General features: G+C 43.9%; 5 protein-coding genes across 7 annotated transcripts in view; 4 read left to right on the forward strand and 1 right to left on the reverse strand.

Annotated features, from left to right (window-relative positions):
- Window positions 1–3,260: 3,260 nt before the first annotated feature.
- On the forward strand, window positions 3,261–89,721 carry LOC129839873 (netrin-1). 2 transcript variants are annotated; one of them, XM_055907571.1, is made up of 7 exons: window positions 3,261–3,583; window positions 3,868–4,933; window positions 48,184–48,372; window positions 60,163–60,312; window positions 62,814–62,867; window positions 81,684–81,758; window positions 85,622–89,721. In XM_055907571.1, the coding sequence occupies exons 2-7, from the start codon at window positions 3,919–3,921 to the stop codon at window positions 85,948–85,950; spliced, it is 1,812 nt and encodes a 603-aa protein (XP_055763546.1). In that variant the 5' UTR covers window positions 3,261–3,583; window positions 3,868–3,918; the 3' UTR covers window positions 85,951–89,721. The 2 variants fall into 2 exon arrangements, with proteins under 2 accessions (XP_055763546.1, XP_055763547.1); XM_055907572.1 differs by lacking the exon at window positions 60,163–60,312.
- Window positions 89,722–90,203: 482 nt separating this feature from the next.
- LOC129839874 (syntaxin-8-like) lies at window positions 90,204–135,933 on the reverse strand. The gene is made up of 8 exons (XM_055907573.1): window positions 135,816–135,933; window positions 135,040–135,139; window positions 133,250–133,344; window positions 132,802–132,912; window positions 127,578–127,708; window positions 125,559–125,651; window positions 98,743–98,844; window positions 90,204–90,516 (listed from the first exon to the last, which is right to left on the reverse strand). The coding sequence occupies exons 1-8, from the start codon at window positions 135,830–135,832 to the stop codon at window positions 90,452–90,454; spliced, it is 714 nt and encodes a 237-aa protein (XP_055763548.1). The 5' UTR covers window positions 135,833–135,933; the 3' UTR covers window positions 90,204–90,451.
- A 1,481-nt stretch (window positions 135,934–137,414) lies between these two features.
- Window positions 137,415–144,371, forward strand: LOC129839575 (TBC1 domain family member 24-like). Its single transcript, XM_055907103.1, has 8 exons — window positions 137,415–137,881; window positions 138,124–138,499; window positions 138,688–139,344; window positions 139,685–139,840; window positions 140,619–140,682; window positions 140,778–140,876; window positions 141,086–141,407; window positions 141,738–144,371. Exons 1-8 carry the CDS (start codon window positions 137,452–137,454, stop codon window positions 141,914–141,916), a joined length of 2,283 nt encoding a protein of 760 aa, XP_055763078.1. The 5' UTR covers window positions 137,415–137,451; the 3' UTR covers window positions 141,917–144,371.
- Window positions 144,372–150,067: 5,696 nt separating this feature from the next.
- On the forward strand, window positions 150,068–166,331 carry cfap52 (cilia and flagella associated protein 52). Its single transcript, XM_055906966.1, has 14 exons — window positions 150,068–150,286; window positions 150,737–150,936; window positions 151,140–151,276; window positions 151,509–151,637; window positions 151,804–151,903; window positions 152,373–152,489; window positions 152,594–152,694; window positions 154,699–154,869; window positions 155,278–155,426; window positions 156,133–156,278; window positions 156,555–156,706; window positions 157,135–157,237; window positions 164,932–165,043; window positions 165,924–166,331. Exons 1-14 carry the CDS (start codon window positions 150,226–150,228, stop codon window positions 166,103–166,105), a joined length of 1,860 nt encoding a protein of 619 aa, XP_055762941.1. The 5' UTR covers window positions 150,068–150,225; the 3' UTR covers window positions 166,106–166,331.
- Window positions 166,332–168,625: 2,294 nt separating this feature from the next.
- Window positions 168,626–282,509, forward strand: part of LOC129839744 (ubiquitin carboxyl-terminal hydrolase 43-like) — a 131,241-nt gene continuing 17,357 nt past the window's right edge. For both annotated transcript variants that reach the window (XM_055907353.1, XM_055907354.1), the window contains exons 1-9: window positions 168,626–169,650; window positions 184,647–184,799; window positions 215,601–215,707; window positions 235,685–235,777; window positions 238,740–238,875; window positions 246,474–246,618; window positions 266,641–266,803; window positions 269,781–269,892; window positions 278,592–278,695. In XM_055907353.1, the coding sequence (XP_055763328.1) occupies window positions 169,015–169,650; window positions 184,647–184,799; window positions 215,601–215,707; window positions 235,685–235,777; window positions 238,740–238,875; window positions 246,474–246,618; window positions 266,641–266,803; window positions 269,781–269,892; window positions 278,592–278,695 (1,649 nt within the window). In that variant the 5' untranslated portion in view covers window positions 168,626–169,014. The remainder of the gene's footprint in view (window positions 169,651–184,646; window positions 184,800–215,600; window positions 215,708–235,684; window positions 235,778–238,739; window positions 238,876–246,473; window positions 246,619–266,640; window positions 266,804–269,780; window positions 269,893–278,591; window positions 278,696–282,509) is intronic.

Here is a 282,509-nt window from a genome sequence, read left to right on the forward strand (position 1 = left end):
TAATATGTTACGGAGTTGCAAAATGCACAATATGTTACATATTTGCAAAATGTATGATACAAATTCTAGCTAGGTGGCTAACGTAAGCTCGCTTGCGTTAGCTAGGCTAGGGGTTAGGTGTTAGGGTTAAGTTTAGCAGTTTGGTTAAAGGGTTATAGTTAGGGGAAGGGTTAGCTAAAATGCTAAGTAGTTGCAAAGTAGCTAAAAAGGAGTAAGTAGTTTGTTTCTAATTAGCTAAAATGCTAAAGTTGCGCATGATGAAACAACTTTGGGTTACTAGACATTTGCGGTATACACCTACCCATCCACCCCGACCAACCACCCTACTTTTGTTTTTGCCTTACGTAACTATCTGTCTTATGTAACCATACCAAACGTAACATATCATACAAATTTGAGTATCCCGACTTACATTTACTATGTTACGTCTAGCCTCTGAGACCAGGCTACTAGCTGACACCTTTGCTAACAGGTATTGTGTCAATTTTAAAACTTGCACAAGACAGTTCACAAAATTGTAAATTTAAAGAAATGTAGCCAATTTATTCATTAATAAATTTAGCTAACATTAGTTTATCCAGAGATTCTTACCTTTGCCTCGATTCAGCAGTCTTTTCCAGATCATTATGGTATTTGTAGTTCTTTATGATAGCCACATTAGCAGCTAATTAGCATTTCATTTTGGGGGGGGTAAATACAGGCGAATATATTGGTAAAAGTCACATTTACATGGTTACCAAAACGTATCACCAGGGTAAGCCTACACAAAACACAGACCTTATTTGAAGTGTTTCTGAAATCCCCTATGGGAAAAATGAATGGTGGAAAACCTAGAGTGTTGTTTGAACTCGTATAAAACCAAGATTTATGATTTACTGCCACCTGCAGTTGTGGAATGTTTGCTAACAAGTATAATTCATTGGCTGTTCCCTCCCGATGACCAGGATGGAATAATGTGACCCTTCCTTAACCCATAGGAAGTACCACCAAGTTGACTACTTCAAAATGGTGAAAGTCCTTAATGGCGCTGCCTAAACAGGATTTTGGGCCCTAAAGTCCACTATCTATCTATCTATCTATCTCTATCTCTATCTCTATCTCGCTCTCGCTCTCGCTCTCTCGCTCTCTCTCTATGGCCAAGTCTTATGGGAGAGCCACCCAGATGCTCCAAAGGTTTTACATCATTTCAGCCAGCAGTTTTGAAAGTAGTGCTCAGCAGCCAAAACGGGTCACGGAAAATATGTACTACGTCATCCATTTAGTATGACATGAATTCCAATTCATACAATACATGTATGTTACAAATTTGTTACTGTTTAAAATCCCTGACTGCATCTTTATGTATACCGGAAATGTGACATTATTTTCCAATGGTAAACGGCCTTGATGGGATATCTTCATTTATCCATCATCTTAGAGCCTAGTATAAGAAAATTAAGTAAAAAATATATAAATATATACAAAGATAGACAAAATATAGACAACACAAAAACAATATTAGTAGGCCAAAATGTCTCCTAGAGTTATAACAGATTTATCAAGCTTTCAAACTCAATTTACAACAGAGAATTTGCTGATTTTAACACACTATTCTAGCAATAGAGCAGGCCTACACTGCAGGGTCTATCTGTAGTCCTTCCACACCGATCTCGACAAACCCTTTCTGTACGGACCTCGCTTTGCACGGGGGCATTGTCATGCTGAAAGAGGAAAGGGCCTTTCCCAAACTGTTGCCACAAAGGTGGAAGCACAGAATCATCTAGAATGTAATTGTATGCTGTAGCCTTAATATTTCCCTTCACTGGTACTAAGGGTCCTAGCCCGAACCATGAAAAACAGCACCAGACCATTATTCCTCCTCCACCAAACTTTACAGTTGGCACTATGCATATGGGCAGGTAGCATTCCTCTGGCATCTGCCTAACCCAGATTCGTCTGTCATACTGTCAGATGGTTAAGCGTGATTCATCACTCCAGAGAACGAGTTTACACTGCTCCAGAGTCCAATGGCGGCAAGCTTTACACCACTCCAGCCGACGCTTGGCATTGCGCATGGTGATCTTCGGCTTGTGTGCAGCTGCTTGGCCATGGAAATCCATTTCATGAAGCACCCAATGAACAGTTATTGTGCTGACGTTGCCTTCAGAGGCAGTTTGGAACTAGTAGTGGGTAGTGAGTGTTACAACCAAGTAAAGATTATTTTTTACGTGCTACGCGTTTCAGCACTCGGCTGTCTCATTACGTGAGTTTGTGTGGCCTACCACGTCACGGCTGAGCCGTTGTTGTTCCTAGAGGTTTCCACTTCACAATAACTGAACTTACAGATGACGGGGCAGCTCTAACAGGGCAGACATTTGAGGAACTGACTTGTGGGAAAGGTGGCATCCTATGGTAGTACCACATTGAAAGTCACTGAGCTCTTCTGTAAGTTCATTCTACTGCCAATGTTTGACTATGGAGATTGCATGGCTGTGTGCTCGATCGTATACACCTGGTATATCCAAATCCACTCATTACAAGGGGTGTCCACATACTTTTGTATATATAGCGTATTATAGCCGTAATCCCCAGTGAAAAGGCTGTGGAAGCATTACGAGAGATATAATATGCATAGTATTCACTGCATTTATTTTCTTAACCAATTGTGAAGTCAGAAATATCGAAAAAGTCATATTTTATAGTGGTCTTGAGCAGTTAATAAAATATGCACAGAAGCCTTATCATATTATAGAATAGGACAAACTTTTTCGTTATTTGCACTTCGTTTCCATGAAGGTTTGATTATTTAAATTTTTGTAAAACTGATAGGCTTACTGAATGGGGGGGGAGCATTAGGCATGCGTAAAATATGCTTAATAACGCTTAACTGGCTCACAGTCTAAATTATGAAATACAAATGCACCATAATACCCCAGAAAAAACAATAATAATAGTACTACTAATAATAATAATAATAAATAGATTAAAAAGCATATATTTTTAACCTAATAAAAGTCTAATGTGACAAAGTCAATATTCAATAAGCTTCCATTTCGATTAGCAATATAAAAACGATTCTATATGGAAGCCTTGGATTGTGTAATCTACGTGATATAATCTACGTGATAAAATCTACGTGATAATCAGGTAAACTTGATCAGTTTGTTGTTCCTTCGCTTGGCACTTAATTAGCCGTATCTATCTTGTTATCGATAAACTACCAGAGGATGTCGTTGTTCACTCTTTTTACGCGGGAGTGTCACTCCTCAAGATGACCTCAAGCTCTGCAGACGCTCCAATCGTCCTTCACTTTCTCTACGGTCAGTGCGGCAGACAGAGATAGAAGGATAGAGGAAGGGAGAGAGTGAGTGGATGAGAAAGACGGGCATACAGGGAGTGAAACAGACAGAGCGAGAGTAGCGGCTCTTACATCTAGACGCGTGTAGATATTTTGCTCCCGGAGAATCCAAATAAAACAAACAAGAACACAACAGAGCGCGCTTGTGACAGGACAGGCACCCGACCGAGATATTTGAATGACTTTTCTGCCTAGCTGAATTATTATTCCGAGGAATAGTGTCATATGTGGAGATTTCTTAACCTCGTAAGCCCATTTATTTCACTTAATAGGTGCATTATGAAAGGCTAATGTTATAAGTCGATACATTTCTTCTGACAGTGTGTTCATATTAATAACGGTTCAAATGATATTTTATGTCGGCTATTCATGTGATGGTAATCTATATGAAAAGGTTATTCGATCTATATGCATGGTAAATTCAAATATCTATTGAGGTGTTGCTTTTCTATTTTAATTCATAGATTTACATATGTAATGCTCTTTTGGACATCTTGCAAAAGTGTCTTATTTATTATCTCTCTTTTCAGGGAACGGCTGGCGTTTTTCAGCGCACGAGACACTGAAGAACAAGGAATACAATGCTAAGGATTTTGGATACCGTGGTCACTGTCGTGACCATTTCCTTTGTGGTAGAGGGGGTGCTCGGTGGCTACGGGATGAGCATGTTCGCCGCGCAAACATCTCCCCCGGACCCTTGCTACGACGAGAACGGTAACCCGAGGAGATGCATTCCCGATTTTGTGAACTCTGCTTTCGGAAAGGAAGTCCGCACTTCCAGCACCTGTGGTAAAACCCCGGGTAGGTACTGCTTGGTAACAGAGAAGGGCGACGAGAGAAATAGGAACTGCCATACTTGCGATGCCTCGGACCCCAAAAAGTATCACCCACCGACATATCTAACGGACCTCAACAACCCCCATAATCTCACATGTTGGCAATCGGAAAATTACATCCAATACCCCCAAAACGTCACCATAACACTGTCACTGGGCAAGAAATTCGAAGTCACCTACGTAAGCCTGCAGTTCTGCTCACCTCGACCCGAATCTATGGCTATCTTCAAGTCTATGGACTACGGCAAATCTTGGGTACCTTTCCAATACTATTCGGCCCAGTGCAGGAAAATGTACACCAAACCGAGCAAGGCCACCATTACCAAACAGAACGAACAAGAGGCGATATGCACGGACTCCCACACGGACATGCACCCTCTATCCGGCGGTCTCATTGCCTTCAGCACCCTGGACGGCAGGCCGTCGGCGCACGACTTCGACAACTCGCCGGTGCTCCAGGACTGGGTCACCGCCACGGATATCAAGGTGACGTTCAGCCGATTGCACACTTTCGGTGATGAGAACGAGGATGACTCGGAGCTAGCCCGGGACTCTTATTTCTATGCGGTGTCCGATCTGCAAGTTGGCGGTCGATGCAAATGCAATGGCCACGCTTCGCGGTGCGTAAAAGACAGGGATGGAAACCTTGTTTGTGAGTGCAAACATAATACCGCGGGACCGGAGTGCGACAGGTGCAAGCCTTTCCATTATGATCGGCCGTGGCAACGCGCAACAGCTAGAGAAGCCAACGAATGTGTCGGTAAGTCAAAACAGTATAATATTCTCCAAAAACCATCCAAATTATCTTTAAGCGCTGCAGCAGTTTCCTCTCCACACAATGCCTGTATCACAAGCGAAAATACATTTGGCATAAATTGTATTATTGGGTGACTCTTGTTTGTACAGTCATGGGAGATTATGCTGTTTTTAAGTTTGGTAATGTTGGTATTGGTTGGTTGAGTTAATTGCTAAGGTGGGCACTGCGCATTTGTCAGTTCTGTTGAAAAACAAAGATTCAGATAGGCTTATTTTCTCTGGATGAAAGAAATACTATAAGCGTTATTTGTATTGTCATGAATTAAAAATGGGTTTATAGCACATCATATTACGCACCAATAAGTACACATAAGTTTTACAAGACCTGTGTAATTTAGGTTTCCAACTCCAAGGCTCGAGGACAAATTGCCTATCCTTTGTTGTAGTTTATATAGTTCTGGAAAACAATTTAAAATCCGTATTGGTATTAAAATGTTATAATAATAATAATTATTATTATTATTTTGTCTCGAGATGAATTTTTATAGTTCTAAGCATTTTATTAGGCTATGTCAATTTTAGTCTGATCAGCCCACGCTGAATTAATAGTACATGCCTTCATTAAAACATGATACTGTTGTGATATGAAAATGTAGGCTATCAAACGAAGGATGTACGGTTGTTATAGAGGTCTGAATTAAGGATAAACCAAAACCACTGTTCGGCACGCCACAAAATGCCCTCTTTTAATGAAATTATGTCGCGCGTCACATGCAATGAGTTCTCAATTTGATAACCTTAAAGACCATTACCGCTATAGCTCAAATTGAGGTTTATAACAACCACCCACTTCAGAAAGACCGCCCAATCACAATGTCTAATCATTCACCGCGTTGAAATGTTTCTCATGGGGAAAATGTATGTACAGCTCCAACTTCATCCCTGCAATAAAGCGACGCACTGTAATTTATTTAAAGAGCATTTAAACTGCCCCACCACAGTAATTGAACACAGACTTCTCTGCCCGTTTAATTATCGTTTGAATCAAAGTTAACTATAGGTCTAAATTACGTTAATTTATGTATCATAAAACTATTATTTAAAAAAGTATATATTTTTTTTTATTTTATCCCGAAAATATTATGATTATTATTGTTGTTGTTGTTATTATATCAAAAGAAATTGCCATTTAAAAAAAAAACATTACAATATGAATTTGCCTTCCTTGGAAACAATCTGCAAAATGTTAAACCACCTATTAAGCCTAATACTCAAATACATGTGATATTATTAGGCAATCATTATTAATTACAACCATAACGCGTTATCATTACTATTGTAATCATTCTAAATATTATTAATAGGCTACTTATTAGTATTCATATGATTCGCTTTTTATTATGTGCTGGTCTTCAACGATATCATCGGACATAGTTTATTCGTGTGAACACTTTAGGCCTACAAGAAGAAAAGTAACTGGAATCCATATCTTCTCCGATCTTCAATGAACCGGCCCATTTAGATTTATGCTTCCCCGTCTGCCCCCATGAAGACTAATAAAGCACACAGAGGAAGTTATCACATCGTGGCTTTCCACACACCGTTTCCAACAGCGAGGCTCAATCAGCTGCTATAGAGATGGAGACAATGCCGCAGCAGAATCAAAGAAATGGTAGTTGCTTTTATTGCCAGACATGCCTAAGACCCACTTAAAGATAGTATGTGTTCATGCTTAGATGAGGAGAGAGAGGGAGCATGCATGAGCTTGGTGAGAATGTGAGTGCTACTGGTTTAGATAAAGGTACATTAATTATTGGAAAATTGTAGTCTGATATTGACTTGGCTGTGTGTTGACTGTTGACATTGTATACGATTTTATCATGATGAGTGCGGTTAAAAGTTGTGATTATGGGTTGTTGATGTAAGCGATGAGAATTGATTCCTTGTCCAATATCTCACCCCATATAAGCCAAGTAACTGCCCGATACAAGCATGCTATCAAGGTTAAGATGAGAGCTAGGCCTAGTGAGGGGTGGTTTCCCTCATCAACCGCATTGCTGCATAGTGTATATGTCAGTACTTTATATCAACTCTGCAAATGTGCAGTATTTCATTGGCATTGTATACCCAACATTTATAATAATAGTTCAAGACTCAGAGCACGCAAGAGCATCTCTTAGGGCATGCAATGTGGATACAAATAGGCCTGTGTGTCTCCAGAGACATTGCTGATGGAAAAGATGATGATGATGATGAAGGTGGGATAAACCTTGATTTCTCACTGTTAACCCACTCTAGATTGGATTTGCGATTTCATGGCACACATTAATTATCACCCTACAGTGAATGGTGACAGGAGGCTCCTCATTCAACCCCATATTGTTTGCATCAGAGAGGCCCAACAGTAAAATTAACTGACTCAAACTCCCCTTTGTCTCGGTATTTCTATTTCCCTGTGGTTGGGGGAAAGTGGCGCTGTGTTGTTTGACAGTCATCCATGGCACATGTCGACTGTTTTGACACGTAGCAGGCGTTTAAAAGGGTTTTGTTTGCTGTTTGTTTCCATTCCCACAGAGTGGTTCTCTGCGGCAGATTAACAGGCTTGAGCCTTGTGGAAATATCTACACTTTTACTCTAGTGACTGGCTACGAATACACTTTTGAGAAGGTCACCCCAGTTGTGTATAAAACTGTGAGGTGTTACCTCAATTAAGAGAGCTCTGAATCTGATTACATATCACTCAAAATATCCTGACCGCAGTCCTCCGTATTACAGGCTACATTTCTAAGCCCTGCCGTCAAATCCAAGATTTATACTAGTTGGCCAACTATGAGAAACACAGAGTGACAATGACTAAATTAAGTTGACCAAATAGGTGAAACACAGTGACAAATGAATACAAATGAATAAGTGATTGTCAGTGGCGGTTTCTGTGAGGAGGAAAGGAAGGCTGTGCCTCCCTCCTTGGGTCGCCAGGGCTTCCATCCTGGAAAAGCAAACAGACTTGTTTAGACACAACCACTCCGCTATAGGAATGAAGAATGAATTATTCCCCCCTATCCCCAGTATCCTTGACACTTTATTTTTACCGGAACAGCATGTGGGTGTGTGTGTGTGTGTCATGTGTGTGTGGTGTGTCTCGCATGGGGCCACAAAGAAGCATCACTCATTGTATCAATCATGCTGTCAACACACACACACACACACACACACACACACACACACACACACACACACACACACACACACACACACACACACACACACACACACACACACACACACACACACACACACACACACACACACACACACACACACACACACACTGTAGCAATACATTCCTCTGGGCTGTTTGTGCTGCGGGCCGACCTGCTCCGTCAGACAAGGCGTGCAGAGCGGGGTGCGGAGGGGTGCTGTGGTCGCACACCCTCTGCTAAAACAAACACCGCCTCAGGGAGAAGAATAGTCTGCATGACACCTCTCTGGGTTTCTGAGAGGGTGAGGTGGAGTTGGGGTAGTAGTGTGTGGCATAGTGCTGTTGTCTGTTACCGCCTGTAAAAGCAATTAGTCACAGGAGGTTGGTGGAACCTTAAATGGGGAGGACGGGCTCGTGTGAATGGCTGGAGCAGAATAAAGCGAATGGTATCAAATACATTGTTTCCATGTGTTTGATGCCATTCCATTAACTCGATTCCAGCCATTATTATGAGCCGTCCTCCCCTCAGCAGCCTCCACTGCAATCAGTAATTGTAGCATAAAGATATGGCTAGGACAGAACACTGTGTGTACTATAAGCTTCAGTAACAGAGAAGTGATGTCAGAACGAGATGTACTGTACTATACGATAAGCTTTGCTATGAGCTGCTTGGTTGGATGTGCTGAAATATTGAAAGCTTCCAGCACCATTTGTCAGTCAGTAAATTGAAAGACTCTCTCTGGATCCTCTGCAGTCATAACATGTTCTCAGTTACAGAGTTTATCTGGTGTAGAATTCAAAAGTGATACGGAGTGGGGACATTCAGAGTAAATGAGAAAGAAAGCGCCAGGTGGGGAAAGGAAACGTCATCAAGACCAGCATCTTTTTCTATGGTGTGTGAAACACAACATAGGGATAGGTACTTCTATTTTATTATAGAGATAATGATAGGCACTTGTTTTTATCATGGTCCAAAGAGCCAATGGCTGAGAATAAGAAATGCGCACAGCCTATTAGTCTGTCAGGATCTCTCTCCGGATGATTATCTTTGTCCAAGTCCCTGAATCTTGCTACTTGCTGTCTTTGACTGAACCTGGACATTGGTTATCGTATCTATATAAAGGCATTCCACTCCAAATAGCTTTGCATTTGTGGAGAGATTTGAATGCAGTTGGTCTTACGAAAACAAAACACATTGAAACAGGTTGCAGGTCGTCTTCCCTCCTTGATGTGCACTTTGCTGATTAGTCCGTCTGAGTCTTAAAGGACCTTCATGCACTTCCAGGTCCATTTGGGATATTGATTCTCCCAGGCCACGCGGGAGACCGTCTTTGTAATCTAATGCAATGCATTTAGGAATGGAGGCATGGAGGAGGAAGAATCATGGGTTCAATATCAATTCAGGTGTGACCAGTCTCGGCCTGACAGACATGGCTGGATGGATAGACTCTCTCATCACGACTGTCTCATCATGTCGAATTCGGTCGGCGTCAGCAAGGAGGCTCCGCTACCTGTAAGAAAGCACACAAGTGTCTCAATTGAATCAACTAGAATCCCTTCCTCTTGCTTTAGAACTCTATCAGCTCAGAGTGACACTACAGCATCTGAAGGAGAATGAAGGAGACGCCAATTCAGCTAATCGTGATGAGGAAGACGATCACTTTAGGAGGAAAGTCTTTCAGATACGGAAAATGAAATGCAATGCTGTTCCACTGCATTATCTGCCTGAGTTTGTCCTGTTTTATTAGCTTCAGGTTCCATAGCTTGAAAGTGTTGAGAAAAGGGGTCTTGAATAATTCAGAGAGATTAAGAAGAATGCTTGGAGGCATGCAGAATGAAGGGACGGATACTACTGCAGCACAGAGAAAAGTAAAGAGATTGAGGGAGACTACAATAAAGACTATAAATGAGAGAGAGAGAGAGAGAGGAAAGATATAGAGAAAGAGACAGCGAAGCTATAGAGGAAGACAGATGGAAACAGAAAGACAAAGTGACAGGAGAGAGTGACCTATCCAGGGGCTGTTGGGGACAGGAGAGACTTTTTGGATGAAACAGGCTTTATCCTTTCTTGAGAACCACTTCACGGTAGTTTTTCTACTTGTTCATAGAGTGGGTGGAGGGGGCGGGCGGGGGAGGGGAGGGCCCTTCCCTCAGCTCTAGAACTTTGAGTTGGCACAGAGAAAGCATATCAGTGACTTGGCACAGACATCGCTTCAAGCCCGTCCAAATCTCCATGGATCCCCCTCATCCCCCCCGAGAAACACATTTTCCCCCGTAGATAACTTCACTTATCCAGCCTGAAACCGCAACATCATCTGGCCGATTTGAGCAGACCTGTTGGTTGTCTCGCCTGATTATGTCAGATAAATACGCTCCCAGGTGTTATTCTGAACAGTTTGATTGACAGGGGAAGATGACTGTGGTGGTGGATTGACATTGAGATTTGGCTCCCCTTCAGATAATTCAGCTTAAATGCTCTAACCACTTGCTTAGAGGAAACAGTGTTTGGCTGAGATGTCTTTTTGATAGAATCTTCCCTAGTTCCATTGAAGGAAGAAAGATCAACATTGACATGATGATATGTCAGTAATTAAAACGTTCTCACCTGAAATAACTAATTCAAGTGTTTAGAAATGGAGAACGGGGAACTACAATGAAGGCAATCATTTTAAGAATGTCGGTTAGATTGTCAAAATTGAAGACGAGTATTTACATTCATATGGTCTCCTGCAGATAAGATTTAATAAAATAAACAAAGCAACCCTTCATAAGAAAGTATACTGTATAGTGTTGTCCTTTGACACCTTTCACTTCATGTTGGAGCCCCTACAGCTGAACACAACAGGAATATTCATTAACAATGATACCATGATGAGGCATGATGACCGAGCTGTGGTCTGGTTAATGTTTGAGCTGCCACCAAGGAACGCCATCCTTTATGAACCGCCGTATCCTTCATCTTCAAAGGGCGACCGCCAAACGCCAAACGCATTGACCATCCTGACACTCACCTGCCTGACAACGCCTGGCAAACAAACGGAGTGAGAAACAGAGATGCGAAAAGAGTGTCCGAGTAGTTTGCACTTTGCACCGTGGCGTATTCCCCTCCCTTCCCCCCCTGAAGAATCCCGACACCAGTGCCGGTAGTTCAAAGGGGTGAATGACCTCCCTCACACAACGAGGACCTCCTTCCTACAAAGTGTTATCACTGTTTTACGACTTGTTTTTTAAACCATTGCATAATGGTTTATTCAGAGTATGGAGTTGGAAGCACTCTAAGGACTCCTACTTTTGCTTAACTGTGCTATATACAGCCTTGCAACTTGCTCAGCCACTGTTTAAGTTTAGCATATGCATGCACTTACATACGGGCATGCGTGCCTGCAACGTCACACCCACACACCCACAGAGCCAATCCAACTCACAGATACATAACTGCGACCGTAACTTTGATTCTGGGCTCACTGAAACCAGCCACAGAAGCAGACAACCAAAACAGTCAGCCAAAACAGACAGCCAAACAGATAACTGTCATTCGTAAAACCTCCTCCACAGTGAGATGCCACATGTTAGGTTTCTGAGGAGGCCCAGACCTCCCTCCTGCATCTGTGCTGACCAGGGGCCACCAAGGATTCTGTTGCATTGGTGGCAGAGATGGGAAAAGAGGGGGTGCCCAGGACCATCGCAGCGGGGCCACAGCAAATTCAACCTGATGGCTGGCAGGGCTGCAGTATAGGCCCTTCTGTACTGGTTTAAACCTAGTAGTGTGATACCATCCACTACTAATCTGAACCCTGCTGGGCGCCACGCGTAACTAGTGGGAGAATGTGTTGAAATATGACGTTACTGGCTCTGTGCAAAATGCTGCTACAGTGGTGGCCTGAGTTAATGTGTGTGCCGGGGAGGGGGGGGGGGGGCTAAATGAAGTGTGCTCTTTTTGTTTAGTTTTTGAATTCTCCTGTAAAGGGGGTTGATATAGATTGTAAAGGGGGTTGATATCAAATCAAATTGTATTGGTCACATGCACATATTTAGCAGATGTTATTGCGGGTGTAGCAAAATGCTTGTGTTCCTAGCTCCAACAGTGCAGTAGTATCTAACAATACACACAAATCTAAAGTAAAAGAATGGAGTTAAGAAATATAGACATGTTAGAACGAGCAATGTCGTAGTGGGATTGACTAAAATACAGTAGAATAGAGAATATACATATGAAATGAGTAAAACAGTATGTAAACATTAAAGTGACTATTTCTCCATTATTAAAGTGACCAGTGATTCCATGCCGGCTGGTAGCCGGCTAGTGATGGCTATTTAACAGTCTGATGGCCTTGAGATAGCACCTGTTTTTCTGTCTGTCAGTCCCAGCTTTGATGCACCTGTACTGACCTCGTCTACTGGATGGTAGCGGTGTGAACAGGCCGTGGCTCAGGTGGTTGATGTCCTTGATGATCTTTTTGGCCTTCCTGTGACATCGGGTGGTGTAGGTGTCCTGGATGGCAGGCAGTGTGTCCCCGGTGATGCGTTGGGCAAACCGCACCACCCTCTGGAGAGCCTTGCGGTTGTGGGCTGTGCAGTTGCCGTGCCAGGCGGTGATACAGCCTGACAGGATTCTCTCAATTGTGCATCTGTACAATTTTGTGAGGGTCTTAGGTGACAAGCCAAATTTCTTCCGCCTCCTGAGGTTGAAGAGAAGCTGTTGCGCCTTCTTCACCACACTGTCTGTGTGGGTGGACCATTTCAGATCGTCGGTGATGTGTAGGTTGAGGAACTTGAAGATTTTCACCTTCTCCACTGCGGTCCCGATGATGTGTATAGGGGTGTGATCTCTCTGCTGTTTCCTGAAGTCCACATTCATCTCCTTCATTTTGATGATGTTGAGGGAGAGGTCCTTTTTCTGGCACTACTCCTCCAGAGCCCTCACCTGCTCCCTGTAGGCTCTCGTCATTGTTGGTAATCAGCGCTACAACTGTTGTGTCGTCTGCAAACTTGATGATTAAGTTGGAGGCACTCGTGGCCACACAGTCATGGGTGAACAGGGAGTACAGGAGGGGGCTGAGAACGCACCGTTGTGGGGCCCCAGTGTTGAGGATCAGCGGAGTGGAGGTGTTGTTTCCTACCTTCATCACCTGGGGGTGGCCCGTCAGGAAGTCCAGGACATAGTTGCACAGGGCGGGGTTCAGACCCAGGGCCCCGGGCTTGATGATGAGGTTGGAGGGAGTCAATGAACAGCATTCTTACATAGGTATTTCTCTTGTCCAGATGGGATAGGGCAGTGTGGAGTGCAATGGCAATTGCATCATCTGTGGATCTATTGGGGCGGTATGCAAACTGAAGTGGGTCTAGTGTGTCAGATAAGGTGGAGGTGATATGATCCTTAACTAGCCTCTCAAAGCACTTCATGATGACAGAAGTGAGTGCTACAGGGCGATAGTCATTTAGTTCAGTTACTTCTTGGGTACAGGAACAATGGTGGCCATCTTGAAGCAGGTGGGAACAGCAGACTGGGATAGAGAGAGATTGAATATGTCTGTAAACACTCCAGCCAGCTGGTCTGCGCATGGTCTGAGGACGTGGCTAGGGATGCCGTCTGGGCCGGCAGCCTTGCGAGGGTTAACACGTTTAAATGTCTTACCCACATCGGCCACGGAGAACTAGAGCCCACAGTCCTTGGGAGCGGGCCGCATCATTGGCACTGTGTTCTCCTCAAAGCGGGCGAAGAAGGTGTTTACCTTGTCCGGGAGCAAGATGTCGTTGTCCGCAACATGGCTGCTTTTCCCTTTGTAATCCGTGATTGTCTGTAGACCCTTCCACATACGTCTCGTGTCTGAGCCGTTACATTGCAACTCCACTATGTCTCTGTACTGACGTTTTGCCTGTTTGATTGCCTTACGTAGGGAATAACTAAACTGTTTGTATTTAACCATATTCCCAGTCACCTTGCCATGGTTAAATGTGGGGGTTCGCACTTTCAGTTTTGAACGAATGCTGCAATCTATCCACGGTTTCTGATTTAGGTAGGTTTTAATCATCACAGTGGGAACAACATCCGCTATACACTTCCTGATGAACTGTCACCGTGTCAGTGTATACGTCGATGTTATTCTCAGAGGCTACCCGGAACATGTCTATGTCTGCATGATCAAAACAATCTTGAAGCATGGATTCCGATTGGTCAGACCAGCGTTGAATAGACCTTAGCACGGGTACTTCCTGTTTGAGTTTCTGCCTATAGGAAGGGATGAGCAAAATGGAGTCATGTTCTGTTTTGCCGAAGGGAGGGCGGGGGAGGGTCTTGTAGACGTCCCGGAAGCTGGAGTAGCAGTGGTCGAGTGTTTCAGCAGCACGAGTACTACAGTAAATGTGCTGATAGAACTTTGGTAGCATTTTCCTCAAATTATATAGATTGTAAAGGGGGTTGATACAGATTGTAAAGGGGGTTGATACAGATTCTAAAGGGGGTTTATACAGATTGTAAAGGGGGTTGATACAGATTCTAAAGGGGGTTTATACAGATTGCTTTGAGTTTGAGGCATCTCTTTTGATCATCGTAGTCTTTAGACAAAATTAATTCCGTGGTCTGTGACAGTTTCAGTATCAGTCCCAGATGAGTTACAGTAATCCATTAAATCTGTTTGACAATTATCTCATAACAACAGTCTACCAGGACAGTGTCCCTCACGGAAAGATGCTGTGAGAGACAGCACTTAGTTGTTTTTAGCATGTAAGGGATTCCGTACAGTAGCTAACTGTACCGCGTCAATAACTTTGACAATAAGATCATAATGGCATTTTACATTTGTAGCAAAGACGGACACATTGAAACTTGATGGTTTCTTGGACCTTTAGAGGATCCAAACTTCACTGTATTGTAAGGGCCACATTTTACAGCTGTCCAGGACGGTCATACTGTAGGACCTTGAATGCATGGACTGTACATACAAAAAAAAGACATTGTAAAAATATCCCCAAAGACAGGGACCCCCCTGGGCCATCTTCCCCCAGTAAGGTCAACACACGAGCAGGTCAATCTGTGCTAGTCAGAGCCCCCTGTGTTGGATCTCTCTGTACTTGCTCTTTCTTTGACAATAAGATAAAGAACTATCGGTTTTTGACGATCCACACAGAGACAATTCTGGTTAATTTCCCAAAGACTGCGCTCATATGAACTGCAATAACTCACTCAAGAAAACCTCGTGAAATTTAGACAAATTAAGAGTTATATTCTATTGTTATCTTGACAAACTGAAAATCATGAAAGTCTACTTTGGCCAGACGTCTTTTAAAAGGGGAGTTTGGAGCAGGTTGATGTAAAGTGAAAGGGCTGTTCAAGACGCAATTTCACTTTGACGGAATTCCAGCTTTACCCGGATAACAGATTTTGACAGGGTCTTTCAAATGGAAACACCTTATATAAGGAGAAGAATGTCAAATTAGGAGAATAGATGCTGGGGCTGGTAACACAGAAAACAATCATTTGAGCGGGAGGGTGTGTGTGTTTATGTGCTTGAAAACACCATTTGAAACATGTACATGATACTGCAACGAAATCTTCCCCGCAGGGACAATAAAGTCAGTAAATTAAAGAGAGAGAAGGGGAGAAAGAAAGAGAGAAGGGTATTGGCTACTGATACCATGTCCAACAGCAAACAGGCTCCTGGCAATCTCTACATCACATACTATGATTACAGTATGGGAAATCTATACCATCTCTTGTGGAAAGACATTGTTATTACAATACATTCCGTAACCTTCGGCAACGCTCACGCCATAACACTGAGGGCTTGTGGGATGCGTTTGATTGACAGAATGGCAAAAATGCATTCAGTCAAAGCTTTTTGAGGTATTTCAGGCGTCCTCGGGCAAAGCCTGCATTTCGGGGCTTTTTGTTTTGTTTTGCGGGTTAGGGTTAAATGCATAATGCAACCCAGATACCACTGATGGTATGTGTGTGTGTGTAGCTCGCTTGAGTACACGTTTCTGCTTTGACTCTCCTCGAGACTGAACCTTGACCCTGTTTAGAGAGGTGGTTTGGTGGGAAGCCATATTGTTGTGTAGAAGGAGAATATTGCATTACCGCCTTGGCTCTGTGTTTGCTTCCACTCATCGGTTTAAGTTCGTCCACTGTCACTGGTTTATTGCATGGTCCGCCATCACCGTGTGTGATGTCATCACCTCACGGCCTCCAGAACGGGTTGGCGGTTGGTCGGCATGGGACACGTGTTTCCGCTTTGATCATTCGGGTGCGTTAAAACAGCACCATCTTAATGTGAAGCAGACTCCCACGCTTTCGCATTCAGCACTCTCACAGCAGCTGGAGCTAATTGGGTCGGAGGATGACGGGACTTTACGTTAACCAGCAAGGCCTTCTCTTCTGTTTTTGTTCTGTTTCCTTCTCTTCTCTTCTGTTTCTTCTTCTCTTCTCTCTCCCTATTGGCCTGAGAGTGTTGAGTGACTCAACGCTAAGTGAGTACGGCATACCAAAACGCTGCAGGCGTAGACGCGGGAGACGAGGTGGAGTCCTGGTGATAGAACGGCGCTCCCCTCCGTTCTATTGGCAAATGTCCAGTCACGATAATAAGGTGGATGAGCTTAATTCGAGAGTCTCTTATCAGAGAGATTTGAAAAGCTGCAGTATTATACGTCTTAATGAAACGTGGCTGGATGATAACGCTATGCACGTAGTACTCAGTGGATTCTCTATGCAGTGGCAGGTTCGTCCAGCGGCTTCGGAGAAGTCGAAAGGAAGTGGAGTGTGTTTTTTCATAAATAACAACTGCTGTGCTGGTTCAAGTGTGAAGGAAATCTCGAGCTTTTGTTCACCTGCTATAGAATACCTCATGGTAAGCTGCAGACCCTTTTATCTACCAAGAGAGTTCTCAAATGTAATTGTCACGGCTGTCTACATCCCTTCCCAAGCCAACACTACTCTGGCACTCAACGAACTGTATGGGGCCATAAACAAACAAGAAACCGCTCACCCAGAGGCAGCGTTTTTGGTGGGTCGGAGACTTTAACACGGGGGGACTTAAAACCGTCCTACCTCACTTCTACCAACACGTCTCCTGCGCCTCTAGGGGCGCTTAAATTCTAGACCACTTTTATTCTACCCACAGAAATGCATACAAGGCCCTCCCTCGTCCTCCCTTCGGCAAATCTGACCATGACTCCATTCTCCTGCTTTTTGTTTACAAACAAAAGCTCAAACAGGAAGTAACAGTGATATGCTCAATGCAAAAGTGGTCGGATGAAGCAGACGCGAGGCTATAAGACTGTTTTGCTAGCTTGGGATATGTTTCAGGATTCATCCGATAGCATTGAGTTTACAACAACAGTCACTGGTTTTATCAATAAGTGCATATACGATGTCGTCCCCATAGTGACTATAAGAACATATCCAAACAAAAAAACATGGATTACAGGCAATATCTGCGCTGGGCTCAAGGCTAGAGCTACTGCTTTCAAGGAAGGGGACATGGACATGAACGCATACAAGAAAGCCCGCTACAACCTCCGACGAGACATCAAACATGCAAAAGGACAATATAGGAGGAAGGTGGAATCCTAATACACCAGCTGCGACACTCGTCGTATGTGGCAGGGCTTGCAGATGATAATGGATTTCAAAGGTAAACCCAGCCATGAGTTGCTCAGCGACATAGAACTCCTAAACTAGCTAAATGTTTTTTATTTTCACTTCGAGGAGTGTAACACTGTGCCTTGCATGAAAGCCCCTGTTTTTACGGATGACTGTGGATGGATGACTGTGGCCCCTGTTTTTACGGATGACCAGGGCGCGTTCTCAAAGTATGCGCAGACCAGCTGCCAAGTGTCTTCACAGACATGTTCAATCTATACTAGTCCCAGTCTGTAATCCCAACATGTTTCAAGCTGACCACCATTGTCCTTGTTCCCAAGAGCTCCAAGGTAACCTTCCTAAATGACTATTGCCCTGTGGTCCTCACATCTGTAATTATGAAGTGTTTTGAAAGGCTGGTCATGACACACATCTACACCATCATTCCAGACACCCTGGACCAACACCAATTCGCATACCGCCCCAACAGATCCGCAGATGACGAAATCGCGATTGCACGTCACACTGCCTTCTCCCACCTGGACAAGAGGGAAAATAACTATGTGAGAATGCTGTTCCTAGACTACAGCTCGGCGTTCAACACCATAGTCCCCTCAAAACTCATCACCAAGCTGGGGACCCTGGGACTGAACCCCTCCCTCTGCAACTGGGTCCTGGACTTCCTGACGAGCCGGCCTCGGGTGGTGAGGCTAGGCAACAACACCACCGCCACGCTGACCCTCAACACATGGGTGTGTGCTTAGTCCCCTGCTGTACTCCCTGTTCAAACACGACTGCGTGGCCACACATGACTCCAACACCATCATCAAATTTGTTGACGGCACTACGCTGGACGGCCTGATCATTAGACTGCTAAATAGTCAACCAATGGTACCCAAACTATTTGCACTGACTCTATTTTGCACTGACCCTACGCACACTCACTAGACTATATAAACCACATACAGGCTCATTCACTCACACACACTACATTGACACTCCCACACAAAACCCAGACACATTCAAACACACACACACACACACACACACACACACACACACACACACACACACACACACACACACACACACACACACACACACACACACACACACACACACTTTTACACTCAACATTTGCCGCTGCCACTCTGCTCTTTGTTTTACTCTTATTGTTATCTATCCTGATGTCTAGTCACTTTACCCTGCCTTCATTGACATATCTACCTCAAGTACCTTATTATTATCTATCCTGATGTCTAGTCACTTTACCCTGCCTTCATGTACATATCTACCTCAAATACCTTATTATTATCTATCCTGATGTCTAGTCACTTTGCCCTGCCTTCATGTACATATCTACCTCAAATACCTTATTATTATCTATCCTGATATCTAGTCACTTTACCCTGCCTTCATGTACATATCTACCTCAAATACCTTATTATTATCTATCCTGATGTCTAGTCACTTTGCCCTGCCTTCATGTACATATCTACCTCAAATACCTTATTATTATCTATCCTGATGTCTAGTCACTTTGCCCTGCCTTCATGTACATATCTACCTCAAATACCTTATTATTATCTATCCTGATGCCTAGTCACTTTACCCTGCCTTCATGTACATATCTACCTCAAATACCTTATTATTATCTATCCTGATGCATAGTCACTTTACCCTGCCTTCATGTACATATCTACCTCAAATACCTTATTATTATCTATCCTGATGCCTAGTCACTTTACCCTGCCTTCATGTACATATCTACCTCAAATACCTTATTATTATCTATCCTGATGCCTAGTCACTTTACCCTGCCTTCTTGTACATATCTACCTGAAATACCTTATCATTACATATCCTGATGCCTAGTCACTTTACCCTGCCTTCATGTACATATCTACCTCAAATACCTCGTACCTCTGTACAGTGATCTGGTACCGGTACTCCCTGTATATAGCTCCATTCTTGTGTACTTTATTTTATTCCACGTGTTACTATTTTATTTTTCAATTCTGCCTTGTTGGGAAGGGCTCGTAAGCAAGCATTTCCAGGTAAAGTCTACACCAGTTGTATTCGGTGCGTTTGACAAATCAAACTCGATTTGACTTGAGTGTCAGTGCTCAGTGCTCCTCAGGCTGTCTGTCTACCTGACTCAGACTGTCCATTCACACCCAACATCTCTTCACTCAACACCTCCCGCCTTTGGCACTGAACACACAACCCACTCCAGACAGGCACGTTTAGCTGTTTGGATGTGTCCTTGTCGGTACCTGTCTCACTCGTCTCATCTGCCAACAGCTGTTTACAGTACAGAGATGTATTGTAGGAGGGCTGTTTCTAGCAATTCCCTGGCCCTCGGGGAGAGTTCAGCTAATGAATTAATTGAGGGCCGTTGATGCCGTAGTGAAAGCTATGTGTCTCGGTGTAGGGCGGTGTTTCAGAGCAGTGGTTTTGGGGCGAGATGGAGAGAGGAATGAGGGAGGGAGGGATGAGTGAGCGAGGGAAAGACCGAGTGAGAAGGTGTGGAGGGATGAGAGAGAGAGAACAAGCAGGGGATGAAACAGAGAGAGCTTGTCTTGATGGAGGGCGGTGTTTCAGAGATGTGGTTTTGGAGCGAGATGGGGTGGGATGAGAGAAAGAGGGATGGAGAGACGGAGGGAGAGAGATTTAATGGAAAGTTTGGGTGGTTTGGTAGACTGGGCAGCCAACAGACGATTAGGAGCAATTAAAGCCAACGCCAGACGACATCTATGTGTTATTCACACGTTAGACAGTGTAATGTTTCAGTACCCAGTCCCATGAGTCTGAATCACTCGTTGTTTATCAATGACACTCTGACCACAGAATGAACACACCGTCTGCATGATCAAACAGCAATTAAATAGTACATTATATGCTCTTTGGTTTGATATTATGTTGCGCTTTACCCCAAAGAATGGCAACAATGTGCAGACTATTCCAAAAGAGCTGTATCTTAATAACCAATTCATTGGCTATAAATCACGATAGCCTACTTTACATGTCCCAGGTTGTTGAAACACTGGCATTGCTGTACGGCAGAGCCCACGTGAAATGTACTACAGAGCCCACGTGAGCTGTACGGCAGAGCCCACGTGAGATGTACGGCAGAGCCCACGTGAGCTGTACGGCAGAGCCCACGTGAGATGTACGGCAGAGCCCACGTGAGATGTACGGCAGAGCCCACGTGAGATGTACGGCAGAGCCCACGTGAGCTGTACGGCAGAGCCCACGTGAGATGTACGGCAGAGCCCACGTGAGATGTACGGCAGAGCCCACGTGAGATGTACGGCAGAGCCCACGTGAGCTGTACGGCAGAGCCCACGTGAGATGTACGGCAGAGCCCACGTGAGCTGTACGGCAGAGCCCACGTGAGATGTACGGCAGAGCCCACGTGAGATGTACGGCAGAGCCCACGTGAGATGTACGGCACAGCACACGTGAGATGTACGGCAGAGCCCACGTGAGCTGTACGGCAGAGCCCACGTGAGATGTACGGCAGAGCCCACGTGAGATGTACGGCAGAGCCCACGTGAGCTGTACGGCAGAGCCCACGTGAGATGTACGGCAGAGCCCACGTGAGATGTACGGCAGAGCCCACGTGAGATGTACGGCAGAGCCCACGTGAGCTGTACGGCAGAGCCCACGTGAGATGTACGGCAGAGCCCACGTGAGATGTACGGCAGAGCCCACGTGAGATGTACGGCAGAGCCCACGTGAGATGTACGGCAGAGCCCACGTGAGATGCACTACAGAGGCCCGGCTGTAGTGCCAGATACCATGCACCTCCAGGGAGTAGACAGACAAAACCCACAGACATCACAGAGCCTAAACAGTACCCAGACATGTTCCTTTAATTGCTCCAGAAAGAAGTATGTGGACTGGAGAGATCTGCTGCTGTTGCTCTACGGTAGTCCCGTCCAGGATGAGCTTCCCCCTGCGGCATCGCCCCTATTCCCATCCCTATCACATTCCATTATTTAGCAGTGTTTAACTGTATGTCTTTGCTTAACCCTCAACCTGCTTGGAAAACCCCCTCATAATTGTGTACTTTACCCGACCTTCGAGTGCTTATTTCGGGCATTTCTGTGAACTGTGAAGTCGTCAGGTTTTCTCCCTGTGAGGCAACAGGCCCTTGTTGAACTGTTTCTGATTCATTACAGTAATAGACAGGGCTGAGTTGTCTAGCTCTTTAAAGTGTCACTGGATTTTTAACAGAAGTCGTAAAGTGAGCAGTAAACAGGGTAGACAAAAACATGGAGGGGAGAGGGTGTGTGTGTGTGTGTGGAGTAGTAGCTCCATTCAGCAGTGTATGTGACCTGCTCCTGAGGCCAGGGCCAGGGGTACTGTGGAGGATCACACATGATGACCTCAGCACCTCTGTGTGGTGGTTACCAGGTGGTTACCGGGCTGTGGGCAAGTGTTAGGAGCCAAGGCAAATATACAACAATGAGAGAGAAGGAGGGAGAGGGATAGAGCGAGAGGAGAGAGAGGAGGGAGAGAGAGGTATTGAGTCTTCACTGGTCATCATTCATGCTGTGTATTATATGACTGTACATAAGGTAGAAGTCAGTAAAAGGCTTTAAGTGTATTGTTATTTCCCTGGGTCAGAATCATAGTGTATCTGTATGTTCTAGCCTATTGGGGAAGGCAATGCACTGAGCACCAACAAGCACTAAAGTTCTTCTAGCGACACTACAGTATCCAAGTCTGTGAACATTGAAAACGAGGAACTTGGCAAGGCCAATTACAACTCCCATCAACAATTTTTGTTCTAGAGTGTTGGGCTGTTACAGCAACAACAGCAGCAATAAAACGCAGACACAGAGCAAAATGTGTGTGTGTGTGTGCTTCGATGAGAGTGGTTCAAGGTGAGACCCTTGGTGTAGCAAGGCAGCTGGCTCAAGTCCCCCTCTGCTCGTCGACAGGACCACCTAGAGTGAGAATGAGCACATTGGACCCAAAGCGGGGTCCAGTCTATAGTCTATAGTTATGTATGATTAATGTGTGCATGAAGTTACTACACGTACCAAATCCCCCTGCAGTGTAGGACGTTATCGACAGAGCGCCCCCCCCCTGTCTCCCTCCGGTACTGCTGCTGACATCTGAGGGGGTTGCAAATCTTGGAGCAGTTTAAAGTTGTCCCTAACGGATATATTTTTCAACCTTCTAATGGTTCAAGTTAGGATTTGAGCTGGGGTAATCTGATCCTAGATCTGTGGTTTGGGAAAACTTCTGGACACCAGCCGAGGAAAGCAGAACACCTGCGGTCAGATCAAACAAGAGACAATCAAACAGAGACAGTTAGTCAAACATGCGATGGCCAAAAATAATGTATCCCTGGAGTTGGTGTAGGACGAGTAAAGTGGGTGAAAGTGATGTATCTTTGTCTTTCCCATATACAGTATATCACAAAAGTGAGTACACCCCTCACATTTCTGTAAATATTTGAGTATATCTTTTTATGTGACAACACTGAAGAAATGACACTTTGCTACAATGTAAAGTAGTGAGTGTACAGCTTGTATAACAGTGTAAAATAACTCAACACACAGCCATTAATGTCTAAACCGCTGGCAACAAAAGTGAGTACACCCCTAAGTGAAAAGGTCCAAATTGGGCCCAATTAGCCATTTTCCCTCCCCGGTGTCATGTGACTCGTTAGTGTTACAAGGTCTGAGGTGTGAATGGGGAGCAGCTGTGTTAAATTTGGTGTCATCGCTCTCACACTCCCTCATACTGACTGGTCACTGGAAGTTCAACATGGCACCTCATGGCAAAGAATCTGAGGATCTGAAAAAAAGAATTGTTGCTCTACATAAAGATGGCCTGGGCTATAAGAAGATTGCCAAGACCCTGAAACTGAGCTGCAGCACGGTGGCCAAGACCATACAACGGTTTAACTGGACAGGTTCCACTCAGAACAGGCCTTACCATGGTCGACCAAAGAAGTTGAGTGCACGTGCTCAGCGTCATATCCAGAGGTTGTCTTTGGGAAATAGACGTATGAGTGCTGCAAGCATTGCTGCAGAGGTTGAAGGGGTGGGGGGTCAGCCTGTCAGTGCTCAGATCATACGCCGTACACTGCATCAAATTGGTCTGCATGGCTGTCGTCCCAGAAGGAAGCCTCTTCTAAAGATGATGCACAAGAAAGCCCGCAAACAGTTTGCTGAAGACAAGCAGACTAAGGACATGGATTACTGGAACCATGTCCTGTGGTCTGATGAGACCAAGATAAACTTATTTGGTTCAGATGGTGTCAAGCGTGTGTGGCGGCAACCAGGTGAGGAGTACAAAGACAAGTGTGTCTTGCCTACAGTCAAGCATGGTGGTGGGAGTGTCATGGTCTGGGGCTGCATGAGTGCTGCCGGCACTGGGGAGCTACAGTTCATTGAGGGAACCATGAATGCCAACATGTACTGTGACATACTGAAGCAGAGCATGATCCCCTCCCTTCGAAGACTGGGCCGCAGGGCAGTATTCCAACATGATAACGACCCCAAACACACCTCCAAGACGACCACTGCCTTGCTAAAGAAGCTGAGGGTAAAGGTGATGGACTGGCCAAGCATGTCTCCAGACCTAAACCCTATTGAGCATCTGTGGGGCATCCTCAAACGGAAGGTGGAGGAGTGCAAGGTCTCTAACATCCACCAGCTCCGTGATGTCGTCATGGAAGAGGACTCCAGTGGCAACCTGTGGCAACCTGTGAAGCTCTGGTGAACTCCATGCCCAAGAGGGTTAAGGCAGTGCTGGAAAATGATGGTGGCCACACAAAATATTGACACTTGGGCCCAATTTGGACATTTTCACTTAGGGGTGTACTCACTTTTGTTGCCAGCGGTTTAGACATTAATGGCTGTGTGTTGAGTTATTTTGAGGGGACAGCAAATCTACACTGTTATACAAGCTGTACACTCACTACTTTACATTGTAGAAAAGTGTAATTTCTTCATTGTTGTCACATGAAAAGATATACTCAAATATTTACAAAAATGTAAGGGGTGTACGTACTTTTGTGATATACTGTATGTCAGGAACATGGAGGTTGGACGGTGGGTGGCCACAAGCATTGGATTGTATCACTGTATCACCATGGACGCAGGTCACAAAGAGAGTTCTGCGTGTGTGTGTGTATTGTGTGTGTGTGTATATATTTAGGCAGCAGAGGTCTCACGGTCAGGTTGTGATAGGACTAAAAATAATAAATGCATGAATTTCTAATAATAAATCCAATTTCTATCCTTGTTTTCTAGAGACGTTACTTGTCTATTTGTTCTAGTTCTATGGTAAATAAAGCAGGTATGGCACTGGTGAAGATGGAGAGCGATTGACATCAATCACTGTGGCTCTTATATAATAACAAAGCTGCAGACTGGGTTTCACCTTGGGCATACTGTGCAACTGTACCATACTATTCAAGGTGTGTGTGTGTGTGTGTGTGTGTGTGTGTGTGTGTGTGTGTGTGTGTGTGTGTGTGTGTGTGTGTGTGTGTGTGTGTGTGTGTGTGTGTGTGTGTGAGTACATGTGCGATAGAAAGAGAAGATGAACGTGCGTGTGTTTACGGGAGTGTGTGCTTGCGGGAATGTGTGCAAGTGTGTGTTTGCATTTGCGGGAGTGTGTGTGTTTGGGTGCGTTTGAGACCAGTGTGTGTGTTTGGGTGCGTTTGAGACCAGTGTGTGTAGGATGGAATGCGTACTGCTGGGAAGGCACTTGGGAAAGTTTGCGAGGTCATCTCAATTTGCCAGGGGTGATCCATGGGTTAATCCATCACCCATTAGGTCTCACAAGACAGATAGGAGGTCGGGGAGAGGAGCCCATACCCTTCTCATCTCCCTCAAACTCACACACATACACACATTATTAAGAAGGAGAGCATGTCAAGAGAGAGAAATATAAAAATAAAGAGAGAAACAGAGACAGAAACAGGGAGAGAACCAGCCGGTAAGAATAAGCTCCACATCCTTGTCAGCCTGACACTCCCCTTTCCCCATCTTTGTTGCCTCCCGGACAATGGAGGCGATTTTAATTAGGCTTGGTTTCCAGCCGGGAAGAGAAGGGTAGAGCAGTGAGCCCCTGCTTACTCAGCCCTGATGGTCCGTTATGGGCCCTTTATAGAGAGAGCTGCTGGGCTCTTGACTCAGCAAGTTACCAGTAAGAGCTTTAAATAGCTTCCTCTTCTCATCGCCACTGCTGTCTGGGGGTCTGACAGAAATGTGTATGTGAGAAAGAGAGAGACTGTGTGTGTGTGTTTGTGTGCAGCTGTGTGAGTCGTTCATATGAGTCCCCCATCCTCATCTGAAAAGGCCATTAGGTTCCTGCATGGGTCCCTTCCTGCTTCTAATAACAAAAGTTCTATCTAGCACTGGAACATGACAAAGCCAACAAATGGGCCCTAATTACGAGGGCGATAAGGAAATGGCGTCATTACTGCTAATATTAGTTTTATGAGAGGATACTGTGTCAAGGGGCCCAAGAGAGAAGGGTCTCTGGGTCTCTAGTGGAAATATATTTCTAATAGGGGCCCCCGTTCCCTTCAGGAGGATTGGTTATTATCTTAGAACTATGAACCCCTGGACCTGGGGATGGAAAAAAAGATGAAAAAGACCAAAATGATCGACAGAGACAGAGAGAGAGAGAGTTGGGCCAGGATTCAAACCGACGCAGATTAATGTCCTACGCACGGCGATTGACTTGTAAAAGCAATTTTCCCAGACGTTCGCGGAGATCCCGTAAACGCTGCGGATATATCACATTTAAAAGTCAATCGGAGCCTCCCGGGTGGCGCAGTGGTCTAGGGCACTGCATCGCAGTGCTAACTGCGCCACCAGAGTCTCTGGGTTCGCGCCCAGGCTCTGTCGCAGCCGGCCGCGACCGGGAGGTCCGTGGGGCGACGCACAATTGGCATAGCGTCGTCCGGGGTAGGGAGGGTTTGGCTGGTAGGGATATCCTTGTCTCATCGCGCTCCAGCGACTCCTGTGGCGGGCCGGGCGCAGTGCGCGCCAACCAAGGGGGCCAGGTACACGGTGTTTCCTCCGACACATTGGTGCGGCTGGCTTCCGGGTTGGAGGCGCGCTGTGTTAAAGAAGCAGTACGGCTGGTTGGGTTGTGCTTCGGAGGACGCATGGCTTTCGACCTTCGTCTCTCCCGAGCCCGTACGGGAGTTGTAGCGATGAGACAAGGTAGTAATTACTAGCGATTGGATACCACGAAAAATTGGGGAGAAAATGGGGTAAAAAAAATTATAAAAAAAAAAAAAAAAAAGTCAATCGGAGCGCACAGGTCTTTAATCTGTGTTTGTTTGAATCTTGGCCTTGGTCTCAATCATGGTCCTTCCCCTCTACATGAAATGAACAACCCAGAATCTCAATCAATCAAATCAAATCTTATTGGTCACATACAGGTGGTTAGCAGATGTTAATGCGAGTGTAGCGAAATGCTTGTGCTTCTAGTTCCGACAGTGCAGTAGTATCTAACAAGTAATCTAACAATTCCCTCCTTCCGCTACATATTGATATCCAGAGGTAGGCTTCATCTAAAGCAGCAGGAACAGGAGGAATAACCTCCCTTCTTTCTGCCTCTAAGATCCTTGGGATTCGGGAATGTTTCCCTCTCTTTTTTCATTTTTCCAAGGACTCCTCATATTTTCTCCCGGAGGCTGCTAGGAGGACAGGGCGCTGGCCGGAGATAAAAGCCGGGGTAGGGATGAGGGATGATCCATAAGAGCCTGTGTTCCTGTCTCCCATCGTCTCTGAGGAGAGAGAGGGATGGAGCTGGGCCGGTCGTATAGCAGTGGGTGGGCGGCTCACTCCCAACCCAGAACTCCTTTTTTTTTTTTTTACTCATGTGGTAGAGTACTGTGGCTGTGGCATATAGGAGCTGCAACAGTAGCCATTCTGACCTTGACCGTGACAGTACAGGGGCCTTAACTCCCTGCCCTCTTGGGGTGTTGTGAGATATTGAAGTACAGGGTATATGTGGTCATTGTTAGGTGTCAAAGAGAGAGAGGGAGGGTGCTTGAGAAGGATCGTGACACCATCCCTTGATATCTCGGCCCTGTGGCGTCAGGGGCTCCTCATCGACGACCGTTTATTTATCTGGGGAGGAAGCGAGACACGTTTCCACGAGATACATTATCTGGTTTCCGCGAAAGGGAGGTGTTGTCAAGGCGACGGGCGGGAAATTGAAGTGAGCTCAGCGCCCCAATAACAAACAGTGACAGAAACAGAATGGAGTTGGATTAAGAAATAGAATAACAGTGACGGTACGTGTTTGGGCTGCACCTCTGCACCGTGGCTCTTTGACCTTAGTCGGAAATTACACCTCTTTTTTTCCTGGCCTGTTCAGATTGGTCACTCCCCCTGTATGACAATAGACAAATGTTGACAGGAGACTGATCCTGGAACAGTGAAAATGATGAAAGTTGGTTGATGGCACGCGCACAATGATGGCCAAGCAAAAAGACAACAGCATGCTTGATTTGTTTGATCGACACGCATATCTAAAATGCATCTTTGTTTTATTTTTATACCAAATAGCCTAGATTGGTTAATGCAGGCCTAGTTTTCCGTGCTCAGTATATCAGCTGCACATTCTTTAGACAAAAACACCTTTCTACCCCAGAATGTCAGAGAATTAATCCAACGTCATTTTCAATAGATTATGTTTAAGTGGTCCATTGACAATAATTATGGTTCATTTTCCTGGCCCACCGAACACAATCGGTTTCAAACCGCGAGTCCCCTGCCAGAGCAAATAAAACCGCATATCTACAGAATCAATAGAACATTTAAGGTAATATTATTCTTGACATAAATTACACAACCACTTTCATTTTGTTGGATGGCTCTGAACTAGTACTCAGCAGCCAAACAGACCACAGGAGTGGTATCAGGGAGCCAATAGAAATCCTATAGGTAAAATCTGGGGCATGTCATTGGCTATCTGACAGGAACAGGAAGTTTTTGGAGTTCCGTTGTGTTTCCTGATACTGTTCATCTTTATCCTTTGAGAGATTCAATCTACTCTGTCACTTCCTCGTTCTGTCTGGTCAAACAAGCACATTTCACTTCAGATCATTACCTTCAGATACTCTGTATAAGAAAGGACAGAAACATACTGTACGATCCGCACATCCATTGGCTTTGAGCAGGTGCTAAACATCAAAGTTACCCAATGAAGACCTAAGGGTTGAATCACACCTGGGATCGCAGTGTGCGTACTGCAGAGACTTCCTTTGATGAACCATTACTCAGGTCGCCATGTATCGCCATTCCAACTTTCTACCAGATTCAATACAGTACTTAAACACTCATTTTTGGTTGGGGGAAAAACATTTGATCACAATGTAGCCGCTCTGTAGCCTCTGTAGCCTCTGTTGCCTCTGTTGCCTCTGTTGCCTCTGTTGCCTCTGTTGCCTCTGTAGCCTCTGTAACCCGCATCGTTCATCAGCTCCCTTCTACAGGAAAAGCCTTCCACCCCAAAGGTTGTCATCAGAGATGAACTTTTACCCCAGCCTTGTCTTTCATCTGAATAAATCAGACTTTGAAATGAGACATGAAAAATAACGAGCTGTTTCCCGGACTCTTCTGATCTGGGGGACCAAAATCCTCAAATCATCAACTGTTCTGACTCCTGACTCTTTGAGCATTTCCACTCAAACAATGCAGCAATTACTTCTCGGCCCTTTTGCTTTTCTTTCCACAAAGTTGGACGTTTTTGAAACCTTGGGCCTTTTTTTGTGTGTGCTCAAGGCCACCTCAGGTTCCAAACGGTTCTGTTCCAGCAATTAGAGAGCCTTGCTGAGCTTGTAATCATTATTTAGTGGTAACGTAGGACTTCCTCCATTGTGACATTACCATTTGTGAATCTGGACATTGTTGCGCAACACTTCGAAAAACAAACTCTCAACTTCTCCGCAAACTCTGCTCTGCAAATCCCAGCGCAGGTTCCCTAATTGACCCACTCACTCCTGATGAGTTATTTACAACAAGGTTTGGGGTTTCTGGGTTTCAGGATCTGAGGGGCTATTTACCCCCATCTCAACGCCCCCCTGTATACTTCCTCCGCAAGTCAGAAGGGTCAGAATCGGTTACGGAGACCTGAGGCTGTAATTTCGTTCAAAGTAAAGTTCGGGGGAAGAAACTCCAAGGACTACTGTTCCAAAGCAATTAGAGCTAGAGTGATCCAATGGTTGGTGTGTGCTGTGTGTATCCCAGAATTCCAGTGGGGCGGGGGTGGGTACTGCGCAAGAGGCATTATGACATGGCAGTGTTCTGTGGTAACTGCGGTTCTGGGAGCCGGTTCAGAAACAACATGTCAGCTCCATCAGTGTCAGAAACAATCTGCGTGGACAGAACCAGCTGGTGTAGTTACACTTGAACAAAATATATAACCATCCATTGTTGTCAATGGATATGGAGATCTGCTGGTTTCCATTTTTAGCGTAATAATAAGCAACCCCTCGGAAATATGTCTAAGTCATTGGTCTTCTCTCTTTATCATTCGGAGTGCTTGTGCAACACTTGTAGAATAACGAGGCATTGTGTCACGCCATTGTGTTTTCCTCCAGTGTTCCAGTAAGCGACTTGTTCTTCTATGGCTTGAGTGTTAGGCTACACACAGGCCCTGAAAAGACCTCTTCCTGGTCCAAGAAAGCTTTTTTTATCTGGGTTTTACCAGATGTATTGATTGATGTACCATGGTTTATTATAAGAATCATCCAGCAGACATTTTCATGAAATATGTACTGTAGACTTTGTAAAGATCCAAAATATGCTACTGTAATATGGTTTGTGCATGCCCATTTGTGGAGGGGTCCAGGACCATTACGAACTCATTATGACCATCCCTTCTCCCTCTCACTTAAACAGTGGAACAGCAGCATCATCATCATCATTTCATCACTGTATTTGACTCTAGAACATTACCGTTCCGTATTAGTGTCCTGATGTCAGTTTCTCTGGCTCGCTGGCCTAGACCTGGCAGAGTGTCTCAGTGTGAGCTCATCTTCCACACTGTGCTCTCTCTCTCCGCTGCCCCGTCCAAGAACAACGCCTGAGCCGGGGCAGAAGCGCTGGCTTCACACCCCATTAGCCGCCCTAAGCATCCACGCTGAGGCTTTGAAGGCTTCAAACAGGGGTGGAGAAAGACGGGCCATGGCGGGAAGTGAATTCCTACACACACAGTCGTACTGTGGAGAGAGACACACACACACACATTCTAAAACACAAACCGAAAAAATGTAAGACGTTGTGGAATTCGGGCGAGAGTGGCGTCATTCTACAAACGAGAGAGGGAGGTGGGGAGAAAAGAACAATAAACGTGTCCAAAGGAAGGCTGAGGAGCGCCGCAGGCTCCTAATTTACGGTTTCGCCGCTTCCTGCTAGGTCCCACTTCTCAATAGGAGAGACGGCACTAGATGTGTGGCAGGGAGTCAAATATGCTCCCCTCCTCCTGCTACCTTCTCCCCCCTCCTCCTGCTACCTTCTCCCCCCTCCTCCTGCTACCTTCTCCCCCCTCCTCCTGCTACCTTCTCCCCCCTCCTCCTGCTACCTTCTCCCCCCTCCTCCTGCTACCTTCTCCCCCCTCCTCCTGCTACCTTCTCCCCCCTCCTCCTGCAACCTTCTCCCCCCTCCTCCTGCAACCTTCTCCCCCCTCCTCCTGCAACCTTCTCCCCCCTCCTCCTGCTACCTTCTCCCCCCTCCTCCTGCTACCTTCTCCCCCCTCCTCCTGCTACCTTCTCCCCCCTCCTCCTGCTACCTTCTCCCCCCTCCTCCTGCTACCTTCTCCCCCCTCCTCCTGCTACCTTCTCCCCCCTCCTCCTGCTACCTTCTCCCCCCTCCTCCTGCTACCTTCTCCCCCCTCCTCCTGCTACCTTCTCCCCCCTCCCTCATCCCTCATCCCTCATTTCAATGAGCGAAGAAGTCTGCATGCGTGTGAAGAAGTCTGCCCAGGAGGCCCAGGAGAACAGGCTCACAGAACAGGCACAATGTTTAGTAGCTACAGGTTGGGTTTTTTATCTTACAAAGTGTCTGAGCTGAGACCGTGCAAATGCCTCCCCGACCGCAGCGCTCTGACAGCCCCAGTCTCTCTCTATTTACACTATGGCTGAGCCTGAGTCCAGACGCTATGAGCACAGTTCTACACACACAGAACCTGTAACTCATGAGATCTGTGTGTGTGTGGAGGGGGGGGGGGGTGCAAGCGTGCGTGCTTCTGTGTGTGAGAAAGCGAGATGGAGATGGATCTTTTGACAAATCTCACGTAGGCCAGTTTACAGAGGGATGTTGATGTAATATCAGGATACTGCTGTTATGAAAGTAGTTGTTGCTAACTCAATTGTCCCGATGCATTAGAATCTACAGTTTGTGTTTGGGCATTAGTGTGATTCAAATGACTGGAGAAACAGGCATAGTTTAACGGCTGAATCAAGGGGTTCAGAACTTTGGCACAAGTCATTTCAATGAAATCGAATTTCCTCCTAAACACATTTATGTTCATTGAATGCTTCCCAAGTTAGGTTACCATCGAGAGCCAGCCAATAATAAAAACCTTAAATAAGTACCAAGCTGCAACTCTTCTGTTCACAGCCACCATCCAGGGTCATTGAGTTGGTTTAACCATGTTTTTTTATTGCACCCTGTGCTGCGATCAGCCCCCCGAGACTCTTTGCACTAATTGACTGATTGTTAAAAGAGCTAGAAAAGATCAGGCAAGTTAAATATCCCAGACCTGAATGCCCTGTGAAAGGAGAGGTAACTTAACACACACTCAGTGGGATAGGGAAAGGACTCAGTGGGATAGGGAAAGAGAAAGCTGTCAGCCTGCAGAGCATAGCCTATAGCAGAGAATCTAGATTCTACACCCCTTCCCTCCTTCTTTCCTCCCCCTCTTTATCTGGCACTTCTCTTCTTCTTCTCCACCACACCACCACCTCTCCTCTCCTCCCCTTTTGCCCAAACTGAAGTCATTCTCATGCCTTTTTTATTTCAAAAAAAAATCTGTTGCGGTGGACTTGCGTTCTAATAAAGCAGCGTGAAAACTTGTTACGGCCAGAGCGTGGACGGCGGTAAATCGTCGAGAGGTGACACATGCTAACGACATCTGCAGCAGGCAATGGAAGGAAAGCCCCCGGTTCTCCTCGGTCCCCCGAGAAGCGTCACACCACATTTCTGCGGTGGTAGAAGACCCAGAGGGTCGTGGTTGGGGGTAGCGCAAAAAGGTTAAAGTTCACGCACCTGGTGACAATGGGCCCTAGTGCTATAATCACTAATGAGGCTAGGAGAGAAGTGGAGCTGGTTTACAGAGCAGAGAGATTAGACTAGAGAGGGTTTTACCATATTACTTTACTCCCACACTCTTAGAAAAAAGTGTTATTTGGCTGTCCTCATAGGAGAACCCTTTTTGGTTCCAGGTAGAACCCTTTTGTGTTCCATGTAGAACCCACTGGGGAAAGGATTCTACATGGAACCCAATAGGGTTCTACGTGGAACCAAAAAGGGCTTTTCAAAGGGTTCCTCTATGGGGCCAGCCGGAAAACACTTTTAGGTTCTAGATAGCATATTTTTTCGAAGAGTGTATACATTCATTCATTCATCACTTCCTCTTGGCTGTGATCATACAGTAATGATATTATCGTGCATGCTTGTTCTAGGTCCCTGATCGCTAAAGAAGTCCCTCATTGTCAATTAATCGTACATTCAAGTAAGGATTTACGATATACGTGACATCACTCTGGGCCAGATAGTGAGAAACAAGGCAATTATTTGACATGCTATGTGTTATGATTTATGGATCTGAAAAGTCCCTAGGAGGCCATTGGAAGTGGTTGCTTTACTTGATTAAACTGAACAGTCCTGTAGTTAAACATGCATTACCTCCAAAGAGGTGATTTGTAGACTAAAGACTTTGAGGACATTCTGTTCCTAACCTACAGTATTTGCATCACTTGTTAGTGATTTTGCATAACACTCCAAACAAGAGTGACTCACAACAAGTGCATTTTACAACCCCATAAAACCAAGCATAACCCAATTAGCCAACCAAAAAGACCTTAATAGCCGTCTCTCATCCATGGTCCGTCTGCTAAGATTTCTTCCCCGATAGTCCAATATGCGAAGAGCCAGCCTTCGCGAACGACAAACCCCTCTCCACCATCTTTCAACAAATGAACAAAAAATGAAAGGACCCCCCCCCCACAAAAAAAAAATTGGTGTGAAACTATGCATTGTTCTGGCTGTGTTCATTACATAACGTGTCACAGAGATGGTGTTAGAGGGGATATCCCCACATGTCTGTCTCTTCCAGTCAGAATCAGAATCGGAGGAGACAAGACAGGAAACGTACCCTACCTTTCCCTGCCTGAAGGGCCTTGCTAACACTAACCCCATTCATCTTCAAACACTGTTTCATTTGATCCTTTCCCTCAAAATCCAGCCAGTCATCTCTGTAACAGAAACTGCCTGTCACCTATGTTTTGTGACTAATATGACAGGTTAATATCTTCATTTGGAGACGCAGGCCTTGTGTGTGTGTGTGTGTAGGCCCGCCTTAATTGCAGACTCTGCTGGATTAGTGTAAAACCGCAGTAATGATAAGTGTTGGTTTAGTTAGCACAGCGCCGTACGCCCGCCGTCTCAGTGTCTTAGTTGACAACTTGGCCTTCTCAGCCAGGCCCTCAGGCAAGGGGAAAAGAGCCTGCCAAAATATGTGAGATCAGAAAATCCCTTTGAATCGCTCTCATAGAAACCAAAGCAACGCAGCCCAAATAGACCGCAGGTGATATTTGACAAGAGGAGGGAGATGAGAGGGAGCCGTTGTTTAGAGAGATCCGTCTCGCCTCTTTCCGATCTACGTCGGCTCCGTGTAGTCCAAGAGCTGTTTGTGGATGTCCAGTGCTGGGCTAGGTGGAGAAGACACGCTGTTAAGTAATACGGCTGGTTGTCCAACTGTGGAAAACAGAGTGGAACAGGATTAGCATTGGTTTTGAAGGTCGTGTTGACGCCGGGACTTGCACCGGGGTTTGCGAAGGGTTGAACAATTGTTTTACACAGTTTGGTTCCCGACTTCCCGTCGATGTGATGAGGTCTTGGTTCAGTTTGATCAGGATCGGATAGAGGGACGAATTTATCCAAAGATTTACCACAGTACCCATAGTTCACCTTGAGGTTATCAGATGAACTTTGGTCTGGCAAAAGGAAGCACGAATCTCAGCACAGCGATTCTCTGTCTGGAATTGACTGTGAAAAAGGAAACACTGCTCCAATGCGCCAACAGTTAAATAAAATCCATTTCTAGTCCCCAACGCTCCCCTCTCTTACCGTTCAATAAAATAAAACCCAACCGCTTCATAAGTGAAAGCAGAGATTTTGGTTTGCCCTCACTGAAAGCTATAAATCCAGTTATTCTCAATCTTTATTGTGTTCAACACACTTCCCTGTGCCATTGACCAATCCGATTCATTTATTGGTGGAGCTCTCGGCTACAGTAACCGACCACTAGCCTGGTTACTCGTGGAGTTTTTGGCTACAATATCCTGGTTTAACTCATGGTGAATACAGCACTCTGTCTGGTTAAACCAGGCTTTGCGGATCCCACTGCTGACACCAGTGGGAGAGTTGTCGGAGGGCGATAGTGACAGTGTCAGTGGATGCTCCAGCGCTGTGTCCTCATGCTGTCTACCAATCAAATTCACTCATGGGAGTTCTTAGCTACAGGAACCTAATCGGATCCCACCCTTGACACAGTTGTCGGAGTTGTGACTGACAGTGCAAGTGGATGGATGCTCCTCCAGTCCAGCACTGCGTCCCCAATGGGTATCAGTCCCTCACGCTATTAAGACGGCTGGGTCTTTGTGGGTATTGTTTAGTGGGGGTCTATGGGAGGCCTGACAGCCCTTATTGTATTCTTTATTCACCCCTAAAGGGCTTTCACTGCCACGGCCTGAATGGGGCCTGTCCACGTCAGATTGCCCCCATGGCATTTTTATGGCTTAGTTCACACACAACGCACCGTCAGGATCAACAGCCTCAAGCCTTTAGCGTTCTCTGTGTGTTGGTATGTCGTTCTTTTACAAAAGAAGTGGAGGGAAGATCTTTTCCAGGCAACGGCGGCTTTATTTAGCAATTACTCATCCAAACACACAATTGAGAATAGACACAGAAACACTAACACTCACAGGTACTTAGATACTGTACACACACACACACACACACACAGACACACACACACAACATATCTCTCCATACACAATCAGACAATAGAAGCCTTGCTTACTCAGCAAATTGATGCACCTCAGATCAGAGGCTGGCCCCTTTACAAACTAGCCCTATTATAGGCTCCCAACGTGAGGTGGAAGTGCCAGAGTGGCCCTGGGGGCCTGGAGGGTGTGTAGGGGCCCGGGGCCACACCAGGGCTCCCTAACGAGAGGGCAGGCCGGACATTAAATGGGCGCTAATGCGGGAAATAGGAGGCCATTATGGCTCCTTTGTTGTTGGCCCCTCAGTGTGGCGAGAGCAACAGGCCTGATTAGTCCCCATGGAGGCTTCCTTATCTGGCCTGCTTAGGGTGAGTGACTTATGCTACAGCAGGTTGCTGATGACGTAATGGTGGTGGAAGTGTGACCCGATGTCCTGAGGAACATATCTAGGGACTGATAAGAGTCATAAAGGAGAGGACACGTATGGGAATAGTTGTTTACATCCTGGAGCATACAGTACACCAGTGGGATAAAGTTACCCCTGAACACTGACTGAAGGAAGATCAGGGTTTTTCTTCTTTAATGTGTTTGCCCCAAAGTTACAATTTGATGATTTTATATCTGTAACTTCTACCCAGAGCTACAGTATACAGTATAGTATCATAAGATATTTCAACTGTACTCTACAGTCACCATGGGCCCTCAGTCTTCAGAAAGAACATTATTTGCAGTACAACTGTCAAATAGAAAGTTGGATAATCTTAATTTTGGACCCATAGGCAATCCACTAGACTAGACGTTCCACTGGTTGAAACAGAGGGAATGCTGAGATGGAGAATCCTGCTCTGCAGCTAATGTTTATTCTCCTCCAGTCCCAAATCCCCTCTGCTTAGCATTAACCTTAGCCTTAGAACCCCGGCTTCATTAGGATTCCCCCTGCAGCAGAGCACCCCGCTTTCTCACAGCTCTTAATTGCAGCGGAATATGTTTTATTAGCCAACTGACAGAACAGAACAGAAACACAGGAGCTCAGGCTATTCCCGTCTGTCTGCGAGGGGAATCGACTCATTTGAAGGAGGAAAACTAACGATACGAGAATGCAAATGTGTAAGAAACATCCAAAGCCAGTGGCTGCGGAGGTAAATTATGAAATTAGACACAAACCCATAACAGCTTGACTGATGTAAAAAAAGGTTACACAGTTGGGGAAAGCCTGTTTGGTTCGTAAAAAATCCTGTCCATTTGAAAACAGTTCAATTCAGATTTCAGTCCCACGGCTAGACCAGTACATATTTCATCACAACCACAGGAGGCTTAAAACACTGATGAATATACAGCCCAGAACTCAATTGCACAAGGCTACGTCCCAAATGGCACCCTGTTCCCTATATAGTGTACTACTTTTGACCAGAGCCCTATGGGCCTTGGTAAAAAGTAGTGCACTAAATAGGAAAAAGAGGGCCTTTTGGACGCAACCCACGTCTCTTTAATTAAGTGGAGCCTGAGATTTAACAAGCAACAGACTGATAAAAATCATATTTTATGTGCCAGAGACGAGTCATTAAAATGTGTGCATGTGAAACATGCCATTCTTGTGACAGAGCTCTGAGATCCAGAGTTGGTCATTAGAGATTGAGAGAGAAGGAGAGAGCGAGAGAAGGGGTAGAGAGAGGGAGAGGGAGAGAGAGAGAAGGGGTAGAGAGAGAGAAGGAGAGAATGGGTAGAGAGAGGGAGAGAAGGAGAGAGAGAGAGAGAAGGGGTAGAGAGAGGGAGAGAAGGAGAGAGAGAAGGGGCGAGAGCCCTCTGGGAGCAGAAGTGCTACTGCTAATTGGCAGCGATAAAGGAATTAAATTAGCCTGATAGAATCTCAGCAGGCTGTAAGCACCCCTCCCCCCTTTCCCTCCATCCTCTCCCTCTCTGTCCTCTCCATCCCAGGGAAGTTTCAGGGAGGTCCTGCGCTGCCTCTCTGGCAGAGTGACCCCTCCACACCCACAAACTGACCCCCTCTTCCTCTGCCTCACATCTCCAGAAATCAGGTCCGTGCCTTTTCTCCTCCGCTCCCTGGTCCTCTTTTATGCTTCAAGTTTACATTTGTGGGCTTAAGTTTCCTTGAGGTTGATATAAAGTATGGAAGTCACACAGATCTACAACTCTAGAAAGACCTACAACTCTAGAAAGACCTACAACTCTAGAAAGACCTACAACTCTAGAAAGATCTACAACTCTAGACAGATCTACAACTCTAGAAAGATCTACAACTCTAGAAAGACCTACAACTCTAGAAAGACCTACAACTCTAGAAAGATATACAACTCTAGAAAGATCTACAACTCTAGAAAGACCTACAACTCTAGAAAGACCTACAACTCTAGAAAGACCTACAACTCTAGAAAGATCTACAACTCTAGAAAGACCTACAACTCTAGAAAGACCTACAACTCTAGAAAGACCTACAACTCTAGAAAGACCTACAACTCTAGAAAGACCTACAACTCTAGAAAGACCTACAACTCTAGAAAGACCTACAACTCTAGAAAGACCTACAACTCTAGAAAGACCTACAACTCTAGAAAGATCTACAACTCTAGAAAGACCTACAACTCTAGAAAGACCTACAACTCTAGAAAGATCTACAACTCTAGAAAGACCTACAACTCTAGAAAGACCTACAACTCTAGAATACACTTGGAGGATGGACCTGAAACAGGTCTGAAGGGGAAACTGTTACAAACTTGCCAAGACTATCTTGTGCTGATGATTGCCAATTAAAGGGATAACAGGTACACATTTTTCAATCAGATAGCTCCAAATGAATATTTCATGAAAATATGGAATCACATTGTGGGGATATGATTTCACATTGTGGGGATATGATTTCACATTGTGGGGAAATGATTTCACATTGCGGGGATATGATTTCACATTCTGGGGAAATTATTTCACATTGCGGGGATATGATTTCACATTATGGGGAAATTATTTCACATTGCGGGGATATGATTTCACATTATGGGGAAATTATTTCACATTGTGTCACACATGCAAGAATGGAACAACTTGTGCAAAGCGCATTTGTTTGTTTTGACTGAGCATCCACTGTAACCTCTGTAGAGAGCGTGACCATGGAGTCGACGGGGTCCTGTTTGACAATACAGACAGTTGTCTTCAATTAAATACGGAGCGTTTACGTTCTTACACATCGATACAGGTGTTTATCTGAACGGGAATGACATAAATCCTTCTCTTCCGGCCGTGCATTCAGACAAACGAAAGCCGCCGCAATGTTAAATGTGTGTTTCATTAGTAGTGTATCGCTGACTCCATTCCCTTTATTCCCCACCTGGAAACTGATCTGAAATCAGGGTTTGTTATTGTGGGGCCTTGTCCACTCTGGTTAAGATGATCAAAGAAGCGTCATCTTAATACGTTTTTTCCTGGTACTCTTTCTCTCTCTAATCTTTTATTTGTTTATGTCACGCCAAGGTGATATTGTGGTTTCAAATCAGGCCTTTTTTCTTTTTCCAATTAAAAAAGTTTAGATTTCCGTCAAACCATCAAAGCAATCCTGGAACATTCCGGTAACTTGTAAAATGAATCATCATCATCTCAATGGCTCCAACCCAAGTTGTTGTGTTCTTTTCCCTTCCCGTCCAAAATAACAGCTGGCTTTGTGCAAAATATTACAAATGTTTGACGCATGCCGGATGATATTGAAACAGTCTGGACTGGAGAGGAGAACAAAAGGAAGAAGGCATAGGAGAATAGCTGGAGTTTTATTTAATGAGAGACATTAATTGAATGAACGACTTAAAAGGAATGTGCCCCCCTAACTGCTCCAGTAGTATATTTAAGGGGTATACAGCTTTTAAATACAGGGGCACGGCTTGACACTTGACTTGGGATTTCATATTTCTATTTTATGTTGACACTATTCACTAAGGGCCCGATTCCGACTTAGGAAATATAGGCCTTTCCTACGCACATCTTTCCTACACACGCCTTTCCTACGCCAAGGGCGAAATTGTGGTGTCAGATGTATTTTTTTACATTTTAAAATGCATTTCCTGCAATTCTACAGAGTTTGACATGACTTATTATGCCTCTCGAGGGATATTTTGAGGGGTATTTTGAAAACACAGTATAAGTGGAAGGATAAGTAGAGCTGGCCAATCAGTGGTCTACTCATGAATTTTTTTTTATGACCGGTATACGCCCACACCATTTTGTTGTTGGGGTACACCCACACCATTCCAACACAGAAAATATGCTTTTTAACATACCTAATTACAATTTTTTTGGAGGGAAAACAATTTAACTCCTATTTTAATTAATTACAGGTAATATTTCATTGAATCCTGCAAACACTGGGCAGTTACTTTAAACGCAAAAATAATGGCTTTAAACTGTATAACTTATCAATGCGCCATCATACCAGGTCATTTAATACATAAAAAACAAAACAATTATGAATATATGTTGCAGCACCAACTGGTAGATTTAAAAATACTCCGATTTTGTAGATTATTTAGACACATTTTAGGGTTGGGAACGTATGTATTAATCTTTTTTTTTTTAATGGTTTGGAGAGCCTTTAAACACCGAATATATTGATGAATCAAATACGGTGGTTTGATTCATCCTGAAAGTTGTCATATTCAAGTTCAATCCGTGAAATACAGGAAGGTTGACCATTTTTTTTCAATAAGGCTTCAACAATAGTCCTAGAAATCTACCCTAATCCTCACTCGTCATGGAACTGTAATGACAACGGCCCAGCCGTTGTGCGCCAGGCTCCAGCTTTACCCTGCCATGTGTGGTCTGACTTCCATAAAGACTCAAATAGGATACATGACCCCAAAAAATCATCTAAAACTATTGCTATGTGTATTTACAATCCCCTTCTCCAAGCTGAGTACTCATTTACTTAGCTCGTATCAATGTATAATTTACAGTGCACGGAGAATGCTGTTATTTCTATCGGGGGAAAAGAAAGTAGATGCTTTTTCCACTTGGAACCTGCATAACTGATGTCTTGGCGCTGTCGGAGTTGTAACTACATTGGAGCTGTCAAATTGGCGAGCAGCTGCTCTTGATCATTGTCAGGAAGCCACAAAACCGATCCGCTCGCGTAGAAGTTCAGAACAACAAAGTGTAGGCTATATAGAAATAATAAAGGTCAAATTGAAATGAATTCAACGAAATAATGAGGATTTCTGTCAGCCTAATCGAGGTGTAGATTACATCTCACATTCCAGTGTTCGAACTTGTAAACAAGGCTGCATGGGATTTGTCCTAATGCGACTCCGTGCAGCCAACGGCAATGTCCGCTTTAAGTATAATGCCAGGAGTCTCTTGTGGATTTGACAGCTCTAACGCAGTTCCACCTCCAACACCGCCAAAACCACCGTTAATGCGGATGTTGGCTAAAGTGGATATGATTGAATAGAGCATTTAATCTGATTCAATAAAGCTCCCTCATTTGATGGAAGGTAAAACAGAATGTCAGCTGTTACATTTTGTTGTTTTTGTTGTTGAATTGATTGGCAGTTATTAGATGTCTACTAAACAACACCAGAGGGCTTTATTGAATCAGATTAAATGCTCTATTCAATCATATCCACTTTAGCCAACATCCATATTAACGGTGGTTTTGGCGGTGTTGGAGGTGGAACTGCGTTAGAGCTGTCAAATCCACAAGAGACTCCTGGCATTATACTTAAAGCAGACATTGTATATTATGCATCATTTGTAGTTGTCAGGCCCGTTTAATCATATTGACTTGATGCTATGACTTGTTCCAAAGGGAACGTCTCAAAACATGCATTGTTAGGCCTATAAGTATGACGTCACCCATTCAACTCTCTGAATACATTTGATTTATTTGGGAATTCCCAGCTCTGGAATGACCTAAAGCCCAGCTTTTACCATGGCAGTGTCTGAATCAACAAATAAACCAGACAACAAGAACTATAATGTTCCAATGTAAAAGGAAAAATAAAGGAAAATGTGTGTGTGTGTGTGTGTGTGTGTGTGTGTTTGAGTGTTCCTGCTGTTATTATGGGCCTTGAGAAAGTGAGTTGCTGTTGGGTTGTTAAGCAAAAAACAGTAATTTTGTTCACGAAAAATGATTATTTCTCTATAAGAGAGAGTGGAATTCCAGCACATGTGAATTACACACATACTACAGCATCGGTGTGGTCCTCAGCCCTGATGTGTTCAATATTGTCCTGGCTACAAGAGCTGCGGGAAGTAGGCCTAGCTAACTGTCATAAACACCACGTTTTTTTTAATCATAGCCAAGGAAAGTGTCAACAGTGAGTGAACCTGGCTGTCTGCCAATAGCCTAAGAGGCTGCTGCCAGTTGCGGATGTGTGAATCAAAATGATTGTTTGCGACTGGTCGCACTTTAACTATAATGCAAGGCATTACGGCTGAAGTATGAAAAGAAAGATTTAAAATCACAGACGATATCATTATACCCCCTACGTCAGGCTTTAAATTGTGCAAGGAATCTAAAGAGGTAGTGTATGTGCGTGTTGTTGGTCTGGCACGGCTGAAGGTGTACCATAGAGTGCGGTCATATGTGTCCGTTTATCCTATCAGACTTTTATACCCACTTGTAGAGTGGATTAGATCTCTAGAATGAATCTAGTCTGAGGTGGGATCTCCTGGCTGTACGTCAATTATGTGATCTTCTTACTTTCAGCTGTATGGAGCACAACTCCCTCTCAACTACTGCTGGTGCGTGTCTAATGTAATGTGTCCTTAGGTCTCCAGATATAGACCAGTCCTAAGTATGCTGCTTATAGGTTAGCGGGGTAGAGGGCATTGAACTGTTGACCCTAATAGTGCACTTCTTTGTGACCAGAGGGGCTCTGGTTAAAAGTCATACGATGTCATTTTGAGACACATTTGGTGCTCAGTGTTTGCGTCATGCCTTGCATTCTAAAAATGTATGTAATGTGCTGTTGTAATCTGCTGCTGATGTAACAAGCAGAATTCATCAACCTCTCCACACATGGACAAAATAAACACACCCACCTCCCTTCTCCCCTTCGCCGCCGAAACCGCTCGAAAAACCAAAACAATCGCCGATGTAGGGACGCACAATATTTTCTCATTTTGTCTTCAGGGGCTTTCTGGGTCTAATCTGATTACTTTCAGGGGCGCCCGTAGGATTAAAAGTAAACTGTGTGTGTCGGGGCTTCCCCGCCTGTTTGTTTTAAACCTAGGGGCAGAATAGCAAGAGCCTCCTGCTCCCTAGCCCTGCTCCCTACCCCTGCTCCCTACCCCTGCTTCCTACCCCTGCTCCCTGCCCCTGCTCCCTACCCCTGCTTCCTACCCCTGCTCCCTACCGCTGCTCCCTACCCCTGCTCCCTACCCCTGCCCCTGCTTCCTACCCCTGCTCCCTACCCCTGCTCCCTACCCCTGCCCCCTACCCCTGCTCCCTACCCCTGCCCCCTACCCCTGCTCCCTACCCCTGCTCCCTACCCCTGCTCCCTACCCCTGCCCCTGCTTCCTACCCCTGCTCCCTACCCCTGCTCCCTACCCCTGCCCCCTACCCCTGCTCCCTACCCCTGCCCCCTACCCCTGCTCCCTACCCCTGCTCCCTACCCCTGCTCCTGCTCCCTACCCCTGCTCCCTACCCCTGCCCCCTACCCCTGCTCCCTACCCCTGCTCCCTACCCCTGCTCCCTACCCCTGCTCCCTACCCCTGCCCCCTACCCCTGCCCGCTGCCCCTGCTCCCTACCCCTGCCCCCTACCCCTGCTCCCTACCCCTGCTCCCTACCCCTGCCCCTGCCACCTACCCCTGCTCCCTACCCCTGCTCCCTACCCCTGCTCCCCTGCTCTGACACTCTGGTGCTGGGTGTTGCTATTCCGTCTGGTTTAGGGGGATAGTGAAGGGTTGAGGCGGCTGGGAGATGGAATTCGCGGTGTTTGTGGAATATCGATGACAGGACTCAGGTCAGTCTGTGACCCCTGAATGTTACAACGGCTGGACGGGTGGTTGGGCGGACGGATAGTGAGATGAACATTTTTGAAAACGTCTTTCAGAGTGGGTGGTCAGGCTCTAATGAAGGTTTTATATGGCTCCAATGAAGTTTAGACTTATTCAGTAACAAAGTTCTTCGTAGCAGTCAATTTCCTGAACAAATCCATCGCAATATGAAACTAGACCAACATTTGTCGAGTGGAACATATCGCAACTTGAGCTTGACTCCCAGGGTCAAACTTTCTCGTTAATTAGGAAAATGAGGAAGCAGGGCTGTGTGTTAGTGATAGCAATGGGGTCAGTCCAAGATCCTGGGGACCGTTCGGAGCGAACATCGGCCAATTTTGCAACACACACACAAACACACTCTCTTTCGATCCAACTCTCTCTGGTGGTCCAATGTGGGGTGTTTCTCAGGATGTGCGAGAAACAGTAAAAACTGATAGACCCAGGTCTCATTTTATATTGCCCGCAAATACCACAGTATTTTTCTTTCTGATATTTTTTCTTCTGGGTTATAATTCAAATTACTTAAAAAATAAAAAATAAACTTATTTGGGGGATTAACGGTCCCCTTTACAGTAGGTGTGAGTGTCGTTAGGAGGACTGGATCCGGCTAATCAATTATATGTGGTTAAAGGGATCAGTTAACACATTTTACTACCTGTGGGTCATTAACTAGTGGTGGGTTGCCACGGGAACCCAACCTGAAGGGTTAGAGTTGATAGCCCTATGGGGTTTGAAAATTACCACACTTTTGCTTCCCGGTCTAATTTTTTACTTCCAGATTCAATCTTACATTAAATGTACAGTGTGTTTCATTTATATGAAACAAAACAAGTAGTAATTGCACTATAAATAATTGTGTCATGTCTCCTCGTTGAATATTTTCAGTTATCACCTCGCTTTCGTAATAGTAAAAAATGTGTTCTCATGCCCTGAAGACAACATGTGTATTTTATTCATTTATTTAACCTTTATTTAACTAGGCAAGTCAGTTAAGAACAAATTCTTATTTACAATGACGGGCTGTACAGTTGGTAAATGGGGGAGAGAGAATGCATTTCAAAACACACGGTGCATGCCAGGCATTCCCGTGTGTGTGTGTGTGTGTGTGTGTGTGTGTGTGTGTGTGTGTGTGTGTGTGTGTGTGTGTGTGTGTGTGTGTGTGTGTGTGTGTGTGTGTTGAGGTGCATTGGAGTCTCATGGTCGTATAGGTGTGTGCGCTGAAAGGTCTGGCAGGAGCGAGGCGCCTGCAGCTTTTGTGTGGTTCTCTATTGAAGGGCAGTCACCCTGAATCCTGCCTGGCCCAAGGAGCAGGTGTGACTAGCTTACTTATGTTTGTGTGCATCAGTGTTGAAAGTAGTGGAACACAATTGTTCTCTTTCTCTCATTTGGCTGGGGTCTCATCACAGGAATCCCACCGTAGAAGTGTGTGTTTGCGTATGTTTGCGCGGTGTGTGTGTGTGTGTGTGTGTGTGTGTGTGTTTAACAGCACCAGTGGGGGTTGCTCTCCAGCCTCCTCTAGTTCCTCTGTGACTGTAGAGGTGTCTCAACTTCAGATGAGGCCTGTCAGGAAGAGCTGCTGCTGTGAAACCTCAGCACAGAGAATGTCCCAGGTCAATGCAGGTGTTAAAACAACACGCGCCTTGTCTTCAGAGCGCTGAAATATAGAAAAAACACACAAGTATAACAGGTATTCAATGACGAGCGGCTGTATCGCCATAGTTACCACCAAGACAAAGCAAGATGATCATTTGGTTGAACTCATGAAAGGGGGAACTCCACATGAGTGAATGGATAAGGGTTGAATGAAGCCTGAATGACATCACAACATTGCAGGAAACGCGATAAGCCAATACCAGACAAGCAAGCGGCACGTCAGCTCTTATCTTCAATTGTTTTTCATTAAATCTAGCAGAAAAGGAAACTACCAGAATGATGTAATCGTTAAAACAGTTTGTACTCATAAAACACCTTGATATTCGTATGTTGCTCGGTTAAATGTCATGTAGCATTTCTTTCTCAGTGCATTGAGAGCACGGTGCAATGCATTGCTGGAGCCACTCTCAACCCCCGGGAGGATTTAACTGAAGACAAGAAGTCTGACTCTGTACGGGCTATTGTGATGCAGGTCTATCACTTTATAAGGTTCTAAGAACCAGAAGTTTAGATAAAGTGTGTTTTGCTCTTTCCTATTGGTCGCAATTGGAACCAATTACTGAAGCTTGAAGCGTATTACACCTTTGCATCCCAGTTGCATACTGTATAATAGCCAACATGCCCTGTAGCATATCTCTGTTCTTGTAAAGATGGAGAGAAAGAATGCATATTGCCCAGTTGTTGTAATCCCTGCTCCCACCATTAGACAGGGAGTGAAGGAGTCTGGGTAGTGTAACTATAGAGCTGCCTGGAGCAGTCTGAGCAGTGATCCGGCAGCCTGAGGGAGCGGACACACCGCACCGAGTGTCTATCTGCCGTTCATTCGCGTTTTGTTCGGGGGCGCAGTGTTTCAGGGACCACCCCTAAAACACACTGTGGGCGTGTGACTGCCGACGTGTTCGCCCGATTCTACATGTAGAATTGGATGGCAAATTACGGCTGCCACTCTGTTCAGAGGTGCTAAGTACTCTCTGCCGGTAAACGCTGCCGGTGTGTCCGTTCCTTAACTCTCTCTGCCAGCAATCCCTAAACCTCCGGGCCTCCAGGCAAGAGGGTTAAGGGACGGATAGGTTTCCTATGAGATGCCCCCAAAGCAGATGGGTAGTTTTCCACTGTGATGCCTCTAAGGCAGTGAGAGGTGAGGAGGCTAAAGCCCAGTGTGAGCCCAGGCAACTAAAAATCAACAGTCCCAGAGCGGGAAGAAAACAAGCAAAGAGGACAGCCCTAATTAAGGACCCCTGGGGTCCGGTAGAGAGCTGGGAAACCAGACTCTACAGATAAGGGACTGAGCTGTGTGTGGACCCCCTGAGACTCCTCTCCAGTCTCTAACATAACTTGTGTGAAGGAGCTAATTACAGTGTCTGGACTAAAACACCACAGCCCTTCAATGGATCTTTGTTTTAACTGGTGCAAGCTGAGAAGCGACTCTATTCCATAGATTGTGATGGGCACATGGTAACAGGAAGTAGCCTACTTGAGTGTGTGTACAGTATGTGTGTTTCGGGAGGGAGTGGGCTGAAAAACATGGGCAGATGTGTCAGGGTGGAGCCCTATCAACATGTTCCCTCCCTCTCCCCTCCTGTGGCATTGGCATTGTGATGCAGTATTTGGTACTTTACATTGTAGTGAAACTATTGTGTCCTGTGGTAAATCATTGACGAGGAAGGGAGTCCCGGACGAGACGTGTGTGTGTGTGTGTGTGTGTGTGTGTGTGTGTGTGTGTGTGTGTGTGTGTGTGTGTGTGTGTGTGTGTGTGTGTGTGTGTGTGTGTGTGTGTGTGTGTGTGTGTGTGTGTGTGTGTGTGTGTGTGTGTGTGTGTGTGTAGTCAGACGGGGGTTTAATGAAGTTAAGCCAAACGACGAGTCATGAATAAACATCAGCTGGCTAATTAAACTCGGCCGTAGCAACTTTATTCATTAGTAAACCAGCAGCAAACACGACCGGGGATTTGGTGTGGAATGATAATACTGTACTGAAACATTGTCTAGTAGAGTCTTCTAGGAGGAGAGAATAACCTTGAGAGAGAGGGGAGGGCAGAGTGAGAGAGGAAGAGAGAAATGGAGAGAAAGAGAGAGAACAAGAGAGAGCGAAAACAACTCGACTCAGCTCAGTTCTGGACCTCATTATCAGGGAAGTTAACTCTCACAGTATTTTACCTTTGGGGGGGGGGGGGGGGGGGGTGATCTGCTGAGGCCCAGGTGTCAAGTAGGATTTGTATATCTGGTAAACAAACACGTACAGAATACTGTAATTATTCACCACGCTTTATCGGTTGTCAGGCACCAGACTGATAATCGGGGTGTGGGCATCCAGAGGCGGTGTAGATACGGTGCAGTAATCTATAGAGTTTGTAATTCTATTGAAGAATGTATTTGATACATTTTCCCTTTGTTCTTCCCTTTATTCTTTTCTCTTCTCAGCTCTTCTGTTTATTCTCTCTCTCTCTCTCTCTCTCCTTCTATGCAGTGTTTTGTTTTGGGGGGGGGGGGGGCATTAAATGTTGATTTGTCATTGAATTCGCTATGCAAATAAGTTGAAATGTGCCAATATAGGTTGTTTAAAAATGCAATATCTCCCTTCCTTTCTTTCTGTCTCTGCAGCCTGTAACTGTAACCTGCATGCCAGGCGATGCCGTTTCAACATGGAGCTGTACAAGCTGTCCGGGAGGAAGAGCGGAGGAGTCTGTCTCAACTGTCGCCACAACACGGCCGGACGCCACTGTCACTACTGCAAGGAGGGTTACTACAGAGACCTGTCCAAAACCATCTCTCACAGAAAAGCCTGCAAAGGTATGAGGGGTCTGGTGAGGGCTTCTGTCCTGGTCTGACTGTTAAATCTGGGTCTCTCTTGTCGCTATAGTGACATGTAGCTCTATGATACACAACTGGTATCCAAAGTTACACTGTCATAAATAGAGTACATTTAGAAATTCTCCTTATCTGAAAACAGCATATTGTGATTTTTATTTATTTATTTAATAAACCAGCTAGCCATGTTGACTAGTGAATAACTAACTGCAAAGTCAGAGGAGAACCTAGAGATAACCACTACGTTATGTGGGTGGGACATCTCCTATGTAAAAGTTAAGGGCAGAATCAGGAGAATTTGATAAACACAGTGATCCATACATTCCTGGTCTGTCTTACCCCCGTCCAGCTCTGTCAGTGGAGATGGGTCAGCGGGAGCCTGTGATGAGGTAGGGGTTTGGGGGGTCTCCTCACTGACACAGAGTTATTTGGCTTCATTTGAGGCGAGGGATCGGGGGGGGGGGGGTGACGGGGCAAGCAAAACAAACAGGAGAGGTGTGAAGTGATCCCCGGCGAGGCGCCGGTCAGATGAGTGAGAGGAATTCTGGGATGGGTAGGAGGAGACAGGAGGGGGGTGGGGCACTTCTACACACGTGTGCTCATCAGGGTTCATCAGGCAGTGGGAGGGTGTAAAGGACGCTGCAATTTCCTGACAGTTTTGGCCTTCACCTCGGGAGAGAAGAGGGTAAAAAGAAAGAGAGAGAGAGAAGACAAAGTTTTCAAACCTCCTATAGCTGAAGATAACAGGGAGCTAAAGTTCTGTTCAAACAAGGCCGGGTGACACCTCGAACGTGCCCCGCATTCACACACACCACACACACACACACACACCACACACACACACACACACACACACACACACACACACACACACACACACACACACACACACACACACACACACACACACACACAGACACACAGACACACACGTGCACACAAACGCTCCTTAGAGCGCTTCCTTCCAAGGGCGTATAAAAGGGAAATATTAGCCTCTGGCTGATTGTTAGAGCTCCATGTTTTCCCACATTATTCACGGAGGAGGTAAATAAACAAACTAAACAATCAGTTTGACAGAGAGGCTGTCTTGTCTGTCTGAGAAAAAAGTGCATCTGTGCAGCTCAACCCATAGATAAGCCATAGACACTATTCACAGGAGGAGGGATGCCTAAGTCGATGTATTTCAACTGTTATAATGTTTTCTTCATTTATCCACACCTGACATCAACATGACAGTATGAATGTGGAATAAGTGTATATTTCCTGTATTGTTTGTGATTATTTGCTTGTGTCTGTTCAATGTCATATTTTCACATAACTGCAAAACATGAATTTGCTATAAAGTTACATTTCTGAAAGATTTGACAGAAAGAGAGCGATTGAGAGTAAACCGGTTTATCCAAACACCACATCCAGCATGATTCCTTCTTCTGCATGAAAAAAGTCCTAATAACAAAAGTCATGGAACCTAACCCAAACATCCATCCATCCCATTCTTACGTTGTTCCCAACTGACAAGAACACTTCAGGGAATGTCGATTCGGAATGCAACCAGACATCCATCACGGGAGGCTTTGTATCACTAACCCCCATACTATATACCCTCCCCATCTCTGAGGCTGTCTAACTGTTGGGGATTTCACCTGTTTTTCAAATCCATCCCTTTTTCACGTGGACAAGACTTGATTCTTTCAGCACCATAACTCACTCTCGTGGTGGGTTTCCCTGTGATAGCTTTAAGTCTACTGATGCATTTTATCACAGTGTTGACTTAAATAATCAGCTTTAATTCAATTAACATTTTAATTCAATGACATTTATTCATCAATATATTTATTAATTTATATTTATGCCGCAGTGCTCCCCATATGTGTGCGAAGCTCCACTATCAAAAGACTACTGCTAGTCTTTTACCCCTATTTTCAGAACCGTAGCAGATTTTAATAAGGACCAAAATGAATAATCCATCATACTCCCAGGTGAACCCTTTTACTCTGGCTTTTTATTAAAAATGATTTGCTTTACTTGGAGAGCTAATGAAGACCTCTGGTTCTGAGTCAGAGGCCACAGAGGATTTCCGAGGCAGTGTATATGTATGTGTGTGTGTGTGTGTGTGTGTGTGTGTGTGTGTGTGTGTGTGTGTGTGTGTGTGTGTGTGTGTGTGTGTGTGTGTGTGTCAGAGGCCACGGAGGATTTCTCAGGCGTAGCTGAATTAGGGTCAACAAACTAGCAGGAATTCGCTAATGGATTCACTGCAGCTTTGAGTAGTTAGTTAAGCCAAAGTTGAAATGCCACTCAAAACCCTCAATACGCACAATGACTATTTGGGTCTATAGCTACTGCAGAGCCTAGAGTAACCAACTTTATTTCTGTTGACATTTTGCAAGTAGTTCTAGTTTCCTAGTTAAAAAAAAAACAGTCATAGAATGTTAGGATTTACTGTCAATTATTAATTCAATATTATGTCCATTATTTAATGGCAGGAGACTTACTATACTGATGCCTTAAATATTATGTCAAAACAACTTGTCAAAAAGCTGTGAAAAATGCATCAGTGTGGACCTCTAGGCATCTAATTCTGAACTCTATGTGTGCATCCGGGACATGTGGGGCTCTGAACGTCTCTCGACTCCTTTGACTGCACCAACTGCCAACGCCACCGACATGGAAAACTGAGAACTCTCTGTACCTCCTCCATCATCTCATTGTCTTCTTTTGCATGTCTTTCTTTCTCTCTCTTTTTCCAGGCTGGCCTTCATCTTTTTGACTCATGCTTGTAACGGCTTGATTCTCTCCCTCTTTGCTGCTGCTAACTTGACGGCCAAACTGTACACATCCCTCCTGTTACTTTATATGTGATGTTTTTAACGGAGGTTGTGGAATATGATATGGTTCCAATTTTTATTTCAGGAAGATTCTAGGAATGGAGTCTACATCTGTGTTTTTTATTTTTGGAATCTAGTTAGGATTGAGTCAAGCTTCTTGCTTATGTTCTCGAGAAGGTTACAAGCCTTAGGGCTCAGACACACCAATAGCATTTGCTGGCCGAGAGTACTTAACACCTCTGAACGTAATTTGAGAACCGAGTGAAAAATAAAACAGAGCGCGCTGAACGCTAGATCCGAACGCCAGATCCGAAAGCCAGATCCGAACGCTAGATCCGAACGCTAGATCCGAACGCTAGATCCGAACGTCAGATCCGAACGCCAGATCCGAACGCCAGATCTGAACGCTAGATCCGAACGCCAGATCCGAACGCTAGATCGACATTCGGTGTGATGTGTGAGAGCTGGGCAGACGTACGTAGAGGCACACAGTCTCTCTCGGTCTCTCTGTCTCTGTGTTAATGAAGTTACCACATACAGTGCTTTACCTATTATATATGATCAACTCCTATGAACCATCTCGTGCTTAGCTTGTAAAATTATTTAAAGTCCGGCATATCATAACTCAAGATAATTCAATGAAAACTAAAACCGCGTAACTAATTTCTGTTCGCTCCACCAGTGACATAAATACACACCATGCAGCTACACTAAAGTGACAGCAATTAAGGCCCTCAGTTATTTATTGTTCAACGGGAACCTTTGCTGGGTCGCTCTTGGACAGAATAAGCCCTTTAGCAATACAAAAGGGTAGAAGAGTACAGAGTCTTGCTTTTATATGAGAAACTCGATCACTTCAAATGACTCCCATGTGAGACCATTGCGAAGGAAACTGAGAGCAACCGGCCATTTTGGCCCAGAAAGAACAGTGCCCAGAGCCTAGATTTATGGCTTCACCCCTCATTGACTAGAGCGTAAACACAGAATACATTTTGATTGAGGACCTGGGCCCTAAGTGACTACTTTTGGAAGGTGCATCTTGTTCGTTTCTCCAACACCTTTGTTGGTAGAGCTATAATAATATCACATTTTGGCACAGTGTCCGGGCGTGGCCCAAGGCCCACCATGCGTAGAGTTTATTGGATAGGGCACCTATTGTTGATACCACAGGTGGTTGGGCCTAAATCCCATGTCGTATAGATGGTTAATTAACATGGTATGATAGCCAAGGTGAGCAAAAAGGTAGAAGCTCTCTGGGTGGTCTGGATCCGGATCGAACAAACTGAGCACGTCAAATATTAGTTGAGTTGATGAAGAGTTTGATACGCTGGCTGCCATGGCACCCCTTTTAGGAGGTTTGTGGCCAAGTAATAGTCAGATGCTGTGATAACGGTAAAGAAACTGAATCACTGACACCAGCTTTGGATCTTTGGTTATGATGCTCTAAAAATCTGACGATAAAAGGAGTGTCTGAAAGTGATTATTTTAAGAGAAATACCAAGCTTAGTGCAGCAGGATACCATATTAGTGCCATTACTTTCATCGTAATTCACACAGTAACATCAGCCAATGTGTAATTACTTCAGTGAGTTGAACCATGAGGAACAAGTTTTACAAACAGAACAAAAATGTCTTTGTCAAAGGAAACGTACCTTCAGTTAGAATAACATGTAGAAGCTATTACGTTCTCCTCTCCATATGTCTTTTGCACTGTAGAACTTTATTAACCATAAATAACAATATGTTAGGGATTTAAAAAATAGTGTTTTTCATAACTTCTCTGGAAATGAAAAAGAAAGTAATCTTTTTGTTGCTGTTGGTCAATTACAATGACTTACATGTATTGTGTTGCATGTAAAATGGCAACTATATCAGAATAATATTGTCTCTATGCCCATAGGCTCTTGCCTTGGCCAAAAGTGTGACATCCCTAAGGTTTCCAATTTTTTTTAATCAATAAAATACCAAAACTTATGAAAACCCAAATTGAGAGACATTCCCTGTATCAGATAAACACGTAATTGAAAAAAGGCCTGAGTCATGTAACATTATTTCATCTCTCCTCTCCACACATTTTTTGCGGACCAGTAGAAACCTAATTATAATAGAACACAGACATGGCTCGGGTTGGGCCTTATCCAACAGCCAACAAATTATTCTTATAGGCACCGAACGCACAAACCCAAACTGAGGGGGAGCATTACAGGTCAAACTTCAAACGCGGGCTTTATGGTAAACGATTGGCAGAGTAAAGAAATTCTCACATTGAGCAATGATCGTCTCCTATGAAGAGCGAGCTCCTTTGAAATGCCTTCCATCACCTTCCCCATTAACCAAGAACATTTTTCACTCTTATATGCAACTCCCTCCTTAAAGTGTGTGTGTGTGTTACACTAGTAGGGAACTCAATCCTAGCTCCATCTGAGCCTCTCCAAGGTCTTCATATAGAGGAACGAAACATTTATATACAGGACCAAGCCCATCAACCTTCAGAGCTCCTCAACTGGCTTAGTACTTTAATGGGTTGTAAAAAGCCAGGGTTCCCCAGGCTCATATAAAAAGGCCTATTCTCTCCCAGACTGCTCCTTTAACTAGCTTATCTTGAGGACCAAGAGAAGCACTTTCTCCCCACTTCAAGTGTGTGTCAAAGAGGTTGGAAGGAGCTAGCCTTTCGCTAGCCTAGCTAGCCCCTGTAACTAGCTCATCATGAGGGGCTCATTAGCACTTTCTCTGCCCTCTACAAGTGTGTGTGAATGAGGCCTAGAGGATGGAAGGAGCTAGCCTTTTTCGCTAGCTAGTGTCCCTATCTTGCCCAGCCATCTGGAGTAGCTGTGAGGAAGGATAGCAGGATAACGTAGCTACTTAAGTGCTAAGTGGACACACACTTAAAGCTTAAACTCTCACCAGGTGGGTCCCCAGCAGGCTGTAGCAGTCAGAAAGGGCAGGAGGAGAGAGACACCATTGTAAATACAACCCATATTTATGTTTATTTATTTTCCTTTTTTGTACTTTAACTATTTGCCCATCGTTGCAACACTGTAAATAGCCATAATATGACATGAAATGTCTCTATTCGTTTGTGAGTGGAATGTTTACTGTTCATTTTATATTCTTTATTTCACTTTTGTTTATTATCTATTTCACTTGCTTTGGAAATGTAAACATGTGTTTCCCATGCCAATAAAGCCTGTTGAACTGAATTGAAATTGAGAGAGAGAGAGAGAGCATGAGCGAGCGAGAGAACGAGAGAGTCAGAGAATGAGAGAGAAAACGAGAGAACAATCGAAAAAGAGCGGCCCACCTGCAGACCATGTGCGGAGCAACTTGATTTACTGGCAGGCTTAAGCTGTGGTTAGTGGGGCAGACGCTCTTAAAAGCACGGTGCTAGCTCTCAGAAGCTCTGAAGAGGGCCGCACTTTGCCCTCCCTAATAACCCCCCTACCCCACTCACCTTCCGCCCCACTGACAGGCTCTTCAATTTACGTGCCTGAAGACGTGCCCGATTGGCCTCGACACTTGTTTATAGGTTGTGTAAGCCGCCCCCCTTTTTTCTTTGTCTCTCCCTCTCTGTTTTCTAGCCTCCAACACTCCCCACCTCTCCCAGACAAAGTGAGGCAATGAAACCTGGTGACAGATTGGCCTGAAAGTGGTAATCGTTACACTCGCTTTAAAGCCCGCCGGCCTGATAACAGAGGGGGGAGGGCTACGGATTCCCCCTTCGTTGTCTGATTAAGATAAGCGAGAGTAGCAGCAACAGCTACTGACTCACATAATACAGACAAAGAGAGAGAGGTCATGATCAGATGAGCTCCTGCATTTTTCAGCATGTTCTTTAAAAAAAGATAGATTTAGTTTTAGATAAACTTAGATTTTTTGTCAGGAACATATACAGGATGCTACCCTCTACAACATAACCTTCACTCCAAATCATAACTCAAAACCTACAACCTGATTTTGGACGGAATCACCTGGAAGGCTTACAACTACCAAAGATTATTATTCCAACGCTATACAGCAGATGCTCTGGAAAACAACAGAAACCTGAAAACACCGTCCAACATATTTCCAAAAACCAAGAATAAAAATACATTACTTTATACGGACTTCAATTAGCACTGATGTGTCAAGTGAGAGGTGTCAAAGCCCTTTAGCCCAACAATGGCAGGAGAGTCGCACAGTCTATTCCAACCAAATGGAGAGGCCTTAGAAGCTGTCTTTTGCTGTTCAGAGGTAATTAAAGTACAGTACCCTGTGTATGTAAAGAATGATAAGGCAAGAAAAGATCACAAAATGAAGCTCCTTATGGAAAATCAAGAGATAATTTTTGCTGACTATTATAAAAATGGGAACATCAGCAACCTCATCTTCCACACGAACCATCCCCTGGCATGGCACAGTGCTATATTTGCACACTGTTAAGCGGAGGGGTGTTAACGAGGGGTGGAAACTCAGGATACTAAACAACGAGGAGTCGGAGTCAGCTAATATAACTCTCTATAAGTCAGGAACAGTAATGGTACAGGGCAACACCAAACAGTTTCAACTGGACTTTCACCTAATCAAATAATTAGCCCAGCAGTAGAATCTCTCCCTTGAGAAAGATACCCCCACCCCGAGCGGGTCAGACCAGACCTCTTCATTATATAACCCCACAGACTCGGAAAGTCAACCTCCCAGCACAGAGTACAACCCCCTCATTGAAATGTCAGATACATTTACCCAGCTGGGTGTATGGCAGGTGGAGCTGGAACAGCAGGTGATTACACTCCAGTCAGCACAGCCCCAGACAACAGTCCAGCACAACAACACCCCCTTAACCAGACCCGGAGAGCTGGAGGTGGAGAGAGACATCTGCACTCTGGACAGTGGTGAGACATCTTCAACAATATAAAAAGCAAGAGCAGGAGAAGAACAGAGCACTAGAGGCGAGGATTAGACTGCTGGAGGAGAAGTTGAGGGGGATGGCGTGTGACAGAGAACAACCCACTAGAGAGGTGCCCACCCCCGCAGAGAAGCCAGCAGAACAGCCCACCTCAGCTCCCGACAAAAGTCTCGACACCACAGCGGAACAGTCCACACCAGACCCTGACCATAGCGTCGACATCACAGCAGAACAGACAAATGAAGAACCCCAAGCCCAGGGGATCTCGCCCCCTCTGAGCACCCCCCCCCCCTGTCAGCCACCCTGATAAGCCCTCCTGACAACCCCCCCACACCCACTGAGGACATACACAAGACACAGATTGTACTCCTTATGGACTCAAATGGAAAATATATACAAGAAAAAAATACTTTCCCCCAAACACAGTGTGTCTAAACTCTGGTGTCCAAACACCCAGCGCACCCTAGACCTTCTGTCTGAGGACCAAGAGCTGGTAGTCCTACAAGAGCTGGTAGTCCCATTCACCAAACTACTAGGTGATAAACAGGTAAGGGACTCAGGGGAGTATGCTAATTTGGTATAGAGCAGACCTAACTCACTACATTATATTAATCAAAACAGGAACATTTTACATTGGACTAGAAATTGGGCTAGAAATTCAAAAGGAAATGATCTTAACAGAGAAAAATGTCCTCCTGTGTGCTACCTATCCCCACACTAGAATCAATCAATCAATCAAGTTTATTTTATATAGCCCTTTGTACATCAGCTAATATCTCGAAGTGCTGTACAGAGACCCAGCCTAAAACCCCAAACAGCTAGAATGCAGGTGAAGAAGCACAGTGGCTAGGAAAAACTCCCTAGAAAGGCCAAAACCTAGGAAGAAACCTAGAGAGGAACCAGGCTCTGAGGGGTGGCCAGTCCTCTTCTGGCTGTGCCGGGTGGAGATTATAACAGAACTATGCCAAGATGTTCAAAATGTTCATAAGTGACAAGCATGGTCAAATAATAATCATGGATAATAAGAATCCCCATACTTTATTGAAGACAGCTTTTCCTATTACCTTGAATGAACTACAGGACAAAATAAAAACCCTCCAACCCAAAAAGGCATGTGGTGTTGATGGTATCCTCAATTAAAGGATAAAATATATAGACAACAAATTCCAATTGACTATAGTGAACCTCTTTAACATCATCCTTAGCTCTGGCATCTTCCCCAATATTTGGAACCAAAAATAACCCCAATCCACAAATGTGGAGACACATTTGACCCCAATAAATACCGTGGGATATGCGTCAACAGCAACCTTGGGAAAATCCTCTGCATTATCATCAACATTAACATTATTAACACTATCATTAACAGCAGACTCATACATTTCCTCAGTGAAAACAATTGTACTGAGCAAATGTTAAATTGGCTTTTTACCAAATTATCGTACGACAGACCACGTATTGAGCCTGCACACCCTAATTAACAAACAAACAAACCAAAGCAAAGGCAAAGTCTTCTTATGCTTTGTTGATTTCAAAAAAGCCTTTGACTCAATTTGGCATGAGGGTCTGCTATACAAATTGATGGAAAGTGGTGTTGGGGAAAAACATGATAAAATCCATGTACACAAACAACAAGTGTGCGGTTAAAATAGGCAAAAAACACACACATTTCTTCCCACAGGGCTGTGGAGTGAGACAGGGATGCAGCTTAAGCCTCACCCCCTTCAACATATATATCAACGAATTGGCGAGGGCACTAGAAAAGTCTGCAGCACCCAGCCTCACCCTACTAGAATCTGAAGTCAAATGTCTACTTTTTGCTGATGATCTGGTGCTTCTGTCACCAACCAAGGAGGGCCTACAGCAGCACCTAGATCTTCTACACAGATTCGGCCAGACCTGGGCCCAGAGAGTAAGACCAAAATAATGGTGTTTCATAAAAGGTCCAGTCGCCAGGACCACAATTACAAATTCCATCTAGACACCGTTGCCCTAGAGCACACAAAAAAAACTATACATACCTTGGCCTAAACATCAGCGCCACAGGTAACTTCCACAAAGCTGTGAACGATCTGAGAGACAAGGCAAGAAGGGCATTCTATGCCATCAAAAGTGATTGACCCAAACTTAAGGAAAGCTTTGACTATGTACAGACTCAGTGAGCATAGCATTGCTATTGAGAAAGGCTGCGTAGGCAGACTTGGTTCTCGAGAAGACAGGCTATGTGCACATTGCCCACAAAATGAGGTGGAAACTGAGCTGCACTTCCCATCCTCCTGCCCAATGTATGACCATATTAGAGACACATTTCCCTCAGATTACACAGATCCACAAAGAATTAAAAAACTAACCCGATTTTGATTAACTCCCATATCTACTGGGTGAAATACCACAGTGTGCCATCACAGCAGCAAGATTTGTGACCTGTTGCAACAAGAAAAGGTCAACCAGTGAAGAACAAACACCATTGCAAATACAACCCATATTTATGCTTATTTATTTTCCCGTTTGTACTTTAATCATTTGTATATTGTTATAACACTGTATATGTACATAATATGACATTTGTGATGTCTTTATTATTTTGGAACTTCTGTGAGTGTAATGTTTACTGTTCATTTTTATTGTTTATTTCACTTTTGTATATTATCTACTTCACTTGCTTTGGCAATGTTAACATATGTTTTCCCATGCCAATAAAGCCCCTTGAATTGAATTGAGCGAGAGAGAGAGAGAGAGAGAGAGAGAGACTGGCTCATAGCCTGTATGAATCAACCAAAATACAAAAGCTTCTCATAAAATCTTGTACCTAATCTCAACATTTTCTGGAATGTCTTTAGATCCAGTCATTTAGTAGAGGTCCAGTTAAAAGCAGAGGCTAAGCAACATTCACATAACATTCCCACCATGGGGCATGAGAATGCACATCGTGGTCTGTAACACCAGTGTAACCGCTTATACCCACAAAACCTCAAATTGCATAGCTCAAACTGAGACCTTTGATGATTCTCATAGTGACAAGTGACACTAGAGAGATGTAGGGAGGGGTCATTCTGAAAGGACAATACGCCCGCAGGCTAAAACCCGACATCATTGGCTGAAAACCAGTCATTTGCTGAAACCCCAACATCGTTGGTTGTTCTATAGGACATACTGTAAACATTCCACACGGAACACAGCCCATGGGACGCACACAACCAGACCCAAGTCACATAGTTCTGCTGCCCTGGCAACAACGTCTCATGGAGCTTCGGGGCTTGCTGACTAGAGGAATGATTGTTAGAGAAGTCCTGGTATTGATTAGAATATAGGATTTGTGTCATGTGTGACATATCGTTATGGTAACCACGCCATGCCTGGATATGACAGTACAAACAAACACAAGGAAAAACTTTTCCTATAGTTTACCATTATATATTATCACTGTTGACCTGTTATTGGACACTTTATCAAACTTGATATAGTGAGTTTAGTTGGCAAGATAGACCAACTGTGGGTTTAGTTGCTGGGGTTAGCCTTGTGCAGGCAAAAAATATTGCATTCCTGAAGCATATGTCTTAGATAGACTCCCCAGGCAGAGAGGACATGTGACAGCCATTTTGGTTCCAGACTCAAACCACTGATTAATAAAAAACAGCCAATCAGGATTATCACTCCGATTTAATCATCTAGTAAACACAGTCGCCTGCTCTATTCTCCTTCTTTCCCACAAAAAAAGAGCTAACGATTCCCAGCAGTCAATGTCAACTAGTACTGTATGCCAGTTTGAATATGCTGAGTGTATGCTGTTCGTGGGTTCTTGCAGCGATGCTACTGCAAGTCAAGCTTGTCATGTTGTGGACCCAAGTAAGTCCTGTCACTCTTCCTACAGCAAGCCTCACAAGCTTCACTGTCTCTTCTGTCCTCGACACTCACGTTTCCAACCCTGTTGTTACCACCACCACTGCTGTTGTTGTTGTTTTGTACTGTATTTGTGCTCTCTCTGTATATGGGTGTTACGTGTTTTTGTGTCCCCACCCACGCCAAACGTGTGTTCTCTTACCTCTTCTCTTCTGTTCCTCACAGCATGTGATTGCCATCCCGTGGGTGCTGCTGGCAAAACCTGTAACCAAACCACGGGTCAATGTCCCTGTAAAGACGGCGTGACTGGTATCACGTGCAACCGCTGCGCTAAAGGCTACCAGCAGAGCCGCTCGCCCATTGCCCCCTGCATAAGTATGTGGAACCCAGCCTTTCCTAGTTGCCTGAACTTGCCTCACCAGCCACCAGCCACATATGACTTTTGCCCATTCCATCTCTATGCTTGAAACTTTCATGCACACCTCCACAAAGAAAATTGACAACTTACAAAAAGGAACAAACTCACTCACTCACCCAACCAACCACCCCCCCCTCCCAACCAACCACCAACCCCCCTCCCAACCAACCAACCAACCTCCCTCCCTCCCTCCCTCCCTCCCTCCCTCCCTCCCTCCCTCCCTCCCTATCCTGGCTTGAAAACACTACATGGCACAGAATACTACTTTTCTTCCTTCTCTCTTCCATTGGTTTCCTCAGACAAGCATTTAGTCACAGTGTTCTGACCAACCGGTAAATCTGAAAGCTAAAATAAACAAATCATCCCCCAGAATCCTCTGTGAAGTCTCAACCTCCCCATGTTGACAGTCCCCATAAATCCAACAGTGCCAAGTCCAGAGCCTAGTTAACGAACACCAACTTTAGGATCCACCAGTGTCCCTCATTGGCTAAAAAGGGAAAAGGGCCAATGACCAAGGGCAATCGGCATCTCAAAACAAAAATATCAGAATTTTTTGGCATTTGTTTTCAGACCCCAAAACAATACATTTTAATTGCTGCTTTTGGTCAATAACATTATGATTCGGAGGTTAAACAAAAGCTCTTATGAAATTAATTGTTCCGAAGGGATATTTTTGGCCAATGTCCAAGCCAAGGGGATAATTAAACCTAAAAACTCCATTGGAATCTGATATCTTTCATTTTCCTGGGAAAGTCGCGCTACTCAGTCGGAGGTGTGAAACTTGGAGATGCTGAGGTCCCAGCGATCAGATCAACACAAATATTTAGTTTCTTCAATAATTGCTAAATAATCTTTTTTAAAGCCCTTCCCATTAACATTTAGCGATACTGAAACCTCCTGCCAATTTCAGTTTTAATAGGGAGGGATAAAATGTCATATCTCTGACTTCATATACTTTCCAATGTAGAGGGCCATAAATCAGACCATACGAGTTGATTATGAGAAACAGGCTCATTATTATTATTATGTGATCTGGCACACGTGGCTGAATCCTGATCGGCTATCAGGGCTTGGCAGGTCGATTAGCAGTGACACAGAGTAATCAGTAGGGAGTAAAAACCACATGGCCTTTGGCAGCAAATTTTTTTCTTGTCACAAGACAGACGCTTCGATTCTTAATGAGAAAATAACAAATTAGGCCTGTATAAATTAAACAATTATGGGAAAGGGGATACCTAATCAGTTGTACAACTGAATGCATTCAACTTAAATGTGTCTTCCGAATTTAACCCAACCCCTCTGAATCAAAGAGGTACGGGGGGCTGCCTTAATCGACGTCCACGTCATCGGCGCCCGGCGAGCAGTTGTTGAGGGTTAACTGCCTTGCTCAAAGGCAGTACGGCAGCAGCCTTTTGGTTACTGGCCCAACACGCTTAACCACTAGTTGACCTGCCGCCCCTATGATCAGTAAACTTTTAGATTCCTAATGTTTATATACAGTATACAGTACTTTATACTATACTGCCCGATTGGGATAAGTCCTGCAACCTAATCCAATCAGAAGCGTTGATCAAAAGACTCGATTTTTTCTTCCTTTACCACACAGAATCTTCATCTATGCATGACGGTACACTGCTATTGTACTCTCTTTTCCTTTCCAGTGTATCTTATCTAGCTTTCCACCCTTTCCTTTTATCTATGTGTTCTCATACAGCTGTATCTGTGCTTCTCTGTCCTTGCTTCCCCTCGCTGCTTACTCACCTGTTTCGGTGGTTTTATCCCCCTTTTGCCGCCAGTGTAACGAAACGCATTATGTTTTATATCTACATCTAATGTTACCATCCTGCTCCTTTGGAGATAATAGGAGCTCTCTTTATGCATGGCTTACTTCAAATGCCAACTTCCTGCCTCTGTGAATAGCCGACGCGAGAGGGTGAAGTAGAGCTGAGAGAATGAAGTCGTGGATGTAAAACCGCAGATACCTCGTCGTGGGGGCGAATAGAGGCGCGAGGGGAGAGACATTACAGATTTCACACCCCTCCTGCTTTCGCCCCCTCCAGATCTTACGATTGCATCTCGCTGTTCCCCTTTGATCTGATCTGCCAGGTAGCTCCACCTGTATGGCATTCATATTAGGAAGTCCTCCGTTCTCAGACTTCCTAATGTGGATGCTGTACAGCTGAGAGAGTAAATCTCTACAGGCGAAACCTAACCAGTAACCATCCCTTCGTACGGTTACCCCACACAGCACGTCTACATCTACTGAAAACCTGTAGGTTGTACACTAATACTAAAGCTTGTCTGCTGGAAAATGAACCCTCTTATTGTATACTCTTGTCTTATTTTACCTAACTCTTTCATCAAAATAACAGTTGCCTTTAATCCTATGGCAAATGTGTTAAAACATAATGAAGCTAACTTTTGTCTGTATTTGTGCGGTGTTTTTACCTGGAAACAGAGATTCCCGTTGTTCCCCCGACAACCACAGCCAGCAGTACAGAGCAGCCAGCAGGTGAGTGGCTCCAGTCTCAGTCCTTATCTCTCTGCTTGTGTGATCCTAATTCCTCTGCAAGATGGGATTATCAGAACATATTCTTGAGACTTATTTGTTGATATCAAACTGTTTAAATGCCACTGGCTACACCTGTGGCTACCCATAATGCCTGTAGCTAGGATTTGGTTTACAGTGTGTATTTAAGCTGAACAGAAAACAGAAAGAACCGCTCTCCCTCTCTTCCATCCCCACCCCTTCTAACTAAACATTTCCTTCACGTGAAATGTTAGTTAGAACGAGTACAGTTTAAATTGGATCCCAGTTGCCCCCCCCCCCCCTCGCTGGAAGTTCATAAATATTGAATCAATTAGCCGTTGCCTTGGGATGTAGCTCCTTTAATCTTACACTCTTCATCCAATTAACTGTGTAACTGGAACGCAGTGGGGTGTAACAGGAACGCAGTGGGGTGTAACAGGAACGCAGTGGGGTGTAACTGGAACGCAGTGGGGTGTTGGCACGGCAACGCTCTGGGCCACGATATTGTTGATCTGTTGATTTTGTCTCTCTCTCTCTAAGAGGAAAAGAGAGGGAATATGGTAGAGAGGAAAATAAAGGAATTTCGGGTTCTGGCGCTAATCAGGGAAGCAAGCTTTTTTCTCGAATTCAGGAGAGAGGATACAGTAGCTCGTTCAGAGGGAAATTCTTCCAAATTATACAGCGTGCATCACTCTCCCACCAGCTACTGTCAAAACACAGCAGTACTGTGTATATATAATTGAATGGACTACTTCCTTAGTTAAATCTTGTTAATTAACATGGAGATTAAATGGAATTTGATGGCACTTTTATATAAACACCTGTTAAACTTGAATTTTAAGACATGGTATGTGATATAAACTATTCAGGAAAGAATGTAAAGAACCGCTTTACATATGAGCAAAGATGACAATGAAGATTTGTCAGGAGTTAGTCAACACAATAACCTGTCAGGGGGCAACGCAGGCCACATACTTCTCCTTTGCCTCCAGCTTGTGGAAAAGTGTGGTCATAGCGGTGTTCCTCTCTCAGACAGCGAGAGGAATCATAGCGTGCGAGAACGCCTGGCAGCTGTTCTCAGACCTCTACTGCTGTTCTGACAGATCAGATTGACAGGGAAGTGAGGGTAGTGCTGGTGTCGGGGAGTAAAGCCCCCCCCCCCTCCTTTTTTTCTCTTTCCATCACTCCTCTTCTCTCCCTGTTTCATGCTTTTTTTTTGTAATATCACCAAATCAATACAACAGGTGTTGACCTTACCGTGAAATACTTACTTACAAGCCCTTAACCAACAATACAGTTTTAAGAAAAGAGAGTTAAGAAAATATTGACTAAATAAAACGAAAGGAAAAATGTAACACAATAAAATAACAATAATAAAGCTATATACAGGGGGTACCGGTACCAAGTCAGTGTGTGGCGGTACAGGTTATCGAGGTAAAAGGACTATGCATAGATAATAAACAGCGAGTAGCAGCAGTCCGGGTGGCCATTTGTTTAATTGTTCAGCAGTCTTATTGCTTGGGGGTAGAAGCTGTTAACTTCTTATGGGCAGGTGGGATGGTAGAGTCCCACCTGGCCAACATCCTGTGAAATTGCAGAGCTAGAAATTCAAACTACAGAATTATAAATATTTAACTTTCATAAAATCACAAATGTAATACATCAAAATAAAGCTTAACTTCTTGTTAATCCAGCCGCTGTGTCAGATTTCAAAAAGGCTTTACGGTGAAAGTTACTAATAAACTTTTCCAAACAAGTCAAACAACGTTTATAATCAAACCTTAGGTACCCTAATACGTAAATAAATGATACAATTTAAGATGGAGAATCGTTATTGTCTTTACCGGAGAAAAATACCAAAGAACGTGCTCTCTTCCACGTGCTTGGAAACACTACAGCCAAAATGGGAGCCACCTAGAAAAACTACAATTTCTGGCTCATTTTTCCAAAAACCAGCATGAAACTCTTTCTAAAGACTGTTGACATCTAGTGGAAGCCCTAGGAACTGCAATATGGAAGGATTTCGCCTTATAATAAAAGTGACAGCCATTGAAAACAGTGGTAGGCTGAAATTATTTTTTGGGGGGATGGTTTGTCCTCGGGGTTTCGCTTGCCATATCAGTTCTGTTATACTCACAGACATTATTTTTGCAGTTTTAGAAACTTGGAGTGTTTTCTAACCAAATCTACCAACTATATGCATATCCTAGCTTCTGGGCCTGAGTAACAGGCAGTTTACTTTGGGCACGCTTTTCATTCGGACGTGAAAATACTGCCCCCTACCCAAGAGAGGTTAAGGAGCCTTTTGGTCCTAGACTTTGCTCTCCGGCACCGCTTGCCATGCGGTAGCAGAGAGAACAGTCCATGACACTGGAGTCTTTGACAATTTTTGGGGCCTTCCTTTTTGGGGCCTTCCTGCACATGTGACAGGCTGGTAGAAATGAGGTAAAACGGATTTAAGTTTGTTTGCATTAAAGTCCCTGGCCACTGGGACTTTCTGAATGCAAATGTTCTTGTTTGCTTATGGCCTTATACAGCTCGTTGAGTGTGGTCTTAGTGCCAGGTTCGGTTTGTGGTCGTAAATAGACAGCCACGAAAAATATAGTTTCGTCTACAGCTTATCATGAGGAACTCTACCTCTGGCGAGCAATACCTCAAGGCTACCTTAATATTAGACATTGCGCACCAGCTGTTATTGACAAATAGACACACCCCCACCCCTCGTCTTACCGGACAAAGCTGTTCTGTCCTGCTGATGCATGGAAAACCCAGCCAACTGTATATTATCCATGTCATTGTTCAGCCATGACTCGGTGAAACATAAGAAATTACCGTTTGTAATATCCCATGGGTAGGATAGTTTCAAACAGAGCTCATCCAGTTTATTCTCCAGTGATTGCATGTTGGCGAATAGAACGGATAGTAAAGGCAGGTTACCTACTCACCGACGTATTCTCACAAGCCAACCCGATCTGTTCCCCCTGTATTTCCTTATTTTCTTCATGCGAATGACGGGGATTTGGCCCTTGTCTGGGAGCAACATAATATCCTTCACATCAGACTCATTAAACACAACATATTTGTGCAGTTTGAGGTGTGTAATTGCTGTTCTGATATCCAGAAGCTCTTTTAGGTCATTAGTAGCATCAACATTATGTACAAAATAAGTTAAACTATGTGAAAAAAACACACAAAATAGCACAATTGGTCAGGAGCCCGTAAAACGGCAGCCATCTCCCTCCGGCGCCATTCCTTTTTCCCCCTCATGGGTAGTATTTCAAGTTGGTTCCTCCTGCTTCTCTCTTTCCATCTTGTCTAGGTAGGTTTAAAGGTAGACTCTCCTCTTCTGTTCTCCTCTCATCTTTTCCTCTGTTCCATGCTTTTTTCTCTTAATAACACTAAGGGGGTGATGTGTGAGTTAGTTTTTTTGGCACGTTCTGTCATTGTTGGTGTGAACACATTACTTTCCCTTATGGAGTGTGTTTGTGGTTGAGTGGGGGAAGAAAAGCAGGTGTTTTTCCCTGGCTGAACTAAACAAACTGTGGGTTCTCATTTGTTGTATCCTGAACAGTGAACACAGAGGTTTTCAAAAGGCAAGGGAATCCCTGGCTGGTCAAGAACTCTCGATTTTCGACATCGCTTGATAATTCGCCATAGTTCTCGCCAGTTCCGTCGTTCCTGGTTCTCTGCATTTGAGTGAGCATTAAGGCGTAGGTATTCTTGTGGAATAAGAGCTAAAGAGCTCCCGTTATAATCCTATTGACTAACCTGTGTCATCGGACCAATGTAAACATCATTATAGAGGAAACGTATAATGATACTGACCCCGTAACTCCGTATAACGTAATCACCTGGGGGAATTCCTGTACATACAACTTGAATGGGGCGACATACTATGAACAGTCTATAGAAATGGGAGATGTTGAAATCAAGCAGATTGGTAGGGCACTTTGACTGACAGATTGTATCGGTCACGTCGGATTCCTGGGTAGACGGACAGAAGGCGGGACCACCCAGGCTTCCAAACCAGAGGATGCATAGCTTCATACATTACTGGGTCTGAACTGAGCCAACCACTGGATGGCTTAGTACGTGGACAAATGGGATCTCATCCAATACATGATTGGTGACAGATGTGGTTGTTCTTATCAGGGCTACCTCACCACCAGTCCCCAAATGAGTGCCTATGTCGTTAGTGAAGCATATATATACACTGAAAAAATATATAACATGCAACAATTTCAAAGATTTTACTGAGTTACAGTTCATATAACAAAATCAGTGAATTGAAATAAATACATTAGGCCCTAATCTATGGATTTCACATGACTGGGAATACAGAGATGTATCTGTTGGTCACATACACCTTAAAAAAAAGGTAGGGGCATGAATCAGAAAACCAGTCAGTATCTGGTGTGACCACCATTTACCTCGTGCAGCACCACACATCTCCTTCTCATAGAGTTGACCAGGCTGTTGATGGTGGTCTGTCGATTGTTGTCCCACTCCTCTTCAACGGCTGTGTGAAGTTGCTGGATATTGCCGGAAACTGTAATACATTGTTGTACACGTCGATCCAGAGCATCCCAAACATGGTCAATGGGTGACATGTCTGGTGAGTATGCAGGCCATGGAAGAACTGGGACATTTACAGCTTTAAGGAATTGTGTACAGACCCTTGCGACATGGGGCTGTGCATTATCATGCTGAAACATGAGGTGATGGTGGCGGATGAATGGCACGTCAATGGGCCTTAGGATCTCATCTCTCTGCATTCAAATTGCCATCGATAAAATCTCAGACGATGCCGCAGGTGAAGAAGCCGAATGTTACATGTGGTCTGCAGTTGTGAGGCCGGTTGGAAGTATTACCAAATTCTCTAAAATGACGTTGGAGGCAGCTTATGGTAGAGAAATGAACATTAAATTCTCTGGCAACAGCTCTGGTGGACATTCCTGCACTCAGCATGCCAATTGCACGCTCTCAAAACTTGCAACATCTGTGGCATTGTGTTGTGTGACAAAACTGAGTCGCCTTTTATTGTCCCCAGCACAAGGTGCACCTGTGTAATGATCATGCTGCTTAATCAGCTTCTTGATATGCCACACCTGTCAGGTGGATGGATTATCTTGGCAGAGGAGAAATTCTCACTAACAGGGATGTAAAGAAATTTTGTGCACACAATTTGAGACAGATAAGCTTTTTGTGCATATGAAACATTTCGGAAATATTTTATTTCAGCTCATGAAACCAACACTTTACATGTTGCGTTTATATTTTTGTTCAGTAGAGGGAGAGAGATGTGCAGATATATACATTGTTTTATCTAGATAGAGAGACTTTAAGTGATGAGTCATGACATTATTACTACTTTGGTTTGTAAGGTAGGACTAAAGGAAAAGAATAGGAACCGGCATGCTTGGGGTGGGCTGATTATAGGAGAGGCTGGACAGCTGTGCAGCAGGTGCCTCCCCCCTACCTCAACCCCATCGGACTCGGTTGAGGGAAGTGGGGGGGGGTATTCATTTGTCTCCAGCGACGTGTTCTGGGTTCCCCACCTCCTCGAGCACATGGAGGGGTGGAATGCATGGCGAATACCTCGGAAGGCAAGGCCCAGACAAAACACATATTGTGCGGTTAGGTCACGGATAGTGTGAGTAGTCTCTCCCCCTTGGTCGTCGCCTGACAGAGATGTCTGTAGAGCAACGGAATGTGAAGGAGATTATAACAGCTGAGCTGACCACCATGATATCAACCAGTGACCACAACCAGGGTGGTATTCATTAGGCACGAAATGGAAGAAAACAGTCAGAACCGTTATAAAACGGGGAGTTACTGTCGAACGTCGTCCAATGAGAAGCACTCGTTTTCTGTTACAAAACGTTTCGGGACGGTGTGCCATTACGAACATGATCCAGGATATGGGCTACAATGATGATGATGAAAATGATGGCTGGAAGGATTTGCGGTGAGACCCTCCCTGGATATTTGGGACATGAGTCTCTCTCTAGGTCCCACGCTACACACCCTGTTAATACTCTCTGCTGCCTCACTGGGCTTTAGTGTTGTGTCATGGGATTTTATTACCTGCTCCGAGTTTAATATGAGAGAGAGGAGAGAGAGAAATAGTGACCCGAGAGTGAGGGAGAGAAAGAGAACGGGGAGAAAATAGCATCGTAATAGCATTGTATCGGCGTGTCATCATCATCATCGATGCTAAACTCACAATATGATTTATGGCTTGGCAATCTCAGCCTGGCTCTCACAACATGAACACATTGGCATCAGCCTGCACGTTGGGATGGAGCCAGCATCATTGCCCACTGACTCCACTGAAACTCAATTGCAGTAATAGGGGTGACCACACTCTTGTTTTCAGATTGGTTCCACAGAACATGCCGCCCAAAACAAACAACCCACAAAACCATCATGTCGTGAATCAGAAATAGACGCTTCCGCTCTCTGTTGTTTCCCAGCTCTGTCGCTCACTGGGATCGAAAACACAACTTTTCCCTTACTTCAGGATGATAGAATGAATGAAAAAGAGAGAGAGGCTGTGTCCGAAATCTGTCTTGCCTACTATTTACTAAAACTGCATGCTGTGTCCTAACCATTCCACATACTATTTAGAATGTACTGTTTAGTAAAAATCTATTTAATAAGCAACAAATATCACCATACTGAGAATACGTCATCTGATGTACAACTGCACCGTTTCCCGCCATTCTATCATTATGGTGCAGCACGTCTCATCATCAGCTGCTGTCAAACACGCCTGGATCTGAAAAGAGGATTCTCTTCCTCAATAGCATGCAGCGAAATTGTAGTTGATGAAAAGCCGAACCGAGTATGACATGACATTTAAAGCATACTATTTTAATTAAACATACTATAAAGACGTTCTATTTTCACATACCAAAAATGCCTACTGTTATGGGTATTTGGACACGGCCAGTGTTGTGTTCGAGACCACCTAAAGTGAGACCGATTCAAGACCAAGACAGGAGCAAATCGAGTCCGAGGCTGGAGGGGGGCGAGACCGAGTCAAGACCTAGACCTAGACCAGTAATTGTGTCATATCGCCACGATAAGAGTTCAAAATGTTCTGTGTTCAAATTTCAGAAGAACAGTTTGTTTTTCCTTACACAGAGACAAGACCGAGACACTCAATATTTGGTCTCGAGACTGGTCTCAAGTACTACAACACTGGACATGGCCAGAGAGAAGAAAGAAATGAAGGAACAAAGAAACAAAGAAAGAAAACAATGAAGAAAACGCCCTCTCTTTGGACAGGGTCCAGCCCTACTGCTATGGTTCCAGCAGCCCAACAGCCCAGGCACTGTGGCTATAATCTAATTACATGCTTTATTTGCCACAATTTGTTTCTCAATCAGTCTTGTTCAGGGAGAAGAAAGACGTAGGGAGGAGAAAGGCCTCCCCCATGCCCCTATTTACACCTCTTTGTTCCAGCTAAGCAGGTCCCTGTCACTGGGTCCTGTCTAGGTCTTTGCTCTACTTTTATCCACGTAGATAAAAGTCTGAAAAATGTGCCTGGGACTTAAAAGACTGTAAACTCCTGTGTAGAGGGTGTCAATCAATCTCTCCCACTGCTAAAGAAGCACTGACACATCCAGGCGGCAAAGGAGCGTCTCTCAGCGTTTCTCCTTCCTCGCTCAAACAACTGAGAAACAAAGGGAACTACACCTCCCAGTAAGAGAGCGTAGAGAGGAGATGGAGAGAGGGGATGGAGAGAGGGGATGGAGAGAGGAGGCGCGGAGGGGAGGTACACAGAGCTCAGCGCCCCTGGACTAATTCCACTTCCCCTGACTAGAGTGTCCCACACAAAGGGTACATTTGTCCTCGCGGTGGGGGACTGCCTGGTTCTGTATGGGGATCTGGGGGTGCTCGTCTCAGGAGTACACTAATGGCCAACGAGAGCTATCAAAGGAAAGTATCATGATGCCATCAAGGGGGTTTATGGGAAAACAAAAGCAGCCTTTTCCACAGACCCGGGTCATCATTTACATGGGAATCAGGCGCCGCTCTGCCTAGTATAGACTCAATTTCATCTACTGTGCCATTTCTTCCCCTCACAGCTACCTTCTCGAACCCCATCAGCTGAGACGATTTTGGCTTTACTTGAAACCCCTCACCCCGCCAACCAGCTTCGTTCTCTTCTAGTGTCCCCCCCCCCACACCAATAGCCACTCTCCCGCCCTCCTCTACTTTGGGTGCATTTTTCCTCGTTTCAGCGTTACCCAGGCAACCTCATTCACCCCGAATATAAAGGGAAGTATAAGGCAGGCATGGAGCAAGGACCTGGTCACAACAATGACGTTTGTTCATATTCAGGCTGGCTGAAAGGTCTTATCCTTCCTCATACCAGCCCATCACCCCCTCCTCTACTCATCCTTCCCTCTCACTTTGTGAAAAGATAGCACTATTAAAACTTTTTCAGAGGAGAGTTTAGAGGGAACTGTGCCGATACAGTACTCTGAATCCAATGTGTGTCAGTTAGAGAGGGAAAGAAGAAAAATGTGGAGTGAATAAAAGGGAACAAATGATTTTAATTTAATGTTTGGCCTCGCGTCATACACTCTTTACTGAAGGTGACTGGCTGTGTGACAGCGCAGCGTGGGGCAATCAGGAAAGCCATGGTACCTTTTTTGTCAAGGTTAACTCAGAGAAGTGAGCTGTGTGGATATGCACTTAAAGTCCCAGTAATCCATCAACCTGTACACTTTCCACATTACCTAACCAAACCGAGTTAAAGCAAGCAGTACTAGGCTGGCCTGATGCATCTACCATAGTTGCTGAAACTGTGGTGGAATAAAGTAAATATCTGAGCCAGCAGAGTACAGTTCAGGGGCCTCATTTATAAATGTTGTGTACATATAAAATATACCCCTAAACATGCCTGCTCCCATTTTCCCACAAAAGTTGCAATTTATAAAAACGGAACAAACTTTTCTAGTGGTTGAAGTATTGTATTGCAAACATGCAAGTATTGTATGCAAAATTGGGGATATGATATGACATTTCTCCCCAAAACCCCCACAAGAAAACTGGAAAAAATAACACCAACATGTTGCCATTTGCCATTAGTGAGAAGAGTGAAAATCAATGTATTTTACATTTTGGAATCTGAAATAATTTGACATAAACCAGAAAGTAGTCATACCCCTTGACTTATTCCACATTTGTTGTGTTAAAGCCTGAATTCAAAATGGATTAAATAAATACAAAAATCAACCATCTACACACAATACGCCATGATTAAAGTGAAAACATGTTTTTAGAATTTTTTGCAAATGTATTAAATTAAATACAGAAATAACTAAATTACTTAAGTACTCACACCCCTGAGTCAATACATGTTAGAATCCCCTTTGGCAGTGATTACAGCTGTGAGACTTTCTGGGTAAGAGCTTTGCACACCTGGATTGTACAATATTTGCCTATTATTCTTTAAAAAAATATCATGTTTGTTGTTGATCATTGCTAGACAGCCATTTTAAAGTCTTGCCCTAGATTTTCAAGCCGATTTAAGTCAAAACTGTAACTAGGCCACTCAGGAACATTCAATGTCGTCTTGGTAAGCAACTGTCTTATTTTATTGTCATTCTGTTGGATAGCAGACTGAACCAGGTATTCCGTTAGGATGTTGCCTGTGCTTAGCTCTATTCCGTTTCTTTTAATCCTAAAAGAAAAAACTCTAGTCCTTGCCGATAACAACCATACCCATAACATGATGCAGCAACCACCATGCTTGAAAATATGAAGAGTGGTACTCAGTGATGTGTTGGAAATGCCCCAAACATAACGATTTGTATTCAGGACAAAAAGTGAATTTCATTGCCACATTTTTTGTAGTATTACTTTTGTGACTTGTTGCATACAGGATGCATGTTTTGTAATATTTGTATTCTCTACAGGCTTCCTTCTTTTCACTCTGTCAATTAGATTAGTATTGTGGAGCAACTACATCCTCTGTTTTCTCCTATCACAGCCATTAAACTATGTAGCTGTTGTGAAGTCATGGTGAAATCCTTGAGCGGTTTCCTTCCTCTCCGGCAAATGAGTTAGGAAGGACGCCTGTATCTTTGTAGTGACTTGGTATATTGATAGACCATCCAAAGTGAAATTAAAAGTGTAATTAACACCATGCTCAAAGGTATATTCAATGTCTGTTTATTTTATTTGTTTACTCATCTACCAATGTGCTCCCTTCTTTGCAAGGCATTGGAAAACCTCCCTGGTCTTTGTGGTTGAATCTGTGTATGAAATGTACTTTTCGACTGAGGGACCTTACAGATAATTGTATGTGTGGGGTACAAAGATGAGGTAGTCATTCAAAAATAATGTTAAACATTGTTATTGGACAGAGTGAGTCCGTGCAATTTATTATATGACTTGTTAATCACATTTTTACTCCTTAACTTATGTAGGCTTGCCATAAAAAAGGAGTTGAATACTTATTGACTCAAGACATTTCAGCTTTTCATTTTTTATTAATTTGTAAACATTTCTAAAAACACAATTCCACTTTGACATTGAGGTATTGCGTGTAGGCCAGTGATATAGAATATCAATTAAATCAATTTTAAATTCAGGCTGTAACACAACAAAATGTGAACAAATTCAAGGGGTGTGAATACTTTCTTTAGGAATCTATTTCCTGTTTATTTTATTTTCATAACCGCTGCAGAATAAATTCCTCCTATTTTCTAGCCATGATCGGTTCATTTTCCCGAAGTAGCCATACAAAGTAGCCATACAACAAATAACAATGCATCTGTCATTTAATTGGGCCTAGTAGCCTAAATAGATAATCTTTTTTTAAGCTAAACTTGCTTTTTGCCTGAGTAACCTTTGGTGGCAGAGCATTCGATAATGACATGGCTCTATACATACTGTACAGTACCTAGCCTAAATAGATAGGCCTTGACTTTTTAAACATTTTGTTACGTTACAGCCTTATTCTAAAATGTATTAAATCGTTTTTTCCCCCTCCTCAATCTACACACAATACCCCATAATGACAAAGCAAAAACACTTTTTGCTAATTTATAAAACTTTAAAAACTGAAATATCACATTTACATAAGTATTCAGACCCTTTACTCAGTACTTTGTTGAAGCACCTTTGGCAGCGATTACAGCATCGAGTCTTCTTGGGTATGACGCTACAAGCTTGGCACACCTGTATTTGGAGAGTTTCTCCCATTCTTCTCTGCAGATCTTCTCAAGCTCTGTCAGGTTGGATGGGGAGCGTTGCTGCACAGCTATTTTCAGGCCTCTCCAGAGATGTTCAATCGGGTTCAAGTCCGGGCTCTGGCTGGAACACTCAAGGACATTAGGAGACTGTCCCGAAGCCAGTCCTGCGTTGTCTTGGCTGTGTGCTTAGGGTCGTTGTCCTGTTGGAAGGTGAACCTTCAACCCAGTCTGAGGTCCTGAGCGCTCTGGAGCAGGTTCTCGTCAAGGATCTAACTGTACTTTGCTTTGTTCATCTTTGCCTCAATCCTGACTAGTTTCCCAGTCCCTGCTGCTGAAAAACATCCCCACAGCATGATGCTGCCTTCACCATGCTTCACCGTAGGGATTGTGCCAGGTTTCCTCCAGAAGTGACGATTGGCATTCAAGCCAAAGTGTTCAATCTCGGTTTCATCAGACCAGAGAATCTTGTTTCTCGTGGTCTGAGAGTCTTTAGGTGCCTTTTGGCAAACTCCAAGCGAGCTGTCATGTGCCTTTTACTGAGGAGTGGCTTTCGTCTGGGCACTCTAACATAAAGGCCTGATTGGTGGACTGCTGCAGAGATGGTTGTCCTTCTGGAAGTTTCTTCCATCTCCACAGAGGAACTCTAGAGCTCTGTCAGTGGCCATTAGGTTCTTGGTCACCTCCCTGACCAAGGCCCTTCTCCCCCGATTGCTCAGTTTGGCCGGGCGGCCAGCTCTATGAAGAGTGTTGGTGGTTCCAAACTTCTTCCATTTAAGAATGATGGAGGCCACTGTGTTCTTGGGGACCTTCAATGCTGCAGAAATATTGTGGTACCCTTCCCCAGATCTGTGTGGACAATTCCTTCGACACTCATGGCTTGGTTTTTGTTCTGACATGCACTGTCAACTGTGGGACCTTATATAGACAGGTGTGTGCCTTTCCAAATCATGTCCAATCAATTGAATTTCCCACAGGTGGACTCCAATCAAGTTATAGAAACATATCAAGGATGATCAATGGAAACAGGATGCGCCTGAGCTCTATTTCGAGTCTCATAGCGAAGGGGCTGAATATTTATGTAAATAAGGTATTTCTGTTTTTTATTTTTAACAAATTTGCAAACATTTCTAAAAACCTGTTTTCGCTTTGTCATTATGGGGTTATTGTGTGTAGATTGCGTACGATTTTTTTGTATTTAATCCATTTTACTATAACAACAAAAACGTTAACGGGTCTGAATACTTTTTACATGGTACCCTAGACAATGGTTCCGAATTCACAACAGTTTGGGGAAAAAGTCAATGCAAAATATTGTTGAATTCAAACTACTGCTGACAGGTCCAAATAAAATTTCCAGCGTTTTTTCATTCAGAAACTGTCACAATCATTTGCCAAATACGGAATAAATGACTGCAAAAGATTAAAACATTCTGACAACATTTGATAACATTTCAAACTGCCGTGGCCTAATTCTAATAGTTCCAGATTATACAGTAAATAAATGAGTTTATTGTAACCACAAAAGGTGCGTTATAAGGAGTTATAATGCACGTTCTCGCGCGCTCAGTTTTACGATGGGCTGATTTATAACGGGAAACATGCATATGTATGGCGTGCGCCAAGTATATAAATATACATTTTTTAGACGTACGTATTCTTTTCAGAAATTGCACATGCAGATATTTATTCTGAAATGTACGCAATGGTTATAAATGAGGCCCATGGCCGAGCCCTAGCTGTGTCAGGTATTTATTTGTTCACTGTGGAGGAGCGGACACCAGAAAAGGCTTTGGCTAACGCTTCATGGGCCGCTAATTTCCTTCCTGACCTCTCTTTGTCGTGGCTATGACCCCCTACCTCCCCTCCTCCCACCAATCACTGGGACCACCACCCCTAGGTTTCCCTATTGCAATAAATGCCAAAGCTTGACACGGCCCTGGGGGGGTCTCGAAGGGGGGGGGGGGGGGGGGGGGGGTTTGGGGGGCGAGTTGAAAAGGAATGGGAGTTGGGGTAAGTCGGTGGGGGCCTAGGGGGTGTATAGGTCTGGAAAGTGGGGTTTGGAGGGACAGAGTGGTTGAGTTGACAAGAGAAAATGTTGCACCCCCAAATCAAAACATCTTCCCGTGGCTATGCCAACTCCTTTCTCTTGTGTGTATGCATGTGTGTGTATATATATATATATATATATATATATATATATATATATATATATAAAATAATAAAGCAATGGATGCATCGCTAATTGTATTTGCATAGTGGCATACGTTGAGTAGAGGCGTTTTGAGGATTTCCACATGAGATTGTTTTTGTATGGGTTTTGATTTTTTTTGGCCTAACGTAATTTATATGATAGAAAAAAAGTATGAATGTATGTACTTGTAAGTCGCTCTGGATAAGAGCGTCTGCTAAATGACTTAAATGTAAATGTAAATGTATAGAAAACATTAGCAGAATCTTTTTTAATACCACACCGAAATGACCAAAATGAGTGGCTACTCTAACACTGACAAACTGAGAGCAATAAAAATGATCTGGTCTTGAATGCAAACAATAGCCCAGGCCAATGAAGAGACATTTCTACAATATTAGGAGGAATATATATACATATTGTACATTATTAGGAGGAATATATATATATATATGTAACCAATGTGAAATGGCTAGCTAGTTAGCGGTGGTGCGCGCTAATAGTGTTTCAATCGTTGACGTCACTCGCTCTGAGACCTTGAAGTAGTTGTTCCCCTTGCCCTGCAAGGGCAGCGGCTTTTGTGGTGCGATGGGTAACGATGCTTCGTGGGTGTCAGTTGTTGATGTGTGCAGAGGGTCCCCTGGTTCGAGCCCAGGTAGGGGCGAGGAGAGGGACGGAAGCTATACTGTTACATATACACACACAGATTGTACATTATTAGGGGGAATATATATATATATATTATACCACAACATTGTTGAGTACTCATTTCTGATTGGTTAGAAGGGAATTCTAGAATGGACATTAAAACCAGATAACGGGACAGTTGGAAAAGATATCGGGGACACCTTGCAATCATTACGCAATATTCGTCTACACATGCAGACCATACTTGCTACATAGTTACAAAAAGCTAAACCAAAAACCACACAAACCAAAATTGTATACATTTTAAATGCAGGTTCAACAAGGGAAAGGTTTTCTAGCTACAGTAGAATTGATTTGTCTTTGCAGAGACATCATTTTTGGGAGCATCTGATGACCTAACGTGGTGAGTGATGAACATACAGTGGGGAGAACAAGTATTTGATACACTGCCGATTTTGCAGGTTTTCCTACTTACAAAGCATGTAGAGGGCTGTAATTTTTATCATAGGTACACTTCAACTGTGAGAGACGACCAGACCAGAGAGCTGTGTAAGGACATCAGGGATAAAATTGTAGACCTGCACAAGGATGGGATGGGCTACAGGACAATAGGCAAGCAGCTTGGTGAGAAGGCAACAACTGTTGGCGCAATTATTAGAAAATGGAAGAAGTTCAAGATGACGGTCAATCACCCTCGGTCTGTGGCTCCATGCAAGATCTCACCTCGTGGGGCATCAATGATCATGAGGAAGGTGAGGGATCAGCCCAGAACTACACGGCAGGACCTGGTCAATGACCTGAAGAGAGCTGGGACCACAGTATCAAAGAAATACATGCCAGCGCATGTCCAGGCCCATCTGAAGTTTGCCAATGACCATCTGGATGATCCAGAGGAGGAATGGGAGAAGGTCATGTGGTCTGATGAGACAAAAATAGAGCTTTTTGGTCTAAACTCCACTCGCCGTGTTTGGAGGAAGAAGAAGGATGAGTACAACCCCAAGAACACCATCCAAACCGTGAAGCATGGAGGTGGAAACATCATTCTTTGGGGATGCTTTTCTGCAAAGGGGACAGGACGACTGCACCGTATTGAGGGGAGGATGGATGGGGCCATGTATCGCGAAAGCTTGGCCAACAACCTCCTTCCCTCAGTAAGAGCATTGAAGATGGGTCGTGGCTGGGTCTTCCAGCATGACAACGACCCGAAACACACAGCCAGGGCAACTAAGGAGTGGCTCCGTAAGAAGCATCTTAAGGTCCTGGAGTGGCCTAGCCAGTCTCCAGACCTGAACCCAATAGAAAATCTCTGGAGGGAGCTGAAAGTCCGTATTGCCCAGCGACAGCCCTGAAACCTGAAGGATCTGGAGAAGGTCTATATGGAGGAGTGGGCCAAAATCCCTGCTGCAGTGTGTGCAAAACTGGTCAAGAACTACAGGAAACGTATGATCTCTGTAATTGCAAACAAAGGTTTCTGTACCAAATATTAAGTTATGCTTTTCTGATGTATCAAATACTTATGTCATGCAATAAAATGCAAATTAATTACTTAAAAATCATACAATGTGATTTTCTGGATTTTTGTTTTAGAGTCCGTCTCTCACAGTTGAAGTGTACCTATGATAAAAATTACAGACCTCTACATGCTTTGTAAGTAGGAAAACCTGCAAAATCGGCAGTGTATCAAATACTTGTTCTCCCCACTGTACATTTTCCCTACTGTTGCAGTCATGATGCAAGTGGCGCTATGCTGTCAAATCCTACCTTATGTTTCTAGTTTGACCAGCTGTTTTCAAAAACTGGTATTTTTGAATTCGGTTGTCATTGCCAGGTTCGCTAGCAACAAACAACATATAAAGTGTTGGTCCCTTGTTTCATGAGCTGAAATAAAAAATCCCAGAAATGTTCCATATGCACAAAAGCTTATTTCTTTCAAAATGTGTGCACAAATTTGTTTACATCCCTGTCACGCCTGCTTCCGCTCCCCCGCTCTGGCGCTCGAGGTCGCCAGGCTGTTTATCATTACGCACACCTGTCACCATCGTTACGCATATCAGCGCTTCATCGGACTCACCTGGACTCCATCACATTATTAATTACCTCCTCTATATACCACTTCCTCAGTTTCTTTCCAGAGTCAGCATTAATGTTGTTATTTGTCCCTTATCAAGATGCTGTTTGTGTTTTGTTTCCTGTCTGTTTCTTCATTAAATATTCACTCCCTGTACTTGCTTCTCCCCTCCCAGCGTTTGTGCCTACAATCCCTGTTAGTGTGCATTTCTCCTTTGCCAAGTTAATCCATCCACCTGACAGGTGGGGCATATCAAAAATCTGATTAAACATCATGATCATTACACAGGTGCACCTTGTGCTGGGGACAAGAAAAGGCCACTCTAAAATTAGCAGTTTTGTAACAACACAATGCCACAGATATCTCATGTTTTGAGAGTGTGTGCAATTGGCATGCTGACTGCAGGAATGTCCACCAGAGAATCAAATGTTTATTTCTCTACCATAAGCTACCTCCAACGTTGTTTTAGAGGATTTGGCATTACGTCCAACCGGCATCACAACCGCAGACCACGTAACAACGCCAGCACAGGACCTCCACATCCGGCTTCTACACATGCGGGATTGTCTGAGACCAGCCACCTGGACAGCTGATGAAACTGTGTGTTTGCACAACCAAAGAATTTCTGCACAAACTGTCAGAAATGTCTCAGGGAAGCTCATCTGTGTGCTCGTCATCTTCACCAGGGTCTTGACCTGACTGCAGTTCGGCATCGTAACTGACTTCAGTGGAAAAATGCTCACCTTCAATGGCCACTGGCACGCTGGAGAAGTGTGCTCTTCGATGAATTACAGTTCCAACTGTATCGGGCAGATGGCGTCGTGTGGGAGAGCGGTTTACTGATGTCAACATTGTTAACAGAGTGCTCCATGGTGGTGGTGGTGGTACGGTATGGGCAGGCATAAGCTAAGGAACAGAATTGCATTTTATTGATGGCAATTTGAATGCATACAGATACCGTGACGAGATCCTGAGGCTCATTGTTGTGCCATTCATCCGCCTCCATCACCTCATGTTTCAGCATTATAATGCACGGCCCCATGTCGCAAGGATCTGTACACAATTCCTGGAAGCTGAAAATGTCCCAGTTCTTCCATGGCCTGCATACTCACCAGACATGTCACCCATTGAGCATGTTTGGGTGCTCTCTATCCACATGTACGACAGCGTTTTCCAGTTCCCACCAACATCCATAAACTTCACACAGCCATTGAAGAGGAGTGGGACAACATTCCACAATCAACAGCCTGATCAACTCTATGAGAAGGAGATGTGTTGCGCTGCATGAGGCAAATGGTGGTCACACCAGATACTGACTGGTTTTCTGATCCACGCCCCTACCTTATTTTTTTTAAAGGTATCTGTATTCTCAGTCATGTGAAAGGGCCTAATTTAGGGCCTAGATTAGGGCCTAATTTATTTATTTAAGTTGACTGATTTCCTCATGTGAACTGTAACTCAGTAAAATCTTTGAAATTGTTGCATGTTGCGTTTATGGTTTTGTTCAGTGTATTTAACCAGCTTTCTATTCTGGTTTTTGATATGCAATGCTATCTCCTCGTAATGAACAGTGTCGAGTGTCCTGACGAGAAGGCAAACTTGTCTCGCTGTGCCAGGCAAAATTGTTATGGATGTAAATAGAAAACAGCTTAAACAAACGCAAATGCAGCTACTTTGCTCTTATTCTGAGCTACTTTTAAAAAACAGTGCTGTTTGCTCAGAATCACTCAAAATTGCTCAACCTTTGAGCTTTTTTTAAGCTTCTACAGACAGATTCGTTTTCTCTTTTCAGCAGTAGGCATTTGCTTTCCAAACTGTATGTTTTTATCCCGATTGTATTTGGAAAAAGGCAAACCGACAGCCGCAACCAACCATAGATATATAATCCATAGATGGCAGCTCCCATTTAAATCAGGACTGGCATCCATTGCTAGTGTACCCATGAGTTTAATAGTCAAACTGTCAGTGTTAGAGATTCTAAAACCCTTCCATTGATTATATGTCCATGGCCACAACGCAACAAGCTGTTCTATATTTGGTGAGAGTGCTTTTCTGACTGTAAGTGATCATTTAATCCACAGCAATTTTTTTTTAGAAGCTATTGAGATTCTGCGGCTAAATTATGCTCTCTGGTGTAGTATATGAGAATGAATTTTTCAGCCAAGCGTACTATAATTTTAGGCAAAATTATTTCAATTTATCAGGAGGCGATGCAGCATCTCCAGCACCCCTACTTCCCACGGCTATGGGTGTTGGGGGTGCTTCTACAGGCCTTAATCAGTCCCAAACTGGCACTTTGACAGGGGGGTGTTGGGTGGCGGTCGGCGTGGGGGTTAATTTGAGTGGTTTTCTGAAGCGGTGGCCTGGTTGGTGGCACAATAAGCAGCAATCCAGAGGTCCTCCCATCAGAGCTATAGGGCCGGGACGGTCGCCTGCAGCCACGGGACCCTTTTTGTCTGGTCTCATTTCTATTGGCCACCACTCCTCTCAATGCACCATAAGCCCTATTAGAGGACCACACAATTGAACCTGGCAGATGCGTATCTCGAGTAAGCGCAAGGAATCTTGAAGGAGATGTGATGTGGTCTCACTTCTGTCTTTTTTCACAGTTTGTGTTGCTCCCTCTTTAGTTGTTTTAACCTAGTGTGCATCGTATTCTCTCTCTCTCCTACATGCAGACTGTGACTCCTATTGCAAGGCGTCGAAAGGGAAACTGAAGATCAACATGAAGAAATACTGCAAGAAAGATTACGGTGAGTTGAGTTCAATCCTCTGTACAGTACAGTCTACAATCCTACAGTAGAAGCTCACGCTGCCTCCAGAGCCCTGGTGGACTTGGGAACTCAGCTAGCTCAAGTAGCTAGCTACATCTTTATTTACAACACCCAGCACCAAGCCCAGGCATCACCCCAGGACAACCCTACAGCTCCTGGGCATTCTAGAGACGGCTTACTCCGGCTTTTCAAGAAAGAAAGTCAAAGGATCAAACAAAGGAGGGGGACAAGCCATCAGAGAGAAGAGCTTAGGGTGTGAGGATAGAGAGGGTGCGAAGGGGAGGGGGGTGTCGGGATGATGGACAGCCCAGCAGGTATTTAAGGGTAAGGCGGATAATGTATAAAGCAAAGTCGGTGTGACGGACAGTTGGGGTGCGCGCCTAAAGGTCCTCATTAAGGGGAACTTAAGGGATGGGCCTTTTCAGACAGGCATTCCTGTGGCCATCCCATTCGGCTGCCCTGGCCATTGAAAAGGTTGAAAAGGTGCTTTAGGTGGTTAAGACCCTGGTGAAGGTTGTGGAGGTTTGACCCTGACCTGATTGAAGCCAGTCTGTTAAATCAGTCAACCAAGAAGGGGCATCCTGCCTGAAAATACCTTGGCAGATTGAATGAATGACAGCACAGGCATTGTTCCTGAGTTTTTGAGGGGTTGGATCCAGGCAGGGTGTCAGGAGGAATCCCCTGTGCCACAAATAAAAAGTGGCATAAATTCTTTCGCTTTGCAGGTCTTTAAGAGGCAATTGCTAAAAAAATATGGCCGATTTATAGATGTGAAAATACTCTACCGTGTGGTGTTTGGTAAAAAAAAAAAGAAAAAAAAAAAGACAATTTGATTTGAAAAGCTTGCCATGCATATGCAAATAAAGAAAATTTCTGCACCACAGTAACTAGTTTGTGGCCATTTGTAGGCGAGCAGGTTTAATGAGTGGTAAAAAACAAAAGCTCTGTGGATCATTGATCCCCAGCAGCGGAGCTCATGTGTGAAGGAAGTGTAGCAGTTAGGGTCTCGAGTGAGTCAGGCATTAGGAGCCCTCAGTGGAGGATTTGGAACATGCACCTCCAGTGGAGTGTAACGGGGCCATGTTTCTCCTCTCAGGCCCACGCAAGAGTCAATAGACCCCCGTAGGGGGACTCACTCTGTCCTGGTGAAGCCCAGTGATGTGTTGTGGTCTTCAGCTGTACAAACTCTTACCCTTATACACTGAAAATAAGTCTGTCTATAAGTCAGAGCTTGTCAGTGCCCACTGAAGACCCATAGGGGAGAGGAGATGGGGAGTAAGGTGGGACCCTACCCAGGTGCACCCCAGGTGCATGTCATCAAGACATGCTGCGGTAACTCAGACTCAGCAGTGTTGAGAGCGCTGCTCAACAACACAGGGAGTGTCCTCTACCCCCATCCTAGTCTCTCACAGGCGGGCAGGTCTGGCATGCACCGGAGGAGGAGTGTAGAGGGGACCTGCTGGTATTGATGAGTGATCCCAACACCCCCCCAGCATGCCTCAGGGAAGGCTGTGACTACATGTTGTGTGTGTGTGTGTGTGTGTGTGTGTGTGTGTGTGTGTGTGTGTGTGTGTGTGTGTGTGTGTGTGTGTGTGTGTGTGTGTGTGTGTGTGTGTGTGTGTGTGTAATGGTCCACAGTGGGGTTAGGGTACACGCTCCTATGCTTCAGAGCAGGCTACAGTAAGGGAACCCCCACTGTTTTACTCTTACTGTTCTCCTCAATGACCAATTACAGGCAATTTCCTCTGCTTCCCCCTCTGGCCGTCTCCAACATTACCCAAGCCCTACGCAGCCCTCCCTAACCCGCCCTGGGTCCAGCCTCCCTGCCAAGGCCCGGGTTTAATCCACTTTCTCCCTGCCTCGCCATACCTCGGGGGGGCTTTGTACTGGTCCTGTACAGGGATAAGACTCGCCTCGCGCTTTACACTTCAGGAAGGTTTACTGGAGGGTCCCGGTGTGGAGGAGAGCATTAAGAGTGCAGTGTCTCGCTGTGCCTTGGGCCTATGCTGGATAATATGCAGACACACTCCAACCCCCATAGAGAACCACAGGGTGCTTGGATACAGACATTTTTCCATACAAAAGGGCTGAAACGACAGTGGAACAGGGCTTAACAATAGGTTGAGTTATTTACAGTTTGGTCTCTCAGGGTTTCACCCTGTGTTGTTGTGCAAACACAAACAGAGAGCGCCTTCCAGTGGTGACACCAGGGAAGGACGGGGTGACAGAGGGCACCAATAGGGTTCACCACCAGGTCAACAGCCAGTTCAACCAATGCCCATGCTAATAGTAACAGTAAAAGACACCAGGAATTCTAATACTAGCAGAAAAGGACACCAGGGCCCTATTTGATAACCCTGTGATCTACCATGCATGGCGTCAAATCTGCAGTGCAGTGCAGGACACGTCTCATATAGAGCCATTTAGAGAGCCATGACATTCACGCTCAGTGATAGTCAGCTTGTGTGTATAGGAGGTTAAGTTAATGACCCCTGGTTTAACGACTGCTGTTACATCTTAAGGTGATCTATGCTGCTTTTGAGAGCTGTTGGTGCTCTCTCTCCTTGATCCTCTCAGTAATAAACCATACTATCACAGAGCCGCTCCCCAAAAACCCATCTCCTCACAGCCCATCCCTGCCTCTTAATCACGTCGCAAATCAAATCCCCTGACATCTATAATGGCCGTGGAGCTGGATCTGCTACCGGACGACTTTGTCTTGACAGCATTTCCCTTGGAGGATACAAGCCTCTGATGGGCGTCTGGTTAGGTTACAGGTCCAGTCTCCTATCCACCGGGGCCGGTTGAGTAGGTAGTTGCTGATGACTCCACTAGAATCAGCGCCAAATGGAGAAGCCAACCTCACTTAAAAAAAAAAAAAGAGAATAGAACAGAACTCTGCCCTTGAGGCTTTGTCAGTTCTGGTGTTTTTAGTGTCCCGTAATGCCGCTTGGCGCTAGTCTGTGGAGCCAGTAGCACTGACTGGAGACACACATGGACCAGTGGACACAGAGGACTAAGAGCTAGAGGATTCAGCTACAGACAGCAGGCTACCTGGCGTCAGTACTGCCTGCTTCACTGTCTGTCTGATACCCTTCTTGGCTGCTGGATGGTACTAGACACAGTGTAGCATACTAGACTTACAGATGTAGGATCTTAATATGAGCCTGTCTCCAACAGTAGGAAAATAATCCTACAGCAACGGGAAATGTTAATTATTATGTGGATTATAATTAATGGATATTTTTGTATCGTAAGGGAACATCAGGTCTGAAATGACAAAGTGGGAATTACAAACATGAGAAACTTTTTTAAAACTCAGACGCTACAAGTTTTAAATGTCTTACATTGCAGGAAACTTCACCTGCAACAGGGAGATTCAATTTAGATCCTACATCTGTAGTGGGAGATACACTGGCACTTTTCCCTCCCTCCTGTCATACTGAATGGCCAGAGAGAGAGATGTCTAGGCAAAACTTTTGCAAGAAGGAAAAGGGATTCCATGGGAAATGTCTGACTCGGTCAAACTGAATTATTTTGTCCCAGGGTGCCATAGTAACTGTTGCTGGGATCATGTCTTGTCGGTCTAGAGAAGAGCAGGGTCACAGCAGGTCAGAATAGCAGGAATGGAGCAGACGATAAGGACCGGGTTGCTCTCCTGTGCCAAGAGGACATGGATGGGGTTTTCATTGAAGTCTGTGATACAGACACGAACCCCAGTGATAGAGATAAGAATAACAGCACTGTACTGTGTATCCCTTTGAGCAGGAAATTCTAATGCTAGAATTGAGTCAGACACAAAGACATAACAAAAATAGTCTCTCTCTCCCCCCCCTCCCCAGCTGTCCAGGTGCACATTCTGAAGGCAGACAAGGCGGGCGAGTGGTGGAAGTTCACCGTCAACATCATCTCTGTCTACAAGCAGGGCGAGAGCCGCATCCGCCGCGGAGACCAGTTCCTGTGGGTAAGGGCCAAGGATGTGGCGTGCAAGTGTCCAAAGATCAAGACCGGGAAGAAGTACCTGCTCCTGGGTAACAATGAGGATTCTCCAGGGCAGTCTGGAGTGGTGGCCGATAAGGGATCCCTGGTCATCCAGTGGAGAGACACATGGGCCCGTCGGCTGAGGAAGTTCCAGCAACGCGAGAAGAAAGGCAAGTGCAAGAAGGCATAGGCGGAAAGTACGGACGACGCCTGGAGCGAGGGAATGGAACGCGGGACAGGACAAAGGATGAGTGGGTGTTGAAAAAGGACGAGAGGAGAGCGAGGGAGAGTGAGGAAGGACAGAAAGGGACTGTGCGTTGTCGCTACTTTTTCGAGTAGAAGCATGAAGAGAATATTATTGAGAAGATTTTTTTTCTAGTGGACTTTTGTGAAGGAGCTCACGCTGCAGGTGTCATTGCTTCGTTGTTTTTTCCTTCGAGATTTGTCTCTGTGGATTTGCCAAGTTTGCACCTATTACCAGTATATATAAAGTTATTTGTGTTTTCATTTTTTTTCATATTGATATTTCATAGCCCTATTTTATGAGTATTTTGTGCTGGTGCAAAGACACCACAAATCAAGCCACTGCATTATCACAAGCTCTGTTTTCTGTCGTTTTTAGGGTTAGCTAATAATATCACTGACAAACCAGCCTGCATCATCAAACGTCCTCACTTCAACTTTTTGTTGTTGAAATTGTGTATCCTATTGGCAGTGCAGCAAAAAGTGCCATAAAATAACATTGGTTCTTCTGCGTCTTGGAAATGCACGTTTCATGTATTATCAAATAAGTTGCCTTTCGCTTCACCCGGTCGTATGTGTATGTAACCTAAAACGCACAGTAACTAGCTATGTTTTTTATTATATCACGGGTGTGACATATTGTACATTTGATTGAATGTTGGCCCTTAGATGAAGACCGTGAAATGGCAAGAAAGAAAATTAATGTCCATTCTTAAAGGTGTACAATATATTTGACTCCAGCATTGTTAACTAAGCTTAATTAAGGATATTATTTTAATCTACACGTTTTTCTTTGTCCGGTTTCAGTATTCAGAATGAAATGAATGAATGTTCATTGTGAATTGTGGTGATTAACACACTCTTGTACAGTTTCAAACTGCATGTCAATCTGTCTCCAAAAAGGCTGGTTATTATGTCAAATACATGGCATCCATATTAGGACAGCGTCAGATGAGTTGATGTCCTAATATGGACACCGTGTCATTACTCTCTTTTTGACTGGTGCTGCAGTCTAATTTCATGGTTAGTGTTTTTAATAATACTTTTGCTGGATTCCCAAGAAGATGACGGACTGCATACAAAATGTCTGGGATTTCAAAGACTCCTGCTATTAGAACAATAATAACCAGATTTCAATTTAGGATCTTCAATCTCTATTTAGGATCACTTGCTTTAATATTTTATTAATGTTTGGTTCAATTATACTGAACAAACATAAGTGCAACATGCAAAAATTTACGGTTTTATTGAGTTACAATTCAATATAAGGAAATTAGTCAATTGAAATAAATGAATTAGACCCTAATCTATGGATTTAACATGACTGGGCAGAGGCCCAGCCACTGGGGAGCCAGGCCCAGCCAATCAGAATGACCTTTTCCCCACAAAAGTGCTTTATTACAGACAGAAATTCTCCTCAGTTTCATCAGCTGTTCGGGTGGCTGATCTCAGACGATCCCGCATGTGAAAAAGCTGGATGTGGCGGCTTATGGTAGAGAAATGAACATTACATTCTCTGGCAACAGCTCTGGTGCACATTCCTGCAGTCAGCATACCAATTGCATGCTCCCTCAAAACTTGAGACATCTGTGGCATTGTGTTGTGTGAGAAAACTGCACATTTTAGAGTGGCCTTTTATTGTTCCCAGCACGAGGTGCACCTGTGTAATGATCCTGGTGTTTAATCAGCTTCTTGATATGCCACACCGGTCAGGTGGGTGGATTATCTTGGCAAAGAAGAAATGCTCACTAATAGGGAAGTAAACAAATGAGTACACAAAATTGGAGAGAAATAAGCTTTTTGTGCGTATGGAACATTTCTGGGATCTTTTACTTCAGCTCATAAAACACTTTACATGTTGCGATTATATTTTTGTTCAGTATATTTTTAATGATCAAGTGATTTAGGAGCCAGTCCTTCTAAGAGACAGAAAGCAGTGTGGTTCTTCCCCATGTTGCCCAGATTTAGTATATAGATGTGTTTTTTATTTGATATTGAAGGTGTACATTTATGAAATATGAATTGACATTACTATTATTATACAGTACACATGCTTTACACAAAACCAAAAGGAAGCATTTGCAATGATGTGAATAAAAAAACCTTATCATACCTAAGGTTTCAAATAGATTAGCTACAACACAAATCTGATCGTTTTCAGAGAACGTTAACCAAGCAGTGAGATATTGGTACATATTGAATTGAAAGCGTTACAATGTACATATTTATATGACCTCTCCCTAGGAACAATATTTCCTGATACTGTAGGCTATTCACCAATTGGCACAGAATTGTTTCTGTGTAGTATTAAATTCACCCTATTTTGGATGCAATTTTATATCTTTTTTAAATCACAATGTGTAAAGCATTTGTAATTGAAACAAGCCTCTTCCCCAAGGTACTAAAAAAGGCATTGGCAGCCAACAATAAAAAATCTGAATAGGTAGTATTTTTATGTGAAAATTCTCAATAATATAACTATTATTAACTTCAATTTATTGATTGTAGATTTTAGCAAAGAGAATGGACAGAGTGCACCCCTAAGAACAGCATGTATTTTCTTGTTGTATTGAGGCAACAGAAATGGAAGAGTGCAGTTTACCTCTGACGGACAGGGACCTGTTCCAAACATTATTACACAAGCATTATTAGCCAGCTCTCTAAACTCTTGCTTCATACCCCCCCCCCCCCCCCCCCACTTAACCATCCATAGACCTCACCCTTGTGCATAAGATATACATGTTACATGCTGGACTGCCTGCCACTCTAGAGTTCTTGAAAATTCTGTCTTGAGTGTGGTACGGCATCCATATTAGCAAGTTGTCAGATTTCAGGCAAAACTGTCAGTGGTCTTCCTAACATGGAATTCCTAATATGGATGCCGTAGCGGCAGCTATTCAACAGCTGCAGGCGTTATTCAATGTCTCTTACAAGGCTGTCAAATTAATTAAGTTCAGAGCGATTTGAAGAGGGCAAAACGAGAACTAGGAGGACAAATCATGTAATTCAATCACCTGATTATCCCCAAATCAATTAAAACCACATATTTCTTTTATTTCAAACCAATTAGATGTACATTGAGGGTCTGATTGCCAGCATCTGTGTTCCATACCGTTTTTCTCTGTGTACAGATCAGTTACACATGCTTTGTGCTGGTGTATTGAAATATACAGATGACATTTTACACGTATTTATACATACATTTACATGTTACTTCCTTTCATCGTTATATCCATACTCGTGACATTAAATGTAAATGTATTTCTGTTTGGCACATAATATATATAATCAAACCTCAATCGTTTTTTTTCCCATTTATGTCTCTGTATCCCCATGATGTAAATTTTAGATCAGTGTTCCAAGCAATGGATTGACAATGACCTCCTCTTTGATGAAATATGACAACCGCAGACCTGTCAAAACGTTGCTTTTGTTCATACTTTTTAAATTGTAAATGTTGTTTAGCTGTGTTGGCCATTGCGAAACCTTTTTTTGCGATGTTTGTTTTACGATGTGTACTAATATATGGTTATTATATATGGATATATTTAATGACACGAGACATTGTGGATTTTATTCTGTATTTTTTGCCTTTTTTTAAAACTTGTTTGTGGCTGTTTAGATGGTTGTGATTTTAAGAAGGAAACAATAACTACTGAACACCAAGCTGGTAGAACTAAATCCAGAATTCAGTTGAAATAAACTCCTGTTAAGTCGCCACTGGTGTGACTCTTTCTTTTTCTCTTCTGCCTCTCTTTCTCTATCGTCTTAAATCATTCAATGTCTCTTTAATAACCTGCCCAGGGACTGCGGTTGAAAATTAGCCAGCTGGCTAAAACCGGCACTTTTACTGAAACGTTGATTAATGTGCACTGTCCCTGTAAAAATAAACTCAAACTCAACTCCTTTGGATCTCTGAAGCCGGAGTCCTGGGCGTAACATACATACTTCTATCAACAGCTCCACGTGCGACTTAGGGCAGTACAGTAGAGGGCTAAGCATGCTGGGTGTAGATCGAAGCTATACTGTTAGCTATACTGTTCACACGGACGCAAGCGAGCATCTCCCAACCTTTCGGAGCATCTGCAAGGCTTTTAAATTGACAGAGTGGAAGAACGCAGAGTATGCTATAGATACAGTACATTATCCTTAGTAGATAACACTAATGTCTTTACAGCAAGGAGTCCACGGATCGTGCTGTTAACTGTAACTGTTGTTTATTAGAAATGACACGGTTGCATTAAGCTAAACTGATTCACATCATGTTAAAAAGTGACACAGTCATACGTGTTATTTTTTGTTGCTGGCATTATCCTACAAACATGATCAAATCCCAAGACAAATGATACCATTAGAACTGCACCTCGCCTCCCCTGTAAGCTCTCTACGCAGTCAGGGTTCATCCGACGGACGGTGCGACGTCCAAAACGCTCCCCTCACCCTCTTCGTTAGGTGGGCCACACAGCAACCACCACTATAGCAATGAGCAGGAGCACGATCACCACCAGCATCCCTGAAACAGGAATGGAAACACAAACAGAAGGATAAGTAGGCGGGCAACTCGACAGAAATCAACAACTTTACAAAGTGTACCTAATGCAGAGTAGAGTACAGCACATAGACAGGTACAGTACATACTAGTTACATAGACAGGTAGAGTACATTCTAGTTACATAGACAGGTGCAGTACATACTAGTTACATAGACAGGTAGAGTACATAACAGTTACATAGACAGGTACAGTACATACTAGTTACATAGACAGGTACAGTACATACTAGTTACATAGACAGGTACAGTACATACTAGTTACATAGACAGGTACAGTACATACTAGTTACATAGACAGGTACAGTACATACTAGTTACATAGACAGGTACAGTACATACTAGTTACATAGACAGGTACAGTACATACTAGTTACATAGACAGGTACAGTACATACTAGTTACATAGACAGGTAGAGTACATACTAGTTACATAGACAGGTAGAGTACATACTAGTTACATAGACAGGTAGAGTACATAACAGTTACATAGACAGGTAGAGTACATACTAGTTACATAGACAGGTAGAGTACATAACAGTTACATAGACAGGTAGAGTACATACTAGTTACATAGACAGGTACAGTACAAACTAGTTACATAGACAGGTAGAGTACATACTAGTTACATAGACAGGTAGAGTACATACTAGTTACATAGACAGGTAGAGTACATACTAGTTACATAGACAGGTAGAGTACATACTAGTTATATAGACAGGTACAGTACATACTAGTTATATAGACAGGTACAGTACATACTAGTTACATAGACAGGTAGAGTACATACTAGTTATATAGACAGGTACAGTACATACTAGTTACATAGACAGGTACAGTACATACTAGTTACATAGACAGGTACAGTACATACTAGTTACATAGACAGGTAGAGTACATACTAGTTACATAGACAGGTAGAGTACATACTAGTTACATAGACAGGTAGAGTACATACTAGTTACATAGACAGGTAGAGTACATACTAGTTACATAGACAGGTAGAGTGTCTACTAGTTACATAGACAGGTAGAGTACATACTAGTTACATAGACAGGTAGAGTACATACTAGTTACATGGACAGGTAGAGTACATAACAGTTACATAGACAGGTACAGTACATACTAGTTACATAGACAGGTACAGTACATACTAGTTACATAGACAGGTACAGTACATACTAGTTACATAGACAGGTACAGTACATACTAGTTACATAGACAGGTAGAGTACATACTAGTTACATAGACAGGTACAGTACATACTAGTTACATAGACAGGTAGAGTACATACTAGTTACATAGACAGGTACAGTACATACTAGTTACATAGACAGGTACAGTACATACTAGTTACATAGACAGGTACAGTACATACTAGTTACATAGACAGGTACAGTACATACTAGTTACATAGACAGGTAGAGTACATACTAGTTATATAGACAGGTACAGTACATACTAGTTACATAGACAGGTACAGTACATACTAGTTACATAGATAGGTACAGTACATACTAGTTACATAGACAGGTACAGTACATACTAGTTACATAGACAGGTACAGTACATACTAGTTACATAGACAGGTACAGTACATACTAGTTACATAGACAGGTACAGTACATACTAGTTACATAGACAGGTACAGTACATACTAGTTACATAGACAGGTAGAGTACATAACAGTTACATAGACAGGTAGAGTACATACTAGTTACATAGACAGGTAGAGTACATAACAGTTACATAGACAGGTAGAGTACATAACAGTTACATAGACAGGTAGAGTACATACTAGTTACATAGACAGGTACAGTACAAACTAGTTACATAGACAGGTAGAGTACATACTAGTTACATAGACAGGTACAGTACATACTAGTTACATAGACAGGTAGAGTACATACTAGTTATATAGACAGGTACAGTACATACTAGTTACATAGACAGGTACAGTACATACTAGTTACATAGACAGGTAGAGTACATACTAGTTACATAGACAGGTACAGTACATACTAGTTACATAGACAGGTACAGTACATACTAGTTGCATAGACAGGTAGAGTACATAACAGTTACATAGACAGGTAGAGTACATACTAGTTACATAGACAGGTAGAGTACATACTAGTTACATAGACAGGTAGAGTACATACTAGTTACATAGACAGGTAGAGTACATACTAGTTACATAGACAGGTACAGTACATACTAGTTACATAGACAGGTAGAGTACATAACAGTTACATAGACAGGTACAGTACATACTAGTTACATAGACAGGTAGAGTACATACTAGTTACATAGACAGGTACAGTACATACTAGTTACATAGACAGGTAGAGTACATACTAGTTACATAGACAGGTACAGTACATACTAGTTACATAGACAGGTACAGTACATACTAGTTACATAGACAGGTACAGTACATACTAGTTACATAGACAGGTAGAGTACATACTAGTTATATAGACAGGTACAGTACATACTAGTTACATAGACAGGTACAGTACATACTAGTTACATAGACAGGTAGAGTGCATACTAGTTATATAGACAGGTACAGTACGTACTAGTTACATAGACAGAGACTTCTACACATTGCCTAAATTCTTCTGATCAGGCTAAGCTGGACAGCCACAGACCAAAAGAATAGGTGGTGGAAAAGCAACCAATAAGTAAACTTGAAAAAGGTAGGCCTAGGCCTTTTTCTAGTTAGCTCAGACCTTTGGCCCTAGCCACTTTTCTAAATCCCTGCTGCGCCCCAGCGTTTAGGCTACTACCCTCATATTACCTGCACATTTTCACCAAGATGACATAATACACGTTTACATGCAATCTAGAATTGTGACAGAATTTATTGGCACAGATCATACTGGGCATGTGTTCCGGATCTGACTTCACTGGAGAGAGAGGGTAATCAATGTTTTTCCACCAATGCTGTGGAGGCAGAGGAGACCCGAAAGATTATACTGTAGCTACCTCACACTTAAATCAAAAGCTTTTTACCCCACAGGACCTGAATCCAGACACTAGGCTTTCCACAGATCACATTTGAATTTTAATCAAGGACAAGACAATATAGAAAAAGTATTAAAAAAAGTTAAAGACGGACATTTATTATCAAGACCGTAAAATGGATAGTTACTCTGTGTTTGCATATTGGCTTGTTTTATATGGGTTTGAATATTAGATGGCTAGACTACGACCACCGTTCAATGGGTTTTCCAGTTGTCTCGGCTAGCCCGTTGTCATCTAACCTACAGCTGTTTCAAATCCTGAAACCTTCCTAAGGTGTTGGTAAGAATAAAAGGACTGGTGGATGGCTGGTGTCAAGTGTCAAGCCTCTCAACCGTGGTGAGCTTTCAGCTAGGGGGATTTCTCTCCCAACTTCATGCCACACATTACAGTTGATATGGAAATCTCCAAGGACACATTTAGCCACATTTTCCTCTCGCTCTCTCTCTAGTGTTTCTCCTTGAGTGGCATCACCATCGGGTGAAGATTTCAAACAACTGCATCCTAGAGAATCTGATGGCTTGATGGCTGTCGACAGTCTCTGGCTGACTCAAGTTGTCCATGGTTGTTTCGCATGCGAGGTGGTATTTTCCCTCCCGGACTTTCCACTTTTGGTTTACATTTCTTTCATACTTTGGCTTTCTCGTCGTGCATTCTACTCTGCAGCGTAATTGCAGTCTGGTCCACAGGGAGAGATAGGGGGAGATGAACCCAAGCTGAACTAATTGCCTGCGTCGTAGTCAGAGTAGAACTCCTAATCTAGGATCAGCCCCCCCGTCCTCCCGCCCGCGTCCCCGTGGAATCTTGTTCATTTTGTTCTAAAAGGCAAACCTGATCCTAGATCAGGTGTTCTTATGAGACATAGGACTTGGCTAGGAAGCTTGGATGTGGCAGCAGCGAGTCCAAAGGTCTGGATGCCTCGTTAGCTTGGTCGGTTGCGACACTTTCTCCTACTTTTAGGATTTCTTCATTGAATACAGTAAACTGAGGGAAAGATCCCTCTGAGGGAAATCTCTCTCTCTCTCTCTAAGTTGAGTGAAGGAGATGCAGACACAACTTATTGGCACCATACTCTACATGTAACCAATTAGTCCTATTTCCCCTTCTTCTCCTATGTATGATTTTTATTTCAAACTTTCAATCAAACAGCTCTGTCTGAAGCCTAGCATGCTAGTCTCCGACCTCTCAGAATGATCATTGGTCGAGACAGGACCTCCCCACTTCATAACTTACACATGTGAGCAGAGTCGCAACAATGTAAATGTCAAGTGGGAACATTCCTCCCAACAGCCCTCATGATGGCTTTTTAAACACCTCACACTTAGAGAAATATACACACACACTCCAGACAATTAACTACGCTTCAGTGTGAAGGATATTAAAACAGGATAGTAGACTGTCAACTCTCGACTTGACGGATGGCGTGGGCAAATAAACATTCTAAAGTCAAATTACGCTAAGACGTTCATGTACATCGTTGGATAATAAAGTCATCGTCTTCTTCGATATGTTCCCTACCACCCAGTCACCTCAGCCCCCAGACACCCAACTAACACTCCCTCCCCTTCTCTCTGGGACTGTCCTCGTCCCGCTAAGTAACTAAATAAGTTACTCCTGACCTAGTCTCGATGAAGCAATGACAACAATCCCATTTGCAGGCCAAATAGATGAGACCAGGCTTTGTCATTGAGGCCAGGGTGTCTGCAGTGCAGTCAAAGGGACCCCCCCCCCCCCCCCCAAGATGTTTAGAGATGAGCAGAGTAAGAAGGATTGGGGTACACCCTTTTTAGCATTTCTGACATACCAGTGAGACAAATCCTAATTGGTGGAGAAAGGGGAGGCGGATGGAGGTTGTATTTCTGTCTCTGCGCACACACACCTCCTTTGTTCTTGCCCTTTGCCTGTCTTCCAGCAATTCCATTGTAATATGAATATATCGCTTCGGAACACATTGGCGAACATCATATTGAAGTGATATACAGTCAAATGAAAAGCTTTCGCAAAGGAATAACACATTTCATAGGGGCTGATCAAACCTGTTGGATGTTTATGGAGTTTGAAAAAGAAGCTGTAAAGCGACTGCTGTTTCAGATCTATTGTTTTACAGCCATCCAATGTTCCACTCTTGCCAGCCAAAAACAAGTGGTAAAGGTGAGGTAAGCGTTTGTAAACGTGACAAACCATACGCGTCGGGACCTGTTACTCCTCTAGGTCATGGGTTCAACACCGTCATACGTACAACAACCTTGGATTTTTTGTTTCAGTTTTTTTTAGTACAACCATAGATTTTAATGGTTTGCTTCAGTATTTGTTTTCGGGCCAACACTGGAATGAATGCTAGGGCATGGGAGACTGGTAAACATGATCATATCAGCGTTGGTAAAATGACATCAAAATTAGCCCTCAAAAGTATTCAAGGTTTACTTAACAGGCTTGATGGGATTCAGTGAAATGAAGTTACATGCACCCTTTACCTACCCTCAATGACAACCCATCGAAAGCCCTAACATTTCAGGCCTACTTGAGATGCAAGCCACCTGCGGGATTCGACTCTGAGTATGTACGTGGGTGTGGGGTTTCCCTCCAGCCCCCGCAGGCCCATGGGATTAGTCCATTGGAGAGAGGTCTGCCCCCACGTTGCCTGATGAGACACTTAAGCCCTGGGAAACTCACACCACCCTCCTAGGGCCCTTTGGTGCTAAGGGGTAATCTGCCTTTCTAATGCCACCTACCCCCCACAAAACCTGTTCACTACCCATTTCCCAGGAAAGGGAAGTGACTGTGAAAAGTAGGCTTTACTTTATTGAAACTTTCTATTGGGCAGCCTTAACTTTCTCATTTTGCTCGAAGCTTAAACACTGCTTAAAAAGGCTAACCCCAAGTTAGCTTTAACGTTTATCTTGTCACCCATATATCCTGATGAAATCCAAGACTGTTGTGGTCTGATTGTGGCTCTTCCCCAATAAACCTCAGCACCGTGAGACTGATGACTGGAGGACTTGTAATGTGCTTGTGTCTCGACTCTCTATGTTTCAACAAGATCCAGGATGTTTCACAAGCCTGCCCTGAGATCCAGTCATGCACCCGTCGTTGTAGGATGGATCCATGGCGGTATGTTATGCTATGTGGGTCCTTCCTCCCTTCAGCGGAGAGATGACCCCTAACCATGTTCAGCCCGTGCTCGTCCAGCCTTCAGCTTGCCAACTAAACACAAAGGTAGGATTTTCCACAGCGTCCTCAGTCACTCATCTCTCTATCCTTGTTTTATCTCTGGCAGAAGGTCTAAGAGGTTGATTAAAGATTGACACAACTGCAAACAAAAGCCTCAGGTTCCATCAGTACACGTATAAGAAGATGTGAATCTGCTGCAGGTAATGCATCTAAATGCTGCAGCTCCTAACAGCTCAAATCCTAACAGCAGCAACATCTTATGTTAAATCCTCAAGCTCAACACACATCTTTAAGTCAGGATTCTGCCCCCCAGTGTGCATAATCTGGGATCTTTCTTCTCTTATGAGAGAAAGTATGTCAAGTATGCCCGTCTCCTTGTCAAAGCCAGTTTTTCCCACCTATTGGAGAACTGAAGGAAGACATAACACTCAAGCCTGGGCTTTGGACGAGCTGGGTTCCAAAAACAAATAAAGCCCAGGCTCAGGAATTATCAACACGCACCCAAGAACAAGAGGAGAAACCCTCCAAAAGATGTGTGGCGTGTTCTAGTTTCAATTATTTCTTTGCACGAGACCAAGACAAGTGTCAAACAAACCAGGAGAAGAGAGGATGGAAAAAGGAGGAATGGAGCGGGTGGGGGGGGGGGGGACCCCCCACTACACAGAATTGTTAAGCATTGGCACTCTAGAAAAGAGAATGGATAGGGAGAGAAGAAGACAACAATGAGAGAGAACACAGACAGATATAAAAGACAGAGAGACAGAGAGAGAGAGACTCCTGGGTTAGCACAATGTGCCCAGTGACTCTATTTCTGACATTTTCAAACAAACCTTCCCTGGGTGTCATGGTGACTGGACAGAAATGGCATCAACTGTTATATTAGCTGATCCTTCATCCCCAGATCTTACTGTTGTATCCCCGCGCCACTGTTCGCCTGTTAGTGGGGGCTCCTGGTGCAACAATGCGACCATCTCCAAGGTGACGCAGACTGGCGTTTACAAGGCAAACATAGCTTGACTACGCCAACAAGCTTTGTCGCACATTCCCGTTCTCGCTGTACGGTAGCTAGCCTAGCTACCTCCCCTCTCTGGCATATATTTTTCCCAGCAGAGAGAAAGAAGCAGGGTGGCCATTGAGAGCGGAAAGCCGGGCTTTGTAAAGGCTAAAGACCAAAGCGGCGAGTTAAACAAATTAAAGGGGTTTGGGGGGGGGGGGGGGTTGGGGGGGGTGTAATGGTGAGGGAGGGCCCCATTGACACAGCATCACAGCTCCTCTTTAGCTCTGTAAACCACTGAACTCCATCAAAGACTGGTACCAAGAGAGGGTGGTGCTGACTTACTACACTACAGACTGGCTCCTGGGAGTCCTTTGAAAGTGGTACCAAGAAAGGCTTTTTGACTTACTACAGAGTCTGTACTACAGCCTGGCTCTTGGAAGCCCCTTTCAGAGAGTAAGGGACTGGCGATTGGATAGGGGGAGCTGTGTGGGACTGTTTTCTATAGCAGAGAGTAGTAGATGTGACAGAGACAATCTGCACCCCATTGTGTGGTGTTTCGGTGCCATCAATGTCGTTGTTTATGGTCAATTAAGCAGCATTGAGTCTGCTTCCGGTGGGCACAGCAATGATATTGCTGAATGGACAACGATGGATGGAGCTACTCTGGGAGAGCCCAGCTTTAGAGGGTTCTGATAGGAGCTCTTTAACACGATCTTTAACCATCATGAATGACTTACCTGGAGAGTAAAGATTATAGGACCGGGACGCAATATAACACATAACTGAGTGCATTTAGAGTTTGGGTCTGGCTTTCCCATTACTGAAGGTCTATGCTTCCTTTACTAGGCCATTCACAGCACACTGAACTGTACTGAGAGCTGCAGAAAGAGAAAAAGGAGATGGGACCGATGCTTGTAAATCTGGATGAGAGACAGACTTATTACAGTTGGGTTAGGAGCAGATCAAATGATCAAATGAGAAGGAAGATGGGCTCACCGCAGGAAGCCGACTTGGTCTCCACCAGCTTAACCCTTCGTGTCTCGTTGCGGATCCGGTCATCCGTCTTGTCCACCAGGTGGGTGAGGTCATCGATGATTTCTAAGAGGGAAAGAGAGAAGTGGCAAAGTTAGTTGGAACGATGCTTCAGTTCAATATCATTTAAAGTACACCTCAAAGATCACAAAAGGAACACCTATGTGAGAATGCTATTCATTGACTACAGCTCAGCGTTCAACACCATAGTGCCCTCAAAGCTCATCACTAAGCTAAGTATCCTGGGACTAAACACCTCCCTCTGCAACTTGATCCTGGACTTCCTGACGGGCCGCTCCCAGGTGGTGAGGGTAGGTAGCAACACATCTGCCACGCTGATCCTCAAAACGGGGGCCCCTCAGGGGTGCGTGCTCAGTCCCCTCCTATACTCCCTGTTCACCCACGACTGCATGGCTAGGCACGACTCCAACACCATCATTAAGTTTGCAGACGACACAACAGTGGTAGGCCTGATCACCGACAACGACAAGACAGCCTATAGGGAGGAGGTCAGAGACCTGGCCGGGTGGTGCCAGAATAACAACCTATCCCTCAACATAACCAAGACTAAGGAGACGCCCCCCTTCTCGCCGAGCACGCCCCCCTTCTCATCGTCAGGGCTGTAGTGGAGCAGGTTGAGAGCTTCAAGTTCCTTGGTGTCCACATCAACAACAAACTAGAATGGTCCAAACACACACCAAGACAGTCGTGAAGAGGGCACGACAAAGCCTACTCTCCCTCGGGAAACAAAATTTTTTTGGCATGGGTCCGGAGATTGTCAAAAGGTTCTACAGCTGCAACATCGAGAGCATCCCGACTGGTTGCATCACTGCCTGGTACGGCAATTGCTCGGCCTCTGACCGCAAGGCACTACAGAGGGTAGTGCGTACGGCCCAGTACATCACCGGGGCTAAGCTTCCTGCCATCCAGGACCTCTACACCAGGCGGTGTCAGAGGAAGGCCCTAAAAATTGTCAAAGACCCCACCCACCCCAGTCATAGACTGTTCTCTCTACTACCGCATGGCAAGCGGTACCGGAGTGCCAAGTCTAGGACAAAAAGGCTTCTCAACAGTTTTTACCCCCAAGCCATAAGACTCCTGAACAGGTAATCAAATGGCTACCCGGACTATCTGCATTGTGTGCCCCCCCCCCAACCCCTCTTTTACGCTGCTGCTACTCTCTGTTTATCATATATGCATAGTCACTTTAACTATACATTCATGTACATACTACCTCAATCAGCCCAACTAACCGGTGTCTGTATGTAGTCTCGCTACTTTATATAGCCTCGCTGCTGTTATTTTTCACTGTTGTTTTTATTTCTTTACTTACCTATTGTTCACCTAATACCTTTTTTGCACTATTGCTTAGTAAGCAAGTAAGCATTTCATTGTAAGGTCTACACCTGTTGTATTCGGCGCACGTGACAAATAAACTTTGATTTGATGAATTTTAAAAAATATTATTCTTTTCAGATTTAAGAGACCTCCAACAGTCCTGTGCTCTCGGCACCCGCTAATAAAATCACCCTTTATAGAAACGCTACGGACTTGGAAGGAAACAGAGCCTATATAGGGGCTGTCGGCAGCCTCAAACAGCCCTTGAGACAAAAGACAAGAGTGATGGGGTGGGGGGGAATGTGTGAAAGCACTCTTCTCCCTTTCAAATTCGTTCAGTACTTCCTGAATCAATGCTGGCTTTAATCAGTGACTCTACTGTGATTTAATGGCTGCTCGTGGAACAGACGCTGGCCGGGCGCTGCTGCAATACAGTAGGACTTCCTGTCTTGAAGGCTGTCCAGCTGGAGGCCTGTGATTCATAACGATGAGTTGCTGTGGTGACACGACAGCCACAGTAGTCCACAACTGCTGGAGACCACCCGAGACCATGACTTAGGTCACTGCCATCCAACACTACAGCTCAGCAAAATCCCAGCAGGCAAAAGTGGTTGACATGACGTCATAATGAATGTAAAACTGGTCATTTAAAAAATGTCAACCAGTTTTGCTCCCTAGGAAATGCAGTGATCATTTACATATTAAATCTCTTCACTCGTTGCAAGAGCCTGTTTTTGTATGACATTGAGTAAACTGTGTTTCAGCGGCGAGAGCCTTTGAAAATGTTTCAGCGGCGAGAGCATTTGAAAATGTTTCAGCGGCGAGAGTATTTGAAAATGTTTCAGCGGCGAGAGCATTTGAAAATGTTTCAGCGGCGAGAGCATTTGAAAATGTTTCAGCGGCGAGAGCGTTTGAAAATGTTTCAGCGGCGAGAGCATTTGAAAATGTTTAAGCGGCGAGAGCGTTTGAAAATGTTTCAGCGGCGAGAGCGTTTGAAAATGTTTAAGCGGCGAGAGCGTTTGAAAATGTTTAAGCGGCGAGAGCGTTTGAAAATGTTTAAGCGGCGAGAGCGTTTGAAAATGTTTAAGCGGCGAGAGCGTTTGAAAATGTTTCAGCGGCGAGAGCGTTTGAAAATGTTTCCACTGCTGTACTTGGTATTCAACTCATAGGCGGAGTAAAGCAATTACTCAACAATGAAACACAAACATGAAGAAATATCTGAAGAAATATGAGCGAAAAAAAGTGTCAAAACAGCATGGCTCATTGCTCGAGTTCTACATTAAATTATTTATTGCTAAACAGAATCTAAATTATCCATTTCGGCTTTAGCGTTTGGGGGTACGTCTGTAGATCGAGCTGTGTGGCACTGGCTCGTCGTTTGTTCAATTCAAGCCTCGATGATAGGTCCTCTCCAGTCTCCAGCAAACCTTTGACAGAATAAAAAATTCTAGGGGCACGAACAGTGACGTGTTGTGGACTTTTTTAAACAAACTGAGGCTGAGGAGAAAAAGACCAACTGAAAGGACAGAAACTCTGTTCAAATATTACCCATTTTGGCAAGTTGGAGTTTTTTCAGGAAAGGAAAGCAAGTCTTTCACCTACAGGCCTCCTTTGGCTGCCAACTCAAACAAGCTGCTTTCTTATTTCCAGGAAACTACCTGTTTTCTGACGTCTGAGACAGACATACATGGCTAAGAGAGGGTTTTCTAGCAAGTTACAAAATTACTCCAATAAAATTTGCATCCGCCCTGTGTAACATCAACTAGGCTAAACTATGAAATTCCCACGAGTGTGTTCTCAAGGTCATAATCAGACTATTCTTATCTCTAGATAAGTTGTCTTTCCTAGTTTCGAGACGTCCCTTTTGCCAGTGAGAAAACATGCTCCGGTAAGTGGAGTCATCAGTGGTTGACAAGGGAACCTGCTTTCGGCCCAAGTCAGATAATTCAGTTGGGGATAATTTGGGTGAGGCGGGTCAGGCAGCGTCAGTTTTAAAGGGGCAAAGTGCGGAGGCGAGAAAAAAAGGGGTGACGGAGAGATGTGAGAGGGCCATGTGTAAAACATCTCCTGGGACATCCACCTCATCCCATGAGGCAACAATTTATGAGCGGCGAAAAAGAGAGAAAGACACCAAGAGTCGGTCTTACAAGTTCGAACAGCTACCCCTTGGGATATGTACACAAAAAAGCAAAATACACAAAAAACGAACCAACTCGCTTTCCCTCTTCGCATGCCGCGCTCCAGAGATATAATTCCCAATTTCCTAATGTAGCACGTTGCTCCGACACATGACAGCTGCTCTCCCTGGCTCGGACCGGGCCTATCAGCCACACCACAATGCAGGGCCTGTTCCAAAACGAGGGTTGTTTATTTTAAATGCTATTACACTGGATAAACCTCCAAACCCACAGTGTGGGAGAGAGCACAGAGTCATAGGCTCATACTCACATAGTGATATCATTCGCCCTGCTTGCAGTTTCCGGTGTACTTTAAGTGACGGCTTGCAACCCCACACCCCTCCCTTCACATTGGTAAGTAGAGGAAGCCATCGTTCTTTAGAACGATGCGGAGGTCTGCAATCAGGTCTGCTGGTCAAACGGAGCCTTTTGTCGATGTCAGTGATGAGGCTCTCTTTAGAATACAGCCCACGGTCAAGGCGAGGCATTATTGCTAAGAGTCTGCTTAGACAGTATCTCACTTTGAGAATTCAGGAGTAACACCGCAGAGGCAGAAAACACACAGTCACACATTCTCACACAGAAGCTTCTTAACTTAAATGAGGAAAAAGTTGGCGCGACACAGCTGTTTGTGTCTAGTTTACTATTCAGTGCACAGCACATCAACAAGTTTAATAAATGGATTTCCCCCCACACATCCCCACAGACACAAACCAATGTGAAAGCCCAATCTAAAACAGCAATCTAAAAAAACTCCAAGCAAAGACTTTAAAAAATGCAGATAAATGGGCAACGAGCCCTCAATATTCCATCTTTTTTAATGAAGGGACAAGTGATTGCAAGTCAGAGGAAGAGTACATTGGTAAAAACAAACAAGTTGAATTCACAATTAAGACAACTTCGATGTTCTTCCTTCCCTGTAGAAAGAGACATGAATCTATCAGCGTCATAATATACACTCAAGAAACTAACTACACTTTTCTTAATTAATCTACGCAAAGATATTTATGTCCTTGCTCCAACATTCCCCAAGAAAATGTAGGGGGCAATTAGCAAGTTCTTAATGGATACCAACTGTTTCCATTGTCACCTCATTTGTTTAGCTAGAAACACAATTAAAAACTCCAGGCGCAGTCGCTTGTGGGAAAGACCGGGTGGGTGGCTGGTTGTTTGGCAGCCAAAAGACAGAGACAGGAGTGCTGTTGAGATTACACGGATGCGTCAACTGACAGGCCAAGTTCACAGCTCTGGAAAGAAAAAAAAAGAAGAGACTTTCCTTCCCAAACAGCAAAATAAACACCGCAATCCTATCTCTTCCAGAAGGGTACACGCCATTGTCACCTTGCTTTCCTCTCTTTCTGTAGCTCTTTCTCTCTCAACTCTATGCACAGAAGGGAAAGCACCCTCGCATGAGTTTGTTTTTAGGTTGCATTATCTTCCTAGTCTTCTCTGTCTTTGTCCTGTGTACAGTACAGGTTGCCGAGAAGGAAAGGTGTAGGCATTCCCACGAGTGACGTCATTTGACACAGCAATTCCCCAACCACACTGGTGCACCGTAGGACGACGGTCACATTCTTCTGAGGAAACATGACACCGCCGAAAGACTCCGACACAGATGTTGTTCTGCGATGACGTCACCCACATCTTGACTTTGTCCTCTGCGGCCGACTACACTGCGCCCTCTCAGAGTCCCATCATTTCCCATCCAAGACAATTACACTGCTCCTCTAAACAATGTTCCTGATTGCCTTTAGATCCAATGCCAGCTTCCTGTCTCAAGACACAATAGTTAACAGGTTCATGCCCATCCCTGTTGGATGGTCATCTGGATGGAGAGACTGAGAGACTTCCTCTCCTCTGCACATAGGGAACAGTGAGTTCTAGGATGAGCGCCTTAGTTTTAGTATTGGACGGCCGATTGTTTTGGGAGACCAAAGAAGCAGAAATCCCTTTGAGGAATAGTGAGGAATAGTGTTTATCATGGACAATGTTCTCCCTCTGTGTCCTATCACTGGCTCTGACAATGAGATTTTCCTCTCAGACGACACAGAGCAGAAGACTCACGTCATTCTCCATTTCCTTGTCTGCCGTCTCAAATCATGTCTCACGCCTGCAAACAAACATTGGAGGATTGGAGGATATGACCTCAAGGTCCAACATTACCGGTTCTTGCTCATCCAGATCCAAGATCCAACTTTATTACACAACTGTAAGCAGAGCAATACTTATGGTCCGGTAGTAACATAAGTAAGGAGGCCATTCGGGACCAAAGGAGCAAAGCCGGGGCTTTGGCGCCAGTTACGAGATGGAGTGGAGTTCGTCAAGGGGCAGGAAGTGCAACTGAGTGAAGCAATGGTTCAGGTACTGGGGTCTGTCAATGCAGCGTCCTGGGAGGGATTTCCCAGTCTCATCCCCGACAGGATGTGGTGTTGGGCCATAGGCCAATAGGCATCTAGTATCACCAACAGGAGCTGTCATGGCAGAGTCTGTAGAAGAGGCTAAGCAGCAGTCTTAGGCCCCAAGTGTGTGTGTGTGTCTCTGTCTGTCTCTCTCTAGGCTATTACAACAGGGCTTAGATAACTAACATCAGCCCTACACAAAACAAAGGGCAATGTCGCTCTTTGAATGAGAGGGGACTTACTCCCTCCCCAACCTCCTTCATATCCCTCCAAACACCCAAGTTGCTGACGCATTTGTACTGGATTTGCTTTTGCGGCTTTGGGGCACCATTCGAAACAGTGACACCCCACTGGCTCCAGGACACGCTGTATTAACTGTGTGTGCTATTGTAGGATGCCTTCCCAATCCGATGGCCTGGGCACAGAGAGAAAGAGAGAGAGAGAGAGCGAGCTGCTTGTTTTTCAAACACAAACCGACAGACACTCATTTCGTTGCACTTACCCGAGTGATTTCTCCTGAGGATATGACAGGCAGAGAGCTCCACTTTACACTCTGAATCCTGGGCCCCTGTAGCTAGTTACCCACCACAACTGTTACCAATTGGCCCCAATGTAGAGAGGAGGTCCCTGGTTGCCAAGCAAAACACCACACTCTGTCGTTACTGGAACTTCACTTGGCACACATCGTGTACGCAGCACTCCGCTTGGATGATATATTGTAGTGCCCGGGCAATTACATTATTTACAAGAATTTGCGCCTTTCCGTCAAAGTTTTCGTCCTCTTTTTCTTCTTAGACTTTTCCCCCCGCCTCGATGCGCATTGTAAACAAACGCGTCCGAGTGGCTGCTGAGTGAGGATTAGTAAAGGCTGCACTCACAGCTCTGAGCTTTCTGACTTTATAAACTGACAGCGAAACCCGGAGAGAGCAACGCTGAGCTGGGTCCAATAATGTGGAGAGAAAAAAACGAACTAAAACGAGCCATTTCAGTCTCAATAAGAAGGACTTGGGTAAAGAAACAGTGCAGAAAATGTGTTTTGGCCAGTCTGACATGTGGGAAGTAGAAGAAATAAACAAAGGCACTTTCTTCTCCTAGCAACCATCTAGCGCAGCTAGTAAAAAAAAAAAAGAGCTTATTTGTTCATAATGGCGTGTCTGTTGAGGTTTACAAGAGTACTTGCTGATGGGAAGTTAATGCCTTGATTTCTGAAGTGGATCCAGAACCAACAACATGCCTCAAGACATATTGATTCATGACGAAAAAAATGTGACAACAAAAATAACAAAATCAACAATAATAAACAATAAACACTACATTTGGCCTGTTAGCGTTGCTTGTCCAATGAATCTGATTTATACAAGGTTTGTAAAGCCTCTAAGGCTCTTTGAAGCTGAATAGTAGGTGTAGAATGGACTGCTTACGAGAGGGGATCGATAGGCCTCTACAAATGGCACCTTAGGCCACCATAAAATAGCTTTGCCATGAGGTCGAAGATGTGTGTGAGTGTGTGTCTCTTCCTCCTGTGTGTGTCAGTCATCGTCTGTAAGCAATAACACACTCGCCAGGAGCTTTTTGGAGCTGAAGCATCTCCATGCGTTTCCTCCCAGCATCTGGTCTTCTGAAGTGCCTCAGCACATGTGCATAGATTAGTCTCACCACAGGGTTGGAATTGCCCCCGCCTCCATGCATCCACAGCCCTCCACCGAGCACGACGGGGTCCCGTACCATTTACCCCTATTTACCCAAAATATACGCCGTCAGTCGTCACGCGGACACCCAAAATGGAGGTCAGGTTGACGGATGACTCTGTTGAAGGTGGAACCTCCACTAGAAAGAATGCACTTGAAAAAGATGCCATAGACATCCACCCCCACTGAGCCTTTCCCTTTGACGAGTGCAGTCCTATCCCGTCGCTGTGCCCTTGCTTTGACGGAATACAGTCGATTTGGGTCCGACTGGTGTTGGCGAAACAGGAAGTCGGGTGAATTACAGCAGTGGTTCTCAAACCTCTCCTCAGGGTCCCTCAGACGTTTCACAATTTTGCTGTAGCCCTGAATTAGCTCACCTGACTCACTTAGTCAAAAGCTTGATGAATAGTCAACAAGTTGAATCAGGTCTTCTAGTTCTGGGAATAGATGAAATACACGGAACGGCTAGGGGGTCGCCGAGGAGAGGTTTGAGAACCACTGGATTAGGGAGTCCAGCTCAGAGCAGTAAATAAGACTGCTTGGTTTAACCACATTGTAGAAGGAAAAGGTGAGGTGTTTATGACCACTTGGAAAGACTATGTCTGTCATGTTGTACGATCATTTTATTCTGCTGGGGTTCTCTGGGGGGGTGAATGCTTCAAATAACTTGCTCTCCAGTGGAATGTGCAAATCCAAACCATTTCGAGAGTGTAAATGCATTGAGAATTTCTTCAGGTAAACGTCAACCCTCTGGTGCCGAACGTCGATGTTCTGGGAAATCATCTCAGGGGACAAAAAAATGAAAATGATGCCTCTTTGAAAGAGCAGCAACCCAAAGCGCAGGTCAGGCACACCGCGGAACGTGGTAACACTGGTCCGTTGCCAGGTTCTCAGAACCAAACCTAGGTCTTTCATACCCACCAGGCCACAGCCATTCAGGATATTGCTTCAGAGGGTTGCCATTCATCCAGCAGCTCCCCATCATGGCCAGGTGCCACTGAACAATGAGAGTGTGATGAGCATGAGGGTGCCGGCAGAAGAACGGCCCAGAAGCACGGGACTCAGGGCATGGGAACCATCATGGGCATGGACCCACAAACCACACTTCCTTACCACATTGAAATGGGTTAACATTTCACTTGTTTCTCCACTGGCTCAGTTGAGAGTCTGGTGGTAGCAACACCAGGGTTGTGGGTTTCCGCAAGGGCCACATCAACTAAGAATTGGTTGACAGTTCTGTACATCGTTTTGCATACAAGTGCCGGCTAAACGGCCGTGCTGTTATCGTTATTAGGGAAAAGAGGAACAGTACAACAGGGAACACAATCTCCGGACCGATTTCAGAGGGCACAGTGAGCATTAGGTCGTTTCCAGGATCTAGCATCGTCTCGCTGGCCTGGCACAGCAGTACTGTAAAAACACCCTGTAGGTATTGTCAATGTGAGTGTGCTGTGTAAACACCACCCGCAGAGACTCTGTTTCTCACCAACAAAACAAATCTGGACTAAGTTATACTGCACCCCTGTGGAGCTGAGCTTCCCAGCAGTACACGGAGTGTGTCTGAATGACTGCTAAGAGTTATAGCGGGACTTTGATGTGCAGCCAGGACCCGTTTAACACACACACACATTCTGCCAGTACCCTTGTCTGGGTCCAGAGTGAAGATTCACCATCCATAATAACGCCAAGTCCCTCACTGTCCGTTGACAGTGGAGAAGAAGAAGGAAAGATATGTCTCAAACAGGAAACTATGATGGGGACATTTTATTATGGAAAACTGATTCCACCGCCAGCTGTTGTTTAGCCACTCAGAGTACAGGAATGTGTAACCAGAGACAGTTTTGGTACTGAGTATTAAAAAAGTATCACGATAATTTGACAAATCTGAGACTGACTCACGAGAAGAGAGACTTAAGTCAGTGACATCTACGAGCTGAGTTAGAAAGTAGGGGGCAAAGGGGTAAGGCCAACAGGATGTACTTCCAAGCGGGCCAATCTGGTTGAAAAGACGTCACTGTAACCAGTTTACAACCAGAATCCAGCGTTGTTTTGCATGCTGGGTTGCCTTTAGCATGACTGCCCTTTAGAATGGTTCCTTACATGTCACAGGGCTCCAAGTTCCAGTAAGTTACCACAGTGCATCTGAAATCTGCTGCTGATCTTTGCTGTGAACTGGGTTCAAAGTTTTGATTGGATCAGAAGAACTCCGTAACACCTCTGATAGGGGTGATATCATTGGCTTGTAAAAATTCCATAACACTTCATAGAAAGACTAAAATAACAGCAAGTAGGTGAAATAATTAAGTCACGTTCAAACATACACAACATGTTATTTTCCCTTCTGAAAGTTTCCCTGGAGCGGTTTTTATTTATAACTATGTTACTTTAATTTATGATACCATTATAAACTGTGGGTTAGAGAGAGAGAGAGAGAGAGAGAGCGAGAGAGAGAGAGAGAGAGAGAGAGAGAGAGAGTGAGTGTGTGAGGGAGACAGACAGACAGAGAGACAGACAGAGAGAGAGACAGAGAGAGAGAGACAGAGAGAGAGAGAGAGAGAGACAGAGAGAGAGAGAGAGAGAGAGAGAGAGAGACAGAGAGAGAGAGAGAGAGAGAGACAGAGAGAGAGAGAGGTGGGGATACTATTGTGGTAAAAGTCCCTCTATTAAAATGTTTAAAACCCACAAACTTGGGCCGTGGCAGGGCTATGTGCTGTTGTAGCTCACGCCAGAATAAATGTTTAGGCACAGTGTTCCTGAAAAAACATCCATACAGGAAAAATACCCCCCCCCCCCCCCCCACCCCACCCCCCAATGTAGCTTCTGGACACCAAAGAAGGTATTTCACCACCAAAACATGCTGCAAGCGTGCACACGCGCAAACGGATTCACGCACACGCTCGCGCACACACTGTTGTGATATACAGACAGGCGCACACACACACACGATCATGTATTGAACATACACAAGCGCAACCTATCTAAATGCCATCACATAACGTACATCGGAAAACTAAGTGAAAAGAAGAGGGTTTTAGGGGAATATTATGCCGCAATCGTCTCCACAGCTGCGAGTGCAGATGCTGTATAATTACAGAAAGCCCTCACCGCTGATGAGGAACATGAGTAGGTGGTGATCGCTTACAGCCAGGGAAACCTCCTCTGAGGTACAAAACAAATTAACAAACCTTAATTGATATTTTACGACTTTCCCTCCTCCCAAAACCTCCCCTCAAATCCACAACCCAGTCCCAGGCAAAACCTCCCATTTCATCATCAGAACAGTCTCAGCTGTCGTCTCCTCTACTGCCCACCGGTGGCGAGGTAGCCGAATTACAGCGCATTGTACCGCACAGGGCAGCAGCCAACCAGCACACTGACCAGACAGTCAGTGTCCTCCTCATGATCTTGTCGTTGTGTTCAAGACACCTCTGTATAGATAACCATATGGTTATGTTGTGACTGAAAGGTCAAAAAGGTAGCATGTACAAGGCTGATGTTCCTTCATATATGGCCTTGGCTGGCAGAGAGCCATAGAAACAGAAGCTGCCATAGGGAGGGAGCGGTAAGATGAAACACCGGCATGCCCTGTGATGTCGAGATCTGTATCGGTCTGGACTCTGTCCTCCAGCCGGTATCAGCTCCCATCCACACGCCACTCAGTGCACGAACCCCCTAGGAAGACTATTCTAGATCATTCACCTTGTGTCTACTCTACTTCACCCTGACAACAGAACACAGACAGGTAGGTAGAGTAACACAGACAGGTAGGTAGAGTAACACAGACAGGTAGGTAGAGTAACACAGACAGGTAGGTACAGTAACACAGACAGGTAGGTAGAGTAACACAGACAGGTAGGTACAGTAACACAGACAGGTAGGTACAGTAACACAGACAGGTAGGTACAGTAACACAGACAGGTAGGTACAGTAACACAGACAGGTAGGTAGAGTAACACAGACAGGTAGGTACAGTAACACAGACAGGTAGGTAGAGTAACACAGACAGGTAGGTACAGTAACACAGACAGGTAGGTAGAGTAACACAGACAGGTAGGTAGAGTAACACAGACAGGTAGGTACAGTAACACAGACAGGTAGGTAGAGTAACACAGACAGGTAGGTAGAGTAACACAGACAGGTAGGTACAGTAACACAGACAGGTAGGTAGAGTAACACAGACAGGTAGGTAGAGTAACACAGACAGGTAGGTACAGTAACACAGACAGGTAGGTACAGTAACACAGACAGGTAGGTACAGTAACACAGACAGGTAGGTACAGTAACACAGACAGGTAGGTAGAGTAACACAGACAGGTAGGTACAGTAACACAGACAGGTAGGTAGAGTAACACAGACAGGTAGGTAGAGTAACACAGACAGGTAGGTACAGTAACACAGACAGGTAGGTAGAGTAACACAGACAGGTAGGTAGAGTAACACAGACAGGTAGGTACAGTAACACAGACAGGTAGGTAGAGTAACACAGACAGGTAGGTAGAGTAACACAGACAGGTAGGTACAGTAACACAGACAGGTAGGTACAGTAACACAGACAGGTAGGTACAGTAACACAGACAGGTAGGTACAGTAACACAGACAGGTAGGTAGAGTAACACAGACAGGTAGGTAGAGTAACACAGACAGGTAGGTAGAGTAACACAGACAGGTAGGTAGAGTAACACAGACAGGTAGGTACAGTAACACAGACAGGTAGGTACAGTAACACAGACAGGTAGGTAGAGTAACACAGACAGGTAGGTAGAGTAACACAGACAGGTAGGTACAGTAACACAGACAGGTAGGTACAGTAACACAGTAGGTCTCCTTTGCTCTTCCACAACATTTCACTCTGTGTCTTTTAAAACAAACACTTTGCTGTCGTGGATCCTGGCACAATATCCACTGAGTGTATAAAACATTAGGAACACCTTCCTAATATTGAGTCGCACCGCATTTTGCCCTCAGAACAGCCTCAGTTCGTCGTGGCATGGACTCTACAAGGTGTCGAAAGCCCTTCCACAGGGACGCTGGCCCATGTTGACTCCAATGCTTCCCACAGTTGTGTCAAGTTGGCTGGATGACCTTTGCGTGGTGGACCATTCTTGATACACACCCAGCAGCGTTGCAGTTCTTGACACAAACGGTGCGCCTGGCACCTACTACCATACCCTGTTCAAAGGCACTTAAATCTTTTGTCTTGCCCATTCACCCTCTGAATGGCACACATACACAGTCCATGTCTCAATTGTCTCAAGGCTTAAAAATCCTTCTTTAACCTGTCTCCTCCCCTTCATCTACACTGATTGAAGTGGATTTAACAAGTGACATCAATAAGGGATCATAGCTTTCACCTGGATTCACCTGGTCAGTCTTTCATGGAAAGAGCAGGTGTTCCTAATGTTTTGTACACTCAGTGTATTATTCCTGTTTACATTGTGGGAATTCGGCCTTTTTCTCATGACGCAGGCCTCCATAAAAATATATTTTTACACAGCCTGGTTGGAAAACGGAACAGCAGCGACCGAGAATCAAATGGCAACAGTATTAAGCCAAAACCATTACAGATGAGAAAAATAAGACGCTAGCCTAGATCAAAAGGACCTGGTTGTTCATCCGAGCGTAGGCGATCTGAGAGACACAACACAGAGAGCGAACCTCAACGTTTAACAAAACGACGCTAAAAAGAGCTCATTTGTGAGGCCAAACTGCTTTTGAAGCTCACCGTACTATTACATGGAGGGAGCCATGAAGATGACTTTTATCAAACCCTCCACTCCATGTGTTTATCTTGTGGATTTCACACATAGGACAATAGATCAAATAGAGGGGACAGAAACTGGATTTCCTCTTTTGAAGCATTTCAAAAGCCTTATCTTGGAAACAATGTCGGATAGGCGATACTCATCCGCCGCGGTTTCAAATAATCATATGATTAAAGCCTTTGAACTGCTCTTTAAGTCTTTGATTGTGATTGGTTGCGAGTCTCTGCGAAGACTTGAGGGTTACACGATAGCCATTGGTCATACGATGGCGTTAACTCAGATGAGTAGTCTTCACAGGTGATGTCAGACACTTGTGGCAAAGGACTGGAACAGATGACGGGACTCACACGACTACAATGTTCCAGGATTACAGTACGGCAATATGAGATGGATTTAATTTCATGAAATATCTAATACATACATTACTTCATGGAAGCAAATCACACTTGCCCCCCAAAATGTACGATAGGACCAACTTAAAATCTAACGTAATAAGTAGGCTAAAACTTGGCAATGACACTCCCCTGACTTTTATTGACAATTAGACAAATTCCATTTAAAATGCGCGTAGTAAGGTGTCTTTACAGATGAATAAACAATTCCAACATCACCACCAATTCCACTGTAAAACATGTGTGCGGCGCATTTTCAACAGCCTAAAGAGGCATGCATTCCCATCACCGAGAGACTGTGAACAAGCCTGGCGTCTGGAGTCCCCCCCCCACCATCACATCCTCCACATTTTCACTTATGGAAGGACGCCCTTCAAAAGCTCACCAAAGACTTGAGACACTAATGAAGCATTACCTAATTCAAACATGAAGCCTCCCTCTCCTTTCCTAGCTCCATCTCCCCGTTTCTCTGCATCAGCTGTGATGAATGACTTCTAATGAGTCCCTGCTGTGTGGTTCAACTGGCTGCTTCTTCCAAAGCACCCCCCCATCTCTCTCACACCCACTCTTTCTCTCCATGGATGAAATCATAGGAAAATGACCCGTCTCTAGGCTGCCTTGCTTCAATGCCATTGCACAGTGTATTTCTAAGCCCATGCTTAACACCGAGTTCGATTTTACTGTGTAACATTTACCCAACCCCAACCCTCCACGGGTAGCTTGTGCCTCCCCTCAGCCACCCTGTCACACTCATACGAACCTGTCCTATTCACTAATCACAACCTGAGTGAGAACACATGCCCCGTATATTCCATATGTGTGGCATGTTAAAAAGTAACAGCGGTGAATATTCTCTCTATTAAAAGGGAGAGTAGATGAAGGTCTCTGCTCTTTAGCCCTGCCGAAATGGGAACCACCTGCTGGACTGAGGTGGTGGGTAAGTCTAAGCCCTTCCAATCGTTATATGGGGGTGACCCACTTTACCTCCAGACGAGTGGCAAAGAAGAGGCGGTACTTTAAATACATTTACTCCACCGAGATCCCTGCGGGTTCCAAACCGGAGTGGTTAGCGATTAAGTAAACAGAGCGGGATATTTGTTCTCGCTGTCACTCACGTTAGCCAACGAGGCCCGGCTGAGCCAAGCGAGAGCCGAGCCAGGGCCAAAGTAACATTCAATTGCAGGGAATCCTTTGCCCTCCACCAAAAGGGAAAGTGCCAGCTGAAATTGCAACCTCACCACATGGCAAATGCACTTTCCTTTCCCCATGCGGCAATCTGCGCTGAAGCCCTCCTGGGGGATATTACAGAGCGATATTAAGACGTTAAGGCCAGTTTGGCGTGAAATCGAACACATACCACTGTGGTGAGGTAATGCTCCTTGAAAAGTAATAGCAGTGACACGGGTATGTGAACGAAGGTACGGTAAGCATAGAGTTAACCCCTTAGCTTCTGAGGAGGGCTAGTGAGGTCGGTGCTGTCAAGGCACCTGAAGAGAAGTTCTGGCTCAAACACAGGGAGGTCGATCGATGCTGGAATTCAGTCCAACCCACACTATGGCAAACACACAAAACTGTGAAAATGCAAGCTTTAAGTGAAGGAGAAGTGACAAAAGATTGTTTCATCTCAGTGTAAGAACATTTAGAGTTTGATTGAAGTTCCTCCTTGACCTTAACAGGCAACAGGACTCAACCATCTGATTGATGTTTGGAAAGGAACAAGACAAATGTACAATACTGGAGTGTGTTGCGCAGTCTAACAAGCAGCCATTTTAAAACCTTAACGCCAGCTAAGACCATTTAATGTCATCTAAGACACATTAAAAAGAGGCAGATTACTCAAAGACACGGTAATGAGAACGACTTGAACCAAACGTTTGTTTCCAAGCATTGTCTCATTCTAAAACAACCAACTAGTTAAGAGGGGGGTGAGCCTGCTGGTGAAATCATAGTTTACTTCACTTACATGGAGTTTTTACTGCTTATTACTGCTTATTTTTACTGCTTATTAGTTTGTGGTTTTCCAAGGGATAAAATAGACAATTGATAGTTTGCGAATGAGCGTGTCACTGCCAGGCAATCTGGATGTGGTTGTTGTGAGTGGAGGACCGAGGAGCCTCTCCCACTGACTCTCTGAGCCCAGGACAGGGCTCTGAGCTAGGGGACATCTGGAGATGATCTGGGGCCCCGCTGGGCCCGGCTGAGAAACAGACGTGGTGCAGATGAGCTGGAGCCGGGCGACACCTCGGTCTCTGACGCCCTGCCCTGGGCTGCTGCTGCTGTGGGGTGGTGAGTTGTCTCCATCAGAGAGAAAAAGTGTGTGTGTGTGTGTTGAGTGCGCCCGCCTGCGTGTGTGCGTCAGACCAACGTGTTGGACCAGAGAGCTTCTTCCTCAGTCTCCACTTTCACCCACGCCAAAGTAGTGACGGGTGGTCGGATGCCACTGGTTGATGAGTAACTCGATGACTAACTCTTTATACTGGAGTATGAGACGGAGAGGCAGCCAGCTAATCTTCACATCCCCTGTAAATCATTCAAAGACGATCATCAAACACACTCCTTTAAGACCAATAACATCCCCACAGTGAGGACAGTTGTCAGCTATCAGTCTTTTCAATTGCTGACAAAAGCGTCAGGAGGAAAGTTGGAACTAGTAATTGTTTATTCGAGGATGCTGTGGATGTGTTATTGCAAATGCTGTGCTTAACGGGCGATACACGTAGGGTTGAATTGTCTTGGGTTGAGTTTTTTATCCAGCTATTCCAAGCACAAATAGCCTTGGAAAGGCTTTGCCGCTCCCTTTAAAAGCAGACTCAGGGTCATTCGATCCATAGGGCTCTATAGCACTGGAAATCCCTTAGCCAATGAGAACAGACGATCAACAAAAATGGGAAAAGAAAGAAAGAAATACACGAACAAGAGCTTTTCAGCCTGCCTCTTCTTTCAAAGCTGTTCACTCTCTGGTGGTGAAGCTAACCAAGGCCACATTCTAATTGAGCTAATTGTGTTAATAGGGTAAATGATCATTAAATTTAAATTAGGGTTAACCGCATTGCAATGCATTCCCATTCTTCAGTGTGTTTTGAAAACAGCTATCTTTTAATCTGTCATCTCGTTCATATTCCGCAGCAAATTATTGTTAATTATACTTCTTTATACACATATGCCTCTATCGCGCATGTTTGTGAATGTGCCAGAACCTCCGACATACATTTACACTGCCCTCGGTGTACTGACATTATTGGTGCAAAAGAGAGAGAGAAAAAAAGACTGGGTTGGAAAAAAAGAATGGACTTTCCTAAATAATTATATTTACTGTCCGTACAGTTGTCCTAACATGACAAAGAATGTGTGAAGAGGTGTAAAATGTCCCTCTCCGGGTCGTGCTTCGCCCTCTCCGTCACATAGTTTGCACACCCATAGATCACTCCTCTTTTCCGGCGTCTGGGAATTCCTGCCAGTTGCCTTTTAATGTGGGCCTCATTTCTGCTGCTAGTGTGTGTGTGTGTGTGTGTGTGTGTGTGTGTGTGTGTGTGTGTGTGTGTGTGTGTGTGTGTGTGTGTGTGTGAGTGTGTTGCTAACGACTGTCACGAGCGGAGCGCCACATTCATTCCAGATGTACAGAAACTAATCAAAGCCAAGATCCACCGAGCAAGACAGCGGCCTGGACCGACGGCGGGAAAACCTCCTACATGCTTTATGGCATCTATAAAAATAAAAATTTTAAATACAATAAATCAGAGAATTCTCTCTCACCGAGGTCTCTGAGCTGCGACAGTATTTAAATGGTTAACAGTAGACTGCCATTTGCACAGGGAAAACACGTTGTTTAGCCTCGACCACAATACAGATCTACACACAGATAGTCTGTGTATTCTTGGTCTGCTGTTTCAGAGCCCAAACTGCATATGAATCATGGGAAGTGCCTGAGATGAGAGGAACGGCAATTACTGTGTCACCCAAAACACAAACTATTCCAACGTGTATAACACATGGGAAAGCCCCGACCGACGCCAGGTATGACCCATTTTTCTCCAGTGTCGCTATATAATACTGTTGAATGTGTGACTGGAGAAATCAGCCTCTTGGCACTTCTCCAGTTCAGCCACGTAAAGAAACATTAGACACTCGTTTAGGTATGTGGCTTTTCTTCACAAACCACCGTTGGCAGAGGAGTCCATGCATTGGGATAACATCTCTTTAAAACACTCGATGGCTGAGGTAGTACTACACAGGCCTGGTCCCAGATCTGTCTGTGCTGTCATGTGCGGTCACGCCAATGACCACGGGAGTTGGCAAGACGGCACAAACAGATCTGGGACCAAGCTAAGGTACTACTACACAACCTGAAAAAGTTCCAGTTCCAAAGCTTGGACTTCCATGAAAAGGACATGACTTAATCAATCCTGACTGTTGCGTTGAATTGTTCTCTTCAATACATGAATGGAAGTTAGCCGCATAGCTCTCTCTTCTCTCCTCTCTCCTCCAGCTGGACTGTCTTTGTGATCCCATCCTGACCACCTCATCTTTGTCACAAACCCCCTCTGGAAGAAAAGAAAAAAAGATCGGAGACACCGACCAAACGCCTCACCAGCCATTTGTGAGACAGTGCAAGACAAGCAAATGGAACCTCAAACAAGAAGCCATTGGGAAGGGAAAATAGTGAGACCATTTGCAGAATCAGGGACATGGCACATGCAAGGCCAGCAAATGGAATGTCAAAGAAGACGAAGCTGTGCGAACAAGTGAAAAGAGTGAATCAATCTCACCCGGGAAAACTTAAGTCGACGGTTGAATGATGAAGCTTCTCCAGAAACCCTTTGAGTTCCCACATACTAATTTGCTAGCGGTCGCAAACAGAAGATCATTCATCACCATGCTGTCGCGATCGCTTGCCCTTGCCTGAATCCCCTTCACTGAATCCCCTTCACCGCCTCATTGTTACTTTGTCCCCTTCCACTCTGCCGTAGTGACACTGTGCCCCAGACAGAGACGGATGCAACTACCATCGCACGGGACAAGGAGATGGCATATGATCGATCGTGTCCAGGTCAGGATTTGTCCAACAGGAGGCCCGTCTAGCATTTTCCCGCCTTGGCTATTTTCTGTCACTCGATCACAGAGCAGTGTCATTATGAATGGGGTGGGCAGTGAATTCACATTCCTACAGCAGCGCAAGTCTGCACAGTAAGACATTCCCAGATAACGTAGACATTATCCTGGATAATGATGTGAGTTTAACCAGCTTCTCCCGCTGGATTGGTTGTTCCCAGATCTTGCTCAATTACAACTTGATCACATTCGTCAGATGATCTCTACGAGAAAGAAGCAGGAGAGAAGCGCAACTGCTGTGAGACATTTAGAATAGGTCATTTCAAATGTCCTTTTCCCCAAATGCTATTAAAATGACTGCATGTGGAAAGACCTGTGCAGCCCACCACCTTCTCGCCCAGAGTTCTGTCCACAAACCTCTGGCAAGTTCCCAGGCCTTTCAGAAAATATTTTCCATCTGAGTCAGATGTTTAGAGAGTCACAGTCACCAAGTGGGCATGAACCCGGTTATAAAAGCTGAGGCAGACCCTAGGTACTGATCTAGGGTCAGCTTACCTTCCCCAAATCCTAACCTTTATCATAAGGAAAGAAAATGTTAAACTGACCTTAGATCAGTGTCCCTACTCTGACCTATAAACACCCGACTCAGAGGAAGTGACTAAATATGTACATGCTCTGAGACTGTTACAGAAAGGAGGGCTTCCACAGAACACCTTCAGTGAAGAGAGAAATGTGTGGAAAATAACAGTAGTGTGACTCAAGGAAAATTAGGCTATTCTTCAATGAGAGAGGGTACAACATGGCAGCCAGCAGTAGCACTTGACACGTTCAGCGTTCAAAAGCACCATAACACTGAACCTGAACCTTAGAACTGTCCATGAACCACCAACATACTTGTTTTAAGGTGTTAGGATTGAAGGTATGCATGGTGTATTTTCTTATTTCTAGTACATTAAGAATCCTCACTCTTTCCAACTATGTGGGGCTGAGTCGTGCCAAACTCCAACCACCAAGTCAGTTGGTCATTTCCACCCTCTGTAACTGCTACTCAAAGCTCAGTGACACCAGACAAGAGTTGGGCGTGTCTTCCTGCATGACGGCGACAACCATTTTCGTGACACAAACACCAACCCACCCCTCCTTCTTCATCCCCACGCCCTACTACGGTGTTACCTTACCACCCTACCCTTGGCTCGCAGCTGGAGCAAAGAGGACGGGCGTTAAATCAATCGTCGACTTCGCCCCGGAAACCCGGCTCCGCCGCCATTAGCGTACGTTTATTTGTTCGCGGGACTGTTTCTCTGAAGAGTGTGACCAAGAGCTCTGTTCTCCACAGCCGGGGTTGACCACCACACTGGCGAGTTCACTGGTCCTCCAGCAGTTCTAACAAACGGTCCAGAATCTTCCCGGGTTCCAATATTTATTTGGACCTCACGAGAGTTCCCCGGCCGTGACTCTGATGACGCAGCAGTGAATCAATGACGTAATTATTAGTGGGAACTAACAGACTAATGCTATATCATAGAATCATATCTCTCCCCCCCCCCCCCAGCATAAAGAGTCCTTTACAAAGAGAGAGGGTGGTAGTTGTTGCTAACTATTGAGGCCTAGAGATAGCCTGGTCGCAGATCTGTGTGCCATCTTGCCAGGTCCTATATACGGTATGGTCATTGTCATGCCAAACATTTGCCAAACAACCATAAGAGTTGGCTATACCGCACAAACAGATCTGGGACCAGGCTAGCCCATAGGCCCATCGTCAACACTGACAATAGACTCCTATTATGATCACTTACTCATACAGAAATGGATACACATCTAACAATCTTAGGAAGTGTCAGACAGAACTATCCTGGATGTTTAGGTCAGATGTATTATTAGCTGTTCAAAGCGCGCTTCCTTCTGGATCTTTCCGTCACCTTCCACCGGCAGATCTTAATCTAAATGAAGTTTTGTTCCTCTCTCTCTGTTCCGAATGAGCTCACTTCTGTACGAAAATATAGTCGTCTAACAGAAAGACATGGACACCGTGTTGCCTAGCGATGGTGAAATCCACTCAGAGTGTTATTAGCAAAACAGAAGAAAAAAAGCCACGCAGGAGTGCACGCAGAGGTCACGGCTGGGATATTTGATGTGCAAGCGGCGAGCAGCACATTTGGCGGAGTCGTCGCGGGACCGCAGTCTATTTATTAAAGTGGAGAAGAGGTGGAGGAAAGAGAAAGGAAAGAAAATGGAACAAACAGCAGTGGCTGATTCCTCTGAAAGGTTTGTGTGTGGGGAATTTGAAGGGGCTCGGTTTAGCGGGAAACGTTGTTGATCAAATAGCATCAAACAGTGTGTGGAAAATAAATGAACTCATCCATCCATTTGATCAGTCCATGTCAACTATGTTGGATTTTTAATGAGGCTTGTAATAGGGAAGGGAGACAAACCTTGGAATAAAGTGTGTGTGTGTGTGTGTGTGTGTGTGTGTGTGTGTGTGTGTGTGTGTGTGTGTGTGTGTGTGTGTGTGTGTGTGTGTGTGTGTGTGTGTGTGTGTGTGTGTGTGTGTGTGTGTGCGTGTGTGTGCGTGTGTGTGTGTTTGTAATCACATTCGCTTAACCACACACCCTCCTATCCCTGGTTATTCCAACCAAAGTGAGGGTGTATTGTGGAAAACTAGTCTCTAAAGCTGGAACCCCTCCTCAGCCCCTCGAAAAGACCCACTTTTACAAGACTGCCCGTCACTCATAATCACAGACCACTGTGACACGGGCTGATGTCATTGTTCCAGACCCGAATCAGAGAAATATCAACACCAATAAAGTCAAACAATGTTGATTCTAGCAGCAAAAACCTTCATTTCGTTGATATAGAACATTTAGTGAGACGCACAGGGACATTTTCTGCCACATTGAATTTGGAAATAAAAATATGGTTGATTTCAGCCACATCATGTCGGAAATATGAATACGCCTGGTGATGATACACATCATAAATAATCTTCACACCCAAAAACTTAAGATTTACTTTTCATTTTATAGGTATTGAAGAAAAAAAATATCTACTCTCAAAATGTGCATATGGGGAAAAGTATTTCTTGTGTTCACAGTTCACACCTGCAAAGCTTGGGGATTAAATTTGTTACTACTTTGCTCAACTCTTCCTCACCATTCATTGTAGATTCATTATGATTTTTTAAGACAGGGCTGGAAGAGAAACCGAGGGCCTCGGGTTCATTTCTTACACTCATAACAGGTCACCTTCACAGATGACCCTAGCTTCAAGCTCTTTCCCAAAAAGGAGCCGACTGCAACCTCCACTGCACTCAGGTCAGAGGCTAGCTCCGGGCACAGAGCTTAATCTATTTACAGGGAAACACTGCAACAGGACTGAGATCAGAAGAAAAACAGAACCCCTAAAAAGACGGAGAAAGGGAAAACTCGAACTGTCAGTCTAGGCTTTTTAAATGAAAAACATTTTCTCTGCCTCTCCAAAAGCATTATGCTATCCTGTTACTTTTAACGTTGTCGATTTTGTCATTTAATACAAGTAAGAAATGCAGCACCTACAAAACTGTACGAAGCATTAATACGGGTAATTTAAGTACAACTCGGCAAGAAAAACATTCCAAACGCTTATTCTCACGAAGTATGCAGAAAACATTAAATCGAACCTCTGTGTCTCATATAAGGGCATATAAAGCATTAACTGTTCTGTTAGGTAGATGAGGTTGGTTGTGTGTGTGTGTGTGTGTGTGTGTGTGTGTGTGTGTGTGTGTGTGTGTGTGTGTGTGTGTGTGTGTGTGTGTGTGTGTGTGTGTGTGTGTGTGTGTGTGTGCTGTGAGTGTGTTCCCTGAGTGTGTGCGTGCCTGCAGGCCCGCATTCCATCATGCATTTGTGTATATAGCCCTATAGCTTAAAGACCTTTTTAAAAACACCAGCACATTCTTAATTGTACCATCAAATACAGTATGCCCATCAGAACCTGGGTGGTATGATGTCTTCAGGGTGGCATGCTTGATTTGGTGTGGATTCAAGTCACCCACCAGTTTCCTAAGCCTGCAGACACGGCATCCTCTCCCCCAGCACCCGCAAGGCCTGTGGGGCCCTATGCGGACTGTTCGGCCCCTAAATCAAGCATGGGAACTCCCAGGACAACAACAATCAGTATGCCTGGCTGTTTGAAGTCCTTCCCTGGCCTCCCCTGCTCACCACGCTGTGTGATATATCCTATTTTTCCACCTGTCCCACACCTCTTCTGGGACCATGACATCTCGGCCATAACTCACACAGAGGGGAGAGAGAGAAGGAGTGGAGAGTGGAGAGAGAGGAGGTAGAGAGAGGGGTAGGTGGAGAGAGGAGGGAAAGGATAGGGGAACAGAGAGAGGGAAGATGGGAGGAGGCAGAGGAGAAAGAGAGATGAGGTAGAGGAGGTAAAGAGGAGGCAGAGAGAAAGAGAGGGAAATTAGAGCGAGAGAGAGAAAGAGAGGTTAATGCCTCGATCACACCCATACAGTGGCGGTTCTGGGGGAGGGGGGCAGGGGGGGGCCAGTGCCCCTGTGACAACAATTTTGGACCCCCTTGTGGCCCCCCTAAATGTGGAGTATGAAATAAGTTTTACATAACAAATTTTTGCTATCGTTCTTTTTTTACATCCGTTATTAGACAGTGGCAACGATGATTATGAACATGGTCTTTTGCCTGCAATGCAGTGAAGAAAACGATATGACAACAATAATGTCTAATGTAACTGGCCCCTCTAACAGTACAACTGGCCCCTCTAACAGTACAACTGGCCCCCAAAGTTGAAATGGTCTAGAACCGCCACTGCACCCATAGCGTCATTGCGCAAAATGGTACGCAGCATCATCTGGATATGTGTGCAACAAAAGTTCAACATTCCCCTTCTGCTACCATTTCTGCCAACCCGCCTACGCACACAGATTGACGCATACGTTCGATAAATCCGACGTTTGCACCACACAGAACGCCCTGCTACGCAGTGCTCCGCTGGAAACGAATGTACTTCTGGTGTACCAAAATGCAACGACACTGTCGGTGGGATCGAGGCGTAAGGAGAGAAAATACAGAGAAGGGAGAAGAGAAGGGCAGAGGTAACGAGGGGAGGAAGAGAGAAAGCGAGGGAAGCCTGAAGGCTCCAGAGCCCCGAGGGCCTATGTGTGAGACTGGGTGAGTTATAGTCAGTTGGTCTCGTGAACTCTGAGCCCCACTGTAAATTCAGATGGGAAGCCGGTGGAGACTGCAAGATGTTGGACTGATCCACTATTGGACCACCCCCCCCCCACCCTACCTCATCCCTCTGTTTATCACCTCAATGTAATACCCCCGGGGACAGGCATACAGGTGGGCCGGTCCGTGAGACCAGGCTGGCCTCCTAACACTCTTATTTGCCGGGCTTGGTTTCAATTCCAACCAGGCGGACCTGGTTAGAGGTTCCAACATACACAGGGGACTAGGCCGCGTTTTGAGAAGCATTCGGCCGTGATCGAAAACATGGAAAGAGTGAAAGAGAAAGCCGTTATCAAAATCTTTGGACAAAGTGCACTTTAGGGGAATGTGGACTACCTCGCTAAAATATCAAAGCCACTTTGTATCAGGGCGGAAGTTTTCATTCGCCTGGTCCGCTCGCTTGCTGCGGGGGCATCGGGCCCGGACTCTCAGGTCCACTTACAGCCGTCGCGTCGGACGTTTTCCCCGCCCCGACGTCTCTTGTTATTGGAAACACTGACGCCGCGCACTTAAAAAGAAAGTCGAAAAGAGGAAAAACGCGTCGGTTCGGACTCTGAGGATTAAAGGGGAACCAATGATCCCTCTCTAGCTCAATAAGGTAAGAGGAGAGCAGGCTGAAACAATCAAGCCGTAGCTCCCCTGTCTCTGACTCGGGGAGGATCGCAGGCCAAACGTCTACTGTTTGTTCCCAGCAGCAGAAGGGAAACTCGTTTGTTTCCATCTCAAAGGTCATTCGATTACGCATCCCTGTGGGATCTGTCTGAGTACAGCCTCAGGAAAGGACCATACAAAGTCATCTGACCTAACTTGGAACTGGCCGTCTAAAATAAACACACTATAAATAAATTGAAATATGCATTGAATATTCATAGGTGTCCATCAAAACGGCTGAAGAATATAAACAAAGTGGTGTGATTTTGGCGCTATGGCTTCATCCTCTCCTCTCCGTTATGACTATTAATAGCTAAAACAAGATAACTAAGAAGCTATTTGACATTATTGGGATATAGCCTACATTTACAATGTCCCAGAGGAAGGGGTCTGGGCTCTTTAGGGAGAGAACATCAATCATGTCATCACATTGTGCTCATGGCGGGAGAAAGAAAAGCACCTTTTAGTCCAACGGTCCACTAATTGTCTGGCCCCCAGGGTTGTGGCGTTGTGGTGCGCCCGGGACATGCCAAGAACAGCAAGCAGGAACTAATGAACTCAGTGTAACATTCCTCTATCAGACCACTAAGCCCACTCACTCTATACGCTCTACAGTCAATATACAGTGACACCAAGCATCTTCCTCTGCCTCCTATGGGCTTTGGGTGTCCTCCACAGATCAAGAGGGCCCTAACCTATTCTGTTCTCAGAAAACATCGCTTTGAAAGTAGACAAAGGTCAAAAGTGGCAAGTGGTCGTAATTTTGGGGGGGGCTTTAAAAAAATGTGCAGTCAAAAAAGATTTTCCTGTGTTTTATATATATTTCCACACTAGGATGTTGGAATAATACTGTGAAAATTATGGTAATGCCCTTTTAGTGTAAGAGCTGTTTGAAAAGGCTGCCTGAAATGTCTGCCTGTTTGGACTGCCTGGTGACATCACCAGATGGTAAATTAGTTAATACACCAATAAGAAACAGAGTCCCAAACCACTCTGCCAATAACAGCAAGTTTTCCATTTCCCCTCCCCACTCAGACCCCTCCCAGACAGTCCTAGCAAAATTGTTGCTGAAGAAATTGTTCTTCGCTACAAAAGGTATTTTTGTTAATTTTAGATTATTTTTATTGAAAACAATCCCAGTAAGGTACTTAAATGTTACCCAGAAATGATTTGATATTGAGATTAAAACGGCTGCATTGGACATTTAAAACGAGTAATCAGGCGACACTGGAGTCTCTTGTGGTTACAACAAAGACATGTATAGTTGAGATGTAGAGTGTACAGTTAAGGAAACAATGAGATCTAATGGTGAGGTGGATGATGACTATCTGGCATCCTACAACCTTTTCTCAAGTGCCTCCATCTGTGGACGAACCGGAGCGATATGCTCAGACCTGCCTTCTGCCCGCCGTCTGCCTCCTCTGACAGAGCTATTTACAGCAACACAGACATGACCTCAAAGCAGATCTGATTCCAGGACAGCACTTGACTCTCTCCGCAAACGCATTAAAACAGTGCGTCAGGAAGCTCACATTCCTCCTAACCAGACTACATAGCCTGACACAGTCACAGATCCACCACCAGCAGAGCGCTTCTAGGAGGACGGCTAGACGTTTTCTGAGAGCTCACCGTGAGGTCACTTTAACCATAGACATACATCGTCTCCGTCCCAAATGACACCCTACTCCCTATACGGCGCACTATTTTTGACCAGGATCTGGTCAAAAGTAGTGCACTTTGTAGGTAACAGGGTGCCATTTGGGATTAACACTTTATTTAATTCTGTGACTCTGACCAAGGTGGTTTGGAGCCCCAGTAAATTGTACTGACCCCTGTTCCATTACTGAAATAATAGCGTGTCTCATTGATTTCACACAGTGGTTTGGAGTGGGGTGTGGCTGGTAGAACTATGCATAATCTATATACTCCCTCCCCTTGTTAGGGAGACACACACACAATATGATAAAGAGCTTGTGTCTTACTGTAGGGGTGAAAGGTAGGGTGGACTTATCTGAATGACGCAGAGTAGGTCGCAGAAGCAATAGTAGATGTACCACACACACACAGACACACACACATGCACCCCTCCTTACCATTCTGCTCGTCCAGCTCATTGCCTATATCCTGACCCATCAGCTTCTGTCGGCTGATGACGGCGGCTAACGCATCCAACCCAGCATCCTGAACTGTTCAGAGAGAGGGAGAGAGAGAAAGGGGTTAACTAATCCCTGTTCAGCATGATAGAGAGACAGACAGAAATAGAGAAAGCCTCCATAAGAGAGAGACTTATACATTATACCAGGGTTCCCCAACTGGTGGTCCGTTCAAACAGGTGCCATTAATACAGGTAACGAGTGGAGGACAGAGGAGCCTCTTAAAGAAGGCCTGTTTTGCAGGTCTGTGAGAGCCAGAAATCTTGCTTGTTTGTAGGTGACCAAATACTTATTTTCCACCATAATTTGTAAATAAATTCATTAAAAATCCTACAATGTGATTTTCTGGATTTTTTTTTCTCATTTTGTCTGTCATAGTTGAAGTGTACCTATGATGAAAATTACAGGCCTCTCTCATCTTTTTAAGCGGGAGAACTTGCACAATTGGTGGCTGACTAAATACTTTTTTGCCCTAATTGTACGACTGTAAAAACACCACCAAATCAGCTGTAATGGATTTTCATTTTGGAAATCTGTTCCAAAGTATTCACACACATTATAGAGAGAGATATGTGATCGTATACAAATGTAAGCAAGGTTTGAAAATATTATGTTTAAATGAAATATTTCTGTTTGGGCTTCTTGCAGTCAATTTACAGTCCACAAATGATTTGTAATTGCGTTCCGTCCCACTTACCATCCCCTCAAGAAGAAAGAAAATGGCCAGATAGTTGAATCTAGTAAATGATTCCTGCATTATACATCAATAAACAACCCACAATAAGGAAAACCCCATTCAACTCACATACAAATACTATAGAGCACATTACGTATCCACACAAAAATGTGTCAAATGTAGCAGCGGTGAGGTGGTAAAACTATGAAAACATGCCGAAATTCTTCTTTAATGAGCCATTGGTAGAGAGGGAGCAATTTAGTGCACTGCTTTCACAGGGCAACCGTTTGGTGAGTAGGAATGACACTTTGGGGTTCAGCACTGGGGAACAACACTAGGGGGCAGCGTGCCACAGGTGACTCACTCAGCACTTAAAACGCACACACGACGAAGACATGCATTTACGCACGCACGCACGCACACACGCACCTCAGCCTGACTTCTGTTATTCTAACTGTTCTAACTGTACTGGGTGAAAAAGGAGAGAGGGGCAGCTGAACAGTGACTTTGTGAAAGAGACGGATACATAACTTGTGGGAAACTATCATTCTCTATCACAATTTTACAGAGTAGTGTTACACTGAGTTTGTCCAGGTTTTAGTATGTGCTTCATGGGGTTCAGGTAATTGGTGAGGAGAGAAGGCCCCTTGTCTCTGTATTTGACACTGACACCACCACAGGAATCTGGGCGACCACAGATTTGGTCGCTCACTATAGGCCCTAAACTTCCATCTGGAAATCCCAATGGGGGCTCAAAACCTTGATGCGGTTTCACTGTATCCCCACAATACTGACAAACTGACAATAGCCAGATCGCAGCCAGAACCGTAATGGAGACATAACAGGAGAGTCATGTTGAGTCAGGTGAACTGTACTAGGATCAGCCTGGATGTTGCAGTTACAGTCCATGTGGAAACGATTTAGGAACTGGGAGAGGCAGGGAAAACGAATCTGCTGAATGTGAGTTACTGTATTCACCTCATCCTGTGACAGTGTGGATTTAGTTATTAAGGTGTAGCCTCGAGGAGGACCGCCACCTCCGTGTTTCCTACTAGAGGCACTGATCACAGGTCAGTTTTGCATCCCACTCCTCTAATGGGTAAAGTTAGGACTCTGAAGGTACAAGCTAATCCTAGATCTGATCAGGGGTCTATTCAGAATCAGTAATGTGAAACATTCTGACCGTTGCAGATAGATATACAATGAATAGAGCTGAAAACACCCCCTAGTCTACCTGACAGTTCTACACCATGCACTTTGATCTGAATGTGGTGTAACCTTACCTTCGACGATGCGCTGCTGCTGCTGTTTGATCGCGGAGAAGCCCAGGCCCCTGGTCTCCTCTGGCTCGTTGACCAGCCAGGGGTTGGCCGCGGCCCCTCCTTCTCCCCCCGCCCCTGCCATCAGGGTCGACCTGGGGAATGTCATACAACAATATGAGCAGCATGCCAAGGGTGTAGCGAACGCACTCCCTGTGCCTGTCAATCACCTGACCGGGACACACGACCGAACAAATGACACGCATCGTCAACCCTCGGCTTCGCAAATAAACACGGTACAGTAGACACGTGTGCAACCTCTGTAGCAAGCAGTTACATCTGTAACACTCATGTTACTCATCTGATGTTGACTTTTGTAACATTTCCTTCCCTTCAGAACTCGTCAGAGACGACAAGACTTATTTATTTTCTTGTTTGGTTTTTACGTTCTGAACAAGGAAGCAGATATGTTTTGTTGCTTTAAAAAAAAAAAAAAAAATAGGACCGGCTTGTTCGACATGTAAACACTGCATGCTAATCATACACAGCCACAGGCCCGAGAGTTTCCAGTCGAGTTTCACTCTGACTGACACACACTGACACACACACACTAACAGACCAGAGTGCTCTTGTTGTGTCGTGTAGCGCTTAACACTGTTGTGTGGTTTCGAGCTATTTTTCTGGTAATGGGAAAAAGCTGTCTGAGGCTGCCTCAGACCCTGAGGTTGTGTTGCGGTTAAGTGTCAAGGTCTCTGTTAGTACAGATAGATCAATCCCGTCCGTCAAGACAGTGTCACCTACTGGTCACAACCAGGTCCAGCAATTCACCTCAGACAGAGCTGACTGGACAGACTGGAGGAGTGGCATTGGCTGTAAGGGAAATTAGGATTGTGGCCATTGGCTGTCAAAAGTAGGCACTTAAAATCTCCTCCACTTCCCTTAGCAAAGCCCATTTACTACAATACCATACAGCTCATCAAACCCTTGTGGTACACTATGTTGAAAAGAATGAAACATATGTCATTTTAGATGTGATTCCAGGCTCATAACAAACCACAATGTCGCCAGGGAAAGTAATGGTGTGATCAGAAACCTCAATTAGGTATACTTGTTGATGTTAAGAAGTTCCTCTCCTTACGCTGGTATTGGACAGGACAGGTTGTCCAAAATTGGCGCTCAAAGTTGGTTGTGATGTGCGTCAAGCATGGCGCCATGACGCCACCTCCTTCCTTCCTCTTTCTGAGGGCGAGTGTGAAGTTTGAAGCACCCCAACTCCCTCTCTTTACTCCTTGGCCCAGCTTACTTAGCAGCGGCGGCCGGGGCGAGACAAGGAGGTCGGCAGCCAGCGCTAAGCTAATCTTTCTGACATGTTTGGTAACTATCCTCCCGCGTGGCGGATCTCCACTTCCTACCGCCGTGTGAAGATTAAAGCTTATCCAATTAACCGCCCACTGGGGCCCGCCAACTTAATCAGGCATCTCTGGGCAGCCCGCATCACACTCCACCGCCGCCGAGGACCCGACAGACAGACAGGCCTCTGAGGCTCTAACTCGGACAGGGCTGATTTAACTCATTTCGACTTGTTGCAGGAGTGATCAAATATAAAGTATTTTTATGTAGACTTGTGGTGTCTCTCTTGTTGTGATGTGTGTTATGTCCTATTTTTTTTATTATCCCAGCCCCCGTCCCCTTCAGGAGGCCTTTTGCCTTTTGGTAGGCCGACATTGTAAATAAGAATTTGTTCTAAACTGACTTGTCTAGTTAAATAAAGGTTAAAAAAAGTAAAAATAAGGAGAGATTGATGAAGGGAAAAGGGGCGGTAAGGGGCTGTACCAAAGGGGGTCAGGGATACACTGAGCCTTCAAAATGGTGGCGCCGTGTCCCTTCTTTGCTTGATTAGAGGCTAATCTCTCTCTAATGTATTGTTTCACAAATAAAATAAGCCCCCTTATCCCGGACCAACCCCTCTCTTCGAAAAAATTTGAACAGCTTAGGTTATCCAAACAAGGCTAATACCCACCCACCCCAAAGACCACACACCGAGTGCCAGGCCTACCTACCCACCCCCTCTCAAATCATCCACCCACCCCACATCAGCATCAAAGTACAGAATACACCGTACATCAAATTACAGTACCAGTCAAAAGTTTGGACACATCTACTCATTCAAGGGTTTCTTTATTTGTACTATTTTCTACATTGTAGAATAACAGTGAAAGACGTCAAAACTATGAAATAACACATACGGAATCATGTAGTAACCCAAAAAGTGTTACAAATCAAAACATATCTTATATTTGAAATTCTTCAAAGTAGCCACCATTTGCCTTGATGACAGCTTTACACACTCTTGGCATTCTCTCAGCCAGCTTCACCTGGAATGCTTTTCCAACAGTCTTGAAGGAGTTCCCACATATGCTGAGCACTTGTTGTCTGCTTTTCCTTCACTCTGCAGTCCAACTCATCCCAAACCATCTCAATTGGGTTGAGGTTGGGGGATTGTGGAGGCCAGGTCATCTGATGCAGCACTCCATCACTATCCTCCTTGGTCAAATAGCCCTTACACAGTCTGGAGGTGTTTTGCGTTAATGTCCGGTTGAAAAACAAATGATAGTCCCACTAAGCGCAAACCAGATCGGATGGCGTATCGCTGCAGAATGTTGTGGTAGACATGCTGGTTAAGTATGCCTTGAATTCTAAATAAATCACAGAAGGTGTCACCAGCAAAGCACCCCCACACCATCACACCTCCTCCTCAATGCTTCACGGTGGGAACCACACATGCGGAGATCCTACGTTCACCTACTCTGCGTCTCACAAAGACGCAGTGGATGGAACAAAAAATCTAAAATTTGGACTCATCAGACCAAAGGACAGATTTCCACCGGTCTAATGTCAATTGCTTGTGTTTCCTGGCCCAAGCAAGTCTCTTCTTCTTATTGGTGTCCTTTAGTAGTGGTTTCTTGCAGCAATTTGACCATGAAGGCCTGATTCACGCAGTCTCCTGTGAACATTTGATATTGAGATGTGACTGTTACTTGAACTCTGTGAAGCATTTATTTTGGCTGCAATTTCTGAGGCTGTTAACTAATGAACTTGTCCTCTACAGCAGAGGTAACTCTGAGTCTTCCTTTCCTGTGACGGTCCTCATGAGAGACAGTTTCATCATAGCACTTGATGGATTTTGCAACTGCACTTGAAGAAACTTTAAAGGTTATTGAAGTTTTCCAGATTGACTGACCTTCATGTCTTAATGTAAAGTTGGACTGTCGTTTCTTTTTTATTATTTGAGCTGTTCTTGCCATAATATGGACTTGGTCTTTAACCAAATAGGGCTATCTTCTGTATACTACCCCTACCTTGTCATAACACAACTGATTGGCTCAAAAGCATTAAGAAGGAAAGAAAAGCATTCCAGGTGAAGCTGGTTGAGAGAATGCCAAGAGTGTCATTTTTTTTATTTAACCATTATTTAGGCAAGTCAGTTAAGAACAAATTCTTATTTACAATGACAGCCTACTGCAGTTAACAGTGGGTTAACTGCCTTGTTCAGGGGCAGAACGGCAGATTTTTACCTTGTCAGCTCGGGGATTTGATCTAGCAACCTTTCGGTTACTGGCCCAATGCTCTAACCACTAGGCTATCTGCGGTTATCGAGGCAAAGGGTGGCCACTTTGAAGAAGAAAAAATATCAAATATATTTTGATTTGTTGAACACTTTTTGGGTTACTACATGATTCCATATGTGTTATTTCATATTTTTTTATGTCTTCACTATTATCCTACAATGTAAAAAATAGTACAAATAAAGAAAAACCCTGGAATGAGTAGGTGTGTCCAAACTTTTGACTGGTACCCTATATTTTCCCGGGGTAGTTGAAACGGTAAGATCACATGAGTAAGATCAACTGTGTAATTCATTAGTTGCCATTTGATTTAGTTATGGGCCACCAATGTTTGTAATTGGGTGTGGGATCTATAAAAAGATAAAAGCAAGCGTTCCCTTCCCTCCCCGCTTTCAGCCCCTAAGTGGATTAATCCAAACAAGAAACATGTATAACCGGAGCAGTCTCAGATCAGACTGTTAAGAAAATAGTTAACGTTTCTAAAGTCTGCTAATTTGATCAATCGATGACTGATCCTGAGTTTTACCTCACTTTTACCAAACACGGCCATTCCACTATTCCTTGAAGGTAAATTGAAAACCTCTGTATTATCCCTGTAGCGTGTGTGTTATTAAAAGAACACGATCCTGTCAAATGAATGGGGTTTGACCCTCAGTTAATTTCACATACAAAACATACTCAAACCCTGACAGCGGAAGTCCATGCCGTTACCACTGAGTGAGCGTTATTCATTTCACCTCCTGGCTGTCCAAATATATGTCACCTGGGATGGAGCTAGGGCATGCCCGATGCTAAGTAATGACTATTTTCCAAAGTGTTTTCCTAAGCTCCTGTACAGAGCTGTCACTACAATTAAGATTAACATGAGAATACAGGATATAGCCGGTGGAGTCCAGTGCTTTGATTGGTCCACTGGCAGATGAGGATGACAGGATGAGGATATGAGCTCAGCGGAGAGTGATAAACTATAAACTCGAAGAGCTTGGGTTGCACATCCGACCCCTTTAATTTTCTCACTGAGCCTCAGTGTACCAGTTTCGGGAAGTGCCAAGCGTGTGATCACCAGTGCAAGGCAAGCAAAGCCTCTTGATGAATGAGAAACGGAGCGATTTAGAAGTCAACTGCCCTGCGCCGGCCCCAATATGGCAGACTAGACTTCCAATGGCGTCGAATGGGCTCAGACAAAAGGTCGTACGGAAGTCCAAAGACTTTCTTTGCACACAAAGTTAGTGACCAGTGACTTATCCTCAAAAGAAACCGTGGATCCGTTAGACCCTTTAGACACATCTGGCCTGAGACAAAGTCAAGACTCTGATTAATTGGCAGCACTAGCAGATAGAAAGAGATAGTTCTCTGCTGGCAGGATGGGCTTTGGTGAATCACCAATTGCCTATGACTGATGTTCAGGTTCTGGTACATTTACATTCACTTACAATGAGTGGCGTATGCTAAAAGGAGACTTAATGAGCTGTGTGTGTGTGTGTGTGTGTGTGTGTGTGTGTGTGTGTGTGTGTGTGTGTGTGTGTGTGTGTGTGTGTGTGTGTGTGTGTGTGTGTGTGTGTGTGTGTGTGTGTGTGTGTGTGAATGACTTATACTTAATGAACTGTAAGAGGGAGACATACCTCGAGGGCTCTGGCTGTGTAACGTCACCCTTGAACGTGGCATTTAGCTGCTTGTCCCTGGTGACCAGGTCGTCAACAAGGTTCTGTCTCCGATCGGCTTCCGACTGCATTCTGGAGGGGCGGTTGTGTTAAGGTCGAGATTATGGTAAAAAAAATACAGAATTTAGACCCCACAACATGATTAACAAGGAAATGGACTATTATTTTACTAACATTCATCTATAAAGTAACAGACAATGCAAATCACAGATTTTCATTGCAGAGTGAAGAATTGATGCAATTTCTTACAAAACACTGCCCTCTACAGGACCTTTACATACAGGACCTTCACATACAACTACAGTGCAGTGCCATGAATGTGAAACCAAACCGGTTTGGGGCACTGTGCTGCGTGTCATCAGTCACATGACCAGGAGGACCAGTGATCATGTGGTGAAAGGAAGGATACATGCGCCGGGAGGACGAGACTCGGAGCAAACTCTCTCTGAGCTGGTTGATGTTCTGTTTCAGCTTCTGTAGCGACGCTCGCAGTGTCATGTTCATCTGAACAGACAAATAAACACTTCTACAATCAATTCCTAAACATAAAATACAGTAGCTACAGTGCCTTCAGAAAGTATTCACACTCCTTTACTTTTCGACATTTTGTTGTGTTACGGCCTGAATTTAAAATGGATTAAATTGAGATTTTGAGTCACTACAATACCCCATAATGTCAAAGTGGAATTTTGTTTGTAGAAAATGTTAGCAATTAATACAAAATGAAAAGCTGAAATGGCTTGAGTCAACAAGTATTCAACCCCTTTGTTATAGCAAGCCTAAATATGTTCAGGAGTAAAAATGTGCTTAACAAATCGCAGAATAAGTTGCATGTACTCTTTCAGTGTTCAATAAAAGTGGTTAACATGATTTCTTAATAACTACGCCATCTCTGTACCCCACACATACAATTATCTGTTAGGCCCCTCAATCGAGTCGTGAATTTGAAGCACAGATTCAACCACATAGACCAGGGATGTTTTTCAATGCCTCGCAAAGAAGGGCACCAATTGGTAGATGTGTACAATTGTAAAAAGCAGATGCTGAATATCCCTTTGAGTGTGTTGAAGTGGTTAATTAGGCTTTCGATGGTGTATCAATATACAAGTCACTACAAAGATACTGGTGTCCTTGCTAACTCAGTTGCCAGAGAGGAAGGAAACCATTCAGGGATTTCACCATGAGGCCAATGGTGATTTTAAAACAGTTAGAGTTTAATATGGTTGTGATATAAGAAAACTGAGGAGGCATCAACATTGTAGTTACTCCACAATACTGACATAAATTACAGAGTGAAAAAAGGAAGGCTGCAAAGAAAAAAAATATTCCAAAACAGGCATCCTGTTTGCAACAAGGCACTTACTGCAAATAAATGTGGCAAAGAAATTAACTTTTTGTCCTGAATAGAAAGCATTATGTTTGGGGAAAATCGAACACAACACATCACTGAGTACCACTCTTCATATTTTCTAGAATGGTGGTGGCTGCATCGTGTTACGGGTATGCTTGTCATCGGCAGGGACTAAAGGATAAAAATAAACGGAATACAGCTATAATCACAGTCAAAATCCTAGAGAAAAACCTGAGTCAGTCTGCTTTCCACCAGACACTGGGAGATTAATTCACCTTTCAGCAGGACAATAACCTAAAACACAAGGCCAAATATACACGAGCTGCTTACTAAGACAACATTGAATGTTCCTGGTTGGCCTAGTTACAGAGAGATTTTGAGATAAATCGTCTTGAAAAACTATGGCAAGACTTAAAAATGTCTGTCTAGCAATAATCAACTTGACAGAGCTTGAAGAATTTTTAAAAGAATAATGGGCAAATATTGTAAAATCCAGGTGTGCAAAGCTCTTAGAGACTTTTCCAAAAACACTGCAAAAGGTGCTTCTACAAAGTATTGAATCAGGGGTTTGAAAACATACGTAAATTATATATTTCTGTATTTCATTCAAAAAAAAAGTGCCAACATTTCTAAAAACATGTTTTCACTGTCATTATGAGGTATTGTGTGTACAGTACAGTAGATGGTTTAGGGGAAAAATCTACTCAATATATTTTGAATTCAGGCTGCAACACAACAACATGTGGAATAAGTCAAGGGGTATGAGTACTTTCTGAAGGCACTGCTATATACTTTTGAGGAAACAAATGTGTAGTTTAGCAGGTTGTCATCATAGTATCAACGCTTACCTTTGCAGGATTCCCTCTTGTCCTCTGTTGTCTGTTTCTTTCATGAATGTTCTCTGCAATTTCTTGGACAAGGCGGCAAGTGGCTTCATAATTCTGTAACCTACAAAAACCAGGTTGGTATACAACTATCGTGAGTAGTACTATAGTTGTATATGTAGTTAAAATACTTAGTGTATGAACCACTATAATAAAGGCAGTTCAAAAGAAGATGCTGCAAATCTTCAAGGTATAATAATAACAACAAACAAAACAATTGTAGACAAATTCATTTGGGCTGATTGAATGTGGCCAGCTTTGTCTCGAGTTTAGACTCACTGTCATTCAGCACAGGAGCTGTGTCATTTGAGTTCTTGGTGGTACTCAATCTAAATCACAAGATCTTTCTGCTTGAGCTCACGCTTGAGATGTCATCATGTGACGACAATTTGTTCCTCATCATAGCTACTAGTAACGTTAGATACATTAGCTAGCTAGCTCCTTAAGTCATAACCCTGCATACAGTATATTGTTATCAGCGAAAGTGCATTGTAATCAACTTCGTGTGAACTATCAATGGGAATAATAGTATAACATACAGGCTGACTTATCGAGTCAAGTCGTAGCTAGCTATTTCTTTTTAACAGTAGCTGGTTAAAGGGACACGAGTTACTGTTACTGTAGCTAACGTTAACTATCTAGCTAATAACACAAATATATAGGTTTGAAGACGTATTTCTATATTTTATCCAAATGCCATCTTAAATATACTCATAATGTCCACCTTAAAAGCAGCTTACCAGGGATCTTGAGACATGTTAACCACTTATAATTAATGAATTTGTCGATATTTACTCCATCAATTGTCTGATAAGCAGGGAGCACTTCCTGTTTGGGTGTGACGTCAGGATGGTGTCCTGTGAGTAACAAACTTTCAGCCGTGATTCGTTTACTGTAACCTCGATGTTGCTTTGACGAGAAGCTGATCAAATGAATCCAAATCAAATAAATTGTAATGTTCCTCTCTGACAGAGCTGCTGGTGTCCCCAAGTTCCACACCAGACTCACTGTAGCCTGCAAACCAAATGTTAATTCACAGTTTACAAATCTTCCATCCAGTCTCTGTCACTGTGGTGATGTGTATCTACCCTCTTAGCCTCATTCATCCATTATTAAAATAAATAAATAAAAAGACAATATCCAAATAATTTATAATAAATATTATGACTTCACTTGTTTCTATTTATTTATAGAGCTGTGGCTGTGTGGCCTTGGTGACAGCCAGCAATGTAATTATTTTTGTTTTGGTGGAATAAAGGTCAATAAAGGTGGACAGACATGTTTTGTTGTTTTTGAAATCTGGAAAGTGTCAACATTACCTCACGTTGCCCCCTGTTTGTCTAGTGATATGGAAGTCCTTATTGTAACATTATGTTAGGATTATGACCACTACTAGTATAAACATACTGTAGGCTACAGCTCCTTCAATCATCAAGATAGGCACTGAGTTTGTTTTTCCTCAACAACATGTAAGCCCCCATTTAAATTGATCTATTTACATAGGTTTCTTTGTTTCATAGCAAAACAATGTGTGTTTTGATCAAAACAATATCTGTTGTGTGAAATGATGACCTTTGCTAATTCTAGGAATAGAGGCGCTCATTTGGCACGCCCATGTTTTCCTATAAAACAGTTTCATAGAGTTATGTTCCTCCAGGAAAAGGGAAGGGAAAGGAAAATGCATTCAACTGAGATGGGTCTTCAGCATTTAACCCAACCCCTCTGAAAAGACTTAGAAAGTAAAATAATCTTTAATGTTTTTTGCTAAATGCTGCCATAAACATGTAAACTAACAAGAAAAGATAAACCCAGGCAAACCCAGATACCAGATACAATACCAGATAAACCCAGGAAGATAAGCTGGTTATAAGTTGGACACATGCTTTGTGAGAACACTCAAGTCTGAATCGTCATGATTTTCACACATATTTTGATATGTCTAAGTGTGTATGAAAATAATAGCATAGCCATTCACTGCCTATATATGGCAATGGAGACTGTCCTTTACACAGTAGCCTATTATCAAATGAAACAAAATCTGCCACTTCAGTGATGTTTTGATTTTATTGCTCTAGTTCATTCGTTGCTGTCCGCTGGTGTTGGAAGTCGAAGAAAGGAGGCATTCCTTGTCGCCACAGTAATGGAACTTAAGTCAGAGGAATTTTCCACTCAGAATACACAAAAACACTGTAAACAAACCCATATCACTTTCTGTGCTGGTCCCCTGACCAACTGACAACTGTGTATGAAACCTACATCCACAAGGCACTCAGATGAAAAACATGACAAGGGAAGTATACCGCCACTGGAGACTGTCTTGTCATTGATATAGAGGAGAACTTGACATTTGCAGAAGAGAATACTATACCAGACAGCATGATCCATGTTTCAAGAACGCAACAGTTCTCCACTTGTGGGACTATAAGTTTAGACCCGTCTCCTATGGAAACAACCGCTGACCAGGACCAGGACTTGAGCTCAGCAGCCAGACATAGAAGACCCAGGTCCCATTCCTACTACAGCTCAGAGGACGCCAAAAAGTATGGCGTAGAGACGGCGACAGATGAGAACTTTGTCAGGCCACGCTCCAGGTCTTTCTATAGTTACGAGACGTCTGAGCTCTACAGAGAAGGGAACTTTACCAGGTCCAACGCCATGAGGCCGAGATCCAACTCCCTGGAGAAGAGTGGGGACGGAAAGACGGAGAAGAGTAGTGCAGATGGGAATCAGGGGATCATGGCTCGGCTCAAATCCAAGAGATCCAAGTCCAACACCAACAAACACTTGCCATGCAGAGATCTCAATGGTATGCAAATTACCGTATGTTTAAAAGTGTCCAATTTATGTTTCTTTGACAAATTATGGTTTTTTTTTTAATATTGTGCCATATGCCTGATGTTATATGAAGAACAGAGGGGGAGAAATGCAGAATATGCACAAACACAGTGTACTTAATCCAAAACAGGAATGTTACTGTGGATGAACACAGATTTATAATAATTTATGAAATAATCAATTTATTAATTTCTTCCTTCCTCTCTCCAACAGGCAGAAGAGGCAGTCTGAAGGGTGTCCCAATGATGACCATCTCTGAATCAGACAAGTGGGAGATCAGCTCCTGCTCTGGTATGAAGTATGGCCAGTTTGTGGACTGGGAGAAGATCGACCCTGAAGCTTCAGAGCGCTACCAGAGGATCCTGAAGTCGGACCACCAGGAGCTGAAGACCATGGGTCGATCAGGGTTCTGGGCCATGCCCCATACACTGAGGGCCAAGGCCTACTATCATATAATTCATGGTATCAACTGCAGGTCCATCAAACTGGATCGAGATCGTTACCAGGATGTGGCCAAGGTGCTCTTCGGGGAGCAGAAGATGAGCACGCACCCATTCCCTGAGTACATGGATGATGGCGTGATCCCCAGGTACTGACTATGAAGCTATCAGAGAAAAACGGTTCAGATGATCAAATCATGATCAAATCATTTTTGTCATTAAACTTTGATAGGAAAATTGCAAGTTTATCATACTTTTTCCAATATTGCATGTACATCATGTTATGATCATAACATGATAACATAGCAAGTGTCTTTGTTCTTCTTCCCACCCCCAGGTACTGCCTCAACAAAGCTGGTCTCAATTCTGTCAAAAAGGTCCTCCTCTGCATCGGCAAGCATCTCCCGGACATCAACTTCTGCCCAATCCTCCCAGCCTTGGTGGCTCTCCTCCTGCATTTCAGTGAAGATGAAGCAGAGTGCTTCCACAGCATCTGCCGCCTCATCGCCTACAATGACCCCAACAAGCGCTATATTGACCAGACTTTCCTCACCTACCGGGCCTCCTGCATGACCTTCGGCGACCTGGCCAACAAGTACTGCCGCGGCATCCGCAAGCTCATCGCCAGCTCCCACCAGAACCTCTTTGAGTTCTACTCCGATTGGATCATGTGGATCTTTGCCGACCTCCCCTTCACATACGCTATGAGGGTCCTGGATGTCTATCTTCTGGAGGGTTACAAGGTTCTCTACAGGGTGGCTCTGGCTCTTCTCAGCTTGTACAAGGTCTCGGTTTCGTCTCGTGTCGCCGACGTGGAGGACTTCAGGAGAGACATGAAGAGCTTTGTGGAGAACGTGGCGCGTCACTGTACGGCGGAGAAGCTGCTGGAGAGGGCCCTCAGCATCCAACTGGCCACGCGGAGGGAGCTCAACCTACTGTTCAACGCTAACAAGGACTCGCTCAGGCAGAAGGGCATCAGTATCCACCAGAAGCGGTGAGGCTGTTGGTCAAGGGAGTTCTTCGAGAACATGTTTCTACTCTTGTTGAACATCTAATTGGTCCACTCTCTGTTAACGGAAAACAAAAAGATAGCAAGCCATCCCCAAGTCAGCCCTATTTCTCATGGGATGATTATGACAGATTACCTCCAGCTCAGTTTGTTATAGAGATCCTACAGTCGTTCTACTAAACTAGTCCTAGATACTGTATCCTTTCGATCTATAAACAGTTTACAGCTCTTTACTTTCTGAGTTCCTTTATGTTCATCTGTAATCTGAAGATACGCTTCAAAATAAATATTTACATTCTCTAACTGTTTCTGTTCCTCCATAAAGGCAGTCTTGCCAGGTAGTGGATTTTGACAGCTTCAGCTCCAGCGTTGTCACGGGGACAGAGATGAGGATTGTCTGGGCCTGGATCCCTGAACGCTTTGCCCTCTTCAATCCCAAAAGGCTGTTCAGCACCAATGAACATGGCCGAAGCCTGGCCTCGTAAGTGACTTTTATTCTCTATTTTACCTTAGTAGTGGATCAAGTAGTGAAGACATGTGCATTCAGCAGCCCAGAACTGTCTACAGTAAATTCAACAGCCCAGAGCCGTATAAACTCACCTTATGGTTCAGTTACATAATAGTGAAATGCTGTGTTGTTAGTATCAACAACATTATTGCCTTAAGGTGCATGACCAAGTGTCCTCCAGTTTGTTGTCTGGAACAGTCAACGTGGCATCGGTTAACAACAGTTATTCATGTCTTTAGAAGTGTTCTGTTGGTCTGTCAGGAGAAAATGTTGTAGATAATATTAATCAGCACTTGCAAATCCGTTTAGAAATGCTCTGAATACCTATGTCACAATTACTGGCTGTTGTCTCATCCTAGAGCTAGTCAAAACGTTGAGACGCCAACAGTTATTTTTCTACGCTATGAGGAATCTCTATGCATGTTGACTCTGATGTCCTTCAAAGAGTTTGATTGGGATTCTCTGACTTTCCCTTGTCACTGCGCTCACACGTACCTGCCTCAGCAGACATGCTTTTGAATTGGTTCTAGCCATACACAGGGTGGTCATGACAGGATGTGATGACCCCAATTAAAAGTCTGACCCTGACCAGGACGTGACCCATCCAGTGAACTTTGAACTTTCACCCCATAAAGACATTCTAAGGGGCTGGGATTGTTGAATAATCGTTGTCTAAAAACATTACAAGTTGCATTGCCATTGTTCACTGTGAGTGCTTAAAGTAGTAATTACATTTTTTTCTCATTTAAAGATTTTATTCCTGTGTTGAGGGGCATGAGCCAGCCATCTTGCTTCTGAAAACTGTGGATGAAGAGGTGAGTTTACAGTAGCATACAACCTTTTTTTTGTCTATTTTTTTGACACTCAACTAGATTCTATGCAGACTTCTTACCCCTGTGTCACTCCACAGGTCTGTGGTGCCTTCCTGTCGACAGATTTGATTCAGCGGAAAAAGTATGATTCAGAAGAACCTGCGTATTTTGGGACTGGGGAGAGCTTTGTTTTCACGGTGAAAGAAATGACAATCTACAGATCTGAAATAGCTGATTTTGCAAATGTTTTTCCTTTGATTCTGAACAATTGTGTTAGCGTAAAAAATGCTGGTTGAAATCTTTACGGATCATGCCGTAGAAGAACACAGGCTCCATTCCTTTCCCATGTCAATCAGTCAATTCAGGAACTTAATTGTTCATTGTTCTCAATTCGTTGTTCTTTCAGCTTCGTCCAGGCATGGAGCGTTATCAACGGGCTGTGGTTCACATTACGGCCAAGAGACAACCTTCTCCAGACCTTCGAGCTGCTCGGGTCTGTGTATACACTTCCTCTGGTAAAGAGGACTCCTCCTCTACCCCAGTCTCCACCACCTCTACGACCAACCACACCACCCTGACCTGTCCAGCCGGGACCCTCCAGGACCCCAGCTACATGACCATTCCCATCACCACCTCCTCCCCCGGACCTCTCTCCCCCTCACCCAAGAGGGCTAAGGAACAAGGGGCCTTCATGTTCATCGCCGGAGACCACGAGAGGCTAGTCATTGGTAAGCTGCTCATATGTATGCTAAAGTGTTTGCTGTTCAGAGTCGTTGGTAGAGTGTCACAAAGAGTGATCAACAACCTTCTGAAACCTGAATAAGCCGGATGGCCTAAGGAACATTCTTGCCGGAGTTTTTGCAGCGACTTTGACGATGGTGGTAGGGGGAACAGCTTAGGGGTACTCACATGGCATATTCTTTGTATCCGCCCTTTGTATTCTTTATGTTGATGTCAACATTACTGAGAAGTGCAGCAGCTTGAAGTGGGCTGCTGTTATTACTGTAAATTCAATGCTGACATCTTTCACAGTGAGCGTGATGTGTTTGTCTCACCAGGTGGCGATGGGGGTCACGCTCTCTGCCTCCAGGCTGATCTGGAGGGGGGCTACACGGAGCGATGTGACACCTTCGAGAGCGCCCCTCTCTGCAAGAGACACTTCAAGGTCCGGTCACTGGAAGTGTGGGGAATTCAGAACTCCATCTCGTTCTCACACTACTTCTCTTACTGTCATTAAAAGAGGAGGCTGACATATGGTTCCCTCTCTTATATGAACTGGTTTCTCCTAATTCTGTTGTTCATTTGATTAGACTGTATTTGTCTTAATGTTTATAATGAAATATTTTCTATTCACACAATTCAACTTAGTTATGTGTGTGGATGACAATGACCCATAGGCTAAACTAAATAAGGTTTTTACAGTTCATTCGGTAAGTATTCACACCCCTTGACTTTTTCCACATCTTGTTACGTTACAGCCTTATTCTAAAATTGATTAAATCGTTTTCCCCCCTCATCGATCAACGCACAATAACCCACAATGACAAAGCAAAAACAGGTTTTTAGACATTTCTGCAAATGTATTCAAAAAAAACTGAAATATCACATTTACATAAGTATTCAGACCCTTTACGGCACTTTGTTGAAGCACCTTTGGCAGCGATTACTGCCTCGAGTCTTCTTGGGTATGATGCTACAAGCTTGGCAGGCCTGTATTTGGGTAGTTTCCCCCATTCTTCTCTGCAGATCCTCTCAAACCCTGTCAGGTTGGATGGGGAGTGTCGATGCACAGCTCTTTTCAGGTCTCTCCGGACGTGTTCGATCGGGTTTTCATCAAAGATCTCTCTGACTAGTCTCCCAGTCCCTGCCGCTTAAAAAAATCCCCACAGCATAATACTGCCACCACCATGCTTTACCGTAGGGTTGGTGGCAGGTTTCCTCCAGAAAGGATGCTTGGCATTTATGCCAAAGAGTTCAATCTTTCATCAGACCAGAGAACCTTGTTTCTCATAGTCTGAGAGTCCTTTAGGTGGCTTTTGGCAAACTCCGAGTGCCCCGTCATGTGTCTTCTACTGGATTCAACTGGCCACTCTACCATAAAGGCCTGATTGGTGGAGTGCTGCAGAGATGGTTGTCCTTCTGAAAGGTTCTCCCATCTCCACAGAGGAACTCTGGAGCTCTGTCAGAGTGGTCATCGGGTTCTTGGTCACCTCCCTGACCAAGGCCCTTCTCCCCCGATTGCTCAGTTTGGCCGGGCGGCCAGCTCTATGAAGAGTGTTGGTGGTTCCAAACTTCTTCCATTTAAGAATGATGGAGGCCACTGTGTTCTTGGGGACCTTCAATGCTGCAGAAATTTGGTACCCTTCCCCAGATCTGTACCTTGACATAATCCTGTTTCAGAGCTTTAAGGACAACTCCTTCGACCTCATGGCTTGGTTTGTACTCTGACATGCACTATCAACTGTGAGACCTTATAGACAGGTGTGTCCAAATCATGTCCAATCAATTGAATTTACCACAGGCGGACTCCAATCAAGTGGTAGAAACATCTCAAGGATGATAAATGGAAACAGGATGCACATGAGCTCAATTTTGAATCTCATAGCAAAGGGTCTGAATACTTGTGTAAATAAGGTTTCTTTTTTTTTTTTTATACATTCGCAAAAAAAATCTTCAAACCTGTTTTTGCTTTGTCATTATTTGGTATTGTGTGTAGATTAATGAGGGTGAAAATGATCTAATCAATTTTAGTATAAGGCTGTAACATAACAAAATGTGTAAAAAGTTTAGGGCTATTTGAATTGTGTGCTATATTTGTTTGTTGATTATTCATCTACTTATGGATGAGCATTTATATTTGTGCATATGTTAACAGGGTTGCAAAGGGAGGATATACAGGGCCTTCAGAAAGTATTCACACCCCTTGACTTTTTCCACGTTGTTGTGTCACAAAGTGTGATTCAAATTTATTTAATTTACATTTTTTGTAAAATATCTACACAAAATACTCTGTATGTCAAAGTGAAAAAAAGGTATTATTATTATTGGAAAATAAAACAGTAATATATCTTGATTAGATAAATATTCAACCCCATGAGTCAATACTTGTTACAATCACCTTTGGCAGCTATTACAGCTGTTAGTCTTTCTGAGTAAGTCTCTAAGAGCTTTGCACACATGGATTGTACAATATTTGACCATTATTCTTTAAAAAATGTGTCAAGCTCTGTCAAGTTGGTTGTTGATCATTGCTAAACAGCCATTTTCAAGTCTTGCCATGGATTTTCAAGACAATTTAAGTCAAAACTGTAACTAGGCCACTCAGAAACCTTCAATGTCATCTTGGTATGCAACTCCAGTGTGTATTTGGCCTTGTGTTTTAGGTTATTGTCCTGCTGAAAGTGAATTTGTCTCCCAGTGTCTGTTGGAAAACAGACTGAACCAGGTTTTTCTCTAGGATTTTGCCTGTGCTTAGCTCTATTATGTTTATTTTTATCCTAAAAAAAATCCCTAATTCATGCCGATGACAAGCATACCCATAACATGATGCAGCACCACCATGTTTGAAAATATGAAGAGTGGTACTCAGTGATGTGTTGTGTTGGATTTGCCTCAAACAGAATTTTCAGGACAAAAAGTTAATTTCTTTGCTACATTTTTTTGCAGTATTACTTTAGTGCCTTGTTGCAAACAGGATGCATGTTAAAAATAAAAATAAATTCTGTACAAGCTTCCTTTTTACTCTGTAATTTATGTTGGTATTGTGGATTTATGTTTGTGTTAGTTGATCCATCCTCAGTGTCACGATCGTGTGGCGGATTGATGGACCAAAACGCAGCTTTTGGAAAGTAAGCCATCTTCTTTTATTTTTTAAAGATGACGAAAATAAACACGACACGAAACACTTTAACAAAACGAACAAAACAACAAACGACCGTGAAGCTAAATAACGTTGTGCACTTACACACACAGGCTACAAACGTTCTGACATAGACAACTACTCACATCGAATGAAAGCCTATGGCTACCCTAAATAAGGCTCCCAATCAGAGACAACCGAAATCAGCTGTCTCTAATTGGGAACTCATTCAGGTAACCATAGACTCTCCTAGATAACTAAACATACATAGACAACGCTAGACACCTGAACTCAACACAAACCCATATACTACACCCAATAACCCCTTTACCATAGAAACACCCAAAACCAACAAAACACAAACATTCCCCATGTCACACCCTGACCTAACTAAAATAATAAAGAAAACAAAGAATACTAAGGCCAGGGCGTGACATAACCCCCCCCTTAAGGTGCGAACTCCGGGCGCACCATTACACAGTCTAGGGGAGGGTCTTGGTGGGCTTCCATCCACGGTGGCGGCTCCGGCTCTGGTCGTGGTCCCCACGTCACCACAGTCCCTAACCGCCTCCTTAGCTTCCTCCAAATGACCCCCCTCCACATTAACCCCACTGCATCAAGGGGCAGTTCCGGACTAAGGGGCAACTCCGGACTAAGGGGCAGTACCAGGGTAAGGGGCAGTACCAGGGTCAGGGGCAGCTCCGAACTAAGGGGCAGTACCAGGGTAAGGGGCAGCACCAGGATAAGGGGCAGCACCAGGATAAGGGGCAGCACCAGGATAAGGGGCAGCACCAGGATAAGGGGCAGCACCAGGATAAGGGGCAGCACCAGGATAAGGGGCAGCTCCGGACTGAGGAACAGCAGCTCCGGACTGAGGAACGGCAGCTCCGGACTGAGGAACGGCAGCTCCGGACTGAGGAACTGCAGCTCCGGACTGAGGGACTGCAGCTCCGGACTGAGGGACTGCAGCTCCGGACTGAGGGACGGCCCATGGCTGGCTGACGGATCTGGCTGCTCATGGCTGGCTGACGGATCTGGCTGCTCATGGCTAGCTGACGGATCTGGCTGCTCATGGCTAGCTAACGGATCTGGCTGCTCATGGCTAGCTGACGGATCTGGCTGCTCATGGCTAGCTGACGGATCTGGCTGCTCATGGCTAGCTGACGGATCTGGCTGCTCATGGCTAGCTGACGGATCTGGCTGCTCATGGCTAGCTGACGGATCTGGCTGCTCATGGCTGGCTGACGGATCTGGCTGCTCATGGCTGGCTGACGGATCTGGCTGCTCATGGCTGGCTGACGGATCTGGCTGCTCATGGCTAGCTGACGGATCTGGCTGCTCATGGCTAGCTGACGGATCTGGCTGCTCATGGCTGGCTGACTGATCTGGCTGCTCATGGCTGGCTGACTGATCTGGCTGCTCATGGCTGGCTGGCGGCTCTGGCAGATCCTGTCTGATTGGCGGCTCTGGCAGATCCTGTCTGATTGGCGGCTCTGGCAGATCCTGTCTGATTGGCGGCTCTGGCAGATCCTGTCTGGTTGGCGGCTCTGGCAGATCCTGTCTGGTTGGCGGCTTTGGCAGATCCTGTCTGACGGACGGCTCTAGCGGCTCCTGTCTGGCTGGCGGCTCTAGCGGCTCCTGTCTGGCGGGCGGCTCAGTAGGCTCATGGCAGACGGGCGGCTTTGCAGGCTCATGGCAGACGGGCGGCTTTGCAGGCTCATGGCAGACGGATGGCTCAGATGGCGCTGGGGAGACGGATGGCTCAGATGGCGCTGGGGAGACGGATGGCTCAGATGGCGCTGGGGAGACGGGCAGTTCAGGCATCGCTGTGCAGACGGCAGACTCCTGCCGGCTGAGGCGCACTGTAGGCCTGGTGCGTGGTGCCGGGACTGGTGGCACCGGGCTGGGGACACGCATCTCAGGGCTAGTGCGGGGAGCAGCAACAGGACGCACAGGACTCTGGGGACACACAGGAGGCTTGGTGCGTGGTTTAGGCACTGGTGGTAAAGGGCTGGAGACACGCACCATATAGCTAGTGCGTGGAGGAGGCACTGGTGGTACTGGGTTGGGGCGGGGAGGTGGCGCCGGAAATACCGGACCGTGCAGGCGTACTGGCTCCCTTGAGCGCCGAGCCTGCCCAACCTTACCTGGTTGTATGCTCCCCGTCGCCTGACCGGTGCGGGGAGGTGGAATAACCCGCACCGGCCTATGTAGGCGAACCGGGGACACCATGCGTAAGGCTGGTGCCATGTACGCCGGCCCGAGGAGACGCACTGGTGACCAGATGCGTTGGGCCGGCTTCATGACATACGGCTCAACGCTCAGTCTAGCCCGGCCGATACGTGGAGCTGAAATGTACCGAACCGGGCTATGCACGCGTACAGGAGACACCGTGCGCTCTACTGCGTAACACGGTGTCTGCCCGTACTCTCGCTCTCCACGGTAAGTACAGGGAGTAGGCGCAGGTTTCCTACCTGACTTCGCCACACTCCCTTTAAGGCCCCCCCCAAGAAATTTTTGGGTTGTACTCACGGGCTTCCAGCCTTGTCTCCGTGCTGCCTCCTCATATCGCCTCCTCTCGGCTTTAGCTGCCTCCAGCTCTTCACGAGGAAGGCGATATTCTCCCGGTTGTGCCCACGGCCCCTTACCATCCAGTATCAGTATCTAATTGGGAACTCATTCAGGTAACCATAGACTCTCCTAGATAACTAAACATACATAGACAACGCTAGACACCTGAACTCAACACAAACCCATATACTACACCCAATAACCCCTTTACCATAGAAACACCCAAAACCAACAAAACACAAACATTCCCCATGTCACACCCTGACCTAACTAAAATAATAAAGAAAACAAAGAATACTAAGGCCAGGGCGTGACACTCAGTTCTCTTATCACAGCCATTAAACTGTGTTTTAAAATCACCATTGACTGGGTGTATTGATACACCATCCAAAGTGTTAAATTAATAACTGCACCATGCTCAAAAGGGATATTCAATGTCCGTTGATGCCCAATAGGTGCCCTTCTTTGCGAACGATCGGAAAACCTCCCTGGTCTTTGTGGTTCAATCTGTACTCTAAATTCACTGCTCGACTGAGGGACCTTACAGATAATTGTGTGTGGGGTACAGAAACTGGGTATTGCACACGGAGTAAGTCCATGCAACTTATTGTGACTTGTACATTTTTACTCCTGAACCTATTGTGGCTTGTCATAACAAACATGTTGAATAGTTATTAACTCAAGACATTTCAGCTTTTCATTTTCTATTAATTTGGAAACATTTCTAAAACTGGCTCTGTGTCAGGATCGATGCTGGAGACGAGAAGCAGGTACAGGGAGTGAACATTTAATAACCACGGACAGGAACGAGACAGAATACAGACAGTGTCTGGACAGGGGAAACAGAAACCACAATAATGACACAGGGATGAGACAGAGGAAACAGACAGATATAGGGAAGGCAATCAAAACGTGAAGGAGTCCAGGTGAGTCCAATGAGCGCTGATGCGCGGAATGATGGTGACAGGTGTGCGTAATTAAGGGCATCCTGGCGCACCAGAGAGGGGAAGCGGGAGCAGGCGTGACACTGTCTTCAACCTAGTGTTACGATGAGCGAAGGGGGGAAACCCAAGAGCGGACTCAGAAGAGGAAGCCGGGATGAATGCACAAAAAGGTTTATTGAGCACAGAGAAATAGGGAGTGCAGAACCGGGGTAGCTCAGATGAGTTGCAAAAACCAGGAGTGTAGAGTGAGGTTGGAGTTGGCTGAGTAGAACAGGTGAACAGGTCCGGAGGGGAATCCAAGGTAATGGTGGTGAGAGATATCCAGAGCAAGGTGGTTGGTGGTGAGATGTACAGGAGACAGGAGCCAGAGAGGTAACTGCAAGGAGAGGACAAAAATGGTGTAAGGCCGGAAAACGAGCAAAGCAGCGCAACAGGATCTTGAGAATAGACAAAAGGCTAGAATGATAACTGATTGAGCAGAGATTATGATCTGGCAGAGATGAGTATATGTAGAGGTCTTGATTGATGGGACGATTTGCAGCTGGTAGGGATCTGCTCTGACTCCAGCACACCTGTCTCCAACCACACAATCACACCAAGAGAGAGAGAGTGTGTATACAGGGGGAGAACAGAAGGTTAGGACAACACAGGATGAACACCAGAGGGCATAGTGGGCGCAGATGTGACACCTAGCTCCCTGGCTCGATCCCTGGCAAGTGACCAATCCATATAATTATGAATTAGAATGCTTGAATGGACATGAACCTTCTTATGATGGTAATATAGTGTCAGACATTTTGGTAAGGGAGTTGGTCAACCATGGTTTGCCAATGCTCTGATAAGTGTAAAACAATGAATTTATAAATTATCTGCACTGTATTTTGTTAGCTAACCAGACAGTTTTTAGAGGAGTGATCCCATAAATGTTTCTAAATAACTGCCAATTGTCATGCCCTGACCGTAGAGAGCTTTTTATGTCTCTATTTTGGTTTGGTCAGGGTGTGATTTGGGTGGGCATTCTATGTTCATTTTCTATGTTTTGTATTTCTTTGTGTTTGTCCAGGTGTGGTTCTCAATCAGAGGCAGCTGTCTTTCGTTGTCTCTGATTGAGAACCATACTTAGGTAGCTTTTTCCCACATGGTTTTTGTGGGTAGTTATTTTCTGGTTAGTGTTTTGCACCTTACAGGACTGTTTCGGTTTAATTTATTCTCTTGTTATTTTTGTTATAGTGTTCAGTTCTAATAAAAAAAACATGATCACTTACCACGCTTGCGCTTTGGTCCGACTACTCTTCATCCGAAGACGACACCCGTTACACCAATATGCCAACATTCCGTTCAAACAATCAGTTGATGATAGGACTTAGACAAGTTGTAATTGAAACAAGTACTGATATTGTATCATATAATAACACTTTAGAATAAAATACAAATGTAGACATTTATGGTCTATTTACGTTTATGTTATAGGCTATTTATACAGAACATTTGTATAAAACCTGTCCATATAAACTGTATTTATAATTATATGATAATAGTTTAGGTTGACAATACTTATATTACATAATTTCTGATATATCATATGCCTTACTTTTTGTTTTCCTGCGTAAGTAAAAGCAGGAAGTGCATCACCTATGCCTTTACTGCATATTCATTCCAGACTGGTTTGGATTTCTCCCTAACCACAATAGCTTCCATTTTCACTCCATTCTGGAACTTTGAGGGTTTCTAATTTAATAGGATCTCTAGCCATGTCTAGATGGAATACAGCTTCTGTCAAATTGACTTCAAAAGTTTTTTTGTTTTTTTTTGCATTATAGCTAACTCTTACCTTAACCTTTTTCCTAGCCTGCTACGTTAATTATCCTAACCTGCTATGCAAGTTTTCTTAAACCTGCTACGAAAAGTCAATTTTGACGAAAGCTATAACCCTTCTAGACAAAACCGATCTCTATGGACCAATCACACTCCAAAGACGCACCCAAATTGCATGAGAAAACTACTACATCACCATAGAAACAGATCCAAACAAATGGTTAAGTTGCTAGGCAACGTTTGTTTGTCGAGATGGCAAATGAGCGAAAGGTAGCTGAAGCTCGATAAGATTTTACAAGCTTGAAGACTTGGTGTAAACACCTTCAAAATAAAAAAGAGGTGCAATTGTGTTGAATCATGGCTGGAGATGCGCAAGATATTCCACGGCTTGAGCTGGAGGCTGTGATTGGGTTCAATGGTAATGTAAAATATCCTGCCAGCCTTTTTAACTAGCTAGCTAACATATTCAGCTGAGCTAACCAAGGTATCTGGTAACAAGTAATACTAACATTAGCTAACGTTATTTGTTGCCCTGGGTGATATGGCTGTTGTCGCTAGGATCAGGGCATGCTATGGTAGCTACCTGTACCAGCTACTACTGTTGCTTGTTGCTAGTGGAGCTTTCAGCTGGTTTGTCATCTTTTCAATGTGTCTGAAGATAACTAAATAATTTGTCATGTGCTGTTCAGTTTATGGAAAGTATTCAGAAGTTTCCTTCAAAACTCTAATCTATCCATCATGTTTGTTTACCTTGATGAGCTTCTCCCCGGAATCCTTCAGAAGAGTAGGTTAAATCATAATCATATCCTGATCTTTAGTTCTTGTCTAAAGCATGTCTTTACTTGCTTTTACTTTTTTTTGTTGACAGGACATGTATTTTCTGGCCTCAGAGTGCACCCAGACAGAGAACACTTAATCTATCCTCTTGGTTGCACTGTTATTTTGAAGAGCCTGAAAGATGGCAAACAGGAGTTCCTCCATGGACACACCAACAACGTCTCCTGTGTCACTGTGTCCAAAAGCGGATGCTACATCGCTTCTGGACAGGTCACCTTCATGGGCTTCAAGGTAAACTAAAGACAGTGAAACTTTCTAGTATTAAGAGAGCAGTCATGTTTCGCCTCTTGCTATCAGAGAGAGACAGACAGACAGAGAGGCAGACAGACAGACACAGTTGGATGGAGGCACAGAGGAAGAGGCTACAGATGAATGTTGAACGTAAGAAACAAATGAATGGCAGTAGATTACAGAGTTAATCTATGTTGTTCCAGGCTGATCTGATCATCTGGGATTATGAGAAGAGATCGATCCACGCCAGACTACAGCTCCACAAAGCGAAGGTGGAGGGACTTGCCTTCTCCCCCAATGACAAGTACCTTGTCTCCCTGGGTGGACAGGATGATGGAAGGTAAGAGGTAGTTTAATGTAGCAGCATTTTGTTCCAGTCCCGCTATAACACACCTTATCCTACTAATCAGATGGTCCTCAGACCTTTGATTAGATGTTTCGATTGGTTAGATCCAACAGGCTTTGGATGATTGTGTCACTTTAAAAACTACTTTCACATTGGAAGAATTTCAACAGTAATTTGTAGGTTATACTACAGAACGGCTGTAAATGTGAATGGTTTGTGTTTTCAGCATTGTGGTGTGGGACCTTGAGAGCAAAGAAGCGATCTGTGGGAGCCCGGCCTCTGCCCACAGTGCGGGCCACTGCCTCACCATCGAGTACACCAACCACAGCGACACCATCTTCATCTCCGCCGGCAAGTGAGTGACTTACATAGACTCTGGGTTGCTGTTAGAATAGAGTATTACTTTGTCAATCAGAACAGATCTTTATTGGACTTGAACACAACGCAGAATTATTAAATAAATACAGTTTATTATTAGTACTTTCGAATTAACACACTTGTAATATGTTGTTTCCCTGTAGTGGTACGATGCGTGTTTGGGAGCTAGACCTTCCAAATAGGAAGATCCGGCCTACGGAATGCCAGACAGGACAGCTGAAGAGGATTGTCAAATGCATTGAGGTGAGCTAAACCATAGAAAGCAGACACAGCTCAAAGTAATATTGGTACTGACTGAGTACCCACTGGGCACAGATGTCAATTCAACGTCTATTCCACGTTGGTTCAACGTAATTTCATTGAAATGATGTGAAAACAACATTAATTGAACCAGTGAGTAAATTGCACAATGGTGCCAAATGCCCCCCAAAATGATTTTGTACGACCCATTCTTAACCACTCAAAGTACGTTTTGAGACAAAGCAAAGGTAAACTATTCATCAATACTTGTTATGGTTTATTAATGAGGAAATCTGTAAACACACAAATTCAGGTTCCTGTTATTTTATTCACATGGTAATTGTCGTCTGAGGTCAATTGATCTCTGAATTAAAATAAAGATAAAGAATTTCCCGGCATATCAAGCAGCCTCTCAAAGTAGTACAGGTGGAGACGGAAAGCTTATTTCTAAGATGACCCCGTTGCATCACAGATCCCAGACGACGACCTTTTCTTTTACTGCGGAACCACCAGTGGTGACATCCTGAAGGTCAACCTGAAGACCCGCCTCCTCAACAGCTGTGGGCCACGAAAACAGACATTCAGCAAGGTGGGTTTATTCAGTGTCCTGAGTGACCTCCACATGTTCATATCTCTGAGATCCTACTGTAGTTGAGTTTTGGTACAGCTGTCCCTCTTGTCTTTTTGGTGCAGGGTGTCAACACACTGAAGATGCTGAAGTCTGGGGACATCCTGGTGGGCTCTGGGGATGGCATGTTCACTTTGTGCTCGGGACCTAACTTCAAAACCATTAAGTAAGTAAGTACTGCAGGTTGACAGAAAATCAAGTTGTCTATATCAAATCAAAATCAAATGAAAGTTTATTGGTTGCGTACACAGATTTGCTGGTGCAGTGAAACGCTTATGTTACTAGCTCCAACAGTGAAGTAGAATGTCTCTCAAATACAATACTAATACACAAATAATCAAAACAAGAAATCAAGAAATAACAATCCAGGGGTAGATACAGTATATTAGAGTGTGAGAATTCAAAATATATACTGAACACACACACACATATAAACGCAACATGCAACAATTTCAACAATTTTACTGAGTCACAGTTCATATAAGGAAATCAATCAATTGAAATAAATTCATTATGCCCTAATCTATGGATTTCTCATGACTGGGAATCAAGCCGATTGCAAGGTGGGCACTTTGACTGACAGATTGTATCGGTCATGTCATATTCCTGAGGTCTGGCGGGAAGACCCAGGCTTCCAGTTCAGTGTAAATTTGTGTATATCTGTTCAGTGTATATTAGTGTATATCAGTTCAGTGTAGATTTGTGTATATCTGTTCAGTGTATATTAGTGTATATCAGTTCAGTGTAGATATGTGTATATCTGTTAAGTGTATATTTGTGTATATCTGTTCAGTGTATATTAGTGTATATCTGTTCAGTGTATATTAGTGTATATCTGTTCAGTGTAGATTTGTGTATATCTGTTCAGTGTATATTATTGTATATCAGTTCAGTGTAGATTTGTGTATATCTGTTCAGTGTATATTTGTGTATATCTGTTCAGTGTATATTAGTGTATATCTGTTCAGTGTATATTATTGTATATCAGTTCAGTGTATATTAGTGTATATCTGTTCAGTGTAGATTTGTGTATATCAGTTCAGTGTATATTAGTGTATATCTGTTCAGTGTATATTTGTGTATATCAGTTCAGTGTAGATTTGTGTATATCTGTTCAGTGTATATTAGTGTATATCAGTTCAGTGTATATTTGTGTATATCTGTTCAGTGTATATTAGTGTATATCTGTTCAGTGTATATTAGTGTATATCAGTTCAGTGTATATTAGTGTATATCTGTTCAGTGTAGATTTGTGTATATCTGTTCAGTGTATATTTGTGTATATCAGTTCAGTGTAGATTTGTGTATATCTGTTCAGTGTATATTAGTGTATATCTGTTCAGTGTATATTAGTGTATATCTGTTCAGTGCATATTAGTTTATATCAGTTCAGTGTATATTAGTGTATATCTGTTCAGTGTATATTAGTGTATATCTGTTCAGTGTATATTAGACAAGCGAACAACATTCACAACTTTTTCATTGTCAATAAATCCATTTTGCTCATATTCTTGATGAAGAATGTTGGTCAAGCTCACTTGTTTGAGACCACACAATTAACCAAATCTGCTGAATAACGCAGCTAATAACTCTATATATAAATACTGTGATCAAATAAAAACAATACAATAAAGAAATTAGGAGAATAAATTATAAAGAAATGTATGTTGATTATAATTTATACACACTTTCTACCTGGTATTAGTAGTTTCAATTCAGAGCCAAGTATTTCTTTGCGTCCCATTCAGAACCTCCCACGATCCAAATTTGGGCCGCGACCCACCAGTTGAGAACCACTGGTTGATATCATCTATCTAAAACTGTCATATTGCATCCATACTGTAGCTTAGCCTATACATTAGAGTGGCTACATTTCTTCAGCCCGTCAGCTTCATGGCTACGAGGGAGTTTTTCCTAGCCACCGTGCTTGTACACCTGCATTGCTTGCTGTTTGGGGTTTTAGGCTGGGTTTCTGTACAGCACTTTGAGATATCAGCTGATGTAAGAAGGGCTTTATAAATACATTTGATTTGATTTGATGGCAAACCAAGAGGTGGGGCTGAGATTTTGTATACATTTTTTATTACGGAGTGGGCCTTTTAACGCTATGTGTAGAAATACATAATGTACTCAATGCGGCATTCTGCCATTCATCATCTAACCCTCATAGGAAGGTTCAGCTGGAGGGGGGAGTGACGTCCATCGCTGTGAGAGGCGAGGGCCACCAGTTCTTTGCAGGAACGGAGGCGGCTCAGATCTACCGTTTTGGCTACACAGACTTCAAAGAGGAGCTGATCGCCACCAGTCACAACAGTGCAGTCAAAGACGTGGCCTTCCCTTTGTGAGTGACACCCTTCAAAATATAGGCACCCATTTAGAGACAAGATTACATACTGGACGTGATTCACTTTTTCCCCCCACAATGTTGTTTTATAGCACACATTCTATTATTACTACTACCTGATTGCCATATGTCAACTCAAATATATAGCTGTCTTTACCTATCTCCACCTCAAACATAGTCTATGCTGTCAAGAGAGACTACCTCAAACAACATTGCTTTCGTCTACCTTCATGCTTTGCCGTCATATCCCATTTACTCCCACCAGAGGGCGATATGACCATGTTTAAAGCATAAACATGTATTATAACCTATGTCTCTGGTACAAAGTAACTCCTGTTCCATAGACTAAAGTGCAGAATGACTGGCCACAAACTTATTCCAGCAATGTTTCTGAATCTCTCCCAGTGGCACGTCAGAGCTGTTTGCCACGTGTTCCCAGGATGACATCAGAGTGTGGCACGCTGAGACCTCCAAGGAGCTGCTGCGGATCTCCGTCCCCAACATGACCTGCAACGCCCTGGACTTCATGATCGACGGACACAGCATCATCAGCGGTAGGCAGGAAACAATAGTAGTCATTCAAAAAATGCACATACAGTACACACACACACACACACACACACACACACACACACACACACACACACACACACACACACACACACACACACATACACAGACGCATAGACACACACGGACACGAACACACAGTATATGTGGTCCCTACGGGAATCAAAACCACATGTGGCTAGCACTACACTAGGGAGGGATGGTACGTCATCAACACAGCGTATGGCATTGTCTTAAGTTATGGAGCACACTAGCCTGTAAGATAATGACAGTATTTTTAATGTGAGGGTGTGAATGTGCCTGATATTCCTTCTCATTGTTGGAGCCTTGAATGTTGAGTCATGATAATAATAAATGGTTTGATCCTCTACTGTACATTTACCAGCCATTCACAGTTAAGACTCACGTCCAATGTGCTACAATAGGGAGGGACTGAGCACACAATCTTCACAGTAGCCTGGATACCAGTCTGTTTGGGCCATCATGCCACTCCTTGCCACTCCTTGCCACTCCTTGTCATGCCAAAGACTGCCGAATGGCCACAGTGTTTGGCATGATAGCACAAATAGATCTGCTACAAGGCTATCTTCACAACACATTATGGCACAATCTCAGTATAGAAATATTTTGGAATGTCATGTATCGACTAGTCACATCTAATGTATTTTTCTTGTTCCAATTGTTTTACAGCCTGGAACGATGGGAAGATCCGTGTGTTTGCCCCAGAGACTGGCAGAGCCATGCTGGTCATCCAAAATGCCCACAGCATGGGCGTGACTGCCATCGCTGGCACCAGGGACTGCAAGAGGATCATTAGTGGAGGAGGAGAGGGACAGGTCAGATGAAAAGTCACCCCTGGCATGGCACAGGATACCTTTTAGTCTATATTTAAATAGAGAGCATAGATTAAGATTAACCAGTATTAATTAACCACCACTTGAATGTGACATTTGTACACATATTTGAAGCTCTTCCTTTTCCCCCATCCTTCTCACAAAAAAACCTCACAAAAAAACTGTATTATTACATACATATTTAAAACATTGTTTTAGTGGTGTTCCTCAACAGCACCATTGTATTGAGTCCTAGTGCCAGTCTCTGGCCTGTTGCAGGTGCGTGTGTGGGAGATCCTGCAGGGCTGTCACCGGCTCATTGAGACCATGAAGGAGCACAAAGCCACCGTCACCAGCATCAAGATCAAGAGCAACGACAAGGAGTGTGTCACCGCCAGCTCGGATGGGGCCTGCATCATCTGGGACTTGGTGTGAGTTCAAATGCACATTCTCATGTATACACACACACACACACACACATGGATGTATGCATGCTCAAATCCATAAACACATGTAGATGTGCAGACACACACACACATACACACACACTGTACACACTGTACACACACATACTATACACGCACACACGCATGAATGTATGCATGCTCAAATCCATAAACACATGTAGATGTGCAAGCAAGCAAGCCTTTATCCCTCTCTGTCTGATTGCATTGGCTTCCCACTGTGAGAGGCTTTCAACACACATAATTACTACCACTACCACTACCATTAATACCACTCCTCCATTCATGTGTTTCCTGTATTCAACATTAATTTCAAGTCTCATCTCCCTGGTACCCTCCCTGCTTCTCTAACTTCCCCTCTCCCTTCCTCTCCCTCTCTCCTCCTCCCGCTGCAGGCGTTTTGCGAGGAATCAGATGGTCCTGGCCAACACTCTGTTCAGAAGTGTGTGTTACCACCCTGAGGAGTACCAGATCATCACCAGTGGCACCGACAGAAAGGTTTGGAATTAGAAAAGACTCAGGTCCCTCTTGGTGCCACAACTCACTGGCAGCACACTGTAGCTAGCTGATGATTTCCCTGTGCAGCGTATGGTCCCCAGTCACCAGTCATGGAAAGTTAGAGAAGCCTGTTCTCCGTATTGAGGCATCCTTGTTAGCCTTCATCTCATCTCCAGGTGTTAGATGTTCGAGATGAGCTCTGTTAGAGAGACGAGTATTGATGTGCTGTAGAAAGGCCATGTCAAGCTTGTACACATGCACACGTCAGCTGTGTCATGTTTTGAAAAGTTTCCAAACCTTTTTTACCAGTCATATGCCATGATATACCAGTCATGCTGCCAGGTGTATGTAACACCTCTTTACGCCTTGATTACCTATAATAAAAACTGAGTTACATAAGGTGCGAGCCGAGGTTCACAATAGCTCCTCTTCAATAGGCACCTTAATATCCATTCATCACAAGCTCTACAGACTAATAAGGCCCGTATTGTTGGCTCAACACCACGCTGTGAGGTGAGGACAAACTGTACTGATTAGCGAGGACTGTGAATGCGCTGAGACTGAAAAAAGAGAGATTGAGAAAATGAGGAGAGGAATAAAGAGAGACTGAGAAAATGAGGAGAGGAAAAAAGAGAGAGACTAGAAAGAAAGTGCTCTGGCTCTCGCGCCTTCCTGCGGATGCGATGCCTGCCTATGCCATCCAAGTGCCCGTGTGCCAGATACACCATCTGCTCGCTCCAGGACACAGGCGCTCTGTCTGGGGTGAGCAAACAGTAACACACACAGATACATACGCACACACACACACACACACACACACACACACACACACAAGAAATAAAGAAAGAGAGAGAGAGAGAGAGAGAGGGGGGGGGGGCAGGAAGAGAGGGATGTGATGCAGCAGCTCCTTGGCTCAGAGTTCAGTCAGTGGTAGAGGGTCTTTGGGGACAGCTTCACACTCTCCAGTCTGTCGGATGGACGGAGACAACAGAACGGACTAATGCTGCTGGTGGTTCTGTGGTGGGGTCAGCCAGAAGCCTCTTGTGATGATGACCCAGCACTCCTGGGTCTTGGTTCCAGTTTGGGCTGATTGTGATGTAGGGCCATCAGGGTCTTGGGATTGATCCTGTGTTATTTATTATTAGCTATTGTGGCATGTCAGTTATCAGAGGCATGGTATATAGGCTGCTGTGGCCTTCCCATTGTCCAGCACTAATAAGACAATAAAGACCTTCTGGAGTATTCCGTTTAAAAGAGACCGCTCTTGAACATCCTATAACCTCTTTGTTTGACTAATGTCCTTGAGATGTTCAATTAAAAGAGGGGGATTATATTTTGTTGGCGAGAGGTACTGTGTGTGTAAATGGATTAGCATGGTCAAATACATGGCTGAGCGTAGCATCGGGATAAATGGAAGCCCACACAGTAGCTAAGAAGGCTTTATCGATGTACAGCCCTTCATAAGTGGGTTACTGCCCTCAGTGATGTCTTGCCTCAACATATAGGTGGAATTACACAACACTCTACACACAGCAGAGTGAAAATATAGACTCATCTTGGCACAGCATGTATTCAATTTTTCAACATACTGGTATTGAAATGACACAACACATACTGTACCGGAAGAGTGCACAAAAGACTGGACATTTAATCTCAATTTGGCACAGTGGTGTAGCTTTCAATGCATTGTAATGATTGTAGGACCTATAGCTGAAGCCAACCTAGGCAATTAGTTTTTAAAGTTCCAATGCAACCGTTTTTATCGAAATATCAATCATTTCTGGGTAACAACAAGCATTTTACTGTGAATGTTTTAAATTTAAATGGTCAAAAATAATAAATAATTGCTTCTTAGTAAAGAGCAATTTCTCAAGCAATAATTTTGCTAGGACTGTCTGGGAGTGGTCTGAGTGAGTGGTCTAATTGGATGAGCCTAATTGGAGGGATATGTAACCTGAAAACTAGCTGTTATTGGCAGAGAGGTTTGAAATGATCTTTGTTATTGGTCTTTTAACTTAAACCGCCTGGCCAAAACGCCCTCCCATCAAAACAGGCAGAAATGTCAAGCGGTCTTTTCAAACAGCTCTTACACTAAAAGGGCATTATTATCATTTTCACAATTTTACAGTATTATTCCAGCCTCATAGTGTGTAAATATATATAAAACACTGACTGCACTGTGCCTTTAAAGCAAGAGTCGTTCCATGTCATTTCAGCAAGCCATGACACCCACCCTCTCAGATTGTTCTGAAATTGTTTCTGTAGTTAGAAACAGGTACGATTAGCATTCCTGAAACATTACTTTGCTGAAATTCAATGTTATATCTGAGAAATTAAGCTAATTGATTGCATCCAAATTTGCCATTTTAATTGATAGGATTCAGATAATATTCAATAAATCTAGTACCCAACATCCGATTTGGACCAAACCTCTTCTTACTAATGAGAAAAATTTGGTATCCCAAAAAATAGTAAAAAGCCACCCACGGGCCCCACACACCCCATGCCAATCCCACCCCAACAACCAGTATACAGTATCAGTTCTCTGTTTGACAAGTAGAATGAAGCTGTGGCTTGGAGTACTGCTTCTCCATACTGTAATGTATTCCCTGTGAATCTGGTGATGTTTTTTCCCTACTGTTCAGAGAATTGAATCATTGAAGTCACTTGCATTATTTACCAAAAAGAGGTCTGAAAGTACCATATTTTGACCACTATGCTATAGTTCCTGCTATATTGCCACACTCTTTTGTCTATTTTGCTTGTTTCTTGTGTTTATTAAATAGATTTCCTTTGCAACTTTGGGTAGAAAACCAATAGATTTGGCTGATTATGAAAAGAAATTGTGCGGTCATCCTCACAATTCAAGCCAGTCAATTCAGTGTGTCCTTCTCTCAGCAACTTAATGCTTCAACCTAACTCTCCTTGAATAGTAGCCACATGCTAGCCTTGGATGTAATTCAAATCAAATCAAATCAAATTGTATTTGTCACATACACATGGTTAGCAGATGTTAATGCGAGTGTAGCGAAATGCTTGTGCTTCTACTTCCGACAATGCAGTAATAACCAACAAGTAATCTAACCTAACAATTCCACAACTACTACCTTATACACACAAGTGTAAAGGGATAACGAATATGTACTTAAAGATATATGAATGAGTGATGGTACAGAACGGCATAGGCAAGATGCAGTAGATGGTATAGTGTACAGTCTATACATATGAGATGAGTAATGTAGGGTATGTAAACATAAAGTGGCATAGTTTAAAGTGGCTAGTGATACATGTATTACATAAAGATGGCAAGATGCATTAGATGATATAGAGTACAGTATATACATATGAGATGAGTAATGTAGGGTATGTAAACATTATATTAAGTGGCATTGTTTAAAGTGGCTAGTGATACATTTTTACATAATTTCCATCAATTCCCATTATTAAAGTGGCTGGAGTTGAGTCAGTATGTTGGCAGCGGCCACTAAATGTTAGTGGTGGCTGTTTAACAGTCTGATGGCCTTGAGATAGAAGATGTTTTTCAGTCTCTCGGTCCCTGCTTTGATGCACTTGTACTGACCTCGCCTTCTGGATGATAGCGGGGTGAACAGGCAGTGGCTCGGGTGGTTGTTGTCCTTGATGATCTTTATGGCCTTCCTGTGACATCGGGTGGTGTAGGTGTCCTGGAGGGCAGGTAGTTTGCCCCCGGTGATGCGTTGTGCAGACCTCACTACCCTCTGGAGAGCCTTACGGTTGTGGGTGGAGCAGTTGCCGTACCAGGAGGTGATACAGCCCGACAGGATGCTCTCGATTGTGCATCTGTAGAAGTTTGTGAGTGCTTTTGGTGACAAGCCGAACTTCTTCAGCCTCCTGAGGTTGAAGAGGAGCTGCTGCGCCTTCTTCACAACGCTGTCTGTGTGGGTGGACCAATTCAGTTTGTCTGTGATGTGTACACCGGGGAACTTAAAACTTTCCACCTCTGTCCCGTCGATGTGGATAGGGGGGTGCTCCCTCTGCTGTTTCCTGAAGTCCACAATCATCTCCTTTGTTTTGTTGACGTTGAGTGTGAGGTTATTTTCCTGACACCACACTCCGAGGGCCCTCACCTCCTCCCTGTAGGCCATCGTTGTTGGTAATCAAGCCTACCACTGTAGTGTCGTCCGCAAACTTGATGATTGAGTTGGAGGCGTGCATGGCCACGCAGTCGTGGGTGAACAGGGAGTACAGGAGAGGGCTCAGAACGCACCCTTGTGGGGCCCCAGTGTTGAGGATCAGCGGGGTGGAGATGTTGTTACCTACCCTCACCACCTGGGGGCAGCCCGTCAGGAAGTCCAGGACCCAGTTGCACAGGGCGGGGTCAAGACCCAGGGTCTCGAGCTTGATGACGAGTTTGGAGGGTACTATGGTGTTAAATGCTGAGCTGTAGTCGATGAACAGCATTCTCACATAGGTATTCCTCTTGTCCAGATGGGTTAGGGCAGTGCACAGTGTGGTTGCGATTGCGTCGTCTGTGGACCTATTGGGTCGGTAAGCAAATTGGAGTGGGTCTAGGGTGTCAGGTAGGGTGGAGGTGATATGGTCCTTGACTAGTCTCTCAAAGCACTTCATGATGACGGAAGTGAGTGTTACGGGGCGGTAGTCGTTTAGCTCAGTTACCTTAGCTTTCTTGGGAACAGGAACAATGGTGGCCCTCTTGAAGCATGTGGGAACAGCAGACTGGGATAAGGATTGATTGAATATGTCCTTAAACACACCAGCCAGCTGGTCTGCGCATGCTCTGAGGACGTGGCTGGGAATGCCGTCTGGGCCTGCAGCCTTGCGAGGGTTAACACGTTTAAATGTTTTACTCACCTCGGCTGCAGTGAAGGAGAGCCCGCAGGTTTTGGTAGCGGGCCGTGTCAGTGGCACTGTATTGTCCTCAAAGCGAGCAAAAAAGTTATTTAGTCTGTTTGGGAGCAAGACATCCTTGTCCGCGACGGGGCTGGTTTTCTTTTTGTAATCTGTGATTGACTGTAGACCCTGCCACATACCTCTTGTGTCTGAGCTGTTGAATTGCGAATACTTTGTCTCTATACTGGGACTTAGCTTGTTTGATTGCCTTGCGGAGGGAATAGCTACACTGTTTGTATCCGGTCATGTTTCCGGTCACCTTGCCCTGGTTAAAAGCAGTGGTTCGCGCTTTCAGTTTCACGCGAATGCTGCCATCAATCCACGGTTTCTGGTTTGGGAATGTTTTAATCGTTGCTGTGGGTACGACATCGTCAATGCACTTTCTAATGAACTCGCTCACCGAATCAGCGTATTCGTCAATGTTGTTGTTGGACGCAATGCGGAACATATCCCAATCCACGTGATCGAAGCAGTCTTGAAGCGTGGAATCAGATTGGTCGGACCAGCGTTGAACAGACCTGAGCGCGGGAGCTTGCTGTTTTAGTTTCTGTTTGTAGGCTGGAAGCAACAAAATGGAGTCGTGGTCAGCTTTTCCGAAAGGAGGGCGGGGAGGGCCTTATATGCGTCGCGGAAGTTAGTATAACAATGATCCAAGGTTTTACCAACCCTGGTAGCACAATCGATATGCTGATAGAATTTAGGGAGTTTTGTTTTCAGATTAGCCTTGTTAAAATCCCCAGCTACAATGAATGCAGCCTCAGGATGTGTGGTTTCCAGTTTACAAAGAGTCAGATAAAGTTCGTTCAGGGCCATCGATGTGTCTGCTTGGGGGGGAATATATACGGCTGTGATTATAATCGAAGAGAATTCCCTTGGTAGATAATGCGGTCAACATTTGATTGTGAGGAATTCTAAATCAGGTAAACAGAATGACTTGAGTTCCTGTATGTTGTTATGATCACACCACGTCTCGTTAATCATAAGGCATACACCCCCTAATTCATTTCTGGTGGATGTTGCCGTGGATGGCAGCCAGGTTCTACAGGAGAAGGGAGGGAACACAGATGGGTGAGGGTGACTCGGCCACTCTCACACAGGTGCTGGTCTCTAATAAGCCCTCCATGACACCAGGAGAGGGGAGAGAGGTCGTGACTAGAGAATCAAACTGGATTTGAACCCATTCACTATATGACACAACACAAGCTATACTGGAGAGAGGGAGCGTTGTGTCTGCTACTGGGCTAACTCTTCTCCCTCTCACTTTTTTGTCATATCTTACCTCATATGATAGCCAGTGATTTGATTAAGATTCAAATAATGTAAGCTAGTTGCTGCTGATATTGAGGGGGTTTTCTTTCTTTCATTATGCTGACCAAAAATGTTATTTCATAAAGTGAATGAATGCACGCAAAGAACTTTGGATTTTTCCATTTAATTTCAATCATATTGAAAAAATATCATGTATGCATAAATGATGGTTGTCGGTCATTATGTTGACCATATGTTTTCACAATGAATGATGCATGTAAAGAACCTTGAGCCTTCCCATTTGAATTATACTGAAGAACAGTCCTGACTGTTGTGTATTTCTCAGTAATGTCTAACAAATGTGTTTTCCAGTCAGTAAGCTTTTCCATTGAATTTGAATTATATTGAGGTACAAAAGTATTTTTTACCATCCCACAGAAATGTGTCTCTTAGGCTGCCTCTTTGCGCTGAGCACTGTTTTTCATTTTTAAAACTATAAATACCTTGTTGTTTTTTTGCCATTTGTTTCTCTTCAATCCCATTATTGCAAACTGTATTTGATATGTCTTTGTGAGATTACATTTCCTCAGTCCCATAATGCATTATGTTTGTGGTCTTACTAAGAGATGAAATCCAGTCCGAGAAGCTATTCTCATAAATGCTATTCTGAGCTCTCTCCCATGTAACATTTCTTGTTTCACTGCATACAACTGGAGCTTTTTTCTGATAGGCCGACGCCTTTCTGATGAATCCTCTGAACTGGTTTATTCAGATATACTAGACATTTTCTCACTTCTGTGTGAGGAGATTGCGTTGGTTATTGTAATATTCACTCTATAGCCTAAACATTGACTCGTTGATGAGTAGATTTTCAGTTAATAAAGCCCGTTGTGTATATAAAGAAATCATTCATTTCCAGGTACAATCAGTTTTGGCCAGTTCCAATACTTAAAATCACAAATGGTTTAGTTATGTGCTGCCCGTCAGTTAAGCTGCCAATCTCCTCTTCCTTGATACCTGAAGAAGCACTCACATGCTGCATTTGAATGTCCTCTCATATGCGTCAGTTAGTTTGTAGTTGTAATTAGCGTTGTCATAAAAATAACAAGAAAGGACCTCGCTTGTGTGTGTGGGGAGATTGTGGCATTACTGTGCGGCTGTAAATAAACTTCAAATAACAATTGAGCCTTTGAGAGGCGCAAGTCTTTGACAGCTGCAAACCCTCGGGACGATTAACTCTCATTTAGAGTCACAAACATGTTGTTTTAACTGTGGCGGGCGCACGGAAACTTGATAGGCTCTCTCCGGCCTCATTTACATATAGTGGAATAATGACGATAGATAATTCAGTGAGGCAGAATGACTATACTATGAACGAACAGAAGACATACAAGGAGTGGCGTTCATACTTACTAAAACACTGTGATAGATGGTCATTTTCATAATTTCTTGTAATTTAACATAGAATATGTCAAATAAACTAATCTGACAAGTCTTATATGTACAAGCTCTCTCATTCATATTCCATATACCTGAATGGCCTTCTTCTTTCCCAGATTGGTTACTGGGAGGTGTATGACGGCTCCGCCATCAGAGAACTGGAGGGCTCCCTGTCAGGAGCCATCAATGGCATGCACATCTCACAGAACGGACAGCACTTTGTCACTTGTACAGTACCCTTTACATTGGTTTTGTTGGCTGAGTTGAAGAGGTAGAGCATGAGTTGATTTGTGATCTCGCCAACTATTTGGCAGGACATTGACATAGGAATTGGCACAGCTCCAACAGATCTAGGACTAGGTGTCACATTTGTTATAATGGACGGACCAAGGCGCAGCGTGATTAGAGTTCCACATCTTTTATTTAGTGAAACTTAAATAAAACAATAAACAAACAAACATACACAAAATGCAGGTGGGAACAGGGACACCTTAAGTATGATCCCCAATCAGAGACAACGACAGTCAGCTGCATCTAATTGGGAACCATACTCAATCCCAAACATAGAAATAAACACCCTGACCATAGAGAGCCCTTGGTTCTCTATGGTGTTGTAGGTCAGGGCGTGACTAGGGGGTGTTCTAGTCGATTTATTTCTATGTTTGGGATTGAGTATGGTTCCCAATTAGAGGCAGCTGATTATCGTTGTCTCTAATTGGGGATCATACATAAGGTGTCCCTGTTCCCACCTGCATTTGTGGGATATTGTTTTGTGTGAGTGCATTCAGCACCACGTTGTTCACGGTCGTTGTATGTTTATTGTTTAGTTTTGTTTCACTGAAAATAAATATGTGGAACCCAACTCATGCTGTGCCTTGGTCCGTCCTTCATAACAGCCGTGACACTAGGCTATTGTTGACTACCATCAATCAAGGACAGCACATGGTCTGTCCATTAAATATCCCTGTATCGACTCTCAATAGCTTGGGACTATCGTGAAGAGCACTTGGTATGAGCGTGACTTCACCCAGCATGTGGTTGGATCAATATTTGTAGGCTTTGCAGTAGAAATTAACATGGTATATGTGTCTCTGCTGGACCACTTCAGGTGGAGATGAGAAGCTGGTGAAGCTGTGGGACTACTCGGAGGGCGAGGTGACCCACGTGGGCGTCGGCCACAGCGGCAGCATCACCAGCGTCACGATCTCCTCCAACAACAGGAGCATGGTGAGCACCAGTGCCGACGGGGCCGTGCTCCGATGGAGGTACCCCCATCCCTCCTCTCCCTAGAGTGCCTCCCGGATGTCAGGAGAACAGAGGGTCAAAAAAACATGACCCTATGACCTTTGACCCACCTACCCTACAAACGTTTAACTTTTGACCTTGACCCTGCCCAGTCCCAATACACACCTGTCCTCACACCAAACAACTCCGAAGAAGTCATGAACACTGCCAGTAATGCCATTATAGAGCAAATGTTTCATTCATTCATGAAAATAAATTGATATAATTTTGATTGTGCGATATTGACTGAAGTATGCATTACTAGCTACATTTTGCTTGTTGAAGGTAATTGCATAGTTTTTGTGTGGTGTTCGCCATACTCTAATAATGTACTGCATCAACAAACTTGGCAGACACACGTGTTCTAATATGCATGGAATTAACCAAATAATTTGACTTAGGGGCTCTTAACCTCATCAAAGCAAAGCTGGATATTGTAGTCCCTTAAAGATACTCATCTGCTCATCATAACCTTGAATAGCATTCTCTCTGATTTTCGATGGGAAGAACAGAAGTGATTGTGTCATCCCCCCTTTTCCCTTTAATACACAGTGAATGTAATAGGGCAGGCTACACAGTACATTAAATGCATATTTCATACAGATATGACTGTCTTATATGCGTGTCGTGTGGTAAAGAAGAGAAAGAGAGACGACGAAGCCCAGATTCACAGGAACTTTAGCACACCGCGGCTGTCAGCTAATCTATCACTGGAGATTCCCCAGAGACTTCGGTAAGGTGTGCGTGTGTATGTATGTGTGTGTGTGTGCGCGCGCTCAGGTGTGTGTGTGTGTATATGTGCATGTGTGAGTATGTGTGTGTGTGACCAGTGAGCTTCTTGGAATGCCTCCATCTTCCCAAACGCATTCCCCTCTCGACTGCTCAGAAGCTCAAAACGCAATAATTAATAGCTACCCCACTAGTCCGCTACCCACATAAAGAGAGAGAGCAAACCTGCAGTACGCTATGGACGGACCAAGTCAGCAAAACATAACCTACACCCCAGCTCTGTAAAATAGGGCATCCCATCCAACTGCCCATGCACGCACGCACACACACTGAATACCCAGGAGGCCATGCTAGAAGATCAGAGTAATGTATAGCCCTATATGGAAGAGTTTGAGTTTCTGACTCATTGCAGAAGTTTGGAAGCGGGGGCTGCAGAGTGCAGACTCCTCAGAAATACAAGGTTTCCGTTTACACTGCAATAATACGTGAGGTTATAAAAATAGTGCAAGAGAAATATGAATATTATACATCTGCTTGAATAAATCAGCACATATGGATCACTAAATCCAATCTATGGTCTTGGCGAGCTGTGAAATTAAAACCGAAACTGATTGAGAATATCAGCAGTGTATGTCCTCTGCGGTACAAAACATGCACTACCAAGTAGCAGTAAGACCATTTATTCTCTGTGTCTTTCCCATCATTCAATTCCTCCACGTGTGTGTGTCTCCAGATTGCAGTGAGGCAGGGGGATTTGCCAGCCTGACAAATTATTTTTAGGACATTTGTTTGATAGTCGTGATGAATAATCCAATCAAAGTTGATTGGTCGTGTACACAGATTTGCAGACGTAATCGCAGGTGCAGAAAAATGCTTATGTTTCTAGCTCCAACAGTGCAGTAATATCTCCAACAGTGCAGTAATATCTCCAACAGTGCAGAAATATCTCCTAACAGTGCAGTAAAATCTCCAACAGTGCATTATTAGATGAGGCATTCCATCAGAGGATAGGATAGTGCAGGTGCAGTCTATTAGGGTGCCATCACCAGGATGCAGAACAATCTCTGCTAAAACAGTAGGGGGCTCCTACACACCTCAAAAATATTATTTTCTGTTGGGACCATGTTGTAACAGAGGACATGCACCTTAGCCTACTCGTATCATGCCAATATAGATAATAGTAAAAAATTCAGACCTTGAATTGCTCTGATACAAAATGGGTTCAGTATTTGTTAGGCCTACAGAACGCTTGTAATAGTTTTGATTAAACAATACACAATAGTCCTTATCGTGCATCTAATTATAAGGGAAGCTTATAAGCCTGTTACTAAATGAGTGTCAGCAAGCTTGTTCAAGTTGTCATTAAGCCGAATATCCATCAGTTGTCCTGTCACTACGTGCGCCATCTTCAATGTGGAACACTTTAATAAATGGAACACTAGTCACGTTAATAATGTTGACATATTTTGCATTACTCATCTCATATGTATATACTGCATTCTATACTTTTCTACTGTATCTTAGTCTATGCCGCTCTGACATTGCTTGTCCATATATTAATATATTCTTAATTCCATCCCTTTACTTAGATTTGTGTGTATTGGGTTTTTGTTGTTATATTGATAGATATTACTTGTTAGATATTACTGCACTGTCGGAACTAGAAGCACAAGCATTTCGCTACACCCGCAATAACATCCGCTAAACACTTGTATGTGACCAATAAAAATGGATTTGATTTATTAATATGGTCTAAAATTGTAGGAGGGCGGGAATAACGCGCACTATCCACCACACAGCAGCGCTCGGAGTGGCGAGGGAGGGAGAGAGAAAGACCGCCAGCTGTATGTGCCTAGTAAACGACGAGGAAGTACTGAGCCTCACTACGACCGAGGACCATGGAGTTGAAGACAACTCACCTAAACGGTGGTTACTGGTTACAGGTGCCCGCTGCTTCACCATTTTACCAGCGAAACAGTATGACAAGGGCGCGCCGAGACCTGGCGGGAATTACCGGAATGTCTGAGGGACATTGTTTAGTCATGTGCCTAAACCACCGTATTATCTATTAGCGGAGACCGGAGTGGTTTCGAGAGGAGGAGGGGTAAGGGCAGACAGGTAGGAGTCTATTGCTTCAGTAGTTGTTTCGTTTTTACTTCTTGTTACCTGGTAAATAACCAACCACCATGGATAGCCACAGGGAGAGTAAGATGAGGAAACAGTCCATGAAAACCAAATCTACAAAACGCAAAGAGAAGAAATACAAAGCCGGGAAGCTTTTCAGAAGGAAATCGTTGAAGTCCGTTGGGAATTTTATGAGCAGGATACTGAAAACTTTGGGAACTTTGGCACACTTTGGCGACGTCGAGCCACCTGACGGTGAGGATGATGATGGCGGGTTCAGAGACAGCGCCGCGTGCACGTTGAGTGCCAACTCAGGGAATTTTAATAAAGATGAACTTCAGGTCTCGAGGGAGATTAAGGTGAAGAAGAGCGCCTCAACTTTGTCTTCTCATGGATCTATAAAAGACAGGCTGTCGTGGTGCTATGGCGACAAAACTCCTGGAGTCCTTGGGTTGAAGAATCATGGAAACACTTGTTTCATGAATGCGGTGGTTCAGTGCCTCAGTAATACGGACCTGCTGGCCGAGTACCTTGGTTTGGAACAATACAAGTCTGATTTGTGTCAGGGGAGAGTAAACGGAATTGTAAAAAACGAGGACGCGCAACTTGCCAGGGGTGAGGTGACCACACAGTTGGCATCCTTGGTGCGGGCGCTTTGGACCCTTGAATATACCCCTCAACTGTCCGTGGAATTCAAGGTGAGTCGCTTGTGTAAAAACACTTCAAACACAACTCATGTTTGAGGCTTAATTGGTTCATTTCCATAACAGTACCCGCTCTTGTTCACCTATAGACCTATTTACTGCTTCAGTGCGACTCTGATCATGACAAATGTTCAAAGCTCGGAGCAATCGCGTGCCCACCGAGTCGGCTACAGTTTCCAGCGCAGCATTTAATTCTAAAAGGATTGGAATTTGCGAATGATTCAAAAACAAAATAAATATTTAACTAAAGAGAACACATCGTTCCTTTCACATGAGGGTTTGTCATAGTAATAACAGTAGGCCTATGTGTGGGCGGCTATATCAACGGTTAGACTCAACAGGTTTCCACTGGGCACAAGCTGGTTGAATCAACGTTGTTTCAACATAATTTGTCAACGTATTGTGTTGTGGAATCTACATGGAAAATACATTGGATTTGAAAAAAATCATCAATCTCTTTTTGAGGGTGAAATTTCAACCACAGGAGTATGTCATCATTGTAACCAATTTTCAACATAGACATACCTTGTATGTGCTAAAATATGTTGAATTTGTAACAATGTCAGATCTTCAATGTTATATCCACAATCAGCAAAATACAATAAGCTGGAGAGTTGATTTATCTACAGCCATTCATTTGGTCTCCCATTCAGGGTTTTAATATTTGTCACTGTCTACTATCACTGACTATTACTTATCGTAGGAATGATTATTGAGAGATCTCCTAATAGCTAAATATATTTGCTGTTGCTATCGAAGTCATTCCAATGGGTAGGTTTAACAAAGTAAATGAAATGTAATCATACTTCATAAGTCATACATTGTATCATCAATGATACTATTTAGGCCTATATAGCATTTGCAAAGTCATCAACAGCTATTGTTTCAATTCAACCCAGGGTTCAACTAAAAATAGATAATACATAGATTTGGTAGATTTCACTTGTAATCTTCAAGTAAATCATACATATGTTGGATTCACCTCTATCTCAACCAAAAATCGAAGTTAAAGAATAGGATTAAGTCAAACTTTATTTAAAGTGCATTTAAAGTTAGATTAGATTTAGTCTTATTCTTTAACTTACATTTTTGGTTGAGATGGAGACGTGAATACTACATATCAATTATTAATTTGTAGTCAAACTGGATATTGAATAGTGTGGTTGTCAACGCAACCAAATATCAACATTTGAAGGAGAAGTATCTTCTGCTTGGATAGTTCCATCTGTGCCACTGACTTAGTCTGGCTTTAGTTTCAGTTTGTCTACTAATTAATAATTTATATGTTGGAATCACGTCTCCATCTCAACCAAAAATCTATGTTAAAGAATAGGACTAGATATAATCTAATCAAACTTTAAATGCACTTTAAATAACGTTTGATTTGGTCATGTTCTTTAACTTTGGCTCTTGGTTGAGATGGAGACATGAATTCAACATATCAATTATTAATTTATAAACAAACTAGAATTAAAGCCGGATTAAGTCAGTGACAACCAAACACAATTTAACATCACTTTTGCTAAACAGTAAATAACCTATTAACTTGTCGACAAGTTAACTAATGATAGGTTGGATTCACATCTCCAAATAAACTCAAAATACAGTTTAAAGAATAGAATTAAGCCAGTGGCTCAGATGAAACTATCCAAGCATTAGATATCCTTACATTTTGATATTTGGTTGTGTTGTCAACCAAACACAATTCAATACTACTTTTGTTATACAGTAAATAGCCTAAAGTCAAGGCTCTTACAAATGAAACAACATTTATTCAACTTTAAAATGAGTCACACGTCATTGGTGACATTTTGAGGTTAGCCTACTGTAACAAAAATGTTCTTATGTAATCATAGAAAGTGTGCATGTTTCAAGATAGCATGCAGATGTCCCAGGTCTGTGGAGAGCTTTACAAGTGCTATAATAATCTGTGCAGAATATCAAACAGCATTGATCACTTGTTCTATGTATTTTTAATGTAATCTCAACTGCAATCCAGGTCATTGGTTTGTGGTTTTAGATGAAGCACAGTAATAACACATTAAGTTGTTGTATAAATCCAAAATATCTGAGATGGTATTCGCCATTTGAACTTTGTTGTGCTTTTCAATGGTTGAAAGCGCGGTTATAACACATTTAGATGACAACTAAATCAAAATTCAGACATTGTTTTCCCAATGGAATTTGGTTGTGCTTTTAGATGGTTGAAAGCATAGTGATAACACATTGGGAATTCAACAAACTTCTGGCTGTCTTTATGAGTGAGTGAATAAAGGTTGAAATCTTATTGATCAACCTCTCAACCCACATTTCCACACTGAAATGATGTGGTGTGCCTAGTAGGTTGTGACTGGAGGGAGTACAGCTAAGACCAGAAGCATTTTAGCTAACCCTACGCCTAACCCGTTTCCTAACCTTAACCTACAGTAAGTCTCCTAACCTGCCACGTTAATTATCTTAATTAACCTGCTGCGTAAATTCTCTTAACCTGCTGCGAAAAAGTCATTTCTGGTCGTAGCTGTACTCCCTCTAGTCAGAACCGACTCAACAGTTCTCACGTCCTATTTCCGTGTAAGCAGACAGGTAGCATTTCAGGGGAGGAGCCTGTGGCAATGGTAAAAACAGGTGAGACATGTACGAGCAGTACAGGCAGTGTCAAAACTCCCATATGTTTGGATTCGGGTTCTCTTTTTCTTTCCCCCCAACACAAACATGGTCCAAACCATGTGTCAATGCCTATTGCCTAATGCCCATTGACCACACATCAGGGCACATTTTCTAACTAATAAGCATGCTGTGTGTGTGCCCTGTGGCTCCCACCTGCCACAAACCCGGGTGAGGTGGCTTGTCTGCATTCCCTGGATGTCCTTACTGGGTGGAAGGGAGCGGTACTTCACATGCATGGGTGGTGCACTGAGTTTACCGAATGCTGATGAGAGTGAGCCAGACCAAGTCAACACGGTGGTCAGGGACTGCCAGGAAACCAGACGGCTGAGTCTGCGCAGGTGTCTGTCTGGCCTGATGATGTATGAATATGTACAGTTGAAGTCGGAAGTTTACATACACCTTAGCCAAATATATTTAAACTCAGTTTTTCACAATTCCTGAGATGTAATCCTAGTAAAAATTCCCTGTCTTAGGTCAGTTAGGATCACCACTTTATTTTAAGAATGTGAAATGTCAGAATAATAGTAGAGAGAATTATTTATTTCAGCTTTTATTTATTTCATCACATTCCCAGTGGGTCAGAAGTTTACATACACTCAATTAGTATTTGGTAGCATTGCCTTTAAATTGTTTAACTTGGGTCAAACGGTTCGGGTAGCCTTTCACAAGCTTCCCACAGTAAGTTGGGTGAATTTTGGCCTATTCCTCCTGACAGAGCTGGTGTAACTGATTCAGGTTTGTAGGCCTCCTTGCTCACACACGCTTTTTCAGATCTGCCCACAAATTTTCTATGGGATTGAGGTCAGGGCTTTGTGATGGCCACTCCATTACCTTGACTTTGTTGTCCTTAAGCCATTTTGCCACAACTTTGGAAGTATGCTTGGGGTCATTGTCCATTTGGAAGACCCATTTGCGACCAAGCTTTAACTTCCTGACTGTTGTCTTGAGATGTTGCTTCAATATATCTACATCCTTTTCCTTCCTCGTGATTAGAGGTCGACCGATTATGATTTTTCAATGCCGATACCGATTTTTGGGGGACCAAAAAAAGCCGATACCGATTAATCGGACGAATTTTATATATATATTTGTAATAAGGACAATTACAACAATACTGAATGAACAATGAACACTTTTATTTTACCATAATATAATACATCAATAAAATCAATTTAGTCTCAAATAAATAATGAAACATGATCAATTTGGTTTAAATAATGCAAAAACGAAGTGTTGGAGAAGAAATTAAAAGTGCAATATATGCCATGTAAAAAAGTTAACGTTTAAGTTCCTTGCTCAGAACATGAGACCATATAAAAGCTGGTGGTTCCTTTCAACATGAGTCTTCAATATTCCCAGGTAAGAATTTTTAGGTTTGAGTTATTATAGGAGTATTTCTCTCTATACCATTTGTATTTCATATACCTTTGATTATTGGATGTTCTAATAGGAACTTTATTATTGCCAGCCTAATCTCGGGAGTTGATAGGCTTGAAGTCATAGACAGTGCAGAGCTGCTGGCAAACGCAGGAAAGTGCTGTTTGAATGAAGGCTTACGAGCCTGCTGCTGCCTACCACCGCTCAGTCAGACTGCGCTATCAAATCATAGACTTAATTATAATATAATAACACACAGAAATACGAGCCTTAGGTCATTAATATGGTCAAATCCTGAAACTATCATTACGAAAACAAAACGTTTATTCTTTCAGTGAAATACGGAACCGTTCCGTATTTTATCTAACGGGTGGCATCCATAGGTCTAAATATTCCTGTTACATTGCACAACCTTCAATGTTATGTCATAATTATGTAAAATTCTGGCAAATTAGTTCGCAACGAGCCAGGCGGCCCAAACTGTTGCATATACCCTGACTCTGCGTTCAATGAACGCAAGAGTAGTGACACAATTTGCCTAGTTAATATTGCCTGCTAACATGAATTTCTTTTAACTAAATATGCAGGTTTAAAAAAATATATATGCTTCTGTGTTTTGATTTTAAGAAAGGCATTGATGTTTATGGGTAGGTACATTCGTGCAACGATTGTGCTTTTTTCGCAAATGCGCTTTTGTTAAATCATCCCCCGTTTGGCGAAGTTGGCTGTCTTTGTTAGGAAGAAATGGTCTTCACACAGTTCGCAACGAGCCAGGCGGCCCAAACTGCTGCATATAGCCTGACTCTGTTGCACAGAACGCAAGAGAAGTGACACAATTTTCCTAGTTAAAAGTAATTAATGTTAGCAGGCAATATTAACTAAATATGCAGGTTTAAAAATATATACTTGTGTATTGATTTTAAGAAAGGCATTGATGTTTATGGTTAGGTACACATTGGTGCAACGACAGTGCTTTTTTCGCGAATGCGCTTGTTAAATCACCCGTTTGGCGAAGTAGGCTGTGATTCAATGATAAATTAACAGGCACCGCATCGATTATATGCAACGCAGGACAAGCTAGATAAACTAGTAATATCATCAACATGTGTAGTTAACTAGTGATTAAGTTAAGATTGATTGTTTTTTATAAGATAAGTTTAATGCTAGCTAGCACCTTACTGTGGCTCTTGCTGCACTCGCATAACAGGTAGTCAGTCTTCCACGCAGTCTCCTCGTGGAGTGCAATGTAATCGGCCTTAATCGGTGTCTAAAAATGCTGATTACCGATTGTTATGAAAACTTGAAATCGGCCCTAATTAATCGGCTATTCCGATTAATCGGTCGACCTTTACTCGTGATACCATTTATTTTGTGAAGGGCACCAGTCCCTCCTGCAGCAAAGCACTCCCACAACATGATGCTGTCACACCAGTGCTTCACGGTTGGGATGGTGTTCTTCGGCTTGCAAGCCTCCCCCTTTTTCCTCCAAACATAACGATGGTCATTATGGCCAAACAGTTTCATCAGACCAGAGGACATTTCCCCATGTGCAGTTGCAAACCGTAGTCTGGCTTATTTATGGCGGTTTTGGAGCAGTGGCTTCTTCCTTGCTGAGCGGAAATAGGACTTGTTTTACCTTGGATATAGATACTTTTGTACCTGTTTCCTCCAGCATCTTCACAAGGTCCTTTGCTGTTGTTCTGGGATTGATTTGCACTTTTCGCACCAAAGTATGTTCATCTCTAGGAGACAAAACGCGTCTCCTTCATGAACGGTATGACGGCTGCGTGGTCCCATGGTGTTTATACTTGTGTCCTATTGTTTGTACAGATGAACGTGGTACCTTCAGGCATTTGGAAATTGCTCCCAAGGATGAACCAGACTTGTGGAGGTCTACAATTATTTTTCTGAGGTCTTGGCTGATATCTTTAGATTTTCCCACGATGTCAAACAAAGAGGCACTGAGTTGACCTCCAATTGACTCAAATGATGTCAATTAGCCTATCAGAAGCTTCTAAAGCCATGACATATTTTTCTGGAATTTCCAAGCTGTTTAAAGGCACAGCCAACTTAGTGTATGTAAACTTCTGACCCACTGGAATTGTGAGACAGTGAATTATAAGTGAAATAATCTGTCTGTAAACAATTGTTGGAAAAATTACTTGTGTCATGCACAAAGTAGATGTCCTAACCGACTTGCCAAAACTATAGTTTGTTAACAAGAAATTTGTGGAGTGGTTGAAAAACGAGTTTTAATGACTCCAACCTAAGTGTATGTAAACTTCTGACTTCAACTGTATGTCTATGGTCTGGCCCCACAGGGACACCTGTGGCTGGTCATCCAGGGGCACAGTGCCCAAAGCTAATACCCCCGGGCCTGGATTAATGACATTGCTCACTCTCATTTACTGGACCTAACCTTTGGACCTATGCTGCAAATATAGATGGTACCAGAATTCTGTATTAGAACATTTTGATTTGGTTCGGCTAATAGGCTTTAAGCTAATTATGCTTCCAGCAGTAATTTGTGGAAATCGAACTGCGATGCAAAGATAGAGGGCTTTGAGGTGAAGGATTTCAGAAGCGTCAGAACAGGTAGGGCAAAGTGAGATACTTTTTGAAGTTTATACGTTAAGTTTTGTGTGCAGTCATTCAAAATGTAGTACTCAGATCTATTGAATAATCAATTGCCCTTGGGTATAGGTTTTCCCATCCATTCATTCTAATTCATTCCCTCCTCTCACTGCAGTTGTACGGATGGCTTTGACTTGAACAATACACTGATTTCTATCTGTTGGTCCTCTTTGGGTGAGATGAGGATGTTTACTGCTGTAGCAGTGCAGCCCAGTGCATTTAGCCTGGGAAAGGTGAGCAAGCTCCACTGGTGCGTATGGAGAGTGCAGCAGTGAGATCCAAAACAAACAAGACATTGTGTTGGTGAAAGACAGGAAAACACCCACCCATCCATTTACTCCTGTCCCCCGTAGGAATGGTACTAGTTTGTGATGAGGAAGGATTCTGCACAGGGGTTCTTTGACAGCTAATTGTTATTATCAATGTCAGTGTGCTTTTAAAGAGCACTAGTCAGAGGCATTGGTCTGGTGAACAAGTTCAACAGTGACTGAGTGAGGATAAAAGTTGACTCTGCGAGCTTTTCCCTCCCCTCACTTTCCTTGCTGAGTCTGGAGGTGGTGGTTGTATCATGTTTCTCCATGACTCCTGTGTAGGCGGTGGTGGGTGCGAGTGGGTGTCATGTTGGTTGTTTTGGAGCACAGACAGAGATGCAGTGTTTGTGTTTTCCTGTCTCTGCTTTCTTTCAAGAGCTACGGTACTCACACACACACAGTCTCTCTCTCTCTCTCTCTCTCTTTCTCTCTCTCTCTCTCTACTCAGAAAAGCTCTGACAATATAATGAAAAACACAGTGAGAAATATGTCTGTGATATGGCTATGTAAGTACTGCAATTTGAGCGCATTTCCGCTGGATGTATTCACCACCATGATTAATGGTCTAGGTTCAATGGGGGGGTTAATCAATTTCAACTACGCTAGGCTGTAAGACCACCCAATCACGTAGAAGGTGGCTGGAACGACATTACTCCCCACTTTATCTTAGTGAAGGGAATGGCACAGAAACCGCTAAAGGAGCAATCGGCAATATTTACAGCTGTTCAGTGGTCATTTTAATTAATGATATACAGGACACCCATTGATTCTTGAAAAATACAACACAAATGCCTCATGAGCTTAGTACAACTGTCTTACCCTACCATATCCCAAATGATGAGGTTATTCTACTCCATTGTTCAGCTTTTTTGTAAATTACGTGGTAGGGGTGCCGTTTGGCCACCCGAAATATGTACTAGTGATTGTGCCATTAGGATATAGTAACAGCTCAGACCTTCGTTCTTCCCAAACAATTACACATTTACTGTCTCCAATATAAGTCGTGGAGCCTGCGTCCCAAATGGCACCCTATTACCTATAAAGTGCACTATTTTTTTTACCAGAGCCCTATGGGCCCTGCTCAAAAGTAGTGCATTTTATAGGAAGTAGGGTACCATTTGGGATGCAGCTATAGGAGTTTAAACTTCTCCATTACAATAGTGTTAACAGAGAGCCTTTCCCAGGCTGTAAACCACTCAGAGATGATTATGACCAATCGCAATTCATCCTTTGTTTCCTTCTCTATTCTTGATGGTAGTAAATCACACATTAGGGTCATCGTCGCGGAGACAAGGCAAAGGCTTTGGGCTTTACTCTGTCGACACACTGGCAGCATATCTGGAGGAGGATTTCATGTTATGTTACCGAGACTCTTGGGGAAATTAAATCTTGGAGAGCCTTGCACCCAAAATCTTATGTTGTCTTGCCATAATTAATAGTAGTTTTCATTCTTTTGGAGGTGAATACATGGACATGAAGTCTAGCATCCAAACTAGTATGTCCTCTGCCATCATATATATTTTTTGGGGTGAATTCAGATACAGTATAACTCAGATTAATCAGGATCAAAGAGTTTTAGGCTTAAAAAACTCAGACGGGGGCGTCTAGCGTGGGGAGCCAGGAGACAGGCAAGAGCATTTGCTTGGTGGCCGGGACTGTGGTGGGCCGAGGTTTGTGTTTCTCTCCCTGGGTCGTCTGGAGCTCAGCTGAGATTGATGAGTGGAAAGAATGACGAAAATGAGAGAGGGAACGAGGGAGGTAGAGTATGGGGGAAAAGAGGGAGCAGAAGGGGGAGGCTTTATCGAGTGGCGGGAATGGAAGGAGAGGCAGGGCAGGAGAGGAATTAAGTGATGACACGTCAGTGTCTGCCTGGTCAGCGGAGGAAAGGATCGCCAACCAGCAACACAAGGCTGCTGTAGAAAAATGTAAAAGGAATAGAGGTGCCAGAAATGATGGTGATGGATACCGTCCAGGCTCATTCCCACTAGGCAGCAACATCTACTCTTGCGTGTGTGTGTGCCCAAGCTCTTGCTTGTGCGTGTCAACATCACAACCTCCAAAGCTTATGTAATATCATAATTCCTCATGGTTCTCCCTCCCAGACTGTCATTGTGGAATCTAACAAAGTCCATTTGACAGGCCAGGTTGGGGTGAGGTGAGTTGGGGTGACCCTGTAAATGTGTTTTTGAAGGAGAGGAGTCATTTTGTTAATGTATGGCACATTCCTAGTCCCGATGGAGCTCTCCTTATACCTCGCTGTTTACACTGAAGGTGATGTGGGGTACTTGTGAGACCAATGCTAAAGAGGGGAAAGTCAAACACTCTCCAGCTCACTGTCTTGGATGCCAGGGCAGGCGTGGTGTGTGTGAGTGTGTGTGTGTGTGTGTGCGTGCGTGCATGCGCGCGTGCGTGTGTGTGTGTGTGATGTTATTGCCTGAGTGTGGGGGTCTCAACCTCTTCTTAGATGTGAGAGGGTGAGAGAGGTCAACTGCCCCTGGAGACTGTGCAGGTTAATGGTGTACCTGTGTTTATTGAAGAGGCTAGGTTAGGTCACCCTCAACTGTATTTTGAGTGTTTGCAATCATTTCTATCTCTCTATCTGTCTCTAGTCTCACCCTCCAGCAAATGTTTGCCTCACCTCTCTAGTAAAAAGTAACTTGCAAGGCACCATGACATGGCGGAAGGGGAGTGCACTGTAGTACCGTATAGTCTGCCTATGTGTACTGTGGTTATGGAATAAGGTGCATATTCACCATGGAGACCAGCAGTACCCTAAAGACAGCTGAGGAGTACAAATATATTTTAAAGAGGGGAGCAAATATGGTCTGGCATCATCACCTGTCACACAGTGACACACACACAAAGTCATAAATCATTCAATCCAACAAACTATGTATAAAACACATTTGACATTTCTACTTCTTGACATAGTAATCGTTGGCTATCCGATTCAAAATGTCCCAACCAACACATTTTACACCCAGGTTCTCTCAAATCCCTTCAATGATTACCAAATAGCCTGGATTATTATTCCCATGCTCCCGGTGGGGACAGAAACACAGTATATCAGGTTTGTTTTGGCACCTTCATGGCCTGTCATTAAATGTTAGTGTCAGGTGTCTAAGCTGTCTGTCTGTGATTTGGTTGGTTATGATGATGATGATAAATGGAGGCTGATACAGGCTTACTCAAACAGGCCTAAAAATGTTAGAGAATGTTATTCGTACTACTTTGGTGGGATTACGCCTCTATCTCCTCTCAGGCATAGGGTGGGTGTGAAAAGTAAATACTATGTTGATATGTCTATGCAGATATCAAGGGGAATTCCTTTGAACAAGAAGTGCAATCTGTTTTTGAAGGATGGGGTGGTGTCCTTACTAGAGGTCGACCGATTATTCGGAATGGCCGATTAATTAGGGACGATTTCAAGTTTTTTGGACACCGATTTTTATTTATTTATGAGATGTTTCTTTTTAACACCTTTATTTAACTAGGCAAGTCAGTTAAGAACAAATTCTTATTTTCAATGGCGGCCTAGGAACGGTGGGTTAACTGTCTTGTTCAGGGGCAGAACGATAGATTTTTACTTCTGGGATTCAATCTTGCAACCTTATGGTTAACTAGTCCAACGCTCTATCCACCTGCCTCTCATTGCACTCCACGAGGAGCCTGCCTGTTACGCGAATGCAGTAAGAAGTCACGGTAAGTTGCTAGCTAGCATTAAACTTATCTTATAAAAAACATTCAATCAATCAATCACAATCACTAGTTAACTACACATGGTTGATAATATTACTAGTTTATCTAGCGTGTCCTGCGTTGCATATAATCGATGCGGTGCGTATTTGCGAAAAGGACTGTCGTTGCTCCAACGTGTACCTAACCATAAACATCAATGCCTTTCTTAAAATCAATACACAAGTATATATTTTTAAACCTCCATATTTAGTTAATATTGCCTGCTAACATGAATTTCTTTGTGTCACTTCTCTTGCAACAGAGTCAGGGTATATGCAGCAGTTTGGGCCGCTTCACTGTGTGAAGACTATTTCTTCCAAATAAAGACAGCCAACTTCTCCAAACGGGGGAGGATTTAACAAAAGCGCATTTGCGAAAAAAGCACAATCGTTGCACGAATGTACCTAACCATAAACATCAATGCCTTTCTTATAATCAATACACAGAAGTATATATTTTTAAACCTGTATATTTAGCTAAAAGAAATCCAGGTTAGCAGGCAATATTAACCAGGTGAAATTGTGTCACTTTTCTTGCGTTCATTGCATGCAGAGTCAGGGTATATGCAACAGTTTGGCCCGCCTGGCTCGTTGCGAACTAATTTGCCAGAATTTTACGTAATTATGACATAACATTGAAGGTTGTGCAATGTAACAGGAATATTTAAACTGATGGATGCCACCCGTTAGATAAAATACGGAATGGTTCCGTATTTCACAGAAAGAATAAACGTTTTGTTTTCGAGATGATAGTTTCCGGATTCGACCATATTAATGATCTAAGGCTCGTATTTTTGTGTGTTATTATGTTATAATTAAGTCTATGATTTGAAAGAGCAGTCTGACTGAGCGATGGTAGGCACCAGCATGCTCGTAAGCGTTCATTCAAACAGCACTTTTGTGCGTTTTGCCAGCAGCTCTTCGCAATGCTTCAAGCATTGCGCTGTTTATGACTTCAAGCCTATCAACTCCCGAGATTAGGCTGGTGTAACCGATGTGAAATGGCCAGCTAGTTAACGGGGTGCGCGCTAATAGCGTTTCAAACGTCACTCTCTCTGAGACTTGGAGTAGTTGTTCCCCTTGCTCTGCATGGGTAGCGCTGCTTCGAGGGTGGCTGTTGTCAAGGTGTTCCTGGTTCGAGCCCAGGTAGGGGCGAGGAGAGGGACGGAAGCTATACTGTTACACTGGCAATACTAAAGTGCCTATAAGAACATCCAATAGTCAAAGGTATATGAAGTACAAATCATATAAAGAGAAATAGTCCTATAATTCCTATAATAACTACAACCTAAAACTTCTTACCTGGTAATATTGAAGACTCATGTTAAAAGGAACCACCAGCTTTCATATGTTCTCATGTTCTGAGCAAGGAACTTAAACGTTAGCTTTCTTACATGGCACATATTGCACTTTTACTTTCTTCTTCAACAATTTGTTTTTGCATTATTTAAAACAAATTGAACATGTTTCATTATTTATTTGAGGCTAAATTGATTTTATTGATGTATTATATTAAGTTAAAATAAGTGTTCATTCAGTATTTTTGCAATTGTCATTATTACAAATAAATTTAGAAAACCGTCCGATTAATCGGTATCGGCTTTTTTGTTCCTCCAATAATCGGTATCGGTATCGGCGTTGAAAAATCATAATCGGTCGACCTCTAGTCCTTACTTACTTAGCAACAGTGCTGATGTCCAGACCCATTAACATGCCATAGTAGCAGGATCACCTCTAGACGTCAACACAACAAAATGTGTGCACACAGCAGAACATAACCCCTCTTTCCAAGCACTCCTTCTCTCAATCCCCTGTCCTAATGAAGCTATCACAGCTCTGTGATGTCATCAGGTTTCTGCTTCCCAGACACAGCGGGCCCACGGTAACCTTGGACACATCGGTTGCTGTCCCCACCACTCTCTCCGCCACCTCCGTTTCTGTTTCCCCCTTTCCCTTTTACCCTTTCTGGCGTAGCAACATAACATAACATAACTGCACTGTCCTTTAAAAGGCAGAGAGAGTGACTAGGATTAGTGAAAAAAGGCTGTGTCTGAAATGGCACGCTATTCCCTATATAGCGCACTACTTTTGACCAGAACCCTTGTCAAAAGTAGTGCACTACATAGGGAATAAGATGCCATTTCAGATACAGCCACAGTCAACATGTCTACTCCCTCGGAGGGCCCTCTTCATAATGATTAAGCTCATTAGTGGTCCATCTCAGGTAGTAGGGAGGTAGGGGGCCTCGCATCCTGTCCTGTGTTTATATTTAGAACACTGGCGCTGTGATGCAGCATTTTTTTATGAAGCATGGAGGAGTGTCTGGAATCGGGCTTTGTTACTCAGAGGGCGGAGGGAGGAATGGAGAGAGTTGAGGGGGGGAGAAGAGAGAAGGAGAGAGGGAGAGAGAGAGATGGCTGGTGGGAATGGAAAGTAGCCACCTGGATGTCCTGATGGTGTTGTTATTAGCTACGCCCATCACTGTCTCAAGGAGAGCCAGGGTTGGGTGGATTACTTTCTAAATGTTACAGTTACTAGTTACTAATCCAAAATTTTAATCAGTAACATAACTTTTGGATTGCCCAAACTCGGTAACGTAATCTGATTACTTTCCGTTACTTTTGGATTACTTTACCCGTAAGAGGCATTAGAACAAGACAACAATTATCAATCAATCGCATTTGGTGTGTCATCGTAACATAGTGGCCTCTGACTTTGGTCAGGTGTAACAAACTTTAACTTCCCATATTTTCAATGCAAAATGTAAAGTCATTGATAAAACAGAAAGGTGTCATAATATATTCTACATGACCAAAACTATGTGGACACCTGCTCACCTAACATCTCATTCCAAAATCATGGCCGTTAATATGGTGTCGCCCCCCCCCCTTTCTGCTATAACAGCCTCCATTCTTCTGGGTAGGCTTTCCACTAGATGTTGGAACATTGCTGCGGGGACTTGCTTCCATTCAGCCACAAGAGCATTAGTGAGATCGGGCACTGATGTTGGGCGATTAGGCCTGGCTCGCAGTAGGTATTTCAATTCATCCCATAGGTGTTTGGTGCGGTTTAGGTCAGGGCTCTGTGCAGGCCAGTCAAGTTCTTCCACACCGATCTCGACAAACCATTTCTGTATGGACCTCGCTTTGAAACAGGAAAGAGCCTTCCCCAAACTGTTGCCACAAAGTTGGAAGCACATAATCGTTTAGAATGTCATTGTATGCTGTAGCGTTAAGATTTCCCTTCACTGGAACTAAGGGGCCAAGAAAAACTTGAAAAACAGCCCCAGACCATTATTCCTCCTCCACCAAACTTTACACTTGGCACTATACATTCGGGCAGTTAGCGTTCTTCTGGCATCTGCCAAACTCAGATTCCTCTGTCGGACTGCCAGATGGAGAAGCTTGACTCATCACTCTAGAGAACGCATTTGCTCTGCTCCAGAGTCCAATGGTGGCGAGCTTTACACCACTCCAGTCGACGCTTGGCAGTGCACATGGTGATCTTGGGCTTGTGTGCGACTGCCCGGCCTAGGAAACCCATTTCATGAAGCCCCCGACGAACCTTTCTTGTGCTGACATTGCTTCCAGAGGCAGTTTGGAACTCGGTAGTGAGTGTTGCAACCGAGGGCAGACAATTTTTACAAGCTACGAGCTTCAGCACTCGGAGGTACCATTCTGTGAGCTTGTGTGGCCTACCACTTCACGGCTGAGCCGTTGTTGCTCCTAGACATTTCCACATTTCCACTAATTTTAAGGTGTGTCCAAATACTTCTGGTGATGTAGTGTATTTTTTCGCAAACATCATTTCTGAATTTAAAAGTAATCCAAGAAGTATCTGTAATCTGATGACAATATTTTTTCTGGTAACGTAACTCAGTGGTTCCCAAACTGTGGTGCGTGCCCGGGGGGGTGGGGGAGGGGTCGTTGTTTAGAAAAATATATATTTTAAGGAACTCAGTCTGGCTTTCAACTTACTCTTGAAAGTTGTAATAGATGCCATTTTCGAAATTGGGTAGTGCATCATCAGTTCTTCTGTTCATGTTAGTCTTTGCATACCTTGGAGAGCTATTTATAACATGTCAGAAATGTCCAGATCAGCCTACATAATATTTTGACCATGTTCGATATTCCCTGTTTGGTTGACCGGTCAGCCTGTAACTCTAAGGTTAATATCTTTGAGCTTCTACTGTAGTTTGTTGGAAAGTCGTTTTATGTCTTTTGTAATGTCCTCATCTGATTTCCTCCTCCCTGTCTGTCCCCAGAGTATTGTGTCCAAGTACGGCTCTCAGTTCAGGGGGAACTCTCAGCACGATGCCCTGGAGTTCCTGCTCTGGCTCTTGGACCGGGTCCATGAGGATGCCAACCCCACCACCAATAACAACCACAGCAGCAGCAAGACCAAAGCCAACGGAAAGGTAGGAGCAGACCAAACACTGTCATAAAGTCTAGATGTGTTTATCTGTCATGAAACCCAAAGACATTCAGGTATCATAGACATTGTCTTGTGTTGACATCTCAACATAAGAACACCTGTCACCAAACTGAAACATCTTGAAAAATAATGATCACTATTGTGATCGATCGGTCCTGACTCATGACACATTATAGATATACTGTAGCCAACAAGTTAGCTGAGGTAAGGTTTTTGGCTGATGGTAGTACTCTGTTATCAAACTGTGGCTGCAATCCAAAATGCAAAGAGCTCTCTGCATTCTACAGTAGCAGCTTCGGCAGTCTCAGCTGTGTGAGAGCAGAGGTACAGTTGCAGAGGCCCATAATAGCTCCTTATTCAGGTGGAAGAGTTGCAGAGGCTTGAGTCATCATATCACCTGGGTCCCACACATGAGCACACACGTCTTGCCTTGCTCATCGACTAACTTACTTTAGAGCGGGACACGTACACACACACGTGCATAGTGTAGGGTGGGGCCGTTGGGACGAGAGATTGCTACGAGAGATTGCTACCGCTAGGGCCACCGCTGGGCCACCTTTGCTAAATGAATATAGGAGAAACGCTGGACTACTAAACAAACTTGAGATTGAACTTGGTTAGCATGTATCAACATGTATTTTTTTGCATTCAATTGAGTCATATTGAGTCATATTGTAAGCCTTGGATTTGCTCACGACCTAACCAGGTTACTCCTAGTGCAGTAGAGCAAAACAGCTCTGAGGTTCCCATGAGTGCAGATTTCTCTTCTCAAGAGATACAATAGAGACTCAATATGAAGAGCTTGTCTCAATGATAACAAAGCGAATTCCTGGTCCTTTCATGTGTCCAACACTGGCCATTATGACTATTAACTGTCTTCATATACAGTATACAGTATATATATATATACAGTATATATATATATATGACGAACTGACTTGTTGTAAAGGTGGCATCCTATGACGGTGTCACGTTGAAAGTCACTGAGCTCTTCAGTAAAGGCCATTCTACTGCCAATGTTTGTCTATGGAGATTGCATGGCCGTGTGCTTGACTTTAAACACCTGTCAGCAACGGGTGTAGCTGATATAGTCAAATCTACTAATTTGAAGGTGTGTCCAAATACTTTTGGTGATGTGTATTTTTTCGCAAACATCCTTTCTGAATTTAAAAGTAATCCAATAAGTATCTGTAATCTGATGACAACATTTTTTCTGGTGTGTGTGTATATATATATATATATACAGTGCATTCAGAAAGTATTCAGACCCCTTGACTTTTTCCACATTTAAAAACAAATTGTCTAATCAATCTACACAAAATACCCCATAATGACAAAGCGAAAACAGGTTTTTAGACATTTTTGCATATTTATTAAAAATAGAAAACTGAAATACCTGTTTTACACAATTATTCAGACCCTTTGCTACGAGACTCGAAATTGAGCTCAGGTGCACCCTGTTTTCATTGATCATCCTTGAGACGTTTGTACAACTTGATTGGAGTCCACCTGGGGTAAATTCAATTGATTGGACATGATTTAGAAAGGCACACACCTGTCTATATAAGGTCCCGCAGTTGACAGTGCATGTCAGAGCAAGAACCAAGCCATGAGGTCGAAGGAATTGTCCGTAGACCTCTGAGACAGGATTGTGTTGAGGCACAGATCTGGAGAAGGGTACCAAAAAATGGTCCCCAAGAACACAGTGGCCTCCATTATTCTTAAATGGTAGAAGAGGAACCCAATGGTCACTCTGCCAGAGCTCCAGAGTTCCTCTGTGGAGATGGGTTAAACTTCCAGAAGGCCAACCAACTCTGCAGAACTCCACCAATCAGGCCTTTATGGTAGAGTGGCCAGACGGAAGCCACTATTCAGTAAAAGGCACATGACAGCCCGCTTGGAGTTTGCCAAAAGGCACCTAAAGGACTCTCAGATCATGAGAAACAAGATTCTCTGGTCTGATGAAACCAAGATTGAACTCTTTGGCCTGAATGCCAAGCGTCACGCCTGGAGGAAACCTGGCACCATCCCTACGGTGAAACATGGTGATGGCAGCATCATGCCGTGGGGATTGTTTTTCAGCGGCAGGGACTGAGAGATTAGTCAGGATCGAGGGAAACATGAACGGAGCAAAGTACAGAGAGATCCTTGATGAAAACTTGCTTGCAGAGTGCTCAGGACCTCAGACTGGGGCAAAGATGCACCTTCCAACAGTACAACAACCCTAAGCACAAAGCCAAGGCAAGGCAGGAGTGGCTTCGGGACAAGTCTCTAAATGTACTTGAGTGGTCCAGCCAGAGCCCGGACTTGAACCCGATCGAACATCTCTGGAGAGACCTGAAAATAGCTGTGCAGTGACGCTCCCCATCCAACCTGACAGAGCTTGAGAGGATCTGCAGAGAAGATTGTGAGAAACTCACCAAATACAGGTGTGCCAAGCTTGTAGCGTCATACCCAAAATGACTCGAAGCTGTAATTGCTGCCAAAGGTGCTTCAACAAAGTACTGAGTAAAAGGTCTGAATTCTTATGTAAATGTGTTATCTCAATTTTTATTTTTAATACATTTGCTAAAATTTCTAAAAAACATTTTTTCTTTGTCATTATGGGCTATTGTGTCTAGATTGAAGAGGATTTAAAAAATAAAATCTATTTTAGAATAAGGCTGTAGCGTAACAAGATTTTGAAAAAGTCAAGGGGTCTGAATACTTTCCGAAGGCACTGTATATGTGTGTGTGTGTGTGTGTGTGTGTGTATATATATATATATATATATATATATATATATATATATATATATATATATATATATATATATATATATATATATATTTCTAGTGTTAAACAAATCAAAATATTATTTGATATTCTTCAAAGTAGCCACCTTTGCCTTGACAGTTTTGCATACTCTTGACATTCTCACAACCAGCTTCATGAGGTAGTCACCTGGAAAAGACATTTCAATTAACTGGTGTGCCTTGTTTAAAGTTAATTTGTGGAATTTCTTTCCTTCTTATTAATGCGTTTGAGCCAATCAGTTGTGTTGTGACAAGGTAGGGGTGGTATACAGAAGATAGCCCTATTTGGCAAGAACAGCTCAAATAAGCAAAGAGAAACGACAGTCCATCATTACTTTAAGACATGAAGGTCAGTCAATCCGGAAAATTTCAAGAACTTTGAAAGTTTCTTCAAGTGCAGTCGCAAAAACAATGAAGCACTTTGACGAAACTGGCTTTCATGAGGACCGCCACAGAAAAGGAAGACCCAGAGAGTTACCTCTGCTACAGAGGATAAATGCATTAAAGTTAACTGCACCTCAGATTGCAGCCCAAATATTGCTTCATAGAGTTTAAGTAACAGACACATCTAAACATGAGCTGTTCAGAGGAGACTGTGTGAATCAGGCCTTCGTGGTCTAATTGCTCCCAAGAAACCACTACTAAAGGACACCAATAAGAAGACAAGACTTGCTTGGGCCAAGAAACATGAGCAATGGACATTAGACTGGTGGAAATCTGTCCTTTGGTCTGATGAGTCCAAATTTGATATTTTTGGTTACATCCACTGTGTCTTTGTGAGACGCAGAGTAGGTGAACGGATGATCTCCGCATGTGTGATTCCCACCGTGAAGCATGGAGGAGGAGGTGTGATGGTGTGGGGGTGCTTTGCTGGTGACACTGTCTGTGATTTATTTAGAATTCAAGGCACACTTAACCAGCATGTCTACCACAGCATTCTGCAGCGATATACGCCATCCCATCTGGTTTGCGCTTAGTGGGGGGGAAAAAAATTCAACAAGACAATGACCCAACACACCTCCAGGTTGTGTAAGGGCTATTTGACCATGAAAGAGAGTGATGGAGTGCTGCATCAGATGACCTGGCCTCCACAATCACCCGACCTCAACCCAATTGAGATGGTTTGGGATGAGTTGGACTGCAGAGTGAAGGAAAAGAAGCCAAAAGTGCTCAGCATATGTGGAAACTCCTTCAAGGTGAAGCTGGTTGAGAGAATGCCAAGAGTGTGCAAAGCTGTCATCAAGGCAAAGGGTGGCTATTTTAAAGAATCTAAAATCTAAAATTTTGATGTATTCACTATTATTCTACATGTAGAAAATAGTAAATATAAAGAAAAATCCTTAAAGAAGTAGGTGTGTCCAACCGTTTGACTGGTACTGTGTATATACAGTATATGTATTACAATAAACAAACATAGTCAAAAACAATAGACAACATAACTGCCTATTAACTGTCTTGATGAGAGGCGGGTCATCAGCTTAATGAGCAGGCCTCCTCGTTAGAAGAGTCGACCAATAGCACAGGCCGCTGGCTAAGGAATGAAGGCCCTCTCCTCAGCTCCTCTTGCATTGCCTGAAGAGAATAGTACAAAAGCACCGTACTTGTTATATTCACCCAGCCAGGTCACAGAAATCAATTAATGCATTTGAGGAAAAAGAGACACGGAATGTGTGGGATGAGGCCTCTATATAATCCCATTCCCTTGACGACCCGGGTCCCTTTCTCAATGGGAATGATGAGTCTAGCCACTGCGGCTTCTGAGTGTTGTGTCACTCATGGCTGTATTACTATTTACCCACCGGGGCCTCTGAAACGGGCCATTGTGTGTGTGTGTTTGTGTGTAGCAGGAGATGTTGTTGAAGTGGCAGCCCGCTGTGTGATGCCCCCTCTCATTCTCTCTCTTTCCATCCTTCTCAGTTCTCCTCTGGCTGCTGCTGCAGAGGGGAAGGGATCAGAGGAGGGTGTACTGCATTGGCAGAGAAAGCACGGCATACTATGACTTATAAATGTGGATGTGATCTCTAATAAATTTAATGTAAATACACATTGCCCCTTTAGGGTGTGCGATGGATACAATGATGCCTCGCTTCGTTGCTCTTCATCCGTATCCTCTTTGGCTGTTGCTCATCTGCGTTCGCTATTATTAGCCAATGAAGTCCTTATTCTCATTGACTGCCATCGTGACACCTCCTTATAGCTAATGCCTTTCTCTGTGGCTAAACTATAGAGGAGGCCCTTTATGCCACGTCAACAGCTCAGGGCTCTGGTTGTCATTAGCCGCTGCTGAATCATGGCTCCATAAAGCCGCTTTGCCGCCGACGCCTCGGCCCGAGAAAGAAGAAGCTATTTCAGAGAACGCTGTGTGTATGTGTGTGTGATCCATTTCCATTATTTTCAGTAATTTAATTAATTCTCTGTTTGTTTATAGCTCCATCTTTCTCACCTCCCTCATCTCCTCTACTCTCCTCTCCTCCTCCATCCTACTCTCTCTCTCTCTCCATTGACTGGTGTTGGAACACTGATTGTGTGCATCGCGGTGTAGAGCGTACACACAGGTAGCAACTGGACAGAACAGATTGATAGATGGATGTGTGTATGGATTGATGGGCTGATAGAGAGTGAGAGCAGGGCAGGATGACACCTCTGTCGTCAGAGCCTGTGAAACGGGCGTTTCAAGTGAGAGCAAAGAAGACCCAGATCAATCTGCTGACCTGACAGAAACCTGAGGAGACACACTCTGACCCTGCCTGCCTCTTTCACTGAGTGAATGGTACCTTTCTTATACAGTGAGCTCCAAAAGCATTGGGAGAGTGACACATCTTTTGTTTTGCCTCTGTACTCCAGCACTTTGGATTTTAAATGATACAATGACTAGGAGGTTAAAGTGGAGACTATCAGCTTTCATTTGAGGGTTTTTTTCATCCATATTGGGTGAACCATTTAGAAATTACAGCACTTTTTGTACATAGTCCCCCTGTTTTAGGGGACCAAAAGTATTGGGACAAATTCACCTATGTGTATTAAAGTAGTAAAAGTATTTGGTCCCATATTTCTATCATGCAATGACTACATAAAGGTTGTGACTCTACACATTTGTTGGATGCATTTGTTTTGGTTGTGCTTCAGATTATTTTGTGCCCTATAGAAATGAATGGTAAATTATGTATTGTGTCATTTTCGAGTCACTTAGGGCATGAGAAAAGAATATGAATCTGAGCACTAATACATTAGTGTGGATATTACCATGATTACGGATAGTCCTGAATGAATCATGATTCAATCAGGACTATCCGTAATCATGGTAGCATCCACATGAATGTAGACGTGTTCAGAAACATATTCTATTCTTATTTACAATAAAAGTGACTCCAAAACGACACAAATTATTTACAATTCATTTCTATAGGGCACAAAATAATCTGAAACATAACCAAAACAAACAGCAAATGCATCCAACAAATGTGTAGTCACAAGCTTGATGTAGTCATTGCGTGCTATGAATATGGGACTAAATACTTAACTTTTTACTACGTTAATACACATATAAGTGAATTTGTCCCTATACTTTTGGTCCCCTAAAATGGAGGGACTATGTACAAAAAGTGCTGTAATTTCTAAACGATTCACCCAATATGGATGGAAATACCCTCAAATTAAAGCTGACAATTTGCACTTTAACCTCCTCGTCATTGTATCATTTCAAAGTGCTGGAGTACAGAGCAAAAATGTCGCTTTTGTAGCTCACTGTATCTCCTCCTCTACAGTACATTTCCTTACAACTCTATAACTGCTTAGTTTCAACATCCTTACACATCCACTTTCTGCTCCAATTCTTCATTTGTCCAGCCTTACACCCCACTTTTACTGTCACTTTTGCAGTACCTTTGCAAAACTAAAGACAAATCACACCGGCCTGCAAGACCCATAGAACAGAGCAGAAGCCAAACCTCAAAGCTAATGCACCTGCAGTCCTCCATTTTAAGATCACTGCTGGTTCAGTTAGGGCTGGGCGATATGGCAAATAAATTATCACGATATCTATATATTTTTGAATTCGATAACGATAATTATCACGATATTAATCAAATAATGTTTAAAAGGTGCATATCTGCTTCAGGCTCAAGGATGCCTAATGCCTGAACAAACCACTTGGCAGGTAGCCTAGTGGTTAGAGCGTTGGCAACCAAAAGGTTGCTAGATTGAATCACCGAGCTGAGTAAAAATCTGTTGTTCTACCACTGAACAAGGCAGTTAACCCACTGTCCCCCGATAGGCCGTCATTGTAAATAAGAAGTTGTTCTTAACTGACTTGCCTAGTTAAATAAAGGTTACATTAATATAATAAAATTATGTGAGCTACCCATAAAATTATACTTTAAGGAAAATTGTTCCATGTTTGCGGCCAGGGAACACGTACCTGGGGTCAATTAAATTGATAAGCCTCTTGAAAACTTACTTTTCGACTGTGCTAATTGGTAGCATGTCCTTAGCAATGCGATGCATAATAGCATTTGTGATGTCTTTGTCTTTTCGATGTTTGCTTCTAGGGCATAAACGCTGTCCGTGTTGACCGCTTCGGGCAACATCCCTAGATTGGCTGGTGCTTGAGGGCTGTTTATCAATGCCGTGGGGCAAACTCAAACTTCCTGCATGCTCCAAAGAGTGATTTAGCTTCAGATGTTGAAAAAAGTTTGTCGTATTATCAGACTTCGTAGCCACCTGTCTACGGCACAATTGCACCGAACATTGCTCTGCTCTTTGTCGGACTTCAAAAAGCCAAACCACTTCCAAATTACTGAAACAGTTTAACCCTTTTTATCAATCATTTCTTAGTTGGAAGCTGCTCCTTCTCCATGGTTATCACTGTGACTGTTTTTGCCTACATTACACATTTTTCGTGGTTAATATTGGCTACTCCATCACTCGAGGTGCTAAGTGGTTTTTAGTGGGCGTATACATCTCCACGTGCATATTGTCACTTCTCCGCACGTTCCTGCTGCGTCACAGAGGTGAAATGGACTGCTGTTCCTAATTACTATATCGACATTATCAAAAATGAATCTAAACGTTTTTATATCGTTATTGAGGTAAAGCAATTACCTCGTTAATTATTGACATTGGTTTATCACCCAGCCCTAGGTTCAGTAACAGGGACTTACTTTATCTTTATTGGTTCAGTAACCGGGACCTACTATAACCTGTGGTCCAGCATAACTACAACCAGCCATGTGACCAGCTGAGCCGGCTCACCTTCCTCAGCCAGTGGAAGGTTACGTCAGGAAGTCAGTCAACAGAGGCAGCTCAGTAAACTGATGTTTGATCAGTTGCTGAAGGAAGCCAAGTCTCCTTGAACCAGAATACATCGTAGTAGACGGGATTAAAGGGCCAGTTTGAAATAACGTGTGTGTCGCCTTCGTCCAACCCCTCAGGCTTCCTTTCTCATAATATGAAAGTATCAGACCTATCGAAACCAGTTTGCACAATATCTCTTTGGTGTCGGAATGAAAGTAAATCAGACAAACTCACTTTGTTTGTATCATCAAAGTGCGGCACAAACGTGGCATAAATGTCCCTCTGCGTTTAGAATAGCTACATCTGGACGTCTTGGTCTCCCACCCAGTGAGTGGGCACGCCTGCCTGAGTGAGTGGTTTAAAAGCTGATCCATCTCTCTCTCTCTCTCTCTCTCTCTCTCTCTCTCTCTCTCTCTCTCTCTCTCTCTCTCTCTCTCTCTCTCTCTCTCTCTCTCTCTCTCTCTCTCTCTCTCTCTCTCTCTCTCTCTCTCTCTCTCTCTCTCTCTCTCTCTCTCTCTCTCTCTCTCTCTCTCTCTCTCTCTCTCTCTCTCTCTCTCTATCTATCTATCTATCTATCTATCTATCTATCTATCTATCCGTCTCACCCCTACGGACAGTAGTGGTAAACGATGCCAAGCACCCCAACACCGCTGCTAACTCACAGAGGCATGATCTATGTATTATTCCATTTTAAATGTCGATAATAGCTGGCTTCTCGCTCTGCGCCCGGAGAGAGTTGACAGGGTGAGTGGATGGAGGGAAAAAAAGAAAGAAAATAAAAAACAGCCCTGGATGGATGGAAGTCAACCGCTTAGACTTGGAAATTTGGTCTCTGGACGTTGTGGCAGCCGGCGAGGCGGCGATAGAATATATTATTGACAGACGCAGAAATTGTGAGTTTGACATTTACGGATGTGAGGGTTAAGAGGCCCTGTTCTCCAGAGAAATGTGTTTGTTTATGATACAGATCAGACGTCGATGACAGGTAGACAGGTATGGGTTGATGGATGCTGTATCTGATGTCTCCTGTCAGTTTTGCCCATTGGGATGTTAAAGCTCTGATACTCCTCATTCAGTTGTGCCATCAGACTTGACACTGGCAGTCCGTCATATAGAGAGAATGGATCTACCATTGGACATCTCTGCGATCCCTCTACTGCTCTGGAGGTAAATTAAGTCAGCTTTACTCTCTTGTCTGTTTGCGCATTAGTATTATATATTGATTAGACAGTGGGGTTCACAGGTCGCTTATCTTTCCTTTGCTTCCTCTCTCACTCTCTCCCTTTTTCTCCCATGCTCACAGTCTCAACTCTGCTTCTCCCTCCCTCCCTCCCTTTATCTATGTTTCTCTCTCTCTCTCTCCTCTGACTCATCTCTCCACATGTCTGTCTGGTCTACTTGTCAGTGATGAGCTGTCTAAGCCGTTGCCAGACGTCAGCTACAGCTGAGTGTTAAGTTCAGGGCTGAGAGGTTGATGGGGCAGACGGCCACAGACCCTTTCTCCTTCTGCTCCGGCAATCCCGCTCAACCTCTCACAGGTTACTTCAAACGACACTTCTCCCGCCAGCCCCGCCGAACCCCAGCCACAATCCGATTAGAACACCGGTGACATTTCTCAGATGCTTCAAATTCCACACAGCATAGAGAGAGTGGGGGAGAGAGGGAGGGAGATAAAGAGATGGGGCGAGACGTTTGTAGGTGGATTTCCCCCTGTCTGTTTGACTACATGATGGGCTTCGATCTCCTTTTCCCTTTACAGATGTCTATTTTGTGAGAAATTGAGCAGCTGGAGAGGAAGGAAATTGAAGCAAAACTCCTTATTTGCTGCTTCCTGTCATTGAACAGATACAGTAACATCAATATTCACCACTAATACCCCTTTTTTGCTACACTACTGTGTAAAGAAGAACACAGTGGAGAGGGACATTGTAGTAGTATTGTAGTAGTGGCAGTGTGGTGTATATTTTTATCACTGAAACATGTGGAAATCTGGGGCCGAATGAAGGAAATCTGGGGCCGAGGGGGAACTAATCCCACCACTACGCTACACACACACACGCGCACGCACGCACGCACGCACGCACGCACACACACACACACACACACACACACACACACACACTATCTCACCTGCTAATAGGATTTACAACACCAACAACAAAAAAACGTTAAAAAAATCTCGGCTTTATAAAATATTTCTCAACATGCCTTCTTTTTCCTTTTCTCAACGTTGGATTCTTCATCCATTATTCACCCTGAGCCGTTTCCGCGTCTTTTTAAAGCCTCCTTCCTCCTAACGTGGCTCCATCTACTATTCACCTATTGAAAGATAAATGATTGAGCAGGGCCAATTTGCGTCCCCTCTCCCTGTCCCTCCCTCCTTCCCTGACTCATTTCAAAATGCTTCTGAGGGATAAAAGAAAGAAACAGTTTCAGGTGGGCTTTTGTAGTGGCATGGTATCGAGAGAGAAAAATAGAAAGGTGTTGACACCAGCAGCTCTCAGCTTCAGGGATTCACCTAACTGAGATAGCTGCTTTGTGTTCTTTTGTCAAACCTGCTGAATTGGGCCGTCTAGGTATCAACGCTCCTCTGTCTAGGTTTGTCTGATAAGTTAGCGCTTCTGAAAGAGCTCAAACCTTTTTGGAGACTGAGGTGTTATTTTTCTTCCACTTGGTCTTACTTTGCAAAAGATGATGCTCTGTAAACCTCTCCTCCGATTTGCCTGCTTTTCTTCCGTCAGTCATTTATTGATGGTCAAAGATGGAGATAGATACAAAGAGAGTGGTACTGAGTGGTTTGGCTGGAACCATCACTGTGGATCAGGTGCCCTAATCAGTCACTAGCAGCCCGTTATCCTGCTTGCCTGGTTCGCTAAGATGAAAGCTAGTCCAGCGGCCAGTCCAGGACAAACAACTCTCTCGCACCACACTGAAGCTTTCCAGGGATTTGAGCTGATCCCTGATCCCTGCTGGCCCTCCTTCCCTCCAGACAGGAAGTGTGGTAGTAGACTAACAGGTATGGTTACAGCACAGTGCACACCAGAGGGACAGAGTCACATGGGGAGACAGAGGAAGGAGAGAAAAGTTGAAGCGCTGTTGGACATCGTCGTGCTCGTGCCACAGAGTGATGAAGATAAAGGAGGAGGAAGAGTGTGTGTGTGCATGCGTCTGCTTGCTGGCCAAGCCAATTACCGCTCCCACAGGGGCATCAGAGAGCCACAGTCACAACATGGTGCAGAGTCAGGACCCAGCCTCCCCATCAGGAGTCAACCCAGAGTCTATTATCATCCCAATGTGCCCTGGGTTTTCCACAGAGCCTCCAGAGAGAGCACTCGAGCTCAGGGACCCTACCCAGGGACCCCCTATGTAACTGTGGACATCCAGGCTCGTTGTGGGGTAGCTAGGTCTCTCAGAGTATTGCCTGTGACTGAAGTCCCGCAGGGGGCTAATGAAATGGAATCTCCCTGGGGGTCAGGAGAGAAGCTCAAAGTCGGAGGAAGAGCGCCGGCCGCCGCTCCATTAATGGCAGGAACATTAGCCCCGGGATCGATCTGCTGAGAGGGCAGAAGGCAACATCCGGACTGGCTGGCCTTCTCTAGCGCCTCTACTATCTCCTGTATGTGGGGGAGGGGGGCAGGATGTGTGTGCGTGCATGCATGCATGTAGGTGAGACTGAGTGCTGTGTGTGGTGGAGCGCTAACAGTGTGGGCTGAAGGGGTCTAGGACACACACACACTGGGCTTTCTAAGGGCACTCAGCCTCAGTTCCTCTCACACATAACACACACACACACACAGACAGATTACATATGGCTTCCAAACACACTCATATTTATACATGCTACTTCTCTCTCTCTCTCTTTGTCTTTTTTCCATTTCCTTTTTACTATGTCTCTATCCTCTGGGGAGGTAAGTAATGCGACTGTCCCACTTCTTCACTTTCACAGCCCACCCATCTTCTTTACACACACGCGCACACACACACACACACACACACACACACACACACACACACACACACACACACACACACACACACACACACACACACACACACACACACACACACACACACACACACACACACACACACACACACACACACACACACACACAGGTAGGATAACTCAGAGGTGCCACACAGAGATGGCTGACTGCCATGGGTTGCCATTTTAAAGGCCTTTAATGGATCACACGTGCCTGAAATATTTAATACTTTTCTTAGCTAACATTTGATTAAATCCATGAATATTTCAAAAGACGCCCAGACCCCCTAAATAGTTCAGGAATAGTTCAAATATTCAGCGGCATCAACACATTGGTCTACTTTGAGAGAGGAAAAAGGACACTCATTAGTAAGTTGAGGGTGAGCCTGGTGTGTATAGAAGTGTTGTTGGTGGAAGGTTGACTTGTGTTAGTGCTGAGGAATTGAGATCTCTTTCTCTCTGGGTGTAAATCAGAGCTGGGCTCAGCCAGGGAAAGAAGCACCACTCAAGCCTTTGATGAACACCAACACATGGCTTGAATGTTAAAGAGCTATACGCTATCATTTCATTCTCCTCCTAATTTATGATATTCAAAAATAAATCTCGTTATGTGCCTGGCGGATTTCTCCATGACTGTTTTATTAGAGTTAAAAGGCAAATGCACGCGCGCGCGCACACACACACACACACACACACACACACACACACACACACACACACACACACACACACACACACACACACACACACACACACACACACACACACACACACACACACACACACACACACACACACACACACACACACACAGGCCAGTAATATGAGCAAAACACCTGTGTAAATGCATACTGATTATTTTGATTTGAAGCATAATTTGAATAAAGCTGAATGGATTTGTAAGCAGTGAGCCTCCCTTGGCTGAAGGTAACAATGGCCCCCATGGATGAGGTTGACCTCCTGTTCGTCTCTGAGGCTTCTGCTGCTGCTGCTGCTGGGACTGTTCTGTACGATGCTGTTGTGTTCCTCATTTAGGCTGGCTTACTACGCCAGACCAAGGGAAGAGAGAGGTGGAGCAACAAGGTGCATTTGCCGCAAGGACATTGTCCCGATTAAAGTTCACTCTCGCTAATGTGCTGGTACTACTTGGTCAAAGTAGTGCACTACATAGGAGGAAAGTCTTCAGTGGAGAAGTGCACTGTCTGTGACGTTATTGTGTGAGACTTGTCCACAGAAACCCACCTCTTCAACTGCACTCTACAGGCCTTGAGGACTTGTCATTCTCCTTACCGCACTATTTCACGCTCATATTGTCTCTCCTTGTCTCTGTAATCTCTGTGTGTAATGCCAACCTGTTCTGCTAGTGTGGAAAATGCGTTGAAAGAATACAACTGAATACAGTGGTGCCTTTTGTTTGACAATAATACAAGTTAACAATGTCTGGCCTTGAGGCCCAATGTCTTGTGTCATCATATCTCACACCCATCTTTATTGTCACCGCTCTCTTATAAGGTAATACCTTCCTGGCACTCTGAAGCTGTAAAACTGGAGTGGTGGCTGTAATGTAGTTTTACCTGTTCCAAGGAACACAGACGTTCTCTTCCACACCCTTTGGCTTGTGGCCTGACAAGAATATTTGCATTCTGTACTTCCCTCCTCTGACTGAACACCTGACCGGACTAGCGTCCCTTTTGTTTACCTACCTTCAGCAAATGTTATTTTTGAACCCTGAGGGGCAGAAAGGTCACGGTCCTGAGTTTGTTTTTGGCTGCGTTCCACTTCACAGAGGAACAGGAGCCTGTTTTGTAACACAGGTGTGTTTTGGTTTACCTTCTCTTGTCTGTTTTTTCTGTTTCTCTGTCTTATAAGTGGATTTTGTTTACTTTGTAGTTCGTACCCTGTCTCTTGTTCATTTTAACTGGATGTTTGTCCCTTTCAGTGTCCTCTTTCCTGGTCACTTTAAAAGTATGGTTGTGGATTCTTTTACTTGGTTGAGATTGCCACTTAACCTTTTGTACTCTAGTCAGGTAGACACTCAATTTGGCGACAAAGACACTCAAGGTTTCATTCTACAACGCGGCCCATGTTGAAATCCCACCATAAAATCATCCTAGACCAGGTTTTATAACCCAATTTGATGTGAAAGTGATATGAGGATTTTTTAAGGGATGTTGTCCTTTGTAACTTTTCAGAGAGAGAGAAAGAGAGATAACGAGAGAGTGAGAAAACAAATCCTCTGCTTTTTCCACATCTCATGTTAAAAAGGAATTTGCACTGAAGGGGGCTTTGTAGGAGATCTCTTACACATGGGCACTCTTGTGGAATGTGGTTTTATCTAAGAGCATCACTTTTTACCAAAATGAAAAACCGCTGACCTCTACGACCCGTTCCTCTTCACAAAATAATAGATTTTCTCTCCTTCCTCTTTCCTCTCTTAGCTGAGGTCACATAATTTATTTCTGAAATTAATATTTGCCTGTGAACATAGCCAGTGTGCAAATGAGAGACTGCTCTCCTCTCACCCCTGTCTTGGCCGGGGCGCAATATTTTTTCATGGAAAAAATGATAACACGAAGCAGTCCAAACTCCTTGGTCCTTTAAAAACCAGCTGTATGTAAAATATTGTGCTATAGCTTGGAAAATAAATACATGTGACTCTGGATGACACCATAATGATGTTTGTTTCCAACATTAGGACTGTTTTCCTAAAGAAGTTAAATCCGCTTGGTGTTTTGTTTCCCTGCCACGATATTAGCGAGCATACTGGTAAAGTCCCCGCCCTAGTTTTTAGGCACACGTTTGTCTATAGGTGCTCAGTAGGCCTGTTATGGCCAAATTGGAGGAGTGGCCTCTCTCTCTGTGTCTGAGAGAGAAATAACAGTGAAGAGAGAAACCAATTACATATATTTACTGCTCTCTACTTCAACAGTTGAAATGTATTCCTCTAATAGGAATATAGTGGCGACATCTGGTGCCTGGACAGATAGAAAGAGGTGACATAGAGTGGGCAATGCTGTCATAACTGATAGAGGGAGGTGACATACAGTGGGCAATGCTGCCATAACTGATAGAGGGAGGTGACATACAGTGGGCAATGCTGTCATAACTGATAGAGGGAGGTGACATACAGTGGGCAATGCTGTCATAACTGATAGAGGGAGGTGACATACAGTGGGCAACGCTGTCATAACTGATAGAGGGAGATGACATACAGTGGGCAATGCTGTCATAACTGATAGAGGGAGATGACATACAGTGGGCAATGCTGTCATAACTGATAGAGGGAGGTGACATACAGTGGGCAATGCTGTCATAACTGATAGAAGGAGGTGACATACAGTGGGCAATGCTGTCATAACTGATAGAGGGAGTTGACATACAGTGGGCAATGATGTCATAACTGATAGAGGGAGGTGACATACAGTGGGCAATGCTGTCATAACTGATAGAGGGAGGTGACATACAGTGGGCAATGCTGTCATAACTGATAGAGGGAGATGACATACAGTGGGCAATGCTGTCATAACTGATAGAGGGAGGTGACATACAGTGGGCAATGCTGTCATAACTGATAGAGGGAGGTGACATACAGTGGGCAATGACATCATAACTGATAGAGGGAGGTGACATACAGTGGGCAATGCTGTCATAACTGATAGAGGGAGGTGACATACAGTGGGCAATGCTGTCATAACTGATAGAGGGAGGTGACATACAGTGGGCAATGCTGTCATAACTGATAGAGGGAGGTGACATACAGTGGGCAATGCTGTCATAACTGATAGAGGGAGGTGACATACAGTGGGCAATGCTGTCATAACTGATAGAGGGAGGTGACATACAGTGGGCAATGACATCATAACTGATAGAGGGAGGTGACATACAGTGGGCAATGACATCATAACTGATAGAGAGAGGTGACATACAGTGGGCAATGCTGTCATAACTGATAGAGGGAGGTGACATACAGTGGGCAATGCTGTCATAACTGATAGAGGGAGGTGACATACAGTGGGCAATGACATCATAACTGATAGAGAGAGGTGACATACAGTGGGCAATGACATCATAACTGATAGAGAGAGGTGACATACAGTGGGCAATGCTGTCATAACTGATAGAGGGAGGTGACATACAGTGGGCAATGACATCATAACTGATAGAGAGAGGGGACAGAAACAGAGAGACAGGGATGGATGGTCTACATGTGTGAGGAGGGAGGGAGGGAGGGAGGGAAGGGAGGGAGGGAAGGAAGGGAGGGAGGGAGGGGAGTTATAGAATGCCTGCCGTTTCCCCTCTTATCATCCAGACGGCCACATTACCATAAGCCTGCACTGAATAGCCCCGAATTAGCAGCAGCTCTCCGCAGCTAAAAGAATAGGAGTGAGTCAGCCCCTTTACTGCAGGGCAAGCATTTCAGACCCCCTCCCTCTTTCCTTTCTCCCCCCCGCTTTCTCTCTCTCTCTCTTTCTCTCTCTCTCTGTTCCTGCTGACCTCTTCCCTTTCTTTTCAACTCCTGCCATCCATGCTGCCATGTCTCCCTGTTCTCACTGTTGAGTTTTTAACGGGAACGGAACATGAAGTTGGGACAGAAGTTGGAAACAGGGTTGTTGGGTGAGGGAAGAACACACTATAGGGACCTGGATAGAGACCAGCGGTTGGGGCTCAACTCCATTTCAATTCATTCAATTCAGGAAGTAAACGGAATGCATGTCAATGAGGAAAATAATCATTGTAATTAGAATTTCAGTTTACTTCATGAATTGACTTACTTCAATTCGAATTGACCTCAACCCTGCTAGTCCCTTTCCTTCCCTGTTGTGTTCTATAAAGCTTCAGAGGGTGCTGATGACACGGTTGCGCTATGCCTTCCATCTGAATCCGCTCACGCCGTCCAAACTCTGGAAAGGAACGACAGGAGGCGGTGGGGCTCTTCTATAAACGTGAAAACAGCCGGCTGTGTCAATATTGGCTTGTCACATCCGCACGCGCAGCGGGACAGATGTCATCTCGTACAGCACAGAGAACCACTGAGCTGCCGGCTTACAGCATGTGCTTCTGTGGGGTGTCTGTGGAACATATCCAAAGAAAGAGACGAGAGGATGAGAAAACTACTTTTGATCAGTTATGGAAATAAAAGTGAGAACATGTTGACTGGCTATTTAAAAAGAAGATGGATAACAAACTATAGGATGAAAAATAGCGGCGTTTTGGTGCAGGTTAAGCAGACTAGCGCTAGCTACAGTAGCAGGTACAAATTTATACTTTCAGTCAAGAATAATATTGCAATATGTAACTGTATTGATTTTCTCCCCCCATCACTAGCATCTTTAGCTGTCATCCAAAACCCACACACCTTCACCAAATCCATACACCGACTCGCTTACACACACTCACACATGCATGCACACACATACTCACACACGTGCACACACCAAATCGACACAGCCACTCATCCTTCAGTTCACAGATTTATCTAAGCGTCCTCTCTCATGAGTACACACACACACACACACATAGCCACCGGAAGCACCCCCTGATACCTTAAAATAATTTTGCCAAAAATTATATTACCCCTGTCTGAACATACAAATGAAATCATTCAAAGTACTACACCAGAGAGCTTCTAAAAAATAGCTGTGGGTGAAGTTTTATCACAAGCACTTCCAGTCCAGAAGGCCGCAATTTGGGCAGCACGCGCCAAATATAGAACAGCTTGTTGTGTTATGGCATATAAGGTGCTTTCAGAAAGCATTCATACCCATAGACCTATTCCACATGGTGTTGTGTTTACAGCCTGAATTCAAAATAGGTTACAAATAAATACAAATTCTCATCCATCTACACACAAAACCCCCATAATGACAGTGAAACATGTTTTTAGACATTTTTGCAAATGTATTGAAAATGAAATACAGAAGTCTCTTATTTACATAGGTATTCACACCCCTGAGTCAATACATGTTAGAATCACCTTTGGCAGCAATTACAGTGCTAAGTATTTCTGTGTAAGTCTCTAAGAGCTTTGCACACCTGGATTGTACAATATTTGCACATTATTATTTTTAAAATTCTTCAAGCTCTGTCAAGTTGGTTGTTGATCGTTGTTAGACAGCCATTTTTAAGTCTTGCCATAGATTTTCAAGACGATTTAAGTCAAAACTGTAACTAGGCCACTCAAGAACATTAAATGTCGTCTTGATAAGCAGTCTTGATAAGTTTTAGGTTATTGTCCTGCTGAAAGGTGAATTTTTCTCCCAGGATCTGTTGGAAAGCAGACTGAACCAGGTTTTCCTAGTCCTCCCTAGTCCTTGCCGATAACAAGCATACTCACAATGTGATGTAGCCACCGTTTGAAAATATGAAGAGTGGTACTCAGTGATGTGTTGTGTTGGATTTGCCCCAAAAATAACACTTTGTAGTCAGGAAGTTTTCTTTGCCACATTGTTTTCAGTTTTACTTTAGTTTCTTATTGCAAACAGGATGGCATGTTTTGGAATGTTATTATTCTGTACAGGCTTCTAACTTTTCACTCTGTCCTTTAGGTTATTATTGTGGAGTAACTACAATGTTGTTGATCAATCCTCTGTTTTCTTCTATCACAGCCATTAAACTCTGTAACTGTTTTAAAGTCACCATTGGCCTCATGGTGAAATCCCTGAACGGTTTCCTTCCTCTCCGGCAAATTAGTTATGAAGCACGCCTGTATCTTTGTAGTGACTGGGTGTATTGATAAACCATCCAAAGTGTAATTAATAACTTCACCATTGCTCAAAGGGATATTCAATGTCTGCTTTTTTACCCATCTACCAATAGGTGCCCTTCTTTGCAAGGCATTGGAAAGCCTCCCTGGTCTTTGTGGTTGAATCTGTGTTTGAAATTCACTGCTCGGCTGAGGAACCTTACAGATAATTGTATGTGTGGGGTACAGAGATGAGGTAGTCATTCAAAAATCATGTTAAACACTATTATTGCACACAGAGTGAATCCATGCAACTTATTATGTGACTTGTTAAGCAAATGTTTACTCCTGAACTTATGGAGGCTTGCCATAAAAAAGGGGTTGAATACTTATTGACTCAAGACATTTCAGCTTTTCAGTTTTAAATGAACTTGTAAACATTTCTAAAAACAGAACTCCACTTTGACAATATGGGCTGTTTTATGTACAGTAGGCCAGTGACACAAAATCTCAATCTCAAATCTCAATCTCAAATTGTTTTGCAAAAAGTAAAGGGTGTGAATACTTTCTGAAGGCACTGTTGCCCATAGAAGGGTTTTGGAACCTCTAACCCTGGTCATTTGACTGTTAAACTAATGGCTGCATTAGCAATGGCTGCCAGTCCTGACTTGAATCAGAACTGCCGTCTATGGGTTATATTTCTACAGTTGATTGCAGCTGTCAGTTAACCTTTTGCAAATTTCAAAATGCAATTGTGAGAAAAACGTACAGGAAAGCAAATGCCTACTGCTGAAAAGAGAAGATCTGTCTGTAGAAGCTAACAATTTATTTCAACAACTTTTGAGCGATTCGGAGTTTACGACACTGTTTTTCAAAGTAGCTTCATCATTGTGTGATAGGCTTATGGCACGAGTGCATGGGCCATCACTGTTACGCTCGCTGTCCTCAAACTCCCTGTCATAAATGAACCAAGGTGCAGCGTGGTAGGCATACATTTTCTTTATTAAATAAATGTTCCCCCCAAAAAAACAATAAACAACTCAACGAACGTAAAGATAGGAGTGCAACAACCTGCAACACAAAAGACAAGATCCCACAACAGAAAGTGGGAAAAGGGGCTGCCTAAGTATGATTCCCAATCAGAGACAACGATAGACACCTGCCTCTGATTGGGAACCACACTCGGCCAAAAACAAAGAAATAGACAACATAGAATGCAAATCACACCCTGACCTAACCAAATAGAGAAATAAAACGGCTCTCTAAGGTGAGGGCGTGAAAATCACGGTGAGTAGCCTAGGCTTCATCTTCATCATTGGGTTAGTCAGTGTGGCTCTGGAAAGTGTATTTAGTAGCCTACTGTAGCCTATAATACATATATATATTTATTATAGGCTACTGAGAGCAATAAAAATGACCTGGTCTTGAAATCAAACAATAGCCCAGCCCAATGTAAAAACACACAGAATGTGCAATATTATGAGGAATATATTATCACTGTCAGAGTAGCCACTCATTTCGGTCATTTGCGTGGTATTAAAATTATTTTTCTAATATCCCCCCCCCCATGTGTGGAAATCATAAAAACACCTCTGCTCAACCTCTACCCAGCACCCCCAACTCCAAACATCTCCCTGCGGCTATGCGCACACACCGTGGTGCATAAGTACACACACTGCGGTACACCGTGAAACAGAGGTAGAAAAACAACATGTGTTTCTATGTTCTGGAGGGCTGCTGCATTATGAAAACCTCAGAAGAAGCAACCAGGGATGTCTCTGCCACTACATGGGTCACAGAGCACAGGACCATGGAGAGTCCTATGTGAGCTGCTGCTTCTGTCTGTTTCTCTCAGATATCACAGGACCTGAACAGAATAAATTATGCCTCACACTGTGACTGTTGTGAGTGTGAGTGAATTGTACAGGAGCACTGTTGACAAACAGAATCTTGCTTTGGGACCTGTAAGGTTACCTCTGCATACCCTGCAGTATAGTCACAGGCTAGCTTCAGGGACCCCACAGAGCTTGGGCTCCTACTATACAGAAGTACCTCAATCTCCTATAGAGAGTCCCAGACAGGAGGGAGAGTACGGCCCAGGATGCAACAGCCCAGGAACAGTGTGTTTTTAGGTCAGCACTGAGCTTATGGTGGTACAGTGAGCAACACCTCACAACGTCTCTCATGCTCCTGCAGAAGGTGTGCTAGGTCCGTGGGTCCTGCCAGGGGAGAACAACGGCTTGCCTCCCCGCCAGCAGAGCTCTATTTTTGGGCTGAACTCAGCGGTAGTCCCCTCCCTGCCCAGTCCTGCCTAGCCCTACAGCTGGCATACACGGCCTCACTTGCGAAAAAGTGAGCGGTCCAGTTTTTTGGGGGAAGTTGCTCGGCATCGTGAGAAGATGTCATTCGGTCCGCCGCTTCGTTTAAGAGACTCGCTCTTCAACTGAATTTTTACATAGACCCGAATGCAGAAGTGACAGTGGTCATCATCCATTCAGCTTGTATTCATGTCTCCAACTAGATTAGCAGGATCACGCTGTAACGGTTGTCGTCGGTGGGAGGAGAGGACCAAAGCGCAGCGTGGTTAGTGTTCATCTTATTTAATAAATCCAAAACTGAACACTTTAAATACAAAACAACAAAGTGAAAACCGAAACAGTTCTGTCTGGTGCAGACACACAAAGACTGAAAATAACCACCCACAAACCCCAACAGAAAACAGGCTACCTAAATATGGTTCCCAATCAGAGACAACGACTAACACCTGTCTCTGATTGAGAACCATATCAGGCCAAACACAGAAATAGAAAATCATAGAAAAGCTAACATAGACAACCCACCCAACTCACGCCCTGACCATACTAAGACAAAAGACAAAACAAAGGAACTAAGGTCAGAACGTGACACACGCAATGTCTGTGTCAACAACACAGCCACACACCCCCTTACGTGAGTATGTCCTCCGGTATGTCCAGCAAAGTCGGACACGAAGGAGACGTCTGTCTGGGACTTATTAAAGAGTCCTATTGATATGTGTGTCCTCTGATGACATCATCACACTGTCGGGACAGACACGTACTGTAGCGGACATGGCTGTGACTGATTGAGCTGTTTCAGTCCGCATGAGCGAACCGGACCGTCCTATTGATACTTCCTGTTACGGAAGAGAGGGCGTGTCCTTGGGCTTCGTCTCAAATGGGAAACTAGTCCCTTTGTAATGGAATACTGTTGACCAGGGCCCGTCGGAAACACTATAATCTGAGAATAGAGTGCCATTTGGGATTCAGCCCTTGAGTCTACGGGTCATGCGTGTGCAGAAATGTGATGTTCTGATACCCAATACCCATGAGTATACCCTTGTGTGTGCCTCCCTGCGACGCTGCCTTAGTTCTGCTGATTGCAGTGATATGTATCTGTTTGACTTCATGGCAAAAGCAACAGCAGAAAAGGATCGTGGGTCTTCTGAGGGAGAAAAGGCATAGGTTATTTTTATTTCTGTGTTCAATACATGCTCTAGGGCAGAAATGTTCAGTGCAAGCATTGTGAGAAACCAGACGTAGAATGAAAGTAAATCTATTGTTTATGTAATCGCCTAGCAATACACAAAATGGATGGATGTACACAGTGCATGATCATACACATGACCACTTGACTTCCCACGGCTTAAGCTTTGTAAGCTTTATTTCTCACCTAACTTTAGGGATAACCATTCCGCAAGCTATCAGTGTATATAATAACCTTATCAAATACACATCTCACTTTCTGTCTGCTTGGTAATAGATTCCCCTTTGATACAAGATTCACATAGCCAGTATATATTGTATATATATCTGCTTTAGCTGTGGAAAAACTTCTGAAATCTTGCTCTGCTCCTTTCATCTAAATCCTGGAAATCAATTACACAGCCTGGAGGGGTTTGGACGCCACTGCTAATATTCTCCTCTGAGCGACAGGGGGCCCAGAAAATGGATCTGGATCTGTTAGCTGTTAGCGTTCAGCACTTTTGGATGACACAATTTAACATTTTAGCACTTTTTGGATATTAGCATCTCTCATGTTACGCTAGCTCCTGCTTCGCATGTATTTTTGGGCAGGCCCCGCCTGTGGCAGAGCAATGGCAGAGCAAGGAAAAATACTCTAGGGGTATTTATTCATCACTGGTTCCCAGATATAAGAAAATGTTAGTGCACGCACACACCCACTTTTAGAGAAATCACAGTTGAATGGGGGCATCTGTTGTTTGTTCTAAGGTCCAGCTAAGTGCCTGTTGACCTACTTGTGGGGAAGGTGCCTGTTCTAGTGTGCAGCGAAGCCCACCGTGCTTTGGATTTGTTATGAATAGAGAATTAAGTAGCCCGAGCCTTCGCTGCAGTGCCTGGCAACACATGCCTTGGGTCGGCTGGTATTCCCCTCTATACACTCCTGCTGCTACTACTGCAGCATCCACCCGGAGCCTCTCTTTATCAGCCACTCACTCTCAACAGAATTACACACCCCAGGACAGTGAGTCTATCCCCTTATGTAAGCCTTACCTTAACCTGTTAGTGGCATTATAAACAATTGGATGGGTAAAAGCACGTTCCGTAGTGCAGAGTTGCGAAACGGTGAACCTCTTACAATAACACATTCTTGAGAACTAAAAAAAGCACTTCTTATTCTACGAGATCAAGATCAGCTAGTTCCTCCCTGTTTGTCTGTTTTCCCCCATTTCCCCCTAAGCAATACAACCCAGGTTAAGTCTGCTAGCTTCCCTCCCTCTCTATTAGGAAAAGAGAATAAACACAACTCTGCAATATGCAACTGTTAAAAAGCATGTTGAGGTATTTGATGAATTGCTGCGGGGAGAGTTTGTGCTTCGTGGTTTTAAGCTCACAACTAATTTCCAAGGAGATGCTGTGTTTAATGAAAAATGTCTTCCTCAGTACACATTTTGATGGGAAAGGAATCCAATGTTTCCATGGTGATTTGTGTAAGGACTGGGACCAGGCTACTTAGCTGAGGATTCTGTACTATGCTTGTATACTATACTATCTCTGACTATGGTTCAGTTCTGTCTCTGGCTGTAGTTGTGTTGATTCTTCCATCTACTCAAGGTATTGGTCTCGTTTACTATCAGCTAATAGCACATCCTGTGTTTTTGTTCACATTTTGAAAGAAAGGAAGGTCACATTTGAGTTAGCTGACCTGAAGGACTGTACCTTTAGCATATCCTGTGTTTTTGTCCACATTTTGACTGAAAGGAAGGTCACATTTGAGTTAGCTGACCAGCAGCGCTGTACATATCTGTGTCAGCTTCCAACCTTATCGGGTACACAACTCTGCTAACGAGACAAAACCAAGAGACTCAAATTCACCTCTCTAATGGTGCAACTTCTGCACTGTGTTGTAGGATTTGCAGAATCCCTATATGTAATATTTTCTAGTGCTTTCTCTCTCTCTCGCTCTCTTTCTAGCTCGCTCTCTCTCACGAGCGCACTAATAGCTCCAATAAACCATTATTCCCCAGCACGTCTCAGGCCATCCATGTCTGTATTTAATCTTTAATTGTGTTAGCGACAGAAAAAATTGCTTTGGGGATTCGACGGCTTGAAAGAGACATCTTGTTCATTTGGCTCATCGTTATCAGCGGAATAGCTTCTTGGTTGAAAATACTTATAAGAGACAAAACAGTATTATTACTAGCTAGTTTAGAGTTTGCTGTGCATCATAATGTTTTTTGTGTGCTTTTTTTTTTTTTTTTTACATTGGATGACAAGCTATTATAGAGGCTATTATCCAACTATTTTTAATGGTTGTTGTAAAATGTTGTCATGGTTTTGCTCCTCACTTTCTTAATGTAATAACGCGTACGCCTATTTCTAATTAGTGTACCCTCGTCCTTAGCTTTTGCTAAATGTTGTTCTAATGTAGTTTGTCAGAAGAAAGCATGGCCATCATGAGTCTGACTCAAACCTATTAAGACTCTTTAACACGTCCTCATAAACACTGTAGATGTATCACACACTTTCAGACTACTATAGTTTCTTACTAACACTTAGATGTATCACACACTTCAGACAACTATAGTTTCTTACTAACACTTAGATGTATCACACACTTTCAGACTACTATAGTTTCTTACTAACACTTAGATGTATCACACACTTCAGACTACTATAGTTTCTTACTAACACTTAGATGCCTCACACACTTTCAGACTACTATAGTTTCTTACTAACACATAGATGCCTCACACACTTTCAGACTACTATAGTTTCTTACTAACACTTAGATGCCTCACACACTTTCAGACTACTATAGTTTCTTACTAACACTTAGATGTTTCACACATTTCAGACAACTATAGTTTCTTACTAACACTTAGATGCCTCACACACTTTCAGACTACTATAGTTTCTTACTAACACATAGATGCCTCACACACTTTCAGACTACTATAGTTTCTTACTAACACTTAGATGTATCACACACTTTCAGACTACTATAGTTTCTTACTAACACTTAGATGCCTCACACACTTTCAGACTACTATAGTTTCTTACTAACACTTAGATGTATCACACACTTTCAGACTACTATAGTTTCTTACTAACACTTAGATTCCTCACACACTTTCAGACTACTATAGTTTCTTACTAACACTTAGATGGCTCACACACTTTCAGACTAATATAGTTTCTTACTAACACTTAGATGTATCACACACTTTCAGACTACTATAGTTTCTTACTAAAACTTACTGTAGATGCCTCACACACTTTCAGACTACTATAGTTTCTTACTAACACTTAGATGTGTCACACACTTTCAGACTACTATAGTTTCTTACTAACACTTAGATGCCTCACACACTTTCAGACTACTATAGTTTCTTACTAACACTTAGATGCCTCACACACTTTCAGACTACTATAGTTTCTTACTAACACTTAGATGCCTCACACACTTTCAGACTACTATAGTTTCTTACTAACACTTAGATGTATCACACACTTTCAGACTACTATAGTTTCTTACTAACACTTAGATTCCTCACACACTTTCAGACTACTATAGTTTCTTACTAACACTTAGATGGCTCACACACTTTCAGACTAATATAGTTTCTTACTAACACTTAGATGTATCACACACTTTCAGACTACTATAGTTTCTTACTAAAACTTACTGTAGATGCCTCACACACTTTCAGACTACTATAGTTTCTTACTAACACTTAGATGTGTCACACACTTTCAGACTAATATAGTTTCTTACTAACACTTAGATGTATCACACACTTTCAGACTACTATAGTTTCTTACTAACACTTAGATGTATCACACACGTTCAGACGACTATAGTTTCTTACTAACACTTAGACGCATCACACACTTTCAGGCTACTATAGTTTCTTACTAACACTTAGATGTATCACACACTTTCAGACTACTATAGTTTCTTACTAACACTTAGATGCTTCACACATTTCAGACAACTATAGTTTCTTACTAACACTTAGATGTATCACACACTTTCAGACGACAATAGTTTCTTACTAACACTTAGATGTATCACACACTCTACTGCTGCTATTCCTAAAGTAGGTGAGTGCTCTTCTGAAGAGAGTATTTCTAGTGGCTCGATGAGATTGTCCTGCCTTTGGGGAGACTAGGAAAGTGTACCACACACATCTTCTTCACAGGAAGCATATTGAAATTTCTTACCTTTTTTTAAGAACATGGTGACACATTTAGGATGTGAAGAGGGGAGGAGAGGTATAAATAGCAGTTTGGCCTTTTGATGTTGACAAAGAAGTGTGTCAAATAATTAATTACATCACAGATGTTGATGAAACAAAGCTGACAGATGTTCTCCAGGGTTATGTTGTCGATCTTGGTTGTACAGTACTTATGTTTTATTGATACACTTTTTGATGCAATATCACAACATGGTTTTTAGACAGGCACAAACTTCAGGGCGGAACTTTCACCCCAAAACGGAAATTGATGTCGACTTCAAAATCGCCTCCGACGCTTAGCTCTGGTCCCCAGGTGACAATGAATGAATTTTCAATCTCACTACCTCACGCAAGGTATCTAAACTGTCCATTACCATCCAGGTCGGAAACAGCTACTAAAGTGATGATTAGGGGCAGAGACACTCAAATAGCGGCTTATTCACACATTGCTCGATTTTTAATTACCGTCAACTGTACTGTTCTCACAGCAGCCAGTATAGGCTTACCTATACTATGTAATGTATCATGGGGTTACACACTACTTTGGCCCCATGACCAGCCAGTATAGGCTTACCTATACTATGTAATGTATCATGGGGTTACACACTACTTTGGCCCCATGGCCCAAAAGCTCTCAAATGATTCTCTACAAGGTTTCAACTGAATGAGTTAAATAGCAATTGAATCAGTTGTAACCCCATAAAAGCTTAGATATGTCACTGTGACCCCTTTGTTTGCTGAGGCTACTTCACTATTTGACTCTGCATAGCAACTAATTGAAGGCCTCTCTCATAGGCTATTCACAGAAAGAGTAATAGTATGGAAGTATGTAGCTTCATACAACACTCCAAACAAGACAACAATAATCATTTAATCGAGCCAGTACGCTAAATGGGCTGAAAGTCATCACACAACACACATTTCCCCGTGTCCCAAATAATATATGCCTCAAAAACATTTGATTGATGTCTATTTGATCATTTTCATTGGCTGAGAGTATCAATGAATATCCAGTATGGAAGCATGTAACTCAATGAGCTCCGTTATTCAGTGGATCTGTCTCCTTCAGCTTAGCAGGAAGTGATTAGTATGGTTATGATGACTAAGACTGTCTTTTTAAAGGCACTCCAAAACATAAGTGTAGAGTGTAGAAGCTCTTGTGGAAAATATCTCAGTGTGCTGCTCTTTGATTACATCAAGGAGGCACTGTTCAGGAAATTTTGTGATTCACAGTAATTCGCTCTCTCCTTCGTTTGATTTCGCTGTCCACTGAACAGAGCTCAAAACACCAGCTACCAAAGCACTTTAATAAATTATAGTTGTGGGTGAATGTAGTTTCTCTCACCCCGTCAGGTAAACCTGAACTATGGTTAGACATGCTCCGGAACTTTGGCGACGAAGAAAGTATTTTTTAAACCTCCCACTTTGGGCCGGATGTGTCAATGTGTAGTTCATACATGCATAATCTATGAGCAGAATTACTTTCTTACCTCAATTATCCACAAAATCCATAATTTGAAAGCAACTGTGCAGCGCCATTTTCCCTACGTTTTCTAACACATGGGCCGGCCCCCAATTCGAGTTCCAGCCAATGAGCTTCGCCATTTGAGTGACAGCTATCAAGATGCGTTCACAGCAGATTTTCGGGAACCACTTTTGGCTCATGAGCGCTACTTTCAAAACTACAGGCTAAAAAGTATACAAAAGTAGAGGCGGAACTCTTCAAATCAGCCTGTTGAAAGACCCCCCCCCCCCCCCCCCCACCAAAAAACTATGTTTTCTTCTATTGTGTCATTTAGACTGACACACTACTGTCATGCCACTCAGTCACATAAGTGTCTGGAAAATAAACAAATGCCTGTTAACTCCACTTATCCGTCATATATGGTGGCAGTGTGTGTGCCCGCGTGTGGAAAACGTCGCTTCAAAGACCCATTCGTTCCCCGCGAGCGAAAATAATCAATCTTATGATTCCTGGGAATGATTTTGTAAAAAAGCCGGAAGATGATGACTGGCTGTGGTAAAAAGGAAATATATCCCGCAGGTTGATGATACGTTATGCCAAAATGCCCATTTTTTTTCTCTGTGAAAGCCGTCAATTCATACAGCAGCGGTTTGTGACTGATTTCCGTATTGATTTCAGGTCCGTCCGTGCCACAGCCTGGTTCCCTCTATTAATTAAGAGACTTAAGGGTTCAGTTCAGGCCTGTGGTTGGTGGGCTTGGCTGCTCTATACTTTATGCTTATATGATCAATATGTTTATTTACCTGTTTACCTGTCTATCTGGGTAATAACACAGTTTTTAGCTGTAATATATCTACTGTTGGAGAGAGATTTGGAATTGTCAGGGTTCTAGACGTTCCTTCAGTGGCTCATGCAAACCTCTATTTACTGTATCACATCTCACATCTCAAACCTCCATTCATTCATCCTTTAGTTTTCTTCTCTAACTGTTAGCCTCTCACTGTCTGTGGTTCAGTACAGGGACCTCGGTTCGGTCCACACTGTGACACCGAATGAATAGATACAAATATATACAGTTGAAGTCGGAAGTTTACATACACTTAGGTTGGAGTCATTAAAACTAATTTTTCAACCACTCCACAAATTTCTTGTTAACAAACTATAGTTTTGGCCAGTCGGTTAGGACATCTACTTTGTGCATGACACGTAATTTTTCCAACAATTGTTTACAGACAGATTATTTCACTTATAATTCACTGTTTCACAATTCCAGTGGGTCAGAAGTTTAAGTTGATTGTGCCCTTAAACAGCTTGGAAATTCCAGAAAAATATGTCATGGCTTTAGAAGCTTCTGATAGGCTAATTGACATAATTTGAGTCAATATGAGGTGTACCTGTTGATGTATTTCATATCCTACCTTCAAACACAGCGCCTCTTTGCTTGACATCATGGGAAAATCAAAAGTAATCAGCCAAAACCGCATAAAAAAGCCAGACTACGGTTTGGAACTGCACATGGGGACACAGATTGTACTTTTTGGAGAAATGTCCTCTGGTCTGATGAAACAAAAATAGAACTGTTTGGCCATAATGACCATCGTTGTGTTTGGAGGTTAAAGGGGAGGGTTGCAAGCCAAAGAACACCATCCCAACCGTGAAGCACGATGGTGGCAGCATCATGTTGTGGGGGTGCTTTGCTGCAGGAGGGGCTGGTGCACTTCACAAAATAGATGGCATCATGAGGTAGGGAAATTCTGTGGATATATTGAAGCAACATCTCAAGTCAGGAAGTTAAAGCTTGGTTGCAAATGGGTCTACCAAATGGACAATGACTCCAAGCATACTTCCAAAGTTGTGGCAAAATGGCTTAAGGACAACAAAGTCAAGGTATTGGAGTGGCCATCACAAAGCCCTGACCTCAAACCAATAGAAAATTTGTGGGCAGAACGTTTGACCCAAACTAAAAAATTTAATGGCAATGCTACCAAATACTAATTGAGTGTATGTAAACTTCTGACCAAATGGGGATGTGATGAAAGAAAGAAACGCTGAAATAAATCAATTTCTCTACAATTATTCTGATATTTCACATTCTTAAAATAAAGTGGTGATCCTAACTGACCCAAGACAGCTAATTTTTACTTGGATTAAATGTCAGGAATTGTGAAAAACTGAGTTTAAATATATTTGGCTAAGGTGTATGTAAACTTCCGACTTCAACTGTATATGGAATCAGGAATATCAACACTTTGTATTTCTTAAGTAAACAGAAATGAACTACATTATAGTTGGTGTCTCATTTTCCCACTGTACTGAAACTGAACCGAACCGTAACCCCAAAACCGCAATACGTACCACCGAACCGTGGGTTTGGTGAACCTTTACAGCCCTAATGGGCAGCCGGACCGACTTGTTTTGATTCAACCCAGATTTAGTATATTCACTTTAATGTGTTTACCTGCCTACTGCTCTCCCTTCTACCCAACTCTCATCGATCTCCCTCCAAGCCAAGGTCAGCAATGCTGAGAGGAAAGTGAATTACATGCGAACGCAAACACACACACGTAATGACAGTCACGAGGTAAGATCTGGCTGTTTGCGTTCTCTCTCATCGCCATCGAAGCTGAACACTATAAAAAGTGCAAGAGTGTGTTAACGTGCATTAGCACCTCATTTAGCACCTGTCCTATTGTAGCGCTCCTGTTTACCTCTGCGGTGATACACCTTGTTACCCTGCTGGTGTTCAGCTCTAGCTTCAGTGTTAACGTTTTCACACACACACACCCACGCACGTATACATAGAGGTCATTCACACTTTCACGCTTTCTCTCTCACTCTGTTCAAGGGCCCACTGGGTGGAGGGGAGGAGAGCCCTGTCTCCGGCCCAGCAGCAGCACACCAGCCTGGGACGCGGCACAGCTTCGTCCAGGACCACTTTCAGGCACAGTACAGGTACGAGTCATAGACAATATCATACAGGTCCTTTAGTGGTCACAGACGATAAGAGGTGAGAGTCACATTCAATTAGTACAGGTCAAGTAAAAACGCATACTTAAGTTATGCAGCAATTCAATAGCGATTTCTCACACCATGAGGCTTCATGGAGTACCCAAACACCTAAACTTGTCTGTGTGCATAGTTTTTTCTCCCCAGAATCTATAGCATTCCGTTATATATATAGTAGAGGTATTCAGAACAGGTGAGCACTTTCCCTCCTGTGGATAAGAACCGCTAGCCTTCTAAAGTAGGTCACGTTGAGCTAGCTGTGAACACTTTCTGCGATTAGTCTGTATCTTGTTTGGCTCTTTTCCTCCTGGTCTGCGGTGCACACACACACACACACACACACACACACACACACACACACACACACACACACACACACACACACACACACACACACACACACACACACACGAAGTAGCAGCAGCAGCAGGATCGCTGCGTAGCCAGTCTAATAAAAATGCAGTGACCCTCTGCTAGCCTTGTCATGATGTTCTCCATCTCCTTTCCTCTCCATCCACCTCTTCTTAGATTAATCTGTTGAAACGTTCCACTTGTTGATTTATGATACCAACCACTGATCTGTATACCACATGGATTGACTGAGCAGTTTAACGGATGATTAGACTTTGACACATCCATATTGTATAGATAATGAGATTAGACCTGAAATGTACAGAATCTGCTGGGAGTCGATTGCAGCCAACAGGCAGCTCTTCTCTCTATAACAAAGGACTCCAGTTGTATCGGGCTTAGTATTGGACGTAACACCATGCTGGCAGATTAGTGTGAGTCTATCTATATAGGGTTAACCCTAGACAGTTAGACTGTATTGATGGCGACGCGGGGGTTAACCACCCAGTCAATCACGGGATTATGATTCCCACTCCCTCATCACAGGATTATGGATTATACACTTATCTAAACCCACTGTATCCCTGCGGAGACTGATCTCTCCAGGCTGCTAATTCGGAAATTGCTCTCCGAATCCATTCTCCCTTATGGAAAAATGTGTGTCTAAAATGGAATATTGGAATTTTGAGGCAGAATATCGGAATTCTGAGATGGAATATTGGAATTCAGGGTGTTCCCTTGAATGTGATGATGATCCCTCTTGCTATTCAAAGTAAAGTGTCTTCTTTAACATCCAACCCCCTTGGCTGTTGGCTATGATGTGTTTACGTCCTATTATCAGACTAGCCGTTAATTCATTAGCAGATAAGAGTAGCGACACTAGGGGAAATCTGAGACGTAACCTTCAAGACACTCCAAATGCATCCCTAAACAGTTTAGTAAAGAATGCTAATGCAATAGCTCCTCTCATCAACAAGTTTGTGTCTTGTCTCAAATGGCACCCTATTCCCTTCATAGTGCACTACTTAGACTAACAGTTTTGGCTGACAGCTGTGAAGTGTCTGGACTCACCATACTTCCCCCTCAGGTGGATGGATATACAGATGTAGGATCTTAATTTAATCACTCCTTTGTTGCTCAGAATTTTCCTGCAAAGCAGGAAATGCAAACTTCTAGTGTATTTTAGTTTTCAAAAGGCTTCTGAAGTTTGTAGTTTCAATTTAGAAATTTCAGAATTGATTTGCCATAACGAACAATGTATCCATCCCTACAAACATTTTCATGAATTATAATCCACAGAATTATTTTCATGTTTCCCATTGCTGCAGGATTATTTTCCTGCTGTAGCAAACTGGCTCGAATTAAGATCCTACATTTGTACGCCCAAGGTGTAGTAGTACGCTCTTAGAAAAAAAGGGTTCCAAAAGGGTTCTTTGTCTTTCCCCATAGGAGAACCCTTTTTGGTTCCAGGTAGAACTTATTTGGGTTCCATGTAGAACCCACTCTGGAAATGGTTCTACCTGGAACCAAAAAAGGGATATTCAAAGGGTTCTCCAATGGGGACAGCTAAAAAAAAAAAAGTGTAGATTGTAGTGTGCTGTGTTTAGTCAGGGGTTACAAAACAACACTTAAAGCACCAGTAATTAGTACTTTGATGGTCTGCTCCCTAAGGATATGTCTCAGTGTTGAGTACATGTTGTTGTCCCATTATGCAGTCTACTGTAAAGTGATTACAGAACTACTCCAAACTCTGTTGTTTCTCTCGCAACGCACCTTGTCATTTTCTGCCTGACTCCACCTCAACAGCTTGAAATGGTAGAGAGTAGCACTGTAATTGCAATTCTGGAGTTTTGGACACAGACCCAGGTAGCAGGATAACGGCTGTCTGGTTTGGCTGGAGGGTGGTGGGGGGAGGTACAGATGGAGGGGGCAGATGGCTGGAGGGCTTGTTTACAGATGACCTTGCAGGTAGAGCCTGGGAGAGGTATAGCCTGCCTGCCTGTTCCCCACCCCTGCCTGGCCTGGCATTACATGGGACCATCTGTAAAGTTTATTTTGTATGTGACGTTAATGCACTGTGCCTGCCTATAACTGTACTTCTGTTCATGCAAGTGCATTTGAGTATGAATACAGATCAACACAAGTAATGTGCATACTACTCAAAATGCATACTACCGTGCTCCGAGCATGCAAATTGGAGCACGGGAGGGTCGTAGTATGAGTCCAAATCAAAGTAGCCGAAACGGAGCACGGAGGGAACTTCTCGAATGTGAAATGCTGCTTATTCACATGTAAAATGTTGCCTGACTAGAGTATTTTATGTTGAAATGATAATAAATACATGCTGTGTCAATTTTAATATGTTCACCTGCCTACGTACCATAGAACGCAAGCCCATAATAAGTCAATAGCGCTAACTGGCTAGCTACAACTGTTCGCTAGCTAGCCAGATAGCCACGAAGAAATAGCAAAGGATCTTGTGAAGATGCTAGAGGAAACAGGTACAAAAGTATCTATATCCACAGTAAAACAAGTCTTATATCGAGATAACCTGAAAGGCCGCTCAGCAAGGAAGAAGCCACTGCTCCAAAACCACCATAAAAAAGCCAGACTACGGTTTGCAGCTGCACATGGGGACAAAGATCATACTTTTTGGAGAAATGTACTCTGGTCTGATGAAACAAAAATATAACTGTTTGGCCATAATGACCATCGTTATGTTTGGAGGAAAAAGGGGAAGCTTGCTAGCCGAAGAACACCATCCCAACCGTGAAGCACGGGGGTGGCAGCATCATGTTGTGGGGGTGCTTTACTGCAGGAGGGACTGGTGCACTTCACAAAATAGATGGCATCATGAGGTAGGAAAATTATGTGGATATTTTGAAGCAACATCCCAAGACATCAGTCAGGAATTTAAAGCTTGGTCGCAAATGGGTCTTCCAAATGGACAATGAGCCCAAGCATACTTCCAAAGTTGTGGCAAAATGGCTTAAGGACAACAAAGTCAAGGTATTGGAGTGGCCATCACAAAGCCCTGACCTCAATACTATAGACAATTTGTGGGCAGAACTGAAAAAGCGTATGCGAGCAAGGAGGCCTACAAATCTGACTCAGTTACACCAGCTCTGTCAGGAGGAATGGGCTAAAATTCACCAACTTATTGTGGGAAGCTTGTGGAAGGCTACCCGAAACGTTTGACCCAAGTTAAACAATTTAAAGGCAATGCTACCAAATACTAATTGAGTGTATGTAAACTTCTGACCCATTGGGAATGTGATGAAAGAAATAAAAGCTGAAATAAATCAATTTCTCTACTATTATTCTGACATTTCACATTCTTAAAATAAAGTGGTGACCCTAACTGACCTAAGACAGGGAATTTTTACTTGGATTAAATGTCAGGAATTGTGAAAAACTGAGTTTAAATGTATTTGGCTAAGGTGTATGTAAACTTCCGACTTCAACTGTATATGGAATCAGGAATATCAACACTTTGTATTTCTTAAGTAAACAGAAATGAACTACATTATAGTTGGTGTCTCATTTTCCTGCTGTACTGAACCGAACCGTAACCCCAAAACCGCAATACGTACCACCGAACCGTGGGTTTGGTGAACTTTTACAGCCCTAATGGGCAGCCGGACCGACTTGTTTTGATTCAACCCAGATTTAGTATATTCACTTTAATGTGTTTACCTGCCTACTGCTCTCCCTTCTACCCAACTCTCATCGACCTCCCTTCAAGCCAAGGTCAGCAATGCTGAGAGGAAAGTGAATTACATGGGAACGCAAACACACACACGTAATGACAGTCACGAGGTAAGATCTGGCTGTTTGCGTTCTCCCTCATCGCCAGCGAAGCTGAACACTATAAAAAGTGCACAAGTACCAAATACTAGTGTGTATGTAAACTTCTGACCCACTGGGAATGTGATGAAAGAAATAAAAGCTGAAATAATCATTCATCTCTCTACTATTATTATGACATTTCACATTCTTAAAATAAAGTGGTGATCCTAACTGACCTAAGACAGGGAAGTTTTACTCTGATTAAATGTCAGGAATTGTGAAAAACTGAATTTAAATGTATTTGGCTAAGGTGTATGTAAACTTCCGACTTCAACTGTACATCTACCTTGTTTATGCATTCTCCACACTCTCGTCCTCACAAGAACGTACTCAAGAGAACGTCGTTGGAGCATGAGAGTGTGGAGTGTGGTAGTACGCATATCGAGAAACACCCGTTGGCTCTGATGAGTTTGGGTTCTGTGACTCGTCCTCCACACTTTCTCCTTATGTTATTGTCCTTCTATAATTGCGGTTGCCATGGTGCTCATTTCTAATAGCAAGACTAAACAAAATAATAATCACTCTTAGTTTGTTTCGCTCTCTCTCTCTCTCTCTCTCAATTAAATTTCAATTTAAGGGATTTATCTCTCTCTGAATCTGTTAGTCTCACTGTCTTTCTTTCATTCTCTCTCTGAATCAATCATCCTTTCTCTCTCTCTCTCTCTCCCTCTCTGCCAGTCTTTTTATATCTGTGAGACTCCTCGGGGGCGTTCTGATCTGAATAAATGTTTGCGATTAGAGCGGAGGCTGTCTGGTGGTTTAGGCTGCAGAGACGAGAGAGACAAGCGACAGTCACTTTCCCGCCTCAAATGAGTCTTGGTCTACACCACATATGTCAGAGTCAAGGCCCGCGGGCCACATCCGGCCCGCGAGAAGGTTTTTTACGGCCCCTGGGATGATCTTGATTTATTATTAGAACCGGCCCGCAGACCGCAGCAAGCCGGCAGCCCGCAGATCTTTTACACGCACCAATACTACATTTCCCACAATGCAACGGTGACGCACCGAGCAGTAGGCTGCTTCATTTCAATATTTATTGGCACAGCAGTCGTCAGCATCACAGTAAAATTAACTTTCAGATACCCATCAAAAATGGCAAAACGGAAGGTGGACACTGAGAACCGGGGGTTTCAAACAAGGTGGGAGTCGGAGTATATGTTCACGGAGGTAGCTGGAAAACCTGTGTGTCTTCTGTGTGGAGAAAGTGTGGCGGTACTGAAAGAGTATAATCTGAGACGACATTATGAAACGAAACACGCGGACAAAAACAAGAATATGGACATGGAACAAAGGCTACAAAAGGCAGAGGAATTAAACCGAGGCCTCAAATCTCGACAGGCTCTGTTCAAAAAAGCCAAATCACAAGGCCAGGCTGCTGTCAAGGCCAGTTTTATTTTGGCAGAAGAGATCGCTAAATCAGCCCGGCCATTTACGGAGGGGGATTTCATCAAAAACTGCATGATTAAAGTTTGTGACGAAGTTTGCCCAGAAAAAAGGCAACTCTTTTTAAATGTGAGTCTGAGCAGAAACACCATTGCCGAGAGAGTAGACCAGTTGTCCATCAATCTAAAAGAGCAGCTTGTGAAAAAGGGAAAAGATTTCATTGCATATTCCTTGGCTGTGGATGAGAGCACCGACATTTCTGACATTGCCCAGTTGTCAATTTTCATCCGCGGAGTGGACTCCAGCCTAAGCGTGACAGAGGAGTTTTTGGCTTTACGTCCTATGCATGGCACAACTACGGGGCATGATTTGTATGAAGAGGTGTCAAGATGTGTAAATGAGATGGAGCTGCCTTGGGAAAAACTCGTGGGTTTGACAACCGACGGAGCACCTGCGATGTGTGGACACAGGAGCGGACTGGTGGCGAAGATACGGGAAAAGATGCAAGAGGAAAACGCGACAGGTGAGCTGACAGCTTATCATTGTATCATACACCAGGAAGCGTTGTGCGGTAAAGCCTTGAAAATGGAGCATGTAATGAGCATCATCACGCGCACAGTTAACTTTATCAGAGCCAAAGGTTTGAATCACCGCCAGTTCAAGGCATTTCTGACGGAGTTAGAAACGGAGCATGGTGATTTGCCTTATCACACAGAGGTGCGATGGCTAAGCCAGGGAAAGGTGCTTCAAAGATGTTTCGAGCTTCGTGAGGAGATTTGTCTGTTCTTGGACAGCAAAGGGAAAGACACAACACAACTCCGAGACGAAATGTTTCTGTGTGAAATGGCTTTTCTGTGTGACATTACGAGTCATCTGAATGCAATGAACTTGCAGCTGCAGGGTCGGGATCATGTCATCTCTGATATGTACAGTACAGTGAAGGCATTTAAAACCAAACTGACTCTGTGGGAGACGCAGATGCGGAAAGAAAATTTGAGCCACTTTCCCAGCTGCCAGACCATGAAAGAGAAGCTCTCTACCAGTGCGTTCCCGAGCGCACAGTTGGCTGATAAAATAGGTATGCTTGCCGCTGACTTTCGACGCCGATTTGCTGACTTTGAAGCACAAAAAAGCAGGTTGGAACTGCTCGGTAACCCATTTGCTGTTGACGTGGAAAGCTCACCACCAAACCTCCAAATGGAGTTGATTGACCTCCAATGCAATGATGCACTGAGGGCAAAATATGCGGCAGTGGGTGCTGCGGAGTTCGCCCGTTTCCTCCCCGACACAATGCCCCAGCTGCGCATCCAGGCTGCTCAAACGTTGTCTATGTTTGGCAGCACATACCTGTGTGAACAACTGTTTTCTTTGATGAACCTGAACAAAACATCACACAGAAGTCGACTTACTGCTGAACACCTCCACTCAATTCTGAGGATTTCCTCAGCTCAGAGCCTTACCCCGAACATTGATGAACTTGTGGAAAAGATGGGACACCACCAAGTATCACCCTCAACCTCAAACAAGTGAACATTACTGTGCAATCACATATTTAGAGTTTTTACTCAGTTCAAGTTTAAAAGTTAAAGTTTAATATTTGTTTTCACTGCATGTTACTTCTCCTTAAACAAAGTGTTGTTTTTGATTAATAGATTTTTGCACTTTATTTTTTAATGTATTTCAATCCAATTATATTTTAAAAATATTTCAGTTGAGTGGATGATAGAAAATTGCTATTATTGTTTTTTTCTTTGAAGTAAATTTAGCCCACTTTTGCTAAAATAGAAAATATAGGCTACTGATGGTGCCTTGAATACCGGTTTCTTTCATTTAATGTTCATGTTATGGGGATTTTTATATAAAGGAAATTTGTCTTTTGTGTCTGTTGAAAATTAAAGATTACTGACAGAGCCATAAGAAAATATTGCTTTATTTATCTGATCATATTGGAATATATTTGTTAGGTTTTCAGTAGGTTCAATTAGGTTCACTAGACTATATGCGTCATTTAAAAATTTTTCAATGAACATTCGAACAGTCCGGCCCTCGGCTTGTAGCTAAATTTTTTATTTGGCCCTCCGTCCATTTGACTTTGACACCCCTGGTCTACACCCTCAGTCTGTCATGTTGAGTTTGGAACGTTGGTTTTCTTAGTGTCAACGACTGCATCCCAAATGGCACCCTATTGCCTTTCAAGTAGGCTACACAACTTCAATGGGCCCTGGTTAAACGTTGTGCACAATAAAGGGAATAGCATGCCATTTGGGAGGCACCCAAAGGACTGAGGAAATAGATCTTGTCTTTCTATTCGTACTCTCCCCTGTGTCTTCAGTTCAACACAGCTGCCCAAGATGGTGGTGTAGATTTCTGTAGCCAAACCTTTTAAAGCAGATTATCCAGAGTTCACAGTCACTCCTCATTCAACCTCTCCTTTGATTTTATTACCATAATGTTCCACTTACACCCCTTCTCCATCTTGGGAGGCCTCCTGGGCTGCCATCTTCCCCCCTTCCACCATGACCTTACCTGGGACGTCTCTGAGCTGATCCCATCCCAGGCTGGATGCTTTGAAGTGGGGGTTAGAGTGTTGTTGAAGTGGAGGGCTGCTTTGATCTCTCCACTGGTGTCTTTTTGTGAATGTACAGCGCGAACGTACAGAGCGTAGAGACTCTGCCAAGCCCTGTTTCCTCTTTCCAGCCCGACACCTTCTAACTATCATCAACTAACAGTTTCTCTCTCTCTCTCTCACACACACACACACACACACACACACACACACACACACACACACACACACACACACACACACACACACACACACACACAGACACACACACACACGCACACTGTTCGCACATACCCAGGTCTGCCAATTACCCCACTAATACAGTACTTCTGTTTACTCTGTTTACTTACCCTTCAGGGCCCCTCTCTGCCAAGCAAACACCAAGACAATTGTATTGACCCAGTACTGTCAGAGCTGAAGCACTTTATTACTCTCTGGGAAACTGTTTACGCTGTTTCATGATGTGATTGACTCTAGTGGTTGAGGACGGTGGAGTAATTGTGAGGACTGCCAATAAGATTTCCCTCCTCCTTGTTGAAACCCCAGTAACAACTGAGGTAATACAAAGAGAAATCGCATACTTAAGCTAAGAGAGGGGCTAAGAGTTCTCAGATGTGCGTGCCCACTCACAATGTACCTTTTGTTTTATGGGGTTGGATTTGTACTGTAGGAGCCTACAGAGTAAGTGGTTGCAGTTGGAGCTTGCCAGAGATGATAGCCCAGCGCAGTTGTTTGTTTAGAGAATGAGTTCAACAACTGGTGTCCGGGTCCCCAATGCTCCGGTGACGTGGAGGAGGAGGCTGTCAACGGTCCTGGATCGAGACCAGAGAGACAGAGGGACGATTAGAGCCTCGTCTAGCCTCATATCTCCACACTGCAGATGGGGACCAGAGCGTGTCGCCCCTCTCAGTATGCAAGCAGGATATGCACACACAGGCACGGATGCAGACACCCTTCTCTGAGTGGATAGAGGCAGTAACCGTACGCATGAACTCTCTGACATGAACACACTGGAACTGGAAAGGCCACTCTCTGAGATAGCACTCATCATCAGCAGAGGAAATACTAGCGCAGAATGATGAGGATGGTCAACCTTAAACTTCATCAGCACTGTGAGATGAAGGTCACAGCAACTATTTTGGGGGGCGGGGGGGTTCAACTCAAAAGTTTTTAAGCAAATGAACATCCATTTTGGCTTAGTGCTGCCTCCAATATCACAAATGCCACACTCAATCTCTTGAAGTTGAAGACAATGTCCCAGCACAGGAAGCGTTCAACAGACCAATCAGCTTGTCTGTCACGTTCTGACCATAGTTTGCTTTGTATGTTTCTATGTTTTATGTCTAGGGTGTCTATTTCTGTGTTTGGTCAGGGCGTGAGCTGGGGTGGGCATTCTATGTTGTTTTTCTATGTTTTGTTCTATACGTTATATTTCTATGTGTTTGGCCTAGTATGGTTCTCAATCAGAGGCAGGTGTCGATCGTTGTCTCTGATTGAGAATCATACTTAGGTAGCCTGTTTTCCCACTATGGGTTGTGGGTAGTTGTTTTACATTTTAGTGTTTTCACCATTCGGGACTGTTTCGGTTTTCATTTTAAATCTCTTGTTCTTTTTGTATTTTGTATTCATTCTCATTAAAAGTTATTATGGATACGTACCACGCTGCATTTAGTTCCTCCTCTCCATCCACCAACGAGAGCCGTTACATTGTCTCCTAACCGGCGTTGCATTAGCTCCCAGACTTCATCTTCCAGCTCGTCACACCCCTCAGAGAGAGGCAGCCGAAAACAATTGTCCCCCCCCCCCTCCCCCTTTTGAGGCGTAGCCCTCTGTTAATTTCCCATGGCGTGGGCCCTTTGTTTAAATGTCTCTAATGGAGAAGCAGATAGAGGCAGATCAGCCTCAGTGCACTCATCCAACCCAACCCATCGCAGACACCAGCAATCCAGACAGACTGACTGACAGGGGAATTTGGCTCTGGCTACAGCAGCCCGCCCCGTTTCACCAGAGGAAATGAGATAGAGAGGAAATGAGGTAGAGAGGAAGAGAGGAAATGAGGAAGAGAGGAAAGGAGGGAGCAGAGGAGGAACTGTCTGCTGACCTGTAGAGTAAAAGTGTGGAAGGACTTGCCAAGTGTTCCACTTTAGACGTTATGCTAATTACAGGGCAGAAGACGCTATACTGTAGACTTTTGTCTGTGGATTGATTGGTTAGTCGAACGACTGAGGGGATACTCGAGCCTGTGCCTTTGTCCTGGAGTGGCACTGGGCTGAAATGGCATCACGACCTCTGTGCCGGCCTGTATCCATCAGTGTATGGGATTGGGGTCCTTGCATTTCTGTTCAGGCATCATTCGCCACCCCGGCCATTACCAATGTGTTTCTTTACCACTTCGCTTTTAGCCACATTTGTGGAAAATGCAAATCACCAATGGCGCGATATTGAATCTCAAATGGGCTTTTCACATGGGCACTGAGTATTTATGAGACCCGGCTGACTCCAATCCCTGGGGAAGTTATATCTCGCATTTGTCCTCTCAATTTTTGGATAAAATCGACTGTGAATCCATTGGAATACATTATTCAAACAGAGAGGGATTTTTAGCTGGTGAAACTGAAAGGAAAAGGGGATTGATGGAAGACCAGATTCACCGTAGGTTCAAATGTATTCACCAAGAAGGTCTGTGTTGTGTGTTTGACACAGTATCTTCATTCTGTCTCATGTGGGTTCAGGGTAATACACGGTATGAGCTGTTTGCTATGAGAGCTGCGTTCAAGAAAGCTCTTGGACCAATTTACTGGTCAAACATTCTCTAAAAGCACTGTGTCTACGTCATGACGTTTGAATTGTGTCTAATGTATGTTGATGTGTAGCATGTGCTATATGTAGGCCTATGAAATGAGAGCTGCATTCCAATAGGGTGAGACTGCAGGTTCAGTCATGCTGTTTGGGTTGTTATGTCTTAATTCAGTGGTCCTGAGCGATATAGATGCTGCGTTCAAGAAAGGTGATATGAGGCTACGTGTTTAGTAATGCTGGTCACGTACTATTTATTTAGGTAGTGCAGAGAGGCTGTTCAAAAACTCATCTGTATAAATGATGAATAATGGTTTCTGGTAGACCGTCGGTTGGTAGGACTGCTAACTCGTTGCTGTGGGCTAGAGGCCAGGGGATTGGTGCTGTGAGAGTCAGCCAAATGCAGAGTGGATGGTGGTGTGAGGATAGGTTGGACACAGACACACTGACAGACTCTCTCCTCACAGACACACACACACACACTGACAGACTCTCTCCTCACAGACACACACACACTGACAGACTCTCTCTCCACAGACTAGAGGTCGACCGATTATGATTTTTCAACGCCGATACCGATACCGATTATTGGAGGACCAAAAAAGCCGATACCGATTAATCAGCCGATTTTTTACAATTTATTTGTAATAATGACAATTACAACAATACTGAATGAACACTTATTTTAACTTAATATAATACATCAATAAAATCAATTTAGCCTCAAATAAATAATGAAACATGTTCAATTTGGTTTAAATAATGCAAAAACAAAGTGTAGGAGAAGAAAGTAAAAGTGCAATATGTGCCATGTAAGAAAGCTAACGTTTAAGTTCCTTGCTCAGAACATGAGAACATATGAAAGCTGGTGGTTCCTTTTAACATGAGTCTTCAATATTCCCAGGTAAGAAGTTTTAGGTTGTAGTTATTATAGGAATTATAGGACTATTTCTCTCTATACCATTTGTATTTCATATACCTTTGACTATTGGATGTTCTTCTAGGCACTTTAGTATTGCCAGTGTAACAGTATAGCTTCCGTCCCTCTCCTCGCCCCTACCTGGGCTCGAACCAGGAACACATCGACAACAGCCACCCTCGAAGCAGCGTTACCCATGCAGAGCAAGGGGAACAACTACTCCAAGTCTCAGAGCGAGTGACGTTTGAAACGCTATTAGCACGCACCCCGCTAACTAGCTAGCCATTTCACATCGGTTACACCAGCCTAATCTCGGGAGTTGATAGGCTTGAATTCATAAACAGCAGAGCTGCTGGCAAAACGCACGAAAGTGCTGTTTGAATGAATGCTTACGAGCCTGCTGGTGCCCACCATCACTCAGTCAGACTGCTCTATCAAATCATAGACTTAATTATAACATAATAACACACAGAAATACGAGTCTTTGGTCATAAAATATGGTTGAATCCGGAAACTATCATCTCGAAAACAAAACGTTTATTCTTTCAGTGAAATACGGAACCGTTCCGTATTTTATCTAACGGGTGGCATCCATCAGTCTAAATATTCCTGTTACATTGCACAACCTTCAATGTTATGTCACAATTGTAAAATTCTGGCAAAGTAGTTCGCAATGAGCCAGGCGGCCCAAACTGTTGCATATACTGACTCTGCGTGCAATGAACGCAAGAAAAGTGACACAATTTCACCTGGTTAATATTGCCTGCTAACCTGGATTTCTTTTAGCTAAATATGCAGGTTTAAAAATATATACTTCTGTCTATTGATTTTAAGAAAGGCATTGATGTTTATGGTTAGGTACACGTTGGAGCAACGACAGTCCTTTTCGCGAATGCGCACTGCATCGATTATATGCAACACAGGACAAACTAGTAATATCATCAACCATGTGTAGATATAACTAGTGATTATGATTGATTGATTGATTGTTTTTTATAAGATAAGTTTAATGCTAGCTAGCAACTTACGTTGGCTTCTTACTGCATTCGCGTAACAGATGGGCTCCTCGTGAGGCAGGTGGTTAGAGCGTTGGACTAGTTAACCAAGATTGAGTCCCTGAGCTGACAAGGTAAAAATCTGTCGTTCTGCCCCTGAACAAGGCAGTTAACCCACCGTTCCTAGTCCGTCATTGAAAATAAGAACGTGTTCTTAACTGACTTGCCTAGTTAAATAAAGGTGTAAAAAAATAAATAATATCGGCGTCCAAAATGACCGATTTCCGATTGTTATGAAAACTTGAAATCGGCCCTAATTAATCGGCCATTCCGATTAATCGGTCGACCTGTACCACAGACACACACACATACTGACAGACTCTCTCCTCACAGGCACACACACACTGACATACTTTCTCTTCACAGACACACACACACTGACAGACTCTCTCCTCACACACACACACACACACACACTGACAGACTCTCTCCTCACAGACACACACACACACACTGACAGACTCTCTCCTCACAGACACACACACACACACACTGACAGACTCTCTCCTCACAGACACACACACACACACTGACAGACTCTCTCCTCACAGACACACACACACACACACACTGACAGACTCTCTCTTCACAGACACACACACACACTGACAGACTCTCTCTTCACAGACACACACACACACACTGACAGACTCTCTCCTCACAGACACACACACACACACACTGACAGACTCTCTCCTCACAGACACACACACACACACTGACAGACTCTCTCCTCACAGACACACACACACACACACACTGACAGACTCTCTCTTCACAGACACACACACACTGACAGACTCTCTCCTCACAGACACACACACACACACACACACACACACACACACACACTGACAGACTCTCTTCTCACAGACACATACACACACACACACACACACACACACCAGAATGGAAATGCTGTCAGCCTCCACACACAGAGTTTTAAGTGATGCCAGAGAGAGAGTGTGTGTGTGTGTGTGTGTGTGTGTGTGTGTGTGTGTGTGTGTGTGTGTGTGTGTGTGTGTGTGTGTGTGTGTGTGTGTGTGTGTGTGTGTCAGACTCCACGGAGAGCGTTCTAAGTGATGTTGGAATGTGTAAGCACCACTAATGCTGTGACTGTCACTTTCCCATACAGAGTAAATACAGGAATCATTTTAACCCCTTTAACTCTCAGAATTTGTGATAGATCCAAAGAAATAGAATGACTAGATCCATAGAAATAGAATGACTAGATTCATAGAAATAGAATAACTAAGTAATACTTTTGAAATAGTAATGCTATTTCTATGATATCTGGGCCCATATCTACAAAACCTCTCAGAGTAGGAGAGTAGGTGCTGATCTAAGATCAGTTTCGCCTTTTAGATCAGAAGGAATAAGATTAGAAGGACAGGTGGGGACCTGATTCTAGATCAGCGCTCCTACTCTGAGACTCTTTGTGGATACAGGGCCTGTGTTGTAACGACTCTCGTTAACGACCTGTACCGACTATACTTGACTGCATCACTGTCCTGGAGTGACTCAGCAGAACACCTGATAACCTGGACTCATTCAGCTGAGAACAACCAGGAGGAAAAGAGAGAGCAGAGAGAGGAGCAGTCAGATGTATCAGCACGGTGGAGCTAACATGTTCCGCACAAGCTAGTCTGCCTCTCTCTCTCCAACCAGTCTCTACCACCACTGCCATCCTTCCTTCTCTCCTCTGCCTCCATCTCTCTGCCTCCATCTTTCTCTCTACATCCGCCTTTCCCTTCTCCCCCCCCCCCCCCCCCCCTGGGGATGCTGCTGACACAGTCCTCTTGGCTGTCCTCCATGTTTCTGTGCTTAACCCCCAGGCTCATCCCCTGCTGTTCCCCCTGTAGGGTTGATCACCTCTGTGGCTCTGCTGTCCCACACCACTACTAAATCCCCCTGGGTGTACTCTGGCTGGGTCTCTGGCCAGGGAGGTATTCATGTTGGAGTCATTATTGTGTTGGTTGACACTGGTAGTGGATGCCCTGCATGACACGGGAGGATGAGACGGGGTAGTGAATCTTTTGCATTGGGATGATGTTGCAGGTGTCATGTCCCTGTTAATCTGGATGTCCTTGCTTCTCAGTTGACTTGGTGCTCTCTCTTCAGTTTCCGTCTGCACCTCTCTCTTTCTACTAACCACATCTACTTAGGGATAGACGTTTCGGTCAATTTTGGTGCCGACTAACTGATCATCAACAAACTGTAAAAAAACAAAATACGTGATCGACACGTCAGAGCAATGGGAGTCACCAGAGCAATGGGAGTCACCAGAGCAATGGGAGTCGCCAGAGCAATGGGAGTCACCAGACCAATGGGAGTCGCCAGAGCAATGGGAGTCACCAGAGCAATGGGAGTCGCCAGAGCAATGGGAGTCACCAGAGCAATGGGAGTCGCCAGAGCAATGGGAGTCACCAGAGCAATGGGAGTCACCAGAGCAATGGGAGTCACCAGAGCAATGGGAGTCACCAGAGCAATGGGAGTCGCCAGAGCAATGGGAGTCACTAGAGCAATGGGAGTCACCAGAGCAATGGGAGTCACCAGAGCAATGGGAGTCACCAGAGCAATGGGAGTCGCCAGAGCAATGGGAGTCGCCAGAGCAATGGGAGTCGCCAGAGCAATGGGAGTCGCCAGAGCAATGGGAGTCGCCAGAGCAATGGGAGTCACTAGAGCAATGGGAGTCACCAGAGCAATGGGAGTCGCCAGAGCAATGGGAGACGCCAGAGCAATGGGAGTCGCCAGAGCAATGGGAGTCGCCAGAGCAATGGGAGTCGCCAGAGCAATGGGAGTCGCCAGAGCAATGGGAGTCACTAGAGCAATGGGAGTCACCAGAGTAATGGGAGTCACTAGAGCAATGGGAGTCGCCAGAGCAATGGGAGTCACTAGAGCAATGGGAGTCACCAGAGTAATGGGAGTCACTAGAGCAATGGGAGTCACCAGAGTAATGGGAGTCGCCAGAGCAATGGGAGTCACCAGAGCAATGGGAGTCACTAGAGCAATGGGAGTCACTAGAGCAATGGGAGTCACTAGAGCAATGGGAGTCACTAGAGCAATGGGAGTCACTAGAGCAATGGGAGTCACTAGAGCAATGGGAGTCACCAGAGTAATGGGAGTCACTAGAGCAATGGGAGTCACTAGAGCAATGGGAGTCACTAGAGCAATGGGAGTCACTAGAGCAATGGGAGTCACCAGAGCAATGGGAGTCACTAGAGCAATGGGAGTCACTAGAGCAATGGGAGTCACTAGAGCAATGGGAGTCACTAGAGCAATGGGAGTCACTAGAGCAATGGGAGTCACTAGAGCAATGGGAGTCACTAGAGCAATGGGAGTCACTAGAGCAATGGGAGTCACTAGAGCAATGGGAGTCACCAGAGCAATGGGAGTCACTAGAGCAATGGGAGTCACTAGAGCAATGGGAGTCACTAGAGCAATGGGAGTCACCAGAGCAATGGGAGTCACTAGAGCAATGGGAGTCACCAGAGTAATGGGAGTCACTAGAGCAATGGGAGTCACTAGAGCAATGGGAGTCACTAGAGCAATGGGAGTCACTAGAGCAATGGGAGTCACTAGAGCAATGGGAGTCACCAGAGCAATGGGAGTCACTAGAGCAATGGGAGTCACTAGAGCAATGGGAGTCACTAGAGCAATGGGAGTCACCAGAGTAATGGGAGTCGTCCAAAGACGGGAAGGCAGCTTCGGCCCAAAATAAGCCCATAGAAACTAGGGATGCACAATATATCAGTAAGCATATCGGAATCGGACGATATTAGCTAAAAGTGCCAGCATCGGCCCGATGTCTAGTTTAACCCCGATGTGCAAAACCGATGTCTAAGCTGACGTGCATAACTATATAACGTAGGTAGATGACGTAATGACGGCACGAAAAATATGTCTCTACACGTGTAACACAGCATTCATAACCTAGCCCACAATGTCTGCTGTGTGGATCGAGCAGTCAACAAGTCGAGCCGTCGTTTGAAAGAGTAAGAAAATTTCAGCAAGACAACTCAAAGGCAAAATCCATTCAAGCCTAGATAATGGAATTCATTGCCCTTGACAATCAACCGTTCTCTGTCGCGGATGATGTTGGCTTTCGTCGACTGGTTGAGCACCGGTACACACTACCAAGTAGGCGCTATTTTTCAGATGTTTCCCTACCGTAATTACACAGTATTGCTGAAACTCACATCCATGAACTTCTTGCTATGGGTGTCACTGCTATTAGCTTCACGACTGACATTTGGACCAGCAATGTCAACCCCATGAGCATGCTGAGTCTGACAGCACATTGGGTCGACGAGGATTTCCTACTGAGGAAAGTCATATTGCATCCTCAAGAATGTGCTGGTTCTCATACCGCTGCTGCCATTTCAATGGCATTTGAGAACATGTTTGAAACTTGGAAACATGAACACTCCTAGCGCCATTCGAACAACTGACTGGAGAAATAAGCTCATCAACTGTGTCTGCAGCAGACGTGATACCCTCTGTCATGGCATTGAGACGCCTGCTCAACAAAACTGCAGACAGACCGTGGGGTTAAAACTTGCAAAAGTACTCTACAAGAGGCTGTGAACAAGCGTTTCCATGGCATTCTCTCTGCACCTCTTCTGTGTCGCCACCATGCTCTATGCTAGGTACAAGGACCGCTACTTCAATGCAGACAAGAAAACAGGGTTTACGTGAAATGTTACAGACACAGCTGGACAAGATGGAAACGGACACCGTGACAGTGCGCACTGGAAGAGAGGCCACTGACAGACAGAGAGCTGAAACGTCACTGCTTGACATGTATGATGAAATCCTGGTTAAGACTGAACAAATGAACAACAAAACAGCACAGCAAGTAAGCCTAACTGAAATAAATTGGTTTTGATTATGTTTTACTGGTAATACGTAAATGACAACAAAATCACTTTTTGGTGTGTGTGTGTGTGTGTGTGTGTGTGTGTGTGTGTGTGTGTGTGTGTGTGTGTGTGTGTTTCAACTATTTAACTGAACTAGAATGCTGAAAAGGCCGCAAAAATTTTAAATATCGGTTATCGGTATCGTTTTTCTTTTGTCAAGGAAAATATCGGATATCGGTATCGGCCAAAAATGTAATGTCAGTGCATCCCCAATAGAAACGCATTGGACTTATTTTGGCGAGAGTGAAACCTCTCGTTTGACCTCTTTCTCTCTGATACTATGCATGCATACATGGACCAGACAGTTTTCATTAAGAGCCTAATGGAAGCATGCAACAAAGCAAGCCTATCGTCTTACAGTCAAAAGGCTGTAGCCTACTATTTAACATGCAACTCCTGTAATAAAGCAGCTAGTAAAACTTCCTTTTCAAACATTTACCCAAATGCAATTGGTGGAAAACCCAGTTCTAAACTGTGCACCTAATGGAGCAGTTCCATTTGACAGAGAGGACATCTCAATTAGAAACTTAGAAAGAGGGGGAATCTAATAGCAACTACTATGATGGGTTGCTAATATGACTAGGATTGTGCCTTTGGCTGCTGGACAATGAAAGAAAGTTGATTTGAAAACCAATAGAACAGGAGAGAAATGCTGGTTAATGGCATGAGGAAGTCTTTATAAAATAATTGCCTCCGCGTTTCTTTGGAGGTATTTTGGCTATGCTACTTTGAAGCAAGGTAACACACGCCTCATTATTTGAAGTGACGTAAACGTTCAAGTTTCAAATAATTATACTGCCTCAAGCTCACATTGCAAAGTGGTGGGTGACGCGCTGATAGTCAACGGTTGGCAGGCTATAGCGTATGCATCCGAATAGCGAATTTGGAGACGCGCTTTACGAGTTCATACTTAGAAATTAAAGTAGCTCCTTTATAATCGTGGCCACCAATGTTTTTAACACGCGATTGCATTTAGAATTGTTATTTGTTGAACAATGACTGGGCTTCCGAAAGCAGTTTTCACTCCAGTAAGTAGGCTATTCCTCTCCTCAAACTCAAAATGCATGCTGTCCACGTGTGATAAATAAGATGCATGACGACTAACGAAAATACACACGCGCCAATTTAATCCTACAAAATTATGAAAATGAACCTAAGCATTACCGGACAAGTGTATTTAAGGTGGCTAAGCGATTTAACGGTTAACCTCCCTACATCTACCTAATTCCTGCTGTATGACTCTTTCTTTCTTATCTTTTTCCGTCCCCACATTCCTCTCTTCCCACCACGGTTTTTGAACACCCGCTGAAATATTCAAAATATAACCAGGTTATTTCTCTCTTTTCTTGTGAATATTTCAGTCTCTTCCGGTGTGTTTTCTAACAGAGGATGTGAGGCTCCAGGTGTAGTGGTGTCTCTCTTGGAGCTAAATGCACTTTCTCTGTTCTGTCCAGCTACTCCGTAACACGCCATGCATAACGTTACACATATAGAAGCCCTGCCAGGTGAGGTTGAACATCTTTACCTCTCCACTCAACCTAGACACACACACACACACACACACACACACACACATACACACACACACACACACACACACACACACACACACACACACACACACACACACACACACACACACACACACACACACACACACACACACACACACACACACACACACACACACACGGTGCCCAAGATCATGTGTCTGTGTACCACACCATCCCACCTCACGTGAGAGGAGCTGGTTGGAAAATGGATTTGACCAGGTTGCCCCTCAATTGGATCTGGCTTACTCATCCTAAAGTATCAAAAAATGTATTGTGTGACATAGATGATTTGGACATGAAGCGCAAAAATGCTAATATAGTTAGCATTGACTTGCATTGGATTTGTGCCACAAATGTTTAAAAGTTAGCATTTGGAACAGTGTCCAGGTAAACAAAACTAAAGCGTGGATTGCTGTCTTACCTTGTCCATAGACTGCTTACAGGGTAAGGAAACCAATATGTCATTTAGTAATTGGGGTGAAATATACCTTAACCCATACCCCCTCTCTCCATCTCTCTGTTGTATCTGTAGGTCCTCCCTGACATGTCCACATTGCCTTAAACAGAGCAACACCTTTGACCCATTCCTCTGCATCTCACTGCCCATTCCCCTACGGCAAACCAGGTAAGCCACACCAGTCATAAAGCCACTGCGTGTGTGTGTGTGTGTGTGTGTGTGTGTGTGTGTGTGTGTGTGTGTGTGTGTGTGTGTGTGTGTGTGTGTGTGTGTGTGTGTGTGTGTGTGTGTGTGTGTGTGTGTGTGTGTGTGTGTGTGACATGTACACTTTTAATGTTACCAGTTCTCCCTTTTTGTGACAACAAGACACAGTGGAATATGATCAAGTGCTAGTGTTGTGAAAAGCAGGGTGGGCGTTTCTGACAGGTGCACAACAGCTTGCTGGAATAGCGTATATATCGCATTGTCCCTCTCTAGCTCACAGACAGTCTATCCACACGGCCAGTCTGATACTGATTCTATTAACATGCTAGTTTGGTAGTAGACACTCTTATAGATTAGTAGATTGGTACGAATGTCTCATCCTATGTTCAAGAAGGGCCTTTTTCCCTTTATTCAGATTACACCTGCTCACTTTCGGTTGCTTGAAAAGGAAATAATTTCCAAAATATCTTTATTTTTTAAACAAGCCTTAGAAAGTTGGTTGCAATTTCAGTTTAATCCACCTGAAAGGACGGAACAAATAGTACAACAAATCTTGTGGTTAAATTCAAATATAGTAATTGATAAAAAAAAACTGTATTTATCGAAGAAATGTTTAAAAAAGGTATAATTTTTGTGAATGATATCATAAATAGGACTGGTGGAGTAATGTCACACATGCAGCTAACACAGACATATGGAAATGTCTGCTCTACCCAAAATTACAACCAATTAATTGCAGCATTACCACAAAAATGGAAGAGGCAGGTGGAAGGGGATAAAAGTAAGGAACTTGTATGTCAGCCTTATATTAAAGAACATAAATGGTTAAAGAAAAGTGTGATAAATAAAAACATATACCAATTTCATTTAAGGACCAAAAAACTTACAGCTGTGCCATATAAATTGCAAAATAGTTGGGAAGAGATTTTCGATGTACCCATTCCATGGCACATGGTTTATGAATTGATACGCAAAACAACGCCGGATTCAAAACTTCGAATTTTTCAATTTAAATTATTGTACAAAATTCTTGCAACTAATAGAATGTTATATATATGGGGGATACAATCTTCCCAGCTCTGTAGATTCTGCTGTGAGGAGGCAGAGTCATTAGACCATTTATTTTGGTATTGTCCGCATGTAGCTCGTTTTTGGTCACAGGTCCAGGAATGGTTGAAGAATTGCAACATTTGCGTAGAACTAACGCTACAGATAGCAATACTGGGGGATTTGAAAAGCCATAGTCAATCAATCAATAATATAATAATTATTTTAGCAAAAATGTTTATTTTTAATTTACAATCCGTGGAAGCTATGAGAATAGGAAGATTCAAATCTTTTGTGAAGCATCACAGCACAGTTGAAAAATATATGGCAAATAAAAATCTGAAATGGATGATGTTGGAAGATAGATGGGAAAGGTTGAGTGGAGCTGAAGGGTGGGACTAATAACAAGATAAACAATGTAGGGCATACGGGATCTGTGAAATATGTATAGGTGCGGAGCTATTGTGAAATAGCACAGTTACAAGTGGAAATCAAACTGGATGGACAACAGAAATAGAGGAAGGACTAAGAACAAACAAGAGAGAACTATTATAAAGTAGACTGTGTCTGTAAAATGTGTATAAGATGTATAAATTGAAGGTAAAAACAGAAATGTTTATCAGTTTACTCCAATTGGGGGATCGGTGGTAGGGTTTGCGGGGAATAATAATAAAGGTATACTCTTTTAAAAAAGTATGTATGTCTATGTAGGTATGTGTATGTAGGTGAAGGTGAATGCACCAATTTGTAAGTCGCTCTGGATAAGAGCGTCTGCTAAATGACTTAAATGTAATGTAAATGTAAAATTTATATATGTGTATATGTATGCATACGTGAATGGATATATATATTTACCCAAAAAATATGGGGGATTGGAAATGATGCAGACAATTACATTGGAAGCAATATTCTTTCCGCAATATTAAGCTGATCCACCCCCCAAAATAGAAAAAAAAAAAAAAAAAAAAAAGTTGACACTCTTATACGATGCAACTTACCGCATTTGTATTAAGGTATAGCTCTTGTATAGCTCTTAAATATCCAGCATATGACCTTAATACCAAGAGACTGACTTCATGAATCCTCATCAGTTCAAGTGGGACCCACACAGTTAATGATTTTGGGACTCCGTTGTGCCCCCCTTTGGGAGGGATGTATTCTCTCATCTCATTGTCCTCACTTACTGATGGCATATTCCCCTTATCGCTCCGCTGTCTGCAACTGAAATCTTAGTGAGATCTCAATAATGGTCGTGTCTTCTTACATCAGCAGGGGGTTAACTAACATCACCGGCTCTTACTTTGTACACCGCATCTCCGTCTCTCATCCAGTCTCATCTCAGCATGTCTAACAACATCAACAAACCAGCGCTCACATCCTCCCCGTGTCTCTGCTCTTTGAGCACTCTGTTAGCGACGACGACAACACTTCCTGAATAATGCATGATGGGAAAGCAGGAAGCTGGGGCGTCATCAGAGCTCCTGTCTCTCTGACAGACTTTCCTCTATCCATCCCTCCATCTCTCTATCCCTCCACCCGTTCTTCCCTCACCTGAGTCATACCTCAAACCTGTGGCCTCAAATAGCATTAAGTGCTCATCCCTCCATCCTTCCATTGCTCCACCTGTCATGCTCACATCTTCTGCACTAGCTAGCTCCTGTTGATTGTAGATAGGCATGCCTCAGCAGACACAGACAGGCTCCCTGTGGTGCTAATGCTAACACGTTAGCATCGCCTTGCAGTCAGGCATGCCCAGGCAGACACTGTGGAGGGGACAAGAGACCAGCACAGCAAGTGTAATGTCTAGAAGCTGTCTTTGTGTGTGTGTGCTTGTGAAGAACTGTCTGGAACAAGATTCTCTTTCTCTCTCCCTCTCCAGGTGTATGAGTGTGACCCTGGTGTTCAGTACTAAGGGTCAGAGGTATCTACGTGTCGGTCTGGCTGTGCCTCTCATCGGCTCCATCTCCTGCCTACGTGCCATGGTTGCTGAGGAGGGCAAGACCACGCCAGACCAGGTAAGGGCTGCGCACACACACACGCACATGGTCAGTGGGCCAGACTTGTTAGCCTACTAAATCTTAAAGGCCCTATCCTGCTCTATCCTATGTCTATGGGGTGTAAATTCATTATTCCACTCACTCACTGTAACATTCTCGTGGTGAGAATCTCTGTCCGTTAATTACCATACCTACCAGACAGAGGCTTTTTACCCATTGTAACAGGATCATCATGGAAAGCCCTGCTGCTCTGACCGACACAGAAAAAGGAAAACCAGGCAGAGAAAGAGAGGGGGGCTAGACCGACAGAGAAAGAGAGAGGGGCTAGACAGACAGAGAAAGAGAGGGGGTTAGACCGACAGAGAAAGGGAGAGGGGCTAGACGGACAGAGAAAGAGAGAGGGGCTAGACAGACAGAGAAAGAGAGGGGCTAGACAGACAGAGAAAGAGAGGGGGTTAGACCGACAGAGAAAGGGAGAGGGGCTAGACGGACAGAGAAAGAGAGAGGGGCTAGACAGACAGAGAAAGAGAGGGGCTAGTCAGACAGAGAAAGAGAGGGGGTTAGACCGACAGAGAAAGGGAGAGGGGCTAGATGGACAGAGAAAGGGAGAGGGGCTAGACAGACAGAGAAAGGGAGAGGGGCTAGACAGACAGAGAAAGGGAGAGGGGCTAGACAGACAGAGAAAGGGAGAGGGGCTAGATGGACAGAGAAAGGGAGAGGGGCTAGACAGACAGAGAAAGGGAGAGGGGCTAGACAGACAGAGAAAGAGAGAGGGGCTAGACAGACAGAGAAAGAGAGGGGGTTAGACAGACAGAGAAAGGGAGAGGGGCTAGATGGACAGAGAAAGAGAGAGGGGCTAGACAGACAGAGAAAGAGAGGGGGTTAGACCGACAGAGAAAGGGAGAGGGGCTAGACAGACAGAGAAAGGGAGAGGGGCTAGATGGACAGAGAAAGGGAGAGGGGCTAGACAGACAGAGAAAGGGAGAGGGGCTAGACGGACAGAGAAAGGGAGAGGGGCTAGATGGACAGAGAAAGAGAGAGGGGCTAGACAGACAGAGAAAGGGAGAGGGGCTAGACAGACAGAGAAAGAGAGGGGGTTAGACAGACAGAGAAAGGGAGAGGGGCTAGATGGACAGAGAAAGGGAGAGGGGCTAGATGGACAGAGAAAGGGAGAGGGGCTAGACAGACAGAGACTGGAGCAGACCAGACAGATAGAATGACAAAGACTGGAGCAGACCAGACAGATAGAATGACAGAGACTGGAGCAGACCAGACAGATAGAATGACAGAGACTGGAGCATACCAGACAGATAGAATGACAGAGACGGGAGCAGACCAGACAGATAGAATGACAGAGACTGGAGCAGACCAGACATAGAATGACAAAGACTGGAGCAGACCAGACAAATAGAATGACAGAGACTGTAGCAGACCAGACAGATAGAATGACAGAGACTGGAGCAGACCAGACAGATAGAATGACAGAGACTGGAGCACACCAGACAGATAGAATGACAGAGACTGGAGCATACCAGACAGATAGAATGACAGAGACGGGAGCAGACCAGACAGATAGAATGACAGAGACTGGAGCAGACCAGACATAGAATGACAAAGACTGGAGCAGACCAGACAAATAGAATGACAGAGACTGTAGCAGACCAGACAGATAGAATGACAGAGACTGGAGCAGACCAGACAGATAGAATAACAGAGACTGGAGCACACCAGACAGATAGAATGACAGAGACTGGAGCACACCAGACAGATAGAATGACAGAGACTGGAGCACACCAGACAGATAGAATGACAGAGACTGGAGCACACCAGACAGATAGAATGACAGAGACTGGAGCACACCAGACAGATAGAATGACAGAGACTGGAGCAGACCAGACAGATAGAATGACAGAGAAAGCAGCAGACCAGACAGATAGAATGACAGAGACTGGAGCAGACCAGACAGATAGAATGACAGAGACTGGAGCACACCAGACAGATAGAATGACAGAGATGAAGAGAGGGAACAAATAGACAGAGAAAGATAGGAATATTTCAGACAGAGACACTCTGCTGTCAGCCCCACAGCTGGGCCTAATATCTCGTCATGGTATGTGAGAAGGAGCAGGATGGAACATCACTGTCTGTCTCTCTGTTTGTTTGTGATTTGATAAAAGCCTTCTCAGAAAACAGATGTAAGGAATCCTTAAAGGTCCAATGCAGCCATTTTTTATCTCAATATCAAATCCTTTCTGGGTTACAATTAAGCGTCTTACTGTGATTGTTTTCAATTAAAATGGTCAGAAAATAAACAAAAATAGCTTCTTAGCAAAGACCAATTTCTCAAGCAAGTATCATGACTGACCACGAGAATCAGGTTTGCAATTAATAACTTCAATCAGACCCCCTTTCACCCGTAGAGGGGGAAGGAAAGTACTAATGGGGATTAACAACTCACGTCCAGACGTAAATCAAGGGAGAAGATAAAATGGCGCCGGATCAGAAGGCAGGCGTTTTACGTGATTGTTTTCTTTCATTTTTTTGTCTGCGTTGTTTGTAACTTGTTTCTTTACTCATTTTGTACATAATGTTGCCGCTACCGTCTATTATGACCGAAAATAAATTCTAGACATCAGGACTGCGATTACTCACCACGGACTAGCAGAATCCTATTTTTTCTTTCACGACTCTGACGAGCCCGAGGCGGAGGATATACGGCTCCCTCGAGAACAGGCCTCGATCCCTGTGATCTGCGTGAAGAGGAGGCGGAGAAAGAGAGGCCGGAGAGCGGGCTGCCTGCTGAGAAGTCGAAGGTGATCAAATAAATCCCCACTTCCCTCAATTCTGCTAGCAAATGTGCAGTCTTTGGATAATAAAATTGACGAGTTACGATTAAGATTAAACTACCAACAGGACATTAAAAACTGTAACATCTTATGCTTCACGGAGTCGTGTCTGAACGACGACAACATCAACATACAGCTGGCTTGTTATACGATGTACCGGCAGGACAGAACAACGGCGTCTGGTAAGACATGGGGCGCCGGTCTATGTATTTTTGTAAACAACAGCTGGTGCACGATAGCTAAGGAAGTCTCGAGCTATTGCTCGCCTGAGGTAGAGTTTCACATGATAAGCTGTAGACCACACTACCGTTTTCATCTGTATTCTTTGTAGCTGTTTACATACCACCACAGTCAGAGGCTGGCACTAAGATAGCATTGAATGAGCTGTATTCCGCCATAAGCAAACAAGAAAACGCTCACCCAGAGGCGGCGCTCCTAGTAGCCAGAGACTTTAATGCAGGGAAACCTAAATCAGTTTTACCAAATTACTATCAGCATGTTAAATGTGCAACCAGAGGGAAAATAACTCTGGACCACCTATACTCCACACACAGAGACACATACAAAGCGCTCCCTCACCCTCCATTTGGCAAATCTGACCATAATTCCATCCTCCTGATTCCTGCTTTCAAGCTAAAATTTAAGCAGGAAGCACCAGTGACTAGATCAATAAAAAAGTGGTCAGATGAAGCAGATGCTAAGCTACAGGACTGTTTTTCTAGCACAGACTGGAATATGTTCTGTGATTCTTCCGAAGGCATTGAGGAGTACACCACATCTGTCATTGACTTCATCAATAAGTGCATCGATGACATCGTCCCCACATTGACCGTACGTACATACCCCAACCAGAAGCCATGGATTATATGCAGCATCCGCACTGAGCTAAAGGCTAGAGCTGACGCTTTCAAGGAGTGGGAATCTAACCCGGAAGCTTATAAGAAATCCCACTATTCCCTCCGACGAACTATCAAACAGGCAAGTGTCAATACTGGACTGAGATCGAATCGTACTACACCGGCTCCGACGCTCGTTGGATGTGGCAGGGCTTGTAAACCATTATAGACTACAAAGGGAAGCACAGCTGAGAGCTGCCCAGTGACACGAGCCAACCAGACGAGCTAAACTACTTCTATGCTCACTTCGAGGCAAATAACACTGAAACATGCATGAGAGCACCAGCTGTACCGGAAGACTGTGTGATCACGCTCTCTGCAGCCGATGTGAGTAAGAACTTTAGACAGGTCAACATTCACAAGGCCGCAAGGCCAGACGGATTACCAGGACGTGTACTGCGAGCATGCGCTGACCAGCTAGCATGTGTCTTCACTGACATTTTCAACCTTTCCCTGTCCGAGTCTGTAATACCAACATGTTTTAAGCAGACCACGATAGTGTCTGTGCCCAAGAACACTAAGGTAACCTGCCTAAATGACTACCAACCCATAGCACTCATGTCTGTAGCCATGAAGTGCTTTGAAAGGCTGGTCATTGCTCAAATCAACACCATCATCCCAGAAACCCTAGATCCACTCCAATTTGCATACCGCACCAACAGATCCACAGATGATGCAGTCTCTATTGCACTCCACACTGCCCTTTCCCACCTGGACAAAAGGAACACCTATGTGAGAATGCTATTCATTGACTACAGCTCAGCGTTCAACACCATACTGCCCTCAAAGCTCATCAATAAGCTAAGGACCTGCAACTGGATCCTGGACTTCCTGATGGGCCATCCCCAGGTGGTAAGGGTAGGTAACAATTCATCCGCCACGCTGATCCTCAACACAGGGGCCCCTCAGGGGTGCGTGCTCAGCCCTGTCCTGTACTCCCTGTTCACTCATGACTGCATGGCCAGGCACAACTCCAACACCATCATTAAATTTGCTGATGACACAACAGTGGTAGTCCTGATCGCTGACAACGACAAGACATTCTATAGGGAGGAGGTCAGAGACCGTGTGGTGCCAGAACAACAACCTCTCCCTCAACGTGATCAAGACAAAGGAGATGATTGTGGACAACAGGAAAAAAAGCACCGAGCATGCCCCCATTCTCATCGACGGGCTGTAGTGGAGCAGGTTGAGAGCTGCAGGTTGTGAGTTCCTTAGTGTCCACATCACCAACAAACTAACATGGTCCAAGCACACCATGACAGTCGTGAAGCGGGCACGACAAAACCTATTCCCCCTCAGGAGACTGAAAAGATTTGGCATGGGTCCTTAGATCCTCAAAATGTTCTACAGCTGCACCATCAAGAGCATCCTGACTGGTTGCATCACTGCCTGGTATGTTAACTGCTCGGCGTCCGACCGCAAGGCACTACAGAGGGTATTGTGTACGGCCCAGTACATCACTGGGGCCAAGCTTCCTGCCATCCAGGACTTCTATACCAGGCGGTGTCACAGGAAAGCCCTAAAAATGGTCAAAGACACCAGCCACCCTAGTCATAGACTGTTTTCTCTGCTACCGTACCAGAGCAGCAAGTCTAGGTCCAAGAGGCTTCTAAACAGCTTTTACCCCCAAGCCATAAGACACCTGAACATCTTGTCAAATGGCTAGCCAGACTATTTGCATTGCCCCCCCCCCCCTCCACACCACTGCCATTCTCTTTTGTCATCTATGCATAGTCACTTTAATTAACTCTACCTACATGTACATACTACCTCAACTAACCGGTGCCCCCGCACATTGACTATGTACCGGCACCCCCCTTTATATATATATATATTTTTTTACTGCTGCTCTTTAATTACTTGTTACTTTTATCTCTTATTCTTATCCGTATTTTTTGAAACTGCACTGTTGGTTGGGGGGGGGGGGGGCTGTTATACCTGTTGTATTCGGCGCATGTGACTAATACAATTTCATTTGATTCGATTTTTGATTCGATTTTGATTTGAAGATCCAGGCTCTCCCTCTACAAATTCATCAAAGGAATGTGCTTTGTCTCAACAGACCTTTTCCCACTGAAACTCTGACACGTTCAAAAGCGAATACTGGAACAATATTTCGAACATAGAACGTTTGGTAATGGTCGGAGGGGATCTATAGAACACTAATGTCATTTTGTTTGTTATTTTGTGATGTCATTAAAAATGCTATAAAGAAAATACTGTAACTTGGAAAGTACACATAGATGAAGTTTCCATTCTATGGGTTGTGCATGTAATATGAAAAATTATGAAAGTGTTTTTGTTAAGAGAGAGATCTATTTTGAGAAGCTATAGGAGATCATTGTTTTCCATAACTTTGCACAGTGAGTAATCACCGCCCCTAAGTGAGGTCAGAGAGCGTGTCACCCTGCCGGAACCGCCCCTTTCGAGAAAAAGGTATAAATGATGGGTTAAGAAGTTAACACATTGGACCAGAAAAGCATGAAGCTGCAGCTGCACGTTTAAAATGGTTTGAACTTTGAATCTCAACATGAGGTGGAGATGATAAAATCACCTCCCGGACAATCACTGATACGGCAGATTAGCTGTCCTAAGTAAAGTATCTTCAAAAGCAAATTTATGTAGGACCATCCTGTTACTCTGCTCAAACCATCGTATTACGCCACTCTCATCACCCCCCTGGGGAAACATCAAACCATCTTCAAAGAAGCATCTTCAAGAGTAAATGGAAGGAAAATCAACTCTGTAGTCCCGTTCAGGACTACACGACAAGTCACTGGATACCGGACAACTACGACAAAGGACAACAGTAGAAGAATTGTTGGAAACATTTCGGACAATCAGAGCCTTAAAAGTGTGCCGCAAAAAGGCCCAACCCCCTTTCCAAGGCTGCCCCGATCCCCGGTGAACCCAGGCATTTCACGTAAATACACGTAAATACATTCATGATTTCTTGCTCAAAGCGGGCAGAGGTTCGTGTGCAAAGTATATGGTTATTGTAGGTGAGAGTAGTTTCTGGAACACTGGAACACACGAACAGGAACAATCACCCACAAACAAACAGTGAAAACAGGCTACCTTAATATGGTTCCTAATCAGAGACAATGACAAACACCTGCCTCTGATTGAGAACCATATTAGGCCAAACAACAAACCCAACATAGAAACACAAAACATAGAATGCCCACCCAGCTCACGTCCTGACCAACTAAACAAAGACTAAAACAAAGGAAATAAGGTCAGGAACATGACATGGTGCCCCAAATCCTAATATTTTAATTGTTACATTATTAATTTAATCAGGTAACAATTAAACATAGTTAGTTAATTATATACATAACAATCTTCAGATGAATGTTATAGTCAAATCACGGCACAAGAGTTTTGCTAGGACTGTCAGAGAGTAGGGTTGGGTGATGTCACCAGGCAGTCCAAAACTCCATCCCACCAAAAGAGGCAGACATTTCAGGCAATCTTTTCTAACAGCTCTTACAGCTCTTACACTATCATAATTTAAAAAAAGATCAGTTTTATTCCAACCCCATACTGTGGATAATCACATTTTCGACTGCACTGGGCCTTTAATATGTGTTTACTTTAGAAGGATCTTGAACAGACTTATAACACAAATATAGCATGTCTGCTCTGTTTGCTTTGCCACATACATTCCCTGTTTGTCCTCTATAGCTTGTCTGTCTACAATTTTTAGCCTGTGTATGTGTGTGTTTGACCACCATGCTAAGCCACTTAGCCATGTCCATGGCTGTCCAAGTCTGTTTCCGTGCTAAGTGTCTGTATTAAGCAATGTACATCTCTTTAAACCATCTCCTCGCTCTCTCTCTCTCCATCACCCCCCCCCCCCCCCATCCAGGTGGTCCTGTCAGAGCTCTACGCCACCGGCTTCCAGCGTTCGTTCTCTGACGACGACGATCTGACCAGCGTTGCCGAGAGCGATGTGGTCTATGCCTTCCAGGCTCCGCCCCTCCACACACGGGGAGGCTCCACGCGAATCTCGGGTAACCATGGCTGCATCCACAGCCCCAAGTGTGTGTGTGTGTGTGTCTCTCTCTCTCTCTCTCCCTCTCAGGCTAGCCCGAAGCTATTTGGCTTCAGCACAATGGATAGTGTTTGTTCAGACAAACACTATAGCGCTATAGGTTCTTAGCTGTTTCAATTTCTTGCTATTTCATGGACAGGTACTGTATTTCTGTCTAGGTTATTAAATTCTCTCAGACAGTGTCCCCGACGGTCTTATATCTAGCTGAGGGCTTGATGTACTGAGGCAAAGGCTCGCTCTCACTCACACACACGACACACATGCACACACACATACACTCACTCTCTCACATACTTGGATCGTGAACGTGGATGAGATGGAGCCAGCCTTGCGTCACCTCCCTTTGAAATCAGCCCCAGGTTTGCCAGGCAGCGTCAAATTAACTATTGATATGGCAAGTGCACATGCACGCATGTACGCACACACACACATGCGCACACACACTTTTTTTCACCTGTTGACTCCTATCTAGTTGACCAGTTTCCAAAGGAGGGTGTCTTAACTCTTATCCCCGGGGGACACCCGACCGGGCGGGCTACGTTCAGAGCAACACACCGCTAAACGAAACCCTTACTGTGTTTTTCCAACGTTCTTTAGCTCCTGAAAAGGGCCACATCAATAATTCAATAATGTGCTCAAAGGGGTCATGAAAAATGTACGATCCTCAATCTCTCTCCGGGAACGATAGAACGATATCTTTATCACCTGGAGACAGAGGAGAGAAAATAATGTCACGGTGCTAATGGAGGTGATCAGACTAAGAGTAGAGGAGAGAAAATAATGTCCTGGCTCTAATGGAGGTGATCAGACTAAGAGTAGAGGAGAGAAAATAATGTCCTGGCTCTAATGGAGGTGATCAGACTAAGGGTAGAGGAGAGAAAATAATGTCCTGGCTCTAATGGAGGTGATCAGACTAAGGGTAGAGGAGAGAAAATAATGTCCTGGCTCTAATGGAGGTGATCAGACTAAGAGTAGAGGAGAGAAAATAATGTCACGGTGCTAATGGAGGTGATCAGACTAAGAGTAGAGGAGAGAAAATAATGTCACGGTGCTAATGGAGGTGATCAGACTAAGGGTAGAGGAGAGAAAATAATGTCACGGTGCTAATGGAGGTGATCAGACTAAGAGTAGAGGAGAGAAAATAATGTCCTGGCTCTAATGGAGGTGATCAGACTAAGAGTAGAGGAGAGAAAATAATGTCCTGGCTCTAATGGAGGTGATCAGACTAAGAGTAGAGGAGAGAAAATAATGTCCTGGTGCTACTGGAGGTGATCAGACTAAGAGTAGAGGAGAGAAAATAATGTCCTGGCTCTAATGGAGGTGATCAGACTAAGAGTAGAGGAGAGAAAATAATGTCCTGGCTCTAATGGAGGTGATCAGACTAAGAGTAGAGGAGAGAAAATATTGTCCTGCCGCTAATGGAGGTGATCAGACTAAGAGTAGAGGAGAGAAAATAATGTCCTGGCTCTACTGGAGGTGATCAGACTAAGAGTAGAGGAGAGAAAATAATGTCCTGGTGCTACTGGAGGTGATCAGACTAAGAGTAGAGGAGAGAAAATAATGTCCTGGTGCTACTGGAGGTGATCAGACTAAGAGTAGAGGAGAGAAAATAATGTCCTGGCTCTAATGGAGGTGATCAGACTAAGAGTAGAGGAGAGAAAATAATGTCCTGGCTCTAATGGAGGTGATCAGACTAAGAGTAGAGGAGAGAAAATAATGTCCTGGCTCTAATGGAGGTGATCAGACTAAGAGTAGAGGAGAGAGGAAGAGGCACACACACACACACCGACACACTCACTTCAGGAAACAGCAGAGGGAGCACCCCCCTATCCACATTGACGGGACAGTAGTGGAGAGGGTAGTAAGTTTTAAGTTCCTCGGTGAACACATCACGGACAAACTGAATTGGTCCACCCACACAGACAGCGTTGTGAAGAAGGCGCAGCAGCGCCTCTTCAACCTCAGGAGGCTGAAGAAATTCGGCCTGTCACCAAAAGCACTCACAAACTTCTACAGATGCACAATCGAGAGCATCCTGTTGGGCTGTATCACCGCCTGGTACGGCAACTGCTCCGCCCACAACCGTAAGGCTCTCCAGAGGGTAGTGAGGTCTGCACAACGCATCACCGGGGGCAAATGACCTGCCCTCCAGGACACCTACACCACCCGTTGTCACAGGAAAGCCATAAAGATCATCAAGGACAACAACCACCCGAGCCACTGCCTGTTCACCCCGCTATCATCCAGAAGGCGATGTCAGTACAGGTGCAACAAAGCAGGGACCGAGAGACTGAAAAACAGCTTCTATCTCAAGGCCATCAGACTGTTAAATAGCCACCACTAACATTTAGTGGCCGCTGCCAACATACTGACTCAACTCCAGCCACTTTAATAATGGGAATTGATGGAAATTTATGTAAAAATATATCACTAGCCACTTTAAACAATGCCATTTAATATAATGTTTACATACCCTACATTACTCATCTCATATGTATATGTATATACTGTACTCTATATCATCTACTACATCTTGCCATCTTTATGTAATACATGTATCACTAGCCACTTTAAACTATGCCACTTTATGTTTATATACCCTACATTACTCATCTCATATGTATATACTGTACTCTATACCATCTACTGCATCTTGCCTATGCCGTTCTGTACCATCACTCATTCATATATCTTTATGTACATATTCTTTATCCCTTTACACTTGTGTGTATAAGGTAGTAGTTGTGGAATTGTTAGGTTAGATTACTCGTTGGTTATTACTGCATTGTCGCAACTAGAAGCACAAGCATTTCGCTACACTCGCATTAACAGCTGCTAACCATGTGTATGTGACAAATAACATTTGATTTGATTTGACTCATTAGCACTCAAAAGCACACATGCAATATGCACTTGTATACAATAACTATCTATTTTTTATACACATTCTGCTGTAAATGATGAATGAACTCCTATTACCAATGTAATGATTCAAAACCTGAGCTGAGCTGATTAGACTCAACATAACATGCATTCAGTTACTGCAAGCGTCATTACGGTTTCTGACAGCTCAGAACACCTCCCTGTCATCTTAACTACCCCACAGTCTCCATAACAATGGCGGGTCATTTCACAACAGCTAAACGCTCGTAACAGGTTTATTGAATAGGGTCCTCATTGCTTTAATGGAATAGATTGAATAGAAGCCTGAGTAACATTGTGTGTGTGTGCGTGTGTGTGTGTGTGTGTGTGTGTGTGTGTGTGTGTGTGTGTGTGTGTGTGTGTGTGTGTGTGTGTGTGTGTGTGTGTGTGTGTGTGTGTGTGTGTGTGTGTGTGTGTGTGTGTGTGTGAGAGAGCGTGTGTGTGTGTGTGAGAGCATGTGTGTGTGTGTGTGAGAGCGTGTGTGTGTGTGTGTGTGCCCTCGCGCACTGTTAGCTTTACAGAGCTGTGGGGAGGGAGAGGACGTGATGAGATATTGTTACATCCCATTGTTGTCTAATTGGTTAGTGTGCTCCTTATTGTGCTGGTTAAGTATCCTGTAATCATCTGTAATCATCACTCAATCAGAACCCCTGGGTGATGTGGATGTAATCAAATGAGCCATTAAAATATACATGCATTATTACGGCGCTATAATGCTGTGGTTTCAGCATCCAGTACCACATTTACCCGCTTTGTTTTATCAAACAACTGTAGAAATGTTATACTGAAGAATGGGGCTGGGTTGATAATATACTGTAGGATGTAGGGTAGGCTGTAATGATATTTTCACGCTGAGCCACAATTAATAAGGAAATTGTTCTAATTAAGAATTCATTGGTGTGACAGCTCTGTCTGCTGAGTCTGTCACTAACAAGACCTCTTGTGGCTAGCCATAGAAAGATAACGTGGAACCTTGGCAGACTGTTAGAGACTCATTTAAATGGGGCCATGTTAGAATAAGACATCCTGTCAGTAAACCGTTGTCATCGTCGTAAATAAACAACGGACGCTTACGTATATGGGCTAGCATTCAAACCACTGCTGTCACCACCCATATTGGCTGCATTAAGCTTGTAGTACCTCACTCCCTCCCTCTCTTCCGCTGTAGAAATATGTGTAATTATGGACACCGTTGGCTCTTTAAACCTGTGACCAGACAGGCCCTCATTTGGCGGTACAAATCAGCCAGTCACGACCCACCCTCTCTCTCTCTCTCTCTCTCTTTCTCTCTCTCTCTCTCTCTCTCTCTCTCTCTCTCTCTCTCTCTCTCTCTCTCTCTCTCTCTCTCTCTCTCTCTCTCTCTCTCTCTCTCTCTCTCTCTCTCTCTCACTCACACACACACACACACACACACACGTCCCAGCCCCCCCTTTGGCTGGTACATGTGTGCCTTAGCCTGTGCGTCACTCCCCCCTTGGGCTACAGACAGTCACACAGTTGACCCCCGGCGTGGTCCAGTCTCCTCGCCATGATTAATGGCCCTGTGTGTGTAATCTCATTTCACGTGTGTGTGTGTGTGTGTGTGTGTGTGTGTGTGTGTGTGTGTGTGTGTGTGTGTGTGTGTGTGTGTGTGTGTGTGTGTGTGTGTGTGTGTGTGTGTGTGTGTGCGTGCGGGCATGTCTGCCTGTCTGTCTGTCTCTGTGTCGTGTGTGTGTGTGTCTCATAACTCTCTCTACAACATCGGCACAATCTGAGCCCCAGCGGGCACAGCAGAGGCACAAAGCCAATCTGCTCACCGGCTAATAAAAGTCCCAAATTGAAACGGGGAATTTGGTTAGCGAAGGAAAGGTTACGATTTCTCATGTCGGATAAGAGGAAGTAGCTCAGCGGGGGACTGGGAATCAGCCCATTGCCTCCTGGTGGGGAGTCAAAATTAGCAGAGCCTAAGAAATTTGTTGAAAACATTAGGAGAGCGGGAGAGAGAGTGAGAGAGAGGGGTATAAAATACACACTGGCTGGTAGAACAATGCATGTGTTTGTGTCGCACTGGCAGAAGAGAAAGACAAATATAACTTTAGGTGAGATGTTTTTGGGCGGAAGTCATAGTCTATTTTAAGAGATGGATTTTATGGATGGGTGTTTTGCTCTGGAGGAATAGTCTCCACCGTTTCATGGTTATGAATTTCTGTTGAGTTTTCATATTAGAAGTTATTGGAAACCACAGGAAGACATTTTTAGGGATATTGGATCAACCCTTCTCCTTCATATACTGTAGTAATGAGATTTGTTATTTGGGGAAACAGTGTGGTATTGCTAGCCCTGGAGTCAAGCGCTCATGATAGAAAACACAAAAAAAATCAAGGAAACTTTATACAGATCTGACAATATCCTATTTCATCTCTCAACAGAACAGATATGTCAGTTGTCTATTACAGTACATAAAACCTTCCGTTTGAGGAAATCTTTGAAACTTTCCTACCAACTTTTGTAGACACTCTTACTTTACAAAGGGCCTGTTGTCCCTGAGGTAATCAAAGAGTCTATCAAGCTCTAGGGACAGAGTTGTCTGTTTGGCGAGGTCGGAGAATCAGGGATGAGAGAGGGTTTGTGTGAAAGAAGAGGTGCCCTCTGGGAAAGGTGGCAAAGCAGGGACATATCCACCCAGATAAAGAAATCTGTCAGTGGACACACACACTCTCACTCTTTCTCAACCATTGTATTCAGTATTCATCTCCCTTCACAATGGACAGAGGAGTTCTATGGAAAGTCCTCAGGTAGAATCTCTGTGTGAGTTTCCTTTCATCCTATCAAAATGCTAAAAGCTATTGACTGGAGACATGGTTGGGGTTGAATGTTGTGTAGCTCTGAGGTGTTTGTCTGAGCATTGGAGGATGCATTGGCACTTACACAGAGCCCATTAGCTCTGCCCTTAGTGAGCACATTTTATTATTATATATATTTACACGCTCAAGGCAAGCATCTTTAAACCAACACACACACACACACACACACACACACACACACACACACACACACACACACACACACACACACACACACACACACACACACACACACACACACACACACACACATACACACACATACACACAGGTTGTGGATGTGTCTGTTAATGGGTGGTGAAGAGAATGCTGAGAAAAAGGCCCAGCTGTGCTCAATGGCTCAGCCCACATATCTCCATCTGCTTTTACAAGGCAGTTTTTCAATGATTGATGATGAGCTGTTTAAACCTATCGTCAGAAGTACTTCTAGAAATACTGTAGTTTGAAAGATGAATGGGAACCATTTGTTTCACATTAAAGTTTGTGTTTATTTTTGACATTGTGTACACATGCACCATGTCACAATGCTACACTATATATACAAAAGTATGTGGACACCCCTTCAAATTAGTGGATTCGGCTTTTTCAGCCACACCCGTTGTTGACAGGTGTATAAAATCGAGCACACGGCCATGCAATCTCCATAGACAAACATTGGCAGTAGAATGGCCTTTACTGAAGAGCTCAGTGACTTTCAACGTGGAACCGTCATAGGATCCTACTTATCCAACAAGTCAGTTTGCCAAATTTCTGCCCTGCTAAAGCTGCCCTGGTCCACTGTAAGTGCTGTTATTGTGAAGTGGGAACGTATACGAGCAACAACAGCTCCGCCGCGAAGTAGTAGGCCACACAAACTTACAGAACGGGATCGCAAAGTGCTGAAGCACGTAGTGCGTAAACATGCTCTGTCCTCGGTTGCAACGCTCACTACCAAGTTCCAAATCAAATTTTATTTGTTTCATACACATAGTTAGCAGATGTTAATGCGAGTGTAGCGAAATGCTTGTGCTTCTAGTTCCAACAGTGCAGTAATATCTAACAAGTAATCTAACAATTCTCCAACAACTACCTAATACACACAAATCTAAAGGTGTGAATGCGAATATGTACATGTAAGTATATGGATGAGCGATGGCCGAGTGGCATAGGCATGGTGCAATATATGGTATAAAATACAGTATATACGGTACATGTGATATGAGTAATGTAAGATATGTAAACATTATTAAAGGGGCATTATTTAGAGTGTAAAGTGACTAGAGATCCATTTATTAAAGTGGCCAGTGACTGGGTCTCAATGTAGGCAGCAGCCTCTCTGAGTTAGTGATTGGTGTTTAGCAATCTGATGGCCTTGAGATAGAAGCTGTTTTTCAGTCTCTCGATCCCAGCTGTGATGCACCTGTACTGACCTCGCCTTCTGGATGGTAGCTGGGTGAAGAGGCAGTGGCTCGGGTGGTTGATGTCTTTGATGATCTTTTTGACCTTCCTGTGACATCGGGCGCTGTAGATGTCATGGTGGCAGGTAGTTTGCCCCTGGTGGTGCGTTGTGCAGACCGCACCACCCTCTGGTGGCCTTGCGGTTGAGGGCGGTGTAGTTGCCGTACCAGGCAGTGATACAGTCCGACAGGATGCTCTCGATTGTGCATCTGTAAAAGTTTGTCAGGGTTTTGGGTGACAAGCCAAATTTCTTCAGCCTTCTGAGGTTGAAGAGGCACTGTTGCAACTTCTTCACCACACTGTCTGTATGAGTGGACCATTTCAGTTTGTCTGTGATGTGTACGCCAAGGAACTTAAAACTTTCCACCTTCTCCACTGTTGTCTCTTCGATGTGGTTAGGGGAGTGCTCCCTTTGCTGCTTCCTAAAGTCCACGACCATCTATTTTGTTTTGTTGACGTTGAGTGAAAGGTTGTTTTCCTGACACAACACTCCGAGTGCCCTCACCTCCTCCCTGTAGGCTGTCTCGTCGTTGTTGGTAGTCAAGCCCACTACTGTTGTGTCGTTGGCAAACTTGATGATTGAGTTGGAGGCGTGCATGGCCACGTAGTCGTGGGTGAACAGGGAGTACAGGAGGGGGCTGAGCACGCACCATTGTGGGGCCCCAGTGTTGAGGGTCAGTGAAGAGGAGATGTTGTTTCCTACCTTCACCACCTGGGGGCGGCCCATCAGAAAGTCCAGGACCCAATTGCACAGGGCGAGGTTGAGACCCAGAGCCTCCAGCTTGATGATGAGGTTGGAGGGTACTATGGTGTTGAATGCTGAGCTATAGTCAATGAACAGCAGGTATTCCTTTTGTCCAGATGGGTTAGGGCAGTGTGCAGTATGATGGAGATTGCGTCATCTGTGGACCTGTTGGGGAGGTATGCAAACTGAAGTGGGTCTAGGGTGGCCAGTAAGGTGGAGGTGATATGATCCTTGACTAGTCTCTCAATGCAATTCATGATGACAGAAGTGAGTACTACTGGGTGGTAATCATTTAGTCGAGTTATCTTTGCCTTCTTGGGTACAGGAACAATGGTAGCCATCTTGAAGCATGTGGGGACAACAGACTGGGATAGGGAGCGATTGAATATGTCCGTAAACACACCAGCCAGCTGGTCTGCACATGCTTTGAGGACGCGGCTAGGGATGCCGTCTGGGCCAGCAGCCTTGCTAGGGTTTACAGGTTTAAATGTTTTACTCACGTTAGCCATGGAGAAGGGGGGGGGGGGGGGGGGGGGGGCAGTCCTTGTTCTCGGGCCGCGACGCTGGCACTGTATTATCCTCAAAGCGGGCAATGAAGGTGTTTAGTGTGTCTGGAAGTGTGACGTCAGTGTCCGTGACTTGGCTGGATTTCTTCTTGTAGTCCGTGATTTCCTGTAGACCCTGCCACATACGTCTTGTGTCTGAGCCGTTGAATTGCGACTCCACCTTGTCCCTGTACTGGCCATTTCGCTTGTTTGATTGCCTTGTGGAAGAAATAGCTACTACACTGTTTATATTCAGACATATTCCCAGACCTCATTCCATGGTTAAATGCAGTGGATCGCGCTTTCAGTTTTCCACAGTTTCTGGTTAGGGTAGGTTTTAATAGTCACAGTGGATACAACATCTCCAATGCACTTCTTTATAAAGGCACTCACTGAGTCAGCGTATAGGTCGATTTTGTTCTCTGAGGCTGACCGGAACATATTCCAGTCCACATGATCAAAAAAATATTGAAGCGTGGCTTCCAATTGGTCTCACCAGCATTGAATGGTTCTCGTCACTGGTATATCCTGTTTGAGTTTTTGCCTATGAGACGGAAGGAGCAAGTTGATGTCATGGTCGGATTTGCCGAAGGGAGGGCAGGGGAGGGCTTTGTATGCATCACGGAAGTTAGAGTAGAAGTGGTCGAGGGTGTTGCACATGTGCGTAGCGCGTAAATGCATCCTCAGGATGTATGGTTTCCAGTTTGCATATAGTCCAGTGAAGTACCTTGATGGCCATCTTGGTGTCTGCTTGAGGGGGAATGTACACAGCTGTGACTATAACTGACGAGAATTCTCTTGGTAGGTCAAATGGCCAGCACTTGATTGTAAGGAATTCTAGATCGGGTGAGCAGAGGCCTAATCGCCCAACATCAGTGCCCGACCTCACTAATGCTCTTGTGGCTGAAGTCCCCACAGCAATGCTCCAACATCTAGTGGAAAGCCTACCCAGAAGAGTGGAGGCTGTTATAGCAGCAAAGTGGGGACCAACTCCATATTAATGCCCATGTTTTTGGAATGAGATGTTCAACGAGCAGGTGTCCACATACTTTTGCTCATGTAATGAATCTAGAGGAGAACCCTTTGAAAAACGCATTTTAGATCCAGGTAGAACCGTTTTGGTTCCAGATAGAACTGTTTTGGGTTCCATCTAGAACCCTTCCCAAAAGAGTTCTGCGTTACAGTTAAAAATGTATTTGACTACCACCACTGATTTCTGAATGCTAGCTATGCTAACCAGCTTATAAGAAATGGAGTTATCATTAAGCAGTCACGTCTTCTAAACCTGAAAAGGGACAACTTCTACGTGTTATGCAGCGAAAACAGCCAAATATATCCAAATCAACCTAAGTAACCACATTGTTGGATTGTTACAATATAGAAATCATGACGGATTTGACAAATATTCACTTTGTTCGATCAGATTTGTTGAATGTGTGCCAATCTCATCAATGAAACGTCTGTGTTCGATTGACTCCTTTAACGCATCTATTGGGACAGCCGAAGAACCCCTTTGGAGCCCTTTTTTCTAAGAGTACAGTTGAAGTTGGAAGTTTACATACACTTAGGTTGGAGTCATTAAAACTTGTTTTTCAACCATTCCACAAATGTCTTGTTAACAAACAATAGTTTTGGCAAGTCGGTTTGGACATCTACTTTGTGCATGACACAAGTTATTTTTCCAACAATTGTTTACTGACAGATTATTTCACTCATAATTCACTATCACAATTCCAGTGGGTCAGAAGTTTACGTACACTAAGTTGACTGTGCCTTTAAACAGCTTGGAAAATTCCAGAAAATGATGTCATGGCTTTAGAAGCTTCTGATAGGCTAATTGACATCATTTGAGTCAATTGGAGGTGTACCTGTGGATGTATTTCAAGGCCTACCTGCCTTCAAACTCAGTGCCTCTTTTTTCTTGACATCATGGGAAAATCAAAAGAAATCAGCCAAGACCTCAGAAAAAAATTGTAGACCTCCACAAGTCTGGTTCATCCTTGGGAGCAATTTCCCTGAATGCCTGAAGGTACCACGTTCAACTGTACAAACAATCGTACGCAGGTATAAACATCATGGGACCACGCAGCCGTCATACCGCTCAGGAAGGAGACGCGTTCTGTCTCCTAGAGATGAACTTAATTTGGTGCGAAAAGTGCAAATCAATCCCAGAACAACAGCAAAGGACCCTGTGAAGATGCTGGAGGAAACAGGTACAAAAGTATCTATATCCACAGTAAAACGAGTCCTGTATCGACATAACCTGAAAGGCCGCTCAGCAAGGAAGAAGCCACTGCTCCATAACTGCAGTTCAAACTACGGTTTGCAACTGCACACAGGGACAAATATTGTACTTTTTGGAGAAATGTCCTCTGGTCTGATGAAACAAAAATAGAACTGTTTGGCCATAATAACCATCGTTATGTTTGGAGGAAAAAGGGGGATGCTTGCAAGCCGATGCAGGAGGGACTGGTGCACTTCACAAAATAGATGGCATCATGAGGCAGGAAAATGATGTGGATATATTGAAGCAACATCTCAAGACATCAGTCAGGAAGTTAATGCTTGGTCGCAAATGGGTCTTCCAAATGGACAATGACCCCAAGCATACTTCCAAAGTTGTGGCAAAATGGCTTAACTTCTCTGGGATATGTGAGACGGTAGCGTCCCACCTGGCCAACATCCAGTAAAAATGCAGAGCGCCAAATTCAAATAAATTACTATAAAAATGTAACTTCTATAAAATCACACATTCAATATACCAAATTAAAGCTACACTTGTTGTGAATCCAGCCAACGTGTCAGATTTCAAAAATGCTTTACGGCGAAAGCAAACAATGCTATTATCTGAGGATAGCACCCCAGCTAACAATCACAGACCATCATATTTCAACACTCCCGGCGTGACACAAAACGCAGAAATAAAGATATAATTCATGCCTTACCTTTGACGAGCTTCTTCTGTTGGCACTCCAATATGTCCCATAAACATCACAAATGGTCCTTTTGTTTGATTAATTCCGTCGATATATATCCAAAATGTCCATTTATTTTGCCCGTTTGATCCAGAAAAACACCGGTTCCAACTTGCACAACGTGACTACAAAATATCTCAAAAGTTACCTGTAAGCTTTGTCCAAACATTTCAAACTACTTTTGTAATACAACTTTAGGTATTTTTGAACGTAAATAATCGATAAAATTGAAGACGCGATGATCTGTGTTCAATACCGGAGGAAAACAATGTGTAGCATGCTTTCTGGTCACGCGCCTCTAACAAAACAGTACACTTCACTGGAGCCTCATTCTGAACATGGCTACTTCTTAATTTCTCAAAGGAAAAACCTCAACCAATTTCTAAAGAATGTTGACATTCAGGGAAAGGGATAGGAACTGCAGGAAGGTCCCTTAGAAATCTGGATTCCCAATGAAAACCTATTGAAAAGAGAGTGACCTCAAAAAGAAAAATCTGAATGGTTTGTCCTCGGGGTTTTGCCTGCCAAATAAGTTCTGTTATAGTCACCGACATTAATCAAACAGTTTTAGAAACTTCAGAGTGTTTTCTATTCAATACTAATAATAATATGCATCTATTAGCATCTGTGACTGAGTAGGAGGCAGTTTACTCTGGGAACGCTTTTCATCCGAACGTGAAAATGCTGCCCCCTATCCTAGAGAAGTTAAGGACAACAAAGTCAAGGTATTGGAGTGGCCATCACAAAGCCCTGACCTCATTCCCATAGAAAATTTGTGGGTAGAACTGAAAAAGCGTGTGCGAGCAAGGAGGCCTACAAACCTGACTCAGTTACACCAGCTCTGTTTTTTTTTTTTTTTTTTTTTACCTTTATTTAACTAGGCAAGTCAGTTAAGAACAAATTCTTATTTTCAATGACGGCCTAGGAACAGTGGGTTAACTGCCTGTTCAGGGGCAGAACGACAGATTTGTACCTTGTCAGCTTGGGGATTTGAACTTGCAACCTTTCGGTTACTAGTCCAACGCTCTAACCACTAGGCTACCCTGCCACCCTGTCAGGAGGAATGGGCCAAAATTCACCCAACTTATTGGGAAGGTTGTGGAAGGCTACCTGAACCGTTTGACCCAAGTTAAACAATTTAAAGGCAATGCTACCAAATACTAATTGAGTGTATGTAAACTTCTGACCCACTGGGAATGTGATGAAAGAAATCAAATCTGAAAATGTAATTCTCTCTACTATTATTCTGACATTTCACATTCTTAAAATAAAGTGGTGATCCTAACTGACCTAAGACAGGGAATTTTTACTAGGATTAAATGTCAGGAATTGTGAAAAACTGAGTTTAAATGTATTTGGCTAAGGTGTATGTAAACTTCCGACTTCAACTGTATGTTGAAAGACAGTCTTTTAGCTGTTAGCAGCATGGCCGTGGTGTTTCATCTCTGTCACTGATATACTGTCACGTCAACATAATTGCTTCAGAAACATGAGTTAGTTGATTTCCTCATCGTTATTGTTTACTTTTGAGTAAACATCCTGAGTAATGTCATGGCATATTTTTCACAATCCAATCAGAGACAGGCAGGATGGGGCGATAGCCATTCAGAAAGAGGGAGGGCACAGGTCTAAAGTCAGTAAAGAATGCCAGCCATGTGAATAGACCAGTTGTGTAGTTGTGGTTTTAGACTCTAGTTATACACCCACAGAGGATGCATCAGCCTGATCACAATCACAACCCCATACCAACATTCCATCAGTGAGCCAGCTCTTCCTCTGCTTGTCTTACAGTCTCTATAATCTCTGACTGTCTGTGTCGTATAATTTTCTGTCTTTTAGACCCAAGACTCTATTTCCCTTTTTTACTTATTCACTATCGATGACACAGATAGATACTTTATCAAGATACATGTTGCCCAGATACCGGGAGGCAACCGTGGAATCAATCATAGGGGTCAGAGGTCTTTGGGGACCTGGTGTGGCGGTGATGAGATGCAGGTTTGGGATCCGGCAAGGGGGAGCAGGTGTGGCAGGTCTATACAGTAACTCCCTCCCTCCCACCCACCCTCTCTCTCTCTCTCTCTCTCTCTCTCTCTCTCTCTCTCTCTCTCTCTCTCTCTCTCTCTCTCTCTCTCTCTCTCTCTCTCTCTCCCCCTGCCGTCTTCCTCCATCTGTCATTTACTCAAGCAGCAGACAACTCAGGTGTCCTCTGGTCACCTGTGGTGACGGCAACCAGACACAGAAAATGTCGGGAGGTCTGTCTCCTCTAGAGCTTGTCCCCTCTCCCGCCCTCCGCCGGACCCCACTACCCCCTGGGTATTTTTAGTACAGAGTGTGGACAGAATTGACAGGGGTCACTTGTCTAGGTGACAAACCAAGACGGCTAAGCTTGTAGGAGCAGAAAAGCATTTGAAAAGCATGATTTTGTGATATTTACTAGTACACAGTAATAATTGATTTCAGTTGAGCATTCAATTCAGCAGTCACATGCACAACAACCAACATGAATTTTATGGTCAGACTAAACTGAAGCGGCTCTGTGTGTGCTGAAGCCTGCAGGCTTGCCAGATAAAAACAGCTTTATGCCTATGACCTATATTCACAAATAGGTTGTAAACCCACTTTTATTTTTCTACCGACATCTCAAAAGTATTATGTTTTAATCCCCCTGTCATAGAAGAGACTAGTATGTCAAGTCATCATCAATGAGCCAATATTCATATATTCTCACTATCTTGTCAGACAGAGATAATCGAGTCGTCATCCGGCATGATGGTACTTCAGGGAACACAGTTTTAAATTAGGCTCTGTTATTAAAACTAGCTTAAAGGAGTGAAGCAAAAAAAGTAGGCCTTAGTAACTGCGGTGAAGAAGTAGATCCCTGGGGGTTACTGTACAAAAAAGAAATATTAGAGACGTAGTTATTTTGGTGTTCATTACAATACGTATCCCTCCTCCTATGTGAATGTGAGACAGGTGCTGCGGGTGCTCTGGTGCAGTGTGCTACAGTGTTCCAATGTCCTCGTACCACCCTGCATCCCTACATCTTCTATACTGAACAAAAATATAAACCAAACATGCAATCATTTCAACAATTTTACAGTTCATATGATGAAATCATTAGGCCCTAATCTATGAATTTCACTTGACTGGGCAGGGGCGCAGCCATAGGAGGGCCTGGAAGGGCATACTCACTGGGGAGCCAGGCCAAGCCAATCAGAATGAGTTTTTCTCCACAAAAGGGTTTTATTACAGACAGAAATATTCATTAGTTTCATCAGCTGTCCTGGTGGCTGTTTTCAGACGATACCGTAGCTGAGGAATCCGGATGTGGAGGTCCTGGGCTGGTGTGGTAGGGTGTGAGGCCGGTAGGGTGTACAGCCATATTCTCTAAAATGGTGTTTATGGTAGAGAAATGAACATTACATTCTCTGGCAACAGTTTGGTGGACATTCCTGCAGTCAGCATGCCATTTGCACGCTCCCTCAAAACTTGAGACATCTGTAGAATTGTGTTGTGTGATAAAACTGCACATTTTAGAGTGGCATTTTCGTGTCCCCAGCACAAGGTGCTCCTGTGTAATGCACATTCTGTTTAATCAGCTTCTTGATATGAAACACCTGTCAGATGGATGTATTATCTTGGCAAAGGAGAAAAGCTCACTAACAGGGATGTAAACAAATCTATGCCCAACATTTGAGAGAAATAAGCTTTTTGTGCATATGGAACATGTCTTGGATCTTTTATTTTAAGGCCATGAAACATGGGACCAACACTTTACATGTTGTGTTTATATTTTTGGTCAGTATACACTACTGTTCAAAAGTTTGGGGTCACTTAGAAATGTCCATGTTTTTGAAAGAAAAGCACTTTTTTTGTCCATTAAAATAACCTAAAATGTATCAGAAATACAGTGTAGACATTGTTATTGTTGTAAATTACTATTGAAGCAGGAAACGGCAGATGTTTTATGGAATATCTACGTAGGCGTACAGAGGCCCATTATCAGCAATCATCACTCCTGTGTTCCAATGGCACGTTGTGTTTACTAATGCAAGTTTATAATTTAAAAAGGCTAATTGATCATTAGAAAACCCTTTTGCAATTATGTTAGCACAGCTGAAAACTGTTGTGCTGATTTAAAAAAAAACACCGGTCTCAACGTCAACAGTGAAGAGATGGGATGCTGGCCTTCTAGGCAGAGTTCACTGTCCAGTGTCTGTCTTTTATTTTTATTGGCCAGTCTGAGATATGGCTTTTTCTTTGCAACTCTGTCTAGAAGGCCAGCACCCGGAGTCACCTCTTCACTGTTGACGTTGAGACTGGTGTTTTGCGGGTACTATTTAATGAAGCTGCCAGTTGTGAGGCGTCTGTTTCTCAAGCTAAACACTCTAATGTACTTGTCCTCTTGCTCAGTTGTGCACCGGGGCCTCCCACTCGTCTTTCTATTCAGGTTAGAGCCATTTTGGGCTGTTCTGTGAAGGGAGTAGTACACAGCGTTGTACGAGATCTAGAGGTCGACCGATTAATCGGAATGGCTGATTAATTAGGGTATTTTTGGACACCGATTTGGCCGATTTATTTATTTTATTTTTTACACCCTTATTTAACTAGGCAAGTCAGTTAAGAACACATTCTTATTTTCAATGACGGCCTAGGAACGGTGGGTTAACTGCCTTGTTCAGGGGCAGAACAAGAGATTTTTACCTTGTCAGCTCGGGGATTCAATCTTGCAACCTTACGGTTAACTAGTCCAACGCTCTAACCACCTGCCTTACATTGCACTCCACGAGGAGCCTGCCTGTTACGCGAATGCAGTAAGAAGCCAAGGTAAGTTGCTAGCCAGCATTAAACTTATCTTATAAAAAACAATCAATCAATTAATCATAATCACTAGTTAACTACACATGGTTGATGATATTACTAGTTTATCTAGCGTGTCCTGCGTTGCATATAATCGATACGGTGCGCATTCGCGAAAAAAGACTGTCGTTGCACCAATGTGTACCTAACCATAAACATCAATGCCTTTCTTAAAATCAATACACAAGTATATATTTTTAAACCTGCATATTTAGTTAATATTGCCTGCTAACATGAATTTCTTTTAACTAGGAAAATTGTGTCACTTCTCTTGCAACAGAGTCAGGGTATATGCAGCAGTTTGGGCCGCCTGGCTCATTGCGAACTGTGTAAAGAGTATTTCTTCCTAACAAAGACAGCCAACTTCGCCAAACGGGGGATAATCTAACAAAAGCGCATTTGCGAAAAAAGCACAATCGTTGCACTACTGTACCTAACCATAAACATCAATGCCTTTCTTAAAATCAATACACAGAAGTATATATTTTTAAACCTGCATATTTAGCTAAAAGAAATCCAGGTTAGCAGGCAATATTAACCAGGTGAAATTGTGTCACTTCTCTTGCATTCATTGCATGCAGAGTCAGGGTAAATGCAACAGTTTGGCCCGCCTGGCTCGTTGCGAACTAATTTGCCAGAATTTTACGTAATTATGACATAACATTGAAGGTTGTGCAATGTAACAGGAATATTTAGACTTATGGATGCCACCCATTAGATAAAATACGGAATGGTTCCGTATTTCACTGAAAGAATAAACGTTTTATTTTCGAGATGATAGTTTCCGGATTCAACCATATTAATGACATAAGGCTCGTATTTCTGTGTGTTATTATGTCATAATTAAGTCCATGATTTGATATAGCAGTCTGACTGAGCAGTAGGTACCAGCATGCTCGTAAGCATTCATTCAAACAGCACTTTCGTGCGTTTTGCCAGCAGCTGTTCGCAATGCTTCAAGCATTGCGCTGTTTATGACTTCAAGCCTATCAACTCCCGAGATTAGGCTGGTGTAACCGATGTGAAATGGCTAGCTAGTTAGCGGGGTGCGTGCTAATAGCGTTTCAAACGTCACTCGCTCTGAGACTTGGAGTAGTTGTTCCCCTTGCTCTGCATGGGTAACACTGCTTCAAGGGTGGCTGTTGTTGATGTGTTCCTGGTTCGAGCCCAGGTAGGAGCGAGAAGAGGGACGGAAGCTATACTGTTACACTGGCAATACTAAAGTGCCTATAAGAACATCCAATAGTCAAAGGTATATGAATACAAATCGTATAAAGAGAAATAGTCCTATAATTCCTATAATAACTACAACCTAAAACGTCTTACCTGGTAATATTGAAGACTCATGTTAAAAGGAACCACCAGCTTTCATATGTTCTCATGTTCTGAGCAAGGAACTTAAACGTTAGCTTTCTTACATGGCACATATTGCACTTTTACTTTCTTCTTCAACACTTTGTTTTTGCATTATTTAAACCAAATTGAACATGTTTCATTATTTATTTGAGGCTAAATTGATTTTATTGATGTATTATATTAAGTTAAAATAAGTGTTCATTCAGTATTGTTGTAATTGTCATTATTACAAATAAATTGTAAAAAAATCGTCCGATTGATCGGCATCGGCTTTTTTTGTCCTCCAATAATCGGTATCGGCGGTGAAAAATCATAATCGGTCGACCTCTAACGAGATCGTCAGTTTCTTGGCAATTTCTTGCATGGAATAGCCTACATTTCTCAGAACAAGAATAGACTGAAGAGTTTCAGAAGAAAGTGCTTTGTTTCTGGCCATTTTGAGCCTGTAATCGAACCCACAAATGATGATGCTCCAGATACTCAACTAGTCTAAAGAAGGCCAGTTTTATTGCTTCTTTAATCAGAACAACATTTTTCAGCTGTGCTAACATAATTGCAAAAGTGTTTTCTAATGATCAATTAGACTTTTAAAATGATAAACTTGGATTAGTTAACATAACGTGCCATTGGAAAACAGGAGTGATGGTTTTTGATAATGGACCTCTATACGCCTATGTAGATATTCCATTCAAAATCAGCCGTTTCTAGTTACAATAGTAATTTACACATTAACCATGCCTGCACTGTATTTCTGAGCAATTTGATGTTTCTTTCAAAAACCAGGAAATGTATAAGTGACCCCAAACTTTTGAACAGAAGTGTATATCAACTCTAGACACTGATTTTTGTCACTGCAGTATTGATACAATGAAGATAATTAGGTAAGCCCCAAAGCATCAATGGAATAGCTAAAGAGAGAGAGAGAATTGTAGTGTGTGTGTCTGTGTGTGGAAAAAAGTATAGTGAAATAGTAGGTCTAAAAAGAGAGCGGGGCGGAGAAAGAAAGCGATAGAGAGACAGAAGTAGGGAGGGAGATGGAGATGAAGAGCTGTGGGAGTGTGACAATTGTAATTAAACAGCTCAGTCCCTGAAGAGACACTTCAGCGACACTCCCCTTCTACTAGCACTGCTCTCCCACTCTCTCCTCCTTGTCTCTCTCTCCCTCTATCTCTCTCTCTATATATATATATATCCCTCTCTCCTGGCTGGCTGAGAAAGAAGGAATGAGGGCGAAGTTGTGAGAATGAGAGTCTGGCATGGGGTTCTCCCCTCAGACCCTGTCTGGAAGATACAGAGGCCAGACAGACAGACCCACCCAAACTCCTCACCGACTCAGCTATCCCAACAGACCACTGCTTTCCTGAGTAATTTCAGGACACAGAAGTGTAGGTTTTGTATATGTTTAAAATAGCATACTGGTATTGTCTTGTGGGAGAAGTAAGCTTTTGTGTCCTTGGTATTTAGTTATTTGCTTATGCTCCTTATTGTCGTGGTAACAGGCGACCCTTTCTGTGTGGATTGAAAGGCTTTGGCCTTTCAGTGCCTCTTACCTTCCCAATGGGGAATTCAATATCAGAGAGGGGGGACAAGTCTGGCGTGTGTGTGTGTGGGGGGGGGGGGGTACTTGATTAAAATGGAATACTTGATTATTCATTCACTTAGTCTTACTCACCAAATGCCATGCACTGGTGAATACATCCGTTGATACTCAAGTGGTGGCCTTTTCTCTGGCAGCTTCGATATCTGAGTTGACATGATACGATGTTACAGTACACTTCCTGTGCTCCTGAATGATTAGAATTTCTCAGTACATGCACCGCTGTGTGTGTGTGTACTTGTTTATGTGTGTGTGTGTGTGTGAGACACATTTCTACAGCGACAGTGATTAATTGCTCGGCGGCGTTGAACAAGTGTGTTTAATTAAATCCTCAGATAATGTCAACCTTTACAATGTGTACGTTGCCCGGGAGACAGAGGTTCAGCCTCCTACACACTCCCCCTGTAGCTATTACCTACGATGAATCAATGTGTACATGTCGTAACAGATGTCAATTTTACAATGCCACCCTTTGGGTAAATCACAATCGTTGCTCCATTGTATAATGATTTTCACTTAATACGGTTTGTTTTCACAGTTGTGGGTGGTGTCAATTTGAGTCATTTAGACCTGATAGAACCCCTCTTGAGCATACTCTGGCAAAAGCTACCCCCGTTATGTATACGACCTTGTGTCTGAGCTCAACTTTGACCTCTCTCGACCCGTGTCTAACCTTTAACCTCTCTCTCCTCTCTCAGGCTTCCACCACAGCCTCCCATCCTCGCCGTACACCTCTGGGCCAGAGGGTAAAAGGTTACCGCCATCGACCACTCTGTCCTCAGAGTTTCTGAACCACGGTGGTTCCACCAAGGTCCTCCTCGTAATCTGCAACACGGCAGGCTCTGGCCAGCAGGCCGTCAGGTGAGGCAGGTTTGGTTGATTGGGTGGGTGGGAGTCTGGATTGGTTGATTGGGTTGGAATCTTGATTGGGTGGGATGGAGAGAGGCCATTTTGAAAATATGAGGTGTTAGATGTGAATCAAACAAGCCTTTTTAGTTTATAGCGAAACAGTATCTCATCGGTGAACAGAGGAGTTATGATAAACGATATGCACCAACAGTTTGAACAGAGTGTATTTTATAAGGGCAAAAGCTCTGCTCTCTCTTTACTAGTTCCAGCTGTAACGAGGACCCACTGGGCCCAAGGGGACGTGCTCCGAGTTCCATTTTCCAGTTCACATTACACAGGTTGCGTTTACACAGGCAGAACAATTCTGATCTTTTTCCAGTAATTGGTATTTGGACCGATCAGATCAGCTCTTTTGTCAATACTTGGGCTGATGTATGTCCTCATTTTTGGACATATTTTAAAATATGTATTTTTTCCTACTGAGAATTAAAGGGAGCATCGCTCCTGAGAGAAACCAAATACTGTAAATCCCAGTAAACAGCTTTGAATTATTCAATGAGAAAGAGAGAGAGAGAGAGAGAGAGAGACAGAGAGAGAGAGAGAGAGAGAGAGAGAGAGAGAGACTGCATGCAGAATTCTGAAATGGATATCCTCCGTGTACAACGTAAAACACCAAATAATACACGCAGAGCAGAATTAGGCCGATACCCGCTAATTATCAAAACCTAAACCTACAGAGAGATGAACCTGGAGAAGAGTCCCTAAGCATGCTGGTCCTGGCTCTGTTCACAAACACACCCCACAGAGCCCCGGGACAGCAACACAATTAGACCCAACCCAATCATGAGAAAACAAAAAGAGAATTACTTGACACATTGGAAAGAATTAACAAAAAAACAGCGCAAACTAGAATGCTTTTTGGCCTTAAACAGAGAGTACACAGTGGCAGAATACCTGACCACTGTGACTGACCCAAACTTAAGGAAAACTTTGACTCTGTACAGACTGAACATAGCCTTGCTATTGAGAAAGGCCACCGTAGGCCGACTACTGTATGTGCACACTGCCCACAAAATGAGGTGGAAACTGAGCTCCACTTCCTAACCTCCTGCCCAATGTATGACCATATTAGAGACACATTTCCCTCAGATTACGCAGATCCACAAAGAATTAAAAAACTAACCCGATTTTGATAAACTCCCATATCTACTGGGTGAAATACCACAGTGTGCCATCACAGCAGCAAGATTTGTGACCTGTTGCCGCAAGAAAAGGGCAACCAGTGAAGAACAAACACCATTTGTAAATTCAACCCATATTTATGTTTATTTATTTTCACTTTTGTATTTAACTATTTGCACATCATTACAACACTGTATATATACATAATATGACATTTGAAATGTCTTTATTCTTTTGGAACTTATGTGAGTGTAATGTTTACTGTTCATTTTTATTGTTTATTTCACTTTTGTTTATCATCTATTTCACTTGCTTTGGAAATGTTAACATATGTTTCCCCATGCTAATAAAGCCCCTTGAATTGAGAGAGAGATGTAATAACACTCACTCCAGCCAACTGCCCACTATTGGCCCATGCCTGTCAATCAAAAAGTCATTTTGAGTTTTGTATGCTGTCATATCCTGTCTGTGCTCCCTCCTCCACACACTCCTCTTGAGTGTGTATGCTCGTTTGTGCACGTACGTGTGTGTGTGTGTGTACGGGGAAACAGAGGAGGATATTCCCACGGTCAGCTTGTTAATGTCAGGAGGATATTTGAGTACCTGTGGAGGCCCAATCTCAGCCCTGTGTGTCTCTGTTTCACCCCATGGGGAGACTGGTGGTCTGTGTATGCCCCCTAACTGGCACATGTCAACTGTGGTTGGCCCAGATTGCTGCCTGTTTGACATAACCCCCCCCCCCCCCAACTGTCTCTACAACAGAGGAAAAACCTACAGATCATAACCACATACTGGTGTTAATGCGCTGCTGTGGTTGATATTGGCCAGTTTCACAGACACAGATTAAGCTCAGTCCTGGACTAAAATGCAATAGAGATTCTCCAGGAATGTGTCCAGGTAACGAGCTCATTGAGTCGTTACATCCTGGTCATCATTTGAGGATATTCACCCTGGGCTCACCTTGTGTCTAACAGAACGTTTCAATGGATGGTGAGCATAGATCTTTGGGGTAGAGTTTGGGCCAATGGCTTACCTGCTCACTCTAATAAACCGGTTTGAGGGACGGGGTGGCGCTGGTCGTGAGGACAGACTATGTTACACACACACACACACACACACACACACACACACACACACACACACACACACACACACACACACACACACACACACACACACTGAAGTCTCAAAACAGCCTCCTCTGGTTTTATGAGAAAACCAATCTAAGCAGTAGATGGAAAATATGTTCAATTCATTGAATGAAAGTGTTTTCTTCTAGGTTTTCTCATTGGGATCACTGACTAGTTCTCTCTCAAATCCACACAATGCTATTGGGAATGTAAATCCATCATTTAAAAAACCACGTTCTCAGCCAAAATGTTCTCATGCCTGAAATATGCTTACAATGCTGCATTGAAAATATTGGCTTTCTCTTCACTTGTAGTCCTGTGGTCATTAAATACATGTTGAGTTGAGAGACCTGCTTAACTACGTTTCACATTCAAAAGGCCACAGGGTTGTAATGTGCTCTACTTTGTGCAAATCCAAACATATGTTTGCCTCTCTCAAACAACTGCAGAATAACGTTGTATTTTTTCTCCCCTTCTGTCTCCCTCTCTCTCTTCCTCCCTCTCTCTCATCTCTCTACCTCTTCTTCCTCTCTCCCTCTCCCCTACTCCATCTTCCTCTCCTGCACTCCTCCTCCACTCCACTCCTCTCTGTCCCTCTCCTCCCTCCATCTCCCTCTCTCTCTCCCCTCCTCCTTCTCCCTCTCTCTCTCTCTCCTTCACTCCTTCTCCCCCTCCAGGTTCGGCCCTCCCTTCCTCATGAGAGAGGAGCGTACCCTGTCCTGGGATCAGCTCCAGCAGAGTATCCTCAGCAAGCTCTATTACCTGATGCTGAACGGAGCACAGGCTCAGGTTAGTTAACACTGGCACCACTGGTCACTACCATTCATTTACTACTACTGGTTCCTACTCTTTACTACCTGAAACAGTAGTACATTCCTACCTAGTGCTACTACCAGAAATAACATTCAGCCTACTAATATGCACTTAATGGAGAGTGGTGGAGATCCTCATGATCTAGTGACTCTCTCATACACACACACACACACATCCGGGAGTACGCACACACACACATTTTTTTATTTTTTTATTTTTTTATTTAACCAGGTAGGCAAATTGAGAACACGTTCTCATTTACAATTGCGACCTGGCCAAGATAAAGCAAAGCAGTTTGACACATACAACAACACATAGTTACACATGGAGTAAAACAAACATACAGTCAATAATACAGTGAAAAATAAGTCTATATACAATGTGAGCAAGTGAGGTGAGATAAGGGAGGTGAAGGCAAATAAAATATATAAATAAAAATATAAAAAAGGCCATGGTGGCGAAGTAAATACAATATAGCAAGTAAAAAAAACACTGGAATGGTTGGTTTGCAGTGGAAGAAGGTGCAAAGTAGAGATAGAAAAAATGGGGTGCAAAGGAGCAAAATAAATAAATACAGTAGGTAAAGAGGTAGTTGTTTGGGCTAAATTATAGATGGGCTATGTACAGGTGCAGTAATCTATGAGCTGCTCTGACAGCTGGTGCTTAAAGCTAGTGAGGGAGATAAGTGTTTCCAGTTTCAGAGATTTTTGTAGTTCGTTCCAGTCATTGGCAGCAGAGAACTGGAAGGAGAGGCGGCCAAAGGAATAATTGGTTTTGGGGGTGACCAGAGAGATATACCTGCTGGAGCGCGTGCTACAGGTAGGTGCTGCTATGGTGACCAGCGAGCTGAGATAAGGGGGGACTTTACCTAGCAGGGTTTTGTAGATGACCTGGAGCCAGTGGGTTTGGCGACGAGTATGAAGCGAGGGCCAGCCAACGAGAGTGTACAGGTCGCAGTGGTGGGTAGTATATGGGGCTTTGGTGACAAAACGGATGGCACTGTGATAGACTGCATCCAATTTATTGAGTAGGGTTTTGAAGGCTATTTTGTAAATGACATCACCGAAGTCCAGGATTGGTAGGATGGTCAGTTTTACAAGGGTATGTTTGGCAGCATGAGTGAAGGATGCTTTGTTGCGCAATAGGAAGCCAATTCTAGATTTAACTTTGGATTGGAGATGTTTGATGTGAGTCTGGAAGGAGAGTTTACAGTCTAACCAGACACCTAGGTATTTGTAGTTGTCCACATATTCTAAGTCAGAGCCCTCCAGAGTAGTGATTTTGGACAGGCGGGCAGGTGCAGGCAGCGATCGGTTGAAGAGTGACATATGCAGACACTCTTCAGACACAAGCCACCGTGTGTGTGCATGTGTGTGCTCTTGAGTCCTCAACAACTTCCTGGATAAAATAACCCCATCATGAGAGGGAATTGGCTTTAATTACAAACGGGAGGCGTTACAATTAACCGGAGTGGCCGTAGGGACTGTCTCAGGACCGTCCATTTCCACCCAGTCAGTTTAGACTCTGCCTGAGACACAAGGAGCAGTGGCACAGCAGATAATGTAGCGGCCAGGACAGCCCCATTGTTCTCTCACCATAGATAATGTAGCGGCCCGGACAGCCCCATTGTTCTCTCACCATAGATAATGTAGCGGCCAGGACAGCCCCATTGTTCTCTCACCATAGATAATGTAGCGGCCAGGACAGCCCCATTGTTCTCTCACCATAGATAATGTAGCGGCCAGGACAGCCCCATTGTTCTCTCACCATAGATAATGTAGCGGCCCGGACAGCCCCATTGTTCTCTCACCATAGATAATGTAGCGGCCAGGACAGCCCCATTGTTCTCTCACCATAGATAATGTAGCGGCCCGGACAGCCCCATTGTTCTCTCACCATAGCAATTAACTCTAGATGCACTGAGCAGAGTGGGGTTGAGCATACATACATCACACTGTGGCTTCTGCCCTGATAACACACAGATTTGATCCAGGATACAGGGAGTGACTAAAGACAAGACCGCTGTTACGTAGACCGGTATGTCCTCAGTTTGTCACAGTGGATCCACTATAGACATAAGTACTGTAAGCAATGAGCCCCTTTCCCTGACCATCTTGCATCCACTATACACTGTAGGGCTACTCTAGACACACATTAAGCAGAAACCATGGTTTGGTACACATGCATTATTTATTTTGTAGACCAGTGGTCACCAACCTTCTTTGGGTCGAGATCACTTTCTGAGTCAAAACGGAAGCCGAGATCTAGCGTTACATTTTGTTGGGGACGTGACTTTAAAACGTAAGCCTATGTCACATTAACCTGTTAAAAACGGTACTGTAGTAGTGAGGTTTGTGCAGTAGGCTATAGGCCCAAAACATTATCTCTGTATATTGCCCTTGCCAATGCATTGTTGTTCTTCTCAGACCATTTTTATTTCCTATTTCAACATTTGAGGTAGGCTATATGATCACACCAGTAATAGATCAGTTGTTGTATTACTTGTGAGGCACAGCTGAGTGAGCGTACGTTTATATAATTCGCTTTTTCTTATTTTACTGGGCTGATGGAGCCTGCATCTGATGGTCAGTCTCAGCGGAGGGAGAGAGCAGCAGACTGAGGGTCCAACCTCTCAACGTCCCTCCGCTCACCCTTTCCTCCGCTGACACTGACCAAAAAAGGGACACCGTCTTCCAGCTGATGGCGAATGTTGCCTCGGACCGCATTAGTTCTATCTAATGCACAGAGAAACTGAAATATTCCTCGCTATTAAAAGAGACACAAGCCGCTAATAACAACAACGCAAGCCTACGGATACACTTTGGTACTCATTCATTGCAGCTGCAGTGCTGATTGTAGCGCTAGTGGAAGTAGGGAGAATGCACATTTCATGGCTTATCAAAGTGTTGACAGTGCTGAGTAAAAACTTCAACATGAACCCAGTCATAAAAACAGCAGCTGTTTGCTGTATTCATTGACAGTCTCTCTCTAGTCATGGTTTTAAACGTTTAAAAACAGCAGCTGTTTGCTGTATTCATTGACAGTCTCTCTCTAGTCATGGTTTTAAACGTTTAAAAACAGCAGCTGTTTGCTGTACTCATTGACAGTCTCTCTCTAGTCATGGTTTTAAACGTTTACAAATATCAGTCTCAACTTTGCTGTTGCTTTCTTTTACGCCTTCTATGTTACTGCAGACATCCGATTGGCCAGCGGTAGGCCTATAGTGCACTTGATTTGCTCCAACCGGGCCCGCCGGGAAGACAGAGTTTGTACCTCCAGACATATGAAATGGTTCAAAATGGGAACATGTTTCCTACCCGGCGCGCAGGGCAGCTGAATCGGGTGCACCTATCGCCAACAGCGTGAGACAAATTAAAAAAATATTAACGTAAGGCTTTATCGTTGGGTTTTTTACATAAATGGTGGGCGATCGACTAGGAATGCCTTGGAGATCGACCAGTCGGTGACCACTGCTATAGACAAGGGAGTTCAACACTGCCACAATGACCCCCTCACTTCACGTTGACCCTTCCTTTTTATACACAACTATCCTCAGCTCCTAAGGCGGGCTGCCCTGTCGCTATGGGAGACACCATGGTGATAGTGCAGTGTTTGACAAGGAGGCCTTATCCAGAGCAAACAGCCCTGGGCTCAAAGTCTCAGGTAGTTCTAAGGCTGATAAGCCCCAGACAAGGTCCTACTCCCACAGAGAAGGAACTATTTCTTTACACCTAGTGTTGACACACTGATCTGTATCTCCACGGCAACAAGCTCCTTGTCAAGTTAACTCTGTCAACCTGTGTGACCATCAACTGCACTGTCTGTTTCCCTTTACTTCTCATTCATAGTAAAGCTGTATGCAGACGGAATGCATAGTTAAGTTTCAGGACAGAATTATTGTTTGGTATTTACTTGTATTTGAGGTGTTTGTTTGACTCTCTGGGGGATTTTTCCATTCAAAGTGTAGTTTGTCTGGCTTTCTTATGTCATTCATATTTGTTTTGTGGTAGAGGAAATTCATAAAATGGTATGGCGCCGCCTGTAGGTTTCTCAACAACATACAGTGCTTTCAGAAAGTATTCATACCCCTTGACACATTTTTGTTGTATTACAGCCTGAATTCAAAATGGGTTAAATTGATCTACAGACAATACCCCATAATGAAAAAGTGAAAGTTTTTTAGAAGAAAAAAATGTTGTATTGAAAATAAAATACAGAAATATATAATTTACATAAATTGTCACACCCCTGAGACAATACTTTGTAGAAGCACCTTTGGCAGCGATTACAGCTGTGAATCTAAAAGCTTTCCACACCTGGATTGTACAACATTTGTCCATTATTCTTTTCAAAATTGTACAACATTTGTCCATTAAGCTCTGTCAAATTGGTTGTTGATCATTCCCAGACAGCCATTTTCAGGTCTTGCCATAGATTTTCAAGGATATTTAAGTCAAAACTGTAACTTGGCCACTCAGGAACATTCACTGTCTTCTTGGTAAGCAACTCCAGGGTAGATTGGGCCTTGTGTTTTAGGTTATTGTCCTTCTGAACGGGGAATTAATCTCCCAGTGTCTGGTGAAAAGCAGACTAAACCAGGTATTCCTCTAGGATGTTGCCTGTGCTTAGCTCCATTCCATTTCTTTTTATTCAGAAAAACTCCCCAGTCCTTAAAGATTACAAGCATACCCATAACATGATGCAGCCACCACTATAAAATCTGTGTTGTGTTGGATTTGCCCCAAAAATAATTTCACTTTGACATTATGGGGTATTGTGTGTAATTGTCTATTTAATCATGTTAATTCAATTTAATTTATGCAACTTATTATGCGATTTGTTATGCACATTGTTACTCCTGAACTTATTTAGGCTTGACATAACAAAGGGGTTGAATACTTATTGACTCGAGACATTTCAGCTTGAATTCTTTTATAAATATATATGGCATTATCTACAACCAAAAATCCACGTTGACGTTATGGGGTATTGTTTTTAGATTACATTTAAGTCATTTAGCAGACGCTCTTATCCAGGCGACTTACAAGTACATACATTCATACTTTTTTGTACTGGCCCCCCGTGGGAAACGAACCCACAACCCTGGCGTTGCAAGCGCCATGCTCTACCAACTGAGCTACACGGGACCACAAGATCAATAACAAACCATCTCAATTTAATCGATTTTAAATTCAGGCTGTAACACAACAACATTTGGAAAAATGAAAGGTGTGTGAATACTTTCTGAAGGCACTGTTTTGAGCACTACCCTGTATCACCACCAGAACTGCCCTCTAGCAGGAAAGAGGAAGGAAGAGATTGCTTTAAAGATTCGTAATTTACAGGCAATACACCAGTGAAATAAGTACATGTGAGGAGAAGTGTCTGTTATGGTTTGGTAAGTTCCTCGCCACACCATGTGTTGTAGAGGTCAGATCTTGCACTCGTTAGATCCCACATTACATAAAAGCTTTAGTACCCACCTACATATGAGTCATTTCAGCATTGTGTCAACTTTAGACAAAGGAGATGATTGTGGACTACAGGAAAAAGAGGACAGAGTACGCCCCCATTCTTACTCATTCAATTCTCATCGACGGGGCTGTAGTGGAGCAGGTTGAGAGCTTCAAGTTCCTTGGTGTCCACATCACCAACAAACTAACATGGTCCAAGCACACCAAGACAGTTGTGAAGAGGGCACGACAAAACCTATTCCCCCTCAGGAGACTGAAAAGATTTGGCATGGGACCTCAGATCCTCAAAATGTTCTACAGCTGCACCATTGAGAGCATCCTGACTGGTTGCATCACTGCCTGGTATGGCAACTGCTCGGCCTCCGACCGCAAGGCACTACAGGCGGTAGTGCGTACGGCCCAGTACATCACTAAGGCCAAGCTTCGTGCCACCCAGGACCTCTATACCAGGCGTTGTCAGAGGAAGGCCTAGTCATAAACTGTTCTCTCTGCTACCGTACGACAAGTGGTACCGGAGCGCCAAGTCTAGGTCCAAGAGGCTTCTAAACAGCTTCTACCCCCAAGCCATAAGACTTCTAAACATCTAATCAAATGGCTACCTAGACTATTTGCATTGCCCCTCCCCCCTACTCTCTGTTATTATCTATGCATTGTCACTTTAATAACTACTTACATGTACATATTACCTCAATTACCTCGACTAACCGATGCCACCGCACATTGATTCTGTATCGGTACACCCTGTATATAGTCTGGCTATTGTTATATTACTGCTGCTCTTTAATTACTTGTTACTTTTATTTCTTTTTCATATTTTGGGGGGAAACTGCATTGTTGGTTAGGGGCTCGTAAGTAAGCATTTCACTGTATGATCTACACCTGTTGTGTTCAGCGCATGTGACAAATGCAATCTGATTTGATTGCAGTATGCCGATAACTGTTAGATCAAATCTACAAGACAGATCAGAATGTACAAGACATATTACTTTGAGGCTCAGAGAGGATGTGTCTCTTTGAAAAAGATCCTATGTGTGTTGTGCACTATGTAGAAGTAGTTCAGAAGTAGTGCACTATATAGGGAATAGGGTGTCATTTTAGACACATACCTGTGATTTTGACCAAATCAAATCAAATTTTATTTGTCACATACACATGGTTAGCAGATGTTAATGTGAGTGTAGCGAAATGCTTGTGCTTTTAGTTCCGACAATGCGGTAATAACCAACAAGTAATCTAACCTAACAATTACACAACTACTACCTTATACACACAAGTGTAAAGGGATAAAGAATATGTACATAAAGATATATGAATGAGTGATGGTACAGAACGGCATAGGCAAGATGCAGTACATTTACATTTAAGTCATTTAGCAGACGCTCTTATCCAGAGCGACTTACAAATTGGAAAGTTCATACATATTCATCCTGGTCCCCCCGTGGGAATTGAACCCTGGTCCCCCCGTGGGAATTGAACCCACAACCCTGGCGTTGCAAGCACCATGCTCTACCAACTGAGCCACACGGGACCACAGTAGATGGTATAGTGTACAGTCTATACATATGAGATGAGTAATGTAGGGTGTGTAAACTTAAAGTGGCATAGTTTAAAGTGGCTAGTGATACATGTATTACATAAAGATGGCAAGATGCAGTAGATGATATAGAGTACAGTATATACATATACATATGAGATGAGTAATGTAGGGTATGTAAACATTATATTAAGTGGCATTGTTTAATGTGGCTAGTGATACATTTTTACATAATTTCCATCAATTCCCATTATTAAAGTGGCTGGAGTTGAGTCAGTATGTTGGCAGCGGCCACTAAATGTTAGTGGTGGCTGTTTAACAGTCTGATGGCCTTGAGATAGAAGCTGTTTTTCAGTCTCTCGGTCCCTGCTTTGATGCACCTGTACTGACCTCGCCTTCTGGATGATAGCGGGGTGAACAGGCAGTGGCTCGGGTGGTTGTTGTCCTTGATGATCTTTATGGCCTTTATGGCCTTCAGGATCTTAAAGTCATCCAGGCTTGGTGTATTTTCTGCACCATACAGTTTGTTGTTCTCGCGAGCTGTGTTTTTTGATCATTTGTGTCTGTACCCAACAAATACACAAACATTTGCTGAAAAGAAAGATAAGGATATTCTCTCCTCAAGGCTTTGTCGGTTTAATATTTAATCCCGCTTGATTTGTCTCTAATCCAGACAGATGAAACGTATTACAGATATCCTCCAGAAAGACAGTGGTATGACATGAAATCTTCACAGGCATTAAATTAACAGGTGTTTATCTATTCTTCAACATGGGCACACACACACACACACACACCTCCACTCACTTTCACTCCACTCTCCCTTATCCAAAGAAGTTCCCTCGAGTTCCAAACTTCCCTCAAACTTCCTCAAACTTACTTATAAACTCAGCCTAATTGCTCATCAACGCAGAGTTGTTCATTAAGGTCTCACGAAAGGTAACCTCACAACCGCATATGTATGGTCCACTCCCCCAAACAAAATACTTCTTTGCCGTTTTCATTTGGTGGTTACGGTCTTATTAACTAGGTTACATCCCAAATGACACCCTATTCCCTACACAGTGAACTACTTTTGACCAGAGCCCTATGGCTCTAATAGTGCCCTATGTAGGGAATAGGTTGCCGTTTGGGACGCAGAATTACTCATTTATTTCTCTGTATGCTTGGCTGCGGCTCTATTCTCCAGCGGCCTTCATTCCAAATGAGACCATTAGGTTTAATTTGCAACGTGATTCTCCTCTCTACCTTCTAATAACTTAGCCCCTCTTGTCTAATTCATCTCCTAATGCACCTTGGTTCAGTCGAGGGTGGAGCTGTGGAGCCAGAGACACCGCTAACAATGCTGTTGTTATGAGTGGAACCGATGTCCGTTTGTGATTTCTTTTTATTTTAGCCAAAGAAAGATACCGTACTGCTTGCTCCCGCAGTGTTCTTACAGTATTACAAATCACTTGTATGATAGACACAGTTTGAACATTTCCGACCACCTCTATTGTGGTGACCAAGCAGCTTTCAGATTCATAGCCAGTTTCACTGCAAATGTACGATATCTCGTCTCGTGTCGTCTTACCTCGTCTCGTCTTATCTCATGGCGTCTTATCTTACCTCTTCTCGTCTTATCCCGTGTCTCACTTATCTCGTTGAATGTCTGTGTTTCCCTGCAGAATGCAGGGTCGCTGTTCAAGATCAGAGTGGAGGGAGGGTCAGCCTCCTACAGCTACCTGTCCCCACAAGATGGACGCCCTCTCTTCCACCCTGCCGTGGACAGGTAAGACCACCAGCGCCTGCATTATCCATCTCTCTCTCGCTCTTTCTTTCTCTCTCTCTCTCTCTCTCACACACTCACACTCTCTTTCTCCCTCTCTCTCTCTCTCTTTCTCTTTCTCTCTCTCTCTCTCGTACTCACACTCTTTCTCTCTCTCTATCTCTGTCAGTCAGTCTAAAATACCTGAACTAAGGTACTGTTCGTACATAAAGCCCACTAAAATGCCTGTCATTGAGTAACTTTTCCAACCTACTGAACAGCCACTGTCAGACATAAAATGGTAAATCATGGTATCTCTGAACACTTGCCTATTCTGTGCAAACAGTGCCTTTGAGAAGCCAATGAGCCATGAGGGTCTTACTGTAAAAAGGTAGAGGAAGCAGTGAAGATAAGACAAGGGCCTTTATTCTCCCTCCTGTAGAGCGGGTTCAACTGTCGTAGGAGCCACAGGGAGCTCCATCTAAAGCTGTGCTGTTGTTGCGATGTGACAGTATAGTGCAGTAGTTCTATTGAGGAGGTGGGACATGGGGTCAGACGCTCGGTAACAGTACACTTGTCTTGGGGTGGGTGAGTTCGGGGAAGAGGGCTCGTCTGTGTGACCCTCTCTCATCAGCGTTTGCAAGAGAAGATGTGTCATCGAATGTTAAACCGTATATCCGTTATATACAGAGATACATAGATTGATCAGAAAACCGTCTCGATTTGGAACATCTTTGAGTTGTCCCTTCAGTATACTGAATTGACCAGAATGAATAAGTGGTATCCTATCTGACTATCCGTTATCCTTTGTTCTGGCAATTCATCTCACTCAAAAGCATGACCATTCCGTTCTCAAGGTCCTTGAATTACAATGCGGTTATAAACGAAAACACGGTACCGTTATTTCAATTGTGTTCTTCCCTTAAGCTTCCCGTCCTGTCTGGTATTTATATTTCAAAATGTGTATTTTCATCATAACACTGTATTACTATATTCCTCTTACAATGTAATTGCACCAACTCATTTTTCATAAACGGGCATGCAAGGAGACTTGGTGTATTGACCTCTGTACAGCGTTGGCTTTACAAACATGTCATATGGAAGTTATTTCATCGAATTTTCCCCGGCCAATGTCGAACATGATGTTCTTTAGAAACAGTACATAGCCTGAGGCAACAATTTCAAGTATGAACAAGATTCGATTAAAGAGAAGGAGTCTTTAGGAAAGAACCACATTGGGGATTTGTATGGTCAGGTAGGTATTCTGCTAGAGGCAGAGGGGAAGGTGAGCCACAAACACAGACAGACAGGGAGACAGGAGACTTTCTCCTCAGATGAAGTATACAGACAGGAGGAGAGAGAGACAGAGAGAATAGCAGCTGACTGACAAGTAGCTGGTTGGCTGAGGACTGAGTAGGTGGACAGCTCTGTACAGCAGGGGGACATGGTATCGTCATCAGCCACTCTTCAAGGGGTCTGAGCTTCGCTCTCCCATGAATGAGTGATCCTCTGAAGGTCAAAGATGAGGCCCTTGGGCACTGGAAAAGGGCACGAGGAAAGGTCAAGGGCACCGAGAAAGGGCTCGACAGGCTTCCTACCACCCACCACCCTCTCTGGGAGTGTGTGCATGCATGTGTACGTCTCTCTCTCTCGCTCTTTCCCCTGGTGATAATTTCAACCGCTCCTTCAGGGTATTAGGATGTCTGGTATTATAAAATGAAGTGGTATTGATCTGCAGGGAAAGGTGAAGAGGAGGGGGAGGTTTGAGAAGTAGGACTGTTCTCAAGGGAGTTAGAATGGCGTGTGATGGACAAGGGATGAGACACAGGCATGGCCTTTGAAGGAGCGTGTGTGTGTGTGACAAGTATACATGTGGATGAAAGAGCCATTGGAACCCCAATAGTGCTTTGAATCAAAGTGCATTATTGGTCTGAGTGTATTGAGGCTGAATTCCATGTCAGAGTACATGACAAAGATCCAATGTAGAGAATGTTGACACAAGTGCGTCTTGACACGGTCATCCTGTACTGACAATACAGTCGGGGGGGGGGGGGGGGGGTTGTTATCTTCCTTGATATTGTAGGATTAGCATTTTTATCCAGTCAAAAGAATAACAGTGACATCATACTCTGTCTCTCTCCCCATTTCTGTAACTCTATTTTAATCTCTTCCATGACAGAGAGACAAAAACAAATCCTATAAGCAGCTCTGCTATAGTGCCTAAGTGCCTGCTCTTTGCCCCCCAGTTAGTAAAGTCATAAGTAAGCATTTAAGACGTTGGGTTCAGACCGTGGCCGACTCTGAATTACACAGTCAGATGCATTTTGACAAGCAGCCTCTCTTCCTTAATTGCAATTGTTTCTGCGTGGATTTGAAGGCGGGTTGGAATAATGCGTGAACGTGGGAGGAATTAATGGGGCTGCGGTCGTCTGTGGAGCGAAGCTGGCTGTTAATTCTGAGCTGATATTGATGAACACAATACACATGCATCCAGACATGATTGCACGCACACACACACACACACACACACACACACACACACACACACACACACACACACACACACACACACACACACACGCACACACACACACACACACACACACACACACACACACACACAAAAAAAACATCCTTTACAGATTCAGCCATTTTTGCTCATACAGTATGTGTGCACACGCCAGTCCATGCTAACAAGTTATCAGATTCACTTTGAAATTTGAGGTTTGTCCATGTTTTTCCAAATGTGTGTAAAGTCATCGTAAACGTTGGTTTTTGATGTTTTAAGTTGAGACACTGTTACCTAACTCCCCATAAGTTCAATTACAAACACTTGCGTCGGGCTGGGGATTTCACTTCTCAGTTAAGTTAAGGGTTAAAGTTTAGGAAAGGCTTATAACCAATTTTTACACGCAACCCTCAGCGCCAGAGCTCAACATCCACCATCCCTGTCCACAACGCCCTAGCAAGCCAACAGCCTACTTAAAAGTAATAGCACTCACCGTTCCCCCTAGTGGCCAGTTTATGAAGGCAATTCTATTCACGTTCTTGGGACCTGGATGGATGTCTCTACTTTGACTTCAAACCAAAGCAATCTCCCTGGTCCATGAACACACACACACACACACACACACACACACACACACACACACACACACACACACACACACACACACACACACACACACACACACACACACACACACACACACACACACACACACACACACACACACACACACACAGAGAGAGAGAGCGAAGTCAGACGACATCCACTATTGAAGCAGTGTCCTTTATGTCCCAGTGTCCTGCTGATAGAGGAGGTGTTAGATCTATCTCAGTGTGTATTCATCACTCATCACTGTTTGTCTGGCTGGGACTGTGACCTTCGGTTGGGTCCAAGGCAGACAGCAGCACACACCGTCACACAACCGAGGACTAACTTACCTTTACAACGTACACTTTCAAGGACACAAACAAACACACGCTCACACACCAAATGAATCCTCTCACAACTGTTTTTCTGACAGCAGTGCTTCAGACACCAAGTTGATTCCCCAGATGGATTTCTCCGTCTGTCTTTCTACCTCAGAACTTCCTGTTTCCTGGAGAGGGAATGTTGAAGAGAGAGATATTGAAGGTTGCCTTTTATAGCACCCCTTTGTGTCAGTGAGACCAAAAGGGAGACGAATAATCCTTGTCACACGACAGTATAGTGTCTATTGTGGCAGCTGCTCGGCAGCAGTTGAAAGTCACAAAGAAAAGTCAAAAAGCACTCAGTTTACAGTTACAACAGAAAGCAGTCTCTTTCATTAAATCTATTTATTTTCAGTCACTT

This window comes from Salvelinus fontinalis, chromosome 40, assembly GCF_029448725.1.
Source record: "Salvelinus fontinalis isolate EN_2023a chromosome 40, ASM2944872v1, whole genome shotgun sequence".
Classification (NCBI taxonomy): Eukaryota; Metazoa; Chordata; class Actinopteri; order Salmoniformes; family Salmonidae; genus Salvelinus; species Salvelinus fontinalis.

Excerpts from the sequence above, each read along its gene's own strand:
- LOC129839873 (XM_055907571.1), top strand. The coding sequence starts at position 3,919 with ATGCTAAGGATTTTGGATACCGTGGTCACTGTCGTGACCATTTCCTTT. Across the intron at positions 60,313-62,813 it reads GCCCATTGCCCCCTGCATAA|AGATTCCCGTTGTTCCCCCG; the intron begins GTATGTGGAACC and ends ACCTGGAAACAG. Across the intron at positions 81,759-85,621 it reads ATACTGCAAGAAAGATTACG|CTGTCCAGGTGCACATTCTG; the intron begins GTGAGTTGAGTT and ends CCCCCTCCCCAG.
- LOC129839874 (XM_055907573.1), bottom strand. Across the intron at positions 127,709-132,801 it reads ACACAGCCAGAGCCCTCGAG|GTCGACCCTGATGGCAGGGG; the intron begins GTATGTCTCCCT and ends GACATTCCCCAG. Across the intron at positions 98,845-125,558 it reads TGAGCTGGACGAGCAGAATG|AAATCATCGATGACCTCACC; the intron begins GTAAGGAGGGGT and ends TTTCCCTCTTAG.
- LOC129839575 (XM_055907103.1), top strand. The coding sequence starts at position 137,452 with ATGATCCATGTTTCAAGAACGCAACAGTTCTCCACTTGTGGGACTATA. Across the intron at positions 137,882-138,123 it reads GCCATGCAGAGATCTCAATG|GCAGAAGAGGCAGTCTGAAG; the intron begins GTATGCAAATTA and ends TCTCTCCAACAG. Across the intron at positions 141,408-141,737 it reads CCACGAGAGGCTAGTCATTG|GTGGCGATGGGGGTCACGCT; the intron begins GTAAGCTGCTCA and ends TTGTCTCACCAG.
- cfap52 (XM_055906966.1), top strand. The coding sequence starts at position 150,226 with ATGGCTGGAGATGCGCAAGATATTCCACGGCTTGAGCTGGAGGCTGTG. Across the intron at positions 150,287-150,736 it reads GGCTGTGATTGGGTTCAATG|GACATGTATTTTCTGGCCTC; the intron begins GTAATGTAAAAT and ends TTTTGTTGACAG. Across the intron at positions 150,937-151,139 it reads TCACCTTCATGGGCTTCAAG|GCTGATCTGATCATCTGGGA; the intron begins GTAAACTAAAGA and ends ATGTTGTTCCAG.